This window comes from Pteropus medius, unplaced genomic scaffold (assembly GCF_902729225.1).
Source record: "Pteropus medius unplaced genomic scaffold, Ma_sr-lr_union100, whole genome shotgun sequence".
Lineage (NCBI taxonomy): Eukaryota > Metazoa > Chordata > Mammalia > Chiroptera > Pteropodidae > Pteropus > Pteropus medius.
Genome location: NW_024342471.1, coordinates 17,500,049 through 17,788,406, shown reverse-complemented (window position 1 = coordinate 17,788,406; position 288,358 = coordinate 17,500,049). Strand labels below are relative to the sequence as shown.

At 44.6% G+C, this 288,358-nt stretch overlaps 2 protein-coding genes, 1 long non-coding RNA gene and 1 other non-coding gene across 10 annotated transcripts; 1 reads left to right on the top strand and 3 right to left on the bottom strand.

Annotated features, from left to right (window-relative positions):
* Nucleotides 1-74,005: 74,005 nt before the first annotated feature.
* On the bottom strand, nt 74,006-77,115 carry LOC120603766 (uncharacterized). Its single transcript, XR_005653113.1, has 2 exons — nt 76,963-77,115; nt 74,006-76,709 (listed from the first exon to the last, which is right to left on the bottom strand). It is a non-coding gene; the product is annotated as an uncharacterized LOC120603766 (long non-coding RNA).
* Nucleotides 76,592-183,009, top strand: SULF2 (sulfatase 2). Of its 5 annotated transcripts, none has more exons than XM_039864536.1 (21): nt 76,592-77,069; nt 100,281-100,556; nt 117,396-117,635; nt 149,049-149,200; nt 156,324-156,493; nt 161,596-161,746; nt 162,560-162,735; nt 165,260-165,388; nt 166,696-166,752; nt 167,228-167,357; nt 169,170-169,362; nt 175,517-175,745; nt 175,849-175,945; nt 176,395-176,489; nt 177,288-177,347; nt 177,808-177,977; nt 178,226-178,368; nt 179,480-179,603; nt 180,328-180,361; nt 180,586-180,639; nt 181,598-183,009. In XM_039864536.1, exons 2-21 carry the CDS (start codon nt 100,382-100,384, stop codon nt 181,626-181,628), a joined length of 2,610 nt encoding a protein of 869 aa, XP_039720470.1. In that variant the 5' UTR covers nt 76,592-77,069; nt 100,281-100,381; the 3' UTR covers nt 181,629-183,009. The 5 variants fall into 5 exon arrangements, with proteins under 5 accessions (XP_039720470.1, XP_039720473.1, XP_039720474.1 ...); XM_039864538.1 differs by lacking the exon at nt 76,592-77,069 and adding an exon at nt 77,130-77,259; XM_039864537.1 differs by lacking the exon at nt 76,592-77,069 and adding an exon at nt 77,570-77,715.
* On the bottom strand, nt 183,010-278,223 carry NCOA3 (nuclear receptor coactivator 3). 3 transcript variants are annotated; one of them, XM_039864532.1, is made up of 23 exons: nt 278,073-278,223; nt 228,512-228,590; nt 211,941-212,045; nt 210,892-211,064; nt 210,313-210,413; nt 208,911-209,085; nt 207,825-208,013; nt 207,555-207,656; nt 204,372-204,512; nt 203,941-204,088; nt 202,841-203,232; nt 201,797-202,665; nt 200,729-200,864; nt 199,543-199,737; nt 198,878-199,147; nt 198,653-198,779; nt 197,186-197,357; nt 190,726-191,019; nt 189,523-189,627; nt 188,071-188,329; nt 187,174-187,348; nt 186,680-186,821; nt 183,010-186,381 (listed from the first exon to the last, which is right to left on the bottom strand). In XM_039864532.1, the coding sequence occupies exons 3-23, from the start codon at nt 212,027-212,029 to the stop codon at nt 186,370-186,372; spliced, it is 4,266 nt and encodes a 1,421-aa protein (XP_039720466.1). In that variant the 5' UTR covers nt 212,030-212,045; nt 228,512-228,590; nt 278,073-278,223; the 3' UTR covers nt 183,010-186,369. The 3 variants fall into 3 exon arrangements, with proteins under 3 accessions (XP_039720466.1, XP_039720468.1, XP_039720467.1); XM_039864534.1 differs by having other exon boundaries at nt 188,071-188,326; XM_039864533.1 differs by lacking the exon at nt 228,512-228,590 and having other exon boundaries at nt 278,073-278,222.
* On the bottom strand, nt 266,918-267,036 carry LOC120604106 (5S ribosomal RNA). Its single transcript, XR_005653257.1, has one exon. It is a non-coding gene; the product is annotated as a 5S ribosomal RNA (ribosomal RNA).
* Nucleotides 278,224-288,358: the final 10,135 nt, after the last annotated feature.

The following is a 288,358-nucleotide window of genomic DNA, read 5'->3' as shown; positions in this document are numbered from 1 at the left end:
GATGGGAAAGAAGGACAGAGAAAAATGCTCTGTCATTGCAAAATTCAGCTCTAACAAACAGCTCAAATCTGTTTTTCTCGACTGTGGGTTCTTCGGGGAAAGAGAAGGCATCGCTGACTCTGTTCACAGTTGTGGTTCTTGACTTTTTCAGAGCCAGTGCCTTGTTTTTAAAACAAATATTTTATAATTTCCACTTTACCCACATGCATAGTTTTTAACCAACATAATATCTCAACTATAATATAAAGAGGAGAGGAAAGGGATTTATAATAAAACACATTTTAACATACAAAATGCTCTGGTACAACTCATCTAGAAGATATAATAAAGTCATCAGATGCTTGAACTTAGACATTGAATCCCAATGAATGAAGCTACAAATGCAGACTGGTGACAGCTGTGCTCTTTGGGGCCACTCAACTGCCACCAGGTTTTAACCCGGTGCACAACCCTTGGTGAAGTCCCAAAAGAAACGACGTACAGCCTTCTCTTAGTTTACGCCGCGCTTTCATTTTAAAACAGTGAAAAAATAATTTTGTGTCTATGTAAAATGGAATTTGGTTCCAGGGTCGTCAGGTCATTTTAAGCAGCGTTTCACCTACACAAACATCCAGCGGAGCATTCACAATTAGTGCATGAAGAACAAGTAGGAGTCGGGGGCTGTGTGGGTCCCCAGAATTAGTCCCTATTGCAGATGTCAGGATCCCATTCTCAGACCCGAAATGAACCTAGAGAGAGGAAAAAACTCACCTGAGATCCCACAGCCAGAAAGGGGCGAGGTTGGTGCTTAGGTGAAACGCTACTGGTTGAAATGGACGTCTAAATTAGTTCCAGTGTGATTTCCCGCCCTTTGTGTTAACACCCTTTGGCAGACGCTGCAGCAGCCCTGCAGACCTTGCAGTCCCTCGCACAGAATGGACCGAGTCTGTCTCTGACGTTTCCCTGAACGGAAGAGGTGGGCACCTTGACCTCCCATCCATTAGTGGACAATCAGGAGGGGTGGCGATGCTGCGGTGCCCTGCCTGGATCCCCTTCCCTGACCTCGGGCACCAGCTGCTTTAAGCAGTGGCTGATCAAGGCTCACAGGTGCCCCCTCCCCAGAGTACTGCCCTAGACCAAGTGGGAGCTTCCTTTCCCAGGAGATTATAACCCCATGCCTGTCCTAGGGCAGCCCATAGCCCACCACAGAGTGACGTGGAGATCCAATGCCAGCCCCCTTGCCTCAAGCTGGGATCCACTCTGGGATACAATTTATGCCCCCGGGTCGAGTCACTTTCCTTCCTTGCTTAGTTTTCTTTCCCTGTCCTGTTCTGTGGCTAGTTGAAATCAACAGAACTCATACCAGTAAATTTAAGCAGAAAAGGAATTTACTAAAACATAGTGGGTAGGTGGAAGATTTCCAAGAAGGGCTAGGTAAATGGACTTAGAAACTACCTAGCTAAGAACTTGGTCCGAAATTCATCCCACATACCTATTTGCATAAAGATACCTCGGGTGCACTTGAGCACAGACACTATAGCTCCCACCACTCAAAGCTCTGATATGCAGCTCCTCCCACTGATGGGCTATCCCCAGGACTGATTTCAAGCTGCTCCTGTTTCTTAAAGTGACAGGAATCCAATTCAAAATTTATGTACGTGGGTGCAGACAATGAATGCAACCGGAGACTTTTGCCCTGAGCCCTATCTGCACAGGAGACTATGTAACTGAGTAAATGGAGTAACTGTAAGAGGCAGCCGTTTATAGGTGTAAAGTTCCCGTGTGGCTCAACGAAGCACAAACGCTCACTAAACGATAGGCAGGTGACCACGGAAGAGCTATTTTCCCCTTTAAGCCACTGGCTCTTACTGGGCCAGAAGGTTATAATAAATCATTCTCTAGTTATCGCTCTCCTCAGCGGTGACAGACTGGCTATAACCACTTCCCGAAGGCCTCTATCTTTTCAGCCTCTTTTCTTTAAAGCAACAAAGAGACGGTTGAATTGTCAACTAGCTGCAATCGTGACTTCTTACTCAGCACACTGTCAATCTCAGGCTCAATGTGGTTGTGCCTGAGAGTTCCGTATGCTCAGCATCAGGCACAGACACAGCCCGGAAGATACAGAACCCCAGATTCACACTAATGAGAGGGGAAGCAGGCAGAGAAAGGGCTGACCTCATGTCTGAACTAAACTTTCTATCCCTTTCTTCCTTCTTTCCTTAGCGAGTATTTATGGATTATTTGCCAGATGCCAAGCAACGTGCTAGAAACTGGACATACACTGCTGAGAAAAAAAAAAGGCATGGTTCCTGCCATCATGGACAGTTCATTTGGGAACTAGGTGAAGGAGGGCAGATATTAGCCATATAATCATTCAGACAAATGCAATCAGTAAGGTAAGAAAAGCAGGCCCTTTTAAAGTCAATAAAATCATGTTACTCTCCTGCTCCAAATCCTCAGACCGCCCCACATCCACCCTGCTGACCTCATGGGATGTGGCCCTGGCCACCTCTCTGACCGGCCTCCTGGAATTCTGCCCAGACTCACTGGGTCCAACCACAGGGGACTTTTCTCTGTTCCTTCTACTTTATTTAGGCCACTGTTATCCCGAGTCTCTGCAACTCATGGTCAAACCCAATTCCACTGACACGGCACATTCAGGAGCTGTCGTCTCTGTTTTTAGGGCGAGGTAAAGCCCTAGGAGCATTTAGCTGGCAGGGTGCCGTGTGAGTTTGGTGCATTGACTCCTCTGGCTGCAATGAGGAGACAGGGCGAGTACTGGGTGGCGGGTATTGGGTGAAGTGGTGGGTGAGCCCTCCTGTCCTCCCACAGAGCAGAGGGCACTGAGCAGCCCATGGAGAGATTATGTCAAGATGACCTGAAACCTGAAGGCCAAATGAGCTTCAGCTGGTGCCCGCATGGATTCCTGGGTGGCTGCGTAGTTTGAGATATGTTTCTGGACCCCAAGTTCCCTGTGCAACACCTCAGGATTGGATTGGATTGGATTAGATTGGGTTGGACTGGACAGGGCTGGACTGGACTGGACTGGACTGGGTTGGGTTGGTTGAGTTGGGTGGTTGGATTGGATTGGACTGGACTGATTACCTGGACTTGGTTGAATTGGATTGGATTGGATTGGATTGGGCTGGACTGAATGGAGAGGGACATGAGAAGGGGAGTCATTATTTAGAAAGTTTGGTCACTTTTAGGGTATACCGAATGTCATAGTCTTTCATCAGTAGCAGCTCTCAGGTCTCTATTCCTTTATAAAGACTGACCCCTTTGCCCAAATGGCTTCCCTCTCAGCCCCATTTCTCCGGGTTAACTCCCGCTCATCCCTCTGTCTGTCACTTCTTCAGTGATGCCTTCTCTCCCTCGTTGTTCAGCTTCCATGCTTGGTGTAAAAGCTGATCCCTTCGTCTTCATTCGAGCACGTATCCCACTCGACTACGCTTTTTATTCTCGTGTCTGTCTCTGCCATTTCACTACTCGGCACACTGTGAGTCCTTTAAAATTAACTCTGATCATCTATTCATTATTTAGATTCCCTGAGTGTCTGACTCAGTCTATGGTAAGCCCCTCTCCCACACACACAAAAAATTGTTTTTGAACAAAAGATCACAGTAACTATAAGCTGAGGTAGAAGGACATTTAAGAACAAGACAGAGATACAAGTAACATGATTAACCTCCATTTTCCTCAAGAATAGCATCTCCATAAGGCAGAGATTCTGTTGTCTTCCTGATCAAGCCCGTTGGCTGAGTGTAAAACCTCACACCCAGAGGCTCAAATACCATGAGTCAGATCAAGAATTCAGTTAGCCATCGAGGAAAGAGGGACTATCTCGGATGGGCCCCCCAAAAGGCTCAGGAAGGAGGTGAGTCCAGACTGGTGCTTTAAAGAATGGTAGACTCGTGTTTATTTAACAACTACTGGCTGAGGACCTACTATGTGCCAAGGTCTGTCCTAGACACTGGAGCTACAACAGTGAACAAGACAAAATTCCTGCTCTCTCAGACACGACCTTTTGATGGGAAGAAATAAAAATAGCAATGCCCTATGATGTTAAGAAGTGAAACATTCTGTGGTTTAAAGTAAGATGGAGACAGAAGGTGGAGAGGGGTGGAGGTTTTGTTCAGATGGGCAGTCAGGGTCAGCCTCACAATGGAGGAAAAGTGAGAGAAGAGACCTGAGTGAATGGGAGGAGGAGGGGAGTCACGTGGTCGAATGGAGTGAAGGAGGCGGGGAGGGGAAGCAGGTGAAGTCTGAGAGGTGTGCGGGGGCCAGAGAGAGGCATCCACACACACGTGTGAGGACTAGCACATGAGTTATATGCTGTTGTGCATTCAAATTACGCTTTGGGGTCTTCTCTAGCAGTTGAGTATTTGACAGCAATCATTACTGTTTTAGTTATCGTAAAACCCTTCAGAAAAGTGCTTTAGGCAGACATTCTTCCCTATATTGGAAATGTGTTCTATATTGAGTACGGTGCAAAGCTTCCTGAGCTAATTTTAAACATCAGAGCACTAACATGTCCAAACCCCTTTCTATGTCTGCTGTATGCTTTTGGTGATGATTTCTGCCCCTTCCTCTTAAAAGGATCAGTGCTATGAAAATGAGTACAAAACACAAAAAGTCAAAGAATGATCCTTTTCTTTTTTAAGAAGAAAAATATATGTATCAAAAGTCTAAATAAAGAATGGCAGTCACTCCATATCTATGAACGAGTACTTCAGATGAAAAAGAATTAAATGCTCCAATCAAAAGATAGGGTGGCTGAATGGATAAGAAAATAAGACCCTTATATACGCTGCCTGCAAAAGACTCGCTGCAGATTAAAAGACACACACAGACTAAAATAAGGGGATGGAAAAAGATATTTCATAATGAACCTAGAGGATATTGTGCTGAGTGGATAGACGTAGACAAATGCCATATGATTGCACGTATATGTGGAACCTAACGAATCTAAAGAACAAAAACAAACCAACCAACAAAAACAAACTCAGATACACAGAGCATTTTGAGGCTTACCAAAAGGAAGGGGGCTTTGGGGGCAGGTAACAAGGGGGAAGGGATTAAGAAGTACAAATTGGTAGTTATAAAATAGTCATGGAGTTAGAAAGTATAGCATAAGGCATATAGCCAGTAATATTATAATAACTATGTGCGGTGTCAGAGGAGCACTAGATTCATTGGGGTGATCACGTTGTGAGTTATATTGATGTCTAATCATTATGTTGTACACCTGAAACGAATAGAGTATTGTATGCCAACTGTAACTGAAAAATAAAAAAATTATTATTAAAAAAAAAAAATGGTCCCTTCCATTCCCAGTAGCCCAACCAGAATACCTGGAAAACACACCCTCCCTGTCGCCTGCTTCCAGATGGAAGGAATCAGGAGTATAAAGGAACCCACAGCATCTCACCGCTAAGACCATGGTCTTTTCCCTTCATGAGCTTATTCCATCAAGTCCTGGGGGTGCGGGGTTGGTTTTGTTTAAGGTTTAACAGGATTTCAGACTTGGGGGTGGTCTCTTTGGATTTTCACCTTCTTTTTCCTTTTGACGCTTAAAAATACCCCCAAAACACCAAAGAAGCCACCGTGGCCGAGAAGATTGGAATTACACAGGATGTGATTCCCTTTCATAGAAACATCGGCGTGGTGGTGGGTCATCCTGGAGATGTGGCTTTCCTCATGCACCACGGACCCAAAAGCTGAGAGTTTTGGTTAAATAAAAATGGCTATGAATAAAGTGTGATCTCAAAGAGCTCACCTTGAGATTTCAACCCCTAAAAGCCCAAAGCAGAACATTTGTAACGCAGAAGTGATAGAGCGTTGGGTCAACTATTGCACCACAGGGCCACGGGGCAGAGATAAGAGAGAGTGAATTAATCTCTTTGGTTGTCAGTGTGTGTGTGTGTGTGTGTGTGTGTGTGTGTGTATGTGACTCACGACACATATAGTGCATATTATGAGAGTTGAAAATTTGAGGATTTAATTTTTGGGTTACACAATAATTGGGATTGTCAAAGATTAATTTTTTTTAAAGCGAAATCATGACTGTCATGCAAACACGAAAAGAACGTGTCAACGGTCTCATTTCACTCGGTAATGAATGAGGAAACCGCAAAGGATTAAAACCAATTCAAAAAGTGTGGACTATTTATGGGCTATTAAGAGTGCTGAATGAATTGGATTAATAAATGCAAAACTGGCTTCTTCCATAATGGGTGAAGGGAGTCGATTAAACCCCCACTGGACATAATGTGCATTTCTAAGGACAGGAATCGTTTGCATTTCTATCAGTTTTGCTATTAGTTAACTTTTATCTGTACGGAATTGTCAAAGAGCCTAGACAAAGACAATGAAAAGCGTAGATCACCTGGACTGATGAGCTGGTTACAACACCCACTAAACCCCCAAATCTTCCCCAATTCTTTCTTATAGGGGCTGCTGACATTCCGTGAACAGAATCGGGGGAGAGGGGGCGGTTACAGCTCTTGCCACATGCAAGAGAGTCCCGTGGTGCCTCTCTCCATGTTCCTGCAAGTTGAAGCTCTGTTTATAATTAACTGGGATGCAAACCTAACTCCATAGAAACACAAAGTGTTTGTTGCATCTGTTAATGTGCATTGAATAGGTTTTACTCTAGTGCGCACCTCACATTGGTTCTTTCATTTCCCATATTTCTTATATAGGGCGGCTTCTGATTGTCTTGCTGTTCAAATCCAGTCTTATTCATCAACAGCAGGAGCAAACATCTCACTGATTCTTTAAGTCTTGTAGTGTAGCTGCTCCCAAGCACATGTTTATTCTACTTTAATTTTGTCTAATTCTATTGTTTTGTTATTTTTTTTTATAAGCGATAGTCTACAAGTTAGTTTTCTTTTACTTTTCCATGATATGGTAGCTAGGACAATATTCTGGTTTTTGTTTTGTTTTGTTTTGTTTTTAATTATGTGTGTAGATAAGTCATATTATTCATGAGTTTCATTTCAGGAGTGTAAGGCAGCATTATACAATATTTGTCATAAAGGTGGATGTTGAGTTAGTTTGTAGGGTTGAGAATCACTGTTTCTGTGGAATAGTGCCATCAGATTTTTCCAATAAGAATGTCCCCATTCTCTTTGAGACAACAAAGCTTTCTCCACTGGATTGAGCTGGTGGACCTGCCAATCAAGGCGCCCCATCCCCCAAAACACTGTCGGCCCCTGGCCAATCTGTGCTCTCTTCTCGGAAGTCTTGTCTTAAGCATGGTGACCAAAACATCAAACATACTTGAAGCTGGTTTCACAGTTGGTTCCTGTTGCTTATAAAAAGTTCTCTCCCCAAAACAAAACAAAGAAAACAAACAACAAACAGAAAACCAACAAAAGATTACCCAGGTCTTACTGGACTGTTTACCTAAAATATTCATAATATAGCACTTTAAAACAAAACAGAGACCTTTAATTCATCCTTTCACACAAGAATCATCTCCTGGGATTCTGATGTGTGGCAGGTCCTGCACTGAGGAGCATGGGATAAAATGGTGACCGGCCAAAGCCCCCGCCCTCTGTGCAGTGGACACAGTGGAGGGGGAGGGGGCAGACAACAGGCAGGTTAACTACCAGGCGTTAGAGCATTTATGGAAGGAGGAGTCTAAATCAAATTTCTGTGAAACGAATCCCATTCCAGGTCATTTGTAAAAAGATAAATACTTATGAAATGTGAGTGGCAAACTCCTACATTTTTTTGCTTCTTATTTTGTAAATTCTGAATTTCACCGCCTGGAGGTTTCCAGAAGCAGAGAGGGCTGGTTCAGCAAAGGTTGTTTTCATTTGCACTTGGAAATCCTCCAAAGAAGGCAGCATCAATCAGCATAAGAAATTATTTTCTGAAAGAATTTTTAATTTATGTAAAAAAGCACCCTGCTCTACTCATTTTTTTGTAGTTCATTTACAGGCTCCTGCCTGGGGCTCTGTCAAGGCTGATGGTGGCATGTGTCAGGGGGCTTTGTTTTCATGTGAGATGCCCCCAACTTGTCCCTCCTTTGGAACCAGCCACCTCTGCTGAGCCACCCCTGGGCCAGAGCCACTAAGTCCTGGTCACCTAGGTAATTCATTCCCTTGGCTTTGGGCTGAGTTGTGCAATTCTACATATTTGATCTTCGCCTCCTCCAAACTGGACTCTAAACGTCCAAGCTGAACTTGAGTGAGTAGGTTTTCTGGTTATTTAACTAAATTTTGACTAAAAGTCAGTGGGCAGAGAAAGGAAATGGACCCTTAAAATTTTATTAAATTAAATAATACGTGATTTTTCAAATAACCAAAAGTACAGAAAGGCTGAATGTATCAAAAATCTGTCCTTGGTCCCTGCCCTCCTGACCTTCAGTCCACATCCAGGTCAACCACTTCTGAACTCGGGTACTTCTGAAAGCAGGACACCTAAGTGACAAAACCCTTATCCATGTTGCGACATGCGTCAATCCCTTTTCATTGCTCAATAGTATTCCATTGTATGAATAACCTACAGTTTGTTGATTTATTTTCCTACTGACGAACACTTGGGTTGTTTCTAGTTTGGGGCTGTTATGAATAAGGCTGCTATGAGCATTTTTGTGTGAATGTGTTTTCATTTCTCTTGTGTACCTACCTAAGGGTGGAATTCTTGGGTCAGAGGACAGAGGTACGTTTTCTTTTTCTTTTTCTTTTTTAGCTGCCAAAGAGTGTTTCAAAGCAGTTGTATTATTTCACACTCCCGCCATCAGTGTATGGGAGTCCCTTGTGCTCCACGTCCCGGTTTTGTCAGCTTTAGACATTGGTGGCTGGCCTGCTGCCTTAACATATGGAGGAGGAGTTAGCATTCAGTAGGAAGAACAGAGTTTTTCTTCAGTAAGAGTAGGAGAGAGGAAACAGTGAGTTTTTCCTAGACAGTGGTGGACATTGTTGACTGCCTACCAGCATCCATAACCCATCCTCAAAAAAAAAAAAAGGTCTTGAATTCTCAGGAGTCCCACATCCCACAGGACTCAGAGAAGCTGGACCCAGCCCACCTATTTCCTTTGACAGTGGTTTCACCAAGAGCACACAGGTGATTCAGTGGAGGCCAAAGAGAGTCAAGACAGGGTTTGCTGGTGCTTTCTAGGAAACTTCCAGCTCGCCCTTCCAAGAAACTTCTAAAGGTTTCTTTGACTTGATTTCATGTTTTGGATACAAGGGACCTCTGACACCATGAGGGTCTCAGCCCAGGGCCTCAGTCCACCCAGAAGAACAGGGCAGAGATGGAAAGGATCAGACCCTTGAAGACACCTTCAGATCACTGATGCACCTTGTGACCGAACGGGACTCGTATATTTCATAACTGTTTAAGTCTGTTTGAGTATGAGTTTCTGCTACTGGTACCAAAAAGCATCCTGATCCATAGTTTATTTACAGTGCGTGTTGAAGAGCTGTGAGCTGATTCTTATTGTATCTCAAATTTTCCCACAAGAGTGTTCGAGATCATTCTATTTGAAAGGGAAATGATTTGTTAATGACTGGTATCGGGTTGTGCTTAGAAATATAATGCTCCTCAACATTAATCAATAAAACAGGCCAACATGCTTCCAAAGATGCTACAGCAGCTAAAGATTTTCTCTTGAGAAGATCATTTCCTCCAGCTATTAGCTGAGTTAACAGGATCCCTTGACCTGGGGCCAAGCTCAATTCTGCCCACATAACTACGACAAGGTCACGGTAGGAAAAGTAAAAATTACACTTTTATTTGGTCGTCAGGTGTAACTACACAAATGAGACCAAGACAGACAGGCAGAGGATGGGGAATATAATCACTTCTCCCAATTCACCGTGGTCCTGAGTGCTCTAAACCACCCCTCCGGAATCAAGGTGTGACAGGGAAGGTGGACATTACCATCAATTGTTTCAGATCTGAAACCCAGATTCGGAGAATTCCTTAGTGCCCTTGAAGATATCTTAAGTTTTAATAGTTTTAACCATATTCCCATTTTCGAAACATTTTTCCAACCTCTCCATTGAATATAATCCTTATAGATGGGTGTTTTTCTTAAAAGAGAAAACAAGGCTTTGGTGAGAATGTCGGTCTGTCCGACCCCTCCCCAAACATTCCACGTGCACTCAGACTGGACTCACTCCGATGGAAGGAGAGAGGCTACGTTCGATATAAGTGCAAACCGCTCCAGACACTCAGGATTATCTGTGCTCTGCATGAATAACGACAGCAGCTTGCAAGTGGGCAGGACTTGGCAGAGAGGCCCCGTCTCAAATCCGCAGCGGCACCAACACGCTCTCCCCGAAGTGCCTGTGAAATCTGCCTTCAGTTGCTAATTTCACACTCCAGGGACAGAGCTGTGAACAGCTCAGAGCACGTAATTCTCATTTTCATAACAGTTTCCTTAACCTTCAGACACCCTTTTGTGACATTTTCTCCACCTTTGAAAAAATTTAGATACTCAATTCCTTTAAGGTTGAATCTCAGGTTTGTTTTTGCTTAATCATCTCTTTACTGCCTTGACTTTGCAAACAGCAGAGATTTTATTTTGTCTTTAGATCTTTGGTGAAGCTTTCTCTGCCTTGGTTGCATTTTTTTTTTTTAAGTAAAACGAATCATTCACGTAGTCTGCATTCATTATTCCTTCTCCTGCAGCTTTCAAATAATGTAGGTACTTTGGATGCTTCTGTGATGAGCAAGAAATGCGCTATTAAAATATGCTTTTCATCTCCCTTATGATCATAAAATGAGTTTTCTTCTCTGGATTCCTTCAGACCTGGGAAATTCTCTTCTCTTCTAGACCGTGTTACCAGACAAAGGAGAGGGTCCTTTGGGACAGAGAAAGTGAGGATCCTGAGTTGATTGCAAGAGTTTTGGTGGTCAGATTTATAAACTCCCCAGAGTATTTGCCTTTGGGATTAGGGATTGATTGTTTTGATTGTTCCTGTTATCAAGTTATTCAATTGGGCATTTCCATCAATGAATGACTCAGGTACGATATCTATTCAGATCATAAAGTATTGTGAAAATTTGACTCAGTTGTTTCAGAAAAATAATCCCAGGCTTGTTTCTGATATAAATTGGCTGTTAGGGTTTTGGGGGTTTCATTTTAATAAGCCGTGGTTCGCATCATGGTCCTTTTAAAAACAGAATTGGTCAAATGATCAGGAAAGTAGACACATACATCTCAAATTTTAATTCCTGGTAAAACAGCAGATCCCGTCTTTATATGAAAATTTGATCTTTTGTTCATTGCAGATTTTTTTGCATTGTTGTAGCCTTTTACAAGATTGCATTAAAATTGTATTTGTCTTGATAACTGAGATTTTGGAGTACTCCAAAATTTTTGTGCCCAAGGCGAGTGTCCACCTGCTTCATCTTAGTCCCAGCCCTGAATGCATTTCAAACCCAAGGAAGCGGTGAGCATGGGGGTCCCAGCTGAGGACAGGATGTTTGGGGTTCTCAATATCTCATCAAAGATGGTGAATTTGGGTCTCAACCAGTGAAAAGGAATATTTAAGAGTCTCAAGCAGGCCCCAGACTCCTGGCTTTCCTGAGCCTTCTGAAATACTGGGAATTAAATCACAAACGAGATGCTGACCCGGTGTTCTTGGCTCCCCACTTCCTGCTTGCCTCGCCCTCTCTTTCCATCTCTCTCTTTAGATTCTCTTGACCTGCGATGGGGCCAGCATCACCCCTCCAACGATATTCCAAGTTAGAACAACTGAGTGCCAGAAAGTTCTCTGGGTGAAACCTGGTCTCTCAGGTTAAACCTGGAAACACTAAGAACCAAGTCTCATCGCTGTGCACATGCTGGGGCTCCCCATGGGGCCTGGGGAGAAAGCGGGGAGATTTCCCAGCAAGAATTTCAGATTCAGCTGTGACCCCAGGCAGCCCTCCCCGGCCCTGCTCTGAGACGGATGGAGAAGTCAACTTTGTAACTCTCGGCATTCTTAAGTGTCTGCTGTATCTACACAAATTAGTAACCAAAAATCTTGGATATTTGGCCTCTAAAGTGCCAACCTTTAGATATTTGAGAATGCCTGAAAATATCTACTTGGATCAGTGAGCCACCTCCGTTTTTTGCAGACGATTGAAGTCTATATGGGTTTAGAACTGGTTCGTATAGCGGCAAAATGTTCTTTTAATTACCCAAAAAACATTACCCTTCATTGCATAATAACCGACACCCTGGGGGTCCTGCATGCTCCGGCACAACCCTCCTACGTAGGCCAGGCTGGAGCCGCAGCTCATCTGAGCCTTGGCAGAACGTCCTATGACCCTCCTAGAACACAAGAGGATGGGAGATTGTGAGGAGCTGCCCCAGGCCATCTCCCACCCACCTCCCTCTCTCCCTGGGAGGCTGCCATTAGACAGTTTCTCATCACCAACCAGGTGAAGTAGAAGGCGCCCTCTCACCCCGTCAGAATACAGCTGCAAACTATAAAACCACTTAGCTCAGTCTAGAATTGGTTTCTTGGCAACAGGGTGTCACATCATTCATGGCAGCCATCCAGCCCCTTTTATTAGGTGTCGCCCTGAATCTTAAAAGTACAGCTCTCCTTGGGGCAGAAAGCCCCAACTCAAACAAGAACAGAAACCCAACTCAAACAAGCAAAAGAGGACATTTATTGGCCCACAAAACTTAAGAGCAGTCTAAGGCAGTGTTTCTTAATGATGGTAATTTTGTCTCACCAAGGACTTTTGGCAAAGTCTGAAGATATTTTGTGCTGTCAAGGGTGGGGTGGAGGAATGAGGGGTGGGGAGCATGCTATTATTGGGTTATTAAACATCCCACATGCACAGTGGACAGCCCCCCTAATGACACAGCCTCCATCTCCACCAACCCACCAGCCAATAATAGTTCCGCATAATTAAAAAAAAAAAAAAAAAAAAACCCCGTCAGAGGGCATCGGTTTCAGGCATGGCTGAATCCAGGAGCTCAAATCACGTCTACAAGGCTCCATCTCTCTCTAATTTCAGGCTGTTTTTCCCCACACTGACTTCATACACAAACAGATGCCTGTGGCCCTGCTCACATCCTCACAAAAACAAGTCCTATGAAGAAAGGTGTTCTCAGTAAATCAAAACAAGTCAGGCATTGAGTTTCACTGGCCATCCAGGAATCCCTTTGACGTAAGGAACTAGGGACAAGGATAGAGAGGGAGAATGTACCGGTTGTCAAGGCCGAATCTACAGCTGGAGACTAACAGTCAGTTCTCCCACCTGGATTGAAGGGGGTGAGATCCTTTGCCAGAAATAAAATTAGGGCAGTGTCATCAGGAGGAGAAACAAATATCGGGTGGACAAAAGCAATGGTCACCCACAGCCACATGTTTACGAATGAAAGGGGTAGAAGAAGAACCGGTTCATAGTGCTAAACACACGCTATTGAGAAAGAAAAGAATGAAATACGAGACAAAGAAAGGATGTGAATGTGAGTCCACTGCACCTAACAGAAAGTATGTACAACTGAAGATTTGCAGGCATTTTTTTTTTTAATTTGATTGGGAAAAGAATGATCAATATGCGTGACATGTAAATACCTTGCACACATTCAATAAACTTGTGCATGAGAAAATATCTTTGCAAAGTATAACGTATTATACAAACAAAAGGAACTGGGGAAATATTGCCCCAGATGCTGGAACTGTAAAACTTGTATTTCCCTCTGGGTTCTGTTTCCATAGAGAGATCAGTCTCATTTACCTGTTGTTAAAGATTAAAGTACTCGATGCTTTAATTGCTTAACAAAGAGAAAGAATGTGTATCTTAGGGCAGTGAGCAGCAGAGTCATTCTATTCAAAGCTCTCTGTGACTCTTCGATCTACTTAGGGGCTTTGGTGGATGTATTTTAATGCGCCTGCGATAACCTCTAATAAACAGAGAATGAGTCATGGCCAGTAGAAGGTTAAGGTTCTACATGAGGTGGAAGAAAGAGAAGGTTCTCCCACTTCTGAAGCAAAGGGCTGGACTCAAAGTGAGCAAGTGACGGGAGGGGGTCGGGGAGGGCATTCCTTGTGGTTGGGCAGTGATTAGAAAGGCATGCTAGGGTGTGACCACAGCAGATTTACCCAAAAGGAGCGTGGCTCCCTCTCCCCATGGTAATTAAAACCCCCAGCACATTCCTTCCTCCAAGTGCCTGGGGAGCTTGGAGCTGTTGGAACAAATCTGTTAAACTCCTGCAGCTTAACCTGGCTGTCCCGGGCCAGGCGGTTCTTTGAAATATGCCCACCAGTTGTCCCAGGGCCTCCCTCCCTGGCTGTAAACAACACTGGTATTTGAAAAAAAAAAAAGAAGCTTACACCGTAAGAAACAGACACTCTTGTCATCCTCTCTATTTCTAATCTCAGATTGGTCTTGGTCAGCGTGTCTCGACAAGGGTCACTGTTGTCATTTTGTACAGGGCATTGTAAAGGACTATACAAATTCATCATAAGGAACTGTCCCAGGCCCTGAAGGACAGTTATGTTTACCCCAATCCTGTGACAATTGAAAACACCAGAGCATTTCCAATCGCTGGGTTTGCATGCAAATCTAACTTGAAATGCCTGGAACCCCAGTGGGGGACCCACCCCAGCCCCTGGCACCATTGCCAGGGTGAGGCTCATGACAGGCGTGCTAAACCGGTTAGTTCTGAGCACTGGTGCTTGCAAATATTCCATCACTGACCAGCCATGTCTCCGAAGAAAGGGGATGCTGCTTACTAGGCATTCAACACTGCAGAAATAGACAGATAGGACAAATGTAAGAAAATAGAAAGGACATGCTCATCAAGCCATCAGGCAAGAGTCACTTCCGGGGCACAGATGGCAGGCACAGCGCCCAGAACGGAGGTCAGAGGAAGAACACAGACACTTTCCTGCAGTGCAGGGAGTTCACAATGAGCCCAGGAGATAAATAAACAGAACAAGCACCCACCGTGGAATAGCGATGGGATAGAACATCCTTGTGCAAAATGAGCTTTTAAACTGCAGGTACTGACCCATTTGTGGGTCATTAAGTTTATCACATCTTGAAGAGTATTTTTATGTTGGGATGGGATGGGATGGGATGGGATGAGATGGGTGGGATGAGAAAGAATATAACAAAAGAGAAACATAAGAGTGTATTCCAGTTGGTAAAAATAAGTATCGTGTTCTTAATATTTTGTTTCAGATTATTTAAACATGTTTATTATCCTGTGATATGAAATATATTTCTATAACTTTGATTCATGTCCAAGAAAGTGAAAAACACAGTGTATCTAATTTGGTATCTTCAATGGAATTGGTGAACAGAAAAAGGCTATTAGAGAAAATCTGCGAAATCTAAATATTGTAAATAGTAATGTTTACAATGTCTACAGTGTCGGCTGTAGAGGAAATTGCATTTGCATCATGGACAAGAAAAAGACGTGAAAATGTTTCATGCACTGGAAACTCAACGTTAGATTTTGGACTGATTTGCAGGCGTGGAGCCGCTCTACGTGCTACATCAGTTCAAGTGCGTCCCCAACAATTCTGGGGGGTGCAGGACAGGGTCATTCTTCTTGCTGCAGAGATGAGGAAATAAAGACCAGCCAGGGCCCCGAGGTCACCCAGCTGAGCAGCCAGAGCACCAGGTCCCGCAGCCCCAGACTCCAGCCCAGAAGGGTCCTGCAGCACCAGCTGCTCCTGGGAATGGAGTTTCACCCACGTCACTGCCTGTCTCCACTGCCCATGACACGACACGCGTTCCTCACCCCACACCATCTCCAGCCGCCTCTGCTATGACAGGTAGGCTGAGAGGCTCGATTAAGTTTTAGGAAAGAAACGACCCCACCAACATTTCATGGGTACAAACCCCACATTCCTCTCCTGGGGGAACAACTTCCTTGCTGACTGTGACACTTTTAACAAAATCGACTGTCAACTCCTAAGGAGGCCGCCTGGTTTGAGCTCAGGATGTGACAAGGGAAGCAAATCTTCCAAGTTTGTATTCCGACACAGCCTGTGCCCATCTCTCTCAGACTGAAAGAGCCAGGAAGATAAGAAAATAAAATGTGTAGAAATGTCAGGATTTCTTCCAGGAGAGAGAAGGCAGAGGAGCTGGGGTGGACTGGAGCACCATCCTGGCTGGGGTGGGTGAGCAGTGTCCCCCGTGTGTGTTCTGTTCCCCGACATGCAGGGGTGTGGAGGGTCCTTCCACACTGCCACCACCCCTCTCTGTCCGTCCCAGGGGTGCGAGGCTGTGGTTTGCTGATTGGGGCGTCCACGTGGACTAGATTCGGAAATCTGAGCTCAGTCTTGGGCACAGACAGCTCGCTCTTGCTGGAAGCTCAACGGGCTCCATGACAGCTCGTGTCATGTGTGTCCATGACGGGTGCCCGTGTGGCACTGCAGCCATGTGGTCGGGGGCACAGCTTCGGGAGCACCCCCTCCACTTCCTGTCAGGTGAGCAGTGGATTGGGCCATCTTGGCGATTCCCTCCAGCGCCCTCCAGCGGCCAGTGCCCAGTGTTCCTCCAACAGGTCTTGTCGCGCACATGCGCCACCGCGCACAGCTCCAGGTCTGGGGATGCAGCCGGGATCCCAGTCCTGCCCCCCAGACCTTGCACTTGTGGCAGGAGACAGACAGGGAGCAGGAAATCAAAGCCGCGCTTGAGACGATGTCGGAGATGAAACGTACAGGGAAGACATTTAACCAGGCTGAAGCTGTGGAGCGATGGACATGGGACTCAGGGAATGAGGAGGGGACATTTGACCTGAGTCCCGAAGAAGGAGAAGGAGCAGATCGTGGGAGGGGTCGTGGAGGGGGCTCTAGGCGGAGACAACAGAGGCGTGGAATCTGAGTCACAGCCCACCCGCCCTTCACAGAGGGCCCTGTAGGACCCATGGAGAAACATCCTCCTACCTGCTCCAGACAAAAGCCCCTGTAATTGCAGCTGGAACTCATTTCAGGGGCTACACAGAAGAGTGGTTAGGACTGCAGACTTTGATGCCAGGCTCCCTGGGTTCAAATCCCAACTCTACCCCTTATTAGCGGGGTAACCTTGGCCTAGTGGGTTAACCTCTCTGTGACTGTTCCCTCATTACAGAATGGAGATAATAATAGCGCCCACCTCACAGGGCTACAGAGACGATCAAAGGAGTTAGTGCCTCAGCACAGCGCCTGGACCTAGCATGTGTTCAGTCCACCATCACTGTTTGGGCGGAAAAGTCCACCGTATTACACAGGATTCGAAAAAGCGATGTCAGTATACCCGGATGTTCAAGAAAAGGGCGATCTTGAAAGATAAGCACAGTCCGCAGGGAAACATCGGTTTTCCTGGAGCCTGTGCCTACATTTTCATATAGACAACGAATTTAACGGCAGCCTGGCAACTCTGCAAGAAACTTTAATTACCCGTGCTGCCTGCCCCTCCCTGTGCTCCCTGTTTAACCTGTCCTCTCCCTTCCCACGCCCACCCCCTAGAGGGGTCCCTGAGGTGCCATTACGCAAGCAGAGCTGCAAGGATCACACAGCCCAGCTGTTCAGGCTCCACAGCACTGCCCGTCCCGGACTCCGTCCCCGACCCCGTCCCTGACCCCAACCCCGACCCCGAGGGAGTTGTTTTCTGGCCCCTTTCACACAGATCAGCACTGTGAAGAGAGGCCAGTATGTCACCCAAAGCGCTGGGCGATGTTTACTGCACAAGGGACAGAAGCCAGAAATAGGCGGGTGGGGTCTTTGCAGAGTTGGAGTGAGGGGTTGGTGCACTGTGTGGTGGCATCTGTGGCTTTCTCAGGGACGAGCCCACATTCTCATAGGACATGGAGAGGGAGAGAGAAGGGCTGGATGTAGGGGCATCAGCAGAGACAGCAGAGCTGAGTGAGGTGCCCTGGCCTTGGCGGCTGGGCTGAAGCAACATGGGTACAGGGGGTGGAATGTCACCGGCAGCTTTCAGAGTCATCAAGATTCGGGCAGAGGGTCCAAGAGCCCAGTGGGTGGGCACACGGGGAAGAAGCAGAGACGAGCGCTCATTGGCCCCTCCCCCACCCTGTCCCCGCTCTGAGAGTTCCTTGGCCCCTCTCCCCTGTCCCTGCTCTGCCCAGGACCCTGGTGGCGCCGGCTGCAGTGAGCTTTCTGCAGGAGGCGGACATCAGCCCTGGGAGGCAGCCTGGGCTGTCGCTGCTGCACAGACACCAAGAACCAGGAACAGAGGGAACAAGCGGGGGGCAAGGAATGGGGAGAGGACAGTGAGCAAGAGACACCAATGGGCCACCAGTAGCGCTGTGAGCACCCATCTTTGTAGTGACCAAAGGGAGACAAAGAGACCAGCAGGTTCCTGGGAGGCAGATCCCCTCCCCAGGGGTCTCCATGGCAGTGGGTCTGGGGGGAAGCCGAATGCAACGGGGCAGGCTCTGTGCGGCCACTCGAGGACTGTCAGGGAGCACAGTCTCAGGCCCTGGCACGAGCGCCCCCTGCCCTCCTTCTCTCCAGCACTGATGTTCCCAGCCCCTGGCCTGTCTCCCACACCTGGCCTAACCTCAAAGCTCCTGCACGGCCTCAGAGGACACACTCTTTGGTATAGGAATGCTCCAGGGACACCACCTGAGGCCCCTCCAGGTGATGCAGAGGAAATGGGGTTTGAATCGTCCCCATCATCCTTGACACGCGGGGCTCCTGGGGATGCACGAGAGGGGACTGGGCGCCACGTCCTCCTGGCCATGACCATTTTTCATAAGGGAGGAGAAGCGGAAGGGAAGACCCGGCTGATCAGGGCGGCCACGTCTTCCAAAGCGTCTCCCACCCACGGGTGAGCAGCCTGCCCCTAGATGCGCCCAGGCGGCTGAAAACCAGCAGATCACAGGCGCCGGGGACGTGCGGAGTCCTGCCTGGATCTCAGTTGTAAGAAGTAATTTGCAAGAAATACTCTGCAGGATCGAGCGGCTGCCAGGAGTCCCGGCTGTTTGGCGTTTTCTCTTGGCGGCTGTTCCCAGACGTGGGCAGCAGATTGGGGCCGGGGGCTCCTCCCTGGCCTCAGGGGACCCTCACAGTCTGCAGGGAGCAACAGAGTGCACGAGCCGATTTAACGGATGTTTATGGGGCCCTGCAGGCCGCCAGGGGTTAGCACGGACCGCCGAATCAGAGGACAGCGGCCACTTGTCCCGCATCGGAGCTCACAAAAGACGATCGCTTTGGTCCCAGGGAGCGTATGGGAGCAGGTCAGATGCCAAAGTCTGGCTCCTGCCACCTGGCGCTCTTCAGAAGTGACCCTCTAAGGAGACTTGGCCATTGTGAGGGAGACACTTATTGTGGGGCTTCTATCCTGGCCTCTTCGAGGGTCAGCTCTGCCCACACGGGGGCAGGAGGACAATGGCCCAAACCTGCCACTGCCCTGGCCTGGTGGGCTGGGAGTTTTGCAAGAGGTGGGGAGACAACAGATGCAAACGCTCCGGGCCTGGGGCTCAGGGGACTCCTGCAGGGGCGAAGGGGGGTCTGGCCCACAGGACGAGCCCCATCACCAGCCAGGGGAGGCCACGTGGAAATACGGGCCCAGCAATGCCAGGCCTTTCAGTAGCCAGGGCAGCTCCGGGAAAACGGGCCTCACTCTCCACTCCAGAAATGAGCCGTGTCACGATGGGCTCATGTCCTGTCACATCCCTGTAGCCCTGAGTCCCACCCCGCTTCGCCCAGAGCACTTTCCTCGGCCACCCTCTGAACTCTGCAGACTACACAGAATTAGCTCAGTGGCAGTCACCCCTGAACATGACTGACCTGCTGGGGGGCGGGGCGTCTAAGGCCCTGCAGGGAAAAGCCCTCGTCTCGCCCGTGTCTGTAACCCCCACACCACCCAGCCCAGCACCAGTCGCACCTTGATGCTCAAGACATTCTAGAATGATCATTTCTCTCTATGGGTCAGCGGTCGCCCTGTGGACGTGTGGCCCGACACCAGCCTCTATGTCTTGTTTGTCCTTCTTGGTGTTTTTTGAAAAATGTGAACCAATATCAACGTGTAGAAACTTGGGATTTCACTGGAGAGTCTGATTCCCTGACTCTCTCGAGGTCTCAGGAGACGGGGCCACCCTGGGCCCATGTCCTCCCACAGTAGCCACTGGTGGCACGACTTCCAGGCTACCCCTTGTCACTGTGCTCTGCAGTTGGCCGCAGTCTCCACCCCTCCACATTGCCCAGGATCTGCCACCCAAGCCCTGTTCTGTGTTGTCCACGTGCCGCTCGCCAGCCGTGTGACCCGGGCAGGCCCCTTTCCCACCCCGGTGTTTCCCCGTCCACAGCAGAAACTGTCATAAACCTCCCCACAGGGCTGGGGGGTTTGGCGGAGTCAACACCCGGAACCCGCTGGGAGCCCGTCTGGCAGGCGGCCGTGCCTCAGGAAGGGCTGGCTGCTGGCTGCTTGGGTCTGGCCCCCTCACTCTTTCTGTTCCTTGCATTGGGGTTTGAGACTCTGCTACAGATGGAGGAACCAAATTCAGCCATGTCTCCTCCGCCTGTCTCCCCCTCTCCTCCCCAGCCCCACCGCCCACCGTGTCCCTCACCCAGAGGGAGAGGACAGCAGAGCCTGGAGTTCTGCCGCACGGAGCCCCAGCTTCTCAGAGGCTTGGTCACTGCCGCTCACCACAGACTGTTTGGTGACACGCTCAGGTTCTCGCACATCCTGTCCCGGGATGCCAACCCCTCCTGCACCAGCCATCTCGGGGCTGCAGGGAGCTTTAATCAAACCTCCAAGAGCGTCTTTCTTCCTCCCCCTTTGTTATCAGTGAGACGCCTTAGAACTCAGCAGATGAATCTGTCTTTGGGGTGAACATACCATGTGAAGTCTTCTGAAAGCAATCAACAACTGTAATCCAATTATCGCTGGCCGTATTTTTCACGGTACTTCACCCACAACCTCATCCTAGCTGTGGCCAAACTCACCACACACACACACACACACACAAACATACACACACCCACACACACACAAACATACACACACCCACACACACAAACATACACACACACAACATACACACACCTCCATTACACAAACATACACACACCCACACACACACACAACATACACACACACACACAGCAGATGCCAACACACACACACACAGCAGATGCCAACTTTGTGCCTCCCCGCCTCACATAACAGTGGGATTGCTGACTAGTGAACAGTCGATCTGCATGAATTAACGTGAGAGATGGTTGAAAAGCCCTGAAGCTTTTCAACTTACAAACAGGTATCAGGCTGGGTTGCCATGGAGAGCAGGTGGACAGATGCCAGGGCTCACCCCCAGGACGTGGGGCCTCTTCTGATCAGCAGGGTCACGTGGGTCTCTGTGAGGAGGCCAAGGCATGGCCTGGCATTCTGATGTCTGACACGCTGTGTCTGAGCGTATGAGTGTGTGCGGGTGTGGGAGAGTATAAGTGTGTGTGTGTGTGAGTGTGTCTGAGTGTAAGTTTGCACGCACATATGTCCAGGCACCACATGTATGGAATGACGATCGAATGGCCCCAAAGATCTGTTGGACACACTTCCTTTTTAACGGAGTGTTTAAACTCTGGGGTCACTGAGTGGACAATCTGAGTTTCTGAGTCAGGGCGGCTACTGACTCAGCACCCAGGGCAGCTGCTCCTCCCAGCTCCACAAACGCCGCGAGCCCCTGCGTCTCTCTGTCCCCTTTACCGTCCCCTACTCTTCTCTCCTTCCTCTCCCCGCTCCATTCGCCTCGTCCCCCGCCCCCCTTCGCTCTCTCATTTTCTCTGGCTTCATCGCTCTTTGTCCCGCAATTCCCCTCCCGTCACTGTGGGTTATCGATGAGAGGACCACATCTTTGCTTCCTTGCCATATAAAACCCTTGACACAGGTGCATACCCATTTTCTGTCTTGCAAATCTGCACCAACTCCGGAAGAATATATACACGTGACACATATACTTCACACGCACAGAATGTAAACACGGACCAGAAGCAAGCCTCTGCTCCATGTCTCAGTTTGGGTTTCCCAGAAGCAGACCCTGAGGCAAAGTTTCAAGTTCAAGTGCTTTATTTCGGAGGGGCGGGTGGTGTGGCAGGGAGACCAGGGCAGGGATGGCTCTGATAAGCATCCCGCCTGCTTCTCTGGGAAACCGCCGAGGGCTCGTCTGCAGCCATGGAGCCGGCCCCGGGTGTGGTCAGGAGATGGGCCTGGGGCTCTGGGAAGGTGGCCGTGCCACCTCCAGCAAGTTACCAGCGTGGGAACCAGAGCCCAGGCCCGCCGGGGAGCCCGAGGAGCAGACAGGCACGGCAGGGGTATCCCATCTGAGCGTCCAGAGAGCAGGGCGTCACCCCACCTCCGCCAGACCTGGCTTGGGGCCCCTGGGGCATTTCTTCCCCAGCACCCCAGTTACGAGGAAGGGAAAGCAGGGACATGGGGTACAGAGTAGTGACAACGAGGGGCCGGAGCGGCTTAACCAGGGAGCAAAATAGAGGTAGGGGCTCAGGGACTCGTCACTGCCCCAGCCATGTGCCACCTCACCATGGCCCCGTCCGACCATCTCTCATTCTCCAGGCCTCCCAGCCTCCTCCCGAACCAACGGGGCCCAGACCCCCGGCGTGACTTCTCGGTCCTGTGACAAGAAGGCTTGAGACAAAGGTTTTCAAACGCTTTTTATGCAGTGAAACGCATTTCACACGGCGGCCCACGCGCGTGCACGTGCACGTGCACGCGCACACACATCCACACACACTCTATTTACACAGAAACGGAAGGAAGACTCCCCGAACCCCACTTCCGCTCCCACACGCCTCGCTCTCCGATGTTTTCTAACGCAGTCGGTTCTGATCTCTTGCAGGTTTTAATGCCAGGCTGACCCCCTGTGTTGATACCGAGGCCACTAACATGTCACACCTGTAATCGGACCCACTCTGCGCTGGGGAACGGCCGATGGGAACGTGTTCAACCAGGCGTCATTCATCCTACAGTGAGGGGGCCGGGCTCATCCGGAGACACACCTCTCACCCTCCAGTGCATGGGGGGAGAACAGGAGGAGGGCTGTGCCAGCGACACCTTACAGGTCACGACCTCCAGTCACAACGGCTGGTGCTGGGGGTGAAGATGTCACTCCCAGAGGCACAGACCAGATGGCAGAACCCTGGCCTGCAGCTAGCTGCTCAGCCCTAAAACCTCCCGGGCTCGCCAGGGAGCGGGGCCTGGGGAAGAGTGTGGGGTCAGGCCCCCGATGGAGCAACAGGCCATGAGCTGGGCCCGGCTGCCCCTTCCCAAGAACCCAGACCCATCCTCTGACCCACACGGGGTCCAGGCTCTCAGGAGCTTGCAGACAGAGAAACGGGCAGAATGGGGCTTAGTACCATCAGCCAGAGCTGTCCTCACCGTCACCATGTGGTTACTCTAGGCTCTCTTTCCCCCAGCCGGTGCCGGGTCCCACGTGCGTCACCTTGCTCCATGCCCACGACAGCCCTCGGAGGCAGACACAGCGGTTTAGGTCGTGGTGCCAGGGGCGGCAGCAGCAGGGCGGAATGGTCATAAATAGCACCTGACATTCCAGGGCTCCCACCATGTGACTGGCACAGTGCCAAGGGCTCCATGTGATCCTCACTGGTTGGAGTTCTAACTCCACAGATTGCATCTGAATGACCCCAGGGAAGTGATGTAATCTCTCTGTGCCTCTATTTTCTCAGTGTAAATGAGGATAATAAAGTCTCTGTCCCTAGAAATTAAAGGCACATCACAAGAGCCTGACACTAGCAGACAGTCAATAGAAGTTGTTGATAGTAGCCCCACTTTATAAACTTGGAACCTGAGGCTCCGAGTCACTGGCCTGGCAGGAAGTGAGACTCATATCCAGATCTACCTGACACCCAGCTCTTTGGCTCCCTGCTGTTATGACGGCCATCAGAACAGACAGGGCAGAAGGCCATCCTCCAGGGAGGAGCTAAGCATCTGAGAACCCTGATCATCTGGCCAAGAGCCCCCGACTGCTCCCAGGGGACCACTGATCACTCCTGTGTGCCTCGCAGTTCGGCCTCACGCTATTCATGTCGAGAAACAGTTCCCTCCTCGTGGGCCACTTCTCTGCACGATGACATTGCGGCTGTTGGGAAGGACCTGTCCTCCTTCCGTCGTGTATGATGTCTTCTCATCTTGCTCACCTCTGAGCAGATGCTATCCTTGTCATTGTCATTCTCATGCCACTGACTGACAGTCCTTCTGGCCGTGCCTGTGACTTTTGGTTTCTGGTAGACTTACTTACAACCGGATTTCACCTGATTCCACCTGCAAGGGCAGGTTCTCTTTCCAGTCTCACTTGTGGGGGAGGCGGGTGTCTCGCGGTGGCCAGGAGGCCCTAATTCCCAGGCAGACCTTCTCATTCCCTTTTCAGGTTTAGGAAGTGGCAGAGCCAATGGGGGAACCACACGAGCTCTGGAGTCACCTCCCTGGTTCAAATCCAGCTCTGCCACTTCCTATTGTGTGACCTTGGACAAGTAGCTTAAAGCTCTCTGTGCCTCAGTTTCCTCATCTGAAGAACATACGGGTGTCAGGGAAGAGAATAGTGGTCTCTACTGCCCCACCAACTGGCGTAAGGCCTTTATACTTCTTTCCCCGTTTAAAAAGTCTTAGAGATTCATCTTTGCATATTTTTCCTATTATTTCCTTGGGGTAAATTCCTATAAATGAAACTTGGGGCCTAAAGTCATGGACTTTTAGTAGCGGCTGCAACATACTGCCAAATTATCCTCCAGAAAGATTATACCCGTGAATTCATCCGAGAGGTGTGGCTTTATCTAATGAAAAGCTTCTCCACCCCATACTTCCCTTTAATTCACCCTTTGCCTTTATTAGGCTTACGCATCTCTTCAAAATCCTCATTTCCTAGATCAAATTCCTGGAATTTAATACATGGTCTTCTTCCAGGTTATTATTAATATCAAAGATGTCAGATACTGGACGAGCCTGGCCAGAGCCTTAGGCAAATGTGCCTTTCAGAGCTGCAGAGAATAAAAATTACTAATCCACAGAGATTTTGAAACTGAAGAGGGCAGGGAGGAGCAGAAAAACTTAATCTCATCTCTGTCGAGAGCATGGTTGGAATTTTCAGTCTGCTCCTGGCATTTAGTGATGAGCATAGCAGATCAGGCGCGACGTGGGCACCCATGTGCATGCAGCCATTAATACTTTCCGGATGGAAAAAGTAGCAGAAAGTATACATTTAGGGGAAAAGAAAAGAGGCCAGTGTGGCTGAAACAGAGTAGACAAACTCATCCCGGTTTGCCCAGAATTTTCCCAGTTTTAGCACTCCAAATCCTGCGTCCCGAGAAACTTCTCCATCCTGAGCAAACCAGTCGGTCGCCCTAGGCTGGAGCAATGTGAGCAAGAGTGGGCAGAGTCGTCTACTATCTCCCGACATCCATTCTCCCATCATAGTAATGAACTTTGATCCTGGCAGAATGAAGACTACATTTCCCAGACCCCTTGTAGTTGGAGGTGGTCATGTGACTGGGCTGTGGCCAATGGGGAAGAGATGTGTGTGCTCAGCTGCTGGGTCCTGCCTTTGAAGAAAAGGCAAGATTTGTACTCTTTCTGTCCCCTTCTCCCCCTCCACGCTGACTGGCCTGGGGACATGATGGACCTTGCGGAAGAAGCTTCGCCCTAAGGATGACAGAGCAGCAAGATGGGAGGAGCCTGAGACCATGAAAACTACACAGAAAAGAATCTCCCTACATGCTTGGACTTCCTGAGGCTATATAACCTACTTGGTGGAAAGGTGGGGTTGGAGAGGCAGGCAGGAGCCACATCGCATCCAGCCAGAAGGCCAAGGTCAGGGAAGAAACAGCCGATGAAGGATTCAAAAGGCCCACCTGTTCCAGGCGAAGAGTCCGAGGTGGGTGTTCCTCCCCACCCCACCCCCACCCCGTGTGAAGTGACAGGATTTTCTCACTTCCCTTTTAGGACTTTGCAGGACATTCAGCATAGTCACAGGTGCTGATCTCCTGAAGAGTCCTTTAAGATTATTTAGACTCATCTCTTCAGTTTATCCACAGGGAAACTGAGGCCCAGAGAGGGAATGACCTGCCCATGTCCTCAGGAAAAGGTCAGTTCCCTTGAATATTCTCCTTGATCAAGTGGCCCTAATTTCCTTCCACATCCACTGAGAATCAGACCAATTATTCCCTCCTTTCTTTCTTCCTTCCTCCCTTCCTTCCTTCCTTACTGCCTGCCTGCCTGCCTGCCTGCCTGCCTTCCTTTGTTACTTTTTGTAAAGCAAGATGTTCACATGAACCTCAGTAAATATATGTTTTGGGGAGTGGAAAATCCTTCATAATCAATGCCTTCTACGCCCAGTGAGATATTTTTAACAAAAGTACACGGCAGAAGGTGGCAAGACCACTTCCTAGCCTGCGCTCCAACTCCCCACCGCAAGCACTGCCTCCACCTCCTGGCTGAGCCCTGATTGTTCGTAACTTCACAGCAGCTGCCTTCTCCAGCCTCCAGCCTCCCCTTTCTCCTCCCAGTGGCCAGAGCAGCTCTTCTCACCCAAGACCCAGTCGTGGTGCTGCCTGCTCCCCATCGTCCCGGACCTTCCCACTGAGCCCAGAACGAACCTAAAACCCTCCGCATGAGGCTGACATTCTCTGCATCACCTGACTTCTCACTGCTCCGACCTCTCTGGCCACGCCCTCCTCCCATGCTTGGCCTCACCAGCTTCCCCATTGTCCTTAGATGGCCCAGCACACACACGCCTTTGTGCCTCGGCATCTCTGTTCCCTCTGCCTGGAAACCTCGTCTCCTTGGTGAGTCCCCTCACTTCCTGTCAGTGCTCGATGTCACCAGGTCAGAGCAGTCACCTTGACCACTTATATAAAATAGCACATTCCATCGCTCTCCAGCCCTTTGTCTTCCTTCCCTGTTCTTACATTTGTCACTAAACACTAAGTGGCATAGTAAATATGTGTTTTGTTTATTAGCTTATCGTCCCTCCCCCGTGAGAATGGAGGTTCCACGAGGCCAGCACCTTGTCTGTCTTGTTCACAGCTGTGTCCCCAGTGCCTGGAAACGAGTCTGCTCAGTAAACACAGTGCACATTGGGCAAATAAACCCCACATGCCGGATGCCTAACATCTACCAATCTCACCAGGCGTGATCAAGACCAGCCACCTGCTCACCAATCCCATTTCCTCTTCTTTGGCATATTGGACAATGCCATTTCCCAGCCTCCTTGCAGAGAATTTGGGAACATGTACCTGAGTTCTGACCAAGAGAACAAAGGTTCAAGGGATGTAAGATGATGCCAGGCAAGCCATAAAAATCTCTTCACGAACTTCTCATCTCCTATCCCCTTGCACAACTGCTTTGAACACACACGTTGAAGATGATGACATCATAAGTTTAAAGGAGCCTAAATGCCTGAGCCACCACTTGGAGGAGATCCTGCTAGGAGAGCTGCCCCTCCCAGTCAGATGGAGAAACCCTCTGAGATTTGGAGGTTGATGTCATAGCAGCTGCTGATTCTCATCCTGACTAATGCACAGTACTGTTTACCACAGTCTGACTTACAAACTCTGAGTTTGGTGAGATGTGACCAGGAGAGCACTCGGGCTGATTTCTCTCCTTGCCCCAAGTCACTGAGCAGGACTCTGAGATCTGAGATCAACCCAACACCTCCCACCTACACACCTGCCATGGCATGAGCAGGTGCCAGGCACCCTGAACAGACTTTATCACTGCCCTCCCGGAGCTCACTGGCCAGAGCATGGAAACTTCCAGAACCACCTCTCCACACACAGAGCTCACTCAGGCCAAGCAGACAGCAGACAAAGCTGAGGACCACCTGACCCACTCCCCCTCCCCTGGGAACAGCTTATGTAACAGCACTTGTAGCTCGCATGGGGCTGACGGTCCCAGCCTCCCTCCAAGACACCCTGAGGCCTCCCTGGCTGCTTGGCAACCAGACCAGGTACCTGTAAGGAGGCGTGACTCTCATTTCACTTAATTGAAAAATCTACATCATCAAAGAGAGCTTCCACGCTCAGTGGCCCTTTCTTCTCTTGCCAGTGACCATTAACCTTTAAAAAGATGCTTTATGAGCCATTCGCTGAGCCTCATTTTTTATGCCAAGGTGTAATGAGGCTCATTTGGCTCGTATAGGGCCAAACTGGGGGAGGCGGGCGGGGGGGCAACATGAGAAAGGCCACAAATGAGAGGCCCGGGCAGAGCAGTCCCCCAGCCACACGGGAGCCAGGAGTGGACGTGTCAGCAGCCACATCGGGAGCCCAGCTCTCAGCCACACTGGTTCGCTGGGACGGTCAAGGCCAACTCCTGTTAAGGAAGTGAGCTCAACTGAGCCAGCAGTGGCAGAAATGAACAAGTGAGGTCCCATCAGCCCTCTGCCTTCTGCCACTCCCGCCTGACAGAGTAAAAGCCAAGCCCCTACAGTGGCCGGGGGCCTGCCTGACCCGGCCCCTCCTCTCCACTCTGATTCCCCTCCCCTCTCCCCCTCTCCCTCTCCCCTCCGGCCACACTGACCCCCTGGCTGTGCCTGGAAACACCAGGTCAACGCACCCCAGGGCCTTTGCACGACCATTCCCTCTGCTGGGAAAGCTCCTCCCCAGAGTCTCAGGCTGGTCTCTCTCTGTTGCTTTCACAGGGAGGCCTCCCTGACCTCACTTTTTAAATAACTCCCCCGACCACATCCTCCACACTCACTGTCCACCTCCTGGCTTTGTTTCTCACCAGCACTGACCAAGACCTGACAGACCACACCTCTGACTGATTTACATCAGTCAGTTTATATCATTGATGCCAGTTTACATCATTGGCATCCTTCAGTTCCATGTGGCTATATGACTAAGGTGCCCATGTTCTTGCTGGTTGCCCTCCAGGGACCATCAACAGCTCCTAGAGGCCTCCCACACTCTTTGCCATGTGAGTCACTTCATCTTCAAGCCACCAACAGTGTTTTGAATCCTCCTCAAGCTTGAAGTTTATAACTTCTTCCATCTCTGACCCTTAGACTCAGATTAAAGGGCTAGTGTGATTAGATCAGGTTCACCTGGATTATCTCCCTTCTGATTAACTCAAAACCAATTAATAACCTTGATTAGATCTGCATAATCCCTTCTTTCATATAACATCACATAATCACAAGAGTAATATTTTATCATATGTATGAGTTCTACCTACACTCGAAGGCAGGACACTCATTATACACGAGTAAAGGTCATTAGGAGACAACTTAGAATTCTGCCCACCACATCCCTGGACTCTTCAGTGACATGAGTCCTTACATTCATTCATTTGTTTGTTTAATTGTTTAAGATCATTTGAATTATTTTACACTTAAAACCAAAAGTGTTATCCATGAAATGGAATACCCTTCAGTTCATAGAAAGGAATGAAGTATCGGTACAGGATACAACATGTATAACTTCGAAAATATTAGGTTAAGAGAAAGAAGCCAGACGCAGAAGGCTACCTAGTGCATAATTCCACTTATATTAAATGTCCAAAACCGGCAAATCCATAGAAACATAAAATAGATTAGTGATTACCTAGGGTGGTTGGAGAAAATGGTTGCTAATGAGTATGGGGTTTCTTTTGGAAGTGATGAAAATGTTCCAGAATTAGTAGTGATGGTCGCACAACTTTGAGAATACTAAAAATCATTGAATTGTACACTCTAAAAAAAAGGGCAAATGTCAATGGACATAAATTATATCTCAATACATTAGAAATGAAACAAACAAAAAAAAGTGTCCTGATTAAAAAGAAGACCAAGAAAATGAAAGATCAGTATGATTCAGAAAAGCCAGGCTTATGAGTGCTATTTCTGTATAAACAGGGAGTCATGAGCTCTGAAGTCATCCTCATCACATTTTCACATGCTTTACAATTCGCTGGAGAGGGCAGACATAGGGAAGGGAATCAAATTATTTTTGGAACTTCTCACATTATTGAGGGTTATCCAGACACACTGCTCATGAAAACTCTTGCTCAAAACCACCTATAATTTGAGAGGCTTGTGAAAGAAATTCCCCTGGAGTTCATCCCACAAAAGTAAAATTAACGGTTAATGATGAGTGTTACAAATCAGTCCTTATCTCAAAGGGAAACAGAATTTTGCTGTAAGAACCAGAGATCATCTTTCTCCCCGGAGCACTTTCCAAAGATGTTATTTATTAAAAAGTAATTTCTAGATTCCTCTGATAAGGGGGCAGGTTAATTCATTCAGCTGTTCGGGTGAGGAGGTTTGTATGTCAATGACCCACACATCATCCCCAAGACTGGCACAATTCCTATGGCTCTAAGGTGGACAGCCTTGAGGCACATGGCTCCACACATTCACAAGAGTGGCCTCCAGCAGCCACGTTTAACCCAAACTCCTGCCCAGAGCTGATTTTGAATGAGCACAGAGCACCTCATCAAATCAGGACCAATAAGAATCTCTTTAAGGCCAATAAACTAAGAAGATATGCAATGCGGCCACCATTTCTACCCATGTCCTTAGAGAGGCCAAAAGAAGAGAAGAAAAAAATAAATGGCCAGAGAGGTGTGCCACACCTCCCACTTCCTGCAGATGTCCTATGTCCTGACAAAGCATTCGCTTCCTTTGGTCCAGCTGGACTAGATGAGTGTCTGCCTTGCACAAACACAACTTACCTCACTGAAACCCTGATACAAGATTTCAGAGTTCCAAAGAAGGGGTCCTGCTAAGACCTGGCACCAGAGGGTGAGGTATCAAGGAGTGTCCTCCCCTACATGGCCGGATAGACCACAGTGCAGTCAAGAGTCTTAGCTGTGACCAATAGAGACCCACCTGAGTGACGTGAGCACAGTGGGCTTTCTCTGCCCCACAGAGTGGATGAGACAGGGAGGACCAGGCAGGAATCTTTGGGGCCAAGAGAAAGTATCTCACATCCAAAACTGGCTGATCAGGATGCTGACCTGAGAGAGGTGACCTCCCTCTAGTCTCCCTTCCTTTACTTGCTCAGAACAAAGGACCAGGAAAGAGTGTGTGAGGAGCCAGGCCTAGACCGGTGCCCACCACTCAAGAAAGCCAGGTAAGAGAGGGAGGTGTCACCCAAAATGACTTCCAAAACACTTGCGCATGGGGGAGGGACAATGCCCAAAAGGAAGTCTGGGAGCTTCAGGGAGGGGATGTGGATTGTGGGCAGCCCAAAATGAACCCTGATGCCCCTGTGTCACTAGAGATGGGACCACAGTGAGCCTTGAATGCTGGGCTAATGATTCTCAGCTCCGCTTTAGAGGCAACTGGGGGCAGGGGACACGGGAGGAGGATGGACATTTGTGTGGAAAAACAGAGACTCTCAGGACTAGATTCCAAATGAAACGTTGCAAGGCTATACTTGCAGGACTATTTATTTTTACAATGACTATTTATCACTTTTATAATAAAAATGATTTTTCATTTAAAAAAGAAAAAAACTACAGGAGCTGAGAATAACAAACCAGAAGTGGAGTCTAATGGGATAGAAATGTCTTCAGTCAAGTCATCTTCACACTTTGGTCCCCACTGTGGCTCTGGCACTGTGGCCGGTACCTGCGAGATGTCAGAACAGTGGGTCTCATGGAAACGCCCACCTCCAGTGCCCAGCTGGACTTTCCACTCCACTGCAGACTGTCCTTAAATTGCCCATCATACAGTTAGATCAGGAACTAATTACTTGCTGTATCATCTGCCTTGTGTGGACACAGCCAACACACACGCACACATCTCACTGCCAACTTTTCTTGGGAAACAGTGTCATTTGTCAGATTTCCATTTTCTCTGCAATGGCCTCTTTCCTTCAGGCCCATCATGTTTGGTGCCAAGCAGCACATTTTCAGGGACTTGCACCCCATTCCCTGAAGAGCAGCCCCGAGGCCGGCAGATGAGGTCATGTGGATTGTTCACCGCGTACCCTCAGGGGGCCCGGTCCCCCCAGGGTTGTAGTGAATGGTGCCCTGGAGGTGTGCAGTGTCACCTTCCTCAAGCCCTCAGAGAAACCCCTACCTCACCCCAGAAAGTCAGATCTGGAAGGCGCCTCAGAGACGTCTCATGTAGAGGTTTCACCTCCTTTCCATCTGGGAGGACTTTGCTCAAAGTGGCCCAGAGGTGCTCCCTGGCCTTGGCTTTCTTGACAGGTCCAGTCCACCTTCCTTGGTCAAAGGATGAGGAACTTGAGGCCTGAAGAGGAGGCACAGCCTCCAGGGACGCCCACCAGACAGAGCTGGGATGAACAACCACGTGGCATTTTACGATTTGCAAAGGCCTTTCAACACCATGTGGTCACATTTGACCTTCATAATAGCTGGCCAGTGGCAGATAATACTGCGTTTCATACGTCTAACACAAAATTGATTAGAGGATGGATCATCATTTTATGTGCCACTGAGAAAGAAAACATTGACAATTAAATTAGGACAAAATGATAAGACTCTATAGATTACATGACACAACCAGATTAGAGAGAAAGGTGCGTTAGAGAATCAGTGTGGTTCAGCGCTCTTTCCACCTTATAGGTTCAGAAACTGACTCCAGGAGACGCCCTGAGAGGGAAGACAGTCTGCCCAGCTCACAGGTGCTGCCAAGACTGGAACTCGACTCTGCCTTTGGCTCAGGGGATTTCGATGATGCTTCGACATTTCCACTAAACGTTGGCATGAACCTTGAGCTTCCTTCATTCACGAGAAGAAAGGATGGATAAACTATGGCAGACTCCACCAGCTGTGCCTAAATGACTATGGTGCTTCTAATAAAAGTCTTTTTAACCCAAATTACTGGGATATCGACCCAGCTTTCCTTTCTCAGTCTATGCTGGTTCTCACAAATACTTGGGAATTAATTCACATTCGCATCTAAGGTTCTGTTTGTTTTCTCTGCCTGTTGGAAGGAGGGTGAACAAGGGGACATTTAATAACCTGTTTCCACTCTCTGGTTCAATGATATTAATTTGACTACACAGGATCTTTAATACTTCACCATCACGAAGACTTAATTTCATACATGAATGAGTCAATGTCAAATGGTGGGAGGAGGAGGAGAGGGCCCTGCCATGTTTTCCTGACACCTCTTAAATGGTTTCTTGTTTCATACCAATACAGATCAGGGGCCGTGGATTATGCTGACAAGCTTGTAAATTACCTGCTACTCACCAATAGTACCAAGGTCTTGTGTTCCTGTTGGGACAGTTGAAGTTGATTGCAGAGGATGTCCATGAACTTGAAATTGTGTTGTTTACCCACTAGGGACCTTGAACTTGAGAACTCCCTACTCTACACAGAAGTACGGATGACATGCCTGGTGGGAGCATTGTCGAGGGACATCAATTAGAGCAATTAGAGTGTGTTGGGAGAAAAGGAAGACTACATTACTAATTGGGCATCATTACAGGGCTTCCAAGAGGCTAAGAGACCTGGTGTCAGCATCGAAACCCCAGAAGTGACAGGAAGCGACCGCATTTGGAGCCAGAGGTCATTAACATGAGCAATTGACAGGCTTTATGACTCTGAAGAGGAGGGAAACTGACATGTGACAATCAATATGCTAAAGTGGGTATTTTAGTATTTTTAAGAGGCTATAATTTTCAGATGATGACTTCAGGGATCCTTTAAGGGGGATAATTGATTACCTGACAAAGAACTTGTAGCATTTCCTCTCCACAGTGGAAGAGGGAAAAGCCATAATCCAGCTCTGTTGAGCAGAAAAGGAGCATTTCTCAGAGAGAACATTGCAAAGTTTTTAACAATGGGAGCCTGAGGAAACACAAATGCATCTCGCCTGCTTGACAAATAAAATTTAATTAAGAGACTCTTCATGCTGGAAGACAAAGTCTTGCCTATGCCGTGTAGGGAAAAGTGACAGGTGCAGACGAGGGTCTCCTTGAAATACAGCCACACGCCAATCCCTTAGTTATTCATATCCTTGTGGCTGAATTTCACTGCTTCGCCTATTTTTAGTTAATTCTCTAATTTTATTATTCCAAATACTACTTGTGTTACTTCATGAAATAGTTAATTCGTCCCACAGTAAGCACAGGTGAAGCAGAGAGCCTTGGGTTTCCTCCCTTAAGAAATTTTAATAATTTTAACGCTTTACGGGGATGTAAACCATGGGCACTGAGGTTATTTGTCACCTGGTTCCCCACGTAAACCTGTAGCCCTGACTTTCCTGGCCCAACCAACTCTCCCAAAGCAGGTACTTCCATTCTGACCCCTTCACCAGTCCCTTCATGGCCCCTGTGACTCCAGACAAACCCTGAGGCTTCTCCTAAAAGCCCTGCATCAGGCTCAGTCCCCAGAAGGAGACACCACTGCTGAGTGACTCTCAGACGTCTGCTGCCCATGCCAGAGCTCCTAGCTGAATATTTCCTGAGCACCTGCTCTGATTTTCTCCCAAGGCACGACCAAGGCCCTAAACAGAGGTCTGCCATCCCATCCAGGTCCTTATCTCAGCTAACAGGCTGTGGTGAGGAAGGAGATGTTGAGATTCAATCGGTGTTTCCTGTCGTGTGGCGAGATGTATAAACTCACACACAGCCCCATGATGCCCCTACCCCGCCCCTGCTGCGACGCCCGACTAGAGACCCACCTGGTCACTCCCACCCAGTGGTGTGCAGAGGACACACATCTCTGAGAGCCGATTGTGAAAAGTTAGGAATTTGTTCTAACTGGTCACTTGGAATCAGGTAGAATTTACGTCACGGAAGTCAGCAATTGCTATAAATCGGGGTCGTTTTTTCCCCTAAAGCACCAGTTTACTCACATGCCACTGTGATTACATCTCATGTGTGACCCTGACTTTAGGGTGAAAACTCCTATCATCAAATTGTGGGTCCTTCCCAGTGGCTGCCATGTCCAGACCCCTGCTTTCTCCTCTCACCCACTTCACTGAATGGGGATCATGAGCCCCAAAACCACTGTGCTGAGATCACTTCTGCTCCTCAGCGCCGTCCACTCACAGCACCCTGGGTTTGTTCTGAGATGTCTCTTCACTCTGGACACAGATGTGTGTTGAGGGCTCACTATGTGCCAGGAGCTGTCCTGGGTGCTGAAATGACTTGTCTCCAGAGCAATCACACGCTAAGTGGTTCAAAGACCTCAGACATCTGACTCTAGCCGAATGCACCTAGCAGTCAAGGAAGAGGGTGCTGCTGTCTGTAACAAACAGGCCCAGCCTTTGCAGGCCAAGCACACACAAAAAGAAGACAACAGAGTCAGTACTTCACTCCGATTTGAGCAGCACATCTCAGCCGTGTATTTCACATACTTCACGGTGGCTGAGAAACGGGTGGAAGTGAGGTCCTGTGGTCACATGCTCCCCCAAGCTGTCCCTGGCAATGCACCCTCAGTCCTAGGGAGCCACACCTGAGTCAGCAGGGAGGCTGACCACACCCTCTCCCCCATGTCCCCTCACTCCCTCGTCTCCAGCCCCCCACCCCTCAAGGTCCCTTGACCGTTCACTCCAACCCGGAGGCCCCACCTCTCTGGTCCCCACTATGGCCGAGTGGTCAGTCACTCCTGCCCAGTCCAGGACTGCAAAAGGGATGGGGGAGGGGAGGACAGGAACCTCTCAGGACAACGTGACCTCAGAAAAAAGGCTGAAAACAGTCAGACTCACCATCTTGTGAGACTTCAACTGCCAGCAAAGCCACTCAGCCTGTTGCATCTACTTTGCACACACGTGTCCACCAGCTTCCCAGCCTGTTGTTTCCTGGGTCTCCAGTGACGCCAGACCCAGGACATGTAGCAAGGGCTCAGATTCTCTACGCCTGTTTGACTAGTTGATTACCAGCCTCCTTGTTCTATTTTCTCCTGATATTTTCTTGTCATACCTGACACATCATAGGCCCTGGATAAATATTTTCTCAAAGGAATAACGGAATCTTTGGATGGGGCTGTTGACTTTTGACCTTGGAGTGCGAATCATTTCTGATACTTAAATAATCAAGAGATCTTTCCCTTTAATTCATTCATCAACGATATATTTTCTTTCTGAGATGCTGATTTGGTTCCTTTTTTAGTTTCTTTTTAGTAAATAGCGAACTGCCTGAATGTGGAATGTAGTTAGCAAAGCTGCCTTAATCGGTTAATTTGCTTATATCTCTACTGGAGTGCAATCAGAAAGTGTCTTCACAGAATGCCATTTAAGTTATCAAAAGCGTCCTTTCCTTCCACAGCTGCAGGTGGCATGGAGGAGGGGGTGGGCGAAGGTGGAATATGTCCCCACCCATTCACCCTGAATAAAATCCCAATTTTCACATGCCAGCCACTACACTATAATACATGGAAGGCGGACACCTGCATGCATCATACGATTCATAGGAGCTTTTCAAATCGTGGAGGAAGCCCCTTAGTTTCTGTCCTTGGAGCTTTGAATCTTGTGGAGCACTGGCCATGGGTCCAGAGGCTGCACCCAGGCCAGACCCACTGCCTGCTCCCAATTCCCTTCTACAGGCCACAACCCCAGGGACCTCCTTCCCTGCTGTGAAGCAAAGGGCTTGGAGCTACCAATAGAGAAGTTCCTGCCGGGGCAGCAGTCTGTGAGCCGTGTATGGAACAGAGGGAGGCATCACCCGCGGGGCCAAGATGCAGCTTAGGTGAGAAGTCCAGGTGTCTCTGCTGCTGTTTCGGCCCAAAAGACACAACCCTTCCTGCTACAAAGCTCTGAAAAACAGATAAACCATGGTCAGGAGTCTTAAAATATCGATGATTGGTAGCTTTTGGCCCTCTCTCCTTATGACTAATCATATTTCTTCACTGGACACCATTATCTGAGATAACCAGTTTTTATTTTGTGGCCAACAGACAGGTTTTGACTTCTTTAAGCCGCAATTTTCTTGTCTTTTAACGGTTATTGTTAGAAATAGATGAGCGCTGTCCAGGAAAGTACCCAACTCAGTGCCTGGCCCAGACTATTGATCAAGAAATCCCTACCTCCCATTCTCCCTTCCTTCCTTCCTTTTTCTTTTTTTCTCTTCTTTCCCTCCTCGTGAATGACAGAGAGACAATTACTCTTCAAATCCGTCTAGATCGATCTTTTCATTGGTAAAAGCAAATGGGATATGATTTCCTCGTGTCACACAAAGGCAGCGGCGACAGAAGCTATTTTTATAGGGCAAGCAAAGGGCCAGAGGCTTGTCCCTGACCACAAGTCCAATTCTCTGTCTGATATATTTTATTTTTATTTTCCCCAACTTATGATTTTGAAAAATGTCAAATCTACAGAAAAGTTTACAGAGTAGTACAGTAAACACCCACATACCACATTTATCTCAGTCACCAGCAGATGACCCTGTGCCATGCTTGCTTCAGCCTCCCTGTGTACTATTTATAATGTGTGTTGGGTTTTTTTCCTTGTTTTGCCTAAACCGTTTGAGAGTATGGTGCAAGCAACATGATATTTCACGCCTAAACACTTGAGTGTGTCTGTCATTGAAAAAGTAATCTCATACAAAATGCCCAAACAATTTTTAGCGTCATAATATTTAAAGTTGATACAAAATATAATTGAATATACTGTCCAAATTTAGACCTTTTTTTCTTAATTCTGGACTCCTACAAATCGTCATACATGGCCTCTGGTTGTCATAACTCGTCTCCTAGAACAATGCACCCTCCCTTTTTGTCTTTCGTGATTTTGATATTTTTCTTTTTAAGATTTCGTCTTGTACCAGAAAGCTTAGAAGCACTTCAAAGATGATGGGGACAAATCAAGGGAACAGAGGCTGGACTAAAGAGGCTCCCACTGGCCAAATTTAGAAGTATTTGCACATAAAACAGTTGCGGTAGTAGATGTGAATATGTGGAATAAAAAAGCTTCCATGAGTCCATAATGATACCGAAAATAATGACTAAGAGACATTTCTTCATGGGAAAAGGCCAGCTAATAAATATACGAGGTTTGATAGAGGTAGAAAATCAACATGTGCAACCATCAACGTAATAATCTACTCAGATACGAAACACTGGTGAACACCAAAACCATTGGAGAAAAGATTTGGGGGAATCTTTGGTTATTCACACGGCCCCAAGTATCGCCCCACATGTTACTTGGCAATTACAAAGGGAAAGAGGATCTTTAACAACAGAGAAATCTAGCAAACACCGCTTTTACCAAGGGCTCAAACCTGACATCCCGATGACAGGTGAGCAGACATGACAAGTGTCATCCCTGCGATGGGCTGGGCAGAGCCCCCCTCTGCAGCAATCCCGGCAACAATGTTTGGCCTGAAACTACAGGGTAATAGCCGTGCTCATCCAGAGCATAGGATGTCCCATAGGCCAGCTGGCCCAGCTCCTGTCTGACCTCACCTGGGCTGTCCACAGACACTCCTTGCTTTGAGCTCTGCCTCGTGCCAGGCCCTGTGCTGGCACCAGGGATGCAGAGATGGAACCTTGGCCTTCAAGAATAAAGACGAAGCTCAGGAGTCTGTGTCCTTGGAGTCTCGGCATTTGGACAATCTCCACATGATTTCCAGATGATCGCAACTTCTCCACCTAACAGAAAAAAGAAAAATACACTTTTTTATGGTTTTCTTCTCCTGGTCAAACCAAGCGGGCCAGTTTCAAAAAAACTCTGTTGTTAGCCGGGTGCACTCAGAAACTGTCTGTGGGCTCTTGGTCGTCCCATCAAGCGAGATGGCCCGGTAACTGGGACCATTACCGCCACGGCTGCCATCAGGATGCGTGGTGCAGCGACATCAAAGGCATCTCCCCAGAAGTGTCATCCAAGCACCCGCCAGACAAGGAGCTGTTATCAGCATGTCCGAGGCCCTCCGCAGCACCGCTGTCGCTGAGAGAGCCGACCTGGCCACCAAGGGCGGCGGCAGCTTCAGAACCAGCCAAGAGAGCGGCGGGGAGTCAGGTCTGCAGTGGCCGAAGCAGATCATTTGGTCTGGAATTGGGGTTCTTTAGGGTTCTACATACCCAGCTCAGCAGCCTCCGGGGCGGCTCTCTAAGGCTCATTCACTCATTCTGCACGTAGTTCGGGAGGGCCAACTATGTGCCAGCCACAGCCCAGGTCCCTAGGGATGCAGCAAAGAATAGAACCAATAAAGACCCGGCTCCAGGAGCTCATGACCTGGAGGGAGACAACCACCAGATGCAGCACACAGCCAATGCCACTGTCCCTTCACTCCTTGCCATTTTGCCCCATGGTGGCTTCTTACCGCCCCTAGGGCTCTCGCTCTGAGACCTCTAGCTGGGAGTTGACGTCCTGGGAAGCAGCCTCAGCAAAGGCCAGATGGGTGCCCCGCTGCCTCCTCCTAGCAATCCCCTCTGAGTCCATAGGGCCCAGCAGGAACGAGCCCAGTGTCCCATGGTGGTCACCTGCTCGATGCCCACCATAACTACAACTATTCTCCCTGCTACCAGCCCCAGGCCACCATTACTCTCTGTTGCTTTAGCTTTGAATTTTATAGAATTTCATGTAAAAGGAATTATACAGTACTGTTTTTGGCATCTGACTTCTTAGCCCTGGTGAAGGGCATCTGTGTTATCTCAATTTGGGGCTGTCGTGAATAAAGGTGCAATGAACACTGAGTACCAGTCATTCTGCAGACATACGTTTACATTTCTTTTGAATAAATACTGATGAGTGAGATCATTGGGTCAAATAATAAGTGTGTGTTTAGTTTTATAAGAAACCATGGAACTATTTTTACAAAGCGGTAGTACCGTCTGAATTACCGCCAGTAATGTAGGAGTGTTTCACTTGCTCCAAATATTTGCCAACATTTGGACTTGTCCATCTTTCTCATTCTAGCAAGACCATTGGGTGTGGAGTGGTATCACACGGCGGCTTCGCTTTGCATCAACAAAGATGTTAAGCATCTTTTCATGTGTTTCGTTGCCATTCGCGCGTCTTCAGAAACGTTTGTTCAGATCTTTTGCCCTTTTCATCAGGTTGTCTATTATCTCAGTATCGAGTTGGCCTCCATAATCTCCAGCTGGTGTGACTTCCATTATTATGTCACATAGCGTGGCAAAAAGGAATTTACAGATGTAATTAAGATTACCAATCAGCTGATCTCAAAATAGGGAGAGTGTCCTGTTTCATCCAGGTGGGCCCGACATAATCACATGAGCCCTTAAAAGTGGAAGAGAAGGCACAGAGACTTAAAGCATGAGGAGGGCTTGACACCCCACCCCCCGTGGCTGGCCTGAAAGTGGAAAAGACCCTACGGAAATTACGAGAAGGAAATGAGTTCTGCCTACAACCAATGAACTTGAAAGAGCACCCCGAGTTCCAGAGGAGAACCACAGCCCCCATTATACGTAGATTTTAGCAGGCAAGACCTTGCGTGGAAAACCAGGCCACATCATGCTAAACTTCCAATTTACAAGACAGAGAGAGTACACAGGTGTTGTTTTAAGTCATTAAATTAGTGGTAATCTGTTATGCAGCAGTGGAAAAGGAATATACCATCTCTATTAAAAGCAAAAAAAAAAAAAAAAATTAAATTAAGAGACCCATATGCTTCAAGAAAAATGTGAGTACACTTTTTTTTTTATTATGGAATTTATTTACCCATGTATTTACTACGCAAACAAAATACAGTTGTGTTGAAAAGCCACAGCCCACGGGGCGCCCTCACCTGCAGCTCCTGCTGGGCCCCCGTGGGCATGTGAGTTACGGTCCCGTTCACACAGTCTCCGGGCACAAACTCCGTTCCCCTTTTCACAGCTCCCCTGACCGGAGCAGGGCTCCCCGGCCCCTCCATTCAGGAGGATCGTCCTGCTCACATTTCCCAGATGACATCATCCCTGTGGGAGCCAAGTCTCCATTGGGAGGTGTTTTCTTCCACGCTCTGTTGTTGTTTCTCTTCTTGGACCCAGGAACCAATCCAAGCCACGTTTGCTTCCCCAACACGTTAACACAAACAGCCTGCCTCGCAGATTGAACAGCACATGTCCCCTTAATTACGGTGGGGGACGCTCGGCGCTATTGAGACACTCGTGTGGTAGACAAAGCCCCCCATTTGGGGGAAAAATTAGTTGTACACAAACAAGGACGCATTTCATCTTGAATTAAAATCCTCAACGCTCCCTTGGCAGAGAACTGGGCTGTTTCTTTTCTTTTCTTTTGGGAGTTTTGTCCCCTCCCTCCCATGGGAGATTTTCTTGGCAACAGGTCAGGCTTGGAGGCCCTGGGGTTTCTCCCGTAATCTCCCTCCGTGGGTCATTGTCTTGCCTTTGTTGAAGCTTCAGTGGCTCCAGCCCACCCCAGTGGAGACCCTCCCCCCGAGCCCTGTCCCTTCCTGCTCAAGGTGCCCTCCCCACAGGCCCTGCGAGTGAAAATGTCATCTGTAACAAGCCACTCCTCCCCGGCACCAGGCTCAGCCCCAGTGAATGAATGATTAAACGTGATGAATAACAGTGAGCGGAATAGCAACGTGGGCAAAGTGCTCGCTTTAGCTGAGACGCCCAGATTTACTGCCGAGTGCCGCAAATAATGAAATCATCAATCTTCCACGGACTGAGAAAAAGGAATCAGCTGAGGCAAGTTTGAAATGGGCAGTGGGGAAAATTCCTGCCTCCTCACAGCGATTCACACTCTGGGACCTCTCTGCTCCTGCAGCCCAGCTGTCCCCTCCTGGCACCCTGGGGACTGTGCCCATTGAATGCCCTGTCTCTAGGGTGGGGGTGGGGAGGTTCTTCCCTGGGAGGAAGAGGGAGACCCACATTCTGACCTGCCACCTGCAGAAGCCAGATGGTCCCTGACCCCAAAACTAGCTAACTCGCTTACGGGAAGGAAGGAGGGTCTTGGGTCCCTCTGACCCTGGGAAGACGTGTACCTGTGACAACCCCAGCTCCAGAAGGAGCGCTTCCGTTGGCCAGCGCTCTGAGAACTGCATTAGTGACAACCAGGCAGAACAAGATAAAAATCTCAGCCTTCAAAATATGCCCAGACCAACCTGCTCTCTCCATCTCCAAGACCACTACCTGGTCAAGGTCACTGTCGACTTCGCATGACTTCGCCAGCCTCCAAGGTCTCCCTGCCTGTGCCTTTGCCCCCTACGTCTTTTCTCCCACTGTCGTGGGAAGAATCCTGCCAGAACCTCAGTCAGATCAAGTCACCCCCAACCCTTTATCAAAACTCCCCTGGCTCCCCTCTCCCTCAGAGGAAAAGCCCTGGCCGTCTGGCCCCCACACCTCTCCAACCCCAGCCCTGCCACCACCCCCACTCACCTGTTCCAGCTACTCTGGGCTCGGGTTATTTGTTTTTCTTCACACAAAGAACGCTTGTCGTTCAACAGAATATTTGGTCTGCGTCATCCTCCTAAGAGAAAAGCATGCGGGTTGCGGGTTTCTGAAAACACACTACATGTACCTGCAAAGGTTATTTGGATCCTTCTCAGACAAATGTTGCTGATTTTAATAGCATGAGAGTAGGTGAGGTGTATTAGACAAAATAAAACTAGCACTTAGGAATGAAAAGTTTAAGTGAATAGCTTTAAAGAAAAAAATGTAATAATAGAAGAGATAGTATAATGCAAATGATAACCATCACGGAGGTAGCTTGGGGACGCCCGAAGCTTGGGGAACTCTGTGGCAATAGAAAACTCCTGAGTCAGGGCGCCTGCGGGTTTGGATACACAGTGTCCCTCTGCTGGCCACCTGACTTGCTGGCCACGTGACTTTGGCATGGTGAACGGCCTGCTGGACTCCAGCTCCTCGTGTGTAACGTGAAGAGGCTGCCGTGACTCTGTGGTTCCTTTTCCTTCATGTCCGAAGACGGAGGGTGGTTGGGTCATGGATTCCGGAGCCAGCATCTGGACCAGGCTGCCCCACGGTTCCTGCTGCCAGATCTCCTGGCACAGCCCTGGAAGTGTCCTTTCCACGCCTGGTCGCAGCCTCCCCGTGCCTGAGAACGCCCCTCAGAGCTGCGCCCTAAATCTCTATATACTGAGTTAGGCGTCTACCGCTTGCCGCCAAAGGGCCCTGAGGTTGTAAATGGCTCTGGATTCTCCCGTCTTTCTGGGTCGTTGTCTGGGCCACGTTCCTCTGGCCCTGGTGGCTGTACTTTTGCACGATCTCTTTCTCCTCCTGGGATCCGCCCCCTCACCCTCCCACCTTCCCTGCCCAGCCCAGCTCACCCGTTGGCTCCTCTTGAAAGGCCTCCCCACCTCCCTTCCCTGGGCCACATGGCACCTGCTCGCCTGAACAGGCACACCTGAGCAACTCTGCCCAGTATGGCCCTGCTCCCCCACAGAACTGACCGACCACAGTAGTGGTCTGGGTGCCATCACTGTGCCCAGCTGCTGGGTGGTGGGACACAGACTCGTCCCTCTATTGGCAGGAGCTAGACAGCCTGCTGTGGTCCACGCTCCATCTTCCTGTGTTAACATCTCATTTCCCCGCTGACACGGACAGGCTTTGGGTTTGCAGCAGACACTTTGGTCATTTCCCAGCACATGAATAACTGTAGGATGACTTTAATGATTCATATTGGATATTAAAGCATACTCTTTATAGGTTGAAGGGTGAACATCGATGAGTGTGGGTCACACTCTAAGCTTTGTTTTTCACCATTAGAACATCCTAAAGAATGTCTTAGAGCTTCAAGTATCTGCCAGTATACTCTTAATTGCAAATTGATCATAGTCGACACATTCTAATGTTTTGAGCACATCTCCATGGGGACTACATAGAATGACCTTGAATTTGTTCTTGACGCCTGTCTCCCTCTCACATCATTTTCAGTTGATCAGCAAAACTTGCTCATTCTATTTTCAGTATATATCCTAGATACGACCACCGCCCCACCTCCACCCTGGACCAGGCACCATCATCTCTCCCCGGATGATTGTGGCACCTCCTTACTGGTCCCCAGGCTCCATCTCGCCCCCTACAGGCCACTTTGCACATGGCCACCACAAGGATCCTGTTACCTTCCCTGGATCATGTCCCTCCTCTGCTCAAAACCCCCAGTGGCTCCAGCCACACCTGAGACAAACCGAAGTCCTCACTGTTGCCCACAAGCCTCTGTACCTGGTCTAGAATCTTTCTAACTTTCTGACTGTATCTCGGCCTCGCTTCTCACAGCTCACTCAGCCCAGGTGCACCAGCTCCTTTGTGACCCTCCCCCTGTCCCCTACTCAGGTCCTGCCTTCACCAGGATACTCTCGCCACGACCCGCTCTGACTGTGAAGAGTGGCCTTTCCGAACCACCTTTTCGGGATATCCTCCTGTTGGTTACTTGGCACTTGAGTCTCCATACCTGTTCTGTGCCCTTCCCCACCTGCTCTGTGTCCCAGGAAGGCCAACCTCTGGAAACTCCCTTCCCCAGGTCCCCCTGCCCTCAGCTCCCAAGGGAACAGACGAGCGAGGGCAGAATGAGAGAGAGTTGGGAGATGCATTTCTCCCGCCGTCCCCATGCTGGAAGCAGCTGCAGTTTTCAAAGCCCACAGCTCCTGTCGGCCCCTCTCCCCCGGTTAAAATTCAACCAGGTTGCGATATGCTGCCCTGTCAGGCTTGGGAACAGCTGAAGCTAGTCCTTGTCAATGACACCACCCTCCCTTGGCTCCCATAACCCAGCCACACTGTTAATGGCCATTGAATGGTCTCTTTATTAAACTTTCTTCCATTCATCTTTTTAACGAGGCCTTTGTGTTCTTTCCTGAAGAGAAGAAAATAAAAACGTTGTCAAGCATACCATGATGTAGCACCAACTTATAAGGTACATGCCAATTTTAGAGACATTAAAGACGTGAAAAAAAAACGTGCATCTTAGAATCAATTAATATATGACATATTTATTTGTATCTTGTCTGTCTCTTCTCTAAAATGCAAACTCCCTGAGGCAGGGGCCTTGTCTGTTTTATTTCCTGTTGAATTCCCAGAGACCACAGCAAGGCTTGCTTCCTGACCAGGGCTTTTTAATACTTTCTGGATAAAAAAAAGGCACCCAGCCTGTGGAAGGCGGCCTCCAGTGATCCCGCTCCGAGCTCTTCGCTGTCCCTTCCCACGCGATACCACATTTGGTGTGTGTGACCAACAGCACATGGCAGAAGTGAGCCATGTACCTTCCAATATTAGATTATAAAAGGTTGGAGCTTATCTATCTATCTCTCTCCGTCTCTGTCTCTTGGAAGCCATAGAATGGACTTGAAGGCTCCCTCGACAGCCCTGTAAGTGAGCTTGGAAAGCAGCTCTTACAAGATTTCAAAGACCACAGCCCCAGCAGACAGCTTCACTGCAAACTCATGATAGATCCTGAGCCAGAAACATGAGCTAAGCTTCTCCCAGAATTCTGATCCTCCCCCAAAATTGTAAGATAATAAATGTGTGTTGTTTTAACAACTAAGTTGGAAGGGAGGATATTTGTTACACAGCAACAGGTAACTGATACATGGCCCTAACTTAGTGAACACTCCTATGTCTCAGAATCTAGCCCTTGCTAAACACCCTGAGCTTGTAGCCACACATTTATCACCTTCCTGCCATGATCTAGAAAGGCCCAGCCTTCCTCCCTGTCCAGCCTTTCAAGACAGATGCCGTCTTCTCCCACAGCCTTTGACCCAGGCCTGACCGATGTGGGGGTTATTTGGAGCTTGATCCCAAGGTCACCTTCCCCAGTCCCAATGCTGTTGCCGCTTAAGTTTCCCACTGATTTGGACACATGGGGGCCAAAGACTCAGGGAAACAAAACAGACATTTATCTGACAGTCCGTAGAGGTTTGATATGCAATATGATCCATCATGTGGGTTTTTGTATGTAGAATTTTTTTTTTTCAGTTTGATGTGAACAGACCTAAACTCTTTTCTTCATCTGAATTTTCCAGACTGCTAAGGGGATATGTGTAATTCTAACCTGCATCACACATAATCAGGGGCCCATATTTAGGAAGGTCCCTTTCTTACACGTTTGTTTTAGTGAATGAAGTTGCTTTGGATCTATTATTCAGCTGGCACAGGCCATTCCTTGCGGCCTGCTTGCTCCATCCCCCAAAATGTAAACCACTGGGCGATGGCTTTTGTTAAGGGCATGAGGGTCATATTTCAATTCAATTTAATTTCAATTTCAATTTTAAAAAGGACCGTGGATGAGCACAGTTGGGCTTTACTAGAAAAAGAAAAATTGGGCGATGTCCACGAGCAAAGAAGTCCAGACAGAAGGGGGAAGTAAACCAGGGGGTGCAGGAAGAAGGGAAGCCTCCAGCGGAGCTGAGGATGCCGACGGCGTGGGGACGAGGTCTTGGCGTGTGGTCCAATGACACGAACACCTAAAACTCCCAGCGGATTTAAGATCGTCCGTGATAGAAGACACATGAAGCATTTTTCAAGGATGTAAGAAACAAGAGGTCATTGAATTAAGTTCCCAGGGCTTCCGAGAGATCGTGGGAGTAATTTCATGAGAGGTCCCAACATCGCAAAGATCTAAATTAATTCTTTGCTCAGCTATTCACAGGGGAGGACAAGAAAGTGGTTACCTTCAGAAACAGCGATGCAGTTTCTTACCGAGGAAAATATACAGAGACAGCAAGGGGAAGGCAGGGAAGAAGATGCCGGGGACATGGGGCATGGAGCTCACTTGTTCTGATGGGAATTGTCATAGGGGGAGTTTCTCTGACACAGATAAACTTGAAAACCAGCTCGGACCTGACCCTTGAGCCCTTGCCAGCCCCCTCCCCAGGTCCCAGCCTGCTCAGGGTATCCTGGAAGAGGCTCTCAGACCACAGTTGCCATCCTGGGACCTATGAGTTCTTCACCCTCTCTGTTGTCCAATCGTCCAGCTCATGAAGGCTGAGCTCCCACCTCAGCTGGCCAACTCTCTGGGTGGCTTTTCTTCTGGCAGTTAAAAGAATATGTCCATCTTCGCCAGATTTCAGCATCACTGCCTATGATTTGAAGTATCCGTTTCCCCGCGGGGTGGAATCGAGTTAAAATTAAAACCCAAAAAGCACAGGTACATCCCATTTCCAGAAGTTCGGTACATAAAAATCTGCACGTAGAATACTCAAGCGAAATAGCCGAGAGAGACCGAAGGCTCTTTGGGGTCCAATCTCCTGACATTGGAGGTGACCACGTGCCCCTCCAGAGTGTGTCCGGCTAGCTTCTGTTTGGTGATGCTGTTTCCTGTTCTGCAGGCTGGGTACAGACATGGTGATGACGCATCAACATTGGATTTGTGATCTGGGCACTTTTCTTATGTAGGTTATACGCCCACATATTTTACCCGCAGTGAGATTTTGATTGGAGAAAACAAAAACATTTTTTTAAAGGTTGAGCCACCAGCCCCCAAGGGTGCTTGAGTCAATCTCTCGAGAGCCACCCTTGGCCCTTTCCCAAGGGGATTTGCTCTGCCCCGGCTGCTCTAAGCGCCTGCTCTTGGCTCATCTCCTGTCTTCCTGCTGTGTCATGTCACATCGAGGGCGGTCCCCGAATCCCCTATACCCCTCCCTGTCTTCACTCAGGGAAACCCCTTCTCCATCACGGAGAATCCAGACAAGCCCATCCTGACCACCCTGCCTTTCCCAGACAGTATCCAAGTTCATCGCAGACCCTGCCAGATCTCAGATGCCTTTGGTTATGATGAAACTTTGGGCAGAGGAATCCACTCTCTCAAAATTTCATTTCTGGCCTGTGTAACCCAGAAGCAGGGCAGAGCTAGCATCCAGACCTCCTGTAATAATTTAGAAAAAGAAAATAAATGCTTAGAGCCCAGGAGAAGGATGAGGAAGGGGCCGTGCAGACACTGATGACCAGTCCAGCTGCTAGCTCGCCCTGCCTCAGGCTGCCTTCCATCCTGCAGTCAGAGCCATCCTTCTCAACCCAGCCCCCTGCCCCCCATCACTCTGCATAAAAACCTTGCAGCCCCTGAAATGAAAAAGTACACGTGCATTCCTACATCACCAGCTCCTTTAGAAACTCATCTTCTGGACACCGACCATGTGCGTATTTGATTTTAGCTCTTATCTTCGTTCGTTCTCTCTCCCCAGTTTATCTTGGTTCACTTTGTTACTCTTTTTCCCCTTTATTTTTTAAAGAATTAAGTGCCTTTACCATGGTTCTTTCCTCCGGAATAATGCAGGCAGTTCAGACAGTAAATTTTCTTCTGAGTCCAGCTTAGCCGTGTCCACAGGTTTGGGTATGAATTGTCCTTTTTCATTGTTTTTTAGAAATGTTATTTTTGTTTCGATTTCTGCTTTGATCTGCAAGCTATCTGGGAGAGAGTTCTTTCCAATAAAATACACCCATTTTAAGTGTCCAGTTCAATGAGTTTTGACAAATGTGTCACCTGGATAGACAGAGACAAGATCAAGACACAGACCATTTCTAGCATGAATATCTTTGTATTATTTGCTTTGATGACATTTTATTATAATCAGAGAACCGCCTATAGAAGCCTTCATTTTTTTAACCCAAAGAAACAATAACGAACAAAGTCATGATTTGTAAAAAAATATTTAAACATCAAATATTCTCTCCCGGCGTCCATTCCCCAGCTCACTTTCGCTCTCTCTGCTCCTAACACCTTCTCGTCATCCATGAATTAAACTGTGGCCAGGCTGCAGCTAGGTCTGTCTGAGCACAGCCCAACCCCCTCACTAGACTTGGAGCCCCTCAAAAGTCAGAACCGCCTCCGTTTTCCTGGCTGCCATGTCACTGGGGCTACAACTGGATTCATTGGGATAAAGGTGATCTGTCAGCATGCAGCACCTGGAGTTATTAAGTACACCCTGCCTGTGCCCTGAAGAGCTCGTGTGCGTGGGCAGGTGGCTTAGAGACCTCAGTCCTGTACCTCAGGCCTCAGCTCTATAGTGGCTCGATTCATGTTAAGATATTTCCATTATTCTTTAGAGAGCCTGAACAATTAAGGGAAATCATTCTAACATGGAGCCTATTGACTTCTCTGCCAGGACCTGGTGGCTCGAAATAAGTAAATCATTGAAATCATCACAGCTTTTCTGTTTCAGGGAAGGTGTTGATCGGTGGGGAGTCGATGGGTTCAGTCCAGCAGGCAAGCAGAGACAGATCCTTGGCCCAGGCATCAGAGGGATCCTCAGGGCTGGTGACACCTTGGCAACCCAATCCAGGCAATTTCACAAGGGACAGAAGGGGCTGCCACTGCCTGTCATTGCACCATCTTCCCTGACCTGGCCAAGGGGTTCCTGCTGAGGCTGGACGATGGACTCAACAGATAGAGAGTCAAAGTCTCCGCTCACCTACCCCTCAAGCTCAGCCTCTGAGAAATGCTGGGGAGGGGTGTTTGAGACCTGGGAGGGAGAAGCAGGTGACGACCTGGGTGGTACATGGATCCGATGCCGTCCCATCTGGCAGGATGTCTTTTGTCCCTTTTCCTCTCCCAGGGCCTCCTGGACTTCACGAGCACTCGTCTGACTTCCTTATGCCCTGGCTTTGCAGCCCTCACACGGCCTCCCATTACCACCAGAAGAACTCTTGACCTTGGCCTCCAGGCCCCTCCTCGCCTACCTCTCTAGCCTCCTCTGCCTTCCCCTGTACCACCTTCTCTCGGCTCCTTATCTGAGCCAGGGGCTCCCTCTCCTCTCTTCTCAGGCCCATGTGACGCTGTTCACCCTTCCAGCCCCCTCCTCCCAGCTCAGGGCCTCCCAAATGGCAAAAGTGAGATGATCTCACAGAGCAAAAGGACGGGGCACTCCATAACTCTGCATCCTACAGTGATTCTTCTTGCGTCTTCCAATTACTTCAAAGGCAACATCTTGATTCGGGGCTAAGACGCCTTTAGCTCCTCTCAAAGCCTTGCTAACCATCCTTTGGAACAAAGAAAGAACAAGCCCCGGTTTAGTGCAGAACACAGGACCTCTGTGCAGGTTTGTGGTTTCTATTTCTATGGTGACCATCCTTTTGCAGCAAAACATGCTGGTTTTCCACTTACTCTGCTGATACATTTTCCCTTTCAAAGGTTTCTTAATGAAAACAGAAATAGGCTTATTTGAAGAAAAAATAATAAATAAAACATTGTCCTGGCGATGTATGACCGTGTGGACAATTGAGACAGTGGCCCGCAAATGAATAAAATTGGGTAAACAGTTTGGGTGGTGGGAAAAATGGGTGTAAGTGGTCAAAAGATACAAGCTGATAGCAGGTAAGTCCGAGGGATGTGATGTACAGCACAGTAACAATAGTTAATAATATTGTATCGCATATTTGAAAGGTGTTAAGAGAGTAGATCTTAAAAGTTCTCATTACAAGAAAAAAACATTTTGTAACAAATGTTAAAACTTATTGTGGCGATCATTTCACAATCTATGCAAATATCGAGTCATTGTTCCACACACATAAAATGAATACAAGATTCTATGTCAAGTATATCTCAATAAAAATAAAATAGAGAAAACAGTGAGCAGTGGTGAGGAGCTCGGACCCCAGGGGGAGACAGCACCAGGCGAAACCCAACTCCTTCACTTACCATCGGTTCCCTTCTCCTGAAACCTCCTTGGCTTCCTTGTCTGTAAAATGGGAAAACAGGTCCCACTGCCTGGGGCCCTTGTGCAGAGTAATGAGATAAACTGCACAAGGGGTGTGAGCTGTGTGTAAGGACGGGGAGCAGGGTCTAGGGGAAGCCTTAGAAGGGACTGCAGGGTTGCTAAGCAACACATCCTGATGCTGGTGTTGGCAGAAAAGCAAAGGGAACAGCACATGGGTAAAATTACCTCCCCTTCTCTACTCCAGAGTCACCAGTAAAATGTGCCCATCACGGCTGGCACCAGGACGTGGAATTTAGGGGACTGAGGGCCAAGGAGAAGCCACCCATGCCGGGTGGGATGACGGGCTCCTGCAGAAGTGAGAGGAGCATCGACCAGACGCAGAGTGGAGAATAGAGCTCAGCAGAGGCCGGAGACGAGAGCAGGAGAACCCCGAGAAGCTCGTGAGTCGCAGGAATCGTGGGGACGGCTCTGGACTCCCCACAGATGCGGGATTCCAGCACGTCCACCAGCCAGCGCCCGGGTTCCAGCGAGAGTCTGTGGCCCTCGCGAGCCAGAATTGTTTGTGATCTTAACAAATTTACTGTGAAAACAACAGGCTCAAGTTTGACACTCTGGTCCCTGGCCCAAGATAAACAGTCCTGTCTGAGTCGGCCTCTTTCTTAAACATTTTTTCTCCAGTTACCCGAACCAATTAATAGCCCTTTGCCTTGGGCAGCTGGGGTTGAATTCTCTGTCAGTCAGCAGATGAAAGAATCCTAATTTACAAAACCCAGAGAACATAGGTATAATTACTCTCCCCTTTAACAGATGAGGAAACTGAGGCTCCACCTCCTACTTGTTACTCTGATTTTTGAGGCTGTTGCCTTCATCTTTATCCCAAACATTCCTCCCCTACTTCTTTGAGCCAGTAGAAAAAGAAAGAGAGATGGTGCTCACACCCCATTAGCCACATTGTAGTCACAAGGAAGCCTTAAAAATACAGTCTTTATTCCAGGCAGCCAGGCTCCCTGCTTCTACGAGGGGCATGAAATTGGGGAACACCCTACAGTCTCTGCTGCAGCTCATAAACCCCTGCCCTGTCCCCCTACAAGTCAGTTGTGAGTGGGGGACAGATAACCTGCAAGGCCAACACCAACGTGACAGGGCATTTTTATCACACTAGCCAGGTCATCCCCATAGGATGACATCGAGGCAGGATGAAGCCTTCTGCAAATGGACAGGCCAGGAGGGGACAGGCAGTGAGCGATGCTGGGGAACAACACCCACAAAGGCCTCCACCCCCTCCTGGGACTCCCCGGAAACCCCGGGGTCTTCCCTCGGGTGGCTGGCTCCTTCCCACACCAGACACCAGACAGATGCGGAGGTGAGGGGACCCCCAGGACAGTCACTCTCAGAACTGGGTTGGAAACTCCACCCTTTGAATGAGATGCTAATTATAACAGCCCTGCGTGGAGTCTGCCACCCACTAAAAATAGGTCGTGCTGTGCTCTCAACTCCACAGGTGCGGCTGAGTTTGGGGAAACAATGCCGTTTTTAGCACTGGTGCGAGTTGGAAGTGGCTGACTCCTAGACGCTGGGGAATGAGGTCTGTCTGCACAGGAACTTGCAAGAACAGGAGGGGGCCCCACAGTTAGAAATTCCTTGGACACTCAAGACTCAGCTCTGCCATAAGCTCAATCCTGGGAGCCGCCGCTGGGCTCCGTGTGGTCCTCAGGGTTTGCCATGCTGTGTAGACATGCGTGTGGGCACCACACCCACAGCCTGCAACATCCAAAGGGCAGGATTCTGCTCAGCAAAGATCTAATCACCTGCTCCCTGGAAATTACGTTTCCACCTTTATTATCTGCGGGTCGAATCACTGCCAGGCTCCTCAGGTCACGGCACACATTTCTGGTGAGGGGTCGGGAACAAGCCTCGGAAGGCTGTTCCAGCCCAGCTGGAGGCAGATCCATCTCCACAGCACAGAATTTCCAGCTCGTGGTCAGCTACTTACTATCTGGCCCCCTGGAAGGGTCATCTTTGCTGTCATCTCTGGTTTAATGAGAGAGGAGAAACCTCTCCATCTGGGAACTATGGTTCAAAGCCCCTCATTCTCCCACTACAGGTGGATCCCAGCGTGTAATATGAACTTGAGCACAGCCCATCTCAGGTCTTAGAGACAGAGATCTTGCTCATTCTCACCTGGACCTGGAGGCTCGGATGCCCACCTGCCGGTTCTCCAGCCCTCCCCCACAGGTTCTTGGGAAATCAGATGCGGCTGTTCTTAGCATGGGCGGTGGCTCAGAGTCTGGAGCAGAGAGTCCAAGGTCACGGAGTAAAGGATGGAGTCCAGAAAAGAGGACACCGCCTGGATAAAGTGCTTCCATCTTTCCCTCTGGAGGACGGATTTTAGAATGCCAGGTAACGTCACCTACGAAAAGCACAGTTTGAAGAGCACGTGCCTTCTCATCTCACCTTCTCAGCATCGGCTGATCCTGAACGCTGCCCCAGCCTCACCCTGGCCTTCCTGCCTCCCCGTCTGCTCCTGGGTAACCCCTCCCCCACCGGGGCACAGTGAGAGGGACCCTTTCAACCCCTGAATCAGATCGCAAACCCTCTGCGTCAAACCCTCCAGTGCCCCTCTCGTGGGGACTGAGGGATCAGGCCCTGCCTCCCCCACCGCTCCTCTAGCCTCACTAGTGTCCTACCTCCCCCAAGCTCATCCCGCCTTACGCACCCCTCTTGGCTGCCTCCTTTTCATCAGACAAGCAGATCAAGTGGCACCTCCTCCAAAAGCCTCCTCACTCCCCAGGCCAAAGTCAGCCACCCGCCTCCCCCACTCCCCGCAGGTGTCATTTTACCATCACGGGTCCAAGATGATCGCTCAAACTCCAACCATCACAACATTTCAGACAGCAGGAGGGCAGAAAGGACAAAGAAGGGAGTGCCCCCTCCCTTTACAGACACATCCCTAAAATTGTCCATGTTGCTTCCCCTGACCTCCCACTGTTTCGGACTAAGTCACGTGGCTATGCCTAGTTGCAAGAGAAGCTGAGAAGTATAGTCATCATTCTGGGTGTCTATAGGCACAGCTGATAATCACTGGTTCTATGACTAAGGAAGAGGAGGGAACAGCTAAGCTGTTAGAGGCCCACTAGGACCGCCTGCAACAGCCACTACTATTTCACTTTGGGGAAGTTATTGGGACTCTCATTTCTGAACTTGAGATTTCACATCTGTAAAATAAAATCCAGACTTAAAAGGGCTGGCCTGCTCTGGCCTGTCTGTCTTTCAAGTCGCATCTCTTTCTACTCCCCCGACTGACTCACTCTGCTCCTGAAGCACTGGACCCGTTCCTAGTTCTCAAATGCACCAGCTCATCTCTACCACAGGGCCTTTACACTTGCTGTTCCCTAAGCCCAGAATCCTCTTCCAATAATTTTTTTTTTAATTGCAGTAAAATAAACATAACTTTAATTGACCATCTTAACCATTTCCGTGTGTACAATTCAGTGGCATCCATCACCGGAATTCCTTTCATCTTACAAAACCCAAACCCTATATCCATTAAATAACAACTCCCCATCCTCCTTCTCCCCAGCCCTGGCAACCACCATTCTACTTTCTGTCTCTATGAGTTTGACTACTCTGGCTACCTCACATAAGTGGAATCATATAGCGTGTGTTCTTTGGTGACTGGCTTATTTCACTGAGCATAACGTCCTCGAGGTTCGTATGCTGTAGCATGTGTCAGAACTTTCTTCCTTTTTAAGGCTGAATAATATTCCATCGTATGGCTAGACCACATTTTGCTTCTCCATTCATTCATCTTCTACCAGTCTTCGCTTGGTACGTTCCCTTCTCTTCATTCGGGTCTCAACTCAAATATCTAGTTTCAGAGAGCCATCCATCATTAGAGTCCTCAGTCCCTCAACATGTTATGTTATACCACTTAATATGATCTGAAATTGCATCACTTATTGGTTTAATTGTCCATTTCCTGTCTCTGCCTTGTGGTCGTGAGCTCCATGTGTAGAGGAGCCTTGCCTTTCCTGCACACCCAGGGCCTCAGAGGAGTCTGGTGCCCAGAAATTCTTGATAAATGTTTATCGAATGAACTGGAAAATGAGACTGAGGCACCAGCATATATAGGCTCCCAGGCCCTTGGTAATACTTCTTTCTCTCTAGAGTTTTCTTCTGTGCTCACCCACAAAAGATCCTCATCTACCCAGGTTGATCCTGTGCTGTCTCCTGTAATTGTTCAGTGGAATTGGTCATCTCGGAGGAGATGCACCACGGTGGCCCAGGACTGAGGTTGGAAGGCGCATGCCTTTATCATGATGAACGTTCATAATGATAACAACATCATATTTACAATCTGCTTTTCAGCCTCTGGGGCATTAAGCATCCATCGCCCCTGAAAAAGAAAGACCTAAACACTTAGCCAGAAGGAGAGGGAGGAAGGAGAGCATTAAGAATGAGCAAGGGATGCATTTACTGGCATCGAGCAAGAGCACAGGTTTCTTCCTGGTCTCAAGATGAAAGAGGAAACCCAGAGGCGAAAAACACTCACAAAAGGCTATGTATTATCCTAAAGATTAGCTCGCAGCAGAGCGTCAGGGAATCTGTAGTACCGGAGGCTTAGGGATTTATTTTTTCTGTTTTTTTTTTTTTATTAAAAAATAGAAGGAGAAAAAGCAGCAGGCCCTGAGCCCAGAGCCTTGGAAGGTCCCTCTGCGTCTGGCCACCTGACGGCAGCTGGCAGACCGGGTGCATCTCGGGGACTGAGGCCACCGTTCCTCCCCACGGCCCTCTCTGCTCACGGTTTAAGGATAATGGACCTTTTCTGGTCGTCTCTCAAGAGCTGCTGGAAGCAAAGCTGCCAATTACAGGCTACATCTCAAAGCTACTGAAATCTCGCTTCCTAAATCCAAAGCCCTGATCCCAGGGCGGCCTCTTGGCCTGATTCATCCGCGACCCTGATAAGTGACTCGCAGACAGCTCACTGACTCTGGGCTGAGACTCGCGTGGGGCTTACCGTGTGCTGGGCTGGGGTTCTGCAGGGTCTGGTGCATTGCCTCACTTAATCCTCACCTGGATGCTGTCACATGGCCTCATCGAGGTCACACATCGTGGCCCTATCACAAGCCACGCGTCACAGAAGAGCAGAGTCAGGCTGGTCAGGGTCGACACTCCTTGGGGACCACGACGGCAGGGCCACAGAGCCAGAGTCCAGACCCACACCTCTGACCTCTGACCAGTGACCGTGCCCTCACCGGTGGAAGAGGGGCCTCGGCGACAGCCCCAGACCCCAATATTGTTTCAGACGCCTCTTTCCGGGAAAAAGTCCTATTTTTCTGAGATAATGAATCCAATGCAACAGGACATTGAACAAAACTTTTCTGGGGGACTCGGAATTTTGGCCGAAGTTCCAAAGCTAGAGGTGTTGGAACTCACTCATTCTAAAGAGAGTGCTGGAAACATCCACGTGAGCCGGCGACCTCTGCCCTTGCCTGCGAGATGAGGGACATTTGGAAGAAGATTCCTGGGAGGGAATAGGAGACCTGCAGGTTGGTTGTGAGATTGAATGTCGACGTCCTGGGCTAGACTCTTTAGGTCCTGCGAGATGCACCTGTTTGCAGAGCTGAGCGCGTCTGAGAGGTTTTGAAATCTGCTCAAGGTGTCAGGCAGGGGAAGAGGGAGGAATCGTTGCATTTGGTCAGCTCGGGCTGCCGTACCTCATTACCGTAGACGGGGTAGATGGGACGACACACATTTATCTCACAGTTCCGCAGGCTGAGAAGTCCAAGATCGAGGTGCCGGCCACTTTGGTTGCTGGTGAGAACTGCTTCCTGGCTTGCAGACAGCCACCTTCTCGCTGTGTCCTCACGTGGCAGAGACTGAGAGGAGAAGCAACGTCTCTACTTACAGGGACAAAAGCACAAGTCCCATCATGAGGGCTCCACCCTCATGACCTAATCACCTCCCAAAGGCCCTCCCCCTTACATACCATCACGTTGGGATTAGGGCTTCAACACGTGGATTTGGGGAGATGCAAACATGCAGCCCCTTAACATGGCACGGAGTTCAGGCCGTCGAGGGAAACGCGCACTCAGTTCGCTGATTATTTCTGCTTCAAGACAACGACTCGAGAGTCCCAGAAAATCAGTCTTCGCCTTCTAAAAGCCTTCAGATTAGAGAGACTGGTGAAATCAAGGGAAAGTGGGGATCCTCTCGTGCACTGAGCTATGACAGGCGTATCCATTATACCCACTTGTACCTAGTGCACTGTGTCCAGGACCCGGTCAGTGTGGGGATCATAAAGAGCACAAGACTGGGATGATGTCAGGTAGACAGGGACCCCAGCCTCCTCGTTCCTCTGCTCCCCACCTGTGGGACTCTCAGCATACTATTCTCCCTCCCTAAGGCTCAGTTTTCTCCGTCTTAAAAGTGGGAATCATCAAACCTGCCCTGACGACATCCAAGGGCTGCTATAAAACCCAGGAGGAGCCCTCTTATCCAGAACAACTGATACCAGCAGTGGGTCCATTAATAAAACTAAACTGGCTAAATTGAAGAATTAAAAAATGTATAGTCTTATCCTTACACCAGTTAACAGAAAACCCATAAGTGTCCATTAGAGTTTTCCAGACAGAGCCAATAACTTTTTTTTAATGTGAGTCTGCTATTGGATTCTCCCACTGTCTCCTTTCCTTCATATAATCATATAATGTTCAGTTTTAGATTTTTTTGACATGGAATGAAAAACTTAAAGACACTTGCAAGGCAATCTGAATGCAGAATGCTCCTAGACCAGTGCTGTCCAGCAGAAAAATAATGCGAACCACATATGTAATTTAAAAGTTTTTAGTAGCCACATTAGAAAAAAAAAACTAAAAAGAAACAGATGACATCAACTTAAATGATACATTTTATTTAACTAAACGTTTCCGAAATATTATCATTTCGACATATGTAAATATAAAAATTAGGGTATTTCATTTTTTTCATCTAAATATTCAAAATCTGGTGCGCATTTTACACTCACAATACATCTCTGTGCTCATCAGAAATGCTTGGTCTGCATTTAGACTTCAGGACATTTACAGCTGAAAAAGTAGATTTCTATAAACCACAGGCCCCAGATATATTTAAGGCTTTCGATCAGCGAATCACATATCCTTCTTTAACAACTTAATACATTAAAATTGGACACAATCGAAAGTGCGATTTCTCGGTCACACCAGCCACACTTCTCATGTTCAGTGGCCTCATGTGGCAAATGACAATTCTCTTGGGCGGTGTACTTCTAGATCCTTTTACGATCTCTTTTTAAGCTTTTTGCCCTTGTCAAATCTTTCTAAACGATTCCTCTTTATTTTCATAAAAGCAGCAACTCTCTCTCTTTACAATCCCAGTTACCTACTTACTACACTTTTTTAAGCGATGTGATTTCAATATCAAATACGTGTGTAGTCAACAGGTTTGGGACTCAGTAAACGGGCTTTTCACTATGCTTTCCAGGGGAGCTGATGGCTCCAAGCTGTAAACTTACTTACATGTAAGTGAATAGGTGAAGGCAATTTGGAGAGGAGGGAATCCATTCTGCATTTAGAGCCCTAACTGCAACAAATGGATTGTAAAAAGTGCTCAAAACTACTGCCCACTGTCATTATTATTAATATTAGTCATATTAATAAATTGCGGTGGTTGTTACCTCTGCTAGTCTAAAAGACCACCAATACACCAACGTCGCCTCAGATGGCTGTCTGACCAATATCTTTTCCCATATTCATCTTTCCAAACAGGAGCCCAACTTTGCTTTGGTTCCAACCATGCCCCGGGTAGCAGCCCCCTGGCTCGGAGGATATCCAGGGGCATGCCGACTGGTGGGCAGTTATTAGCGTACAGCAATCCCCAGGAGACCGTGAGTGGTCCAGGGTGGGCGCACAGCCTCAGATGGCCAACCGTACTGGAGAGAAGAATGGATATCCCGCACGTGAAGGAGAGGTTTCTCTCTCAATGTCAGCAAACTTGGACCAGGAGACATACGGTCCCAGCTGCCGATGGCAGCTAAATTGTCACCGAGAGGGGAACCGACTTGAGAATGAAACCACAACAGCGAATGGCAAAGCAGAGAGGCTGGTGATGACGTAGAGCCACCGAATCAACCCACCCTGAAGCCCAGCTGACTGGCGGACTCTGTCATGGGTGACACCAAATTCCCCTGGGTGTAAGCCAGGTTCGTTAGGGGTTTTGGTCACATGCCAGCAAAAGCAGCATCTCTTCCAAGAAAAAAACCTCCCCTGACCTTCCAGCCCCCAGCGATTCCACCCTCCTCTGAACCTGAGGACCTTTCTCACGCATCAAGCCCCTGCAGCCTGTTCATGTCCCCACCAGCCGTGGGCCCGCCGAGAACAATATCTGATTCATCTCTCTCCTCCTTAGCCCAGGGCCTTGCACTGAGTAGGTGCTTTGTAAGTTTCATTGCACCGATAGATGTATTTTTTTATTGCAGTGGCTTTCTTGTTTTTAAGAAACTCGTTACGGCGATGTTAAGTGCTGTTACCCGGCACTGCAATACTTCCATGCCAATATAGGCAGGTTTTAAGATGTTTTATTTTAGTGGGACAAACGATGCAACCATAAAAGCCCCATCCGTCTTTTTCCCAGTTGATGGTATTTGAAGCCTCAGTAGTAATTTCTTTCTCGCAATTGATATCCCTCTTTAGCATTCAAACTCCCTTTAGCAGATGTAGCGCTTTCTGACAAACCGGTGTGGACAGGTGGCAGCCACACTAAATCTCCTCTGTGGGCCTGGGGCGCTCTGGGTGCTGATGGATTGTCAACCATTTATTCTTTAACTGCCGGGCTGCCCATCCTTAGGGGGATGAACCGCAGCCCTTAGAATAAAATGCAAGCTGGGTCTTTGAAAGGGAAAGTCAAAACTGCCCTGGAAACTTTAGAAATGGGATTTCAAGAAGGAAGTGACAGCTCTTGGTTGAATCAGAGGTTCGTGGTCCAGGGTGCACCTGCTGATGGGCAGAGGCCCCAGGGACCAAGGATGAGGACACCCCACATCAGGGTCGCATGGTGCGCCCCTGCGGGCTTCCGATGCTCCCGTCTTCCACCCAGGCTGGCCATTCCCGTAGTAAATGTCCAGTCCAACCTTCCAGGTGATTAGGCCAAATCTTGGAATCAGCCTTGATGCTTCTCTCACTCTTATTCCTCCACATTCAATCCAGCAACCCATCCTCCTGGCTTTACCTTTAAACTATGGCCAAAATTCGATCCCCTCTCCACCTCCACCATGAATGGTCCAAGCATCATCCATCACCCCTCACTGGACTACAGCAGTGGCCTCCGCTCTGGGCTCCCTGCATCAGCTCTCCCTGTGTTGACCATGCACACAGTTCATCCTCCACAGGCAGCCACAGGAACCCTTTCCAATATCAAGTCAAAATCCATAAAGTCTTCTATGCAAAACTCATGAATCACATTCCATCTGTCTAAGAATGTGACCCGACTTTCCCTGTCATAGCCCAGAAGGCCCTGCATAATCTCAACTCTGGCTACTCTCTCCCTGGCTCACCCCCGTGGTAGTCACGATGGTTCTTGTTCTTCCTAGAACGCTCCGGGCACACTCCCATCCACAAGGCCTTGCACGTGCTGTTCCCTCTGTCTGAAACATCTTTCCCCCAGATATACACATGGACGATTCCTTTGATTCATTTAGGCCTCTGCTCAAAAGGCCCACCTCAGGGACTTCCATGCCCCCCAATCTAAAGTAGCCCTCCCAGAACTCTCTATTCTAATATCCTGTTTGATTGCTTTATCTTTATAGCATCTATTACTATCAAGAACAACGCATATATGTATGCATATGTGTGTACATACACACATTTACATGTATGTGTGCACACATGTGTATGTATGTCTATGTGATTGTACTGGGGCTACGATCATGTTTACTGGGGGTATAATCATGTTTAATGTTTACTGCTTCTTTCCCCCACTCCACTGGAATGTCAGCTCCATAATAACTGGGCCTCGGTCTGTTTCATTCACAGCTGTATCCTTGGTGCCTAGAACAGGGCTTGATAATAGCTGCTTTGTAGAGAGTCATCGAATGAGTGAATTGAACAAGTGAATGACACGCTCTTCTGTGATGCTTCAGAGAAGCCGGGGGAGACTGACAGAAGCTGGTTTGAATCCAGGGGCTGGAGTCCTTGTCTGGCTTCCTCGCAGAAGGAGTCTCGAGAGCCCGCGTTCCACTGGTGTTTGTGTCTTCTTGGCAGAAGATCCCTCTGCAATTATGTGGCCACGGAGATCATTACAGGGGCCAGAGCCAAGCTCAGCCGCCTGAATGCACTTTCCTAGAACGAGTCTGGGATTGGCCGGTCTGTGTCTCCAGCGGTCCAATTCCTGGACAGTCACACGGGCAGCTCAGCTGTCCATCAGGACAGAGCGGGACAATCAGGGACACACGGAGAGACGGATGAATCTGATCTCAGGCCACCCACATAACAGGCGAGGAAATCACAGTCAGATAAGGGGACATGACTGGCTGGTCACAGGTGTTCAGATGCTGGGGGTGGAGCCAGCCCAGACCAGCTTCCTCCTAGGCCAAGGCGTCTTCTTACTGGGATTTTCTGGGAGCCTTGGCCCTGGTGCTTTCTCTCACTATTCCTTGTGAGTCAGTGGGGCAGGATTAGTAGAGCCCAACTTGACAGATAAGGAAACTGAAGCACAGCCTAAGTAAGTGGCTCGCCTTTCTTCGAAGGGCTCATTGCAGTGAGGCCTGTAGCCAGGTGGTTACAGTGTGGACCTGGGCCAGTGGCCTGGGCTGGGTCGTGGCTCGGCGACTTTGGAGCTCAGAAATTACGAACCCCTGGGTACCTCAGTTTTTCCCCCTGTAAAATGGGTAATGAGCATAATCGATCCATGGCTTTTTATAAGCATGACGAAATCCAGGCATCACCGCGGGGAGGAGCCCAACGATGGAGCCAGAGGTAGTCAATCCTCCAGCCTCTCTCCCCGCTCCCTCTGAGACCCTACGCGAGTCACCAGTCACCCCTGCAAGCGAAGACAACCACACCAACTGCAAAGCTCTAGAGAGGACTAAACAATTTAATGACTAAATGGCTTAAAATGTTGTTTAGTTGTTTTTATTTTGCAAAACAACTAGAGCAGTGCCTCCGCAGATCAAGCACGAGGCGTCCGTTAAATAAAAATTTATAAACTGCATGAAAAGTGCTCAGACAGGTGTCTGCTGCCTGTGTGAACTTGGGGAATTTGGGCTGCTCCAATGACCCCAGAACCCGGGAGTCATTCTAAGTGCACACCACACCCTTCAGGCCCAGGTCTCCGGGCCCTTTTGTCCACCTGACACCGTCTCTCCTCTGAGGTCACCTCTTCACTCTGTGCTCCTGTCTCCCCATCACCAATCTCCTCCAGACTCTCATTCACACACCCACAGGCACGCGCACACACGCTCACATGTTACACACTCACTCTCACTCGCGTTCATTCACATGCACGGCCCTCGTGAGAGTCTGAATCTCAGCCAACTCTGCAAACTCTGCCCCTGGCCCGCCTCCTGGTTCCCCACCTGCCCACACACTCAGCTCTGGAGCAGCCCATGCCCACCAGGCCTTGACTGGGCTCCTCTGAGAGCAACCTGCTGGACTCACTCCCCTGCTCACAGGACGAAAGCAGCTGGATGAGGCCGGCCTCCTGCGCAGGCCTCAGCCTCTGGTGGTTCCCCAAACCCAACCCGGAGACCCCAGGCAGTGCTGTGAAACCCACGACAGGCGCTCAGCGCCCACGGCCACCAGGGCAAGCTGGTCTCTGGTCTCTGACCTCACTCAGAATGGAGGACACGAACGCCACAGGCTCCACCTGGCCGTGGACAGGACAGGACCAGGTAAGAGGGGATGAGCCCCGATTCAGTGTGGCCTGAGAAGGGGAGGTCAGTGCTGAGCTGGCAGGGGTGGGATATTGAGAGAAGGAAGGAGGAAGGTGTTGCAGGTGGCGGAAGCAGCCGAGACAACAGAGACAAGAAAGCACTTGATGAGAGCGAGAAGGAGGTTCTTGTGGGCAGAGGGGTTGGTGAGAAATGAGAATCAGACCCGAAGAGGTGGCTGGAAACCAGAAAGTAGGAGCCTCACATGCCCACTGCAAAGTGGAGACTTCATCCCTCGGGCCAGTGTCCCCATGCTCCGGCCACCACCCGTCACCTGTCTGAGGCAGCACAACCTGTGATGTATTTAACATTCTTTCAAACCAGATGCCTTAATTATGTAAATTTATTTTAACAGCAAACTTTATATACTTGTCTTAATCAGAAAAATCAGTTAGAAACCAAAGCAATGTTGTAGACTGCAGCTAGGTACGATAGCCCGGGAAGCCTCGAAACCCAAGGCTGGTTCTCTCTTGGCTCTAAGGAGAGATGATCCAGTGTTGGAAAGCAGTTGAGACTTATTAGCACAAACTGAGCCTTTTCTCCTTGAGGAAAAGGAGAAATCGAAAGTACCAACTCTCTAACCATGCGTCTTCATGTTGCGTCATGAGGGTCTGAGTCACTTAGTGATCATCACTTATCATCTCCATGCCCTGCTCATAGCCCTGGAACCCAATGGGCTGACTTCCAACTGCCGATATCTGCTTTTCTTTGCCTGAAGGCTTCTGTCCACAATCTCAGCAGACCACTTTGCCCACACGTGCAGGCAGAAAGTGCCAGAGAACTTACACTCCCCTCAATAACCCCCAAAGAATGACTCGTCGGGGTTGGTGCCCCCTCACTCCTGGGATAACTCATCCATATGTGATTAACTCCATCTCTCAGATCTTCAAACGCCAGTTCTCTTCTGTGCCAACAGGCTTGATAATTGTTATCTCTCTTCTCTTTATCACCTCCTGCTACCAGTTAGTTCTTTCTGGAACCACCTCCCAAGTAAACTACTTGCTCTCAAATTCTTGTCTCAGAGTCTATACCTGGCACAACCCAAACTAAAGCACTGATCATCAGTGACGTTTGTCCTACCCCTAACCCTTCCTCCCACCCCTGATGTCAGACTCCAAATCTGAGAAATTCAGTCCAAAGAGAACCAGAAGACAGCTTGGCTCTTGTAACTAGATGTGAAATCAACTCAGGAGAAGCCTGCATGGCAATTTACTTTGGAAGGAGCTGGATTTTTCCGTGAAATATTTTCATATGGCATTGATCACCGAGAGTGAAACTAGATTGGAGTTAATCAGATGTGCAGTTGGAAAAATTCATTCTGGCTCAGCCCTGAAGATGGATTTGGGTGGTGCCAGGGCACGCACGGGGAGCCTGGTTGGGCCCCACTGCCGTCACTGGAGGTGACATTGGAGGAGACCGGATGGGCTAGCTGTGTTGGCAGCTATTTAAGAAGGGTGATCACCAGGAATTTGCAATGGATTCAGCTTCTGAAAGAGGCTGAGGGAGAAGATGATTCGTGACTTATAACGGATGGAAGTGTCAGTCACTCCAAAGACAAATATGGCAGGAAGATCAAGTTTGGGGAGGGAGGTCATAAGTTCAATGTCACTGACCTGCTGAAGCTGGCAGAGCAGAAAAGAGTCAATGACATTGAATCCAGGCACAACGAATTTGAGCTGCCTTCGAAACACCCAGGTAAAAACATCAAGAAGCCTGTTGGATACCTGGGACCAGAACTCAGGAAAGGCAAGAGCGAGAGAAATAAAGCATAAGTGAAATCAGTGAGAGAAGGGGCGTGGAATTTTAGAGGTTGTGTGTGTGTGTGTGTTTCTTATTGCTGTTGTTTTTGGAGTGTGATAAAATTCACCATCTTTACCATCCTTCAGTAGACACTTGGATTGTGAATAGTGCTGTTATGAATATCAGGGTACAAATATCTCTCTGAGACCTTGTTTTCAATTCTTTTGGCCATATACCCGGAAGTAGAGTTTCTAGATCATACGATATTTCGATCTTTAATTTTTTGAGGAACTGCCATGTGGTTTTCCATGACGGCTGCATCATCTTTCATTCCTACCCATGGGGCACAAGGGTTCCAATTTCTCCACATCCTCCTCAGCACTTGTAAATTTCTGGGGTTTTTGATAGTAGCCATCCTGATGGGTGTGAGGTGGTTAAGAGGTTTTAAATTACAGATGTGGAAATGTGCAGAGGAAGCAAAGGACCTGTACATCATAATAAGGCAGGAATATTTTAGAGTCAGTTATTAGATCACCATCGACCTTGTGAACCCGGATCTGTTGGGGGTGCCTTGGCTACAAGCAACAATTCCGTGAGGGCATTTACTGTTTTCTTAGTACAAGGTCCCCCAGTGCTTGGGCAGTTCAGACTCTTTTCTGCTCTGCCAGCCTCAGCAGGTCAGTGACATCGCCCCCTCCTGGCCACACAATGCCTCTCTGCCACACCAGGCGTCCGTGCATACATGGTTACTTCTGGAGCAGCAGGAAGGGGGCCTGAGGCAGGACCTCCACCTTCTAAGGCTCCTATCTTTTTAACAAGAAGAAAACTATTTCCTCAAAGGCCCCAGCTAATACCTCCTTACATCTCATGGGCAAGAACTGGCCCTGTGCCCACGTGTATGATCAGTAACAGGGAAAAGTGGGGAGGAGCTTGTTAAGACAGAGATTGCTGGCCCCACCGCCAAAACTTCTGATTCGGCATGTCTGGAGTGGGCCCAAGAATTTGCATTTCTAACAAGTTCCCAGGTGATGTCAATGCTGCTGGTCCAGGGACCAAACTTTCAGAACCCCTGGCTTAAAACAACCCTGAGCCACCCCTTGAGTGGGGTCCATTCCACCCAAACAAAACCAAGTTTCTGTTGGCAAGGGGTAAAAAATAAGAAGTTATTAAGAACCACAATGTTCTGCCACAAACTCTCTGGCGAGCTCTGTCGGTATCTTTTTCACCTACTAGATGCTGAGGCCCTAGGAGCAGGGCTCATAAAAGTCACTGGGGGGCCCTGGCATCTAAAATTTAGTAGCAACTTTAAACAGATTTGTCCAATGAATAAGTAAATGAGCATCTCACCAAAGGTGTGCAAGGCTGCCACATGCTCTGATAACCCTGATCAAAGCACGGCCTCAGCAGCTCCAAGGCCCAGGGCCAGCCCCTCCCAACGAGGCTCAGCTCCCCCCCAGGGCGGCTCACATGACTTCCCCTTCAGAGTCCCCCACCCCCGCCCAGGGGAAGCCCAGATTCCTGCTCTGAAGTGCACTGCAGGATCAGAACTCCTCTATGGATAACCCAAGAATATTCGTTTGAGAGTTTTTGCTGCTGCCTACATCCAGGCTGAGGCAGAGAGCCTTTGGCCACTGGTACCAGTGTCTGTTAATAGCCCACAGTGATGTGGTCCCTGTTCAAGGCAAAGAAACAAGCCCTCTGTCCATTTATTGTCTAAACTTTAAACAGACAATATCAAGAGCTCCTATAGCCCGGCTTATAATTCCTCATGAACTAAGTGAATAGAGCTGCAAACAGGCCCCCAGATTCCTTTATGCTCAGGTGGCTGGTGGAGAATGACATAGAGACTGCCCTGCATGGAGTTCATCCTTTTATTCTGTACTCACACTCACATTTGATCTGATTGACAGCCCTGGAGGGAGCAAAGTGGGAGGAGACTTTGCTGCCCACTTTACAGATGAGAAAACAGAGGCTCAGAGAATGAACAAGACCCAAGGTCATACAACGGGAATCTGGACCCAGAGCCCAAGTCCTCTGGCTGTAGACACACCGATGAATTTTACATGATCTGGCTGTTTATGAATAGACAAAATGCATGTGGTTTCCTGCTTCCATCAGAGGATTAAATGGGCAGGGGCACAGAGCCCATCCTGTGGCTTCATTTGCCACAATGAATGGGTTAATTTGTGGTTGGGGCCCCAGGCCAGACTTAGGACATCCAGATGGTTGGGGTCTGGGGAGATCTACGCCATCTTCTATCCAGTCCTGCCTTGGGAAGATTGGTGAAGGTTCTGGAGTCTGAGCTCCATGCAGCCTTGGACAAATTGCTTACTCTCTCTGATCCTTGGTTCTCTAACTATAAGGATGGGATTAAATGAGAAGCATCGAGTGTCCAGCCTGCCCCCCCAGCACGCTACAGGTGGGGCAGGTGTTCGTTTTTCACGGCCACCCAGCCCAATTCCAGAAATTCAACTCGGGTGCTTCTTTGCAACAAGGGTGCAGTCATGTGGCCCAGGTTCCACCAATCAGAAACGCCCATGTGAAAAAGAGATTCGCAGTGGAACTTTTGCAGTGGCGGATGCACGTGAGCTATGTGAGCTTCTAAAAAACACTGTGATGAGGCTTTTAGTCCTTCCAGAAGCTCAGCAGTTATTGAGCCTTAAGTGTCCGGACCCAGCTTTATCAGGACAGACAGCGTGGCTGTGGTGTGTTGCCAAAGCAGCTACCATCGTGTGGTTGCCGTCTGTTCCTGTCGCGTAGCTTCAGAGCCTGCGTCCTGACCCTCCCACGGATATGGGAACGCTTGATGTGGCTTAACAAATCCCTTTCTTGCTTAAACTAGACAAGGTGGGTCTACTTTTGCAACCAAGTTCCCAGACACAATATCACTAAATCACTCTCTCCAAGGTGAAGAGGACAGACCAGGATAAACTTGACACATCACTGAAGACTTAGCTACAGTCTTGGTAGGCAGCCCAGCCCTTGTGGACACCAGAGCCTGCCAGAGTCACGGGACGACTGGATATAAGCACAAACCGATGAGTCACCAGGAACAATCATAGGATGAGGGTAAGCTTGGGTGCCAAATGGTAGAGATTGCCAAGCCATGCAGAGGACAGAGCTGTGACTGACTAGAGGCCGAGTCACGGGGTGAGGCCAAGTTCTGCTGGAAGGTAGGCAAGGGGATGCTTCAGGAGTCCCAGCAGGGGTGGGCCCTGGACACTGATCAGGATAGAACTGCCCCAGCTTTTCCGTAGTCCTCCAGAGGCAGAGGGCCGCATCAAGGGACAGAGAGCAGAACCCCTGGATCCTTCGCTGTCCTCTGTTTCTGTTGGGCTGTGTGTCCTCAGGGTGATGTTTCACCCCTCTGGCTCTGGGCCGTGGGGGAGATCTTGCAGACTCCTCATACCCATCCCGGTTCCCAGCCTCCCCACAACTTCCAGGGGAGGTAGGATGTGTGGACTGGAGAAGGGGCATCACTTTTCAGATGGAATGTGGAGTGTGCCTCTTTCCTCCTCCCTGCCCCTCCCCAGCACTATTCACAGCCCAGATGGACCTTTCTAGACCCGGCCCTGGGCTTTCACCAACCCATCTCAGCAGCCCGGCATCTGTTCCTTCCCCTACCCCCTTCATCCTCCCTCCCTCCCTCTCCACAACCAAAACCGCTTCTGTGGATGCTTATTTACAGTCTTTAAAACTCCATACACATCTATTTCAGTGTCAGCTAGGTGCCTCAGCACCCTGGGCCACCTGTTTCCCAAGGCCCCGCCCCTAAGCAGGCTCTCAGCTCAGCCACAGGTTAGAATCACCTGGAGAGCTTTAAAATGATCCATAGCCATGAGGGATCTTAGGGGTGATGAGAAAGTTCTAGAATCGGATGATGGTGATGGTTGCACAGCTCAAGAAATTTAAAAATCATTCAATGGTACACTTAAAATGGGTGAATTTTATAGTATACAAATCATTCCTGAAAAAAGGTTGTTTTTTTTTTATATTTTTTTAATACCTACTAATCATCTAATGGTTAACTTTAAATTGAATTCTATCGCCTAGGCTGAGACTTCACACTTAAAGTCACCAGAGAACTTTCACCACCATCGTTCACACACCCCAAGGGAGAAGGAATGATCCCTAATTAGTGTCCGGGGACTACTGTAACAAAACCACAGTTGGGTGGCTTTAAATAACAAATTTATTCTCTCAGTTCTAGAGGCCAGAATTCTGAAATCAAAGTGTCTGCAGGGCACACCCACCCCAGAGGTTCCGGGGAGGACCCTTCCTCGCCTCTTCCAGCTGCTGCTGGCTACCTGCAACTCTTGGTGTACCTCGGCTATTAGCTGCATCAGTCTAATCTCTGCCTTCATCTTCACATGACCCTCTTCCTTGTGTGTCTTTATCCCATTTTCTTATAAGGACACCAGTCCCTGGATTAGGCCTGCTGTAATCTAGTATGACCTCATCTTAATTATTTACTTCTGCAAAGGCCCTTTTTCCAAATAAGGTCACATTCCAAGGCTCTGGGTGGACAGGAATTTTAGGGGGATGTTATTCAACCTAGTACAGTGGAAATGGGAGCTCAGTCAACCTGATGACTACAGGACGACCAAGTGACAGGTTGGCCCCCATTCCTCCCCTTCCTGCATTAACTGCACCTCAATCAGGGTCCCAGGAGCAATTCTGAGGCTCATCAGCCTCCAGGTACCACCGTGGGGACTCTGCAGGTGTGACACAGTAAGTGTTAGCTCTGGAGATTCTGGGAGGGGGTTGGGGGAAGGTGGATCGGGGAAACCCAAGGGTTAAGTCATGCATTATAATCCAGCCTTACCAGAAAAAATACTGCCAAGTTGGTCTTCACCTGCTGGATCCTCAAGTCTTTTTCTCAATTGGTTTCAAATTGCAGGGTGTGGGGAAAGAATGATGATCAATGATCACTCGTACAAATAATAACACATATCCCAGACCCTGGACCAAACACTATTTAACGGCGTCACACAGTACTTCACTGAATTCCCCAACCACCTCATGGGGTAAGTACACTTATTATCCCCATTTTCCAGGTAAGAAAACTGGAATTCAGAGAAGTAAATTACCTGGCCCAGGGTCTCAATGCTTGTAAGAGGTGGGGGACTGGATTTGAGCCCAACAATCAGGCTCCAGTGTCTGTGCCCTAAACCATGGCCCTGGACATTGCAGCCTGCGGGCCAAATCTGAGCGGCCTGGTTTGTTTTTGTACGACTCATGATCTGAAAATGCTTTTTCCAGTTTTAAAGTGTTGTTTAAAAAAAAAATGTGACAAAGACCTATATGACCTGCAAAGCCTAAACTCTTTACTCTCCGTCCCTTTAGATAAAAAGTCTGCCAACTCCTGCCCTAAACCATGATGCTGTGCAGCCTCCCACACCCACCACAGCTGCTAAGACAGGACCGGGAAAGATGCAGAGGGTATAGACAGAAGTCTGTATCCTCAGGGTCAGGGTGTAAGACACGTGAAATAATAGCAAACCACACAAGCACACAGCTCCCAGCCTTTGACCCAGACGGGGCCAGTCACAGCACTATGTTTCATGTCCCCAGGCTTAGTGACTGGTTCAGGGAGGGGTGTGTGAAATAAGCCAGGCTGGTGAGATGCAATCCTGGAACTTCTAAAAAACAGGCTTAAGAGTGAAAAAGAGGGACGGAGAGCGTTTATTGGCTCATGTAATTGAAAATGCCAGTGGTATCTATCTGGCTTCAGGTACAACTTGACCTAGCTGTTCACACATGTATTTTTTTATTGCTATATAACAAAGTACTACAAACGTGGCAGCTTAAGCCAATACGAACTTATTATCTAACAGCTTCTGTGGGTCAGAAATCTGGATATGGGTTAGCTGGCTTCTTTCTGTTCAGGGTCAAAGCAGACTGAAATCAAGGCCTGATTTCAGTGCCTTTAGCTGAGGGTGGCTGAGGCTGTGACCTTGTCCCAGGGTCCTCTTCCAAGCTTCCTGAATGTGGAAGAATTCAGTTCCTTGTGGTTGTAGGAGAATGACCCCACTTTTTTGCTGTCAGGCAGAGGCCACTTCTTGCCAAGTGGCGTTCTCCACAAGACGGCAGTTTGCCCTTTCAAGGACACCTGTAGCGTCTGATTCCTGGCCCACAATGGGCTAGTCACCTTTCGGGACTTTCACCTGATTGGGTCAGGCCACTCCAGGATATTCTCCCTTTTGATTCAACTAATTTGGGGTCTTAATTACATCTTCAAAATCCTTTCCTTTGAACCTAATCATGGGAGTAAAATCCTCCCTGAAGGGGAGGAAATTCTCCAGGGCCTATAGAGAACCACAGGACCATCTTAGAATCGCCATACAATTTACCTACTTCATGGCTCTGCTTCATTTCCTTGGCCACATGTGGCCTCCAATAGCTTCTCTATTATCACCCAGTTCAAATACAGAAGGGAAAAAGCTATCATTCAATAGAGCAAATGAAAATCCTAGGCCTGATTCCCATTGGCTCAAAATGGATCATGTGCCCATATTTGAACCAATCACTGGTCAGAGCATGGAATGCACAGATTGGCCAGGTTTGAGTCACGCGCCCCAAATTTGGTGCAAGAGGTCAAAGCCATTCCACCAGAGGCTCAAGCATTAAAAATAGGGTCAGGACCATTTCCCCAAGAAGAGTTGCTATTATAAAAACTGTACAAACAAATGTTGGAAACACCCTTCTCTCCTCCCCAAAAAAAGCAAGTATCTATTTTTCATGTACACTCTCCTGGACAGACTACCTGTTTTATCCCCAGTTAGATGCAATTTTTGTTATCCAAATTCCCAACACTTTCTTTGATTTCCTAACTCATTTTTTATTACCGCTTTAGCTGAAAAATATGTACTTCTCTACGTGCCCCCACGGGCCAGTAATGTAAAATTCATAACGGTCGACCTACCAGACGGCATGTGGGAGGGGACCTGCTGAGTCAGAGCCCAGGCTGCTGGGTTCACCCTCCAGCAGGGAGAGGGGTCCCCTCCTCTCCAGCTTCCCCAGCTCAGCTCCTGTGTGAACCTCTAAGGGCTGGTCTCAGGGGTGAGCGTCAAAATATTTAACCTTGGGCCCTGATGCATCAGCCCAGATGCCCGCTGTAAACAACCAGAGCCTTTTCCAGGCCAAATGTTGACCTGTCTGGCCTTTCACAGGGCAGCATGTGGCCAACAGCGCGGTCGCATCAGCCCTTCCAAGAAGTTTTCTGCGGGGCGTTGTACTTGGAGACCGTTTCTGTGTGAGCCTGTGAGTGGCCAATGGTGCTTAAAATCATGGGCCTCTAGCCAACTGACTTAACAGTAATTGTAAATGCACAAGGAAAACTGCTGGTTATGTGCCAGGCACTGTCCTAAGCACTTTGTATATAAACTCATTAATAACTCACGACAACTCTAGGAAGTAGAGGTGATTGTCATTGTCCCTATTTGGCAGAGGAGTTTAAGAGACATAGGCCATGGTGACACACAGCTGGTGAGTAGTAGTACTGGGGTTGAATGTTGCAGATTTGTCTCTAAATACTGGGGTCCCAGTCACTCCATTTTGCCACCCCTTCTGTTCGAAAACGTCACACTCAGGGACATTGATTTGTTTAAGAAGTACATGCTGAATACCAACTGTACTAGACACTGTTCTGGGCACTGGGCTAAAACAGTGAACAAACCAGACACAGCCCCTGCTCTCCTGTTGCTAGTGTGGGGTGGAGATGGGGAGGGGGAAAGAGACCTTGGTCACAGACACAGAATAAAAATAATGTCATAGAGGGGCATGTTATTGGAAGACAATAAAATGGGAGGGACAGTAGAAGGTAAGGGAGCTCAGGGAACATCTGTAGGTGAAACAGACAGTGGAGAACTCTCAGGAGGTGACATTTGAGCTGAAATTTGAATGATGACGAGCAAAATCTAGAGAAAGAGTATTGCAGGGTATAGCAAGTGCAAAGGCCCTGAGGCAGAAAAGGGCTTAAGGAACAAAGAGAAAGACACCCTTGGCTTCGTTAACGTGAGTGAGCTGGGGAGGGATTATGGAATTAGTGTTCATTAGGTATGATAATGATGCAGAGGTCATCGGGGAGAACGGGCTCTTCTTAGGAGATGCCCGCTCAAGTCCTGAGGGGTGGTGTACCGTGATGTCTGCGACTTCTTTCCAAATGATTTGACAACGTATAAAGCACACATGGAAAAATAGTAACAACTGTTGACTCTAAGTGGGAGGTATAACATATCCACTGTACTATTTTTTTAAATTTTTCTTTTGAAATTTTCATAATATAGAAGCAGAGAAAAATGTTAGAGAGATGGGCAGAGTCGGGACCATGTAGATCTCATGGTCCTGCTCAGGAGTGTGGATTTTCCTCTTAAGAGAAGGGGGTTTTAAGCTCGGGAGTCGCATGATCTGGTTTGCTTTGGCCTCATCACAGCTACTGCTGTGGGTTTTCACAGTCAGGTTTTGCGGATGGAGGAGTCTCTCTAGAGGCCTGTGCTATCACATGTTCATTTCTGATTCAGTGAACACTCATCGTGCACCTTCCAGCCAGGCACCATGCATGCGTTTTACCTTCATTAATCTCACTTAATCCACATGACAGTCTGCAGTGTCCTAATTATTATCCCCATTTGTAAGACGAGGAAACCGAGACCAAGGGAGATCAGCTAAGGAGACACTAGCAGAGTCCAGGTTGGTTAGAACTTCCACCCAGCGGAAGCACTAAGTCATCATTGCGATTTACTAAATCCCCACCAACATTAACCATCACCGATTAATTATAATCAAAGCTCAAAAGTGATTTTCTGGAAGGCAATTGTGAAACAGGTGTGTGTCACAGGCTGTATCGATCTGCACGTGTGGTCAGATGGACCCTGCTCTTCCCTTCGAGAAAACCATCATCCACCAAAGATGCAGGAGCTCCCTTTCTCCACAGAGATCTGCAGCCATGCTGCCAGGGGCCCCTTGCTCACTGGAATATTCAGTCACACGTGCGCCCAAGCTGCTTGTGTCTGTTCCACCACACGGCAAAATCCATGAGTTGAATCTCTCTTGTCCGCTGATCCGAAAGATCACTATCGATGAATGGTTAAGCAACTAGACAAATTGTCACTGTTATTTGTGCTCCTAACTGGAGGCAGCCCGACTGTCTTTTATTTGTGAGAATTCAGAATAAACATCCTGGATGTTCGAGATCGCTCATAAGCAGCCCCTGGGAGACTGCAATTATACGCATTCATAATTCTCCTACCTCACAATCTAACCCTTGATTCATGAATGCGCACTTTTAGGCGTTGGGCGTTAAAATAAATTAGACTCTACAATTACGTGTAATTAAGGGGGGAGCCGGGGACTGTGCAGCAAAGACAGGCCCTGTTTTGCTGAAGGAAAACGTGTCTGTGTCAGCGTGCCGGCCCGGGGAGGCAGCGTGAAACACAATTAATGTTCTTTTGACTTAATAGGGGTTTATGGTGCTGTTTTTCATTATCACAATATCTCAAGAAGTATAAACAGTTTTTCCCTAATGCACTTGCATTTCTACCGACAAGACAGCTGGGTCTAAGTGAAAACTCAGCAAAATTAACCACAGATGTATAATGTTATGGATGATTCTGGGATTTGTATTTTAAAACCCATGCAAAACTGTCCCCATTCAAGAACTGAGAAGTTTGATCCCAGCCCCCTGGGGGTGACTGCAGCCTCTTCTGCGTTTGTACAAAGAAGCAAGTTACAGCCAAATTCGTGTGAGTTATTAAAGCCACCTGTGCCCCAGTTCTGTGGCTCACGTTTCCAAGCCTGTGTGCAGCCATGTTTCTACTTTACATTTCTCCTTCACGTGTCAATTTGTTCGAGACCTGTTAAAAAGTTTGACTCTTACAACCCTCATAAAATCCCATCTACTCCAACCCAAATGCAGCCAGACACGCTCGGACAATCAGGTTGAGTTTCGGCCTCCCGATGGAGATAAAGAAACACACAGCAGGAATGGTTTGTTTGTTTGTTTAATTGTCGCACAGGAATCAAGGAAATAGAACAGCAGTCTGGCTTTGCAAGGTAGACAGACCAGACAGGCACTCTGCACAGAGGCCCGCCAATGGACTTGAAGGAAGAAAAAATGAAGTGCGTAGGTGTGAAGAGAAAGGTCCTCTCCAGGTTAAACCAACAAAAAGAGGTGATGAGTCGGGAGTGGCAGGAGGAGCCTAAAAGACCCAGTATCCAGGCAGGACAATCCTGGTGAGAGATGCATTAGGGTGACAAGGGACACGAGAAGAGAAAGGCTGTCCCAGATGGGGTGGTTGGAGATAGACGGGGGCTGTAGAATCAGGAGGGCGGGAGGATCCTGAGAATTCTGCTGAGTGCCCACCTAGGCCCAACCTAGTCATGGCTGAGTGACTTCATAGGCTGGGGACATCTGAGCCCCTGAGGTCTCCCAGGCAGACGCTGTGCTCTGCAATGGGGCCAGGAGTCCCCACCCGCCTGGAAGGAACCTGGAAAACTTAGGCCAAGGCCTCGACCCAGAGGATCATGGAGTTTGCTATGAATTATGGGAAAGAAACGTGGTCAGAGGGCCCTTTGCAGCCCCTCCCACCTAGTGAGTGACTGAGCTAGTAAGGTGTGACCTGAAACGCCATCCACAGTGAACACACCCACGTGTTTGCATGCTCATACACAGGTGTGTGTGCACACGCGGGTATACACAAAGAGGCACAAGATCTGTCACCAACTCCCTATCAAAGGACAAGAGGCAAAACACAGACATCACGATGTTTGGTCTCTATACAGCAACAGTGGAAAGAACACCCAAAAAGATAATGGCACCTTCTTAGCCCCCAGCGCAGCCCCTCCATTACTGCGGTTCCCTGATGAGCAGAGAAGGATGGAGGAAGAAATTGTAGGCAGACCATCTAGGGAGGAGAGAGTCATGTTCATGAACTTGAGGCCTGAAGGAAGGCAGTGTTTTTGAGCTTTTTTATGGTGGAAATCCCCCCACCTCTGAAATATTCTCCAGAACCCAACATAAAAAGCAAACAAAAAGCAGATCTCACCTCCCTCCTCTACCCCAGGCCCCTAAGGCACCCCCATGGGGCTCTGAGGACCCAACTGGAAAACTGTTGGTGCAGGGTATACGTGTCCCAAAGGCAGGCACAGCTGCATGTGGGTTAAATTCCCACTTGCTGACTTTGTGCCCGTGATCAATCCCTTTACCTTTCTCAGTTTTCTTGAAACACTGTTAAGAGGCTTGATTACATGCAGTAACCGATGGAAACACTCAGCAGTGGACCATGCAATCTGCCAGAGCTGCGTTATCCAGAATGGGAACCCACAGCCCCGTGTGGTTGGTCGGAATTTGGAAATGTTGTAAGTATAAAATACACACCAGCTTCCAAAGAATTAGAAAAAAAGAATACAATATTTCAGTAATAATTTTTTTCTTGGTTACATGTTGATGCAATATTTGGATACACAAGTTTAAATAAACCATATTATTAAAATTAATTTCACCTGTTTCTTTTTACTGTTGACTGCAACTACTAGAAAATTTTAAATTACATACATGGCCCATCTTACACGTCTACCAGGCAGCACCACACTAGAGGCCGTGCAGCAACATGCCTTTCCTTCCACAGAGATGCAGCAGAAGGGGAGGGGTCCCCATTATTTTTTGGTCTGTGATGGCGAAGTAAGCCTGACGTTTTGTTCCAAGGCTAATGGAAGGCAGGTGGTCAGCAAGCCCAGTGGTGCCAAAGGTGAGCACCAAAATCTTAACTTGGAAAAGTGCCAGATTCTTCTGATTTGTTTAGACTAAATTAATTGAGGGGGGGTGGGGCGAGTAAGGGAAATTATGGTGGGGAGAGTCTAGACCCAAACTCACCACCCCACCCTGCCCTCCACTGAGTCAGGACACCCAATTCGCATTCCACATAAACAACAAAGAATTTTTTAGTGTAAGAATATCCTCATGGGCCACTGTCCATTTTTATTTACTAAACATGACAACCCTAACTAGCATGAAAAAGGACACCACCAGGGAACAGAGATCTTGGTCTGAAAAAGTAACAGTGGCTTGGGATGAAGAACATAACTCTGGACCCAAATTTCTTGGGTTCGAGTCCTAGGTCCACCACTTACAATTTTGTGACCTTGAGTCACTTACATAACCTCTCAGTGACTTTGTCTCCATATCTATAATCCTACTCCTTACCTTGTAAGATTATTAGATTTAAATAAGTAACTACCGCCTGCCAGTAAATTTACTACCGCAAAGTCACTTGCTCCTTAACGACACAGCTGTTTTCTGCAGCTACTAGTTGGTTCTCTGCTGGTTCTTTGTCCACCCCTGTCTGCAGCCCCGTCCCCCTCCGGCCTCTTCTGTGGCTCAGGGGACAGTGGAAACGGCGGTAGACAGCACCACCTTGAGTCGAATTTCTCTTCTTTCAGAAGCAGCCCGTTTCTCCTTTCTTTCCCGTTCCCGGACCATTTCTGGGCAAACGCAGCTATTTTCACTTAAGCTCAAGTTAATGTCTCGGGGAGCTTCCTGGGCGCGTGTGCAGGTCGTGGCGCGTGGGCGGTTCACCGTGCGATCTAGCTGCGGGCCCGGCTCCAGCCCGCGTGTGCAAAGGCAAGTGTGTCTAGAGGCAAGCGCGGGGCTTTCGGCAGAGGTGGTCGGTGTTTGCAGACCCAGGCGAGCCCTTGTGAAAGCAGATAAAAGAAAACATTTATTAACGTGTCATTACGAGGGGAGCGCCCGGCCCGGGCTCTCGCAAGCTCCGCGGAACACTTGGCTCCTTCCACTCAGAGAGAGAAGAAAAGGAAAAGTGGAAAAGAGGCAAAGATTCTCTTCGTTTGCAGCCAAGTGGACCTGATCGATGATCCTCCTGACTTTATTGCGATCATTGATTTATTAGAGATGCCCCCCTTCGTTTGTGTGTTGCGCACACATACTCGCACGCACGGTTCTGGCTCGCGTCCCTCCCTCATTTCCAGCGCCTGGGCGAATCCCACAGCTGTTTCAACTCTCCGCCGACGGCAAGCAGGAGCGAGTGTGTCGGGTGAGTGTGCGTCTGTGTCCCGGCGAGGGTGCGCGCTCGGCGCCGGGAGCGCGGCCAGCCGGGTCCCGCGGCTTCGGGAGGCCGAGAGCTGCCCCGACCCCAGCTCCCCGCCGCTGCCCCATCCGGACTTCGGGGCGCGGGCCGTGCGCAGAGAGCGGCCGGGCCAGGCCGCGCGTCCCTCCAGCCAGAGGTAAAGGGCTCGCGCGCAGGGGGCGCGGGGTTCCCCGCCCGTGCCGCCCGCGGCTCCCAGCTTGGCGCTCCCCGCCCCGGCGCGCGCTCGCCTCCCCCGCGCGGAGGCCGGCAGACAGGCGGGCGGGGGGCCGGGCCGCGCCGTGCCAAGGGGCTGGCTCCAGCAGCGCGGCTGGCCGGCTGGGGCGATGTAAGACTGGCCCAGGAGGGGCGCGGACCCGGACTTTGGCGAGGGCGGCGCGCCGGGGCGGGGGCTGGGGGCGGCGGCGGCGGAGGGGCGGGAGGAAGCGGAGGGAGGGGAGGAGGAGCAGCAGCCGCCTCACTCGCCGGGGATGCAGCAGCCGCGGCGGCGGCAGCAGCGGCGGCGCGGAGTCCCCTGTACCCCGCGGCCCGGCAGGGCTGCGGCAGTGGCGGCAACACCCGGCGCCGGGTGAGGCAGCCAGGGCCGTGCGCGCTGGTGAGTACGGTCCCGGGGCCAGGTGGGTGGGGCGGGGGCTCCTTGCGGTAGGAGCCTGTCCCGGGGTGAGCGCGGCCGCGAGCACCGCCCAGGTGAACCCGGGCCGGTCCCGACCGCCCGGCTCCGGCCCCGGCCCCAGCCCAGCGCGCGGAGGTTGGACACAGCGGGCGGGAGGGAGGCTTCAGCGCCAGCCTGCCGCAGGGGAATGACCCGTTTGACCCCGCTGGCGGACTGGGTACTCCCCACCGCGCCCCTGACTTGCGGACGCGCCACGCGGAGCCCTGGAGGACCCGGGGAAAGCGCGTCTGGACCCGCCGGCCGCAGGGGGATGGCCTCCTTGACCCCTTTGAGTTTAGACCCAACAGACCGTCTAGAAGCCAGACCACGTGGGGCTTGTCCGGGCAGGACACAGGAAAGCGGTGGACGAGAGCTTCGGAGTGACTGGGAACTCGCAGATACCGAAAGGGCAAAATAGGATTAAAAAGGCAAACTTTATCCCAGGCTGGGTCAGAACCAGTTCGCAAAACCTCGCAGAGGGATGCTCCCCTCCTGGGTCTCCTGAGGATTTCAGAAGTTTGGCGGCGATTTCTAAGAGTGCACTTGGAAAAGAAAATGTTCTTTGTAGTAGTTCATTCATTCATTCATTCTACTAGCATTAATGGAGCACCGCGCTTCTGTTCCAGGAAAATGTGGTGAACAGAGCCTGGTTCCACAGCACCAGAAGCTCCCAGTTCCCCTTGAGGGCAGCCTGGGAAAGAGATGGCGTCTTAGGGAGGAAAAAACTAGGAGACACCCACAAATCCTAGTTTGGCACAGTGATCTCTGTCTGAAATTCCCTATCTGCCCAGAGACTGGAGGCCACTCAGCCCTGCACACAGTAGGTGCCTGCACACAGTAGGACAGCACAGACATTTCTGTTAACAGTTCCCTTCCTCCTCTTCCCCTTCCTGAAAGTTCAGATTCATTCTCTGCCCCCCTCCTCTCTGGACAGTCTTTCCTGCAGCTTGTTTTAATCACTTTTTGAGTTTAAAGTCAATATTTAATTAACCAAGTAATTACATTCAGCTTACGTTCGAATCTGGGTATTTGCACATCTGTGCATGTCGGGACACCCACCCCCTCGCCTCTCCATCTGTCCCCTGCCTCTCCCACAGTGCGGTCCCCCTCCCTGGGGCAGAGAAGGGAGGCTGCTCCTGAGCAGGCAGGTTCTCTGGGGGGACGTGGAAGCAGGTAAGATGGACTTCCCCTGGAGGACTTCCCCTGGAGGACTCCCGGGGTCTCCCTGGAGCAGGAAGTTACTCCCATCTCGCCTTGTAGTTCACAGCGAAGGGGATTTCTCACTGCGTCTCTGCTACCCATTACAGAACCCCTGGAGGGTTGTAATTAAATTGAAGCCATTTGTTAGGTATAGAAAGGGGTTGGGGAGGACGGGCTGAAGACCACTCACCTTGTAAGAGAGGTTCTCCCAGCTTTGCTTGTCCACGTCATGGAGAAAAAGCTCATCAAAACAGCCTGTCCCGGTGTGTAATTTAGTGTTGTAATAAGCAGCTGAAAGGGCCATGGTAGCGATCTTGGCTGATGGCACGTTGACATTTGCACATAAAGGATCTCCCTTCCTTGGGCCAAGTTTATGTACATAAATACATGATGTTGGTTGGTCTCACGGCTCAGCTGAGGGTCAGTGTGGGTTTGGGCTTTGGGCTTGGTGTATGTTGATTGGGGTTTTTTGTTTGAATTTATGGCTTTTTCTAAAACCCTAATAACATGTTAGGTTTTCAAACTTAAGAGTTGAATGATGAGTTGATTATAAAAAAGCTAGGCTTGGAGGAAGACAGCGTGGCTGTGTGTGAGACCGTGTGTGTGTGTGCGCGTGCACACATACATGGCCGTGTGTGTCCCCCACCCAACAGCTCTGTTCAGCTGCCATCCTGAGGACCTGGCTGATGTGCGATTGCACACCGTGGCACTTGAAGGGCGCCTTGTGATTTGGAGGATAACATTTCCCTCTTCCTTTTCCTGGATATGTTCACTTTATCTGTTTGGACTTGCCTCAGGCAGCAGCTTCCGGTCTCCTGAGTTAGGCAAACAGGTAATATGCCCCACTCTGTCAAGTCAGTTCTTAGACTTAGTCCCCTTAGAGAGAGACCAAGAGTCTGTCCCGCCGAAGAATACCAGCTTTTCTGAGCAGCTTGTGGTTGAAGGGCTTAGTCTATCTAGACTTAAGGTGATAGATCACACTGATGTAGTGTATTTGGCACCAAGCATTCTTCTAAGCCTTTCCACACGACTCATGTAGTCCATACAAAAGCCTGTGAGGTGGCTCCTTTGTTGTCAGAGATGAAGAAGCCCAGAGAGGATCGTGGCTGGTCCACAGTTGATCAGTGTTAGAGCGGGAATTCGCGAGGCCCCAGGGCTCCAGAGTTCACTCTGACCCGGTGCCCTCTCCTCCCTCTGCGACCTTGGCCTTTTTTCCAAGTGTAGAAGAAACACATGTACAGCAGAAGAAAATGCATTCAGGCGAAACTCTGAAAGGCGGAGGCTCTTCAGTAACCCCACTTCTCTCCAGAAACCTCCACCATGTGGGGATGGGGGGGCCGTGCCCTGAAGCAGATGTGCACTTGCCTCTCCCCGCGAGTACGTACACACAGCCCCCCCAGTCAAGATGCAAAGGGAAATGTCACATGTGGCTGCCAGAAAAAAAAGCCGTGAGGCCTGAGATGAAGGTTTGCTCCCTCTGAAAGCACAAGGCGAGAGGGTTAACATTCTCCCAGACGTGCAGCCCTCTTGTGGTTGATGATGGAGTCGCAGTGGCCTGTCCCTGAAGAGGTGAGGTGACCCTGGAGACCAGGGCACTCTATTTCAGGCTTGGGCCCTGTGCACCCAGTATAGACATGGAAGGTGGAGCCTCTCCATGCTGACCTGCGGGTGAGGGAGGCCTCACCCGGGCCTGCCTTCCATGAGCCTCCTGGTGTTGGGCCCTGGTGGGAAATCTGCAAAGCCCCTGATCCAGATTCAAGGCACTATGTAATTGGAAGATCATTATAATTAATTGGCATCCTGATAAATGGCATGATTGCCTAATTGGGGTGGTTGCTAGGGAACTAGGCCTCACTTGGAAGCGAAAGGGGAAGAGGCGTTGGGCTGGCCTCAGTTGGGCAGTAGGGTTACAGACCCAGCCGTTCATGGGAAGGGAGAGCAGGCTTCACCCACACCTGCTGCTGTTTACTGAGCAGCTGCTGTATGCAAGTCGCAAATGGAATATCGGGGGTATTTTCTTAGAAGTAGGCTGTAGAGTAATCAGAATTCTCGTAAGCAACAGAAAGAAAAATATCTAAACTAGCATAAGGAGAGAAGAAGGGGACTTCTTAGCTTACACAACTAAAAAATGCTAAAGGTAACTCTAGCTTCAGGCACAGCTCGAGTCGGGGCTCAGAATTTTTTAATGAAAGTCTGTTGTTCTCCACATCTGCTTTTCCTTCCATGGGGCTGGTTTCTCTCTCCAGCTCCAAGAGGTGGGCAGGCTCGGGCACCGCAGTTAGGAGAACCAGACTGCCTGGCTGCCTGCCCGGCAGTGTGATCTGGGGAGCGTGACTTAACCTTTCTGTGTCCCAGTGTTCTCCTCTGGCAAATGATGATCGTGGCACCTATCTCCTGGTTCGTGGTAAAAAATGAAATGAGCTTATCAATGTCAAGTGCTTAGCATCGCATCTGACACAGGCAAACCCTCAGTAAACATTGGTTGTTATCGTGGTTGAGGTGTCAAGCTGGCTGTTGCAGAGCTGTCCTCTCTGGTTTAAGGCCAGCAGGAAAGAGCAAGCTTCTTGTACTGCCCGCCCAAGCCTCCAGCGTCCATCTCATTGGGCTGTTTTATTTCATATGCTCCAAACCAATCACCGGCCAAGAGAATGAGCCCCCAACAGTGGGCTTGGGCCAGGCTTCCAGACCCATCCTGGGGCAGACCAACTGGACCCCACAGCCCTGGAGAACTCAGAAGGGATCCCAGTGAAAGGCAGCTTAGTTGCTAGGGAGGCTAACATCCAATGCCTATGACGCAGGGGACAGGGCACCCGTGTGAGAGATGGTGCTCAGCTGGAACTGACACCATTTTGGTCAAGGTGAGGACCATGGAAACAGCTGCTGGATGGGCAGCTTCTCCTTTCTCTTCATTGGGGTCAACGGGCATTGGATGCCTGACTTTTCTGCCTTAGTGTCAGGAATATGCAGCCTGGCCTTGATTCTGTGCTTCCTGGTAGCCGGGGGCAGTATTTGCCCAACCTTCCACCATGAGAACCATCTGAAAGTATTTGTTTAAAAAAATGCAAAGTCCAGACCCTATTGAATCGAGCTCCCAGGGAGGGCCCTGGATGCTGGCACGTGAACTGCAATACCCCCGAACGTTCTACATCAGCGGGGAGGTCTGGGAAGGAGGGCCCTGGGGTGTGCGCGTCTTCCTGCCTGATGCGCTGGCCGCCGGGAGGCACAGGAACGGCTCTAAATGAGATCAAGGATGTAAAGGTGTTGGAGAAACTGCTGTACAGAATAAGACGGCATTCCTTTTCTTTGTCAGCGTGCACATGTTTATTGAGCAGCTACTGTGTGCCCGGCGCCATGTTAGGCATCAGGGTGAACAAGAGAGAACCCTGCTTTCACGGAACTTAAATTCCACAGCGGGGAGGCAGATAATACACAAGCGAACAAGGCCACAAAGGAGGCTCTTTGGGAGAGTGACAAGTTCTCTGGTGGAAACAAAATATTGCTATGTTGGGAAATGACTGCGTGATGGGGTAGGTGTGGAAGTCCAGTGGGTGAAGGGTAGCAAATTGGCAGGGAGGACAGTAAATGAGATCTGCGGTGAGAAATGCCAGCCGTGAGAAACTGAGATTTTATTTCAAATAAAACGGAAAATCATTGGAGAGTTTTAAGTCAGGGATGACATGATTTGTGCTTTAAAAAGGTCTCAGTGGCTACACTGAGTGGGTGCTTTGCAAGTGGAACCTGGAACATGAGGATGGGGAGCTGATATTGACCCAGATGCTGGGGGTACTGATGGAGATGGAGTGACATGGGTGGACCGGACGCAGAGCCAGTGGAACTTCCTGGTGGGTTGAATATTCAGAATGAGGGAAAGAGCGCGGTTCTCCACCACAGTGACTTTGCCTCCCAGGGGACATTTAGCAATGTCTGGAGGCATTTTTGGTTGTCGCAACCGAGGAAGGAAGTGCTACTGACATCTAGTAGGTAGAGGCTAGGGACGCTGTTAAATGCCCTAACAGTGCGGGACAGGCACCCCCAGCAAATGTCCTTAGTGCCAGGGAGTCAGAGATGACTCCCTGGTGTATGGTGAGTCCTAAATAGGGAAGACTGGGAGAGAAGTTTGGGGGCGTAGGGGGAGGGTCCAGAATTTAGTTGTGGAAAGGTTGGATTTGTGATGACACTCAGCCTGGGTGTCTGATAGTCCAGTGGGTGCCAGATACACAAGTCTGGAGCTGGATGGGCCTGGCAACCTAAATTTGGGAGTCATCGGCTCATCCATGTTATTTTGGGACTGGATACGATCCTCTGGGGAGAATGTATTTTATCCTCTGGTGTGGTTTCCTCCTTCCTCCCTCCCCAACCCCAACCTGTCATACGTCTATTTGATGAATATTTTTAGCACATCCCACATGTGCACCTCTTTATGACGCTTCTGAGAAATTCCTGAAGGCTCAGGCTGAGCCTCCCCTAGTCCATCTCTTCATTGCTCAGTGATTAGCAGACTAAATTAAATATGCATCACTCTGCAACAGATGCCTCTGGGAAATTGCTTAAGGTCATGCAGGATCTTGGGCCTTGCGGGCAGCACAATGCCTCCTTGGTAGAACAGCTGTTGGCGCATAGTCTTCAGACCTTCTCCTCTAGCCCAGACTTTGTGGAATTCCTTCTAACCAGAGACTACCACTGTTTTGAGTTCTCCACAGTCTCTTAATATGATTCCAAAACACACGTCGCCAGGTGGCCCTGGCCTCTGACATCAAACTCCATCTTATAAAAGGCCTGGCCCACTGCTTTGCACACCTGGGCCCTGCTTGAAACTTAGATCAGTTCCATCCCAAACTTAAGAGTCGGCACAAGCAAGTCTTGCATGTGTGAGTCGATGGGCAGGGCCATCCCTGGGGACCAGGAGCCTGTACTCAAGATGTGTTTGACCAGGTGGAAGCCAGATGTGTTAAGAATATTGCCAGCAGTCTTTCTTATTGGCGTCCAGTCAGGGCCCCAGTGGGTGACTTGACCCACCTCAGTGGCCAGGAAAGGAGAGCTTTTGGAAAAAAATTTTTTTAAAGTTTAGGAGATGTTCACGCTCTGATGAAAATCAGATCATCCAAAAGCTGTGTTTCTGGCCTGCTCTGGAGACACTGTCCACAGACTTCTGAATGCAGGCCACTCGTCTGGACATTTCAGAGAACAGGAAAGCCTACTAGGATTCTTAGTGACTTGGGGTACTCATCGTTTGAGTGAATCAAGATGTAGTCACTGTAAGTAATAGAATTTTTGGCTGAGAGCAGCTTACGCAGTAGAAACGTTTAGTTCTCACACAGCAAGAGTCCAAAACAGGAGAGTCCGGGGGCCAGTTTGTCAGTACAGTAATGTCCCTGAGGACCCAGGATCTTCCTGTTTTCAGTTTTGTCCTTAGCATGTCTTTGACCTTGTTACTTTGGTCATGGTCTAGAATGGCTGCCACAGCTCCAGACATCACATCCCAATGCAAAGTGGGCATAATGAGCAGGATTCTTTGCTCTTTCTCTTTTAATCAGAGAGCAAAATCCTTCCAGGAACACTCCCACCCCAGCAGACTTTCTTTATGTCTGGTTGGCTCAGGACTGGATTTTGTACTCAACTCTAAACCAAACACTGGCAAAGGGAAATGGGCTTTTCCTGTTTGAATTAGCTCAGCAGTTCCCAAACTTAGCAGTTTAGACACTCTTCTTATAGCACATACCTTCGTCAGGTTTACCTGAAATCAATTCATAGATGACATAACCTATCTACGCATATTTTTTTGACTGGTAAAACACCCTGACTGTCATTTAAAGGAAAATGGTTTATAATTAAACATATGTACTGCAGCATATAAATGCTTAGGCACAGCTACACCAGAAGACACAGTGGAGCAGTCACATGCTCCAACTAGGGTAGCATCGCATAAATCTGACCGCTCCACATGCAGTGGGATGTGGATGTGTGGTTTTGGCAGCTCCAGTACAAGCAGTGTTGGCATCAGTGATGGGGTTTTCCAAAATAGTGAACAATTTACCAAAGTCCCCAAATGAAACGAACTGCAGTCTCCCCTCAGTTTACACAGTGGTCGCATTCCCGGAAAATTCGGGGTAGAGCAGAAGCATGCAGATCATCCTTAGTGTCCATAAGTGACATGGAGTTGATTTCTAAGGTCAGGCAGCTGTACGAGCTTTTTCACCTACATTAGAAGGCCGTGCTGGAAATGGGGCGATTCTTCACTGTGTGGAGAGTTGCAAGTTATCCAGCACCCCCCATAAGATGCAGGGACCCCCCCACCCCCCACAGACACCAAACAAAGACTCCTCCAAATTCCTGAGGGGAACACCCCTTTGGGAATTGGAGATAATTCACTCTCGGAACCATGGGCTTAGACAATTGCTGGTTTGTTCCAGAGCTGGGAAGGTCCACCTTTTCAACAAAGTTGGAGTCCTGTCAACCAAGGAATACTCATCTAAACATTGGGGAGCTGTGAACCACAGCCAGACACACTAGACTCCTATCCCCACTGATCACAGGCTCTCCACTCTGCTCGTCCCTCCCATTCCCAGGGTCTGAGGCTGTAGCCAAGTTCATTTGCCATTTATCATCGCACTTGCCCCGCCGTTCTTCTCATTGTGGAACGATATTTCTCTGTTCTCAGCCTCTATCAAAAGCAGTGAGCTAGAGCTGGCGAGAAAGGGACGTGTGGGTTTTTCTCACACTGGGCCCACTTCACTCACGCGTGTCACCGGCCTGGCGCACATGGGCAGTGGGGTCTGTCCCCAGCTAAATACTTCGTTCACACCAAATGGCCACACTTCTACGGACAATTTATTGCGACTCTGTTTATGACAATAATAAAGTCTTATATCGACTTTATTTGTCATCAAACATTTAATCATCACAACAGCCCTTTAAAGCGGGGCTTATTATTTTGTAATTGAAGAAACTGAGGCACTGCGTGTAATGACCCTGCTGGAACAAGAGGTCCTTAAGCTTGTTCGTCATCGTGCCATCAATGCTTGGCTTGATGGGTATTTGAATCACTGATTGAATGAATGTTCCCTTCTCAGTGTTCATCTGATTAAAGCCAATCGGCCCTAGGAGACCAAAAATCTTGTCTTATCACGGGTGATTTGTGACATTCCAGTTGGGGAAATGGACTCTAATCAGTGTCATTCGGGGTTCTTTGGCTGTGTTTCTGGCATGCATGGCCTAAAGCAGCAACAATCTATTTCTAATGATTCTGTGATTGCCAGGGGGTTCTGCTTCATGTGACATCAGCCAGAAGGTCCAAAATGGCTCCACTCAAATGGCTGGCCAACAGTGCTAGTCACAAGATGGGAGCTCATTTGGGGCCGTCAGCTAAATGGCTCTGTTCTCCTCCACGTGACCTCTCCCCACGGCTGCTTGGGCTTCCTCACAGTGTGCGGGTCTCAGGGTAGCCTGACTTCTAATACTGCAGAAATGAAAGCTGCCAGGCCTTCTTAAGGCTTCAGCTTAGGAAGTTCTGGGGACCTCAGAGCAGGAGTTGCTGGCAGCCTCCTCCTGGAGGAGAGGTTTCAGTGGGACAAATGCATCCCTGATTTTTCCTTCTGTCCTTAACATTCTATTTGAAAGTTAAGGATCCAGTGAGAGAGTTTGGAAACTTTGGTCACATGATCACCCCTTGGTCACATGGCAGGAGCTGGTAGGGCATCTTGTCAGGGAAGAGAGAATCCTCGAAAGTACGGTACTATTGTCAAAAGAAGGGGACCAGATGCTAGAAGGACAATGACTTAGAAATCTCTGAATAAGTGACTGTGCCCAAGGACGAATATTTTAGTGAATATTATTTTAAAAATAGTGAATATTTTTAAATGAATGGAGAATGGATGCATAAATAAATGAATGAATGAATTTTTTAATGTCCAGTATAAATAGAATGGCCAAATCTGTGGAGCGCTCTTCCAGGACAGGGGCTCCATAGCTCAGGCACTGCTAGAGGTCTGGGAGCCCTCTTCACTTGATAGGGCAAAGCCAGCTCCTAGAATCCCTGCCATGCCTCAGCATGCTCACCCCAAAAAATGGAGGTGATTTGAGCTGACACGTGCAAGGGAGAACATGCATGGTAATGAGGAAACTGCCAGCAATGTAAGTGTGCTCCCACCTCCCCAGACCCCGCCCCACCGTGGACACGGGCAGCCCCTCTCACTCCTCCTCCTCCAGCCGCTGTACACCTGTACACAGTACGCCTGGCGACACCCAGTGAGTCCTCCCTCGGCGAGGAGACCGCCCAGTGGAGACACTGATCTGAGCTCAAAGAGCGCCTCTGACCCACGGCTTCCCTCCCACTTGATGGTCTATTTCCAGCTGCTAATTAGATTGCACAGCATGCCAAGGTTGGAAATCGACCTGTCATTCCAAATTCTCTCGACTCGCATCTCTAAATTTAGCGGGTTATTTGGTAAAAGTAGCTTCAGACTCCCTCCCCCGCCTATGAGTACAAGCTTCTCAAATAATTTTAAGCGTCAGACCATTTCCAAGGTGAGCTAATGAGAAGCTATCTGCTAATAGCAGGGGCATGATGGGCAAGGATGGTGCACACGGCGGTGGATTGGGTGGAAAGCAAGAAATAATTGGATTATTCATACCGGCTACTCAAAATCGCCTTTTATGTTCTTCTCAAAGGAAACTACAATCTCTGGAAACATAAATACTTGTTCTGTGGGGGGATACAGTATTGAGAAAGTGTGGGGTTTAAAATGGGGTGGTGAGGTGTGACTGGAATTATCAGTCCTGGCGGATGCAGTCTACACTGAGAACCAGCCCACAGTTAGGCGTGAATAATGACTCTGCAGGTCCAGCTTTATTGCTTTTGGCCAAAGGCCTTTTGCAGAAATAACTTTGTAACTTGCTGCCAGGGAAGCTTTTGTTCTCAGCTAAGACAAAAGAACAAAGAACAGACGTGGGAATTTCTGTATCTGATTCCCATTTCCCTTAAACACCCAGAAAGGGCAGTAGGTGTGCCCTACTTGGCAGGCATGGGCTGGGAAAGGTGATGTCCAGCCTCACCTGTGCCAGGCTGCTGCTCCTGATTCCTGCTTTTGCCATACTGGTCTTCTGTTCTTCAGATGGACCAAGCTCATTCTCGACCACAGGGCCTTTGCACTTGCTACTTCCTTTGCTTAGAAAGCATTTCACCCATGACTGACTTCTCATCCACCTCTGGTCTTGGCTCAAACATCTCCTCCTCCTAGATGCCTCCCCTGATTTACTGTCTATCCTGTCACCTGATAATTTCTTTCAAAGCTCTTAAGAAAATCTGAAATTCGTCTTAATTCATTAATTACCTGTCTCCCCCACCAGACTGACAGCCCCTCAAGGGCAGAGACCTGGCCTGCCTCATGTCCACTGCTATTAACCAGCGTCCCACGCAGCACCTGGCACAGAAGATGCTCAGAAAAGATCAGATAGCTTTGAGGAGTTGCACATGGGCCCCCAGCCATTCTCCAGAGGGGCTTCATTTGGCCTGTTCAGTGTTTAAAATGTGTCAAATGTTTTTACTTTGGAAGCAGCATCTCCAGCATGGTCCGGCCCCCGCCCCTCCCTGTTCCCCTAAATCCAGGCCACATCACCCACTTAATTCTCCCGCCTGGGCCTATCGGCATTTGAGTTTCCACTGTAGAGAAAAGCCAGTGCAGACAGGTGATCAAGCAACGTCCACATGACTTGTGAACCCAGGCCTTGGGCCAACCCGCCACATGCCAGCAACCCCGTCCATTGTGTAGATCAGAGGATAGTTCTCGGTGGGAACCAGTGGTCCTCGTTCTGGGGGCGGGGATGGGGGTCCATGTACAGGCTATAAAGGACGTCGGATCTCATCGAGCAGGTCATCTCCTTTTCTGTTCTCTTTAGAGCCCTCTGACATCAAGGGGGCCTGCTCCCCTGTGAGAAAAAGCTCAGTGCCCTCGGCAACCAAGAAAGAACCACAAAGTCACTGTGCGTTTGTTTCTTAGTGTTGCTATCCATGTGTGGCAGTGGTTCTCACGTGGGGACTGTTTTGCCCACCGGGGGACATTTGGCAATGTCTGGAGACATTTTTGATTGCCGCAGTTGATGTGGGTGCTTCTTGCTTCTAATGGGTAGAGGCCAAGGATGCTGCTAAATGTCCTACAGTGCACAGGGTGACCCGCACAGCAAAGAATGACCTGGCCCCAAATGTCAGTGGTGCCCAAGATGAGAGACCCTGGTTTAAGGGAAGTGGTACGCATTCCCCGTGGAGGGAGAGACCTTCCTCTGTAAATAAGTTTACTGCAGTAAGAAAGGAAGTGAACTGAAAGATAAATCTGCCACAAACGAGAGTACAGGGGACAAGCAGAACTCCTGAGACCCTGACATACAGATGGGGTACCTGGGGCAAGGGTCAGTGATGTCACACCTTCCAGAGCAGACCATTTGTTTCACACCAGCTATGGGGAACTTCCTGGGAGCTGCCTATAAAGGTCCAGCTGTTGATTCTGCACCAGGCGGAGAAGCTGCATTGTCTCCGGCCGAGCTTGGCACGTTGGGAGCTGTTTGCACCTCTCCCACCCAGCTAGCTATGCCTGGTTACTGTCCCAAACCTGGCCCTGGAGCCCCAGCCTGGCACCCTCTAGGTTAAGTCTCCTACCACAGACAAGACAGAGATCATCTGATGAGACTGGGGACAGCAGCCTCGCCTCTTGGACAGCTTCCATGCCCACAGTGTCCCTGAGCTTGCAGAGCTGAAGGGTGGAGCCCAGGGAGTCATTTCTTGCACCAGCAGGGAAGGGCTGGGGAAAGTTAATGCTGGTTCCCCCAAATCAGATATTCACTTCTGTTTGGTTTTACTAGGTGGCTTCCTTTCTACTTAAAAACAAGAAAGGGGAAGTCATGTTTTGTTTGAGTATGAACGAATGTTTTCAGTGCAAATATAATGGGGAAACTCATTCTCAGAAGTGAAGGGTAGCAGTTGCCGTCACTGTCACGTCCAGGGCCCTTCCCTTTGCCTCTTCTTCTCCCTTCAGAATCCTGGGTACCAGCCCCATTGATCTAACCCTGTGGGATCAGATGAGAAGGAGTGGGGTTGGGGCTGCCTTCAGGCCACCCTAGGCTTCCTGAGGCTCAGGGATCTTTGAAATGGACATGGGCACAAACTCCGAAGCTTGGCAGACGGAGACAGACTGAAAGTGATGCCGATGGAGTTTCACTTCCTAGAAGGGGTGACGCGTGCAGAGGAGAGGCCCTCAGCCTCTCACTCCTGCCGTGCCAGGCTCCCGTGACTTGGCAAGGCCCACCGTATTTTCCAGGACGGCCACAGATACCCCACATCCTCACCTCCAGTGTGACCTGGACAATTCCCCATTGAGAGGTGGGGTCCCTGTCCCATCCTTGAGTCTAGCCAGGTTTGTGAATTGCTAGAAACCAATAGAACGTGTCGGAAGTGATGGTGAGGGACCTCTGAGGCTCAATGGGAACGGAGAGGCAGCACTGCCTCGACCTCTGGGACACTTGCTTTTGGAGCTCTAAGCTGCTGTGTAAGAAATCGGACACCACCCTGAGGCCACCATCAATGTGAGGAAGCCCAGTCGACTGCCAGCAGCAGCCACCAGAGGATTTAAGTCCCCAGTTCTAGAGTCTTTTCAGCTGTGGCCTCAGACATTATAGAGACCAGTTCATTCCCACCATGTCCTGTTTGGATTCCTTATCATGAGTCCCTCAGCATAAAAAAAAAAGAGGTCAATGCTGTACAGAAATAGTAACTGGAGCTCTGAGCATGCGTCATCTTCCTTCCATTCACTCATTCATTCATTCAACAATATCCAGAATCTCTCCTCATCTCACTGCATCCACCCTCACAGCCTACGCTACAGTCTGTTCTCCACACAGAGGCAGAAGGATCCCGTTAAAACATACATCCAATCTCAGCACCGCTGGGCTGGAACCCCGGTTCCCCTCCAACTAAATATTAGCCAGTTCCACATCAGCCGCACTTGCCCACTTTATGTTCCTCAAACACTCAGGCACATTTCTACCTCAGGACATTTGCATTTGCTTTTCCCTGTGCCTGGAACACTGTTCTTTTCAATATCCACAAGGCACATCATCCCTTTACCTCCTTCAGGACTCTGCCCCAGTATCCTCTCCCAGAGAGGCCTTTACCGACCCCTCCCCCCACCGCCCCCTTTTAAAATTGCAGCTTTCCCGTAACTAGCACTTCCAACCTCCCTCTTCTGTGTCATCTCCTCAGGACTCACCACCTCATGCGCCTGTGATTTATCTGGCTGTCTGACCCGTGAAAGATTGTCATTTCTGGATCCCCAATACATAGAACAAGGCCTGTGCATTGCAGACGCTCAGTAAATATTTATTGACTAACCGGAAGAAGTAGGACCCAGGCTGTGCCAGGGGCTGGGGCTCTGGGGTTAGAAACAGTCTCTACCCATGTGGAGCTTCCAGTGGGAGAGATGACCCCCCCCTCCCCCCACACACACCACGAGTGCATAAAGGAATTGCGAGCCATGAAGAGTGCTCTGAGGAGAACAAAGCTGGGATCAAGGCCGTGGGTAACAGGAGCCCTGCTGCAGGCAGGGGGGCTCCCTGTCCACCTGTCAGACTCCCTCCACCCCAGACTCCAAGGCCATGTCCAGGGAATAGTCTGTCTTTCTTGGCAGGTGAGGAAACTGAGGCCAAAGTCATGACTCCCACGCTCACGGTCCTTCCACTTTTCCTCACCACTTCTCTTTAATCAGTTGACAAATAAGGATGAGGGAATTTTGCTTTCAGTAAGGCCGAGAGCTGGGCATAGGCCCAGGCTGAGGACTGGCAGGCTGCACTGTCGTGTCTCTCTATGCAGAGAGACAGCTGGTGGCTGGGGTCCCACCTGAGGCAACACTGCCTCCTGCTTGTTCTGCTATTGGAGCTCATTTGGTTGTAAGTGACAGGGAAAGCAACTCGGGGTGACCTAAAGGAAAAAGAGAATATGATTCATATCCCTAAAGAGTCAAAGTTTGGAGAAAGTTGACCTAAAAAGAAACAGCTCAAAGTAGTTGAAGGTCGTAGAAGAACCAATTGATGCAAAGAAATGAATAAAGGACCCAGAGATAAATCTTCCTCCTTCAGGCTTAGCTGGATCCAGGTCTCAAATGTTGTCCAGACCCAGTACGTTCCATTCTGCAGCTGTTCCTTCCTATGTGTTGGCTTCATTCCAAGTCCACATGAAGCAAGATGGCCTCAGAGTCTTCCCTTGTCCTCAAGCTGGAAAGACATGGAACGGGTTAGCCATTTAGAGTTAGCCTCTTCCTAATGAGTCCGGCCAACATGCCTGGATTACTCTGTTTGGCCAGTCCCTGAGGCAGGGAGATTGGAAGGCCTTGATTGGCTCAGGTATGGGTCGCATGGTCTAGACTTCGGGCCCTGGAGCTGGGGCCTAATTTAAACCTTAGTGGCCATGGATCAGGGAGAAGAAGATCCCCAGATGAAAACTGGGCACCGTTATAGAAAGTAGAGTGAGAGAATGCTGGGCGGCTCAAACCCAGAGAATAACACTAGCCAACATTTATTGGGTGATTACTATATACAGCTCTGTTGTAAAGTTTTAACAGGTATTAAGCTGTTTCATCCTCACCATTCTTATCAGTGCTATTGTGCCACTTTACAGATTAAAACACCGAGGCCACAAGAGTTTAAGTTACTTGCCCAACAGCTAGTAAGTGGTGGAGCCAGGATTGGAACTCAAGCAGTCTGGCTCCAGTTGCCATCTAGGCCCCTTCTCCAGCCTGGTCCCTACTGCATTTTCTCCCTGGCATTTACCTGTCCATGTGCTTGCCTTTCTCCACTCTCTTTGTCAGCTTCATGATGACAGAAATTTGTGTCTGGTTTTCTGCACTGGTCATGAACGGCACCTGGCACATAGCAGATGCTCAGATATTTGAGCATGTGAATTATATGGCCTCTCAAACACCCACTCACTTGACACGCAAAACCTTGTGATGCTCAGCTTCTCAAGACATTGAGTATATTGTTTCTAAACTTTCTTCGAGCTCTAGCTATAATCCATGGACCCGGTCTAACAGTTTACCTGTGGTTCACCAATACTTCCAATCCTGTATTCGGTCCCTTCTTACCTTTAGCTGGAGTCTTTCGACTCCCAGCTTCGGACATGTGGACTCCTTAGAATCTCAGCTCCACGAGGGCAAGGACTTTTTTTTTTCCACTGCTTGATCTACAGTGCCAGGGACTGTGCCCGGCACATAGTGGGCCTTCGAGAATTTCTCATTGCATGAATAGTAATGCGGGCTACAGGGTTCTTAAGCCTTTCTCTTTATGCCTTAATTTCCTTTCCAGATCCTGAGCTTTTGTCTTGAAACCTGATCTTTCCCTCCTACCTCTGAAGGATGCTTTTCTAGTCTCCTGACCTGCTCTTGAGAGCTGTCTTGGTTCTCTGTCTCCAACTGGAATTCCAAGAACAGGCGCAGAGAGCCACCAGATGCCCTGGACCTGGGTAGGGGAGACAGGGAGAGTCTGTGGCTTATAGGTGACAGGAGCTCCTGTCCTTTCTTTGACAGCCCTGGAGAGGAAGAGACATGGCTAGAAAAATCCTATGGCCAAAAAGAAGGGAGACGCCAGGGAAGCGTAAGGTTTAACAGATGTGTGCGTGTCATTCCCTGTCTAGACAACTTCTGGATTCGTGAAGTTCGAGACCACACATTTCTACCCCTCCTGCTTTGCCTGCTGTTCTCTCAGGCTGTTTCCCCTGCCTAAAACACCCTGTCCTACACCCCCTTCTTCAGAGTCTACCCAAATCCTGTGGGCTCTTCAGAACTTTGTTCCAGTTAGGCTTATCAAACTTTACTCTGTAATGACTCCTCCAGGCAGCCCTCCCTGAATGCCTCCAGGCCAGCAGCTTCTCCCTTCTTTTTCCTGTTTGCAACACACTTAACCTCAGCCTCTTATATCATTCATCATTTTTCTAGTGACCTTAGGTGTCAAAAGAGGACTCTGGCGTCAGAACGTCTGGGTGCAAATCTCAGCTGTGTTGTCTGCTTGCTGTGTCAGCCCTGTAGGAAATAGATGGTGCCCTCCAACAAAGGCATGAGTAGAGCGTAAGAAAATGAGCAACACAGATCTCTGGGGCTGGGGAAGGCGGGGAGTGCGTGCTGAGACCTGGAGAGGGCCGCCCACAGGAGCTGTGGCCCTCAGTGAAGCAATAGAGGCACGTGGTCACTTCTCAGTAACAGGGCAGGAAGGGGACCTGGGAAGTACCTGGGCCCCTATCTCCTCCCACCCTTTCTTCCCCTGCTGATGTTCCTGAGCCAAACCCTACCAGGAGCCAGAGAGCATAGAACTCATTGATGTGGGTCAAAGGAACAATATTTAGCATGTGCTGTGACCTCGGGCAAGTTCTTGAACCTCTCTTTGCCTCAGCTTCCTCATCTGCAGATGGGACATCCTAACTCATGATGATGTTATAAGGGTGACCTGAGTTAACACAGAGAAAGTGTTTAGAACTGGGAGGCCCAAGATAAGCAAGCCCAAGATAAGTTATTCTTTATCACTATTTTTGGGTGTTCATTATGTTGAACACCCTGTTGCAAGTGACAGCCCCAAGCCAGCTTAAGTGACAAGGGACACTCGTTTGAGTTTTTGACTACAGAGTGCAAGTTGGTGCAGCCCAGTGTCACCAGCATCCTCTTTCAGGCTCCAATTGGTGGCCTTGTCAGCACGCAGCAACCCACCCTACAACTTCTCCCTTCCCTCTCATTGGCCAGGCCTGGGTCACATGTCTATCTCTGGGCCAATCACTGGAGCTACAGAGATGGAATGTGCCTATTGGCTCCACCTGAGTCACATGTTTCACTCTACATTCAAACGCACATAATCAGAATAAGGGAGCAGCAGTGCTCCCTCCACAATTGGAGTTCTGTTATCAGGAGGGAAAACATGATTTGCTAAGTCAGTAAATATGTTGAGTGTTTGCTATGTCTCAAGCACTGTTTTAGGTGTTGGGAATACAGATGTGAACAAAGCTGATAAAAATCCATGCCTGCAGGGAGCTGACGGTCCAGTTTGAGAAACCCACAAAGAAAGAAAATATCTAGTCAGAAGTGGTAAGTGCTACTGGGGAGGTAAGAGATTTCAATTTTAACCTCAAGGAGATGAGAAAGGGGTCAGGAAGATATCTGGATGAAGGCTTCAGGCAGCAGGATCAGCAAGTGCAAAGGCCATGGGGCGGCATGATCGAGAAACAGTGTGGAGACTATGTGGCTAGTGCCAAGTGGACAAGGGGGAAAAGTGTAAGGTAATGAGGTTAGAGAGGGATTAGAGCCACATGTGTAGAGTCTTGTAGGCCCTTTGGAGGCTTTTGGAATTTATTTGCATTAGATGGGAGCCCTTGAAGGCTTCTCAGGGCAAGAAGGCAGCCTCTCTTAACAGGATCCTTCTGGCTGCTTGATAGAAGGCGAGGGTGGAAGCAGGGAAACCAGTTAGAAGGCTGTTATAATCCAGGCAGGATTATCCTACCACCTAACAGTGTGCCTCGCACAGAGTAGGTCCTAACTAAACATTGGTAAAGGAAGACATAAGTGGCCAGCTTCTCTGGACCACCTAGGAGGGTCCCCCAGTCTGTTGCAGAGGCTCTGGCCCCAGCACACAAGGCATCTCTGCACACCTCACAATTTCCTTTCTCCCCACCTTCCGTGAAAGTTCTCCCATCTGGTCAGTGCCTCGTTCTGCTTCTGGCTGCTTCTACTTCTGCCACCTCCTCAGCTACTTGATCATTCCCAAAACCCTCTCAGCTGTTCACGTTGGATTTGGGAATCCTCAGAGGAAAACAGCCATCTGGGTCTTTCTGGACAGGCCTGGGCAAGGCCCCAGGAGTTTTTCCGAAGTCACGGTGTGTAGGGCCGGGAGTCATGGGTCACCCTGAGACCTGCTCCGCTCTGCAGATCTGTGATGTTTCTGACCACTTAGGACATTAGACATTTCCAGAGTTGTCGTCCTGGGCTGGGAAGAAGGTCTGTGAGAAGACGCAGGACAAAGAGAAGGAGCAGGATGGCTCCTTGCAATGCACTGGTGGGACGAGACGTGTGACCATGGGACGGACAGAACATAGGTCACCTACTGCCACACGGATCCACCAGATCCTCTCTCGCTTCGGCCACTTTGAATCTTTTACCAAGAAGGAAAAAAAATGGCACAGTCCCTTGTGTCATTTTTAATTGATTTCTTCGGCATCCGGAGAGAGGCTGGCCCAAGGCCAGGGGAAGTCGGAGCCGGGGGAATTCATCAAAAATCGACCTACTGATGACTTGATCTGATGAAATAATTAGCTCCTGTTATTCTCCAGTGTCTGGTTACAGAGCTTTGACTTCCACCCGGAGGAGCAGCACCCTGGCTGGCGGGTATAGCCGCGCAGGGTGGGGTGGGGAGTGCTTAGAAGACCAGTGTGGGTGCCAGGAACAGAATCCGGCTGACCATGCGCCCCAGCTCCACCCACCATCTGGCCCAGGGCTCCAGATCCAGGCCGCAACTCTCAGCTCCCCTGGCCCGCCACGTCACAGGCCAGGACCAGAAAGGCACTCGAAGGGCACCTGGCTGCCTGCTGCATCATTTGGCAAACAAGGAAACCGAGGCTGGGAGGCTCTTAGGAGCTTGCCCGGAAATCTGCTTCTAGGAGGTCCTGGTTGAGCAGGCTGACTGGGGCCAGACTCGGTTTGAACCCCGACTCTGCCAGTTATTGAGCCATATGATCATGAGAAAGTGTTTTTAACTCTCTGGGCCTCAGCTACCTCATCCATAAAGTGGGTATAATATTCATGGGTGGATATGTGGATTAAACGACTTGTGTGTGAAATGCTTAGAGCAGGGGCTGGAGCATGGCAAGCTCGATAAGCATTTGCTGTTGTTATTTCTAGTGTAAGAGAGTTGCTGGTTGTAGGGTGTTCCTTGGAAATGCTCTCATTATTTTATCAACATCTATCGAAGGAACAGGAACGTGCATTTTAGTGGGCTGGTTGGCGTGTCAGTTCGAGTGCAAAGCGCAGAGCATCCTGGTATGTTTCTCAAGGGGGTACATGGACCAATAATCTGGAGTAATTCAGGGACCCATTAGATGGCCAGAGCACATTGTCTTTTCACCCCTCTGAAGCCTCCCATTACCTCCAGCAGAGATAGTGCTAAAATGCTTTGACTCCTTTAACACCTGCTAATCTCCCTTCAAAAGAGAGTGCAAGTTCAAGAACAGGCCAGTACAGCGGGCTGAGTTTAGAGCCTTCAGCGTGCACTAGACGCTGTTAGACTAAGTAACACTGTGCCTGTTTTCTTTGACTTTATCTGTGGGTCTACAGGGAAGGTTTGCTGATTTTCCATTTACCCTTGGATATAAAGTTTTCTTTTTCACACTCCATATTAACTCGTTAATCCCTTACACTCATCTGATAGATGAGGAACCTGAGGCACAGAGCTGTTAAGTTACTTGCTCAGGGTCACCCAGCAAGTACTTCCAGAGTACTTCCTGTGTCTTAACCATCACATGATGGGGGCACAAAGCAGGTGCCCAACACACAGCAGGTGAGGGACTCTGGCTGCCGAGAGATGTGTGTTTGAGCGGATGAGGGGATGGAGATGAAGTCGGTGCTTGCTCCCCAGTGAAACTCAGGGTTCCCAGTCAGCTCCCCTGATAACGTGACTCTCTCTGCACAGATGGCCTGTCTGAATCCCTGCATGGAGCCTGCTCCTGCTCCCAGCCTCCCTGAGGGAGAGGCCACTGAAGATACTGTTTTCAGAGGCGGGGCAGGGGAGAGGGAGCAGACTGGGAACAATGCAGCCACCAGGAACTAGCAAGGGAGAGGAGCCATGGCTACCCCAAGCTTGAAGGAGACGGGGAGAGGTACCCCAGAACTGAAGAGCTAGGAGGGGCTCCAGCTGGTGCCGTGGCCAGAAAAGGAAGACAAAGGCCTGGGAGCCACTGCATGCCAGAGAGGGAGCGGAGGAGGAGAGGGATTGTGTCGATCGCCGGCCGCTCCCTGCCCTGCAACCTCGCGGCAGGGCGTCTGCTCATGAGAACAGCTCGAAGCGGAAACCAGTCTGCAGAGTGCTGCTTCCTGGAGCAACAGCAGGGTGGAGAGTGGATGGTGGGGAGACACAGAGCCATTCACCCCTGGATCTTGCCTGGCGTCTTTTCAATCACAGTATGCCCCGAAAACTCAGAGTGGCCAACTCCTCCTTGGTGACCCAGGCAGAGTGATGAGGAGGGCGTCGCTGACAGGTCTCTGGGCCTCCAGATCCAGGTTATGGGGTGGCCCCGCCAAGCCTAGCATCCCTCGCTCTGCAGAGCTCAGAAACTTTAACAAAACTTCCACTCCTTTATTTATCTGAATATGCATTTGGCACCTACTATGTGCCAGGCATGGTCCTAGGTGCTGAGGGCGGAGCTGTGAGTAACACAAACCCAGCCTCTGCCCTGATGGAGCCGAACCTCCAGTGAGGAGAACCAGGCCACAAATAAGATGATTGCAGATTGTAGTCGGGATTATGAGGGAAGTAAAACAGGTTATTAAATACAGAGAGTGCCTCGGATAGGGGTACCACCTGAGACAGGCAGGCAGTGCAGCCTCTCCGAGGAAGTGACATTTGTGCCAAGACTTGACAGAGGAGAATAAGCCCATCATAAAAAAAAAATCTAGGGAAAGAGTCTTCCGGGTGTAAGGAAGAGCAAGTGCAAAGGCCCTGGGGCAGGAACAAGCTGGACTTGTCCAAGCAGCAGACAGAGGCCGCTGGGGCTGGAGAGCAATTGAGAGGAATTAGGCGAAGCGGGCAGAGGCTGGATCACATGGGCCTGGTGGCACTTGTAGTGAGTTTACATTTTATTCCCTGAGCCACGAGAAACTAGAGGAGGGTCTGAGCAGGTGAGTGACGGAACTGGGACTAAGGTGAGATGAGTGCCTTGCACTCGACAACCTGGAGTGATCACCCTTCGATCTTGTACCCTTAGCACCTCATCGAGTGATATGATCTGATTTGAATTTTAGGAAATTCCCTGGGGAGAACAGTGGGGACAGGGGTGGGAGAAGCAGGGGGACCCCGTAGGTGGCTGTTGCAGTCACCAGGAAACACGAAGCAGGCAGCACATCCCCCTCTGCGGAAGCTGGGGCCTTTGATGAGCTCCCTGAGCCCTCGCTTTGGGGTTGGGCTTCCCCATCTTCCTTCAAGGTCACAGGGAAGGTGACTCAGCCAAACTCTAACGAGTATGGTTTCCTCTCCACACATCTATTCGCTCGCACTCTCTTCCTTTCTCTCCTCTTAAATAAATGAGACCAAAAGTCTACGTCTGGACAGGACTCGAAGGCTCATTTCCTCAGGAAGTAGAAAAATGACCGCAGAAAGCAAAGAGCAGAGCAAGAGCCGAGACCTGCCCGAGCCCAGATTCGCCCTCCCCACTCCCCTCCCCCACCAATTGTGACCTGACCTGATCCGGGATTGCGGTGGGACTGAGGGATGACTGAGGTCACAGCGGAATGTGACGGTTCTTCTACCTCAGCTTTTTAGCCCTCAAGTGTCTCTAATGTCATTTTGTTTACTCTGCAACTTAAAACTTGCGTGAATAACTTGCCCAGCTCTGGGATCCGTTGTCGGCGAGGCTGCACACACATCCCCAGTGGTCTGAGTCCTTGTATTAGCCATCTCTCCCATTTTATTCATAGGAAAACTGAGGTTCCCCACTGGCTTATTGATGGGGAAGGAAGCAAAGCCGGTGAGTGAGGGAGCCGGGCCTGAAATCTATGAAGAGTCACCCAGCCCAAAAGCAGATGCCATCCTGGCCTGTCGTCCAGACCTCTCTCTGGGTCACATGCTGTCTGGGAGCCGCACTACATCTGCCTCACCTCTGCACCCCCCTAAGGTGCCAGCAGAGAAGAGAGAATCAGAAACATCCCTCAGAGCGGGCTTCTTCCCTTTCTCTGGGGGCGATTTGTCTATTGGAGTGGTTGGATGATTCAGTGACGGGCTGATTCTCTGACTTGGGACTTGATCTGCCACCAACACATCCACAGGCTCGCTGGTCCAGGGGAGAATTCTCTCTGCAGAAGCGGTCACAGAAGGCTTTCCTACCAGCTTATTATCTGAATGAACTGCAAATACTTTTCTTTGGCCGAGTTAGATATTTGCTCTGCTATAAGTGTCCCTGATGAGGGCAACTTTCAGTGTTCGTGCCAGAGGCCATCATAGTAAACGTCGTGCAAGTCCAAACAGACAGGCAGCAGACAGGCAGCCTGTGCAAAGAAACTGACCTGATTCTTTTCCTCCTCCTCTAGATCTGTGAACAGAGAGAGAAGAGGGCAAAGAAGCAGATCCACGAGACACAACCTCAGACTCCTGCCTCCAGCAAGAAGCAACAGATCAGCAAAAACATAAAATGGCACGCCCTGGCCTCCTGCTTTGCCTGCTCTCCGCAACTGTTCTCTCTCTGCTGGGTGGCAGTTCCGCGTTCCTGTCACACCACCGCCTAAAAGGCAGGTTTCAGAGGGACCGCAAAAACATCCGCCCCAACATCATCCTGGTGCTGACGGACGACCAAGACGTCGAGCTCGGTAAGCACTCCAGTGAGCGGGTGGCATCTACCCAGGGTCACCGGGCCCATCTACTGGGGCTAAAGCTCCTGATGTAAAATGCTTGCATCAACCTGTAGAATTTACCTCCAGTGGATTTAACCAAGTCTCAGGGGTTGCCCCACACCTGTGGATTTGCAGGCGGGTCAAGGTTAAGGGTCTCCAGCCTTTTCCTAGTGCAGAAAACCCTTTGAAGATTTCTCCAAAGTCTTAAGGAGAAGACACGATAAGACCAATTCATATTTTATCCAACTTCTGTTGAATACTTGCTATGTGCCAGGCAATAGTCTAGGGCCCGGAACTTCCGTAATGAGTAAGAAAGGCACAGTGCCTAGTTTCATAGAGTGAGGGAGACGGATAATCAGCAGGATTGTAAATTCACATGTAACATAATTTCAGGAAGGGAGAAACGCTCCAATGAAACTGAGGAGGGTGCTGTGCCTGATGGGGTGGTGGTCAGAGCTCCTCTGGACTGGAAATCAGGGAGAGGCTGCCAGAGGGAGGTGATGTTTGAGCTGACACTGTGCATGCATGTGAGCTTGTACACACATGCATGGACCCCTGCTCCACCAATCTCAAAAGCTGTGGGTGGACTCAGCGTTCCTTGGTGACATCGGGAGCAGGAAGCCATCCCTATGGGCAGTGTCCTGACCCAGTTCACAAAGACGGTGCCTCAGGAGGATAAGCTCGGTGCCTGTGGTCCTGAGCTTCCTCCCCTCACATCACTATGTGCCCCAGGTAGAGCAGGCGAGATAGGCTCTTGCCAAGGTTTGGTTCCTTTACGCCGATGGCAGGCATGACAAGGGCTCCCGAATGCTACGTCCAAGGGATTGTGGCCTCCTTGCCTTCCTTTTATTACTCACACAAGCCACCCCTGGGCCACATCCGTGATTCACTGTGTATAAAGCATCCTGACTCCTCGTGCTCTCTAAGCAAGACCATGGGCCCCGCCCCCCAAGCTGTGAGTGTCTTCATTTGCATGAGACAAGACCCCATAGATGTGGCCACCAAGAGCGAGGCCTCCAGAGTCAGTCTCGCTTGAACCTTCTGCTCTCCTGGCTCAGACTCCACTTATATTTCCAGCTCACCCTTGGGGCTCTCTCTCAGTATAAACCTTTTTTCTCCTTATCTTGTGTCTTCCTCCCCTTGAATTTACTGATTTTAAGGGTTCCATTTCTCCACATTAAACCCAACACCAGCTCTACCCTATAATTCTGCCCTATAGAATTATACTGCCAGCCACAAATGCAAATGATACATGTAATTTAAAATTTTGTATTTGCTACATTTTTTAAAAAAGTAAAAAGAAACTGGTGAAATTAATTTTAATAACATACTTTATTTAACCCAGTGTATCCAAATTATTATCTCAAAATGTAATCTATATGAAAATGATTAATTAGATGTTTACATGTTTAATATTGTTTTCAAAGTCTGTCAAGTTTACACCTAGAGCACTTATCAATTAGGACTAGCCACCTTTCAGATGCCCGGTAGCCATTTGCGGCTTATGGCCACCGTTCTGGATGGCACACGGGCCTTGTGCATTTTCTTTCTCCTGTGACTTAGATTTCTCTTCTCATCATCAATACCACCATGTATTGTGAAGATGTGGGGAAAAGCCTTCCTTCCAAGCAGGGAGAGTACTATGTGCAAAGGCCCTGAGGCAGGACCAAAGAGATGGATGTGGCTGGAGCCTAGAAAGGCGTATAGGAAATGAGACTGGGGAGAGGGGGTGGAGCCAGATTTTGGAGGCTCTCCTGGGTTGTGGTAAGGAATGCCAGTAGTTGACCAGGGGAGGAGTCGGCCTTTAGCCTCTGCCCACTGTCAAAGGACAATGGAATATCACCGGTAGCAATAAATTTAAAGGCTCACTGGGTAAGCCTTCGCAACCCAATGTAAATTGTGATAAACTGCAAATCTATACACCCCTTTTGGATCCATTATTAAAAAACATGAATCAGTCTTTTAACTGCCAAGAAAAGGTGATTGATATAAATCTAAGTCATTCCTTATAATGATTTGTATTAATGATCACAAGTATAGATTTTCTCAGGGACCTTTTCAGTGCAAAAAGAATTTGCAGCCAAAGCAATCAGAGCCCAGAGCTTTTGTACACATGATACCTATCTCCCTGGCACCGTTTAGCACAAGCCGTGTTTGATAACCATGGGGAGTCTACAGACCTCGGTCATAGGTGCATGAGTTTCATTTCTGGCAGAATTTTGCAAAGAGCACTTGCAGGTAGCACCTGGACCTGAGGGCACTTTGGTCTTGCCTTGTGGGGCCCCTTGAGCTATTTTGGTCATAGTCATGCCTGGGAATTCAAGACACCCCGGGCTTCCATTCATGCATTCAATTGAGATTTATTCAGCATCCACTCTCTGCAGTGTACTGTGCTGGGAACTGGAGGACTGAGGGAGGACCATTCTAAGTAGAACAGAAAAGGCAAAGATACCGAGTTAGAAATGAGCTTAGTGGGTTGGGACCGAAAGAATGCCTGCGAGGGGGAGTGGACAGAGCTGGGGTGTAAATAGAGACAGGACCAGGAGTTGACTGAGGTCAGGTCGTGTGGGGCCTTGTGGCCATGGTGCGGGTTCTGAGTTGTATTCTTAGTGAGGCGGACATGGATAGGAGGCCTTGAGCAGGCAGGGCCGTGACCTGCCTTAGGCTCCCACAGCATCCTTCTGACTGTTATGTTGAAATTAGATTTCAGAGAGCAGGAGCAGGCACAGGGACACCCATTAAGAGGCCAGCGCAGCAACTAGGCAGGTGACGATGGAAGCTGGGACCAAGGGAAAAACGGAAGGGCCGAGACAATGAGCAGTGGGTTGGAGGGCGCAGTTAAGGAAAAGGGGAACATCCGGGGTGACTCGCAGATTTGGAGCCCGAACCAAGGCGAGTGAGTGAACTCCCATTCTTAGGAACGGCACATTTTTGCTGCAGTAACGTGATCTAACGAAGCCTCGTGTCAGAATCTGGTTGTAAGTTTGCATCTGTGACTCTCAAACCGACAGGATATGCAAATATAGGGAAAGGAGCTGCGGGTGTGATGAAGACAGAAGGGAAGAGCCAAGAAAATCATGGCTTACTCAGAGGACACAGATTCGTTCTCTTCATTGTATAGCTGGAGAGACTAAGGCACAGAGAAGTGAAGTGACTTGTCCAGAGTCACACAGCCGTAACGTGGCTAAACGAGATTTGAACCCAGCACCCAAGGTCTTAACCACTGCTCTGCTCTACTCAGCCAGTCTCCTGGGATAGCTATTGAGTCGTTTCTAGACCGTTAGTGTGTGTGTTCGTTTTCACTGGTACAAATACCGTTGCCGGAAATGTCTTTGTACGTGCCTATTTGGACATCCAAGCAAGTGTTTCTGAAAGATAAATTCCAGGAAGTAGATATGGTAGGTGGTGGGTTTAGAGCCCTCATGCTCGCTTCTGCCACCCCCCACCCCACCCACAGCACTGACTCGCATAGCTCACCAGCCTTCCGCTCACCAGCCAGCCCATCCGACGGCAGAACAGGCTTTTGAAGGAGGCTGCCCTCTTTTCAGGAGGTGAAGGATGGGAATGTGGCAGTGGGTGGGGCGGGGCGGGGGGTGGGGGTGTGAGCTTTTTATAAACCACTAGACAGACCCAGATCAATAATGCATATTCCCAAAAAGGCCAGCACATTATCTCACAGTCTGCGACAACTGGCACACAGAGGGTGGTCCTAAAAAATTTATCATCTGCTATTTTCTGCTCATCCGTGCGGCAGTTCCGACAGTTCTTGGGGCTGGAGACTTCTCAACTAAGATAATTCCAGGCTTTCTTCCAGTCCCGGGGTGGAGAACAGCCGTCCATCCTAATTAGGGCCTGGTTGAGAGAATTGGTGTGGGACACAGCACAGAGGGGAGTCCCGTGGTCCTGTTTCCTAATTGCAAGGGCAGGGGGACTGTGTATCCATTTTCCCTTTCCATACACGCATTTGACACAGCTCCCTGATTTGTCACTCAGAAATGTCAAGCGCCCAAGGGAACTGGTCCCAGTGCATATCGGTCATTAAGTGGCCTCGATTATCGATATGTTTTCAAGGCCGTTGGGCAGGTCCTTGGGTTTGGATGACCCTTGGAGACCAGCAGGGTCTTGGCTGGCCGTCTTTATCAAGCAGATGAGGGAGAAGCACACGGAAGCCCCAGTCTCGTTTGCATGTGTCCTTCAGTCAGTAGGCTCTGCCAGGGTTTACTGGCTTAATTCAATCTAGACAAACCCTTGCTGAGCCTCGGACGCTCGGACAGGCTCCGAGACACCAAAACGAGTTAGACACAGTCCTCACCTGGAGCAAGAGAATATTTGCAGCATCCCAGTGCTGTCTGTTGCATTATTTGAAATTTTCTTTAACTGGACTTATTTTTTGAAGCTTAAGGAAGCTCTAAATTATGACTGTAAAGGAAAAACTAGTATCCATTGCCTTTGCTAAAGGTCACTGCCAAACCAAGTATGATGAGAACAGCGGTGTTTTTACATTTCAGCGAGATGCTGCCTCCCGTGAGGCTGGCATGTCTTTGTTACAAAGGGCGATGGGCAGTTTTGAGAGAGGTGTTAAAGGTCAGGTAGCACCTCCCTGAGACTTTCTTCTTGACCTTGCCAGCAGGATGCAGAATGGAAAAGGGAAGAGCTTTCCCAAGTGTGAGTCATGGGCATATAATGCGGGGGCCACAGTAGTATGGGAGCTACATGATGGTAACTCTTGTGTCTGAGGGTTAAGGAGACGTTCGAGCCCAGACCCCAGACTATCAGGCATTGATTCTCCACTGCTCATCTCTGAGGGTGCATGCCAGCTAGAAACAACGTGCCTTTAGAGGCCCCCCGAGATTGCTGGATTTCAAATGTGCCCCTCAAGACCACATGACCTGTGAAAGATCCACGTTTTAAAAGAATGATTAGCCTTTCAGTACATCTTTAAATGAAAGTGCTCTCACTACAGAGGTAAGGATGAGAACGCTCTGACAAGACAGCTGAGTTCAGATCCTCCCTCTGCCACTGACCACCTTGGGAAAGTTCCTTGACCTCTCTGAGCAAACTGAAAGGAGGAGTTTATTTGACTCGTGTAAATGAAAAGTGCAAGTAAATTTCAAGCTTCAGTCGTGGTTGGACCCAGGGTCTCTCTGGATGTCATCTGTCGCTCCATCTCCGTGGCCTGAGCTTTCCTCCACATTGGTTTCACTCAGCCCAGCTTTCCAAACACATCCCTGGTGTCTCTTGACCTACAGGAATGCTCCACCCTTACAGAAGGAGTTTCTCTCTCCTGTGAGTGCCGATAAAAGCCCCCAGACTAACCTGCACTCTCTGTGGCATCGGGTCAACCATGAACCATTCGAGGGGATGGAGCACAGTGATTGGCTGGCCTGGGTCACATGCACATTCCTAGAGCCAGGGATGAGGCCAACCACCCATGAACCATGAAGACTAAGAGAGGAGGGTAGGGGCGATTCCCTAAAAGAAAAGGCAAGAGCTAAGGTCGATGCAGTCAAGTCCAGGAGGCGCCATGGCACCATCACAGGCTCTCTCCAAAGCAGGGTGCCCAGAGGGTAGACCAGATTCATTCATTCACCAGGTGTTTATTGAGCACCTGCAATGTGCCAAAGGGGATCCAACAGCAAACAAAATAGGCAAAATCTCTACTCTTATGGAGCTTACTTTCTACTCTGAGTTAATTAAAAAAAAAAAACTATGTGAGATACGTAGTGCATAAGACAGTGGACAGTGGTGAGGGGAACAAAGCAAGGAGAGGGGTGGGGAAAGGCAGAGCTGTGATTGTACGTAGGGCACAGCCTCACCGAGAAGGCACAGAAGGTAAGGGAGCCGGTCAAGGGGATTCCCCTGCGAAGAGTATTCCAGGCAGAGGGAACAGTGAGTGCAAAGTCCCCGGGGCAGACGCAGTCCTGGCGGGCTCACCGAGCAGTCCAGAGGCCAGAGTGGCAGAGCAGGGTGAACAAAGGGACAGAAGGAGGTGAGGTCTGAGAGCTAATGGGGTGGGTCACGCAGGACCTTCGAACCAGGAAGAGGACTTTGGCTTTCTGAGTGACATGGACATTGCGCAGAGGAAGATCTTCATCTGCCTCACATGTGAATGTGATGCCTCTGGCTGTTCCATGGAGACTGGGGGATGCCATGCGAGCAGGGACCCCGGAGAGGAGTCTGCCGCAGAGGTCCAGGCAGGAGATAATGGAGTCTTGGACCAAAGTGGGTAAAAGAGTCCGATGCCACACATTCATGGCGGACAGAGCTGATAAGATGTGCCGATGGGTCTGATGTGGAGCGGGAGAGGGAAATCAAGAATAACTCCAAGATTTTGACCTAACCAGCTACAAGGAGGGATTTTCTGTTTACGGAGGTGGGGAATGCTAGGGTGAGGGGCTCAGTTCTGGATTCCTACGTGGCAGATGCCTGCGAACCGCCAAGAGGAGCTTGTCCAGGGCAGCCAGCCTTCAGAGTCAGAAGTTCAGGGGCGAGGCCCAGGCCTGGGTGGGCCTCGAGCAGGGGAGGGTAGGAATCGCATGCAGATTGTTTGCCTGTTTTTGCTTTCCTGGGTCCAAGACCCTCACCAGATTCCCAGAGAGGCCTGGGATCCTCGGCCTGGAGGGCTGCTTGTGCGGGGAGTCGGGCTTTTGAGGAAAGGCCTTGGGAGGGTTTCTGGCCAGGCGCTTGTTTTTCACTTTCCATCTGTGAACACAAGGAAACCACACCCTGAGCTGCAGACTGATATCCAGAAATCAATTCTAAATTGCAGGCTTAGGTCTCCGCAGGGGCCAAATGGCTGGAAGCCCAGGACAGTGTGCCCAGGTCCTGGATACCAAATCAGTGGTAACTTCCACCTCAGCCTCTCTGAGATAGCAACTGCTGACGTTCCTGCCGCTGCTCACTGGAGTTAGAAAAACATGTCGGCACAGGTTGTGTCAGGAAGAAGAGGCTCATTCGGACCCACCCTGGTGTTCGACTTGCCAAGCACATTCCTGCAAGTTTTGTTTTTTGGTTTTTTTTTTTCAATTTAGCAACACTTGGGAGATTACTTAAATTCTGGAAGCTAAGTGTATTGGGATTCAGTTTGGCTGCATGTAAAAGAAAATGTAAAGTAGCAGTGGCTTAAACTAGATAGAATTTTGCTTGCCCCTCACATAAAATTGTCTGGAAGTCGCATGGCAGTCCGGGGCTGCCATGGTGGCTTCAGGGTTATCAGAGGAGCTCTCTCTTCTCCCATGCTTATTGCATGGCTTCCATTTCAAGGTCTCCTCATGGATGTCTGGGATGAGGTCCTTCAAAGGAACTGACATCACATACAATTTTTATTTCACAGACAAAATTTACTTACGTAGCCACACCATCTTGGCAAGAAACGGGGGGCACACTCAGATTTGGGTTATTCACGGAGGCTTTAACTACTTTGGCTATAAGGTGTGAGCAAATGTGGGGAAACCGCTAACTAACCCAATGTTGGTTAGTAGCAGTGGGGTTATCCCCACCCCAAGACCAAGGGGATGAAGATAAGGAAGGGTTACTGGAAGCTAGAGACACAAAGGGCCACCCATCAGAAGTGTCACTCTGTTGACCCCACCAGGAAGGAGATGGAGGGATCCATACCCCAACCTCAGTCTCTTCTTTTGGTGATGTCCCCTCAGGGCCCCCCACTGACCAAACCTGGCCTAAAGCCAGAGGGTAGACACTTGTGGATGCAGCTCATCTAGGTCAGCTCCCTGGGCTACAGAGCTGGGCAGAGGTATCTGGAAGGCCAGGAAGGACCACTCCCACGTGTGGCTACAAGAGAGTCTGGGAAACGTAGTTCCCTAGCTAAGCGCATTGAAGATTAAAATCAGAAATTCTTAAGAAGGGGAAACAGATATTGGTGAGTAACCCAGGGTCTCGGCCACACCAGAGAAGAAGAGCAAGGGACTCAGTGAGGGGCATCACCTCTAGCAGGGGCAATGTGGTTGGGTGACAAGCCCTGCACCATGAGAAGGAGACATCACATGGAAACTAGGGAAGGAGCATCACAGACAGAAGGACAAGTGCAAGAGCCATGTGGCAGGAAGGACAGCCAGCAGGACTTGGGGAGTGAGCGGGAGAACGCTGGGGGTGAGGGCAGAGAGGAGATGGGGAAGGCCACTGGAGAGTCACTGAAATGTTCTGAGCGGGTCAGATGCTCATGATTCATGTTTCAGTGGCTCACTCCGGCTGCAGGTCGAGAGGGGGTGGCCCAGGGACTAAAGCGGAATCAGCACGCCCAGGTGGGAGATGATGGGAGCACTGCAGAGGGAGAGGGGTAGATGGAGCAGGTTCCGTTTTGAAGGTCGGGCAGGCAGGGCTTGGTGATGGATTGCAAGTAAGAGGGGAGGGGAGGAGAATCAAGGATGACTCCTAGGTTTTTGGCTGAGCTGCTGGGCAGATGGTGGTGCCGTTTACAGAGATGAAGAGACTGGGGGAGGAGGAATGAGTTTTCGGGCTTAGCACAGACATCAAGCTGCTTTGCAAACAGCACCCACCGGGCCAGGAGCTAGGTGACTGGAAAATGGGCAGAACACCCTGGAGATCCCTCATGGTTGAATAAAGAGCTTCTGCCAAGGGCAGTGCGTTGGAGAATTACAAGTGAAAGGAACATTTCTGGGTGGAGCTTCTCAGAGAGGAAATGACCAATGATCGCTGGGTGCCATTGATTATACAAGCGACCAGCCCTTTCCCAGAGTCCCTCTGCCAACTCCCCTATGGAGCATGACCCTATCAGAATTTTCTCCCAGAAGCTTCTGCAACCAGAGCCAGCAGAAGGCAGAGAAGGAAAAATGAACTTCATGATCTCTCTGACAATCCAATGTTCATTAATGAAATTCTAATACTGCCTCGTCGACATCTGCTTAATTGATTTCGGGTTTGGGAACCAATTTCGAGCCTTGGCTTTTTATAGCTAAAAACAGGAATTACATTTGACTTTGTTTTGTGACATCCAAGAATCAGCGTGGCTTCCCCTGTGCCACCATCGTGAGGAAACCTGCTCTGAGAAACAGGTCCTGGGGATCTAGTGTCATTCCGAATTGAGTTTTGTTTTTGCCAAGAGATAACAATGAGCACTTTCCAGCCCAAGCTTGGAAAACAACAGAGTCCCTTTGCCCAGATGTGGCCTCTGGTTTGTCCCCCAGGCCTTTGTCTCACCCCGTGATAGAGACAGAGCTACTCTGGGGCACTTGGGGTCTGATGGTGATTAAGTAGGTGTCGCCATGGACGGGCAGCTCACAATATGATCCAGTGACATATCGGGCATTCCAGGGACACTCAGGGACCAGATCAGGGCTGCCAATGTGAATTCCAGCCTGGTGGATGGACACCATTCGCTGGAAGACAGGGCAGGACATAGGTGCTTTCCCAGCTGTGGCTCAAGCTCAGGGCCCTCCAGGTCAAGGCTCCATTCCAGCCTTTACCCAGCAGACTCACAGCCTCTCTTCCTCCACTTAAAGCCTGCTCTCTGTGGGTTTCTGGGCCACAGGAAGTACTACTTTGCAGGTTTACTTAGCTGGTCCCTTCAGCCGGAATAGCATCAGCTAAGGGTTGCAAACTCAGTTCCGACAGGGCCTGGCAGGTGCTGCAAAAGACAGACGTGGGCATGGTAGGGACCAAGAAAACCAGCCAGATGGAGGCCTTCTACAACCTCCTCTGAAATTAGTAGGATGGAGAAGCCTTGGCTTCTCTACCTTTGGGTCATCAAAGCCAGGTCTTTATATTTTTCAAACAAAGCCTGAAAGCTGGATTGATGTGTAATCTCCCAATTAAAAATACAAAGTTAGCAATTAATTCAAATTCTTACACGCTTTTGAGCAGACCTAAATCAAACACACGTGCAGGCAAGATTCTTCCAGAGGCACGTGGTTTGTGACTTCTGTGCTACAGTATAATTGGGAGCTACAATAATTAAAATGTTTAAAAGCTAGCATGAATTAAATGATTCCTGTATGCCAAGCATTGGGCTTTACATTTATTTTTCTCAATTATAATTCTGCAGTAGTCCAGGTGAGAGATGATACTGGTTAGACACAGATATAAGTCGAGACTCTGGGTTTTATTTTTAACTTTGTGTCCCGCCTCCCAGGACTTTCCCAAGGAGAGCCCAACATCACAGAATCTACCTATTTACCTACAAACATTGGAAGGCATCATCTCATCGGTTACCTATCAAAACCAGTGCTTCCTGTGCCACCCAGGTTGGGGCCATAGGAGTTTGTCTGGGACGGATACATGGTGCATCTGCTCTCAGCTGTCACAGGCCTCGAGGGCAGGAAGTGGATATGAGCCACCTAAGCCCCAGGAATGGCAAAATTTGGGTCATGTTTTGAATCTTAAAAGCCCCCAGCACCTGCTAAGTCCCCATAGATAGCAGTTGCTCTGACCTAGACTTTTAGAAGAGCAAATTATCGCAGCATCTCCCAAAATGCCTCACTTAATGATACAGGTGATACATGAGGTCAACTCATGCATCACCTGTATCAATCAACAGATGCTGATTTTACTCCTTACGAACTTATTTCGATATCCATTAAAAAAAAAAAATACATCGTTAGCACATCAAATCCAGAATTTCACATAATTACTTGGATTGAAATTCAAGTTTATTTTTTTAAAGTCACTTTAAAGCAGAATATCAAATCAAGTAAATAATAGCACAGGTGGTACATTAAGAGGCCCCCGAAAAAGCAGTCACATCGTGGGTGGGCAGATGTGTGTCAGGGGATAAAAGCCAGGTTCCTGGCGAGTGGTTCGGGCACCAAAATTTAAGTACCATCATCAGAGTGGTGGGGCCTCCCTGGCCCGTGAGAGTCACCGAGAGGTGTCAGGGTGACCTCACCCCTGGCCCAGCAAGGTAGGAAGGTTTGATCACGGAAAAAAACCGAGTCTGTTTTTGTTTCTGTGTCCCCAGGTTTATGTTGGACGAAATAAGTTTCGGTTGGCTGGCCTGGCTTCGTTTAAAATATTGAAAACGGGCCTGTTTATTTCTGTGTGGCCGCGTCTTCCAGGTTCTTCCCCTCCCTTCAGAGCCGTCCATCTGCATTAGGGCTGTGCTGGGCGAGGAGATTAGATCATATGTTTTTGCGTTCCAGATGCGACTTTACAGTGCCTCGTCGCTATGGCAGTTTTAATAAAGCAGGTTCCTGTCCCCAAGGGGAGGCTTAACATGTCATGCTGCTTACGCACAGATGCCACTGTCATTTCAAGGCATCGTTAAATTGCACTTTAATAGCAGAGTGACACGGCTGTCCTTCAGCTGGCTTGTTTAGGCAGGGGTGAGTGTACCGAGCAGGCACGCGCAGGGAACTACTGGTCAAGAGCAGCCAATCGCTCAGCTCCTCTGAAATTAGTAGGATGGAGATATAAGCACTTGGAGACCCTGGTTTTGAGCCCATTAACTATAAGAAATGGTTCTACAGGCCGCTTGATTTTTGCCAACACAGCATTTGGGGCCGCTGACTGCAGGTGAATTATTCACCAGGTGGCAGTCTCCCTGCTTTCCAGAAAGGCCTGACAGGCTAGGTGGTCTGCCAGCTTTGTCCTTTCTGCAGTCCCTAGAGACCAGGTTGCTGACATCTCATCACCAGAGGCTTCCTCCTTTCTCTTCGTTGTTTGTGAAGAGCAGGCTAAGGGTCGATTCTGCGCGGACTGCCCTAGGTTCAGTTCTTCCAGAAATATTTATTGAGCACCTACTATGTGCCAGGCACTATTTCAGGTCTTGAGGCTGTAAGGCACAGTCGGTAATCACAGCCCTCGTGGTGCTGACATCTGGGACCGCAGGGGGATGGCAAGCAAGATAACTAGGTAAAGGCACATAGTACGTTAGATACGAAGAGTGGAAACGTAAAACAGGGAATCGGATATGAACTATCTGGGCGGAGGAGTTAAATTGTGGACGTGATGGGCAGGGAAGACCTCACTGAGAACTTCTGAGAGGAAACAGGACGGGGGTGAGGGCGCAGGCCATGGGGTACTGGGGCAAAGGCGTCCCCGCGAGGAGGGGCAGCCGGGGCAAAGACTCGGATGTGGGAAGTGAGCCGGGCAAGTCTGAGGGACGAGGGACAGGGACGAGGCCTGTGGCTGCAGAGTGGGTGGGGAATGGGGACCGGATGCTGCAGGGCCTGCGGATGACCACAGGGACTTCGTCCTCGAGCGAGTGGGAGCCGTGGACGGTGCGGGAGGCACTCTGGGTAAACGGTCAGAGTCCAGTCAGGAAGCAGTTGACCTAATTCAGGGGAGAGAGGATGGCTGCCAGCCCAGGGAGGAGGCGACAAGGCTCTGATTGCGGCTGTACTTTGAAGAAGGAGCAGCAGGCCTTGCTGGTGCATTGCAGTGGGAACGGAACGATGGGGCCAGGAAGCAGCTGAGACTATTGCCTGAGTAACTGGAGGAAGGCGACGCAGGAGCCATGAGTGCACAGGTGACATCCGGAGCTTAGTTTTGGGTCCGTGGTACCCAAAGTGTCTTTAGACAACGGAAGAACATCACTGGGTAGACAGTCCTGGGTGCGCCAAGCCATTCTGTGCCAGACGCCAGCCAACCCCTCACCTTTCCACAGTCTTCACCGTATCTCTCTGCTACCTGTGCTACTATTTTACTTTTTTCCAAAACAGCTGTTACCGTTTTTCAAAAAGAACAAGATTCCACTACCCTAAATAAGAGAAGGTAGCATCGCTTGCCCTAAATGGCAGGAAAATAACCCATGCGATCAGGTGTAAGCTAATCCTGCCGCCCGCCTAGAGCTTCAAATTGGTGACCAGTCCTCTCCCTATTGAAGTAAGAGATGTCTAGGTGTTAAGGATGCGACAGCACCAACCCAAGACTTTCTCCTGGAATTTATCAGGAGTGAACAGAAATCACTTTCCCACCACTGGTGTCCCTGGTCATGTGATCCTGTGCTGCTGTCATTGCTGGTGTGCCAGCTAAAGTCATCTCTGAGATGACTGGGGGAGCAGATATACATACAGTCCAGCCTCGTCAAAGCCAAGAGTTGATCACGTGCATGGGGACCTCTCTGCACTTCCTTGGTACAGCGTCACCCACTCCCACGTGGCGTAAACTGAATGTTTTCTGAACGTGATGCCCAGCGCCCAGCTCTACCGTTGGACAAGCCTGGGTTCAAGGCCTCGTGTCCCACTTACTCTGTGGCCTTGATCTGTCATTTAAGTCTCAGCACTCGATTCCCTTCTGCTAAATGCCCTGGTGGGACGATTAAAATGATGTGTGTCATGTGCCTAGCGCAGTGCACACGACCAACATGCAGTCGACGACAATCGATGATGATGATGATGCTTATGCTTGATGTATGACACTGCCCTCTCCCCCAGGGACAAGTTAGAGCTGTCTCGACAATTAAGTTATATTAGGAATTGCAAAACCAAGGCCTTCAGGTTCCAGGCAGGGGAGGTGGGTGCTCGGAGTTGGTGTAAGGCCAGCGCGTGCTGGGGAGTGCAGCCGACAAGAGAGCACGTGGTCTTTTCAGTGCTTTTTAAAGTCACATTTTAAAAATCCACTGCACAAAACACACACATCTATAGAACAAACCAACTTGGGGCTCCTGAGTTATATGGAAACCCAAAGAGTAAGATCATTTTTTGGTTATCCTAGCAGATGTTTGTTGAGTACCCACTATGTGCCAGGAACTGTTCTAGACTTGGGAATACGACAGTGAACAAAGCAGGCCTAAATCCCTGCTCCCGTGGAGCTGTTCCAATGGGAGCCACAGGCAGCGTGTAGACAAGTGAACTAGAAGTGACTTTGGTGTCCGAGGGCAGTAACTGCCTTGTGGGGAAGCGAAGCAGGGAAGGGAGTGGGGAGGGCTGAGAGGAGGGATAGAGGTTTCATATGGGGCCAAGGAGGCCTCTCTGAGGCGTCCGACATTTGGTCAGTAACCTGAGAGAGACCGAGAGGGAGCATCTCAGGCAGAGGGCATCGCTAAGGCAAAGGCCACGAGATAGGAATGTGGCCAGTGTTCAAGCCTGGGGCCTCAAGGACATGACCTTAAGGTCTCAATTTAAAAAAAAATTCAAGGTGGAAGGAACTGGTTGGCCAGCAGAAGGCTGCCTGGGATCCCAAGGGGCCAGGTCCCCAGGTCCCCAGGAGCGGCCACAGGTTGGCGAGGCCCCAGGGCTCTACCAGACATGGACCCCAAGACGGTGCCACACTCCATCAGGTCCTGGCAAGTGAGCACCGGCTGAAGGAGGCCTCGAAAAGCCAACCTCCTCCATCCCCTCCAGAGAGAGCCTTTGCTCACCTAGTGGAGAGCCTGTAATTGCCCACCAGTTACAGCTGGGACCCTTGAGGACTTCTCGGGAGGGCGCGTGATTTTGACACAGATGTATACACAGCTCCAGGGCCTGATGAGTCCTGTTCAGACACAAAGCCAGTTCCCTCCTCCACCCAGCGGGGGCCACCTTGGCCGAGAAGCTCAGGAAACGCACCTGGTTCCAGGAGCATCCCTTGTAAAACCACGTCAGTGCTGGGCTTGAAAGGGCAGGCTCTGCTCTGTTGTTTTTTTCAGTCACTCAGTAAGTTTTTACGGAGCACCGATTGTATATTCCTGGGAGTGGAGGAGTAGCCAGCACCCTGAACTCTCAGTCCAGAAGGAGAGGCAGACCATAAACAAGCAAACCAGTAAAAATAGACCATTTCAGAAGGAGATGAATGCTAAGAAACACACACTGGTATGGTGGGAAGGTAGCAGGGTGGGGGCTTCTTCAGACGGGAGAACGGCCAGGCCTTGCTGAGGAGGTGACCTCTAAGTTGAGATCTGAAGAATGGGACAAGCTGGCCAAAGCGAAGTCTCAGAGAGTCTCAGGTGGCGGCAAAAGCAAGTACAAAAGTCCTGGGGCAGGAATGTGCTTGGAACATTGGACAAACGATGTGGAGGCCAGTGCAGCCAGCCAAGCAAGGGGGAGAAAGGAGAAGAGGTCAGAGAAACGTGGGAGGTGGGTTACCGGGGAGAGAAGATCTGGAAGAGTCTTTCAGGCCACAGGAAGGAATTCAGGTTTTCTTCTAAGCGCGATGGGAAGCAATTTCGATGGTTTTGAGCAGTGAAGAGATGTGATCTGTGTTCGCCTCAGGGAGGCTATAGTTCTGTTTCCATCCGCCTTTGGCAAAAAGATGGGCTAAAGAGCTATATAAAGCTCCTTTTCGTTCTTAGCCTTTCAGGGCAGCGTGCTGCGGGGGGTCTGATTAGCTGTTTTAAGGTTTCTAGGGGGTTCCCGGTGATTGGGGTCAGCAGCTCCCCAGCAAGAACCTCACGTGCCTGGTAGACACTATATCGGTTTCCTATCTGTCCTAACAAATCGCCACAAACTGGAGGGCTTAAAACAATAGAAATTTACTCTCTCACTGTTCTAGAGACAGAAGTTTGAAGTCAAGGTGTCAGCAGGGCTGTGGTCCCTCCGAAGGCTGTCGGAGAGAATCGTTCCCTGCTCTTCCAGCTCCCTGGGGCTCCAGTGGCCTGCAGGTGCATCCCTCCAGTCTCTGCCTTCGTCTCTACCTGGCCTGTGTCTGTGTGCTTCTTCCTTGTCGCTTATAAGAACACTTGTCATTGGTTTCAGGGCCCACTCACGTAATCCAGCATCATCTCCCCTCAAGATCCTTAAGTCCATCTTCAAAGACACTTTCTCCAAATTAGGTCCCATTTACAGATCCTGAGGCTTAGGACATGGACATACCTGAGGGGTGGCCAATCCATTACAGACCCTAAGAGTTGCAAGGAACATGCAAAGAACTGAGGATGGCCATAAAGGAAGAGAAAAAGAATTTTCACTGACTATTTCCATTGAAGCTACTTAAGTATTTGGGTACCAGCCACAGTGTACAGAGACGTACCTACTCTTCACACATTTATTGAGCACCTGCTGTGTGTCACGGGGGTGTTGAGGATTCAGCACTGAGGAGGGTGCTGTCTTTGCCCTCGTGGGGCCCTCGGCACAGTGTGAGTGTGAACACCTGCCCACAGTAGGGTTTCCACACACGTTAGTTTTCTTTCCTTCCCACACCCCTTACTCTGCTGACCGCTCCATTGAGAAACAAGAGTAGGCATGAATGAAACCGCCCTTCCTGATGGTGTAGAATTAAGCCCGAATAACACAGGCTGCACGTGTAATAAGAGCTCAAGGGAACCAGAAGCCAGAGGGACCCGAGGGCAACTGGGGGAGGCGCGGCTCAACCGACGGGTTAGATTTGGGGGGAGGTGGGAAGTGGATCCCGAGCTAGAAGGACCGTGGAGACAGAGGCAGGGAGTGTGGTTAGTGGTTGATGTAGAGCATTTCGGCTGAGAGGTGGTCAGGGAGAAGGTGGGCCAGGGGGCTGGCGTGACCGGGTTTCAGTCAGAGCAAACAATTCTTGGGAAAGGTCCAAACAAAACAGTGTAATCTTCCCTCAATTTACACAGTGGTTGCTTTTAAATATATATATTAGTGTATATTAATACACTGCAAAAAAAAAAAAGTGTTCTGTTTATATGTAAAACAGAGTTCCATTCTAGGCACAGATGATTTATAAACAGTTTTTTACCCAGGCCCTCACGTACGCCCAGTGGGAATGGGGACCCAGCAAGCTTCCTGATGGTGTAGGTCCATCTCACAGTGCCTTGATGGCCGCTGCCCACAAATGCGAGCAGCCTAGTCCGTCCCCGGAGATTTCCAGATGCACCCCTCCCCAGGAATGGGGCCGCCGCCCTCTTGAGAGCCACTCAGCGCCCGTCCCTAACTGTTTCGCGCCATAGCTGCCTGCACGACTTAGAATGTGCTGGCCAGCGTCTCACCTCCGCTCCCGTTGCAGGTTCCATGCAGGTGATGAACAAGACGCGGCGCATCATGGAGCAGGGCGGGGCGCACTTCATCAACGCCTTCGTGACCACGCCCATGTGCTGCCCCTCGCGCTCCTCCATCCTCACCGGGAAGTACGTCCACAACCACAACACCTACACCAACAACGAGAACTGCTCCTCGCCCTCCTGGCAGGCGCAGCACGAGGGGCGCACCTTTGCCGTGTACCTCAACAGCACAGGCTACCGGACAGGTGAGGGGAGCAGGCGGCTGCGGTCAAGTGGGTGGGCGGGCAGCCTCCGGAGTGGCCCAAGTGTCCTGACCTCAGACCACTATCCCTCTTGTGGCCTCTGCCCTTCAGGGCCACCCTAGATGACTTCAGGTAGTGCGCGGACAACTTCATCTTAATTTAAAAGTTGTGTGTTTATTTCTGTATGCATTAGAAAAACACAGGTTGATTTGCCTAAAGTAGGGATAGAAAATGACCTTTTCAAAGGAATTTGAGTTTTAAATAAAAGTGAGTCCGTTTAAAATATGAATCATACTACAGAGAGAAGCCAGTACCCATGCATGAGTTTGCCTTCTCTGTGATTTATGTTAAAGCCATCAGGGACTGATGTATTGGAAGAAGTTTCCAGAAGAATATTGGGCTGGGAGGTGGGGATAAAACTGGTGTGGAGAATGGACAGGAGCATGTGCGGGGATTGTGTGGCCACTCTAGAGAATGGCCCAGAAGCTGACATGGCAGTGGACTGTTCGTCTCCCACATCTGATGGTCTGCATTACGCAGTACGCTCCTCCCTCCATCAGTGCCAGGCAGCACTGCATGCTGGGGGAGGGTGAGCAAGGCTTCCTGTCTCTTGCAAGAAGTACTTTGGTGGGTTCTGAAGACTCACTTCCCAGGCTCATTGCCTGAGGCAAAGGCACAATTACAATCACTTACCTTTGACACCATTGCAAAATCCTCCAAACTCAATTTAATTTGGTGTGCTTTAATTAAAAATAAATAAATACTCTTCACCTTGGCTAAGTTGCTGAGGCAGTTGTAAAATCAGATATTATACCTTGGATGTTGCAACTCCAGGAAGTTGTGTCCCAATGGTCAGGGGCTTGTTTGGGTGGGAGTGACATGAGGGAAAGACAGATGCCTCCCTCAGCTTGGTCCCCTTAGATACATGGTGTGGCTACGAGGACACGTCAGGATGGAGAGCAAGCTGGTGAGGTGTGTCTTCTTGTAGAATCGCCTAGAAAGTGGGTTGTGCTGAAGGAAGGCCTCGGTCCTATACACATAACCCTGTTGGTCTTGGGTCTTTGCAGAAAGCTGAGTGTGTCAGAGTTTACTAGGAACCACCACCCCACTGGTTGCAGGGTCCCGGATGTAGGCGGAGGAAGCATTCACTCAGCGACATTCCATTATAAGGTTGATGAGTTGCCATAGGAACTTCACTCGTGTTTCGATCAATTAGCCTATAGTAACACCGGTGTCCTTATACGTGATTTCCCTTAAAGTTGCAGAACCTATTGTCGATATTAGTGAGGATGTATTGTAATTATAGATGTTTGTTCCCAGGGTCACCAACGTTCAGCTATTTCTAATCTGAATGTTTTGCTGAAGTCTGCAGGCTTAAAAAATGTTGGCAAAACTCAGTGTAAACTGTGGGTCAAACAAAACGTGTCTGAGGGATGAGTGTGGCTCAGAAACACTTCTTATGACTTCTGGCTAAAAGATCTGTGCAGAAACCTTTAACTTTGGGTACCAGAGGGAGAGTAAGGACCCCAAGAGTGTTCTCATGAACCCCGCTCATTTGACAGCCACCATAATGGCAACCCAGAAAAGAGATTTGCCCAGAGTCATAGAATGAGGTGCTTGTGGCAGAATCAAAATGGAGAAGAGACTGTGGGCGTTCAAAGGGAATCTGGAAATTGCATCCATCAAATTGAAAGGAAACACAGATCCTACGATAACTTGGGGACGTGTGGTGGGAGCCAAAACCTAGTGTTTCAGAATCACACAGCTGCTGCAAGGAAAGGAACCGTCTCTTAGGAATAAGCATTCTTCAAGGTGAATTTCCCAAACTTTATCCTTGAATTTACACAAATCACCAAAAAGCTGTTTTTCCAAGGAATTGCTTTCATCCTAATATGCTTAATTATACCCTCAATGAAGACTGGGATCATAGCGTCAAATGTAAACTGCCACACACAGAACACTTACGTTTTTTGTAAAACTGTCACTGGGAATTTTATTTGTTATATTCAGATTGTCCCTCTATGCAAGAAGCCCCATTCCAACCTGACTTTCAGAACTCATGACCTTGAAAATGTCTGTTTACTCCGATGGACTGATGTGTTCCTAACCATTAAATAACAAGAGCTGTGTACCCTATATACTTTCCCTCTTTGCCCTGGCAGCTAGGATGCTCAGATTTGAATTTTATATTAAGTTGGTGCTTAAAGGGAAAACATAAAGATACCACTATGTAATATTAATTATGCTGGTCATTGTCAATTGATTGAGAAAAGTGACACACACAAAAAAACTATAATGAATTTAAAATCCCTCTTAGATTAATTTTATTTGTATTACTCACATTACAATATATAATAACTTTGAGTCCCCCAAACATCATTTGGTTAGCTGTTCTTGCTGATTTTAGATTCATTAAACCCTGCATTTTTGTGGATGTCTAGGCCAGGTGATTGAGTTGGATTTAAGTTTGGCTGTGTGAGAGACCCAAGGTAGCAGTCATTTATCACTCTCTCAGTTAAAAGTCCATGCCACTCCGGTGGACTTGCCCCACTCAAAGTCACAAATTGATCAGAAACTCAACTTTCTTTTTCTTTTTTAATGAGGTATAATTGACATATTACCCCATTTTAGTTTCAGGTGTACAACATAACGATTTGATATTTGTATAAACTGCAAAATGATACCTATAATAAGTCTAGTTGCATTCATCGCCATACATAGTTACAGAATTTTTTATGTGCCATTATGAGAAATTTTAAGATCTGCTCTCTCAGCAACTTTCAAATGTGTAATGCAGTATTATCTGTAGTCACCTTGCTATACATTACATCTCCAGGATTTATTTCTTTCATAAGTGGAAATTTGTACCTCTTGACCCTCTTTACCTGTTTTGCACCCCCCAACCCTACCTCTAGCAAACACCAATCTGTTCTCTATATCTCTGCGTTCAATTTTTTTAGATTCCACATATAAGTGAAATCACATGGTAATTGTCTTTTTCTGTCTGACTTATTTCACTTAGCATTATGCCCTCAAGTCCCATCCATGTTATCACAAATGGCAAGATTTCCTCTTTTACGGCTAAATAATATTCTTGTGCGTGTGTCACATTTTCTTTATCCAGTCATCCATTGATGGACACGTGTTGCTTGCGAATCTTGGCTATTATAAAAATTGTTGCAGTGAACCTGGGGGTGTATATATCTTTTCAAGTTAGTGTTTTTGTTTTCTTCAGATAAATACCCAGAAGTGAGATTGCTGGGTCATATGGTAGTTCTATTTTTAATTTTTGAGGAATCTCCATACAATTTTTCATAGTGGATGAACCAGTTCACATTTCCGCCAACAGTGAACAAGGGTTCTCTTTTCTCTACATCCTCAGCAACACTTATTTCCTGTCTTTTTGATAATAGCCATTCTAACAGGTGTGAAGTGATACCTCATGGTTGTTTTGATTTGCATTTCCCTGATGATCAGTGATATTGAGCACCTTTCCATGTACCCGTTGGCCATCTGTATATCTTCGGAAAAATGACTATTCAGATCCTCTGCTCACTTTTTAATCTAATTGGATTTTGTTGGCTGGTTGGTTGGTTTTGTTTGTTTTGCTGTTGAGTTGTATGTGTTCTTTATATGTTTTGGCTATTAACCCTCTCTCAGATACATGATTTGCAAAAACTTTCTCTCATTTGGTAGGTTGCCTTTTCATTCTTTGTTGATGGTTTCTGTTGCTATACAGAAGCTTTTTAGTTTAAGTCCTACTTATTTATTTTTCTTTTTATTGCCTTTGCTTTGGTGTGAAATCCAAAAAATCATCACCAAGACCAATGTCGTTATGGTTTCAAGACTTATGTTTAAGTCTTTAACACATTTTGAGTTAATTTTTTGTGTGTAATGTAAAATAATGGTCCAGTTTCATTCTTTTGCGTTTGGCTATCCAGTTTCTCTAACACTAAAGAGACTGTCCTTTCCCTATTGTATATTCTTGGCTCCTTTGTCATAAGTTAATTGAACATACATGTATGGGTTTGTTTCCAGGTTCTCTATTCTGTTCCATTGATATATGTGTCTGTTTTTATGCTAACACTGTACTGTTTTGATTACTATAACTTTGTATTATAGTTTGAAATCAGAGAACATGATACCTCTAGCTTTGTTCTTCTTTCTCAAGATTGCTTTGGCTATTCAAGGTCTTTTGTGGTTCCACACGAATTTTAGGATTGTTCAATTTCCGTAAAAAATGTTATTGGAATTTTGATAGAGATTGCACTGAATCTGTAGACTGTAGATTGCTTTGGGTAGTATAGACATTTTAACAATATTCTTCCAATCCATGAGCAAAGAATACCTTTATATTTATTTGTTTTTAGTTTCTTTCATCAGTGTCATAATTTTCAGTAAATAGGTCTTTCACCTCCTTGGTTAAAATTATTCTTAGGTATTTTCTTTATGCGATTGTAAATGGGATTCTTTTCTTAATTTCTCCTCCTGATAGTTCATTATTAGTATATGCAAATGCAGTGGATTTTTGCACATTGAGTTGTATCCTACAACTTTATTGAATTTGTTTATTGGTTCTAACAGGTTTTTGGAAGCGTCTTTAGGATTTTCTATATATGATATCATATCTGCAAATAGTGACAGTTTGACTTATTACTTTTTGATATCGATACTTTTTCTTTCTTTTTCTTACCTAATTGCTCTAGCTAGGACTTTCATTACTCCATTGAATAAAAATGATGAGAGTGAGCATCCTTGTCTTGTTCCTAACCTTAAAGGAAAGGCTTTTAGCTTATACTATTGAATATTATGTTAGCTATGGGCTTATAGATGGCCTTTATTATGTCGACATGCATTCCCTCTATACCCACTTTCTTGTGAGTTTTTATTATAAATAGATGTTAAATTTTGTCAAATGATTTTTCTGCTTCTACAGAGATGATCGTGTGATTTTTATCCTTCATTTTGTTACTGTGGTATATCATACTGATTGATTTGTGGATAATGAACCATCTTTGCATCTCTAGAATAAATTCCACTTGATCATGGTCTATGATCCTTTTAATGTATTGTTGAATTTGGTTTGCTAATATTTTGTTGAGCATTTTTGTATTATATGTTCATCAAAGATATTGACCTATGATTTTATTGTGGCTTCTTCATCTGATTTTAGTATCAGGATAATGCTAGTCTCATAAAATGAGTTTGGAAGTGTTCCCTCTTATTTTTTGGAAAGGTTTTAGAAGGATTGGTATTAATTTTTTATTGAATGTTTGGTAGAATTCACCAGCGAAGCCATCTGGTCCTGGATTTTTGTTTTTTGAAAGGTTTTTGATTACCAATTCAATCTCCTTGCTAGTAATTGGTCTGTTCTGATTTCCTATTTTTTCATGATTCTGTCCTGGTAGGTTGTATTTTTCTAGGAACTTATACATTTCTTCTAGATTGTCAAACTTATTGGCATATAATTATTTATAGTAGTCTCGTATGTTCCTTTGTATTCCTGTGGTATCAGTTGCAACATCTCTTTCATTTTGAGTCCTCTTTTTCCTGATGATTCTAGCTAAAAGTTTGTCTATATTGTTTATCTTTTCCAAGAACCAGCCCTTAGTTTCATTGATCTTTTGTTTTGTTTTTTAGTCTCTATTTCATTTATTTTTGGTCTGGTCTTTGTTATTTCCTTCTTTCTACTAACTTTGCACTTCATTTGTTCTTTTTCTAGTTCTTTGAGATGTAAGGTTTGGTTGTTTGAAACTTTTCTTGTTTCTTGATATAGGTATTGATTGCTATGAATTTCCCTCTTAGAACTGCTTTTACTGCATCCCATAAGTTTTGATATGTTGTATTTCCATTTATGTTTGTCTCGGAGTATTTTTTTTAATTTATCTTTTAATTTCTTTGACTGACCGGTTGTTCAGTAGCATATTGTTTAGTTTCCACATATTTGTGAATTTTCCAGATTTCTTCTTGTAATTGATTTCATTTCCTACCATCATGGTCAGAAAAGAAGCTTGATATGATTTCAGTTTTCTTAAATTTGTTAAGATGTTTTGTGGCCTAACATATCCTGGAGAATGCTACACATGCACTTGAGAAGAAAGTATATTCTGTTGCTTTTGGGTGGAATGTTCTGTATGTATTTGTTAAGTCCATTAGTCTTACATGTTTAAGGCTGATGTTTCCTTTTCGATTTTCTGTGATGATCTGTTGATGAAAGAAAAGTGTTAAAGTCCTTTAATATTGTTGTATTGCTGTTATTTCTCCCTTTAGGTCTTTTAATATTTGCTGTATATATTTAGGTGCTCCTAAATTGATCAGAGACTTAGCTACTTTCTATGTCTCCTTATTTCCCATCGTTGAGAAATAAGTCACATGAGTACATGTGACTGCAAAGGATCATGGGGAATGTAGTCTTTATTTTGGGTGGCAGTTTGCCCAACTAAAAATTCTTTTACTATGGGAGAAGAAAAAAATAGATACTGATGGAAGTTTAAAGTCACAACCACAGTAACAGTTCTCAACTGTTTGTGTATGTGATACCCTTTTTAGTACAGGAAGTCAACCTAAACTGTGGAAGAGCAGAACCAGGAAACTGTTCCTTAAGTAGTAGACCAATTGTGGACCAACATTTCACATAAATCGTGCTTTTAATATATTAAGTTAGATATTTTTAAAAGTAAACTTATTTTATGTTTTATCTAACAGTATTTAACAAAGGTTAGGTTATAATTGTAACTAATAGGTTGATTATTTAAGCAAATCAATTGATGAAGTGTCAATTGGGGCAGGGTGTAATTTGCCCAACAAATTTAAATGATAGCACAATGTGGTACCCTTTACTTCACCTTCAGTTTTCACAGCAAAATCATAAGGGTTGTTTTTGCAAAAGCATTTAAGGATTTGATCAGTTTTCCCAAGGGCCTCTGTTAATCCTTTGACGTCAGAATCCTCCCCTGTGAAGTGCTTATTACCTCATCATTGTTTTCAGTGGCCTCTTCTTCAATTATCTCATAGACCAGATTATTTTTTTTTTTTGTCAGTGGCTTCGCATGTACTTCAAGCTGTCTTCCAGCATTACTTTAATTAATTTCACAAAACCTTGCATCTTTTACAAGATTTGCGATTTCATCTTGCAGTCATCTTGCTTTATGCTTCCCCGTGTTTGCAACAGAGATTGACAAAGGATGAAACGAGAGATGTTAAGTTTAAGCAGGATAAATATCAATTTGTTCATGGATATTTCTATGTGTTGGCTTCCTCTAATCTCTGGGATTTAGATCTCAAATATAAATACCCTTAAAAGGATAAATTGCATACTCAGTTTTTACAAAACATACATAGTCATCTTTTAGCACACTTCAGCTACCCTGGCTTTACTCACTTATATACCAACAAGTCAGTTATATAATGTTCTTGGAATTAGATGCCTCTCAGCTCTTTGCAAAGTAATTAAGAGCAAGGGCTCTGCTTGGTTTTTAGTAAGGGCTCGACCACTTATTAGTTGAGTGAATTTGGGCAAGTTATTTAACTTCTATGTCTTGGTTACCTCAGCTAAGGATGATAATGTTACTTAGCTCACAGGGTTTTGTGAGGGTTAAATATATCAGAATAGGGAAACACAGTAAACACTTAAGAAATGTCAGTGATGAGGATGATGATTTACACAAGTAACACATCATCACACAACTCATCCCAGACCAGTATTCCAATGAATGTCACAATATGTTACCTCGGATGGTGGAAATAAGTTGTACGCATGAATCAAAATGTGGCAGCATGTGTTCAACCTCTCTGGTAATCAGCGAAGTGCGAATTAAGCCAACAATGCACTATCACATCTCACCCATTACCACAGCAAATAGTAGAGGTTCTGTCACACCAGATGTTGGTAAGGATGTGGGAAAACAGGAAGTCGTGTACAGTAGAGGTGAGGATGCACACTGGCACTTCCACTTTGAAAAGCAATCTGGCGACTTCTGGCCAAGCCGAAAATGTGCATGTCCTTCCATTCGGCAGCTCTTCTCTGGCTCACATTCCTCAGTTCTGAGATGACATGTGAGTTCTGTTTGAGCAAGGAGGGGATGCTTCCTGGTGATACCCATGGCCAGTAGATGGTCTTCAGATCCAAATGACAGAAACCCCAACTCCAAGCGGTTTCAACAAGATATGGAATGTTTCGTTCCCTAAACTGAAAAGATGCGGGTGAGCTTTAAGCAGAAGCAGCTCCTATGGCTTAACAGTGTCACGATTTTAACGTAAGGCCTGAGGTCTCGAGATGATAGCTGACACTTGCAGATGCTCCACGGCTCTTCCTTCATAGCCACACCAGTATCTTTCCCCAGAATGCCCAAGTGGTGAGATTCTTTACGACTGGATGAGCTTGAGTCACATGCCAAATCCCTGAACCAATCACCGTGGAGAGAAGATGGAACGAGCCAGTTAGCTTAGCCTACATCACCTGTTCCTGGAACAGCAGGTGGAGTCACTGTCCCGCCAACACCTGGATCCCCAAATAGAAATGGAGGGCTGTTGGGAAGGATAAGGAGGAAAAACATACTGAGGTGGCAGTCACTAACTTCCACTACACTGCTGTTGGGGAGAGGGAGTAGGGAGACCATCTATTCTGGCCCTTTCTGGCGAGTTAAACAGACGGGCCCATTTTCTTCTCATTAGGGTAATGCCTTCTCGTTCCACATTGCCATCTGAGTCTGGCAGTACGGAGACTATTTCCCGCCCAGCCTCTGCCATCTGGTGCAGACTTTTGTAGAGATGTGAACATTGGGGGTGAGCCCTGCCCCCCTCCCTCATTGTGTTCTAGATGCACTGGGCACAGGGGGCACACCCCTCGTTACAATCCCGGACGGTGCCGGGGCTTCCGGACGGTGCCGGGGCTTCCGGTTGGAGTTGTTTTCAGGTTTGGCCCCAAGCACCCGTCATTTTCCCTCTTCTCCTCACGTGAAGCTGGGGAGGGCGGTCATCTGACGGCCTGCACGGCTTGGCTGCCAACCTGGGGCGGCCACCCTCACTTTGGGGACGGGGAGGGGGGCTCTGCACCATGGCACCTGCTGTAGCAGGACACGCGGGCATTGGCGGAGGCCGGGGGATCCTGCCACCCCTCACACAGGAGGGCAGAAAGGCATCTGCTGGGCATCTGGGCATCCCAGACAAAAGATGTCGGCTGGCGCGTAAAGGCAGGTGCATGTGTGTGTCTGTCTGTGTGAGCGTGTGACTTGTTTTCTCCCTAAAGTGGTTTTAGGACTGCAAAGACAGGAAGGTGCTCAGGTCGCCTTCCTCTGCTGTCCTATGAAGTGGTCCTCACACCCCCTCTTTCCACCGCCGTTTTGATCTGCCGTTAGCCTCGTTCCCTGAACCCCTGAACGCCGCCCCCCGCACACCGGCATCCAGCTGCCTCTTTAACCCCTCCCCTGGGGTGTCTCCCCAGCATTTCAAACCTGGGAGCCTGTCGTCCAAAATGACTTCCTGATCTTGTCCCTCCCTCCCCAGGTGCCTCTCACAATCTTCCCCTTGGTGGCTCCAATGTTCCAGTCATCAGAACAAAACTTTAGTGTCATCTTGATTTTTTTTCTTCCTCTCTCGCCTGGACCGCTCCAGCTTTCTCCTCCCTGGCCGCCCCGCTTCTGCCTACAGCCCTTCCCTGGCCCCCAAAGTCAGGGTCCTCTGTCCCTCACCTCTTGACCGCCTCAGTCACTCCACTCCTTCCTGTTTTTCAAGCGCACCGATAGCACCTGGCACATTCCCACCGAGGGCACTTTGCACTTATTCTTTCCTTTTCTGGAAACATCTTCCCCTTAACATGTGCATGGCTTGCTCACTCACTTCCCTCAGATCTTTGTTCAAATATCACCTCCTCAGAGAAGCCCTCCTTGACTATCCCACCCAAAAGAGGGTTCCCTTCCTCTCTTTATCTCCTCATCCTGCTTTATTTTCCTTCAGAGCCTTTGTCACCGTTTAACATATATATATGTGTATTGGTTGTGCAACCTCCCAAATTAAATTACGTCCCCAGCCCCCTTCTGATGCTCCCCGCCCTTGGTCCTGCTTTGTCCGTCTCCCTGGCACTTTCCACCGCTGACCAGATATTCCGCCATTGATCTTGTTAGCTGTCGCGCTTCTAAAATCTCAGCTCCATGGAGACGGGGACTCTGGTCTATCCTCTCCAGCATCTCCGTACCCGGAGAAGGGTCCGCCTGTAGTAGGTGCTCAGTGAATCTTTGCAGCCTGAGCGAATGAATCTTTTGTTCTGCCCAGAGCTGGCAGTTCCCCCGTCCTCCCCCATCTTGTCTATACGCCCTTCTCTTCTTCCGTTTCTCTTCTCCCCGCCCCCACTCCCGGCAGCTCGGCTTCCCTGCTTTCTTCTCGGCCCTTCTGCCCACAGAGAAGACAGGACTTAGATTCTTCCCGGGCCGCCTCCTCGGGGCGCCTGGTGCAGCTGTCCTGCCTTCACAATGGCAGCCTTCTCTGTGCTTGGCCTTTCTCCTGTTTTTGCTCCCTACTCTCTTCCTCTCCCCTCAAGTGCACACACGCGCGTGCACACACACACACACACACACACACAGCTGCTTTCTTCCATCCGTCCAGCTGCCCCTCTCCATCTCTCTGCCTCCTCTCCTGCCTGTGGGTATGACAGAGCACCCCCATTCACCCCATGAAGGGGACCCACCTCAAGCAGCAAGGGACCTTCCCTGTCCCTCCCCCAGCACCCAGGAACCCACCTTCCGCACCATGAAAGTCGGCATCAGTGGGCATTGAGCAGCCCCTCCCAGGGCCCAGGCTGGCCCAGGGTATCCATAAGAGGCACGTATTTGTCACTTCCATGTACATCTTCAAGCCGAATGTCTTTAAACTCTAATTTAATAGTCTCTCCCTTTCTACAGGACCTTCAAATTCCAAAACAAGGAAAACTGGTCCAGGAGTCCAGAGAATGAGGCTCTGCTTCTGACTCCTTTGTGACCTTAGCTGAGATCTGGCCCCCTCTGGGCCTCAGTTTCCCAATCCATACAGCAGAGTTGCAGTGTGTATGTGTAAGTTACCCAGTGCCCTGAGGCTCACGAGACCAGTGCCCACCGACTTGGGAGGAGAGGTTCCCTGCAGCTGTAAGTGGAAGGGCCGCTTGGGAAGAGGAAGAAGGTGGTCACATTTCTCAGCTTTTCAAAAACGTGTGAGGCCGATGGGGCAAGATTATTTGTGTCCGGCCAGCGCTCTGTGTGTCCCGGCCCGTTAGCTGGTGTGCTCATTTCCTGTGGCTGCTCTGACAGTACCACAAACTGGGTGGCTTAAAACAACGGGAATGTGATCTCTCACAGTACTGGGGGCCCGAAGCCCGGAATCAAGTGACATCAGGGCCGTGTTCCGTCCGACGGCTCTTGGAGAGAAGGCCGTCCTTGCCTCTTGTAGCTTCTGGTGGTTACCAGCAATCCGTGGTGTTCTCTGACTGACAGCTACATCACTGCCATCTCTGCCTCCATCTTCGCGTGACCTTCTCCTCTCTATACATCTGTGTCCAAATTTCGCTCTTCTTATAAAGACACCAGTCAACTGGATGAGGGCCCACCCTAACCCAGTAGGACCTCATCTTAACTTGATTGCAACAACTACAAAGACTCTATTTCCAAATAAAATCGCATTCACAAGTAGCCAGGGTTAGAACTTGAACGTACCTCTTTGGGGACCTAATTCAGCCCACACCAGCTGGGATTTTACACACCACCTTATTTAATCCTCACGAGGAAGGTCCATAACCTCCATCAAAGCTGCAGAGTCTTGGGAGCAAACCCTGCAGGCGAGCAGGAACTCTTAGAAAACCAGCCCCCCACCCTTCCCCACCAGCTGTGGTCCTGAGCGCAAAGCTGTGGCTGCCCGGCCCATCAGCTCCATGCTCTGGTTTTGCTCAGTGTCTAACTTTGGTCGGCCTTCACATGACCTTGGAAGTCGAAAATGAGAGGCAGGACATCTGTGTTGGGCGGACATATCAACCCTATCTGTGGAGCCAGAAAAGGTGCCGAGGGAGTCCTCCGGCTGTGACCTTTAGCAGTCCTCTCCCTGGCACTAGCTGCGACGCTCCTGAACCTTCTGGAAGGGCTTCGACTAGAGCTCTTTGGCCCCATATGGTAGCCACCAGGAGCTATTTAACTTTAATCAGAAGGAAATCAGACGTGAAATTCCATTCCTCTGTCGCACTAGCCACAGTACAGGTGCCCATAGGCACACGCCGGGGCCAGACCGGATGGTACAGACAGAGAACATTCCCATCATTGCAGAAAGTTCTGTTGGGCAGCCTCGGAATAGAGTGTAATTCAAGCAAACTCTTTTTGAAGGGTGGCACACGAACCTTTGAGAATATAATAATATAATCATAATAAAAAGGCACGAGTTGTTATTAGCGAGCATTTGCCATGCCAAGACCTCGTGCCAGTTGTTCACACAAGCCTAGGACGTGGGTACACCGTCCCCCCACCCCCCTTATTCCTGGGGACTTAGTTTTTCAACCCCGCCCCTCCAAACCTTCCCAGTCCACCCTGGGGCTGGGTCAGCAGGGCAATCCCAGCACACACTGCGAAACCTTGCAAATGCCATCCGTGCTGTCCTGGGGGAGATCAGAGTCAAGGTGAGAGGGCTTTCAGCAAAGGAGGGGAAACTGGGCACCCTTATGTGTGCCCAGGAGGCAGAGGAGGAATCCGCTCTCTGCCATGCCTGTAGGAACCCTCTCTCTCTGGGAATCCAATGCATAAGGTGCCAGACAGGGCAGGGGGTGGTTCCACCCAGCCCAGCCAGATGTGCCCATTGGATAATGAACGGGCCGAGTTGCCAGATCTTCTGATTTGTCAAAAGTACAATAATATACAGATTTTTATGTGAAATTACCCAGTTTTCAAATGTGAGCTATTCGTTCTACTTTTTAAAAAATAAATAAAAACATCAGGCAGGCCCCAAGCAAACACACCTACAGGATAGACTCAGCCCAAAGGCCACGGGTTTGCAAAATTTTTTCTAACCTGTGGTTCTCAAGGGAGCACACTGCCCCCTAGGGGTTAAAAACTATGAAGGCATTTTTGGTGGCTCTAAAGGTTAAGGGATGCTGCTGACTTCCTGGGGGCAAGGACCAGGGACCTTTGATACCCTGCTCTGCACTGGGAACCCCTCATGACCCCCAAACAGCCTTGCATTCCACACAGTTTCCCAAGTTTTCTATCAGATCATTATATGAACAGATTATTTTGTGTGTGGTGGTGTCTGAGCCTGGACCCTAAATCCATTTTTTGCAGTTTTAATAAACCCTTAATTTCCAGGAATTTAAGTGATAAGCAAATGGAAGGAATATTATACCTGAGTGCAAAACTTTTCCAAGAGTTACTCCTAATTGCCAAAAATCCCGTTACTAATGGCAGTGCCACTTGAAACATTTGAATTGCAAATGCCACAGGCTCACTCAGTCTGCATTTGTAGCTGTCATACTTCCCAGTGAATCTGTGTCTAGGTGCAGGCATCTGACTACTCCATTGTGTCTCTTTGATGGATATGCTTGAGAGTTCACATTGAAATTTTTCTTTATTATAAATTGCCTGCCTTTTATTTCTCTTACAGATTACAGTTAGAGCACTGTATTGATTTTTTTGGAAATGACGTGCATAGGTAGCATTTGTCACCTATAAATTTTCTTTCAGGAAAATAAGGGAGCACTACAAAATATTTGTCATAGAAATGGGACATCAGTCTAATGGTGTTGAGAACAGCTCTTTGAAGGATCAGCTTAGTGTCAGATTCCTCCGAGGCGATAATTAAATATCCATTGATTGACAGTCTCCCAAGGCCTTGTTCTAAGGGTCCGTTGCAGGTTGTCTCCCCCTCCTCTGTCCCATCCTTCTGGACAAAACCACATTCTAAGTGGGCAAAAAGATTTGCAGATACAGCTTGTCCTGATGTTGACTCAGCAGGTGATAAAACCTGACAGTATTGCTGGGGGAGCCCTCCACGTCCCCTGCCACCACTAATAGAGTTCCCAGGAAAGAGATGGGCCGGGGTCTTCATTTGCTAGAGCTGCGTGACCCTCCCAGGGTGTGGCGGCTAAGGCCAACATTTAATCAGAGGCCCGGGCAGCCCATCCTCCATGCCTTCAACACCAACAGATAGCTCAGCGGGGGCCTCGGGATTATCTGCAGCCCAGTCTTCCTAGATAGCAATGACCTTGTCGAAAACAAGCAGGCAGAACACAGGAGCTTGTGAAGGACATGTCAAGCAGCAGCCCTCAGCGTCCCCTCTAGTTATTTGCTTGTCCCTGCTTGTCCCTCAGACAATTAGCCGTTCCTCCTCTCCACCCAACAGCAGCCAGAAGAAGCTTTGAAAAATGGAAATCTAATTATGCCACTCCCTGCTCGCAACCCTGGCTGCCTATTGCTCTTAAAATGAACCCATAGCTCCCTGCCAGGGCTGCCAAAGCCTTGCATGGCCTTGCCTGACACCTCTCTGTCCACATCAACCTACCTCTCCATTCCTTTCTATAGACACTCAGACCACCTGGCCTCTTTGCTGTTCCTCAAACATTCCAAGGTCATACCTGCCCTGGGGCCTTTGCACTTGGAGTTGCCTCTACCTAGAGCACTTGTTCCTTGTCACCACTCACCTTCCATCTCTCACATCCCTTCTGACCTCCCTGTGTCACTCTGCCATGATAATTCTGCTTTGTGTTCTTCGTAGGACTTATCACCCCCTCGAAATATCTCAGGTGTTTTGATCTTAGTTCTTGCCTGTTTTGTTCACTGCTGTATCCCCAGATCCCAAAAACAGTGCCTGGTAGATATTGGGTACCCAATAAAGATTTGAATGAAGGGATGACTCTTAGGCCTTAGTCTTGAAGTAAGCAAAGATGAGAACAAAATGGAGTTTGAATTACCATCACTTTTCCAACATTAGAAAATATAATTGAAATTAGTTCAGGCAAATTTAGCTGAGGCCCAGTGCTCAAACTTTGTCATCGGAACCCTGTCTTTCTGCTTCTTAGATTTTCTCTCATTTGGGTTGGCTTTATTCTTAGAAAGGTTCTCTTTTGTGATGTTAAGATGGCCCCCACAGGTCCCATCTTACCAACGTGATCCTGACTGAAAGAGACAGCCTTTTTCCAGTGTCCCAGCAAAAGTCTCAGGGGAGGCTTTCATTGGCTCAACTAGGGTTATGTGTTCCTCCATTACCCAATCACACAAGCCAGGGGAGATGGGCCACCCTATGGGTCGGGCCCAGATCATGTGCCTAGCCTAGGAGCTGGAAGATAGAAACAGCCTCACATGAACAAGTAAGGCTGAGGAAAAGGGAGAGTTGGTTCTCTGAGAAAGCACAGTTGCCAAAAGACAGGAGAATGGTTGCTGGGCAGAAAAATAAAACAGATGTCTACTACAGAAAACGAAATCCAGCTTCCCCCCTGCCCAGCCAAGGGGCAAGTGTGAGGAGGCATTTCTCCCAGCCCCCACCTCTCTGCTTCCAGCACAACATGCCTTCTGCATAATCGTGTCCCCACCTTCCTCACTTGCTTTCCCACAGGTCTCAGTTCAGCAAGATCCCGTCTGGCATCCAGAACTTTTACAGCATTGATTTATCACTTTGTGCAGCAATTTGCATTTGCTGTCTTTTCAGAAGAACGAGATTCATGTTGTAACCTTGCAAGCAGCCCGAAGTTAAAAGGATCTAGTTACAGAATATCAGAAATGCCCCAGCCCTAAGAGCTTTGGGGCTCTGGGTTTATTTAATGCATTTCTTCCTGGCCTTGCTTCCTCAGCCAATTTGTCTGCCAAAAAAACAGACTTCAATCCTGTGGCATTTTGCATCTAATATTTATAGTGTTCTAGAGTTTGCAAAAGCACTTCCTTCTCATTTATCACTGTTCCTAAGGAGACCCCAGCTCCACCCCCAGAGAGTTAGTGGATTGTTCTCTTCTGCCCAGACCAGAGGTCCCAAAAGCCAAATGACAGATAGCGAAGGTCTCATAACTCAGGGCCCTTCTGCTGGCAGCAGGGATGGGATGGGAAACTTGGCCTAAGCCCGCTCAGCTTCTATTCTGTGCCCCTTGGGAACAGATGTGGTTTTTGCAGAATGGTAGCCAACAGCCCGAGTCCGCACCTCAACCCCAAATATGTTCTGTTTGGGTTACAAGGTGTTTTCTAAAATCCAGAAATTTCACCAAAAAAATCCAGTTTCCAACCTTTTCTTTCAAAAAAAAAAAAATCATGATGATGATCTTGCTGATATTGGCTACATTCCCGAATGGTAGGGGTCAGCAGACTATACCCCGCAGCGATCTATCTTCTGTTTTCATAAATAAAGTTTTATTTGAACACAGCTTCGCCCATTCCCTTATGTATAGTCTGTGGCTGCTTTTGCTCTACTGTGGCAGAGCTGAAAAATTGCAACAGAGACTATATGGTTGCAAAGCCGAGAATATTTACAGTCTGACCCTTTGTAGAAAAGGTTTGCTGACACCTGCTAGATGGCAGTAGCCAGCTGGATCTGTGTCACAGCTACCCCCAGTATTTGGTAGAATACAGGTACAGACGAGGGCCCTTCGGCCCCCAAATAACAGTGGTTTAGAGATGATAGACACTTATTTATCTCTCATTTGACAGTTTGAGCATTAACGGCCGCAGGGATGATATGGCGCACACTGTGTTGGCACCCAGGCTCCTTCTGTGAGGCTGTTCCACCAGCCTGGGGGTCTGTTCTCGTCCAAAATGGCTGACCACATCCACATCCAGCCAGCAGGAAGCAGAAAATAGGGGAGGCACATCCACTTCCTGCACATCCACCCATGGCTCCACCAAAAGCTGATCATGGCCACATCCAGCTGTCAGGGAGGTTGAGAATGTAACCTGCATCTGGCAGCCTTGTGCCCAGCTGGAAATTCTATTTCCAGAGAGAAGGAGCAAATGGGCACTAGGGTGACATAATGGATTTTGTGGCATTTCATAGACAGGTCCAGAATCCCCAGTCACCACACACTTCCCCTTCTCTTATTCTTGGTACATTTCATTCATTTACAAGATCACCTGAATCTTCTTTGAGTTTATATGCCCTGTTGTAAATTCTGTATATTCTCTCCAGGGGAGAGGAAGAAAGGGAACTAATGAACTCCAAGGGCAGAAGAAAGGTCACAGGCATGGAACCACACAACAAGTGTGTCCCCTTGTTCCATAAACTAGTGATTGGGAAATGATTGGGCTGAATAGATTCCCAGATCTAGTGCGCAAAGCGCTGGGGCTGGAGGACGAGACTCACTTTGGAAGCTGTAATGTCCCTAGGGGATTGTGACCAGGAGTCTTGCTCATGCTGGGGGAGCAAACACCCTTGTCCTGAGCAGCATTAAGCTGAGATGACCCTGCCATGCTCCTGGGAGCATTTCCTACATCTGGCTTCTCACTTGGTTCTCCTCCTGCCAAACTTCTACCTCCTTTCCAGTGTCCTGGGCTGGTGACCCATCTCCTGATCCCTTCCTCTGGAGCCCAGGGCCTGGACCCTCTTCTCCAACGATGCTCATTCTCTAACCAGAGATTTCATCCCTGTTGGTGCCATGGGACCCCATTGGCATCTGGTGAAGGCTATGGACCCGCTTCAGAATATTTTCAAATTAAACACATAGAAGAAAATGCAAAGAATTACAAAGGAAACCAATTATATCGAAATATGTTCATCAAAATACTTTATAAACTCTGACGTGTATGCTTCTTTACACATTAAATAACATGATGTATATGGGTTATTTAGCTGATAACTGATAGGTCTGACTTCCACGATTTCAAAGTAGCGCTGGTTTAAGTGATATTTTGAGATGTCTGTATTAACTGTAATGCAACATGAAAACATCCATGACTTTCGTCCGTAACAAAGGCACAGGTACTACTGTCACTGTGATTTGTTGCCTTTATTCATTATTGAAGGAGATGCTCGTTAGAGGATGATGAAAATAACGATGTAGTTTTTCCATCCAAGTTCATGGACTGCGGGTTAAGAACCCCTTTCTTGGGTGATCTCATTCACTGCCATGGCATTAAATGCCAGCTAGGTGCTGACAACTCCCAGGTTTCTACCCTCAGCCCAGACCTTTTCCCTGAACCTTATCACCAGCTGCTACCCTGTCTTCACCTTGACATCTAACTGGCACTTCAGTGTTAACTGTCTGACCTTGAGCTCTTTGTCATCCCCAAAACCTGCCCTTCCCATGGTGCCCCTTTCCTAGATGATGGCGGGTCTATCCTTGTCACTTAGGCCAAAAACCTTGAAATTACCCTTGGCTCACTTCTTTCCAAAACCACATCTAATCCCTTAGCAAATCCTGTTGGTTCCACTTTCAAAAATAGCCCAAAACCAGCCAAGCCCTCCTCCCCCACTTGGTTCGAACCATTCCAGTCTCTCACCGGCATTACTGTGAGACTGCATTACTCCTCCAAGAGTCCACTTGCCCATTTTGGGCTGTCCTCACCGCTAGAATGTAAGCTCCGGGGGGGTGCGGTCCTTGCTTGCTAATTTATTCTGTTTTGTGTAGTGGTATCCTCAGTACCTAGAACTACACCTCATAAATTACCAGTGTCCTTCTAATGTTTAGAGAATGAATGAATTAGTGAATGAATGAATGAATGAATGAATATATAACATCACGATAAATAATATTATAATAAAAACAGTAATCAACATTTTAGAGGCAATTCCTCTATGTTTTCTCATTGAATCCTTCCCAACAATTTTGTCAGGTATGGATATTATTATCCCCATTTTACAGCTGGGACAACTGAGCTGGTGGGTAGAAATTGCTGGATTTAAATCCAGGCTGTAGGCTGCAGAGCCTACACTCAACCTTCATGCCCAGCTGCCTCCCAGGGTAAAAATCATCTCTCAAACTCTGCACTTCTGGCTAGACTAGGCTGGATAGTGTCTGTGGTTCCATCCTGTGTTCCCATAGCGACGCTTCTGCAAAGGCAGAGGGCTCAGGCTCTGAGGATGGCCTTCCCTCCACAGCCCATGCCAGGTGAATCCTGGGAGGCGGGAAGATGGGGAAGTGACCTCGAGGTGGACCCTAGATGGACCACCTAGGTGTGAGTCTGAGCTCTGCCACTCGCCAGCTATAGAACACTGGGCAAAAAGGGACTTTCATCTCCCTGTGCCTCAGTTTTACCAACTATAAAATGGAGACAAAAATAACATTTACCTCACTGGGTTGTTGGGGATGATCATCATCTAACCCAGGGATTCTCAAAACGGGCCCCAGAACGCCCGGACCCCACACCACTTTCATGTCACATCAAGACATTATTTGCCTTTTCACCCTCATTTTCTTACAGATGTGCAGTGTTTTCTGGGGGTACGTAACATGGCCAGGGCTATCTAAAAAGGGTTTATAGTACTCCTCCCCTTTCCATGGGCATATCTATGTGAGGCTGGATTTTTCATGAAACGTGATTAAAACAATGCATTGCAGCAGATTGAATGCAGAAGCACCTATAAGAATCCAGCTGTCTTCTGTCAAACCAGACATTAAAGGGATTAGCAAAAAGAAATGTAAAACTCGGGAGTATCGCTCAGTGGTAGAGCATTTGACTGCAAAAATGTAAAGTAGTACAGCTCTTCTCACTAATTTCGTTTTGGGAAAATATATTGATTCATTATTTTTAAAACATACAAGTAGGTTTATTATTACTATGTTTAAATGAATTAACATGGTTTAAATTTCTCAGTTTTCATCTCTAATATGATAACTATCACTAGGTATAACCAACGTACACGAAACTCTTCGAGGTCCTAAATAATCGTTAAGAGTCTAAAGGGACTTTGATAACAAATGCTGGAGAACCATTGCAATTGACTGATGTTGGCCTTGGGCCCTTCTTTGGTTTTTGCAAAGCGTCCCACAGAGAAGTCATGTCCCACATGGATTAAATAGATCCAGACTCAACTCACCAGATGCCACAGCATCAAGTAGAAAGACAACAGTTTGACAATTCTACCTGCTGTTCTACTCAAAGACAGCGTGCCCTGGGTGATGGGCAATTCGAATCTGCTATCCCCTCAGCCAGACGTGACTGCCCCAGGCCTCCCATAACCGGGCGTTCGTTGGTTCAGTCAGCTATTCATTTATCCTACAAACGTCTGTCTTACTGCTTGCCGAGCTCTGTTCTTGATATAGGGACATAGGTCTCCAAGGAGCTGGCGTTCTAGTTGGACAGACAGGTGATAAAAACCAGAAGACGAGTCATTTTGTCAGGCGGCACTAAATACTGTAGAGAAACAGAGTCAGGAGGAAAGGGAGAGCCTGGAGAGGGGTGGGGAGAGGGCATTTTAATTAGATGGGTGGGCATATAACCCCAGAAGCTAACATTTGAGCAAATACCTGGGAGAGGTGAGGAAGCAAAGGGTCCGTGCAGGTGTCTGAGGACAGTGGTTCCTTCAGCGGGAATAGCGAGGGCAAAGGCCTTGGGGCAGAAATGAGCTTCAGGGGTCAGGACAGCAGGAGGCCGCTGCATTTGGAGCAGAATGGGTCAGGGCAAAGCAGGGGAGCCGAGGACAGGGAAGCGGCAGAAAACGGGTCACATGAGACCTTGCAGGCCACCACACGAACTCCGGATTTTAGCGCAGGTGTCATGTGGAGCCATTGACAGGTTTTGAGTAGAATGGTGGCTTGATCAGGCTTGTGATTTAATTCTGGCTACTGTGGAGGTTGGACTGGAGGTTGGAAGTCTAAGGCAGGAGGGCGAGGGAGGAGGCTCCCACGAGGTCCAAGCAAGAAAAGGGGTGGCTTGGACGGAGCTGGTCACGTGAGACGTGAGAGGTACTCAGTCCTGAGTCTGCTCTGAAGGTAGAGCTACTCTGATATGTCCTCAGTGGACGTGAGATGAGAGGGGGTGGACTAAAGACCCCTCAAGGGGATGTGGCCTGAACAACTGGTGTTGACTGGAAGGCTGGGAGAGAAGCAGGTTTAGGGGGACCGATCAAAAGTCCCATTGGAGATGCTTATTTGGCACCAAACGAATTGATCTGAAGGAAAGCATTAAGCGCGTCGCTGTCTGAACAACACATAAACATGGCAAAACGCGTGAGAGGCACGCAGACAACTGGGATTTAGAAGATATCTGGATGGGCAAAGATCTCTTTTTGTTTCCCAGAGTCCTTGCGTGTGAAATGGGGCCATCTATTCAGGAGAGGCGGACTTTGCGAAGTGCCCTGCTTCGTTTTTCACTGACCTTTCCGAATGGCTTAGGCAAATGTTTGCTGTAATTAGCTTGGCTCTGCGCTCCGGCCCATCTTTGCTAATAGACGTATGTCATGCTCAGCTGATTCCTTTGTGCAGCATAAACATCCTTCCCGAGCTCATTACTGGAGTCTCGGAGGGGCCTTGTCATTCTCCAAGTCGGCATCACATCTGGTTTCTAGCAACCATGTTCATTTCTCCAGAGACCCATGTTTTCGTCCCCACCCCCCGCAAAGAAGCAGGCTCTATTTGGGAAAATCGCAGTTCCTTTTTCAGGCGTTCTTACTCTGTGCCAGACGTGCTCTCATCTGTCGCTGCTCCCATTTCACAGATGAAGTCGCTGAGGCTTAGCAGGGAGCACTCGCTCACCCAAGGAGGTGGGGCTCGAACCCTGGCTCTCTGGGTCTGGAAACCCAGTTCATCAAAGCCACACTGCACGCCCTCACCATCCCTGAGGACCCACACAACTTTTAAGGCTGTGTACCGGGCACGGAGTTTCTGACACTTTGGAGCCAGATCAGTCTGTGCTGTCGGGGCTGTGTTCCGTAGGACGTTTAGCAGCATCTCTGGTCCCCACCCACTAGATGCTGGTGGTAGTAGCACCGTCCTCCCCCAGTCATGAAGATCAGAAAGGTCTCTAGACCTTGCCCAGTGTCCCCTGTGGGGCGAATCAGTCCTGACTGGCCTGAGACACGTTCAGTGTACTCTGCACGCAGACAGGCTTTGCACTGACATCTTCGCTGCCTGCCATTTACCCCTTTCCCAGCTTGCAACATTGTCTCCTGCAGCTACCGTACTAGAACTCCCTTTCAATAAAATATTCTCCAGCCCTCCTACCCTCCAGGGGAAGTAGTGAGGCTTCAGACACTGGAGAGGGGCAGCTTTGCACTGCCCGGCCTGGGTGTCTCACCCGCGTCCGTGGACCCAGCAGTCATCCTGTCAGCAGCTGTCACCTGAGTGAGTGCCCACTCTGGGTTACAGCACCCAGAAAATGCCCCACCCACCTCCTGGACCAAACATCCTGGGTGGGGAGATGACGGAAGGCAAGAAAACAAACAACCTACAGGGTAATTTCAGGGAGTACTGAGTGCTATGGAGGAGATAAACAGCCTGGTGAGTATTGAGGGGTGGGTGACTTCAGACAGGGGGATCAGAGACAGGTTCTCAGAGGAGGGGACATCTGATCTGAGATGTCACAGTGAGAAGGAGCCAGTCCATATGAGAAGGGAAGAGGCACGTGTCCCGGGCAGAGAGAAGACAAGGTGCACATGCCCTAAGGTGGCAGTGAGCTCAGCACGTTTAAGGGACAGGAGACCTGCAGTGGCTGAAACAGAATGAGCAGAGGGCCGGGGCGTGGGAGACGTGGGCAGAGGTAGCAGGATGGGCAGATGAGTCACCGAAGGGGGATGGCAAGAGGGCTTTGGGTTCAGAAGGGTCCTTCTGGCCATTTGGGGGTGACTGGGTTATGGGAAGGCTAAGAGGAGGCAGGAAATCTAGGTGGAAGCTGTTTCTATTAAGGAAGGACATGAGAATGGTCAAGATCCATTTCTCTTTTTATAATTCTTGCCTCCCTGATGGCCTTGCCTCTTTCATTTGGGTTTTCAAACACTGGGTCTGTGCCTTTTGAACAACCGACATCAGGAGGTCTTACAGGACTCTAACCCTTTTTTCCGCCTTTGAGTCTCCTAGCTCAGTAGTCCAAGTCCCAGGGTAGAATCTGATTGGCTGAGCTCAGCCACATACCTGCGCTGTGGCTGGGAGAAGGCACCTTGACCGACAGTCAGGACTTTTCTATTTGGGAGGAACCAGGGGTGCAGTGGCTGTGGCTTTTCAGGGCTTACCTTAAAGAAAAGGTGTGTGTGTGTGTGTGTGTGTGTGTGTGTGTGTGTGTGTTCATGCGTGTGTGAATAACTTGGTATATTGCCTCCAAAATATGAAGGAAACTGCCAAATCAAAATGAATAAGTATTTAGTGAAATATTTATATCTGAATAGAAATAATGAAATGTAGCATGATTCAACCAGTCAGCTCTGGAATATTTCGACTCTTAGTTATTTATCAATTCTCTTTAATGCAGGATGTGGGTGGAGATGGTGTGGGATGAGTGTGTGCTAAGAGATGCCAGTGTCCTTAAAACAGCCTTGTTGACAGTTCCACCCAGATGGCCCATGGGGGAGAGAGTTCCTTTATGGCAGTGGGTGCTGTCAGTCCCATTAGCTGCCACTCGCTAGGCACCTAGGGTGTGCCAGGTACCGTTTCACATCCCTTGCACGTGTCCGTTCCTCCACTCAGCATGACAGTAGACAGTGACTTACTGTCATTGTTGCCCATGGAGGCACAGAGGGGTGAAGTCACTTGCCTGGGGCCCCGCAGTTAGGAGGTGGCAGACCAGGTTCAAAACCAGACCGTCTGGCTGCAGACGCACTCTTGGCTGCTCTCCTTTGTCCCCTCCTGTGTTATCCAGAGAAAGGGGAATGGCTGCCAGGAGGTGCCGACAACACTGTCCCCCGCGCCGACCCAGCCCTCTCCATCCAGCACGTGAGGCAGCACTAGGATTCCTGTTAATTTCCAGTTGCCAAATCCGTCCGTCTCCCCCGAATCCACAGTGATGCCTCTGCCTGCCCTTCTGTGCCAGGTTTACTGCCAGCTAATCCCAGTCCCGGTCACAGCAAGACACAGCTTTTACAGACCACAAATGCGATTATTACGAGGCAATTTCAGTTAGATTCAGGGCTGGGAGAGATAACAGAAGGGCCTGGCTCTCCCATCAGACTCTGAATGGTTCCCCAGCAGCACTTAACTCAGACAAATGGAGAGAGCAGCAGCCAGGAAGGGAAGCGGGCTCGGAGCTTTCCAGCAAAGAGTCGCCTGCATGGGCCTGCAGGGCCAGGAGAGAGCGTTAGGAAAGGGTTTAGGGGTTTAGAATCCCCTCAAAGGTGGGGGAATGGGGGCTTCTGACATCTGTCTCTGCAGTAACTCCGTGAAACAAGATATAAGAGAGCAAGAGGGTAGCTAGGAAGAGGACCCATCGGTGACAATGAGGCTGTAACACTTAGCGGACACTTGTTATGGGCTAGTGTTATAATATTAGTTTTTATAACAACCCCGTGAGATAAATACTGTTGTTATCCCCCATTTTATAAATGGAGAAACTGAGGTGTCGAGAGAGATGAAACGACTTGCCCAGGGACACACGACTTACAACGTGGCGAATACCTCCAGGTGTCCATTTAATGCGAAGCGGTTTTGCCAGCTGTCACTTCCTGTGAGACAGGCATGGTCCTTTTCATCACAACCGCTTTTCCTCATCTATGTCGACGATTAAGTTTGCCTTCAACTCGGCTCTTCTGGCTGCTTATGTAGAGTTTCCCACGGAGTGTCAACACCCCCACGGTCAGCGCCATTTCTAGAACTGTATTACCTTCGACTCGGGCTTCAGTTTCGGCCTCCTGACTTTTCGTTTCTTTTCTGCACTTTGATCCCTGTCGGCCAGTTCTCTCCTTTGATCGTCCACTTTTGTAACATGCCGTGTAGATGTATCACTGGGAGAAGAGGAGGCAGCAGCGCTACAGGCATTGCTGTCTGTGGGAATTGAATGACAGATGCGTGCTTCCTACCAGTTCCTCATCATTCTGGGTAATTTCACGTGAATATGTGCACATCCGGCCAAAATAAAATCAGGGTCTCAATGGATAGTTCACTCCGTTTCTGGGCAGATAGTCCAAAAAAGATGTTTACCTCTACAAGCAGCATGGCTGGTCAAGTAAAATGAACATCCTTCCAACCGTAAAGGGTTAGGAAGCGTCACGGAGCATTTGCCAGGCTACAGTAATGAAGCTCAGGGACTTTGCAGGGGCTCTGTTTGACAGAGTTGTGCTAGAAATGGCAGTTTACTTTAGAAACCAAAATGCAGATATAAAGATTTCAGAAAAAAAAAATTTGTCATCAAGTAAATGTGAGTAGCATCCTTTGGCCTATCCAACAGAGTCAGGATCTGAAGCCAGCTCTTTCAGAAATGAATGACAAAGACACTGCGATGCCTGACCCCCTCGTTCATATGTGTGTGTCCCTGAGCATTCCTGGCCATGTCTAGCTAGGTGCTCAGCATGTGGCAGGTGTATTAGCCTGGGGTCGTGCCCTGGCCTTGGAAATGGACTCTGTGGGCCTTTGGTTCCATGGGGCTTCCTTTTGTCTATACCCTCCATGCAGGTAATAGAAATCTAAGTTTTAAAACACTTTTGTGAAATACAAGTGAAATGAGAATTCGAAGGAGGATGCTTTGTTTTCTGTTGTCTCAAATATATGACATTTAAAAACAGTAAATATTCGTAATGGTTTTATCTCAAAAAAATAATAACAGATACACAGTGACCAGTCACCAACTGACTTTGCAAGAAGTGACCACTTCTTGGCCACTGATCTGTTATTTACAAAGCAATTTGTGGACTGAAGAGCTAGTAGCGAAGTCTTTACTTTATGTAATTCCAGCGAATATACTGTGGTGGCTAAATTTGAACTGTGCTGTGAGAGACTGGCATTATTTAACTAAACTGTGAAATCGACATTCGTGCATGTCAAGACCATGCAAAGCGAGGACTGCCTAGATTGGCTGCCGCTCTTGTCACCGTCCTCTTCGTTGTGTCATTCCTTAGCACTGTGGAGCTCTTCACTGCCCTGGCCCAATTCACAGTTTACTTCCTCTCTTTTTCCTCTCTCTCTCTTGTTCACTCGCATGCTCTGTCTTTTTCTGTCTCTCTCCACCTCTCACCTCTGCTGTTTTTTTTCCACGTTGCTTCATGCTCAGATAAACATTCCCCTGTTGGTGGCAAGATGACTGCCAGCAGCTTCAAGCGCTATGGAAGAAGAACTTCTCTTTGCCAGTCTCTCTTTAAAAGATCCCAGGGCTCACTATCATTGGCTCATCTTGGGTCACATGCCTATCCCTGAACCAATGGCAGTAGCCAGGAGAATGCGGTGCGCTGATTGGTCAGGCTGAGATGATGCGTGCAGTCCTGGAGTCAGGAATTAATACCAGCCCATGCGTACTTAAGGAAGTGGTGGTACCCAGAGGAACACGGTCAGGATCAGGTGGGCAAAACAAAAGTACCCAGTGCCAGGTGTAAATTTCCACCTGCCACACAGGAAGCTGTAAGTGCTTTGTCCCTTCAGTTGATGCCAACCCTGCTTCCCAGAGGCATCTATCAGCCAACACATTGTCAATGGCCTTTCCTAGCCTGGCATTTAATGTCTCTTAATCTGCCTGCCAACTTGTCCCACCCCCACACCAGCCTCCAGTTTGTTCTTCCTTTTGTACTGTCCTAGCTGGGAAAGCTCAGTGACTTCAGCCATGACGTGGGCTCCATCTCCCAGCCGGGAGCCCCAGGGCCCATGCTAATTTACTTGTCCCACCTCAACTGGGGCCTGACTGACCATTTTAAAAACTGCCTTGGGGGAAATCTAATCAAGTGAGAGCGAAATCTAATTTGGCACTAAAAGCCTTTGACTAAAGCCCTGTTTTCTAGGGCCTTGTGGAGCCTGAATAATAAACTCTTTCTGGAGTTGTAAAGGATTGGGGGTTGGAGAGAGGAGAGAGATGTGGAAGAGCAGATTCTAGCAGAGGAAACGGCTCCGGACACTTTGACACCCTTGGCGCTGGACAATAATGGGCAGGGGTGGGCTTCCAAAGGCACCCCACTTCCCACCCCCAAGAAGTAGTCGTCTCACCAACTAGACCAAAAATTAAAGCTTATTAGCATTCCATGCTGCGTATCTATCAGAAAGACCGTGGCCCAAATCTTCAGGAACAAACCAGTAGGATCACAAGCCTGGGACGTGGGAGAGCTAAGGAAGAACTCAGTTCCCCCTGTGGGGAAGTCAGTGAGTCTTTTTCCTCAGGCTTTTGTTACTTGTGGTCCTGGGTTCCTTAAACATGTGTCAAAAGCTGTGGACTTGCTTCTAGAAAAATGCGTGCAAAATGCAAAGTCAGGTGTGTAATATTTCAGGAGACATGCAGAACCTCCTTAAGTGTCCCCGTGATGCTTCTTGTCACTTCCTCATTGAAGCCTCCAAGACCCTGCATGATCTGATCCCTCTACCCTATAATGTCATCTCCTCCCTTCCTCACTGGCCTCCTCGGGTTCCCACAATGTCCTCAAACTTGTTCCTGCCTCAGGACCTTTGCACTTGCTAGTCCCTTTGCCTGGAGTAGTCTTCTTTATAAATATATATTCCCTCTGACTCACCCTCGTCATTCCTCAGAGAGGCCTCCCTTGACCACTCAGCCCAATTGTGCCTTCAGTCCATCTCTGGCCACTTCGTCACATCATCATCCTTTATTTTCTTCATCACCGTTTTCGACAACAACACCATCTTAACTTGTCACAGTGTCCTGCTAGAAAACCAGTCGCATGAAGGCAGAGATCCTGTTGGTCTCATTCACTGCTGTGGTTCCAGTGCTTAAGGCAGCTCCTGGCATACCACAGGTGCTTAATAAGTAGTTGTTGAGTGGATATATGAATCTGTACCTGCCCAAGGCAGCGTTGTCCCGACTTCGGCAATTTCATACGCCACCATCATGATTTTTACTGTGCCCGGCACACTGATTCTATTATTCATTTAGTATTGTTCTCTCAATTGTTTTACTCTTTTTACTTCATTTGTTTCAAAAGGAAACTTTTACATCACCACCGGTATTATTTGCCATGAATGGAAAGTTTCGGGGCTCTGTGAGGGGGCTTATTAAATTTCACCTTCTGCCTTGTTGAAGTTCTGAACCAACCGAGAAATGAAACTAAGCCTTCAGGAGACAGAAGCCAAAATAGCACTTTGATAAATCTGATAAAGGCTAGGCTCGAGGGCATGGCTTCCTCCTGAAGGCATTTGGGCTTGAACTCCAGAGTTAAACAGATTTCCCGCTGAGCCAGGCTCACACCTCTCTCCTCTGCGCCCCACAGGAGCAAACCCCCTTAAATCTAGCATTTCCTCGGAGCAGCTCATTCCCCAAAGGAAAGGCAAAGGAACGATTGGGTTAGGCATGCCCAGTTTGTCCCTCCAAATCCACCAGTCGTATATGCTAGGGTTCAGCAAACTGGAGCCCACAGGCCAAATCCGGCCCCCCATCTCTTTTTATAAATAAAGTTTTATTGGCACGGAGCCACGCCCATTTGTTTATTGTCTGTGATTGTTTTCTCCAACAGCAGGATTGAATAGTTGCAACAGATTATCTGGCCCATGAAGCCTAAAATATTTACTCTCTGGGCCTTTAAGGAAAGGTTTGCTGACCCCCCTGCTGTATGTCATTCTTCCCCCAAGGAGGAGGAACAGGAGAGATGAGAGAGGCCCAGAGCAGAGCAGAGCTCCCTGCCTACGCCTACGTTCGAAAGGAGCTTCAGAAGTGAGGTCTAGTAGGTCTTGGTTCTGGACGGTACTGACCTCTAGGGACCTTTTCAGCCCTCACAATGCAGTTGTTTTACTGAGGAAGGGGCGGTGCGGGGGCCAAGTGGAGTTATTTAGGTTTCTCAACTCCAGACCATTGACGTTTTGTGCTGGGAAATTCTCTGCTGTGGGAGCCAAGCTGGGCACTGTCAATATTTAGCAGCATCCCCAGCCTCTACCCACCAGATGCCAGTAGCATGCCAGGTTGTGACAAACTAGAAATGTCTGCAGACATTGCCAAGTGTTTCCTGTGGGACAGCATCACCCTGGCTGAGAACCTGTGTGTTAAGGGAATGGACACAGCAGAATGGCTGGAACATGCCGTGTTCTAGAGAAAGAAACCCAAGCCTTCAGCTCATCTCGTACTTCCATGCTGCCTCTTACCCCAGCTGGCATCTCAATCCTTTGGGCCCTGACACCCAGCCGGGGACATGCAGTCACTGCTTCATTGGGCATCCACCACCTAAATGCATTTTAGTCTCTAAATATTGGGTGGGACTCAGAGCCAGGGCAGCCAGTTTCTCTCCCCCTCCTCCCCAGAATGCCAGGGTTCTTTCTGTTTATTTTTTGGCTCTGCCCTCCCACATTAGGGGAGACTCCACCCCGGGCCTTTTCCTGAGGCTGCCGGGGTCAGTTTCCTTCCTGTTTTCACCTCCTCATGGAGATCAAATCCTTCCTGGGCGTTTCATCAGCTCCTTCCTTAGGAGCACTCACTGCAGGGCAGAGTTTAATGAGAGCGCTTCCCTTTGCAAACACCGTGGGGATTCAGGATCTGGCTGCTTGAGTTCTCAGGGAGCGGGTCTTCCCACTCCTGGGCAGTACCAGCCACCTGCCAGGTCTCCAGGAAAACTCTGTGAAGGGCTCCAGCTCCATCACAGCCTCTTCTGCTCCAGGCCTCAACTCTCTGTGCTTTCCTGAAGGTTCCAGGTCGGAGGGCCATCTTACTTCTGCTGCCCCTAGCCCCCTCCTCCTTCCTCTGTGGACATTCACCTCCCCATCTGTCTCTTCTCCAACCAGGCTCTGAACTGACACCTGTCAAACACTCACTATTTGTCAGGCATGGTGCTAAGCACTCTGCTTACAAGATCGCGATAGATCGATCCCTTCAACAACTTCAAACTCTTAAATTCTCACACTCTCAGCAATGGAGTGTCTCAGAGCCTCAGTGTCTTCATCTGAAAGAGAAGGCTGCCAGAGAGCCTCCGTCTCTGGAAAACTCTCATAGACTTTTTCATTTATTAAAAATGGCTTTATAGGTTACAGTTACTAAAAATCGTAGTCACTCATCGGGAAGGAAGAAGAACAAAAAAGTATCACAAAGATCTTGTCTGTTGCCTCACGACCTACAGAAACTTTTTTGGTATATTTCTGTCCAGATAAAGTAGGACGATTTTTCTGAGTAAGTTTCAATGGTGGTGCATGCACACATGCAGAGAAGTATGCTACATGGCCAGCTCAGCGGAGTTTCAGCAACTGAACCACCTGTGTTCCAGCTAGAAATAGGACAATGCCATCACCCAAGAAGCTCCCCCACCCCAGGAACCCTTCCACCCACTCTCCTCCCTGTGTCAGAGGAGGACCACTGCTTGCTTTTCCAAGATAGATTAGTTTTGCCTATTTTTGAACCTCATATAAATGGGATTATACAGTGTGCTTTCTTCCATATGTGGTTTATTTCTCTTAACATTAGACTGTAGCGATGCGGCTGTTTTATTGAATGTGACGCCAGTACTTTCATCCTCATTTCTCTGTCATATTCCATCCTATAAACATGCAGCAGTGGGTTTATCCTTCCTGTTGTTGATGGACATCTGATTTGTTTCTAGTTATTTGCTATCATGATTACTGTTGTTGTGAGCATGTCCTGCACATGACTTTTGGTGAACATATAAATGCAGTTCTGTCGAGTAAATACCCAGGATTCGAGTCACCGAGTCAAAAGATATGAATATGTTCAAGCTAAGCTGACAGTGCCAAACAGTCCTCCACAGTGATCAGACCAGTTTGCAAGCCCACCTGGCAGTATATACAAGTTCCAGTTGCTACACACACACACACACACACACACACACACACACACACACACACACACACCACCACCCCACTTGCTATTATCTATTTTCTTAACATTAGCCATTCTGGTCGCTGTGTCGTCGATAGAATTCAAAGCGTCCATAAATTTAAATGCCAAAATTTACACTCTTACTTTCAATAACCTACAACTGAAACTTAGCATTTGCTTCAGTTATGAACAGAGGCTGCAGACCACAGCAGGGCGCAGGGTCTGTAATTTTGTCATCCATAGAAATCATCGACATTTTAATACGCCATTGTAGTTTCTGCAGATATTGCAAAATAAAATATTTCCATTCATCACTACTCTGAAATTATCACTCTTTACAAGGTCTTGATTTTAAGAGTCTCATGCTCTACTGACTGAGCTAGCCAGGCACCAAAGACATGCTTTTAATGTCTTAAAAAAATTTTTTTAAGACACCAATCACTATATGGCACAGTCTTTTAATGTGTTGATAACTACATTTCAAAATAACTGATTTTCTCTGTGATCCTATGTATTTGATGGTACGCATGTAGAAACATCTAGTAGGGGGTCACGGCTCCATGGGCTCCATGGCTGAGGGCGGGGCCGTTCCCGGCCTGGGGCACAGGACGGCTGGGTGATGACTAGGAAAAGATTTTGCTCTCTGCTTTCTCACGTGATCCTGATCCCTCTCCTCCTCCAGCTTTCTTTGGGAAGTACCTGAATGAATATAATGGCTCCTACGTGCCACCAGGCTGGAAGGAGTGGGTCGGCCTCCTTAAAAACTCCCGCTTTTATAACTACACACTCTGCCGGAATGGGGTGAAGGAGAAGCACGGCTTTGACTACTCCAAGGTAAGTGCTGCAGCCTGTGCGGCCCGTCGCAGTGTCCCTCTGCCCCCACCCCACCAGGGACTGTGCAGCGCGTTTCACACTTGGAATCAGTGGACTTGGGTTTGGAGCCCAGCCTTGACACACATTGCGTGCCCTTGGTTATGCTACCTACTCCTAAGAGCCTCAATTCCCAAATCTGGGGAATGCATCCTCAAAAATGTGTACCTACTATGGCTCAAGCACTGTGCTGAGTGATTTATGTTATTTCTGATCTTCACGACAGTCATCTAAGGTGTGTGGACTAGTTGAATTTGATTGCATTATTCATTCATTCCCTTGACAAGTATTTATTGAGAGCCTGCTCTGTGCCAGGTGGTGGGTGTCCAAGGGGGAACAAAAACAGAGCCAGGTACGGGTCTCATGAGCTCACAGTCTGGCACGCGGAGGTGTGTTATAAACTTTGAAGGGATGGCACATATATTCAAGTCAGCATGCCACTCCACAGTATAGAAATACGTATATGTGCATACCAGCCCTGTCTCCTATTTTGTCATCCCCAGTATGAGCCATTTAAACCAGATCAGCTTCATTGGTTATTTCAACCATCTCAAAATCTTTGCTAATGCTCTCCTTCCCTGAATTTATCTAAACCTTATCCACCTTCTCTTCCATGAAGCCATCCTGGATTGCCCTAAACTACAGGATTTATCCTTTCTTGAATGAGACTGGCCTCTTTCAGTTGTTCGTGAACAGAAACTTAATTCAAAATGGCTCCATTGAAGAAGCAGCATATTCACCTATTTAACTGATCCAGCAGTAATGGCATCAGACATAGCAGGATCCAGGGGCTCAAACGAGATTTTCAGGCACTGGTTTCTCTCTCCTCTAAGCTCTGTTTTCATCTCTTCGACCCCATTCACGAACTGTCTCTCTCCCCTTCTAGTAGCAATATGGCCCTCCTTCCATCCTCGCAGCTTCCTGCCCAGCAGCAAGTGTGGGAGTCTCCTTCCCAGGATTCCTAGCAAGTCTCATCGCATCTCATTGGCTCTGGCTCCGTCACATGTCTGTCTCTGAACCAATCACTGTGGCCCTGGGATGTGGTGTTTTGATGGCTTGGAAATCACATGCCCACATACTCCTGAGCAGGGGGAGGGAGTGGGGCGTGGCAGTAGGAGCCCTGTCCTGGAGCCAGACTCCGGAACATGGGCTGGGAAGTAGAGCACCAGATAGAAGTGAAGAGTGTCCGCTGGCAGAGAGCTGACCAGCAACACCATATTCCATCCCCTTTTGGAAACACCAGTGCATTTGGGATCCATCCTACCCATGAGAGAGAATCACGACTGATGTGTCCACTTACGGAGTCTCGTCAGTCTAGGCCCTGGTTGGCAGAAATCACCTGGGCACTGCCTTCCTCATCTCCTCCCCGACTCCGCACCTCATCCTGCACGTAGGAGGCCTCCATCACCTCCCAAGTGAATTAATTAATGGGAGGATTTAGCAACCCTGCTGGACTCCCCGGAAATATAAATTATACTTTCCTGGAGCTGAACACACCATTTTTTCTCTTGCCAGCCTCAGCGCGCACAGATTCTCCAAAACCTAGAAAATCCGCTCCCTCGTTAAAATTCCTCACCGTGTCCATACCAGATCTCAGAGCAGCCCGATAATCAAGTTACCCAGGGGTACGCAGAGTCCCTGTGGAGCTGAGGATGCACATGCACCGGCTGCTATTTTGCCCCATTTCCTGCCGCACACACACATACACATACCTCCCCCTGTGACTGAAGTGGGAGGATTCCTGGGCCCCCCATTACCAGAGGCCCGGGAACAGAGGGTGCCCTTTGGAGTCAGTGCTGGCTCAGGTCCAGGGTTCAAATCCCAAAGTAGCAATGGGGCCTGGAGCACCAAAGAGAGCAGGTATGAGCTCCAAGTGGCCAGCCAGGACAAAGCCAGGAGTCCACCCCCCAACCCCTGTGCTCCACGCCCCACTCTCTGGGAGGGAAGCTCTTCCCAAGCTCCCCTCAAAAGGCCCTCTGAGGACGCTGTCCAGAGACACTAATCGTAAAGGCGGGCCAGCACCACAAAAGGAAATCCTGATGGCCTTCCAACTATCATTGTACAACCCTGAAGCTGAGAGTGGGTTTTAGTTGGAAAAAAAAATCAAAAGAAAAGCAATTGTCATGACACGTGGAAATGGTATGAAATTCAGATTTTCGCATGCATAGATAAAAGTTCACTGGAGCACAAACATGCCGTTCCTTTTCACTGTGGCAGCTGTGGCTTGACAATGCCAGTGATGAGACATCTGGCCCGTGAAGCCTCAGGTACCACCTTGCCCTTTACAGAAAGGCTTTGTTGACACTTAGTAGAAACCACTACATATTCCTCTCATTCATAATTTTGTTGGTGGAGAAAAATGGACCAGACAAAAAAAAAAAAAGCCTGAGCTCTAGCTCTAAACTCTTTGCTTATGAGTTTTGTGACCTCAGTTTTCCCATCCATAAAATGGGCCTAATATCTAGTTCTCCAAGTCACTGTGAAAGTCAGTTGGGCAAATGTCTGACAACAGTAAGAGCCAGTGTTCATTGTGAGTGGTCTCGGTGCCAGACCCCTTGCTAACTCCAGGTGACCCTTGAACAATGTGGGGGTTGGACTGCTGACCGCCCACACACACACAGTCAAAAATCCACATAGGACTTTTGACTCCCCCAAAACTTCTAATAGCCTACTCTTGACTGGAAGCCTTACTGATAAACAATTAACATGTATTTTGCATATTATATGTATTATATATATCGTGTTCTTACAATAAAAACTAGAGAAAAGAAAATGTTATTAAGAAAACCATAGGGAAGAGAAAATACATTTATAGTATTAATTGAAAAAAATCCACATGTAAGTGGACCCTCAGAGTTCAAACCCATGCTGTTCAGGGGTCACCTGTAGGTGCTTTATTCACTCGGCAAGCCTTTGCCACGTGCCCACATCCATCCCCGTCTGAAGGAGGGACTGTTATTGGGCCCATTTTTTAGATGCAGAAATTAAGATGCAGAAAGGCAAATGGTTCGCCTACGACTAGCAGGTAACGAGGCTGGGACTGGAGCCTGGCGTTGTCTGACATCCTTCGCCAGTTCCCTTGCCGCCTCCTCACCTCTCTAATGATGATGCTTTTCCGCCATGGGGACAGGGACCCATGGCCACATCCCCAGCCCTTCACAGAGAGCCCAGCACCCTGGGAACAGGCACCCACCAGGCATTGGTTAAGTGAGTGCATAAATAATCACTTCAGCAACTCAGAAACAGTGGCAGAGGCCAGCCTGAAAAATAAGGCTGGGAGGCCCATGTGCCAGCCTGTCGCCGAGCTCCCCTGTCCCCAGAAGCATGCCCTGCACCCCACCCACACTTCCTTTTCTCCCCAAGACGTCCTATTGCTAAATGACTACTTGAGGAAAAGGGACACTTTGGCCCAGAGCCACACACTAGCTACCTCCTCACACACACTGCGGTTCCTCTCAGCTGACTGACCAAAGTCGGTAGAGATCAAAATGGAGCAGGGAGGCAGGGATGCGCCCACCCCTGGCTCTTGCCCAGATGTGGCTGCTAAGCTCTGGGTGGAAGCAAAGTCCCCAGAACCCCAGCGTCACGGCCCGCCTGCAGGTGTCGCAGGCGTGGGCCCGGGGGAGGCTAGCTCCTGAGCGCCTCATCTGGGAGCAGGCGGGCCTGGCCCAGGACCGAAGGAAGGTGAAGGGTGACTTCCTAATGGTCGATCAGCCAGTCTGCATGTTCTAGAACATTCACCTTTTGGCCTGCGTGGTCCTCCCACCTGCTGCACCCTTTTTGTTAATAGTTCTGAATCTAACTCCTTCCTTGGGGCTGGCCCCAGGCACCCGAACTCAACTTATCCAGAACTGGATTCAGCACCTCCACTTCCCCCAACAGTCTCTTTCTCCTGGATCCCGACCTCTGTTCCCTTCACCCAAGCCAGAAACAAGCGATTGGGTGGCCTGACTGCCCCCCTCTCATGCACCGCCGCATCTAGTCAATGCACACATCCTAAGCACTGAGTCTCCTTGCAGCCGTCACTAGACCATGCTACTGCCACCCTGGCCCAGGGACCCCTCATCCCTCACTCAGACACTTGGAGTTGGCTCAGGTACTGTGTCCACAGGGATGCCATGTTCTCATTGGCCAGCAACTCACTGCCCACCCCTGGAGTTGGTAGTGTCACCTCCTCCAATCCACATGGATGAACAGGGGATGGGGATGCAGGTATGAGTGTCAAATGTCATTGCAGACACCACCACCCCACCACCACCTCACACCACCATCACCACCACTCACCACTATCCCCACGGTGCCAATCATGACTTGTTTGTAGGAGTGGCTTTGAGGAGGACCAAGGAGGGCGAGTAGGTGGCTTTTAGATGTGCAGAAAATCTTTCAGGCCACCAAGACAGCCACAATATTAGCTGACTCTTATCAAGAGCTGGTTTCAGGCAGGGCACTGTGTCAAGAGCTTTACGTCTCTTAGCGCTTGAAACCCTCACACCGGCCTTGAGAGGCCAGCTGGGTATCACCCTCATGCACTTCTGGACAGGCAACATCATGGAGACTTAGGAACACCCCGTCACCCTCCCGCTCACTCCTGTCCCAGTCTGTGCCCGCCCAGGAGGGAATGGTATCCTGAGTCTGGTGCTCATCACTCCCACACACGCGTCCATTCTTCCACCCCATACGCAGGTATCGCAAACAGTACACAGTACCATTCTGTGTGTTCTTAGACTTTCTATAAATGGCATCGTATCATGTACATCCTTCTACAACTTGCTTTTCTCACCTACTATCAGGTCTGTTAGATTAATTCGTGTTGATCCGTTAGATCTAGTTTATTCTTTCTCACTGCTCTGCGTCCTCTCCTGGGAACGGATGTTAATGGTGGCTTTGAAAAAAAAAATCTTTTACTCACAGCCAGACAGGCACGTATATAGTTCTGAAATCGAATAGATGAGTTTATCATAAAGAGCAGCAGCCCGGTTCCCACCCCACCCGCCACCAGAGGCAGCGAGTTTCACCTGGTGGACCGGTTCCGATTCGCCCCCTGGAGGCACTGAGCGTGGTTTCCTGTTGGCGTCTGGACCCCTTCCTTTTTAGATCCACAGTTAGTTACCTTTGTCATCTTAAGAGCTTTGCTAACGCCTTTGGGTCATGTTCCACGACTGTCCTTGCAGCTCTTCGATTGACATATTATTATTATGTAGTAGGTTCTATAAGCCTCCTTATAAAACCTCTTTTTACTCCTAAAGATTCATCATAGACAGTACTCCAGGACGAGCACATAGAGTAGCAAAGTGACTTTCTCCTGGTCGTGCCCTCCGTCACAGCTCCCAGCAAGCACTTTGAGATCCGTTCCCCTAGATTCTTCCGTGGTCCTTAAAAACACATGAAAGTAGGGGTTAGGCTTCTCTCCACTCTGCCTCCCTCCCTTCCCCACAAAAAAAGATAGGGTCTCCCCGGGTCTGACTCTGTAGCATGTTCTTTTTCTCAGCAGCGCCTCCTGGAGACTTCCCACCTCAGTAACTAGATTCGCTGCCCTGTTCATGTCTACACAGCCTATAATGTCTACACAGCCCGCGTGGCGTGCATCATTCATCTGCCTGCTGCTGCTCACCGCCTTACCAGCACCACTGCAGTGACCGTCCTCATGTGTATAGGTGTAGGGTATGAGTGTGCCTTAAGACGTGTGTCCGTAGATGCACACGTACACCAGTGGGGTGTGTGTGTCTGTGTGTGTGTCTTAACAGTTTCGTTCAAGGTAGAAGCTGTAGCTACATCTTTACTTTTTCTTCTCTAAAATAATGCCTCTTTTTTTGAAAGTGATCATTTTGGATAGAGCTGCTTCCTAGGAAGCAGTGGGTAAATTTCAAGACTCATTACCTGCGAGAGAGACCAGCAGCTGAAGATCTGCCAAGTTCAGGAAGAGTTCAGGCACATCTCACGTCGTCGTTGAGCTTGGAAAGCCCTCAGTCTCTGCCATTACCTTTCCATCAGCTCTTCTCTCTTCCGCCCAGTATCTCAGTGGGTCTCGTGACACCTACCTTGATGCTGCTCCCTGGGTGGTCCCTGCATTGTACCTGCTGCCAGTTCACCCTCTTTCTGTTTCTCAAACACACGGCAGGCTCCTCCCTGCTCAGAGTTCTTGCATTTGCTATTCCCTCTGCCTAGAACTCTTCCCTGGATTCGTGGTTCTCAGTCCTGGCTGCACATTTAAATCCCCTGGGGAACTTTGAAATAATAGTCCGAGGTCCGGGCCGAATCAGAGGAATTAAACTAGAAACTCTGGGAGTGGGCCCAAGCATCAGTAAAGCTCCCCTGAGGATTCCAGCAGCTGAGATGAACCCCAGTGATATGTATCCTCCCATGCCCATCTCCCTGTCATCAGTAGGTCTCAACTTAGATGTCACCTCCTCAGAGTGGCCTCCCTGATTGCATCGGCTAAAGTCCACCCCCCACCCCAACTCCCCCTTACTCTTGGTCGCATCTTGTCTTATTTCTTTCATCCATCACACCTTGTCACTGCCTTGGGTCTTTGTTTACACGTTTCTCTGCTCCTGCCCCCAGCACAGGCTCTCCAGCCGTGCAGGTCTTGGAGGCCTGGCTGCAGCATGTACCAGCTGTGTGACATTAGGCAAGTGAGTCACCTACTCTCGTGTTTTAATTTCCTCTTCCAAAAAAACAGGGTTTATTACCATCACACACACTTTCTAAGGTTATGTAAGAATTAAACAAGCTAATACAAAGAAACACGGAACAGTTCTCGGCACACCATAAGCACTCAGTCGCGTAAGCTGTTGTTATTTTAATATCTATCGCGAATGAATGACCGATGGCAGGTTCTCGCCCGTCCTCTCTAACCCCTTCTCTGCTTGCTTTTCTCTGCTGTGCATAGCATCAGTCGACATTCATGTGTTTTGCTTGCTGACTTATGACCTATCTGCCCCCCAGACCGTCATCTCTGTGAGGGCAGGAATTGCCTGTTTTGCTTGCTGCTGTGTCCCCGATGCCCGGCACGGTGGCTGGCACACGGCGGGCGCTTGGTACAAGTGGTCAGCTCCTCACGTGTTCTCCTGTCCCTCCCCACCCTCAGGATTACCTGACAGACCTCGTCACCAACGACAGCGTGAACTTCTTCCGCACGTCCAAGAAGATGTACCCACACAGGCCCGTCCTAATGGTCATCAGCCACGCAGCCCCCCACGGCCCCGAGGACTCAGCCCCCCAGTACTCACACCTCTTCCCCAACGCATCGCAGCACATGTAAGTTTCGGCACCTTCCTGCAGGGGTGACAGTTGACAGGAATGCTTTGGTCACATTCATAGAGCAACGATGACAGAGCTGGGTTGAAGAACCCAGGAACACACAGCTCATCTGTAGGGAAACCAGGGTACAAATGCAGCCAGGCTGGCCAACAGGCCAAAGCAGGGGACGAGCATCTTTAACTTGGGACTCCATCCTCCCACCAAGAGGTCTGTGGATTGGACTGTATTTTAGTATAATAGGTTTCCTCTGTAATCCTGTGTATCTTGTTTTATACATTTTGAAGCATTCTTTTGAGGAGGGGTCCGTAGCATCATCAGACCACTAACCTATTCTCCCACCTTTGCTAAGCGTTGACTGTGAGGCAGGCTCTCTGCCGAGCCCTTCACACGGCCCCGGGCCCCTGAATGTGCACAGTGACCCTGGACGTGTTAGCTAATGAATCAGCCTGCTAATGAATCTAGCAGCTGCAAACGACAGTGTGTACTCTCTCGCAGTGTCCATGGTTCAGCTGTCTGGGAGTGGCTTTTTTGGGAGGTTCTGGCTCAGGGTCTCCTAACGTTATAGTCAAGGTGTCAGCTGGGGCTGCAGCAACCTGAGGTTTGTCTGGGGCTCACCCACGTGGCTCTTCCTCTCCGTAGGGCTGCTTGGGTGTCCTCACAGCATAGTGTCTGGCTTCCTACAAATGGTGGGGGAGGAAGAGAGGAAGGGAGGGAGGGAGAGAGAGACAGGCGGGAGAGGCAGGAGAGGTGGCAGGGAGGCCGACGTGGAAGCTCTAGTCTTTTCTAACGTAATCTGGAGGTGACACCATCACTCTGCCGTATGCTCCTGGCCACACAGGCAGTACTCCTACAGTGGGAGAGGGGCTGCACAAGGATGTGACTGCCAGGGGGCTGGGGGCCACGGAGGGCTGTCTCGGAGGCTGCCTGTCACACTGGGTAGTAAAGACGAGGAAACAGGCACAGAGAAGTGAAGTAACTTTCCCTGAGTCCACGCAGCTGCTAATGGCAGAGCCCGGGCTCACGTCCGGCTCCCGCTGCTGCCTCCCATCTCCCTGCCCGCCCCTCCCGTCCTCTTCCCTCCAGCTGGCTAGTAAATCTTTCTGGAAAGTTCTGCTTTTCTCTGCCTCAGACCATTTCCTGCTAAGCAGTGACACTCAGCAGCCTCTGCTGTGACATTGGGGCCACAAGGACAGGGCAGTTTGGACTCTGACCGAATATTCCAGGTGTTTGCTTTTCGTTCCATTCAGAATGCTTTGACCCCCTCAGGCCTCTCGCTGTTCTTACTTTCTGACAGTGCCTCAAAGTGGCTCAGGGGACAAGGGGTGTGTTAACCTTCTGGCCCCCTAGTCTTTGGGGAGGAGGATTTGACGGAAGGTGATGGACTACATTCCAGGGGCCGCCTCTGCACATCTGACTTGCCTGCCACCCGCCCCCATTCCCCCCGCCCGGATGCCAGCCTCCCCCAGCCCACCTTTCCCACCTCCATGGAAGGCTGGCCTTCGCAGGAGGGGCTCGTGGCCAGTTCAGTCCCACCTCAGGGAGAAGCTGTGGGGTGGGGGCAAGAGACACTTTGCTTCTGTGGCTTCTCCTTTAAAAGAGATGCTGGAGCCCCCTGCCCCCCACCCCCAGCATCCCTGGAGTTTCATGATGAGATTTTATGACATTACCTGCTCATTTATTTTCCCTTTGAAATGAAAATTACAGAAATTGAACATGAGCAGCGGCTGCCTGACTCAACCAGAGAACCCCTCGCCTTATTAGGGATGTGTTTGGAAGGTCTCTTATCTCTGGGGTATAATCATTTCCAAAACAAAACCAAAAAACAGACAGTTCTGCAGCTGGGATGTTTAGTTATGACAGTCAAGGGGGACTGAGGAGGGGACAGAGCCCTACATGTTGGGTTGGAATTCCAGATCTTTCTATCAGGAGGCTGCTATGAGAGACTCTCACCCATCAAGCCTGTGCCCTGTTCCTGGGCTGGGCCTTGCGGGTTTTCAGAAAGGCTCCTTGATGCCTTGTTATTTCCTTTTTCCTCGCTCCACACACACATGTGCGCACACAAAGATACAAACAGATACACACAAACACACAGATACAGACACAAATACATCAAGATACAAATAGATACAGACACACAGATACAGACACACATAAAGATACATATACACATTCACAAATGCACCCACAAACATGTACACACAAACATATACACAGATACACAGGCACACACAGATCAGACACACAATTACACAAGTGCACACACAAACCTGTACACACAAAAAACACACATGCAGATACAAAGATAAACATATACACAGATAAGCAGAGACACACATAGAAAGATAAACACAAGTACACACAAATACACATAGATACACACAAAGACACAGATGCCACAGACACACAGGCACATATACACAAACCACAGATATGCATACACACAGAAACATGCAAACATGCACAGAGAACCACGTCCACAGACACCAGCCCCCACAGCTGTGTTTGAAGTGTGGCATCTGATTGTGGGTTCACGAGCCTCTCCTTTTATAATCTGTGGGAGCCAGGCCAGTGTCAACAGCCTGGGGGCGAGGGGGCTGTGAGGACCGAGTCACCCTCCCACCACCCCCCAGCGGAGAGGCGGGGAGATTCCCCGTCAGGCCCCACTGTGAACACACCAGACATTCCTTGGATTCCTGAGGAGCTGAGGGTTGCAGCTCTGTTCAGCAGGCGGCTGGGTTCCTGTGAAAACGCCACACCCTCTCTGAGGGAGCCTGGCCTCCTGCAGGTGACCAGTAAGCTGGCACTGGCCCGAGGCGGGACCTGGGCTCTGCAGCCTCCTGCCTGTCAGAGGAGGGGCCGCTGACCCCTGACAGACACCCCAGCTCCCAGCTGCTCTCAGGGCAGACACCAGCCTCGTAGACTCTTAATAGACTCAGAGGCGATGGCTCAAAATTGCCTTCTGGAATGCGGCCCCTTGGGCTGCCGGAACCATTTTCCCACACGTCCAGCAGCCCTTGGTGCAGCCCAGCCCCCAGCAACCCCCTGCCGGCTCCTCGGTGGGGGCGTGGCGGGGGCTCGTTCCCAGGAGGCTCCCCACGAGGGTCAGGCCCCAAGCTGCCCCACAGGAACACACCACAGTTCTCATGAGCAGAGGAGGCCGGGGGCCGGGTTGGGTTTAGTGACAGGAGACCCACGGGGACCGATAGTGAAGTCCAGAAGGAACCTGGAGGCTGTGACGCACCTGCTCTGCATAGCAACCGTCTCCATAACTGTCAGGCTGCCTAGGCCTACAGCATCATCGCTTCTACCCTGAGAACTTTCCAATATTTGGGAGGCTGTAAAGGTTCTGATGTGGCCTGCGAGAGGGAGGGGAGTTCAGCCACTGACACAATGTGTTTTGGCCTCCCCCACACCCTGCAGCCCCTTGCTCCCTTAATGTCCATTTTGAAAAGCCTTTTATCTTCAAGCAATGAAAACAACTTTTATTTGTAGCTTTGCCTGGGGCTCGGGTAAGATCTGGGAGTACCTGGCCCTCAAATATCAGACCTAGTGGGAGGGGCGCCCACTATTTGTGGGTTTTAAATAGAGCTTCCTGTCCATGGTGTCCCCCATCCAGAATCCCCCTGTTCAACAGCTCAGATCTGCTCTCGGTTTGGGACAGAGTAATATGTTACTGGAATCATCTGAAAACTTCCGAGGCCATGGACTGAATTAACCCAGGTGTTTTTGCTGCTTTGTCCTCTAGCAAGAACGTTTTGGCCAAAGTTTTGCTCAAACACTTGTGGACATGAGGGTCTCTGGTCAGGGAAGTGTTTATGTGGCCAACCATACCCACTTCTGGAGTTCACACCCCCAGTTCTGCTTTTAGCAAGTTAGTTCCCTTACTGGGCCTCAGTTTCCTCATTTCTCACATAAGAATAAAATTAGCAGCAGCTCCTAAGATGGTTACGAATATTAAATGAGATGGGATAAGGCAAAGCTGTGCCCAGCACACAGTAAGAGCTCAGCGGAGGTCAAGGTTATCAGATTTGTCTGTCATCACAGCAGAAATCTCGGAGTCCAAGGGCTCTAGCACTGTGGGCAGAATCCCAAACTTCTCAGATGCTCCATTTTCTTTCTTAAATGGGAGGGTAAACCAAACAGAATGAATAACTGTGACAACTTAAGTCACAGAATATGGCGTGTCCCCAATGTACACAGTCACAGGCCAACCTCACGACGTTGGCCATGCATGCATGACTCATTTATTTACTTTTTGAATCAATTTCCTTTTTTTTTAAACAAAATCTATTGCAAAAGGAAATTCTGAGTCGTGCCATACCGTGATATTTGTCACTTGCTGTCTGCCCAAGGTCACTGAAAACTAAACCCAGCACTGCGAAGGCAGAATCGGGCGCTGTGCCCGCGGAAGGCCTCGAACATGAGCCTCTCTAACCCTCTTCCCACTTAAGAAAAAAAAAAATGTGCAGCTCGCCGCCCGCGTTCATTTTCCATCAGGCGTAGGAATGGCGCCTTTTCTAGGATTTGACACGTTCCGCGATCCAGCGACTAAAAACAAAGCTATAAAGTAGAATGATGTCATTTGTTCCTAAAGACTACGGATATACTAGAGCGATGCGAAAATAATCGCAAAAGCGAGATATTTCATGGCAGACTTTGGGGGTGAGGTAAGGACAGAAATCCGCGCGTTATCTCGGGGTAAAACGCTGCATCCCCAAGTGCCACCAGCGAGGATCCCCAAAGCAAACGGGGAAAGGATTAAACAGAAAGAAGGGCAATCCCAGACGGGCCTTCAGGACAGACGGGCACCAGGCTGAGGCTTTGGCCTTGTGCCGGACGTGCTGGCAGCTGGAGTGGGCGGGGCTCGCTCCCTCTGCGCCTCTTACGGCCGTCCGGCGCGTGCACCCCACAGACAGACGGACGCTGACCGCACGCTGAGCAGAGGCCCTGACATTCCAGTGTCCGGTTCGCCCCAGACGGGGGCGTTTCCCACCGGGCTGCAGACACGGCTCAGGGCGGGTGCGCAACGGCAGTGTGGGCGGGCTGGGGGCCGGCCCCGCACCCTCTGGCCTGACTGTGTGTGTGTTTGCACCCACCAGCACGCCCAGCTACAACTACGCGCCCAACCCCGACAAGCACTGGATCATGCGCTACACGGGCCCCATGAAGCCCATTCACATGGAATTCACCAACATGCTCCAGCGGAAGCGCCTGCAGACGCTCATGTCCGTGGACGACTCCATGGAGACGGTAGGCCGCCCTCCTCCTGCCGCACACCTCTCTGCCCTCTGCCCCGCCCCCAGTGTCCTTAGCGGGGAGGCCGGGAGACAGAATGGAAGGCGCTGTTCCAGGCCTGGGGAGAACGGTCCCAGCAGTCCCGACAGGACCCCGCCTTCCCGAGACGCACCTTCTGACTCCGCTCCCTTCGATACAGTAGCCACGCGTGGTTATTTCCACTTTTTAACAGCTTTATTGAGATATAATTCACATACCATATAATTCACCCAATTAAGGTGTACAATTCAGTGGTTTTGATATATGTGCAGAGTTGTGCGGTCATGGCCACAATCGATTTTAGGACATTTTTTAGTACCCCCAAAATAGACCTCGCAGCCCTTAGTCATCACCCTTCAAAGCCCCCTTACCCTTCATCCTTAGGCACCCACTAATCTGCTTTGTGTCTCCTGCCAAGACCCACTTCATTCATTCGTTCATTCCATTTGTTAAGTGCCCGTGCACATGGAGTAGACAGCAGGGAACTAAGTGACAAAAGTCCCTCCTGGGATGGCGTTTTCATTCTCATGCAGGGAGACAGACAATCCACAAATAAGTAGAAGAGATAGAAGATGAGAAGAACAGGGACAGGAAGTGACAGGAGGTGGGAAGGCTGCATGGGACAGCCCAGGGGCCCCGCCGAGAGGTGACGGTTGAACCACCGAGGACGCCCTGGAGCAGGAGAGGGTCGGGGCCTGAGACCTAAGCACCTGTCAGGCTAGGGGCGAGAGGGGACGGGCGCTGGGAGCCCTGGCCTTCCCGCGCACTCACCTGCCACCCGGGTCCCAGCTCTACAACATGCTGGTGGAGACGGGCGAGCTGGACAACACCTACCTCGTGTACACCGCCGACCACGGCTACCACATCGGCCAGTTCGGCCTGGTGAAGGGGAAGTCCATGCCATACGAGTTCGACATCAGGGTCCCGTTCTACGTGAGGGGCCCCAACGTGGAGGCTGGCTCGCTGTAAGTGTGTCACCCCCCCACCCCCACCCCAGGGCCCCAGAGTCCCAGTGAGGCCTCCGCGCTCCACTGGCGTCTGGGCAAGGAGCAGGCAGTTCAGCAGTGAGCCAGTGCCCTGAGCAGTACACGGTCTGGGCAGAACCTCGGTGCCAAGTAAAACAGTGATCCTGTCACCCGGAGTGGATTCTTACGCATTTTATACCCTCTGTCGGGGAAGGAGAGGCCAGGAGCCCTTAGCACCTGTGAAAACAGATTGCGGTGGGCTGTGTGCCAGGGAATCAGGGAGTGGGCTGCGTGTGTGTCCCTGCCAGCAGGTGGGAATGCCACCTTGATTTCTTCTCTGGCCCAGGCACGCCTGGAGTCTGCTGGTTGTCAGGGAGGAACCCCACTGCCTCGGCGAGGAGTGATGGGTGGAAGTGATTGCAAGATCCGCTGACCCAGCTCAGGCTGCAGCACAAAGGGGACCTGGGTCCCCTCCCGTCCCTCCTTGAGGATCACATGGGCCCTCCGCCAGCCTTCCCCGTGGGTTAACCTTTGGGATGACACGTTCTGGCGGCAAAAATGCCATGTCTGGCTTGGGGAGTGGTAGAAAGGCCAGTAATGATAGGAGCAGCTTCCTCGGATCAGCAGGGGCATTATGGAGACCAAGTCAAATGGGTTTTCGAAATGCAGGTAAATCGCCGTTAAGGCGATTATTTGGTCTGACTTCCGAATGAGCCCAGAGCTTGAACAAGACACACACAGGCTCTGACGTGGCTTGCTGCACAGTGCCCCCTACATGGGACTGGCGCTGCTGTGTGGGAACAGAGACGTTCCCGCTGCCTCAGACCCTTGGTGACAGTTCCAGGAGGCAGGCTGTGTGAGTTCAAGCCCAGCCTCGTCCCTCTGTCTCTGCCAGCCTCCGTCAGATCACTCCCGGTCTTTGGCTCGCTGAGGCCCCACCTGTAATCACAGCTGTAATAATAATAGCTGTGTTTACATAGCGTTTGTTCTTCAGGCCCCCGCCTGAGCACTTTGCATCCACCTGATTCATTTAAGCATCACAACAGCCCTGAGAGGTAGATGCTGTTATTATCCGCATTTGATACCTAAGGAAACTGAGGCCCAGAGGGGTTTAGCTGCCTGAGGTCACATGGCACATAAGGGAAGGAGCTGAAATTTGAAGCCAGGAGTCTCTGCTCCTGTCTGCCACTCTGTACTACCGCTCCAAAACCTTGAGCCACCACTGTGAACAGAATTTGACCCACTAAGGGCTGTATAAGCACTGACATCGTGGGTTTGGTCAGCCTTGGAGTCTGCGATCTGGGTCCTGGAACCAAAAACCACACCCCAAGTAGAGAAGAGAGAGTGCTAATGTTCACTTTGGAGCTGAAGACACAGAATATCAATGCAAGCAGAAATGGCCCTCAAACTGGATAAGACGCATAAGATAAAAGGGAATGCAGTAAGTAAAGTAACTGGAAAGTCCAAGGCTAGCCTGGCTTCAGGCATGGCTGGATCCAGCAGTCACACGACGACATCAGGACCCTCTCATTTTTTTTATCTCAGCCCTGCTTCTTTGGAACCAGCTTCATGCTCAGGCAGGCTTCTCTGTCTCTCCCGGTGGCAGAGTCACCATGACGTTCAGCCATCCAGCTTAGGAAACCAAACTGGTTCGAACAGGAGTCTGGGGGTGACTCTCACTGGACTGTCTTGGCTCACGTACCCCACTTCCCTGCCCACGGGGTAAATGCAGAGGACCTGCACTCGCACAGCCTGCCTCCCGGACTGTCCAGCAAGTGTCCTTGCGGGGGACATTTATGGCAGCTTGCCTCTTCAAAGCCAGCCGGGGGAGCGTAACAGATGAGGGAGACACAGCTAGCAAGACAGAGTTGTACGTCATGTACTGTAACCACAGAGTGACGTCCTGCCACCTTTGCCAGTTCTGTTAGTTTGTCCCCACCTCGAGGGGACGGATCGCAGGAAGGTGTGAACACCAGAGGGTGAGGATCAGAGGACCCCGCAGAGTCTGTCACAGGCTCCTTGAGCAAAGAGCTACGGCGGGGAGGGAGAAGGCTGTGCCGGGGATCGGAGGAAGAACTTTCCGGCAGAGGGGACAGCAAGAGTAAAGGCCCTGAAGCCAGACTGTGCCTGGCCTGCCAGGGACAGCAAGGGGGCCAGCGTTTGCCTCAGAGGGTCAGAGATGGGTCCAGGGGAAGGTTCGGGGTCTGGGGTGGCTCTTAAAGGTGGGTGCCCTTTGTTCAGATAGTGGGGAGCCGGGAGGGCATTCCTGGCAGAAGAAACAACCACACAGAGGCTGGTGGGGTGTGTCCAGGGCACAGAGGTAAGGGATGGGGGAGGGGTGGGTCCAGCTGAACTGGGCCACAGAGGGGAGCGTTGAGGGCTGAGGTGGCGACATGGTCTCGGCTCCCGCACCTTCGGGGCCTCAGTCCCTGCTGGCCTCCATTCCCCCAGCCTCCCCTCTCCCGAGTGAAGGAGGCTGGGCACCACCGCTCAGAGCCAAGTCCACTCTCCCTGCCGCCCCCAGGAACCCCCACATCGTCCTCAACATTGACCTGGCCCCCACCATCCTGGACATCGCAGGTCTGGACATCCCCTCGGATATGGATGGGAAGTCCATCCTCAAGTTGCTGGACACGGAGCGGCCGGTGAATCGGTGAGGAGGGCAGCCAAGCAGGCAGTGGGGGGAAGGAGCGCCGGGCCCCCCACCTGCGTGAACACTCGGCCAAACCGTGTGGGTCTGGGGTCCCCCATCCCCAACCACTTCCCCATCCCACCACTTCTATCCCGACCACTTCCCCATCCCACCACTTCCTGCCCCTGGGAGAGAGAATTTGTGTAAAACTCAAAATAGCAAGAACAGGAGGTAACACGGTTGAAGCGCTTCCTGTGTGCTAGGCCTTGTTCTGAGCACTCTGCAGGGGGTTTTTATCATGTTCATCTTCACGATACCCCAGTGAGGTAGGCATTGCTTGTTATGGTCCCCTTTTACCAATTTGGAACTCAAACCCCAGAGAGGTAAGGTGATTTGTCGGAGGTCCCTCGGCACGTCGGGCCCCAACTCCGGCGTCCAGACCCGAGACTAGAGGCTGCTGTCCTGATCACCATGCTCTGTGCCTTTAACGCCCGATAGTGTGATGGGAACACATTCCCAGGTGTCCTGGAGGCAGAGAAGGGAACCGAGATGGTGAGCAAAACACAGGCAAAATGGGAAGGTGAGCTGAGCCTGCTGGGGACAGAAAAGCAAGGAAACATAGCCACTGATGTGGCAAGAGCGACATCTGGTGGTCATCATTGTAACTGCCCACTAGGTCCACGGCCCCAGGACCCTGAGTGCTGCAACCTCTTGCTTGCACGTCCTGCAGCTCAGCAGGTCCAGCCCTGGTGGGCGCTCTCCGTTCACCTCTGGCTGCCCAGGAGGGGGACAGCTTCTGTTGACCCTCCCCCACCCCCGACTGAGATTTTATAAGCTATCAGGGTATAAAATGGCAGGTTTAGGGGGCGGGGGCTGGGTTGGGAGCCACAGTACCTGGGAGTGAGGGGCAGGATGGAAGCTTCCTCTCCCAGCCTGAGTCCCTATCTGGGAAATGGAAATGACAGCGTGACATTGCATGAAATGCATAAATTACACAAATCCAACTATAAAGGGTCAAAGAAGAAAAATCTTCTCCAAAACACAATGTAATTCACCCAAAGTCGGGACAGCCACTCCGTCCAGGGCTGGCCGAAGAGGAAGCGGTCTCCTTCAACACTGGCGGGCATTGTTGGACTTCCACGCATGGCCACGTGCGACTTTGACCTAGGTCATCTCTGCCTCATGTGCCTCCAGACCCGAGTAGGCATCAAAGCCTTTCCCATGCTCAGCTCAGCCCCTCACCCCGTCTCCTCCTGGGTCCCCGGGGTCTGTGCTGGCTCTGGGCACTATCCCTTGATGAGAAGACGAAGGTGTGCTTTTTTTTCTAGGTTTCACTTGAAAAAGAAGATGAGAGTCTGGCGGGACTCCTTCCTGGTGGAGAGAGGGTGAGTGCCAGATCGCGAGGAGCCACCCAGGCACCAGCCCCGCCACCCTACCCCAGAAAGCTCCTGGCAGACGCACCTGCACACGTGCTATTAGAGACCTCACTGTCGGGCCGCAGGGAGAATGCTGTCATTGTCAGACCTTCCGACAGTGGCTGGGAACTTGGGTCCACCACTTCCTGACACATGGTGCTACAGAATTTGTACCTATGGTTGATGCAGAATTTGCCTCTGGGGGCCACGTGTTTTCTGCTGCCTGTACAACATCTTAAATGTTTTTAAATTTATTATCGACTCATGCAGCTTTTTTAAATTCCCATTTCTTGAGTTTCCGAACAGTCAGAAGACGTGGCCAGGCTGGACCTGCATCCTCCACGGAGGTGCCACACCAGGCTAGAGTGGGGTCTGCCTCACAGGCGGGCCACCCGCTCCTGCCGAGCTGAGAGGCCAGCCCCGTGTCCCACTGTCTGCCCCACAGCAAACTGCTCCACAAGAGGGACAGTGACAAGGTGGATGCCCAGGAGGAGAATTTCCTGCCCAAGTACCAGCGCGTGAAAGACCTGTGCCAGCGTGCCGAGTACCGGACCGCGTGTGAGCAGCTGGGCCAGGTGAGGAGGCGCGGCTGGGCCCCTGGGCCAGGGACAGGTGCCCCTCTGCCCTTCCTCCTCTCCCAGCGGCTGCCCCTCCCAACTGCAGCCCAGCAAGTCCAGCAGAGCGAGCGAGGCCAGTGCCCCCAAAATGTGACATTTTGCTCCCATGTGACACCCAGGATGATGCCGGTGACACTCAGAAAGCAGTTCCTTTCTGAGCGGCCTTTGATCCTAGTGACGTCAGAGGAAAAGTCTTTGGGTATACAAGGGTCGTCAGCTCCTGATCCCGCTTTAACAAAGACACAGCACAACTCTGCACAGCGTTTATACTAACTTTATTTTTATTGTGTTCACTTCTATAGGTTCCTCCTCGTGGCTGACGTTACATTTATAGGAGGAATAGGAAATTGCCTTTTAAAATAAATTTAGGTTTAAAAAAGTGAACTGATCTCAAGAGAAATAGTAAAGAAATTATAATCCAAATAGCATTTACAGATAGCAGAAACGGGCTGATGTTCAGGGGAGTCTGAACTCGGCTTTTCTGAAGCCTGGAAGGCCTGGCGAGAAGGGAGGGGGCAGGGCCTTGGAAAGGGCCACAAGCAGGAGGCAGGGGGAACAGGGGAGGGGACGGGGGAAGGCTGACGAGCAGGAGGGGCAGGCGGGGGTGGCCTAGCCTGGTTCAAGGGGCACAGCAGGTGCACCCCAGCCTGTGGGACGCAACTTTGAGCTCATCCACGGCGGTTCAGGCCTGGAGGTGCATGCTTGTTTCTCAGATGAGAAGCAGCAACACCAGGGCCTTCGGATTCCATTTCTCATTAATAAACCTTGCCAAGGCCAAGGCACGAGTTGGGTGGGTTTCTTACTGGCTGCATCTGGGCAGCTCCATCCCATCACTAGACAAGGAATGGGGACCAGCCAGCCTCCAGGCCCCTCCCCGTGGAGGCCATCCTGCCAGCGAAGCAGCCAGTCTGTGCCACTGGGCGGAGCTTTGGGTCTTGCTGCTCCATTGCAGCTGCATTCACTGCGTGCCTCTGTTGCCTGGCACTGTTCCAGACACTGTCCCAGACACTGTTCCAGGCACTAGGGTGACAGCCTTGATGCCCTCAGCAGGAAGCGCTGGCCCCCCTATAGCTGACATTCTGGAGAGAGCTCGGCCGTGGGTTTGTACAGAGAGCCCAGAAGTGGTTTCAATTTCAGTTCTGAACTATAAGGAATAGCCAGTGAGGCCAGGGGGCCTTTACCCCCTGAAATTGTTGTCAAATCCCCCGCACCCCAGAGGGTAGGGGAGGGGTGAGGGGAGGTATCTGTACGTCCAGACAGATTATCAGGGCATACTACATGGCCCAACAGAGTGCTGGAGGTGGGGTTTGGGGCCTAGACCAGCAGGGCAGACATCAGTCCCTGGCCCCTGGACTTACAGCTGTAGGACCTGCAGGATCCCTGTCCTGGATGCCCACCCACTGTGGGATGCAGTTATGGCCCCGCTGGCTGGGCCGGCCTCTGAGTGCTGTTTGCATGTCATAGCTCTTGCTGTGGCTTCTAGGAGTGCCGTGTCCCACGTGGGAGCCACGCTCTCCAGCCTCAGTGACCAGGACTCACGCTCAGCCATAAAGTCGTACGCTGTTCCCCTCACTCCCTTTTCTGTGCTTCTCCCACAGTGGACGGGTGTCTGTCTGTCACTGAGTGAATAGTTCCGGGAATGGAGCTCCTTGAGCCCGTGTCCCCACCAGGGCAGGGAGGGGAAGTCTCAGGGTGGACAGAAGCCGTGGGGGAAGTGGACGGGCCAGCCAACCAAGCCTCGGTGCCTGAGGCCCTCGCCGTGTCTTGCAGAAGTGGCAGTGTGTGGAGGACGCCACGGGGACATTGAAGCTGCACAAGTGCAAGGGCCCAGCGCGGCCTGGGGACAGAGCCCTGTCCAACCTGGTACCCAAGTACTACGGGCCGGGCAGCGAGGCCTGCACCTGTGACGGCAGCGACCACCAGCTCAGCCTGCCTGGACGCCGGAAAAAGTTCTTCAAGAAGAGTGAGTGTGGCAGCCTGGGAGGGGAGGGCTCACGCCTGTGGAGCCCCATTCGTTCAAATAGTCAGCCAGGGAGCTGGCGCCACAGTGAAACCCCTGACGATCCACCCATTGCACTGGCTACAAGGGACGGGAGCGAAGAGGGAAGACGATCAGGGGGTCTGAGTGTGCCAAGCGCTGCGAAGGGCAGTAAGGTAGCGGGCGGAGACCAGCCAGGGGCCCATCACGCTGCACTGCGGGCTCCGCACTCTGAGACAGGGAGCCCCCAGAGGGTTTGAGTCGAGCCAGGGTCAGATTTGTGTTTCCAAAGGTCCCACCCCTCCCCACCGGCAGCTGCCATGTCAGCGGGCTGGCACGGGGCAGGAGCAGAAGCAGGAAAACCAGTAGGAGCCTGGCCCTGAGCCCTTGCGAGGAGCCGCGGGGACTTGCGCGAGGCTGGCCGGGCTCCGGCAGTGGGGAGCAGGGAGGGGGCCACCAGGACAGGCTGCGACCGCTGGTCCTCGGTATTCGCAGAGTCCATATCTGCAAGTTCACTGTCTCCCTGCAATTTATTTGTAGCCTTCCCACCCCACCTCCCCTCCCCCACCCAACCACTGCTCGAGGTGCCCTCACGGTCGTTTGTGGGCACGTGCAGAGCGGCAAAAATATTTGAGTCGCCCAACATGCACGGCCCCAGCCGAGGCTGAACGAGGAGACGCTCTGCCTTCTTGGCTCAGCTTCATCCTCTACGCAGGTGTCCTCGTCACGTCTCTTTAGTGTCACGCTTCTCACGTTTGTCCTTTTTCCAGTGACTTCCTGTTTCAGACAGCCCCCGCGCTCAGGGCCGAGGTGCTGAGCGGTGTTCCTGCAGCGGGAAGGCCGTAGCTGCTGGAGATACGCGGGTTAGATAAGCTCGTGTGAGTGATGGAGCTGTTGGCCATGACTTCGGTGTTAATGGACCAACAGCATGTAGTCAAGGAGGCGTCTTTCCACAGAAACACACACAAAACAGGGTTATGGGACCGGAGGCTCACAAGAACCTCACCCTGTATTTCCCCGAGAAGCAATGGTTCACAAATTCATGTTTACGGTGATTTTATAGAACAGAATTACTGCAAATCACGAGAACAGACTAGGGAGTGGGAAAAAGCCCCCCACCCCAAGTGCAGAAGCTGTCTGAGCCTTCACATGTCTCCCCCAGCAGGGGCTGAAAGAGGACAGGCAGTTAGCCAGCAAGCAGAGAGTAGAGAGCCCAAGTCCTCTAGATATGGCTGGGAGACTCAGCTGTCACCCTGAGCTAGTCACGGCCCCCTTCCAAGCTCAGCTTCCCAGGGGAAGGATGACCCCTGCCTGACGTTCAGGTGAGAATGCTCCCGAGCTTTGACAATGCCCAGCAGGCTGCTGGGTGCTAGGACTTGGTCTCTGTGAGACCTGGTCAGCTGGCCATAAGTGTCCCCTCTGGAGCTGGGCAATTTCCCCTGCTGCCCATTGTTCCGCGCCTCTAACTCAAGGACAGCCAAAGCCCAGTGAGACATTTTAGTTCTGTTTTTTACCTGTCACAAAATATACGTACTACTATTCACCATCTTAACCGTTTTTAAGTGTAGAGTTCAGTGACATTAAGTACATTCACGCTGTCATGCAGCCATCATCACCTTCCGTCTCCAGAACTTTTTATCTTGCAAAACTGAAACTCTACAGCCATTAAACAGTGACACCCCGTCATCCTCCCCCAGCCCCTGCAACCACCGTTCAGCTGAATGAATTTGACTACTCAAGTACCTCACGTTAAGTGGAATCATAGTATTTAGTCTTCTGTGCCTGGCTTGATTCACTTAGCACAGTGTCCTCAGGGTTCATCCATGTTGTAGCATGACAGAACCCCTTTCCTTTTTAAGGCTGAACGATCGTCCCTTGCAGCCTGATGAGGGCCTGGGGGTCCACTGGCCGGCTCTGAGGTCTCCCCGTGGTCCCTCAGCAGAGAACAAACACCTTCCTTATGGAGCGGATGGGTCTGTCCTGCTGCAAACAGCACTTCCCAGCTGACGCCCCCATTTCATTCCCTCACAAGCTGAGCTGTAACTACCAAGCTAATCTTTTTTAGCAAATAAAATGATTGGTTTCTAGATTGGATTACACAGCTAACATCTCCTCACTTCAACACATGGCACAGAGGATAAGCTTTAAATAATACTAGAACTTGAGCCTCAATGAAGTTTTTTTTTCCTTTTCCTATTAATGCTCAGAGGAAGGAAAAAGGCACCTAAATAGCCGAGACTCAGCTCAACCCCTGGCTTCGTTGGAGGACGGAGTAGCATCAAAGCCCCGTTTTGTGTTCACTGTACAAGCACCTGGGAGCACAGTTGGTTACTCCTCATGACACAGGAAAGACGGGGTCACACAGCCCATGTGGGGATGGAGCCCCGTCTCCTGGCCCAACATGCTTACCCCTGCAAGTGGCTGCCAGCGAGATGCTTTCTGTCCCTCCTTTCCAGCAGCTAGCCTAGAGCACGGGGGTTCCCCGGAGGATGCTTGGCAATGAGGAGACATTTCCGGCTGTCGTAATTGTGTGGGGTTAGGGATGCTAGTGGCACCTAGTGAGGAGACACTGTGGATGCTGCTGAACATCCTATGATGCACAGGTCCGTCTCCCACCTCAAAGGCCTATCCGGCCCCGTAATGTCACTGGTTTTGAGGTTGAAAGGCCCAGGCCTGGGGTAGCCCGGACCTTGGCATGCTGCACTCCACTGAGTTGCTGGCTGTGGCCCAGGAGAGCCGGGCAGAGCCAGCCCACCCGGAACAGAGGAGAGCCCCAGGACCAGGAGGAGGAGATGGGGACACTGGGCGTAGGCGCAGCGCCCGGTGTTTATTCTTTTAATCTTCGAGTCCTCCCAGGTGCCAGAAGCTAAGGCTGCAGAGTCAAATGAGAGAGATGCTGATCCGACCTCGTGGGTGAGACAAGGTGTAAGCTAGTTAACAAAATGGGAAGGTCACGTCCCTCGGTGAAAAATGGATGGAGGAAATGAACAGGGATGTAACCAAGTAGAAAGAGTGGCAGCTCTAGAATGGGTGGTTGGTTGACATTTAAGAGATAGCCAGGTGACAGCTGCGGAGTCCCTAACCACAGAGCAGCTGCTCAGTGCCCACACCGGGTGCTGAAAACTTTACCAGTTCTGTTTCATGGCACCCTCTCAAGAGCCTTGTAAAGCAGGTACCGTCTTGAGAACACAGCTCCCCGGCCTGTGGTGGCTGTGCCTTTGCTCAGAATTTGCACCCGTGTAATCAGATCCTAGAGCCTGACGTCTCAGCCGATGGGTTATGAAGCACCCTTCCCACTACGTGTGGAAGGGAGGGCACCTCTGGGACCCTGGAAACAAAGACAACTAGGCTGACAAGGAGAGTGAGTGGTGTGGCTTCGGTCCAGGGAAGGGTTTACACTGGCTGGCTGACCTCTTCTCCGAAGGGCCAGAGAGTAAATATTTGAGGCTCTGCGGGCTAAACTGTCTCAGTCTCAATTACTCAGCCCCGTCACTGCAGCGAGAAAGCAGGCATGGGCTCAGTGAAGGGATGAGAGTAGCTTATTTACAGAATCACGCAGAAAACCGAAGAGCTGGGGACCCCTGGGTTTGTGGCTGGGGGTGGAAAGTGGCAGCTGGCTCCCGAACAAGCAAGACAAAGCAGCAGAAAGAACCCAGTGGGTCTGTCACATGGCCTCTTGGGCGGGTGTGACTTGTTCCCACAGGGGGATCAGCTCGGTAGTGTTTCAGGGGCCCAGTCCTGTGGCTTCAGGGACACTGGACTCAGGAGAAAAGCCAAGGAGAAAGCTGCCTGAGGCCAGAAAAGGCCTGAGGCTTTGCCAAGGAAGCGATGCCTCTCCTGGACCTGGGCCCTGGGTCCTTCAGCCCATCAACTCTGATACAGGGAGTCTGAGAATTGAAAGATGCCAGTATCTGCCCCCAATAGGTGGAGCAGCAAGACTGGACCCTGCAGCCCTAGGCCTGGTCCATTCAAGAGCAGGAGTCCCTTCCTGGGGGGCTCCCGCACCGCCGGCTTCCAGCCAGTCCTCAAGCCTTGGGCGCCACCTGGTGGTCACATTGAGCCCAACAGAAACCTGGGCCATGACTGCCTCCAAGCCCCCTCTAAAAGGCTGAGGGCTCCATGCATGCTGGGGCCAGACCTGAGTGAAATGCAGGTTTAAAACAGGGGTGGTGGGGACTGTGGCAGACTGGAGAACACACTGCCAAGTCTAACAGCGCCGCGCATCAGCTCCTACCGCCGTGCAGGTCTGTAGACCCAGTCAGGCACATTTTGTATTTTCTGAAGCCGGAAATCTACACTCCCATGTGACTACCCACTCCCATTTTTCTTAATGTTAGCAATTTGATCAAATTTGTCTTTTGATATACTATAGAAGATACGAGCAATCTGGGCTCTGATTTCTGCTTGCATACCCTCAGTTTACAATAGATGACTTGAGCTTAGAAAAAGCGTTTCTCGGCCCCGTCTCGCTGCCCACCTGGTGGAGAGCATCCGGCTCACCGCTGGGGAAGCTGAGACTCGGAGAAGCTAAGCAACCGCCCTAAGCCTCTCTCTTTTTATCCAGAAGAATGTGCTTCCTGGCACTTTTTTCTCCAATTAACGAGCTCAGGGTGGTTTTTTATTGCAGTATAATTGATATATAACATTAGTTTTCAGTTGTACAACACAGTGATTCAATACATGTACATACTGTGAAATGATGACCAAAGTCCAGTTTGACATCTGTCACCGTAGTTACACATTTTTTTGTGATGAGATGGACTCTCAGCAACTTTCAAATATGCAATGCAGTGTTATTAAGTATAGTTACCATGCGTTACATCACCAGGACTTTTACAGTTGGAAGTTTGTACCTTTGACCCACTTTCCCCATTCCTCCCCGCCCCCCGCCGCCAACCTCTGGCAACCACCAACCTGTTCTCTATATGAATGAGCTCAGGGGTTTTTTGTTTGTTTTTCTGGGTTTTTGTTTTTAAGATTCCACATATAAGTGAGATCACATGGTAATTGTCTTCCTCTGATTTATTTCACTTAGCATCATGCCCTCGAGGTCCATTATGTTGTCCACATTGCCTGCTTTTTATGGCTGAATCATAATTCACGTATTATCTATACCACATCTTTATCCATTCACCCGCCGATGGACACAGGTTGTTTCCCTGTTTTTGCTATTCTAAACAATACTGCAGTGAACATAGGGGTGCATGTATCTCTTCAAATTTGTATTTTCATTTTCTTTGGATAAACACCCAGGAGTAGAATAGCTGGGTCATAAGGTGGCTCTATTTTTAATTTATTTAGAAACCTCGATCCTGCTTTCCATAGTAGCTGCACCAATTTGCTTTCCCATCAGCAGTGCACAGGGGGGTTCCCTTTTCTCCACATCTTCACCAGCACTTATTTCTTGTCTTTTTAATAATAGCGGCCATTCTGATAAGCGGGAGGTGCTATCATTGTGGTTTTGATTTGCATTTCCCTGATGATCAGTGATGTTGAGGACATTTTCATTTATCTGTTGGGCATCTATATGTCTTTGGAAAAATGTCAGTTCAGATCCTCTGCCCATTTTTTAATCAGATTGTTTGTTGCTATTGAGTTGTATGAGTCTTTATACATTTTAGATATTAACCCCTTATCAGTCATAAATGGATATTGGATTTCGTCAGATGCTTTTTCTGCATCTATTGAGATCATGTGATTTTTATCCTTCATTTTGTTAATGGGGTGTATCCCACTGATTTGAAAATATTAAACCATCTTTGCATCTCTGGAATAAATTCCACTTGATCACGATGTATGATCCTTTTACTGTATTGTTGAATTTGGTTTGCTCATATTTTGCTGAGGATTTTTACACTCTTCATCAGGGATATTGGCCTGTAATTTTTTTTTTTTTTGTGGTGTTCTTGTCTGATTTTGGTATCAGAGTAATTAATGCTGGCCTCGTAAAATGAATTTGGAAGCGTTCCCTCCTGTTTTTTGGACACGTTTGAGCGTTGTTAATCCTTCTTTGAATGTTTGGTAGAATTCGCTAGTGAAGCCATCTGGTCCTGGACGTTTGTTTGTTGGGAGATTTCTGACCACTGATTCACTCAGGCTTCCAGGCCCTGCTCACCAGCCACCCCTCTGACGCCCACAGAGTACAAAGCCAACTACGCCCGTAACCGCTCCATCCGCTCCGTGGCCATCGAGATGAATGGTGAGACACACCACGTAGGTCTGGATGACGCACCCCAGCTGCGCAACCTTACCAAGCGGCGCTGGCCAGGAGCCCCCGAGGACCAAGATGACAAGGACGGCGGGGACTTCAGTGGCACTGGAGGCCTTCCGGACTACTCAGCCCCCAACCCCATTAAAGTCACCCATCGGTGAGAGTCCAGACAGAGGTCGGAGTAAAGGGAGCGGGCTTGGCCCTTGGCCAGGGTTCCCCTCACGCCTTCACAGCCACACATGATCCCTTCTCCCGAGCAGGTGCTACATCTTAGAGAACGACACGGTCCAGTGTGACCTGGACCTGTACAAGTCCCTGCAGGCCTGGAAAGACCACAAGCTGCACATTGACCATGAGGTGACGGGAATCTGGGCAGGGAGCGGTTTCTCGCCACCACAAGCTTGGCGGGGCCACCAGCCACACGGGGAGGGAAGCGAGGCCCCTCCAGAGCCCCAGAACCCCAGCCCAGGGGCAGGAGCGTCAGTCCCAGCATCAGGCAGCTGTCCGCAGCCGGCCAGCGTGTCATATCGCACCTCTTTCTGATTTACAAGATGTTCACAGCACAGTCTTTTCAGCAAGCCCAGGGGAGATGGGGACATTTAAGTCCTCAGTGGACACAGCGGGTCCTCAGGCAGGACAGGAGGAGACTGGCTTGCAGTTCCTTTGCTAGAGCCTGGTTACTTCAGGTGAAACCAAAGAACCCCATCTGCACTCCCAAATGTGGGCACTGGCTGGGGGCACCACTAAGCCCCCCCTTCTCACCCGACCCCCCAGAGTTCCATGGCCTCCTCTCTTCTCTCCCTCAGATCGAAACCCTGCAGAACAAAATTAAGAACCTGAGGGAGGTCCGAGGTCACCTGAAGAAAAAACGGCCAGAAGAATGCGACTGTCACAAAATCAGGTGAGGAGTTAGCAAAGGGACCCCAGGAAGGCCCCTGGAGGTGGGCAGAACGCGTCCCGGGGATACAGCAACCCCTCTGTGACTCCCTTCATTGTTTTCATTGTTTGTATGCCCCTGACTGCTCCCCCAAGGTAAAAAAAAAAAAAATCAGTAACAAGTCACGTCCTGTTGTCAGCCACAGGGCTACCAGCGCTCGGGTGGCCGGCCAGACGGCCAGACGCCCAGAGTTTATGTGCTGCCGACAGGGCCAGGCTCTTGATCCGTGGAGCTGATTCCCAGGCGGGAAAAGGGTCTCTGCTGATGGCCCTTTCGGGACTAGCCTATGTGGCCCAAAGTCCGTGTCACCAGCTCAGGGAACCCCTGTCCAGAAGAACTTCTGTGACAGTGGAAATGGGCTATATCTGTGCTGTCCAGTATGGTAGCCATCAACCCTGTGTGGCTATTGGGTACTTGAAATGTGGCAGTATAACTGGGAACTGCATTTGGAGTTTGAATTGCTATAGTGACATATGGCTACTGTACCAGACAGCCTAACTGTAGACTCTTTGCTGCCTTCCCAGAAAGGGATTGAAAAACCTGGGTTCCACCAGGGCTGCCCCTGACCGAGCACGAGGCGGGCGGAGGCTGGGGACAACCAGCTTCCAGTTTTGGCCAATATCTGCACTGACCTTCTGAATCTGGCCCAAGGCCTTCAGGCACCTTGGGAATAGTACCCTCCGTGGCACTGCCTCAGAGGGGTCCCAGGGAGATGCATGAGAGTTGCGGTTTCTAAAACCTGGGGTTGGGGGTCTGTTGCAGTTACCACGCCCAGCACAAAGGCCGCCTCAAGCACAAAGGCTCTAGTCTGCATCCTTTCAGGTAAGGGCAGCTTCTGGCCCAGGGGACAGATGCAGAGACCCATGTCAGAAGGCTGTCCTCCCTTCAGCTAAAACCAACCAGAAAAAGAAGTCCCAGCCTTTGCCTGGAGAAGTCCAAGGCAGTCCTTGCAGAGAGGTCTGACTCCCAGATCATCACTGAGGGCTCCCGGCGCCCCGCTGTGGCTGGAGGGGATCAGTGCAACCCGGCAGGCAGGCGGGACACAGGCCAGAGGGAATGGGTGTGAGCAGGAGTCCCGGCAGCCCCCTAGCTCTCTCCACCGCTGTGCTGCCCCGACCTGCAGTGGGGTTTGGGCAGAGGTCCTTCCCTTTGGGGACCCCCTGATGCTGTGCCCACAGCTCTCTGGGCAGAAGGGGCAGAGGTGCAGGGTCAGTGACCCCTAGGAGGCTCCAAGGTGGGGGCCTGAGGGAGGTGTGAGGGGTGTGGCCCCGTGTGCCCGCAGGAAGGGGCTGCAGGAGAAGGACAGGGTGTGGCTGTTGCGGGAGCAGAAGCGCAAGAAGAAACTCCGGAAGCTGCTGAAGCGGCTGCAGAACAACGACACGTGCAGCATGCCGGGCCTCACGTGCTTCACCCACGACAACCAGCACTGGCAGACGGCCCCGCTCTGGACACGTGAGCCCACCCACGGGGCAGGAGGGGCTTCTCCAGGACCTCCCAGGGGCCCACCCCCACCCCCAGCCTGAGCGGTTCCCTCCCAGACCCTGCAGGGCTGAGAACAGGTTTCCCAATGTCAGAGGTCAACCAGTGCTCCCACCAGGGACAGGGTGGGGGTGGGGACATTGGGACAGGAACTCCTGTCTGTCTGCAGACCGGGTTTCTTCCTGGGGGCACTCAGGGCGTGTCCTCTCTTCCCTGGGCAGTGGGGCCCTTCTGTGCCTGCACCAGCGCCAACAACAACACGTACTGGTGCATGAGGACAATCAACGAGACGCACAATTTCCTCTTCTGCGAATTTGCAACTGGCTTCCTCGAGTACTTTGATCTCAACACGGACCCCTACCAGGTACAAACAACCCTAGCTGGGGAAAGCGGGGCGTGGGGCACACCGGGGCTGCCAGTTAGGCCCCCCCGTGAGGAAGCAATAAATTTTCCAAGTTCCACTGAGTCCCTAAGACAGCAGAAGTGACTTGTGAAGCCTCCGGGAACACTAGGACTCCAGGTGCAGTCAGCCCTTCTCTGCCTCCATTTTCTGTGTGTGCAGTGCAGATCCTGCAGCCTCTTCCCTCCACGTTAGGCGCCTGGCAGCGTCTGAGCAGGCTGGGTGGGAACTCGGGGAGACCAGAGCTTCAGGGGTCAGGCCAAACCCTGCGCACTCAGGTGCCTGCAGGGACAACGGCTAACAGGCTGCAGCACTTCCTGCCTGCTTCCCTGTGCTCAGTCATCGGAACACACGTGACCGAACTGGCCCAGAACACGTAAGACAAAAAGGAGCCAGTCTCTGGTCGAGTGGCACACACGTCGCATCTAAAACAGATGGTCACTGAGCACCACAGCTGCGCGTAGGGCGGGCCTGGCACTGACCAGTCTCCAGTGTTTCAAGAAAAGGCAGAAATCAGATTTTTGAACTCTGATTTTCAAATGCCAGCAACTCTATGGTCTTTTGTTTTTGTTTTGCTTTAATTATCCTAAAGGCTGCCTGCCAGTCTTTCTCCTTAGGTAGATCATCCCCATGTTCTACAAAAGGGGGTGGCAGAGCACATAGAGCTCACTCACCAGCAGCTCCCAGACTAGGCACGGCCCTGGGCCCCTCCCCATCCCTTCACCAAATGGCTGCTTTCCAATCAAGAGGAACTGCGGGACTGTGCATGACAACTGGGGCTTGGAAGGGCTTCTTCCCAGGCTTGGTCAATTTCCTGACCAGTGACTCCAGGATTTCAATGTTAAGTACTCAGAGATGGTTTTTCTCATGGCTCTTCACTCAAGAAGAGTGTGTGTGGTGAGGTTAGAGACAAAGGTCTTCCTAACTGTTCCAAACTCTAGATTTTGCAGAAGTAGAGCTGACCATCCCACAGCGCCTTCCACTCCCAGCCTGCCCGAAGTCCGCCCCTTGTTGGCAGCAGAGGGTGGGGTTCCCTGCACTCACCTTGATGATAACCTACCTTTCTTCCAACCAGCTGATGAATGCAGTGAATACACTGGACAGGGATGTCCTCAATCAGCTACACGTGCAGCTCATGGAGCTGAGGAGTTGCAAGGGTTACAAGCAGTGTAACCCCCGGACCCGAAACATGGACCTGGGTGAGTAGGCGCCCTCATGTGGGGCCTATAGAGACCAAGGTACCATGGGAAGGCGTTTAGGTCACATCTAGTCCGAAGAGTGAAGCCTGAGTCACCAGGAGTTGGTGAATTCTCTCCAGTGGCTGAATTATCGCCTTCCTCACATCCACCAAGTGCTGCTTTTATGATAAGCGATGGCACCTAAACTATGTGCCAGCCACTGTGCTAAGTGTTTATATGCATTAACTGATAATCCTTGTGACAACCCTCTGAGGTACATCTGTTTATCCTCATTTTATGGATGAGTAAAGTGACCAGGTCAGCTGACTCTAAAGCCCATGCACTTGGTCATACTGCCCTATCCTCTAAGAAACTTGCCAAGAGTGAGAGACGGTGTGTCCCGCCTCCCCCCACCCCACCCCCCACCTTATGCTTTCTCAGGGCCCTTGGCTTTCTGTCCTCTGTAGCACAGGTGTTTATGCCCATATCTTCCTCCCCAACCATGACCAAGGTCAGTGTTGAATGAATGCATCAGAGGCCTAAAATCAGTAACATGACACTACAATCCATAAGGTTACCTTAGGGCAAGGCTCACCTCTTAATTCAGTCCACTCTACCCGCGTAGGGAACACTATCAACGCCATGGGTTTGTGACAAAATGCCAAAGGCACTTAAAAAAGAAAAAGTTATAAAGTCCGTCATTATTTATGCTAAATTACGTTTATTTTGTTCATTTCTCATTTAGGACTTAAAGATGGAGGAAGCTATGAGCAATACAGGTATTTGGTTTTGTTTTTAAAGCCTGAGAGCAGTCCCGTATCTATGCCATCCCTTACTGCAACCTCACAGAGGCTGCACCTGTCATGTTGAGACACTCTCCATTCTCCGGCCTGCCCACCAGTGATAGGTGTCACCTAAGAGACCTTTGTATTATTCTTTGGGGGTAACTTTTTCTTTTTTGGTGATGGTTAACGCTCATTCTCCTTTTGACACTTGAAAACAGGCAGTTTCAGCGTCGAAAGTGGCCAGAAATGAAAAGACCTTCTTCCAAATCACTGTGAGTTAAGGAACCAGTTTACATATAGGGAGCTGGTTCTGGCTTGCTTCACCTTGCCAAGGCTATTCTACATGCATGCCAATTCTTGTTTATTACCCTCATCTGTTCTCGTGATGACAAGGGAAGCAGTAGTCTTTCCTGTGAAGTAACATACTTGAACACATTTCATGTTTTAGATTAATACTTTGTCTAATACATACTGTTATCTACACAATAACCTTTGCCTGGTAAACACAACGTATTACTTTACTCAGGGTTTGAGAAGCATTCAGATGTTATAATTGCTGAACATCTTGAAGGCTGTGGCTGCATAAGTACTACCTGGGCCAAAACAGCAGCAGCAGGTTGGCCTCATTAAACGGTCTGCACACTCTGTCCATGCTGCAAATTCTGTCCAGTGTCACTGGAGGCTGGCAGGGAGCCGCAGCAACCTAAAAAGGTCACCTCTAGTCTAAAGGAAACGGCAAGAATGCAATACAATTTGAATCCTCTAATTCATCAGGTGTATCTGAAAATTCAAAATGTGTTTGAAAGTGGTGACATTAAGTTACCACACAGAAAAACAAAAACTCTTAGCAAGCCGCCATGTGCAACCTCTGGCCTACTCATTTCTTTATGTGCATCTGAACCTCTGCAGCTCTAACAGGACCATTTAATAAAGGGCCAGCTAAGCATTTCTTTGGTGCAACCAGAATTAAGGCACACAATCTTTACATCTCACATTCTCTTTGGCCACTGTTCTACCCCACTCTTTGAATGCCATCTTTGCCAGCCACTGAGTGTATACGCCAACAACTGAAAATCTAACGATTAGGTGGTGGCAAGCCCTTTCTCCGGGACCTAGAAAGATTCCTTCTCAGCAGCCACATCCTTGAAGCAAAGCTTACTCAGCTGTAGGGCTGAATGCAATCCATAAGCGGCATGGTAAACACTAAGACGAGTTTGCTTTGTCCTGCAGGGGACAACTGTGGGAAGGATGGGAAGGTTAAGCGGCCCGAGGAGGACTGCCAAAACAAAGGCGTCACGTGACTGTACAGACAACGAAACCCATGTATGATTTCAAGCGGACCTATGCTGTTAGCCAGGAGACACACAGAACTTGCGTTCGGCCGACACGGCAGATCTTGGAAGAGAACCGCCAGGAGCAGTGACACTTCAGGACGTCCATTTTTTGCCCCTGCTTTCGCTTTGGATTATACCGCACCAGCTGCACAAAATGCATTTTCATATCAAGAAGTCACCACTAACCCTCGCTGAGAGGCTCACAGGGAGAAAAGAACTCAGAGATTTTTCTCAGAAATTTCACCCAATAGTGCAGAGTCACTGGAATCCTTTTGTCCGTCAAGGAGGAACCTAGAAGCACGACAGAAGCGACGTGCTGGTGCTGGGAACGGTGCCGTTGACAGTGAGCCAGCAGCACGAAGCGGGTGCTGCTCATCTAGTACGCTAACCCTGGTCGCCTCGGAGGAAACCGACTTCCCTGTACATACGCGACACGTGTGGCCAGCGTGGGCGTTTTCAAGGGCGGTGGTGTCAGTAAACGCTTGCAGCTGTGGGCATTTCCATTCCTGACCAGAGACCATGTCCCCCACCATTCCTTTGTTATCTGTCCCAGAACTAATGTTTTTTAAAGTACTGAAGTTGGTGTATGTCCCAAGTTTTAATGAAATTGTATTTGTAAAGAAATTTTGTAGTCTATTGTCATACGATGTTCAAAACCCCAGCCAATGACCAACAGTTGGCTTGAGCTAACCTTTGACATTTTGTAAAAGGCCATTCTTGGGCATTTTTTGGTGTATTTGGTTTTTTAAAAAAAATCATAAGACACTACCAGTCAGTATCTTTCTGGAAGGAAATACCTGGGACTTAGGGTTTTTTTTTAAAAAGGGAACAGATGGTTGTAAATGACTAAAATTTACCATATTTCAGAGACCTCACAGGCAAGTCTCACATTACACCAGCTTTAGGACCTCACTTTAAAAAGTATTAATCAACTGCAACACAATTCACTTTAACGAACCCTGTGCGCCCCAGGTAGTCTGACCGAGTCAAGGCAGCTGCTAGAATGGGAGAAGGAGGAAGAACTTCAGCTATCAGTGGTCAACTCATTTCTCGTCAGCTGGTGGAGATGATCCCTAAGCACTCACCTTTTTTAAGAACAGTTCCACACCTTTCAAACTTCTTTTTGGAACCTGTTTGCACAGTATAATCTCCAGTTTTGCTGTTTCTATTGCTGCAGACAATAAAAGGCATTTAGGAAGAAAAAGATTTTTAACCTCACAAAAATTGTTACCATTATTTGAAATAGGATTCCTTAACCTTTTTGCCCTTAATAGGTTTTTCTTAATAAAGCAAGCTCTTAGACTTCAATTTTAAATAGAAACCTTTATTTACAACGACACCCAAAACAATCAGCAAAACAGTCATAGCTTATCACACAACAATCTCATAAGTTATCCCATGTGGTTTGGATTCTTTGCAGTGTAAAGAATGATTTAGATTTTTGAAAAGCAACATTTAATGTAAACTTGATTGAAATTAAATTCATTCCCAATACTGTAAGTCAGTTCCTGAGAATTTAAATATTGCTCTCAGAATGACATTTCCATCTTCGAAATTCCATCTGGCGGAAAAAGAAAGAACGCCCTGCTCCTTATTAAACAGTCTGCCCTGGAGCCACACAGCAGCTCTCGCTCCTCTACAGCAGGAGGAAAACACACCTATCCTAGAGGTTTTGCTCCTACAAACTTCCCACTTGTGAATAAAACTCATGGCTTCTGCAAATAAAAAGGGTAACTGGACAGGCATATGAATAACTGGCACTCCATTCTGTTACTTTCCAGCTGCATCTATCTCTGAATCAAAGAACTTCTAGGACAGCGAGCCAATCATGTTCTATAGCACCCCGCCCCTATATACCCCAACACCTTAGGTTTTAAATACTGATTACTAAGCAGTCCTGTTGATTGATATTTACACCTTTCCATCAAGATGCACAGTTTAGAAAAGTGGCATCATTAATATGAACATTAACAATGAACTTTTTTTAAAGGAAGAAACATGTATCTCCTTTATATCACTTTGATCTTTAAAAATATATATATTTATATATCTTTGGATTCAGCAAAAAAGTAGGTGTACTGGAAATACCTCACATTCTAAAAGCAGATGAAAAGATTACTTATAATGTTCACCTAACAGAGACCAAGGTTTAAAAAAGGGCAGGGGGAGGGACTGAGGAGAGGTAGGCAGCAGAAGTACAAAGAGAATTATCCAAAAAAGGGCAATAAAGGTTAAAAACAACAAATTATTTCAAAGACTGCATCTATTAAAAGAAAATCAAAACCTTAAGTTGGCACCAAGAAAATGAACAAGTAAAAAATATAAAAACTTATAATAAACTTCATTTTTTTCATATAAAAAGGGGGTGCTGCCTTCCAGTTAGCCTGGAGTCAAGACTAAGGAAAAGAATCAACTTTTTTTTTAAAGAAAGGTAAGAGCACCATTCTGTTTCTCCCCACGCACGCATGACTTAAAACAAGAAAGGTTCAGATACACCTAAAACAACTGTGTCTAAAAAGACGGAGACTCTTACTCAGCTACGCCTGCCTCCAGAGAGGAGGATGTGTTATCGGAAACGTACAGGCCACCATGATGGAAGTTAATGGATTTACAATCATTTCTTTTTAACTGGGCAGGGGGCTGGAGGGGAGTGTCAGACTCAAATTCACTCTAGTGGCAGTTCCAGAAATATAGGTTTCACTTATTCATAAGCAAGTCAAAGAAATTAAGTGATCTTACCTTCAGAGACACCTAGAAAGATTAAATATATGTTAAAAAGATTAACTGGCTCTCAGTTATTGCTAGGAAATGACACCAAGGCTAGCAGAGACATTTGAAAGATATGCCAAAAAACCAATTTCATTCAATTGTTTGAACCTAATAAACCAGATACAGGGATTAACCTTGATTTTTTCCCCCTATTCCCAACTGATCATAACAAGTGTCGGGGAATAGCAACGGCAGAACAGGGCAGGGGGTGGCGGAGGGAGGGAGTGAAAAGTGCTCAGGCTGCAACTCTGAATCACGCACAGCTGACTTTTCTGGAGACTGAGTCCTTAAGAAATAATCGTAACATCATCCCTAATCTCAGGAAAACATCCCATTAATGGAATGACGAGACAGCTGAGCAGACACCAGAACCACACATCAAAGACTCTACTCCTGAGAGCTCCATGTGGGATTCAGATCCCAGCAACCCAAACCTTAGCTCAATCCTCAAATGGAATAAAAGATGGCATATTCAATTTAAAAAAAAAAAAATGAAATTGCTATTAATTTATGGACTGCTTAAAATCCAAGATTTTTTTAAATCAAATTGCTTGATCTTTTTAAATTCTTGATACCTTTTTGTAAAAGTTTATTCCCCCGTGTCTATTCTTTCCCCCAAAATTAACAAAGTGCTTAGTTCCGTTAGAAGAATTTTAAAAAAATTAAATGCTTACATCTAAACAAATGATCTCTTTAAAAAGCTTTTAGACTGAGAGACTGAAAAGAGCGAGGCATCTAAGGCTGGAGGGAAGGAAAAGCTTTGTCCCCTCCGCCAGGCCACAAAATTCAGGGGCTGTCTCTTCTGTTTGTAACCTCACCACTCTGAGCTTACTGAAATCAACAATGTTAAATATTTAGCTTCACAAACTCTGTAAAAATGAGTTGTTGTGACCTACAAAAAAAGGTATATACATATTTTACATAATATAATATCTTAAAGGTTATATTTACAAAAGAAAATCTATTCACAGAAACACTGCGAAATTCTGATTCAGAATGCAGTACCAGGCCTTGGGTTTTCTGCAATTTATTCTCAAAAAGCATTATTGCTCTACCATATAGGCAAAGGGTGACACCAGTACTTTCAACAACAACAAAAAAATCAGTTCTTGTCCAACAGATTAGACAAAAACCAGGAATGTGGTTCACCATTCCTCAAGACCTCTAGAATATTGCATTTCTCCATTACTTTTTAAATAAAGTGCACTCGGCTGCACATTAGCATATGAAAAATTGCTACTGCTGCGATTAAATACTGTCAACTCACATTCCCTTCTGCAAGGCCATCTGACATCAAGGATAATTCCTGGAGGTGAAGTATGACAAAGTCAGGGGCAAATGAAAACCCTAGCTAAAGCCTAGGACAATCAAGAACAGGGTTGGAGCAACTTCACACTGTCATTAAAGGATGAGAACTAGAAACGCCAAGCCCATGGCACAGAACCACCTGGTAGTAAAAGACGGATGAAGGCTGGGGCTGTGCTCTTCCTCCAATACTGCAACTAGAGAAACCAGACACTCTAATCCCACGTTTTCTCCAATGCTCTCTGGCCCACCTACATTTATTTGAAAGATAGAATAGCCAGGCAGAAAGACAGGACACAGGAGAGTTTTGAGATCAGTAACACTCCATTAACTCCAGAATCACATCCCTAAGAGGCAGAATGCCAAAAATATTTGTTTTGAACACCGTGATAGACAGGAGGAGGGGAAAAAAGGTAGATATCCGCTTAAAATCCAGTCCTACTCAAATGACATCAGTCGGAATACCCTTGATGGAGATCAGAGCTGGTCCTTTCTTCAAAGCTGGGTGCCTACGACCATGATCCTGTACTCCCGATAACCCTAGTGCAGTGTCATTTGAACAGTGATTTCCTTGGAGGTCCTGGTATAGAGATGTCAGCAGTATTTCTGTTAGCAACCAGAAGAAACATGAGTTAAACATGCTTTGTACAAGCGAAAAGAATCCACAAGTCTATATTGATGTCTTGCAACATGGCTCTGGCTGACTGATTCAGATTCCTTAAATCTCAAATTACCAAAAGTACCTAATGGCCCAATGCCTTCAAACCAAGAGTTTTTCAATGACTATTTTTAAATTTTACATCCAAGTTAAAAATCTACTTAGGACCTTTAGATTACAGTTGAGGCTTTGGTTCTCTCCATAGAACAAGAAAAACATTTTTGAAAAAGGAATAGACCCCCGTACCTGATCGGGGCCCATGGGCATGCCAGACATGGGCATGGAGTTCATGTTCATCTGTCCCATGGGACCACTGCTGCCATTCATGTGCACCATACTGTAGGCTGCAGGATTCCCCTGGTGGGCAAACTGCTGCTGGGAAAAGGAGCTGTAAAGGAAATGTGAAATCACCTGGGTCACTACGGGAACAAAGGACATACACACAGAGACTACCACGATTTTGCCAAAAGTCATTTTACTTAAGCAGAGAACCTGAGAGGGCAAACTCCCTGATGGCCTGCCTTCCATTGTTCACTGCCGTCCATACTCAATACCCCCACGGAAACATGCACTGTAGGGAGGGTTCTCAAAACGGATGAGCCGAGTACCACTTTTTCAAATATGAACCCAGGCCTTTTCATCTCTCCATCCAAACAGGCTTGAGTGAAAAATGCAGAGATTAATTTCTTAAAACTTTTGGCACTAGAACGTGAATGACTTTTAAAGTCCCTGTTCTTCACCTGTTCCTGGCCAGGTTCCCTGAGGGCCAGCCCTTCATTTCCGAGGACTGATACATAGGTGCAGGCTGCGGGTGCTGCATCATGGGATTCTGGGAGGGCCCCATTCTTGATGCCATCATGGCATTAGAAGGACTAGACACTCGAACAAAGGCTGGATCTGGTTGTTGTCCCATCCCTTTAAAAAGAAAGGAAAAGGAGAAATTGTAATGCCCAAACACTACATCCTTTGAATATCAGCTTTCTGTAGTAATTTTACCTTCTTTTTTAAAAGCAGGGGAAGATGAGAAGTCTAAGATACAGAGTGCTCCAGGATGCTGCCTGCCGGTTATTCTTGCTTCTCACCAAGATGCCAACTAGAGTAACACGCTTATTACAGAAAAGTACTGTCTAGATCACTTGAACAGTAACTACTTCAATGAGCTTTCTGTATAAAAGGGACTCCATATCCCGCTACTCACATCTCTCCAACCCTCTTTAAAGGACAGAATTATCGTCCCCCGCTGGCAGAGATGCATCCTATAATGTAATCCTCCCAATAGGTACCTGTACCCCCAAGAGGCATATGCGTTATTTTAATAAATGTCTCAGTCACCAAGAAAAGGAACTCAAAAGCCCACAAAATACATTCCTCTAACTTGGGGGATGGGGAGCCCCACTGGTAGTCTTTTGTCCAAATTAAGATGTGGGGAGCTGAAAAAACAAGACCTAAAAAAACCATGATAAACCATCTACCTCAATCTCAATTACCTGTGCACTGAAGTTGACATTTTTGTTAATTTCATTTTTCTTGTGACATAAGAGTGAACAGTATTTGTTTTTTAATATGCAGCAGATCTAGTAAATCTTGGGTCCTTAGTAATATTACTTTGAGGCAGACATTTGCACTGTTAAATTTACCATAATTTGGTGGATATGGAAACTGCTGGGGTGGACCTTGTGGCATCGCAGGCCCTGCCAAAACCCCATCCATGCTGGGGGAAGCGGTCACGTTAGGGGGTGGGCTGAAGGCCTGAGTTTGTTGTTGCTGCTGCTGCTGCTGTTGCTGCTGCTGCTGCTGCTGCTGCTGCATCATCATCGCCATCCTCTGCTGTCGGAAGTGATGACTTAGCAGCTCTCGGCTGCGCTGGGCGACCATCTGGGCATTAAGAAAACCCTGCTAATGCCCAAAAAGGAATGCAATTACACACATATAGCAAGAACCAGCCAATGTCATGCATGCAGGACTCATAATACATTAGGTATCAGAAAGAAAAAACACGCAATGCTCTTCTTTGTAATTACAAAAAAAGAAAAAAATGTACAATTGTCATTATGGTAAAGGCTTTCGGGCTATTGGCGGGGAGTAGAGGGGTAGAGATTTCAGAATAGGGACCTAGAAATTATTTGGGAGATGAAAGCAGACAGCTGTCAAGCTTTAAATAGTGACAGAACATTTAGGGGTAGAATTTTAGGACAAACTTTTCAGAAACTATGAAATCAAACTACAAGATGAAGGCGGGGATAGTGAAACAAGAAGAGAAGCAAAAAAAAAAAGAACGGAGTTATACTCAGAAAAAATCCACCCCAGAAGGTCTGGAGGTTAAGGAGGGGACATGATCAAAGTACTGAACAAGGAAGCTGACCCATGCTCTACCAGCTGGGAGAGCATCTCCAAAAAGCAAACTTTTATCTTTTCGGAAGGCATCCTAGCTTAGCTTATACAGAATGTCTGATTATCAAGAAAATATAGCTATTAGTACTTCCAAGTGGGCCTAAGACCATGAAAATTGGACATCTCTGTTTTTAGTAACTATGAACAATATTTTAGACTACAGTAAAGGACTTTCCACATTATCATCTGTCTCATGCACGTTAACAAAATATCTTAATACAGTCTCCACCTCGGACTGAAGGCAGAGAAAACTTTAATCTCTCCCACTAAGGGAACCGGGTCATCCGAGAGGTTATTATTGAGAATAGGATGATGTTTTATTTTCTTCATTATAATAGTAATAATTTCAAATTTTACCCAATGAACATATGGTTTCATAATCCAGAAAGAGAGCAAAGTTTACGGATTTATTATCTTAAAGAGTAAGTGATAGCTATTGTCACAGTACAGCAATTGACTGCAAAGGGACTTAATTTTGAAAACATGAATTAGTGGCATTTATAAAAGATCCTCTCCTCTGATTCTTTCTAGTCACCAGTAAGAGAGAAGAATGAAAGAGAAAAAGTGTGATGGGACCGCGGGATGGTTTCTTACACAAGGAACTTGGTTATTACTTTATTTGTTTAACAAACATTGACTGAGAGCCAACCACGGGCCAGGACAGTAAACATGAACATGCAGAAACTTGTCATCCTCACCTGGGAGTTCACCTGGGGCTGCATGATGGGCCTCATCACTGCAGCTCCACCAGCAGTGGGGTTTTCCATTTTCATTTCAAGTGCCTGCCGGCTCTGATTCAAAAACTGAGGAGAGACAGGTTGGTCAGAATGCAAACAAAACATGTTAATGAGCCCAAAACAGCCTTCCAACCCTCAGCACCACCAGTGAGGTCATGCACGTATCTCCAAACCCATGAATCTGGTTAAGTCAAATCTAAGCTGAACTGGTACTCTTTCACACTTCGAAAAGGTGCATGCTGAAAAGTTCTTGACTAGCAAGCTTTACATATGAAGCTTTACTGTTTGGCATCAAGAGTAAAAGTGCAATTCTGCAGCCTAAAGAATATCTCCAAAGGGAATTCAAAGGATATGTAAAATCAGATTTTCTCTGGGATTAGGCCATTGGGGAAATAGCTTTAACCTGATCAGAATAACACTGAATAAACTAACTCTTCTTCTGTTACCTTTTCCTAGGTAAATTTTATTGGGAGGAAATGGCAAAAAGTAAAATGATACCATGAACACATTAACACTGCTTTCTTGCGAACCTGAACTGATTTTTAGGAATATTCATACACTAGAAGCATCTCTGGCTCACTGGATTCTAAACTCACTCACTCATCTGCTTATATGGTTCAGTTATGCCACGTTTAATAAAAGCACACCCAAGATGCAAACAATTAGGTTTTAAAAGATGTTGGGGGGATTAAGGAAACAATGAAAAAAATGTTTTATCTTGGCATATTAGAAGAGCTCAAGTTTTCTAAAACATCTAGAAAGGAGAGGTTCCATAAAAAGAATGCTGCAATCAATAAGGTTTAAATATTTGGTTATTACTATTAAGGACTTTTTTTAAAATAGAAATTCTCTGCCTCTAGTACTATGAAGGCATCGAGAAACACTTTTCTCCCCCAAGAGCAAGCCTCTTGGACATTTTTTACTTTTTAACCTGTACAACGCGATATTCTTATAGAAAGGTATTCAATTCAAGCACACCACCCCCTAACAGGAAACTATCCATACAAATGAAATGTTACACAGAAGTGAAAACAAGACAGATTTCTTTAGTTGTCAAGGGATGGAGAGCTGTGGCAAGAGCTTTGAAGAAGATAGTCTGAAAACGAAGAGGAGGAGGCCCAAGATAAAGTGCTTCTGGCCAAGGCAGAGCACATGACTGGGTACCTGCTGGCCCTGCAGCCTCTGCTGAAGCTGCATTCTAAGTTGCTTGGGGGTGTTTGTACGCGGTCTCATGATGTTGGCCCGAGGATGCATTCCCTGGAGAGGAAAACTGCCTTGCTGGTTCATCTGGTTCATCATAGAGTTAAAAGATGGTGATTGTCCCTGAAGATTAAAGCCTCCTTGCATAGGAGGCCCTTGTGTGGGGTATGTCTGCCCATATAATGCTGTCTTCTGATCCAGCATTACTGCTGCTTCTTGTCCTTGGAAAACATCCTGTTTGGGCTCCAAAGCTTGTCCCTTAAACATCAAACACATAAATGAACAGTTGGGCACATCTGGGAAAGCAACTGAAATCATCAAATGCTCTAAAGAAGATGAAAAATAAAGTTAATATATGTGAACGATGATGTTGCAGAATTCCAAAACATCAAGTTTACTGTCCAAAATCCCATGAGAACACAGACCATGCTCCATCTTTTCACGACTGTGTCCTAGTGCCTACAGCACAAGGTCTCACACAGAAAGACATTCAAATGTTTTTCTGAGCCAAATATCTACAATGTATTAAGTACCTGGAGAAATATTATTTGTTCCAGACCAGATTTCTGTAGCGACAGGAACCTCACATGCCAAGTATAAAATAAATCATAAAATCGCTATGCTCAATGAGTTCTCATGTAATTTGTACAAGAAAATTATTATTATTTTTTTTGGGGAGAATTTACAAGAAATGATTTTGGTAGAGAGAGGTAAATCAACAAAAGCTCATATCCCCTGAAGTGTATTCACCTAAAGGTGATCATGCACTACTACTTGTATGGGGGGTAGGGACAGAGGGGTGGACACTCATTCAACAAGTATTTATTAAATGCCTGTTATATGCTGGGCATCACTTCTGTACATGCTTAGGATGTATACAAAATGATGTCCAGCAAGTGACAGAAAAATAAAAATAAAAATAAATATTCCGAAGGAGGAAACAGCCTGCCATACTAGGACAAGAAGAACCTATCAGGTACTACGTTCACCTTTACCTTCCCATCCACTGGCACAGAATGCCGAGTGTGCAGTCAACAGCCTCGGCAAGTGGGCCACGGAGCACACTTCACCCCGTTGCACTGGGACACGTCTCTGGCCTCTCCTTGGAGGAATGTTGAGAATTCGTCAGGGTCTCCTAGGCCCTCTTCTTTTCTCTCACCACATTTTCTACTTTGATGTTCTCAACCATTAGTGACAACTGCCAAATTTTTCGTCTCCATCTTAAACGTCTCTGAACTCCAATTTTGCTTATGCAAATGCCCACTTAACTTCTCTACCTAGATGTCTCAGGAATCTCGAGCTAAATGTGTAGAAAACAGAACTTGTGATCCCCAAAAGCCCGACTCTCCTCCAATCTTTCCTATATCACAATATAAGGCAACAGCATTCACCCAGAACTAAAAGCCAGCCATCTTGATTCCTCACATTCTCCCTGTCCAAGCACGTGTACGCGCATGCGCACACATGGTACACCAAGTCCTGTCAGTTTTGCCTCCATGGCATATAGTGTATCCTTCCCTTCTTTCCATTCCATTGCCATGACCCTTTCTAAGACACCGCCTGGACCCTCGTAGTAACTGGCATCTGTGCTCCTACTTTGCCCCACTGTACCAATTCCATTCTCCAACAGCAATCTGAGGTATCTTTTTATAATGAAAATTTATAAAGTAAAAAAATACTATACATTAAACATGGCAGATTTACGTGCATGTTTACCTCCTTTCTCTTGCTAACTCTACTAAAATGACAGCAAATAATGAAAAAGGTCATATTGATCCATAAAACAATGAGACTAAGAAAGGCAACATGATCAAATATTTCAAGAGGTATCTGGAAGACAGAAAGTAAAGGAAAGATTAACTCGCCAGAGCAGAGAAACTGAGACCCAAGTGAAAAGGAAAACACACATGAGAACTGAGCAAACGTCCCCCAGGGAGCCAATGAGGGACTCACTCCACTGTGACATTGGACTCCACTGTGACATTGGACTCCACTGTGACAGCTGGTGGTCGGGCAGAGTGCTCACTGCGGGGAAGGTAGTCAGGTGTCTCAATATAGAGCAGGGGGCAACTACCTCCCTGCCCTCAAACTCTGCCCGGTCCCCAACTCCACACAGCCAAGTGGTTGTGCATTCTACCTACTCTCTCAAGTGCGTGAGCTCAGGGACATCAAGCAGAGGGCAGGAACAGGGCAGAAGCTGAAAACAAAAATTCTTATATAATTTCTAGTAATAGTTTATATTTCATAATATTATATCTTAACACTATAGGATTCATCCACTCACTTATCCAGCCCAGCTTCCAAGATGCAAGGGGGTAATAAAAAAATTTCTAAAAAAGAAATGGAGGACCTCTTCTAGAAAAAATATGGTGGGAGTGGAGGACAGGGGCCCAGCAACTAACTCTACATGTTGCAATTGTAGGAGTCCTGAAATAAAAAGGCCAGTACCTGCCCCCTTACATTTTCAGTGAAGAAGGCTAATCCTGCTTTTTAATATGTCATTCTTAAAAATGAAAAGATAGTCCAGGATCACTGGATATTTGATGCTGAAAGCTTCCAACATTGAAGTGACTCAAACGAATAAAAAGTAAGTTAAAAAAAAAGATAAAAAACAGAATCAATGTAACACCCAACATGTCAATAGATACCCCAGAAAAATCAGAAAAAAACAGAAGAGATAAACTATAGAAATGTACAAGAAAATGCCCCCAAGCCAAAGAGGATATCTGTGCATCTAATACACAGCAGAATGAATAAAATAAGATCCATCGGAGGGAAATGGTTTCTGAATAATTCCAAAGAGAATAAATGAGACAGGCACATGCGCACGCGCTCGCACACACGCACACACACACACACACAGAATCAGACTAGAATATGACTCAATGGCAACAATGGGTGCCAGAAAACGATGGAATAATTCTTTAAATATTCTAAGAGAAAATTATTTTCAATCTAGAATTTAATACACAACCAGACATGCAGGGGGGTAGAATAAAGATATTTTCAGACACACAAGGACCCAAAGCATTGTATCTCATGCAGCAGGAATGGAGAAGTTAATAAAAAGTGTGTTTCGGAAAAACAAAGTAGTAAATCAAGAAAGAAAATGACCTGAGAGTCAGAAAACTAGAAATCCAACATAACAGTGACAATTATATCTAGACCTGCCTCTCAGGGTCAGTAAAACTGAGTGACAGAGGACTACAGGAGAGAGAAAAGGAATGAGGTATCTGAAAATGTGAAGAAAAAAATAAGAGAAATTTTATACTTCTGTTGGACTCTCCAGGGAGCATCAGCAGTGTGTAGAAAACAAAGCAAATAGAAAGAAGGTGATTACTTCAAAACAAACCAACCAAAAACAAAACCCTATACAAATTATACCTCATTCAGTTATGAGCCAAAATAATGTAAATATTGACTACCTACTTAACAATGAAAGACATAATCATATTGGGGGTACCAAGGGAGCACGTGTCCATGTGTGTGTAGTGGCTAAGGGTGTGAGTGTATGTACACTGGAGGACGGGAGAATAATAAACACTAATCTACAACTTTTTATCTGAAATTCCAAAACTCAAAAAAAAAGCTCTTTAAAAAAATTAACAATTTATCATTAACACCAAATGCATTTTAACAACAAAGCCTGACCTGAATTTATATGAAACAATACATAATCTCTATATATCCCACTTGGTGTGACTATTTATATATTCTGCTGTAACAGTAACGTGTTTGATCGCAAGCTACTGCCCAAAACTAAGTTTTGCTCAAGACTCTACCAGGGATCACCGTGTAATGTGTGGTAAACATGCACCATTTCATCTTTCTAAAACCCGAAAATTCCTGAATTCCAAAGTCCATCTGACCCCAAGGTGCTCAGGTAAGGGATTATGAATGCACGGTCAACAATCACATCAGGAAATCAACAGATACAGACTAAAGTTGATAAAGAAACAGCTGCATAAGCATATTACTTAGAAACAGTACTAAAATAAACAGTTGGGTTTCACTGCTTCTGAGTGGGGCAAAGACTTTGGTTCTTCAATAAGTATATTTTGTATCATTTTATTTTTGTTACAAAGATAATTTTGCTAAAAATAATTATAACAAAAAAGAAAAGGAGGACTCTTGGCCACCTTGCTTAAAGTCTTCCATGGCTTCCTAATACAGCAGGAAAATTCCAGACTCCTAAAGTCGGCTTTGTGGAACCCAGCTTCCATTTATCTCTCTAATCTTACACCAATCTCTCTGCTCTGCTCTAGCTTTTAGTAACTTTCTAGAACACCCAAGCTCTTTCCTGCCTAAGGACCTTTGAGTTAGCTGTACTTCTTCTGGAATGTTCTTTCCCTAAACTGTTGATATAGCTGGCTCCTTCTCATCCTTCAGATGTCAGCCTGTATGTCATTGCCCCAAAAAGTTTTCCTGACCATTCAAGTAAGTCCCCAGTTATTCTTTATCTCATCATCCTGGGTTTGAAAACACAAACGTTTTTAAACTAAAGAAAAAAAAAATTTCTTTTTAAAACACTTAAACTGGGAAAACTTTATATTAGACAAGTTAACAGTCATCCTTCAAATTGCATCTCAAATATGACTTTTTACAGAAAAGTTTTGACATCCCACACCCCATCTTAAGAAAACGTCCCTTCATGATACACCCTCGTAGGATCATATGCCTCTTCGCCTACCCTCTGTCTCCTTCTGACTGCGTGACTGCCTGCCTGATGCCTGCCTTGCCCGGGGCATGTGAGCTTTGGGAACAGGAACCAATTTGTTCACTATTTCTCCCCGACCTCGAATAATAAAAACTGGCACAGAGAAGACAAATATTTGTTAAATGAAGAAATCACCAAATAAATCAGTAACTACACATAAAGTACTATTGCAGATCAACAAAATAAAAACCCCATCAGAAAACTATTAAAAACACATCTAAATGGCCAAAAAACATAAAATACGTTCACTCTTGCAAATCAAAGAAATATACTTTAAAACAAGAATCTTTGCTGCCCATCAGATTGGCAAAGATTTTTAAAAATAATCGTGCTTGGTATTTGTTTTGTGACTTGAGCACGCACCCTGCGTGTGCTCACTCATCTCCATGGGCTGTATACAGTGGCCAAGTGCTGCTGAGGCTGAGGACCTCAAATCAGCACCGCTGTGGAAAACCACGTGGATGCACGCAGAAAAACCTCTGAAATGTGCACTCTAATCCAATCAACCTTTCTCTTGGATTGTATCTAAGGAAACAGACTAAGTAAACAAGATGTAATTCACAGAATTGTTTATAATGGAGAATATCATAAATTTTAACTGGTTCAACAGAGAACTGGTTAAACAGTGCTCAGTAATAGATTCTATTTGGCCATTAAAATTAAAGATGTATATATTAAACAGAAAAAGATGACTGACAATGATTTCCAAAAGGAAAATAGGTTACAAAACTGGTTTAAAAGTCTGCTCCCACTTCTTTACAACATATACGGAAAAGTTACTGATGATTCTTTGTGCCCGGATTACAGATTTTTAACTTTTTCTTAATATGAAATTTTTGTGATTGTCAGATATTTATATAATTAACTATTTTATCATCAGAACGAAGAAAGCTGTTTCCAGCTTAAATAAAAATTTACAGGGCTATTCAAGCTCTGTAAATCTCTGTGTAACCCACACATCCACCCTCAGCCAGGTTGGACTCTGCTCCTCAGTGCCAGGGTCATTCGTGACTGGTACCCCTGGAAATGGACACCACCACTGTCTGTATTTCCCACCCACCCTTTAAGAAGTTCTGTGACAGTGTTCGCCACACTGAAGTATAATTCTTTCTGTACACGTCTCCTTAACGAAGACTGGGAACTCCTTGACGGTCTCCCCTGATTACTGAATGCACAGACCTAACCAGAAGCCCCACACCCCATATCTTTTAAATGAAAATAGCTACTAGAAAATGTATGTTTCCAAAACTACAGATTTGGGAATGGAACACCTCCATAAGGCTGCCCAGGTAATTGGGAATAGGGGATGATGTCGGGATGTTCACAGATTTACCATTATAAATGGGTTTAGTTGAACATTTTTTAAAAAGCTTGCCTCCTCAGAGTATACACTAGTTGGCTAGGTAGAAGAGAGAAGTAGTTATAAAAATGAAGGCTCTTAGCTAACATAAGCAAAAGCAGCATTTTTAAAGAGTACACAGTAGTTTGACTGGATTTCTGTGGTTACTTAAAATTTTAACATCTTTATAAAATAATAGGTTTCTGAAAGTATTATCACAATTATAAAGTATATTTTCTCAATTTAATGCTGGTATCCATGAATGTAGTAACGTAACACAAGTAACAGGAAAGATATACAGGCATTCTTGTACGTAGCTTCAGGTATGTGCACGCACACACTTCTGTGTCCATGTTAATGCTACCTACTTGATTTACAAGTTCAGGGATACCCAGAGCTCTGTCAATTTCTTCCAAGCCTGTGGCATCTGTGTTGCTCAAGAGTGTGTGCAGCTGGTCCAACAATGCTCTTTCATCGTTCTGTCCTTCTAGGTTAGAAGGAGGCCCAAGGAGGTCATCCAGGGAATTCCTAAGAAGTGGCCTAAAAAGAAACTTGCAATCAATTTCAACTTTCCTCTCCAAAATAAAAAAAAATCACAGTAACTGTGCACAATATTTTTAATATACAATAATAACTCAAATACAAGTATAAATAATAAACGAACTGAGCAGTACAGATGAGTAAATGGCATCAATTTAAATTTAAGGCCCACAATTTTAAACTCACCGGACCATCTTCAACTAGCATATCTAGCTTACACCTCCCCATCCCACCACCAAAATGTAACTGCTTAGACCCCTAGGCATTTGGAAGATAGCAGAGATTAGGGATGGGGGGTGGAGGGTGCAGTTTTCAAGACCGTTCAAGAATAGAAGTGGTAGTAGTCATGATACCTGTAAGCTGGGAAATGAATAAAAGAACAGGAAAAAGGATAGAAATGTTGAACTATCAATGAAATGAGCCTAGGAACATGCAAAATAACTTTTTGTTATATCTGACTCACAATGTATTGATGAGCTCTAATATAAGTATATATTACAATACAAAACAAGTATAATACAAACTCCATACACCCACAGCAAGGTGCCAAAGTTCTCCAACATATTAAAGGTACATGGAGCCAGAAATTTCTCCTCACTCAGAAAAATCCTGTGACAAAACTATTTGCTCTGTATGGGGTAGAGAAGCACTCAAGTTAATACTCATATTTACATCATTGTCTACTCAATAGATCGATTCATTTTTTCTTTAATTTATTGTAGAATTCGAGTAAGAATTGACACTGACATGTGGCCACTTTCATGCAAAAGAGTTACTGACAAAGCTAAATAAAAATTAAATACAAACATAATCCACAATCTTTCTTTTACAAAAGTAAGAGTGCTATAGTTCGCTGTCATTATTATCTCTGAAATGTTTCAAATAATTTTAGAGAAAAATTATCCAATCCTTAAAAATTAACTTTCCATAAAAGTGGGCTTACCAACTCTGACTACCATACACCTTGTCAAACTGGTGCTGAATGACCCCCTCCTGGAGGAGGGTTATGGCATTATGAGAGACCACTACCCCACGGAGGCTCTCAAGTTTGATACAGCTCAACAGTCCTGAGAGCTGAACAACATGGCTCCGTCTGCTTCCTCTTCCACAAATGCCACTGCTTGCGGCCTCAGCCTCATTCTTACACACAATTATTCAAGAAACACCCAGATGGCAACCAAGTAGCTAATTAAACAGAGTTTTCCTCATTCTCTTTCAGGTTTGTTCCTGTGCTGATTCTTTTAGAGATAATCAGATGCTAATGTTTTCTACAGAGTCACAAAATAAAGCCCCACCTATTCTGAGTCCCATGAGGGCCTTGTTCCATGGACAACATGCCATCTGGCCAGGAACCTGGTTGGTTAGATGGTGCTGCTTGGCCATAAGGACTGACCCCCATTCCCATGGGCATTTCACCAGGCCCTGGGGGTACAAAAAGAAAAGATAAATGTTCAAATAAGCCAATAGCAAAAATTACCCTAAAACATCTATATATTTTTTTTTATAAAGGGGATGCTTACGCATTTGAAGCATCTGCTGTTGCTGCTGTTGCTGCTGCTGCTGCTGCTGCTGTAAAATTGGTCTCGCACCTGGGATGCTACTGGACCGAAGAGGCAAGGTGGGCATCGAGCCACCCACCGTAGGTCTGGGTAAAGAAGCACTATAATCCACTCCTGGTCTCCCCAAGGAGTTTGAACTCATAGGTTCCATTCTGCTGGCCTTTGCGTTTGGTAAACCCCAGTCTCCTGAGGACGGAGTCTGATTCACAGTCACGTTTCTGTTTGGTCCACCTACAAGAAGTAGAAATGATTAGGTCTTTTCCATATTATAATGAAATTCTTCTTATCTCACATAGGTACAGTCATCATACACAACATCGGCTGTGACAAAAAAGTGCTTTGCCATCCTATGAATGAGGCTAGCCAACTATTACGACATTTCTGATGGGCCACTATTGCTATATATTCATTACAGGTTAGAAAATGTCTTACATCAAAAGTCTCCTTAAGAGTTTAAACAGCCAAGACAGAATAAATGAAGGAAATACTCATGAAAGAAACACTGTGCTACTTACATTCAAAAGCCTATTACTTAATCCCAGTTATTTAAATGACTTTAAGTGTGTTAAATTTGCTTTTCCCAAAAGAAAAATTTTGATCATGAATACTAATTAGAAATAACATACCCATATTTGAACCATAATTTTCCTGACTATCCACCATTCTTGGATTCCCACCCAACATGGGTTGCTTTGGTAACATGGGGAAAGCACTGATGTTCTTCACTGGGGGACTCGAGCCAACAGAAACGGGGCTATCTAGAGACACTGCTCGGTTATATGGGGGACGGATAGACTGCACAGACTGTGGACTCCTCAAACCTGTTGAAAACATAGAAGCACAATACATATAAATATTCTGATGATTCAATACATAAATAATCAAGTATAAGACATAAATACCAATGCCCACCCAAGAATGTCTTTCTTACTAAAACAAACACTGTCTTCCTTTACAACATAAACACTAAGCACACACACACACACACACAGTCTCGCATTCCAAACAAAGTAGAAACAAGAGTCTTGTTTGGATGAAGTACTAGGTGCTGATCTGCAGCGTGATACAGTCATTCCTATTATGCTTCACTTAATACTGAAAACATTACCAATGTTTCAAACTCCATAGGTTCTTCCATATGTACTTATTAAGTGGCTTCTCTGCTTAAAATTTTACAATTAAATGTAACAAGATAAGCTGCCTTCTAATCAAACAAGAAATGAAACTTAAATTTCCTTCTAACTTTTTTTTTTGCTTTTTCCAAACTAATTCATTGATCTGACTATCCTTTTCAGTTTAGGAAATAGTGCCACTGAAAATGAATAATGAATAACTATTCAGATAATTATGAATTATTCCTTTTCAATTTATACATATAATATATCCTTATTTAACTGATGAACGAGGAAACATGGCTATACGAGAGAGGCTGGGTAAGAACTGACAAACATCAAAGAAGTCTCATAACTAGATGACAAAATTACGTAAATGCCAAAAGACAGGTTTTGAGCAGTTCTGGTTGCTTTTTAATCCAATCCACTGTGCCTAAGAAAAATATATGCCCTAGTACTTACCACTCATCCGCAGCAACCAGAGATGAACATTTTCCTATAAGTGCCATGATTACTGGCATATCAGTGAGCAGTGGGAAATTTAAAAATAGGAAAATGTCCAAAACACATACATTATAAATTAGTATAAGAAACTGAAAAGCAGAGTATGCTAGTTGGATCCTTGACTTAGCATAAGAGTACATACAAGTGTTCAGAAAAGTTTAAAAGGTGGCAAGAATAAAACCTAGTTCTTTCTTACCCAGAGAATTTGTGCCTTGAAACATCTGTTGCTTGGTTCCCAGACTACTACTATTTGTGGATATGGAATTATTATAAAAGTCAGAACTGGTCAGATCACCAAGGATAGCATCTAGATTATCCAGATCACCAGATCCCTAAAAATAAATTTTTAAAAATTAATCTGTGTATACTACCAGTCGCATAGGTATAAACATATTCATTGGAAGAAAACATGAAATGGAAACAAGTACAATACGATAGTTAACTGAAATAATGCCCAACTTAAAGGCAGGCTTATTATGAGCCCCCTCCCCTAAACTTCTTCCTTGAAAGAACAGTTTAAACTAAGATAAATACCTGGGTTTGGAAGTGCTTTCAAAGGGACTTTTTTTTTTTTAATTTATACTAGATGTTTATTTCTCAAACTGTAGGATATTTTCCAGCTGACATTAGCGAGGATCATTCGCTGACAGAGATGTCTGCATCTACACATACCTTCTGAAAACAGGTATGACTAATAATAAAAGCAACGAGCTGATATTCAACATGATATTCATGGGCATGCTTTAAAAGGGGCTTTGGGTCAATAAATTTAGAGAACACTAGCTTAAACAAAGTTAAACAGACATCCTAATAATAGGATTTCTCCAAGACTTTAATTTTCTCAGGCACAAACTGACATCTCCCAAGACAGTGTTCCTCAGAGTTTAGGAAATGCTTACATAGAATGCGATTGTGTACATGAAACATAGTTTTAGATATAAATCAAAATTCTGTTGTTTAATACAAAAATTTTTTTCCTGTTTCTACCAATCTACCCATTCCAACAATAAACACCTCCATGAAAAATTTCAAACTGGCTAACAAGTTATCATCACAGTTTAAAATATATACATCTGATATTTCTAAATTACATCATAATATATTTTACTGATATCCAAAAGAATTAGAGAAATGACAGCTCAATGTTAACTTCCATTAAATAAATCTAAAATAGAAGATATGAATTTGCATAACACATTGTCTAACTCAGAAATGCACTGACGAGACACAATGACTAAGCTGAAATATACAGAAAACAAATTACCTCTTCATTTGCTTCCGTCTTAATTTTAGCGTCTTTCTCCTGACTCGAGCTAGGAACAGAGGAGCTGCTGCACTGACTCATTTTAGCGTCCACTCCCTCCACTTTGGGCTGTAGTTCTTTAGAGAGTGTGTCACTAGGATCATCCCTGTCCAGCAGGTATCTAAGCAGTGCATTATTTTCCTTCTTCTTAGGACTTAGTTGCTCCTGCTTGACACTTCCTTCTACACAAGAGGTCGTACTACTGGTGTCCTTCCCGGTTGCTTCTGCGGTAATCTTGGCCACTTCGGCTGGTGAATTCCCATTCTGCAGCAACTTATGCAAAATCCGGTGCTTCTCTTGCAGCAGGGACCCATGCATGTTGGATGTGGAGGACACTCCTCCGGACGTTGAAGACGAGACCCCAGAGGGACTGGTGACGCTATTGGAAGAATCTTTACAAGTTGAATCCAGTGGGGAGTTGGTCAAAGAGGAATGACCCCGGTCATCAGAAGAGCAGGTAAGTAACTGCAGCAATTTTTTGTGGCCTTTGTTTTCCAGGGGACCCCTTTGGTTCTCCGAACCTTCGGCACTGCTCTCCTTACTTTCTTTCTCATTGAGGTGATCCCGGCTACTTGACTGACACATTGAACTCTCCACTGGATTCTGGTCACAATACAAGCCTAAGGGACTCTTGGAATCCTGACTGTTCACTTTACTTGGTTGGGTTATATTCATATTGGGAGAATTATCCAATTTGGGGCCTGGTGAAGACAGAGTAGATAAAAGAGACGTCCCCACGCCCTCACTGATAGCTTGAAGGGCACTGAGAGAGCTGCTAGAAAAGCTGTGGCTCCCAGTATTGCCAGAAGACCCCATGGGAGAGTGCACGCCTGGATTTGGAGAAAAATGAGGAAAAGAATTAGACGAGCAGATGGTATGCTAAAACACCACTTAACTCTTCAGAGTTTCTATTACAAAATGAATTAACTTCACAAGAATTACGGTGGTATGGAAAGAAAAGAATTACCAAAGAAAAGGAAGAAAAGGAAACACCAACATGAATACCTGCAACAGGAGAAAACTGATGTGAGGCCATCTTGGGACTCCCGCGATTTCGGGGCGAGATCATGATATTCTGCTGGCTGGAGCCCAGCCCAGGGCTCCCATGGGGCGGGCTACTCATGCTGAGGCCATAGTTGTTGTTCTGGTAGGAAGACGGCGACTGCACGGCTGGCCCGGAGTTCACCGAAGCTATGCTACTGGAAGCCGCATACCTAGCTCCACTCATCTGCCCTGCGGTGCTGGGGTCGGCCAAGCTGTAGGTCCTGCTGCCCAGCATCTGTAAGCCTTGGTTTGGCGACATACTCATGCCGCCTACCGAACTGTTGCATCCGGCCACTGGAGGTCTAATGCCCTGTCCAACAGGATTTGGGTTTGGTCTATACCCATTCTGTTCCCTGCAAAGAAAGAAACATCAAACTTTTACTAAAAATTTACAGTCATACACAAAAGCCCTGAATCTGATTTTTTTTTTTAAAGGATGAAGTTAAGTGCCCAGGAACGTAACTTCTTAGGCATCATTCCAATATCTGGCGACAATTCCAATGTAGATATTATCAATTATTAACCTAATAACATACTTTTTAATAAGCTATGAAAGCTAAATAAGTGACACCACCACAGCACTGTGAAGGGCCAATAGCTATGTTAAGTGGAATCTCAGCAGGGCTTTGCTAGAGTGGCCATCTAAGGGTTAACGTGGAGGTGCTTGCAAACTACCCAAAATAATTAATGGATGAATATTCACGTGTTGTTCTTTTACCGTCAGCAACAGCAACAACCCTTTATTCTTAAAGTCTACTTTCAAATTTTAAATTCAATCCCTAAAAGCAATGTAGTTTATCATTAGAAATGAAAGGTAACAGAGGGAGTCAAGACTTTATATGCTCTTTCAGCCTTCCCATCTCCCAGCAAGTAATTATTTAATGAATACACATTTTCACATAAAAATATAACCTTAAAGAAACATATCCAGGAATCTAAACACACTTCAGCAAATCTAACATCCTTGCTTTTTCTCATTACATTTCCTCTCTTTTACATTAATAAGAACACATCTTGAGAATGCTGCATTTGTATGAGAATACATAGTAATCTATCATTACCTCTGAAGAAAGTGGGTTGAGACAAAGCCATGACGATCATTTGTTACAGGATTTCGGAAGAGTTTGCTTTTGGTTTGTGCAGTCACTATAGTTCCATCAGCCAAAGAGAATCGATACACTGGAGTTTCTGCATGGCCATGGATATAAGCTGTGGGAGAAAAGATCTCATTACTATTAACTACAACTGGCAAACAGACACATAGAGGAGAGGAAAGAAAAATGTACTTCAAACGCAACATTTTCAAAATCCAGTGAAAGACTGGACCTGCACCAAAATTATGAACAATCTAATCTAAGAATGCTCAAAAGAATCATTTTCCTACCCACACAAACAAAACAACAATTACGGTTCTTATACATACTTTGACATGCTTTACAGCATGTCAAAAACAATGACAAACGATATCAAGATTAACTTCAAAATTCTTTACCTTCTTGATAGTGACGTTTCTGGGACCATGACTGTCCATCATTAAGACTAAAAAATCTCTGGATACACCTTCGGATTATATCTTCAAAACCAGGTCTCATAGAAGATCTCAGTGAATTTGTATCTATATTGACAAGTTTTCCTATTAAACAGAAAATAAGGATTTAAATCCAACCTACTAGTATTTACTGTTGCACATGGTATGGCTTAGCACTAAAAAATAAAATAAAGACACGAAATCTTTGCTCCACCTTCTCTGATGCAAATTTCTGCTATATCCAGAGCTTTTCATCAACAGCATAGTCCCACTGCAAACTCTTACATTAAGTGTTTTGCTCTACAGACAATAAGAGTGTATCACACAACTCCTTTGATTTTGTGAACATACAGAAAAAGTAACACGTCCAGATAAACGCAGGTTCATTTGCATTTAAGGAAAAATTCCACCTACCAATAAACTTGTTCATATCTGAAGATATTCTATCCCTGCAACTCTGAAGCAAGAGAAAATACCTGCCTTAACAGCTGGCAGCTACAATTCTTCCATCTGAGAGGTGACTGCATTTTTGGACACTTAAAATCTAAACTAGGAGGGTTAACCCAATACTCATGTCTTATGGAATTTTCTAACAACTTTTGCTTAATATCAAATACACTAAAGAGACAAAATATATACAATTCAAAAGTGCTATGAAGTTAAAGAAAGTTTTGTGAAGATGGTCCTTAAAAATTGGCTGGCCTCTTCCTTTCTGAGCAGCACCAGGGAAGGCAGGTGCAAAAACACATCTTACAAAAAGTGGCGAAAAGGGAGTCAAGACCAAAGTGGTCGACCCATTTTCAGAGACTGGTATGACATGAAAGCACCAGCTATGTTCAGCATGAGAAATATCGGGACAACACTAACCACAAGGACTCAAGGAACCAAGACCGCCTCTGATGGCCTCCAGAGTTGTGCTACTGAACTGAGCCTTGCTGATCTGCAGAATGCTGAAGCTGCACTTAAAAAAATTCAAAATAATTACTGACAATGTCCAAAGGCAAACACTGTGTGATCAACCACCATGACATGGATCTCTGTGACAAAAATATACCCCATGGTCAAAAAATGTTAAACTACGATTGAAGCTCATGTTGATGTAAGACTACCAATGGTTGTTTTTGTTTGTTCTGCAGAGTTTAATAAAAAAAAATGCAATACTCAGATCCTAATGACCTATGCTCAGCAAATCCAGATGGGATGTAAATCATGACAAGAGGTACAGTGATTTTTTAAAAAGTGATCGATAATTTGATTCCAGACAGACTGAGAAAGATATAGAAAAGATTTGCTAATATGTTTATTCTTTCCATGACATGGCTGTGAGGAAAGTAAAAAACGAAGAAAATCAAGTTTGTATTGGGAAAACTCATAGAGCTTCATGGTGAAAGCCAGTTCTGGAAATGCTAAAAAGGCACTAGTATAGAATAAGCTCTTAGATACTAGCCATTAGTCTAAGAATCTGTTTAAAATTCAGGCCTTTAATAGTAAAAAATAAAAGTCTCATTAATGAGGTAAAAATGATTAAGGAGAAGAGACATATGCATTCCAGAGAGAGTAAACATTTGTGTGCTATGCCAAGAATAACACAGATTTGTCCTCAACCACCTCCCCTGGACCTAGCTCTGAAAGCCACATGACAAACACAAAATAGATACTCAAAAGAAAATGTGTTAAATAAAACACATCAGGGACAGAGGATAAAAAATCTCCCCAAAGGCCAAAAAAAGTATTGTGTGGAGTGCAACAAACCTCCTATGAGGAACGGACAGCAATTGGAATGTACCAACTCTATAGTTCGATGGCTCTCAGATGTTACACAACGTGATTTTTTTGGGGGGCCTGGTAATTTCTAACTTTATAATAAATATGTATTGCTTTTATACTAAGGAAAAAATATTTATAACTTTTAAAGGTTCTACTCGCTGAACTGCTTGGGTAAAGATGTTCTATTTAGTATTTTTAGTAACAAAATATGAAGTATTGTTATTTAAGGAAAAATGTAGACTGCCAAATCCTAACAGATCCAGCAAAAAAACCACACTAAAAGGATAATATAACACATAAAAATTCTTCTCACAAAGTTTGATGATCTCAAGGTAAGTTAACAGAAAATTTTCCAATATAAAGTAATATTCATCAGTGTAAATAGATTGACGATTTAAAATACAAATAAATAACTTTGTTTTTTTTCATCTGTGAAAATTAATCTCAAGCGACCTCTAGAAAAGTAGCCTGGCATAAAATGATTGATGACTGCAAAAACAGCTATTTTTACAGTAAAATATTATTATGTATGTATGTAATATATATACATGTGCATATATGTATAAATATACACATGCACATATATATATAGTAGCTACAAGTTAAGTGTTTATTTAAACATACTCCAGTTTACCAAATTAGTTACTGAAGGTCCACATGATGGGCATAAAGCCAACAGTACATGCTCTGACGTCGAGCAGACCTAGCTGCAAATTCTCTTCTTATTAGCCATGATCTTGGACAAGTAACACAAACTCTCTGTCACCAGGCCTGTTTCCTCAATCTCTGAGATGTAGTATACGTGACAAACCCTTGGCCATCACCATTTAGGGTCAGATGATCACAAGAGTGACTCTGAATGATCACATGGTGAATACAGATAACATTCCCTCTGTGTTTAATTTCATCATTGTGCCTTAGCTTTATCAACCACACTGGCTTTAATTCTTTACTCCGGTGGTCAAAAAAGGGCGTCCAAGATTAAAATAAAGCTCATGTCAAGATTACGCCCAATAATTCTCATTCAAATCACCGATACCTTTGAAATTTTATTCCTTTATGAAAAGTGGGTTTGAAGTTAGAGAAAAGAAATAATAACCTCTGACTTAAAGTAATATTTAGATAGAAGGCCAGGTACCTCTACATTTATTTTTAATTTATTGAGGAGATTTTAAGTGTCAAATATACCCAACTCAAACGCTAAGGGTTTTAGTGACTCTCTCTCAGGGTTGTATAAGAAAAATAGGAAATAATCTACACAAAGCATTCATTACAGTGGTTGCTGGCACTTAAATGATAATGCAGGCTGTAGAACAGTTAACTTTTCTAAAAGTTTCCAAAATGAACAAAATGTATATACACAATACACAAAGTTTTTACCTGAAAGATCATGTCTAGTAATAAAGCTCTCAGGGTTTGCTGGAAATGCTCTTTCTCCTGTAGTAATGCGGCGTGCGACACAGATCATACAGGACTGCAGATCTACGATAAAAATTTACCCAGGTAAGGAACATACATAACTTTTAAATATGTCTGTACAATCGCAAGTAAAGACATGAAATGCAGTAAAAACTGTAATGATAGGAGTTATAAAACTATAAGTTTAACTGCCATCTGCTTGATAAACGTCACGCACGTGACCTCTCTTACCTTCCCCTTCCTCCATCATCGCACGTGGCTGAGACAGGGCAAAGCACTGCATGGTCTCATATCTCTGGCGTGTTTCAGGACTAGTGTTTACGTCTTCCAGAATATCATGTGGCATTTTCATCAACATACGGCAATTAAATGTATGGCTTTTTTGTCTCTGGGTTTCGTTTGTCCACGCAACTCCATTAACTTTGGAAAACAAATTGAAAGGAGTTTTGAAAGCTGGTGATTCAGGCGATGACCATCATCAAGAATTAAGGCTGTATTTTTTCATTACACACGTTTTCCATAGTAACGTCTGTGCTAACATTTCAAGGTGGCAATACAGCAGAGTTCCCCCTTTTCCACAGTTTTAGTTACCCATGGCCAACCATGGTCCAAAGCTATAAACTGGAAAATTCCAGAAATAAACAATTTATAAGTTTTAAATTGCATGCCATCTCACTCCACCTGCCCAGGACATGAATCATTCCTTTGTCCAGCATATCCATGTGGATACACCACCTGCCTGCTAGTCAGTTCATACCCATCTTGGTATCAGATCGAGCATCTCTGTACTGTAGTGCTTGTGTTCAAACAACCCTTATTTTACTTAATATTGGCCCCAAAGAGCAAGAGTAGTGATGTTGGCAATTCAGATACTCCAAAGAGAAGCCATAAAGTGCTTTCTTTCAGTTAGAAAGGTATGCATATATGTATGTATATATGTATGTATGCATGTGTGTGTATGTATGTGTGTGTATAGGAAAAAAGAGTATATTTAGTGTCTGGTGTGATCCACGGTTTCAAGCATCTACACTGGGGGTCTTGGAATATATTCTCTCTGGATAAGGGGAGACTGCTATATATAGAACTTTGGAATAATTTCAATTAAAGTAGAAATCTCACTGTATATTTTGGCCACTTTAAATGTTTACCATAATCTAAATTCACTGAGGTCATATTTGAAAATTTTGCTATTAACCACTTACCTTTCTACACAAATTTAATCACTTGGTTCCTAAAAAGGTATGCTCAATTTTCTAAGAAATGGTCAAGAAAAAAATTTTTTTCAACTTATTTAGAAAATACACATTAAAAGCCTACCTGTAGATTTCGGTAAGTTTTTAAGAAAATCCTTTCTGTCTTCTTCATGCAAAATATTGTAGACACTTGTGTTAACCAGGTCCTCTTGCTTATATTGCAGGTATTGTGTGACATTTTCTGACACAAATACAATGTTTCCATCACGATTCACCACAAACAGGAAACCATCCAATGCCTAAAGTGGAATATGTTGATATGGGATATTATGGACTGAACTATATTATATCATTTGAAGCCTAAACCCTCAATGTGATTGGAGATAGGGCTTCCAGGAGGTAATTAATGAAGTCATAAGGGCAGGCCTCTAATTCAATATGACTGGTGTCCTTATAAAAAGAGAGAGATGCCGGGGATGCACAGAGAAAGGACATGTGAGGACACAGTGAGAAGGCAGCCATCTACAAGCCAAGGAGAGAGGTCTCAGAACAAAATCAAGCCTGCCAACAACTTGATCTTGGACTTGCAGAACTCCAGAATTTTAAAAAATGATTTTCTGCTGTTTAAGCAGTTTGTGGTATTTTTTTATGGCAGCCTTAGCTGACTAAGACACTGACCTTAGTACTAAGAATTTGAAAAAACTACTGCTGATTTAACAATAACTGCAAACAACTATCAGCCACCATTTCTTTTAACATTAGCGCCATTACCACAAGATTTTATAAAAAATAATTTGAAAAAAAAGACAAATAGTCAACATAAAATCTGAATTAATGTCTAATCTAATTTTTGAAGATTTACCTCTTCAAAACTTTAAAAATAAGAAAATCACCCTCCGCACTTCCTATTTTTCCATTTGATACCAAATCAAGCTACAGGAATTACACTACTCCGTAATGAGAATTTACAGAGGAACTGAACTGATCAGCTACAAAGCAGATGGAGCAAATTACTTCAAACAAAAATAGTTGACAAGTGAACTTTACGAAAGGTTTCAGACCCAGACTTCAAGTAAGAGAAACATTCTCTAAGTGCTATAGATTAATTATGTCTATTTAAGACAGCTACTTAGAAAACAATGCAATTTTTAAGCCTTAAAAATTCCTCGAGAATGTAAAATTATATGATCGTGCAAAAATGCACCAAAAAGTCTGAGCTAAGATATGCCCAAATATAACCTTTGTGAAAGTGTGCATTACCTTTCCTCTCTGGCTTCTTTTTATGTTTTGTTTGCTTTCTCAGTTTGCAACTAAGTTTTTATGAGGGTCCCCCTCCCCCATGGGACCTCTTGAATTTTATATACATGGTAAATCTGAGAGCACTTTACTATCATCATACTCAGGATATTGAGTTCTGTCTCACAAAAAGAAAGATGTGTTTTTGTTCTTATTACCTAACCAAAGTTTCAACAATTTTTTTTAAAGAAATCAACAGAGCTTACTGGTAGCTGAAACCATATACTTGCCTGAAGTAAAAGTGGTCCTAAGGAGTCTTTGTCAATAACTCCCTGTCCTGTAGAAGATACATCAGCTTTCTGAACATCATCATCATTGGAAATAGCTTTTCCTAAAAAGACAGAAAGCAGTACTACAAATAGCACACATATCAGTGACAGATTATATCCACCTTCAAAGAGTCCCCAGAACAGACACAAAGAGGCACGCACACACATGCATATGTACACACACAACATTTCCTAATAAGAAAATTATGCCACAATATTCAAATGTTAAAATTAAATTTTAGAGTTACCCAGGAGGGCGGAAGATACCCTAAATTTTCTTTCACTACTAAACATACTACTATCCCATGGCTTCCTGAAAGGGAACTAACATGTGACGGGGTGAGCAACACTGGCCTTTTTCCAGTTCTGTTAACGGTTTCCTAAAGAGCAAAGCTGGTCAACTCATTTGTCCACTCCCACAGAGGCTAGCCTGATTAGCAGCAGTCCCTACCTGATCAACAAGGTAAGAAAAAGGCAATTGTAAACACAGTTAACGAGCTCCTTCTAAAAGACTTGAGTGTTGTTCTTACTTTGTATTACCTTGCTCTTTTATTTGACGTATCTGTCTTACTGTTTCCTTTAAAATTGCACATTTATCTGGTTTGACATTGAAATTGTCAATATCACTAAGATTAGCAGATATCAGTTCAGCCAATTCTTCAATATATTTACTCTCCTGCTCCCGTCTCCACTTTTCACCACTGCAGGTAAGACTAAGAAGAGGAAGGGGGAAAAAAAGCCATGAATACACCTATCATAAAAGAGCCATAAGCAGAATCAGTCCCTATACCACACCATTACCTTTCTACATAAATAAACTAAATTTAGCCCATAGAAACTATCAAAACATTGCCTTGGAGAAGTAGTAGAATATAGCAGAAATTCACACGAACAAATTCAAGTCCATCTTTTTGTTAGCCCAGTGGGCATGAGCAGAGTTAGTCTCAGTTTTATTATCTGAAAATTGGGGTTAAAGTCTTTACCTCATAGAAACAATAAAACTAACAAATAATAATAAAAACAGTCGTAGCTAGGTATTAATGATGAAGTTTTATGAATTGTAGATTATTTTTATTTTTCACCTATCACATTAAAATTCAAATGATACTGACCTTGGCAAATACTAAAAAGGCTACAGGATATCACTGCAAAAAATGCAATATTTTATTTCTATTTTTTAAATGTCTAAATTCAGAAAAATAATGAAACCTCACATATGCAAAAATATCAACTTATAACGTGTTCTTAAAAGATATTAAAGATTCTTATTTATAACAATCTTGGTTATCTATTCCCAACTCCTACCTCTTCCGCTGAGAAATGCTTCCTAAAGTATCACAGACTGTTAGTATAATATTCTCACTCCTATCTGAATCAGTGAAGAAGCTTCTATTACATCATAAGGATGTCCATCTCATTACTGTATCACTACTTACTATAAAGCAAAATAATAGTACTTAAGCGAAGACAAAAACCAAAAAAAATCAAACCAGAGAATATAAATAACAGAACGTCGAAATGTTATCTTTAAACCAAAAAATAAAGGCAGGGGGATGGAGACCTTGATGAAGCATCATGAAATTGCCTACCCTTGTCCTGGGGTATCACATGGCAATTTGCGTTTTCGTGAATCAGGGAGCAGTGGATCCAAGGAGTTTTCTCCTAATCCGCTCATCATGAATATACATCAGCAACTAAGAAAGAATAGTAAGATAAAAACATTATAAAATATCCATGACTCTGAAGGTGTTATATGCTTGAATGACTGAATCTTGTAATTCAGAATTAATTTCCCTAAATGGTTAGATAATTCTCAATATTCTTTATCATAAATGAATATTCTGAAGACAACCTCGGAGTTCACATTCCAGTTTAGTTATACAGAATAGCCAACTCGTAGACAGAAATGTTTCTCAAGTCCTACAAAAAATGTGAACATGAATACCTCAAAAAGAATTGGACACCTTCTTCACATTTAATAACAAGAAACAGGGACCACAAACTCTTCCACTGATAAAATCTTACATTTTATTTATATCTGAGTTAAGCACAAATAAGAGTTTACCTTGTCATTTGGTAAGAAGTATTCAAATGATAAAAGTCTAAATTACTTCAGGCTCAAGGTAGTATATTTTTTCCTTTAGATCATTTCATTAATATTTATCATCCAATGTATTTTTTTCTGTTACTTCAAAATAAACCTAGATTGTGTATATAACATGTAAACTCCATTACAGTCTGCTTAGAAAAGCACAACATTAAAACCTAAGGTGGGGCGGGGGGATAGATTTTGACAAGATCCATAAAGCAACAATTACTTTAATATTAACTGACAGAAACATAATATGCTTTGGTTAAAGTTTCATTAAGAAAATAAATGTAGGGTGTTTCTTGGAAAAAAGAGCAGATTTTAACACTTAATAGCTCATAATCTTAAGGCATTTACTAAGCCTTCACTAAGAATTTTATCCTGAACTCTTATTTAGGAAAGCAATCATTGTTCTAAAGAATTCCAAGTCAACCAAGAAGTTCGAACATTCCAAACGATTTTTTTTTAACATGCTAAAAAATGCATCTTGCATTCCATCTAGATTCTCTGAGACATGTTAAAGAACATAAATTTCCACTAGGTGGCACAATACTACCGGGAAGGGAGATTAAATAAAAAAGCAAAATTTCACACAAGATACTCATCGAACTTAAAATATGTAGCTTAAAGAAAAGCAAAATCACAAGATCATTAACCAGGAGTTCTAGATTACAACATTGCCTTTACAGATGCTCTAGGTATGAAATGAATACCAATAAAATTCATTCTACCTACAATTTTGGTAGCAAAATATAAGGCTGAAAAGCTGAGATGTTTCAAAGTTTGGAGAGTTGGGTTTTTTTCCCTCAACATAAAATAAAGGAGAGGAAAAAAACTTAAAATAACTGATTACTAGTGGCTTAATGTTATGATTTTAAATCATACTCAGAATACAATCAAATCACAGAATCCTTTCAAGCCCCTGAAACCATAGTACAGAAAGGCCTAGAGTTGACTTTTCATGGAATCTGAATCCGAAGTCCCCAGATGTACTCAGTATTTCAATATAAACTCAACCATACAGATCCTTGAGCCATTTTTACAATTATTTTCCTTATCTGAAATGTTTCTACTGGAGTTCTACGCTATACTACTTATATATATTAATATGACAAATGCACACTTTAAGCTTACAGCTGTCTCTCGGTATGTATGGGGAATTGGTTCCAGGACCCCTGTCGGACACCAAAATCTATGGATGTTCAAGTCTCTATAAAATGGCACAGAACAATGCATACTGCCAGTGTGCATCCACAGATTCCCAACCACAAATCGAAAATACTGTTGGATGCAAACGAATACTGCTAGTGTGCATCCACAAATTCCCAACCACAAATCGAAAATACTGTTGGATGCAAAACCCATGAATGTGGAGGGCCAACTATATAGTTAGTAAGATAGTCTATGTAATTACTTCAAATATAGAATAGTAGCAATTTAGAATAACTTCCAATGCTATCAAAATCTAATGTTGCCTATTTCTATATTATAGAAGAGTAAGAAGTAGAACCATGATAAACCAGATTTAAAATGAGCAAGAATTTTAGAGCAATTGAATAAAATTTATCATATAAATATTATAGGTCTTTCTACACATAACAATTAAGCTATGGTACACGTTTCAGCTTAGACATGAACAGAATACAACAAACTTCTAGAAAAGGAATATTCCTAAACTTTAATTCAGGCTAAAAGGCAGCAAAGAATTACATTTGCCAGCTCAAAAGCCATGAGAATGTTGTATATCGCTTAGCAGCATTAACTAGCTTTCCTTTTGGTCATTTGCAATTAAGATGGGGGAAATCTTGATTGTATACAACGAACTAGCCAGATGGACAAGGATACAGGAAGTACTCACTCCCTGTCCAAAAGGAAAAGATATCAATCAACAATGCTAGTGTCACTAAGCAAGCAAGAAGTTATTTGGCAGGGACCTAAGAAAAGCCATGCCATGAAAAATGGGGAGGAGATAGGTTACCTAGTAAAACTCAACTGGTATAGAGACCAACGAAAATATTATACTTTTCCTAAATTAATAAGGGAGAGAGAAGAGGATAACATCTGTTGCAGTACAGTGCTGGGCATATCACATATTCTGTGTAATTTCTCACAGTGACTCTCCAAGGCATGTATTATTATTCCCATTATATGAATAGGGAAACACCTACATAACTTTCCATTAGATCACACACAGATACTGGATGGCAGAGCTAGGATTACAATATTTTCAAACTTTATAACCAAGAAAATAATGTATCATGTTCCTTGGGCATTTTACCTCCCCAAACCATTTATACTAATGAATCACGCCATCCCCAATCAGTTAACCAGAAAATTTCTCAACTCATCAAAGAATACAGAAGTTGTTATTCCAGGCTTAGGGGCATGCAGTATTAGGGAGAGGCAAAGAGTTGTTCAAGATGACAGGTACTAAATGCTACTAATTGCCCTCAAGCCCCTAAAACTAATCATTATTCTACAAGTCACCGGATAAATTGCCCTCTGAAGTGGTCTAGTATTAACCATGACCTTATTTCTACTTGAGATGAACTCAGTGGCTCATACAGTAAGAAAAAAACTTGAGATCAGAAAAGCACGAACTATACCCTAAAATTGTCTGTTGAGTATTTTTATTCTTGTGTTTTATAAGATTAAATGCTCTTTGACTAGCCCACCAGTAATTTAGTTTATTCGTTAGGCTTGTTTGCCCAACTCAAACAAGGTATGATTAATATGCTAATTAGGGAGTGTTTCTGGGTGTCTCCTGAGAATCACAGTAACTCAAGGAAAGTTTTCAAACAACTGTGGATTTGAATTGATTTACTGAAAACTGTTTGAAGCACTTTGTAAAAGCAAAGACTGTTCAAGCCAATTAGAAAAAAAAATTTGCTCTTGGAAAAAATTTATGAGACATTCATACATAAAGCCATCACTCAAAGCTCAAATTCCAAATTGACACTCTTAAGACATTTTGGTACACAGTCATCAGTAGTTAGTCTAAAGGCTTAATCCTACGAGATTATATTTTCTAAAATATCAAAGGTTTTATTTCAATTTACGGTGCAGCTCCAAGAGAACCAGCACCATGGAGGAAAGAACTAAAAGAAATATAACTTGTGTATTTTTAGGGGTCAGGCAGAGGCCAGGGAAGAGACAAGTCCATAAACATGGAACCACTATAAAAGCTTCCTCATCAATAGAATGACTCTTCCAGTGAATATCTCCTATCTATATGTTGTAATTTAACCCTGGTAAACAGGATAAGAGCTGAAAAAAGACAGGAGGAAGGAAAAGAGGGGAAAAGTTTCAAATAAAAACTAACTGGCAATACCCTTTTCTTTTTGTTGCTGATGACCTGTTATGTTTAGTAGGATAAAGTATAAACCACCTGATGCAATCCATATGTCAATTTAATTCCATCTCAGTTCAAACATTTGCATGCCCAGAACCATTTTAGATCTAGCAGTAGAAATGACTGACACCACACACCGCTAGAACGCCCAGCCTAGCAAAAGAAAATAAACAATTATAACAGCATAATTTCATAAGTGTTAAAAATGAATGCACCGTAGTAAAGTGCCACGGGAACACAGATGATAGGAAACCTATCAGTCTACAGTTTTTTCAAAAAAGAGAAAAAGCATATATAGTGTCTAAAATAAACTATCTTGTTACAGACATATACTAGAAAACGGTATCATCTCAGGTACTGGTCATTCTTTTCCTCTATCTATCGTTTATAATGCCAGCAAAATTTAGAAAGGGGCTACCAGAGAGCAAGTAAAACATTTTAATATATAAGTTGAGATGAAAAGCATCCTAATGTAAATTAACTGTCATTTTTATCCACAGGTTTCATTCTCTCTTCTCCCTTCCTATGTTTGCCTTTTCATTCTCAATCAACAAGCTGACCACAAAGGGCCTTCATGTTAATGCTCCAGTTTAAACCTGAAGAAGTTGAACTCAAACACAAACTCTCCAGAGGCTCTCGTACCACAACTGGGCATACCAATTAGTCAACAGGTGCTAGTTGGAACTGGTAGCTTGTTGTCAAGAGAATACTCAACCTCTACATGAGCAACAGAGTTGAAGTTCACAAACATACACGATGCAGAGGGAGTTAAGCGAGCCAATTCCATTTAAATCATATTACCCTCTCCTGACAGCATACTAACTAGCTGGGTAATTCTTTAGTTTTAAAGGTTATACTGACTCCTACAATTTAAAGCACTGAATTTATCTCATAGGTAGAAACAGACCTAAACTTGAGCTTCATAAACCTGATTTCAGCTTCATTTTGAACATACTATCAGTTATATTTCTTCCTCATCCCCACCACCACTATCAGCAGCCACCCAAATGACTTACACTGAAAGAGATTTTGACAAAGGATGATGACTGAAATAATTCTTTTTTTGTTTTTAACATTAAGTAATTAATTTTAAACCTCCCCTTCACCTTTCTTCTATCTAGAATACTCCTAACATCTTTCAAGATCAAGTTCAACTGCCACCTCTGGTGAAACAATTCTCAAATCTCCTGTTTAGACAGTTTTCCCTTCTTTAGCCTAATCACTTTTCATATTTTATTACATTTTCTAACACTGTACTTGAGTCTGTTCACTTTTGTTTCCACTTTCTACACCGCAAGCTCTAAACCATTATAAAAACTTGTATGAGACTATTTCATTGCAAACTCCTTTGTTCGTGTTTTTACTACCACCGCCACCTCCCCCTTGTTCCTTTTTCCAACTTCCATTCTCTCTCCTTCCCGGCTGTATTTCTGACCAACTCCACAATCTTCCTAAATTACAGAAAAGATTCACGTTGGGGTGGGGTAAACACTTTGTAGAACATTTTTGCTTCTTTCTGACATGTCATTTTCACTTGAGTATTACCCGTTCCAAAAAACAGAAGCCTATCAAAATGAAACTCAAGGGTTTGAATTCTTCAGCTGATTTACTACGATACAATAAAAAGACAACAGGGATTTGTTGAAATCAAACTTGAGAGCTGAATCTCAATTTTACTAAAAGGTAAAACTGTCACATGTTAAAAAGCTTATCACCTCTGAAAACTAGGAATAATTACACCTCACATATTCATATGTTTATTGTGAGGATGAAAAGCAATACAAAGCAAGCACAGGGAATATGCTTGGCAGAGGGAATAATGGTGAGCCCTCTGAGGTACACAATACTAAGAACAAAGATGTGTGCTCAGCAACACTAATTCTGCTCTCATTTGGAAAACAAATAGCTACAAATATCCCATATGGCAACAAATTAAAAAGATTCAGACAAATAAATAAGCCAGAACAACTCAGTATGACCTCAACTTATAGATAGCTGACTGGAATTCAAAACAATTTCCCACTGAAATCGTGTAATGAGTTGTAGCTAGTAGCTAAAAAATGCTATAAAAACAGCATTTCACAGATATCTGTGTTCTTAAGGTAAACAGGTATAACTGAAAATTAAGTAGACACCTTTTAGAAGATTCTGAAGAGGACTTCCAAACACCTTCAAAGGAACTACTTAAAGCACACAATGCTGGTTCTTTATGATCTCTTTTTACTTCTAGATTTGCGGTTTTTCTTTGATAAACACATCAAAAGTTCTGTTTACACCTAAGGTTGTCCCTTGGCACAAAGTGAAAATATAATCAGCCAAGAAGGAGAGAAAGAAGAGAAAAACAAAGTTTTTAGCCCCCCTGGGATAAGTGGTAAAGCATTGGATTATGAAAAGCGGTGGGGAGTTAAGGGGGTATTTGCAGAGCATAAATAAAAATCTGATATAAACGTAATTAATAAGCAATACAGATGTAAAGGAGAGATGGGCACAACATGTGCCACATTTGCATATGTTGCAACCATTCTCCTAATCCAGTCTTTCTAGCTACCTCAAAGAAGAAAAGTATCAGAAGAAATGTTAAAATTTAAGAACTGAGGACATTAGCCACCTGGTAACCAAATGGCAGAGAGAACAGGAAAGCTGCTATAGGAGTGGTACTAAGCAAGCAATGAACAATACAAGGAATGGTAACTGTGGGTCAACTGCAAGTCAGATATTCTTAAACTGGAGTGCTTGCAGAGTAAATGACAAAGTAACCAGACACTTCCCCCTACAGGACTGAAATTAGCTCGTCTACCAATGTCAAAAACTGAAAGATACTGCAGTGGGTTTACTTGTGACACTAACATTTCAGAAATTAACAATGTGGAAATGAAAGGTGATAAAGCGATTTGAATTAATTTTTTAAAAATTAAAAAAGATGGAAGAGAAAGAGTAAGATGTATCAAAGGAAAAACACATTTTAGCTAGATTTCTTTCTCTAAAAGCAGAGGTTAGAGCAGATGGTCTCTAACTCCAGCAAGTGGACATGGCAAGTCTGACTCAGAAGACTTCCTGAATGGGTCGTCTTCGCTGCAGGTTAGTCTGTGGCTCGGTCCTTGCTGTTTCCACTGTTTTTTTTTTTTCCTTTTTCTTACTTCACAGTTTGTTACTCTTCATAGACTGTAATTCCACTCCTAGCCTAAATAATTTTAAATTCAAAAGAATCCTTTTTAAAAAAAAATGTTTCCGTATCTCTGGAAGTTACATATCTGGCAAGAGAATTTCTGTCTTCAAATCAATCTCCAAAAGTCATTACTGATTTCAGGATGACAATAATACAAAAAATGAATGAAAACATATATATCAAAGTCCAAAAAGAAAATAAGAAAGCACTCTTAACATCATTTACCTGTTGCAAGGTGGGTAACACTGGTAACGATGTTAAAAAGTATCATTCCAAATTGAAGAATTACTTCAACTGCCTCCCTATTCCCTTCAAAATATAGCTACAATTCCATGTGGAGTTAAAAATCTGTGCCTCTAGGTCATGACTGCTCCAAGGGAAGAAATTTTCAACAAGCAAGAATATAAAATACTGAGGAACTAGACTAAAAGAGCATCTCTCAAATAATTTAAAATAAATCATAGCTTGGTTTTTTGTGGCTGTTCAAAGGTCAGTTTCATCATTCATGACTTTAAAGAGCTTCTTTCTATACTTCATAAAACCTGCCTATGCATGTCTAGTAAATGAAGCTGGGGGTAACTCATTATTACTAGAGAATATCTGAGGCAAAAATTTAATTATAAACTCCTGTAAAATCATTCATACAGCTAACCTGGCTAAAACCAAAAGCAACTTCGGCAAGTGTCCTAAGAGTGGTCGCTAATTACGAGGAATGTAACATACAACATGGTAACTATAGTTAACAGTGCTACATAATATATAGGAAAGTTAAGAGAGTAAATCCTAAGAGTTCTCATCACAAGGAGAATTTTCTTTTCTTTTTATTATATTTATATGTGATGATAGTTGTTAACTAAACCTATGGTGGTAATCATTTCACAATATATGTAAACCAAATCATGACACTGTATGCCTTAAATTTATACAGTAATGTATGCCAATTTTTCTCAACAAAATTAGAAAAAAAAAAAAGGTTTTAATAAAAGAGTAATCGCTCTTCAACATACTGAGTGCTGTCCACATAGACAAAGGAGATCAAATCTCCTATGCCATGTGCTTGGGATGAACTGTTGATCAAAACAGTTTTCTGCCTTCAGTGAGCTGTTGACCAGTATCAGAATCAATAAACTAGTAACTATAAAATCACAAAATGAATTTTGTGCTATAAAAGGTCTCCAATGAAAATTACTGCCTGATCTATAATTCAAAAGCAGAAACAACTGAGTATTAGAGTATACAATGTTATACCATTGTTCAAAATCCTAAACTTCTGCGGTCAATTTGGTTCTTATTACTGAGAGAGACAGATTTAGGTTAAAGACAACTGCATGTCCTTGAAATTGGCCAAACTTTCTGGTTAGCTCAGCCTCTTCCTGTTTAAGCAAGACAGAAGAGAGACAGCTGTAACAGGAACTGGCTGTGCCTACAAGGCAACAAATACATACAGCAAGGTGAAAGGTTTAAGTCAAATGGTTCTAGAGTTCCAATCAAATTCACCGGTTCACTGCTTCTCAAACTTTTTGATGTCAGGATTCCTTTATCTCTTAAAACTAGGAACCCCGAAAGTTTCTGTTATTTGGGTTACAGCTATCAATATTTACCATATTATAAATTAAAATTCAGAAACACTTGAAATAGCAATTCATTTTATAATAAGCCCATTATGTTAACAAAAACAATTTATGAAAAATACCTTTCCTAACACAAAACAATTAGGTGAGAAAGGTGGCATTGTTTTACACTTGTACAAATCTTATGTCTGACTTAATAGACAGCAGGATTCTCTTGTCTACTCCATTCCATCTATTGCAATATGTTATTTGGGTTAAAACATATGAAGAAAATCCAGCCTCAAAAAGATATGTACTCATAAAAGGAAGGGCTATTTCAATAGTTTTTATAAGTAATTATAATTTTCCTTGATAGTATGCTAAAACTTGACAAGTGGTACTTTCGTTAAGGTAAGTTGCAAAGTGAAATCTGAAATCATACTAATGAACATTCACACTGCTACATTAAAATATACTGACCTACCTTGCACGCTGAACAAATCGTCTACCCATGCATGATTTTATAACATCAAACATTGTCATCTGGATAATACTGATTAAGCAGATGATCAAATACTGATATATTTCATTATACAATATCAAAAACACATTAATATCACCACCCATCTCACCCTAACAGTCTTTTGAGTACTGAGAAGCTGTCACACTCATGATGGCAGATTCAAATTTACCAGGGTTATAATTTTCACTTGAAAACTCAAATTTTATCACTGTCAACAAATACCGTCAGATGTTTCCCTTGAAGTGATAGGTTTGCCTTGCTCAATTTTAAGAACTTGTCAGCCAAAATCCACAGTTTTTCAGTCATTCTTTCAAGTAAAAATGGTATTCCACTAGAAAAGTGGCCAGTTCGGTACACAAGCCAATCACACAAGTGCTTTTCCCCAAAACAATCATCATACTTTGGTAGGCAGAAGTGCTTTATGCATGTTTTCCATTCTCACTAGACAGAATATTAAAAATACAGTACTCAAAAGGCAAGATTAGTGAAATGAGCAAATTTTGCTGCTTTATCAAGGACAATCCTAAGTGGGAAATGGGTGGGTTTTTAACTATGAGTGTGTGGTAGTGAAGAACGGAATGACTACTAGTACAGTCTGGTGGTGCCACTGCCTCGATTTATGCTAAGATGCCAGCAGTTTTATGCATCACTGCTTTTACACCATCAGTACAAACATCAACAGGATGAAACTGCCAAATAACATAATAAAAAAACAGGTTAACTGTGTGGACCCCATAAGGGGTTATCAGGGACTCCCGAGGGTCCACAAATCATACTTTGAGAACCACTGCATTAGATTAAGGTTGAGATTGAGGGTTTGAAACTGGTATGGCTTCTCCAAGATCCTCTATATTCATTTAATAAATATTTCAGTGTCTACGTCCCAATAACTCCATCAAAAGTTGAAAATATCTTAAGTTGAAAATGCATTTAATACACCTCACGAACCAAATATCACAGCTAGCCTGCCTCAGACATGCTCAGAACACTTACACTAGCCTACAGTTGGGCACAATCATCTAATAAAATGAATACACTGTACAGTATTGGCTGTTTCCCCTCGTGATAGAACAGCAGGCTGGGAGATGTGGCTCACTGCTGCTGCCCAGTATCATGAGATTGTTGTACCACGTATCACTAGCACAGGAAAAGATCAAAATTCAAAATAGATTTCTACCAAACGCATATCGCTTTTGACCCATTGTAAAGTCAAACAATCTTAAGATGAACCATTGTAAGTTGGGGACTAGCTGTATAAATAAGCCATGTTATGAGATCAAAACAACAAAGGACTTTCTGATAAAATGACATCGTGGATTATTGCTTTCAACCAAATATACTCTCCCCCTTTACTCCGAATGCAATAATGACAAATAAAATTTATTTTTTATCAATTTAGAAAGGCATAGTCATGCTTAAACATAACAAATATGTCTTTGGACCAAAACACAGAGTAAACATACAGCAATGAACTGATGACTCCATGAACCCAGGAAGCTCCAGGACCAGAAACTGGCAAAGGCAGTCAGGAAGTCAAATCATGTACAAGGTAACAAGAGCAAAAGCAAGGCCCACAGGTAAAAACCAAACAAAAATGCCTGAAAGGAAGGTGAAAAAAAGCTATTATTAATAGTTACTGATTATCTCAAACTGTCACCTGCAGCTGTAGAAGAAAGAGTAATACATGCAAAACCTGGGTCATGCTTATCTCTGATATTGCAATTAATACTTCTTCGGAATAGAATCCTGAAGCTAAACCGAAGGTATGGATGATAGAAATGGGTGAAGTCAACAAAAATAGAGCTAGGGTTGCCAGGAGCAAGGAAAAGAGGATACGTGAGGGCATCAAAAGAATGAAATGAAAAATTTCTCACTCAGGATGCAAATCATAAACTAAAATTCACAAATGTATTTGAAAACTGAAATAAAAAAGATGGCTAAAAAAATTCATCAATATTGGCAGATAAATTCACTGCCCAATAAAATAAAATCTTGAAATAAGTTTAAAATAAATGTTTATAATTTTTAATAAGAATTGACAACCATGGAAAAACTAAATGAAAAGAAGCAGAATAAATGGTTGTGAAAAGAATTAATTTCAAACCTTTGGATATATATAAAGTATAAAAAAAGATAGTACAGCTCATTATCTGAGTACCAAATATCCCAGCTCTGGATAAATTTGGTTAGCAAGGGATATTTAAACTCATCTCTAAAATCAAACTCAATAGACAAGATTAATGCCTAGGACACACACATACACACATACACAACTGGATAAAACTGATGAATCCAACCAGAATGAAGCACAGTGAAGTAAAAAAGAGGAAAGAACACAGACTTCAGAGTTGATCTAAGCCCCGGTATAATATTAACAAATTTAAATCTCTGCACTTCAATTTCCTATTCTCTAAAAGGGATACACCATCACCTTACAAAGTTGCTTAAAGAATTAAAAACCATGTGCCTCCTCCCCCCAAAAAAAACAGCTAAGTGTCTGGACAGATGGTAGGCTTGAAAAATGGCTATGATTTACCAGAAAGGTTATTAAAAAAATAGAATTTTTTTCTGTAATTATAAAGTGACTACGTCTACCATCCATATAAATTCAGGAAACGATGTACTATTTGTGTTTTCTAACTCCTGTATCAGCGGAATAACTTACATGAATTGTCTGAACCTAAGAGGGAACTAAAGAGATGTCTTTTGGGAAGTACTAAATTCTCAAATACTAAGATATACAAATAAAGTTCTGGTAGTGGTCTTAAAGTATTCTTATGTAAACACTTCAAATATTTTCTTTAAACCTCTCTGATGCTGCACACTTCTCTTGTCAAAAGAATTTACAGAAACAGTACCTATTGTTAGAAAGGGCACTTGAGTCACAAGTGATTAAGGATGATTTCCTCTTTGAAAATTCATGTTAAAATTCATAATTGATCTGCAATTTTTTTTTAAATATAAAGACTGGCAATTTAACTAGCTTAAATTTTAAATTGCTTTCACTATTCATCATTCTTAATAAAATGACTTCCCTTTCAACTGCCAAAAGAAAATGGAAAGGAATGGAACGCAGGCTTCTTATATTTCAAATGGAATTGAGAGAGAAGTAATTAATGAAACAGCCACAATTTACATGGTATCCTCACACCACAAAACAGGCTTACCAAAAGCCGAATTAAACTCTCATACACACAAAAAATTAACTAACTCCCCATTCCCAGGGCCTTACACTACTGCATCATATCTAAAAATGAAAAGATAGTAGGATTACAGCTGTGCATGGCCAATATATCTTCAGAAGTCAAAGCACATCTACTGTTTTCTTGATCTGCACATCAATATATCTGAGGGTTGCAGTATCTGAAACCCATACCAACGATAAAAAGATGTTATTTTAATTAACAAGTTTGCCAACACACTATGAACTTTACAGTTTTATTCTAGAATTCTTTTTAAATTACTGCAATCTTATTTTAAAGAAAATTTCAAAAGGCTAAGAACCAACACTAAAAATCATGCAATTCCAATTCTTTATGTCACCCTCCAGTAAAATAACTAGCTCTATAAAAATCTTTTCAAATAGAAAAGCAATACACTAGTAGTTGATGTAGAAAAAAATGTCTGTAACTAAGTTTTCTATATTATGGACAAATTTTAAGTAGGGGAATGAAAGAAATGCCAAATCACACATTGTGTAATAAGATTAGGTGTATTTTTACTTGTAATAATTTAAAAACCATGGAATACATTAGGTGTATTTTTACTTGTAATAATTTAAAAACCATGAAAGATAAAATTCTACAGAATGAATTAAAGATCCTAAACTGTAGCTCTTCAGGTACTCACAAAATATATTCACATAGTGTGGTTGTACACTCGCATGGTACGAGTGTAATAAATGAAGCTCATTAAAGAGTAATACTTAGTTTCATTGATACGTGATGGAAAATATATTTACATTTTGGGAACATATGCTGACCACGTGTGCACATGCAAAGCTTTCAAAGTTACTTTAAAATGTGAAAATGAGTAAGACTCCTGTTATCCTTGATAAATGTCAGCTGCCATGCACTCAGGCCCAATTCATACTATTTTTCACAAAGCAGAGTCCTAGCAAAGGCAATTTTGAATCCACCAGCTGCACGTAATGGTTATACATAGCAAATTCTATTCAAGGTCAGAAGTTTAGAGGTTTTCAATATCAACTTCAAAATAATGCAGGCTTTATATGTTAAATATTACACAGATTCAAAAACATATTCTTACTAAACAGTTGTTGGAAACGAAGACTGAATCATAAGAAAGTAATTACTCTAAGAGTTTGGCACATGACAGAGCCATTTATAACAGTGATATAAACTGGACTATTTGTACAACAGTTCACTTTTTACATCATTGAGCTGATATTTAGGCCAATTATATTTCTTAATTAAGTTATAAAATTAAGTACTACAAGAGCTATATTATTACCAATCTGACCATTTTTATATCTGTGTTTCCAAGTCCAATAAAACTGTCCTTTTAATGAACCCTGGCTATGAACAATTACTAAAACCTTATCTCCTCCCTTTTCACCAAGAGCAGAAAAAGAGTGACTGGATTAGTATAGCAATTCAGATAGTTTGTTGTTCATGTCAAAGATGGCATCTTAAAATTTTAACGGTTTTCTCTACATATTTTGAAAGCTCCATCATTAAAGCAAAGTAACTTAACCTTCAGTCTTTGACTTTAATAATAAAAACAACTATCAATAGGCATTTTCTGTTAAAAGCATCTCTGTATAATATTCGTGACCTCTGCTCAAAAACATTTATCTTTTAAACTAAATTGCTGTTTAGTCAACATTAAAGTCAAAATATTTAAACTTTTAAAATTACAAATGCTTAATATTCTCCTACATATCATCACAGAACCAGTTACTTCCAATTTTAAATATAATATCATTAGTCATCATCAGTCCTCTTTCCATAGAAAGACACCCTTAAAAGTTTAAAACCAAAAAGAAAATTAAAATGGGGTGAGGAAGTAAATGTGGTCTGATTACCTCAAGTAAAATAACTCTGGCTTTTCCACTTGTAACCACAGCACTTCATTAGCTCTAAATAGCAGATATACCAAAATTATGGCTTTCTTGGTAATTTTTTAAAAATTACTATTATAAGCTTGAGAGCAAAAACTGATTTCTGAACATTCTGCTGCAAGATATCCATAAGTATCTCCCAAACGTTTAATGGACAACAGAAAAGTGCAGATAGGTCTGGGTATGACTTTAATTTTTTTTTAAGAATTCTTTTTGATATAAACGTTCTTGACACATGAAAAAGATACAGTGCTGGAATTAGCATTAACCCTATAATTACTATAAGGCTGCAAGAAGCTTTAGAAAAACTGAAGTAAGTTCAACTAACATGTTACTTTTGAAACCCAGCAATGCCATGAGAAAAGTAACTATTTTTCCATCCTTTATGGCATCATAGAACTCTTACTATTCCTCAATAAATCAGCTATATTCTTTAACACCTTTATGGGAATACAATTCACTTACCATACATTTAAAATATGCAATTCATTAGCTTTTAATATATTCAAAATTGTATAACTGTTATCACAATCAATTTTAGAACATTTTCATTACCCCAAAAAGAAACCCAGTATCCCTTAGTTGTCTCTCCCCTAATCCTCCCAATGCCCCTCCCCCACCTCACAAACTCCCTCTCCATGCCCCCGCCTTAGGCAACCACTATCGACTTTCTGTCTCTATGGATTTATCTATTCTGGACAGTTCATACAAATGGAATCATACAATATCTAGTACTTTATGACTGGCTTTCATTTAGCACAATCTTTTCTAGTTCATCCATGTTGTAGCATATATCAGTACTTCATTTCTTTTTATTTCTGAATAATACTTCATTGTACGGATATACCGTATTTTATTTATCCACTCATTAGTTGATAGACATTTAAGCTGTCTCCATTTTTTGGCATAATGAATAATGTTACTATGAACATTTATGAAGTTTTTATGTGACCTACATTCTTAAATGAGAAGTTACAAGCACTAAGAAATCAAAACAGATTTTGATGATATATGCAAAGAAGCCTCAAAAGTTTGCTAGTAAACAGGAAAGAAACCAAATGTGCAATTTTAGCTATGATTAATATGCTAAGGGCTCTAATGGAAAAAGTGGACAATATGCATGAACAGGTGGGTAATGTACACAGAGAGATGGAAGCTCTAAGGAAGAAGCAAATGGGAATATCAGAAACCAAAAAACACTAACAGAAATGAATAATGCCTTTCATGGGTTTATTAGCTGACTGGACACAGCTGGGGGTGAGGGGAGAGTGAGCTTGAAGATATAGCAATACAAACTTCCAAAACTGAAATGCAAAGAGAAGAAAAAGAAAAATATATTCGAGAATCATGGAACAATTACAAAAGTTACATGCACAAGGGGAATACCGTTTACATGAAATCTAAGAAAAGGCAAAACTGTAGTGACTTAAGAGCAGATCAGTGGCTGCCTGATATTTTCCTATGTTTAGAAAAGTTTATAGTTTTAGCATTATTTAGGTCTATGATCCATTTTAATTTTGTGTATGGTGTGAAGAAGGGATTGAGGACCAATTTTTAAAATATGGTTATTTCATTCCAGGGCTAATTATTGAAATGGTTCTCCTTTTTCCATTGCATTGCTTTGGCAATCAACATCAAGATCTTTTTCTAGTGTCTATTCTGTTCTATTGATTATATATCAATCCTTATGCCCACATATATTTCAAGTAGGTAGAAATAGTAGATAAGCAGCAGTAAAGGGACATGTGAACAAATACAAGCAAGAAATTATTAATTCTGGATCAAGGATGCTAAAATTAATAAAAGAACGTGTTATAAATGTAGGAGACATGAAAACTGAAAACCAGATAAGGCCTGTTTACTAAAATGTATCAAAGGGGGCGGGATTCGAAGACTCAGATTTCAAGTCTAGCTAATGAAGAGAATGGTGGTATTGCTAAAAGAAATTTAACTAGCTAATAAGCAAAGCGCTGCTTTCTCAACTATCATTTCTCCTATTCCAATGCAATCATGAAAGTTAGGAGAGGAGTTAGATGAAACGCTATTTGCTAACACAAGTAATCTGGGGAAACCAGTCTTCACAAGGTGAAATGATAACAGGTGGGAATGATTCAGATTTTGACTAAATGCCATTAAAAGAGTCACACACAAGGAAAAAGTGGGCGGGGGGGGTTGTGTCTCATAGTAAACTGTAGCATACAGTTCCCTTCCTCCTCAAAAGTTACACACACACACACACACACATACATATTCACTCGTTCAACTATTATTATCATTAAAGAGAAGAACATGAAGTATTAAACAAGTTTAAATTATAAATTAAAGAAAAGGGCAGATCTCTTCAGAGGGTGAAGTAAGAAAATTACAAAGGATTGAGTCAAAGTGAAACTGAATTACCTGGCTAACCAGTCAAATGATGTTCAAGTAGTTTATTTTTATTGGTCTCTGACTCCACTGTTCAGCAAGTATTTTGATCCTGAAGACAAAAAAAAGGAGGGGGGGGTTGAATTTATTGCCCTTTCTTAATAATAGTACTATTATTAATCACACACAAATTAACTTTTCCCACTTTTCCCTTCCCTGGACATATGAAACACACCAAAGAAAGGCTATCAAGTAAGAGGCCTCTTCCTGGGAATTTGAGCTGATGCCTTATTTTGCTATATATTACTACTTCTGCTTAAAAAGTGAGGCATGGAATACACAATATGTTCTGTCAGTTTGTAAAAATGAGGAATACCAAGAGGGGTAGAGGAAACTAGCTCCAAGTCCTGAAAAGTGATCAAATGAGTAAGCTGAACTTGGGGTGTCCCCACCTGTCCAAAAGGAGTGTTCAACAAATAACAATTAAAAACAATATTAATATTGTGGCAGAAGCTAATGCTTAAATACCCACCAGATGGATGGATGGACAAGGTAAGCAAGCAAGAAAAAGAACCTGGACGTTTTCTCCTTCTCTACGAAAGGCTACACTTGAGTCACCAACAAGAAATATTTTTAAATGGGAGATAGAGAAATGAGGGGCAGTTCTTCAAGTTCTTCAAAATAATCTTCAATAAAATACACGACATATAAAGAACAGACTTCTTCTGCACTTGAGAAAATGTGAAGGTGGCTCCGGTGTAATAAAAAAGTGAGCCAGTAAAAACATTCACCCTCACCTTATGAATTTCCAAATGTAACAATAAAGCAACAATCTGACTACCACTAATTCTAGTGTTACCTATATCAAGACAACAACCATAACTATGTCTTAAAGTTAACAGCAATCATGCTGAAATTGGCAGGTCTGTTGGGAAGTGGTGTAAGAAAAAAATGATATATTTACAAGTTCCAAGTAACAAACATATCACAGTCATGACAAATTAGTATGCAGATAGGGGACAACCAATCACAATCTAGTTGCATGATATGAAGCGTCTGCTTAACTTCTGAAACCCAAATTAAAGGTGAAAAAATTGGGAGGGAGGGGAGCACATCATATGTGGTACACAAAGGGAAAAGAGGAAAATCCAGGTAGTATTATCAGTGCTATGCAATTAGTTATAAAAAGACCTGATATATCTACTAACATGTCTATCTGTAATCACAGTATAGTCTCCAGCTTATAACTGAGATATATGCTAAAAGTAAACGGGTTCACGGAATACATCTTCTAATGCACAACAGTGTAACTAGTTGTTAGCATAATGGTTAAAGAGCGAAAGCTTTGGAGTCCACCAGATCTAGATCTCCCAACTCTTTCACTTACCAGCTAGGTATCCCTGGGTCAACTTAAGACTTCTTCAAGCCATATATTCTCATCTTGAAATGGGAATAACACCTCATGAGAAGGCTATTGTAACGATTAAATGAAAATGCTTAAATTCCTTATTAGTATCACTATATAAATGCTCAAAAAATAAAAACTATTAGCCAAAAGATTATTGGACACATAATATAACTTAAGGATTTCCAAGCACATTGAAATGAAAAAATTGGAGAAAATACAATCATTAGTTTTAGTTTTTAAATGAATTCAGTGTTTTATGACTTGAATTTTTATGACACCCAATTTAATTAAAGGAAATGGAGGAAAAGGTAGGCCAAACTTCTGCAAAGAAAATCCAAAATTTTCTGGCCTTGGTTTTAAATCAAGTTTCACTTCAGAAATGGTTCTTTTGTTGTTATATGGGGGAAGGGACAAGGTAGTAAGGCAGACTTAGTACCTACAGAACAAGAGGGGTGGGTAGGAAAAGGGATTTGAGTCAGAATGTACCCAGTACCGTAACAACTAACCCAGGAAACAAGTACTGCTGCCTGGTGTGGAATGTTGACAAGCAGATCTTACGTTAATACTCAACTATTATTGTACCACTGCTGAGAACTATTTAAAAGAGTGCTGATCCACTCATTTTGCACCCCATAACTCCAGGCATCCAAAGAAACACCACCTCACCTCCAAAGTGCACAGCTGTACTAGAAAGGTCCCCAAGTAGTCACAGCTCAATGACTGGCTTGCCTCCCAGGAACGTGAAAGGGTTCTAAACAGTACTATATACCAGGATCCTATAAAGTATGGAACTGTTAGGAAAACTGCAGTTAACTTGTCTAGAACCAAGATTCTGCAAAAGCAATAATAGTCCTAGAACATTTCTTGGAACGGTATTTCTTACCTTTATCAAAAATAAGCTTACTCTTATCCCTTTTCATAGTTTGGACATTAGCCAATCATACATATAAAAATAAAATCACAGACATAAAAAATGAATGACACATTCCCAAAATACTATATAACTGAAAAGGAGGGGACATTAATTTTTCTACTAGAATTAACAAAAAGGTGACTGATAAGATCCACAGTATCAAAACCTGCATCACTAGGAAACTAATGGGAGGGAGGGTCAAACTGAGCTTTGTTAAAGGCTAGTCTGAAAAGATGTGCCTCGAGGCCAAAACAAAGACTCAAACTGGGGGAAGGGAGTTGACAGAGGAAAATCCAAACTAATGCTGATGCTTGGAAACACAAATGAACAAAAAGAGGACACTGAATGTTATGAACATGTCTTTCTTTTTGCTGTTGAACATGGAAGATGTCAAGGACTCTACTACTAATCATATTAAACTCATTGTTCTTTCCATGCTGCTGCAGGCAATGCTCCCAGGGACCTCCCTCCTCTGTTCCCTAAAATCCCAGAGATGGAGATTCAGTCTTTGGGAAAAGCTAGCTGTTGCCCACTCATCTTAAAAGCACTACAGAATAAGTCTGTTCACCAATTAAATTTCAGGGTACTTAATGGTTACCCAATATTGGTGTAAATTTAACATTCTTTTGCAGTTCAGATTATTTATCAAGTGATAAATATATCATACTTTGTCAAAACTGTAACAATGGATTTTATTTGCATCAGTCAACTGAAACCAATCTGTAGCTATACTGAAAGGGAAAAAAGAGATGTAAGTTAAAAATCAACTGAAAATTTTAAATTGTATAGAAAAGTTACTGCTTTCTTTAAAGCTGTATAAACAACTCAGTGAATTTTTTTTTTTTTTTTACTATTTATTACTTAATCCACTATTATGTGTTCAAGTAAAAATGTATTTGGTACCCCAGAGGACACTGGTAATACACTAAAGACAAACTTTTTAAAATACCATCATCTTTTTGACAAGGGGGCAGGAATTATTTCAAATTACAGCATATGCATGTCTAGTAAAGTAAGGACAGGGTTAAAAAGACTGACATGTATTACCACTTCTCCTATGATAAACAAGGCCTAGCTGATTTATAATAATTTGTTCTACATCATCATTTAATAAAATATAATAAATGCTTAGTCCTGTATGGAGACAACCTGAAAATTTAAATGATGCAGTAAAATCCTAGGTTTTGGAAGTCCAGCTTCTTGAAGTGACCTTGTGTAAGACATTTAATTCAATTAAATGTTTGCTGTGTACCTATTAGATGCCAGGCACTGCACTGGCAGTCAGAAGTATAAGAAAATATGGTTCCTGCCGTTAATTAGGAAAGAAGCAAGTATAAATAACCACTATAGTTCTCAAAATGAAAACTATGTCCGTTTAGTAAGGATTTGCTGAGCATCCATGTGCTACACTGTGCCAGACACCAGGGATACAAGGAAGTACCAGAAGTTGAAGATATAGAGTCCAACAATAATATTAAAGAAAAGAGCTGCCCTTGCCTTTTTCATAACTGTAAAGCACTATTTAAATGTGAATGCAAGACAAATCCAAAACCATTTACCTCAGCAAAGAGATTAATGAAATTTAAATGTACAGATAATTTCTACAATTATTTTCCATAGTTATCACAACTAAAATGCCATTTGAGTTTATAATAAGACAAAGGCATTTTTGTAAAATGTTAGCCAATTGTATAAAAATTCCATGAGACAGAGAAAACATTAATGGGGTGTATATAAAGGCTGCTGAAAATGAAAGCTATTTTTAACTCAACATACCCAGGAAATTACACCATACATTTTGCTTACACAACGATACTAACCACTGATGAACAATGGCAGTAAATATAACCATTCTGCATTTTTGAAATTACCTTGAGATTAAGGAGAAAACTAAAAAATCCGGTTGGCAGACCAGTTTATTAACAGGCCCCACATCTTTGGCTGAGTTGTAGTTAGTAATGACACGGTTACTAAAACAGGCATGCAAGCAAGGCACTTGCCGGTGCTTGTTCAGTTTCCCTCTCCCCCCTCTCTTGGAAAAACTGCATGCAGTGCTGCACGATCACACAAAATAAATACAGGAAAGGGGGTGGGAGAGCTGGGTGGGGAGGTGAGCCGAAGCTCTGGGCTCCACCAGTGGACAGCGTTCCACAAGAATTGCTACAGGGTCAAAAGTTTACAGTGGTTTCAATTTCACCTTTTAGCAGCCAATCAGGAAACAGAGACTGCAAACTGACCCCTCAGGCTGCAAATGAACATTAACTCATTGGCTACCAGGATTGCATATATTCCTTTTCTTGGAAGGCTTTCCTTTTCCTTTTTTTTTTTTGGGGGGGGGGGGACAGGGGTGGGCATAAGGCAAGAACATTTTAAGTGCAAAGTGACAATCTTATTTAAGACCATGTATTTTAAACATGTATTTGAGGGAAGAAATAATGAAGTATTTATCATCTTCCTCCTTGAAATCGGTTTCTTTATCCTGTAGTATCTAACAAACAAATCATTAATGCTAGTATCAAGACAAAGAGTGAACTTAGGCAGGTTAAAGAGACAGATTTATCTCCACAGGTTGCAATTCTAAGAACAATTTATAATATGATAAAAGATAATGGATGGTTGTGTATCCATCCAGTAAATGCTCTAAAAACACCACAAAAAATTTAAAGTTTTTACCTATACCCCAATTTTTTATTTGCATAGATTCCCCCACCTCCTCTCCAAATCATTATTATAAACATGTAACATGCCTGTCTCCTTTTCATACTGTACATCTACCGAAACGCAGGTACAGATCCTAAGGTTTAAGCTTTCTTTTCCTCTATTTCTTCTCTCTAAACACCAGTACCCAGGAGTGATCCCTTATATAATAAACTTAAGAGTCGACCCTTTGGTAATAGATCCAACTGCTGTCTAATTCATTTTTATGTAAATTTCTTCCAAATGCATAAAACATCAGTAAACTAATCCATTAAATACTCTTTTCAACATTCTTTATTTAACATTGAACAAGGTTAAAATGAAGATCTGTGCTATACACCTTAACTATCCTACATTTAAAAACTAGATTTCTTTGAAGCATTACATGATAAAAGTAAAATATTTATATTAACTGCTCTATCAAAATGATCTGTTAAATCCTAAATAAGCATATCTGTGAACTTGTTGTTAGCAATATTTCTCATTAATACAATAGGTAGTCGAATTTCAGCAGGCTTATTGACTTAAATGTAAGGTTATATTTAGAAGCCGCTGTAGGCACTACTACTGCCCAAGAAAATTATTTCACGTAGGATATTCATTTTCTTACCCAAATCAGCAAAGTAAGACACCACAGGTATTTCTGGATACCCAAAGGTTACCAATATACAAAATTGCCTTATTTAATATATAAATGCTAAAGGGTTCCAAAATAAATTCACAGTGCATAAAGTTACCATAGCAATTTATTGTCAGTTGTTAATATAGTAAATACAGAAACTTGATGCTGATATAGGTCTCTTTTAATTTAGCATTTAAAAAAAAAGTAATTTTCTGGTAAAAACTCCCAAACCTTCATGATTTAAGTTTATGTATATTTGTCATAAAAAGTCTATACTCTAAAATCTAGGGTTTTTTTAAACATGACTTACAGAAGCCTTTTTTTTTGTATATAATACGTTATATTGAGTCTTCTGTGTATCTTCTTTTTACAAGATGGCCTCATTTTGAAAGAAAATGGATGCGATAAAATTTTACATCAAGTCAGCATGTTAGCAAGAAGCTTTTTTGTGTGTTCTGAATTTGATTAATACAAGCCAAGGTCACTTCCTGAAAGATGCCTACCACTGCAGCTGCAGGCAAACTAGACTCTAGCGTTAGGCTGGGGGAAGGGAACGGGTGATGGCGTTTATTAACACTGAGACAGGCTTCCATCTCCACCAGCAGCTGTATAAAGAGGGGCGAACAGGAAGATCCCAGAATTCCTGGCATATAAAGATTAAAATATTTCTACTTAATATTTAAAAACAAAGTTAACTCAGTATAATACTCGTGTCAAAATTATAACAAAGATATCTTCGCTGCTACAATACATTAAAACATTTCACTTAATACTATACAAATCATCTAATACCAGATATTGAAGTAAACTTAGCATTCAACACAATACCACCTGTACTTGCTATGCAAAATGCTTACAAAGGAAGATACAGGCCCTTGAAGAAAACAGAATAAGATTCGAATTTCTCTTACCTAAAATCAATGGTGGCCTAAAAGTTACAAAAGTAGAAATCCAAAACATAAAAGCCTATATGGCAAAATATGTGCAAATTCTGTACTGAAATTCAATTTTCTTCTCACCAATATTAATATGTCGTCTCTGTGCTCAACAAACATCATCAAAATATACATTATCAGTAACTAGAACAAACTCTCTCTCCTTGAATAATTAATAATAGCAAGACTTAATTGAGCAGTTACTATGTACAGACAGGAAACCATACTAATTTGCTTAGCCTATCAGCTTTGAGGCTCTATATACATTTCGACTAACTGGATAAAATATTAGGCAGAATCAGAAAATCTATATGCTCCTTGTAATTTTCTATTTATAACCTTGGATAAATTCGATTAATTTTGTGTACCTAATTTTCCTACCTACCAAAAGGGAGTTATGCTTAAACCATGATATTCCACAAATACATATAATAAGGAAGGCATCTCTGTACTGTTAATGGTTGTATAATAAATGCAAAACCTGGCCTTTTTTAATTGTCAGCATGTTCAAAGCCATTATATTTCTATTTTCTGCATAAATTGAGAATATAATTTTGTTCCTCCCTTATGCTCCTCATCCTTTTATTGTGATTGAAGTTTGAAGGTTCAACAACAACAAAAAACATGAAGATATTAGATGCTCAAGTTCAAACAAACTGATATTGCTTGACTTTTTTTAAGCCTTTTACCTTTCAATGATTGGCAGGAAAGGGCTATAATGTAATGGGCATAGAGCTTTCAGCATACATAAAAGGCTTTCTAAAATCATTTTAGGAAAAGGAAGGCAACCAAGTACAAAATACTTAAGTCCCTAAATTCAAAGAATCTAGTGGCTGGCATGGCAAAGGAAGGCATTCAGAAGAATGCAACAAGACCTTATCACACACCTTTGAGACAGGACAAACTACAAAAATGGAGAAAGGGTAAAATTAAATTAGTTATTCATATCCCCTGCCCCCCCACCCTGCCACGGACACCTTGTGAGGCACTGAGAAGGGATAAATTTTTCCTCAATTTCTCCAAGCCTCTATATTCTTTTTTTCCAATCACATGAATTATCCCAAAAATAACTCAGAACAAAGCATAGAGGTAAGCAGTGGCTAGCTAGCTTCTTGCCATAGACCAGGGCATGAGAGGTGCAACCATCCCTCTCATCTCCAATGAAATCATTCTTCTCCCCTGGTTTTAGCCAAGTACCCAACTCGTTCCTCTTGACAAACAAGACAAAACAAACTCAGGGCCACAGCAGCTAGTTGCCTCGTCTTCTACTTGCACCAATGCAGCTTCTGTGCCATACACAGAACCTGAAAGGAAATACTGACTCTAAAATAAAAGCAAACAAAAAATTGGCCATCCTGTCTTCTTGCTCTGTCAGAGTGGTTCACAGACAAGTTTGAGAATCACTCTTTAAGATTCAATGTTTTTTAAAAAAAATGACTGAAATATTTTCTACGGCATCAAACTGAACACAGTTATTTTTTAAACAGAATTTCTCACTTATTGGATAGCCAGAGTACTATGCCATATAAAACGGTACTATTAATCAGTAATAATGTAACTATACCACATACTTACTCTTTTAAAAGATATTAGACTGTAAGCCTCAACCATATCTCTCAAGTGAAAAAGCTAATAGGCTGTCATTACAAATGCCTAGCACAAAGTTAACAGTATGTATAAATCATCCATTCTTTTCACAAATATTTGCTGATATTATACCATATTCTACAGTACTGCTATTCCAGGTTCTGTGGATATAAAGGTAAACAAGACACGAGGCCCTCACAGAAGTCCTTGAATTCACAGAGCCTAGACCCTGGGTGTAGCAAAGGGAAATGCTCAGAGAAGTTCAAAAAATCCTAAGCATATGTCTTTGAGATGGAGTAAATCTTAAAGATGGACAATGGATAAAATCACAGAGCTTACATTTTATTCGATATTAACAAACAACAAATAAACAAGGTATTTTCAGAAAGTGATAAGTGCCGTAAAGGAAATAAATAGGGCGATGTGATATAGAAAGGGGGGAAAAGTAGGAAAAGTGAAGTAGTTTCAGGTCAGAAAAGGGCTCTCTGAGGATGAAACAGTTAATCTGAGGGCTGAAAGGAACCAATCATGCAAAGAGACTTCTAGACAGACAGTACTATATATGATAGCACTAATAGAGAATTGACTAATAATAGTTAATTTCGTTATCTATTTTATTATCATTAAGTCCAATAGTCTCAACCTTCTTCCCATTTCTACTCTGGGACCCACACTGTAGACCCATGGGAACTTGAAAATTATGTTTCAAAATATGCTTCATTTTAAAAGTTAAGTTTAATAAAGTCAATGAAAAGAACCATATTTAAAGCCAGTACACAACATAGCTGTCACCAACACTGTCAGGAAAAGCCAGACAATGGGTGCAAAAAACATACAGCACATCCACTCATTAAAAGAGACTCTCAGGACCTCACGCTTGAGTTTATTTGTTCTTATTTCTTTCTAGCTTATTATAATTGTGTGTACTTGGCTTCCCAACCTCATGGCGAATCAGAAGGGAGAGAAGATGAGAAGCAATGAGTACTGACAACAGGAGGAAAGTACGGCCAAGTGGCTGGCAAACGATAGCGAAGGAAAATAGAATTAAGAAAAAAAGAAAACAGGAAAAAAATCTTAAAATTAAAGTGGTGTAGACTCTAGTGTCTTTCAGTCTAAAGAGAAATAATCCTGTTTAATTCAGGAGGTATGAGAGGTGTCACCCAAAGCCTCTCCCCCTCCCGCAAAAAAAGGTAATAGTAATGTTCCCAATGTTCTGACTCATTAAGAAAAGATTAAATACACTTAGCATACTGCTTGAAAATGAGAAGTTTGAATACACTTACAGGGTTTTCATTTCCTAGGGTTAAAATTTTTTTATAAGTGTTATGCCTTAATGGTTGTTTTGGCTGTGGGCATTCACTAAGGGCTTCTCTATTCCCAGCCGCTCCCCAGTGTGTGGAGTAAGAAGGCGAGCAGCAAAGGTTAGGAAACCACGGAGTTAGATGATCGACAACAGGGAGTCGCAGTTAAAGTAAGAGAGGACTTCCGCTAAATACAGCACAAAATCTAGAAGCCTACAAAGGGCAATACATTTGAAAATACCGTATTTTTATACATTCCAAATACAAAAAAACAAAACAAAACAAAACAAAAACAAAAATAAAACCCACCATGATCAAAGTTAAACATCAACTAGACAAATCTGGTACAATTTGAGCACCATAATAATGGTAAAGGATTATATCTACTGAATAAACTAAAAATTCATGAATCTACAATAAAAATATATACACAAAGAGAAAGCTCTTCCAATAAAAAGCAAACTCACAAATGAAAAAGAATTGATGGAACTAGAAAATCACCATTTGGCAAAATCATAATAATTCATTCAGGAGGCAAGAATCATCAATAGAAGCTAAAACTAGTGGGTATAAATTTAAGGAGTAATAGGATATTTCCATAATTACAGACTCAAAACCTCTAAACCTCACAGGAAACTTTACAGTATCTTCCTACAAACCTTACAATGGAGAAAGTAGCAGACACCACCTCAACCAAATGGTCAAAGTTAACATTATCAATAATAGAACTAATCAATGACATGTGCCTCTTGGTTGGACAGACTGAGACAACATGTCACTTCTAGAATACTCCTCCCCCAAAAGAGCAGAACCTGAACCTAAACATGAGAAAACACAACACTAGCACAAATTGAGGGACTTCCACAAAATAACTGATCTGCAGTCTTCAAAAGTATCAATGTCATGAAACACAAAGACCAGAAACCATCCCAAACTAAAGACAACAAAAGAGACAGAGCTGAATGCAATGCGTGCGATCTTGGATTTTCCTTCTCTCTCAGGGACATTATTCAAATAACTGGTAAGATCTGAATAAGATCTACAGAATAGATTATTGTATCAATAATAATTACATGATTTTTATAATTGTAGTGTGATAATGTAAAAGAATCCCTTGTTTTGAAGAAATATATACTAAAGTATTTAGGAGTTAAGGGGCATCATGTCTGTAAACTTTTAAACGGATCAGAAAAAAAAATTTTAATGATAAGAGAAAGCAAATATGGTAAAATGCTAACATTTAAAGATGAGTGAAAGGTACCTAGGAATTCTTCATATTAGTCTTACAACTTTTCTGTAAGTCCCAAATTAAGGAGAAATAAAAAATAACTTAAAAGGTAAATAAAGGACTGGGAGAAAACATCTGCAGTGTATATAAACAGACCAGGAATCAAAATTCATGAATTTTTATTATTCTTTTTAACAAACGGCCCCAGGGATAGGGGACCACGGGACAGGGGAGAGAGGGAAGTGAGGCCCCCGCCCCACAATCTCTCCCCAGCCACCCCTTTCCCCTTTATATATTTATAATCTATATACAAGCCCCGGGGTGGGTGGGGGGACAGGGGGCAAGGAGAATGCCCTCAGCGGGGTGGGGGCAACCCAGGCTCCTTATCCCCTCAGGACCTTCAGACAGGAATTGAAGCCAGAGAAAGACCTTCCAGCTGGGAGAGTACTTGATGACCCAGGTCCCCCAAGGCTGAACGGCTTTATTTCTACTGAGTGTGGCTCTGCTCACCCCAAACTAAGGGGGAAGAAGCCCTTTCTTACAGATTAGTAAGAAAAGACAACAAAAGGAAAAATGGGCAAAGAATCAGAATAGGCAGGTTGCAGTACAAATGTCCAAATAAACACACACAAACATGCGCAACCCCTCCAAGGGCTAGGGACATGTAAAATAAAAAACAATGAAAGGAAATGGCATCAGTTGGCAAAATTAACAATTTTAAGCATGTATCCTTTAGGCTCAACAAGCCCATGGCTAGGGATATAGCACAAGTACATTAAGATATAAAAGATATGCATAAGGATATTCAATATAACATCCTATAAAAAAGTAAATAAGGGAGGAAGGAACAATTAATGAACATCAGTCAATAGGGCAATATACAACTTCATGCAAGTTCTTTGAGGTGAGAGATTTCAGTATATTCTATTCATTGATATTTCTCCTTAGTAACTGGTATATGGCAAGTGTTCAACATATATTCACTGAATTAATGAATAAATGGTTAAATAAAGGATATCTAAAAATGGTATATTATATAACCATTGAAAAAATGCAGATCTACATATATAATTACCTAAAAAGATGTTCATGAAGCTGAAAAAAAAATTTTTTTCAGGCAACATATAACATGTTTTAAAGTGAGAACATGTCTACACAGATATATCGGCCTACACGAGGAAAAGCAGGGAAAGGTAGATACAATTCTGATAAGTAATTAAATTGAAGGAATGCTTGTTAATTGTACTTTTTCAAGAAATGGTGTAACAGAAAACTTCATGTTATCAGTATTTTTAAATAAAAATTAAAGAAGATGCCACAAAAAGAAATCTTAAGCTCCACAAAACGTTAAACGTCTTAATATAATATAAAAAAAATAATTATGAAAAATAATTAAGTAAGAGTTAAAAATCTTTGATCCTGATTCTATTTCCAGGAGTCTATCCAAAGGAAGTATGAGAACTGCAGACAAAGCCTGTGGTAACAAATGCTGACATCAGCATTACTTTTATCATAAAAGAGGAGCCTTTAAAATATTTAAAACTCTGAAACAATTCCACGTAAAAACAAGATGCAGAAATATATAGGAAATAAACACATAGAAAAGAAAGAAAATTTAGGAAATGCACCAAAATGTTAATCCACAAGATCCCAAGGTTACCAGTACCTTTTCCCACTTTAAAACTGCACCAAATTTTCCAAAATTGGTTTGTGTTGCTTATAATCACAAAATAAAAGGGACCTGAGAAGGTTGTGATTCATTTATAAACATTGCTAAACCTTATTTTACATTTGAAATACAAAATCCTAACTCTTTTCCAAAGCTAGATCACAAGTCCAATTCCTGGCCTTCATTTGCCAGTAAAGACAAAAAAAAAAAAAAAAAAAATCAAGACCAGTCACAGACTAAAAGGAAAGATTTGTAAAACACATCTGATAAAGGACTTGTATCCAAAATATACATAGAACTCTTAAATAATAACAATAACAATGAGAAACAAATAATCAGCATGAGAAACAAATAATCAGCATAAGAAAACAAATCACCCAATTAAACAATGGCAAAAGATCTAGACACCCCACGAAAGAAGATATACAGATGGCAAATGAACATATGAAAAGATACTCAGTATTATATGATTTTAATAAATTACAAATTAAAAGAAAAATGAGATGCCACCACACATCTATTAGAATGGCTAAAATCTAAAAAACTGACAATAACAAATGGAGATGAGAATAAGAAGCAATAGGAACTCTCATTCATTGCTAGGGAAATGCACTCTGATGCAGCCACTTTAGAAGACAGTTTGGCAGTTTCTTACAAAGCTAAACATACTCTTACCATATGATCGGATAAATGCACTCCTAGGTGTTTACCCAATTGAGTTGAAAACATATCCACACAAAAACCTACGCACAATTGCTTACAACAGCAGCTTTACTTATAATTGTCCTTCGATAGGTGAATGGATAAACTGTGGTATATCCATTCAATGGATTATTATTCAGCAATAAAAATGAGTGGCCAAGCCAAGAAATGAATGAAGAAATCTTAAATTCATATTGCTAAGTTAAAGAAGCCAATCCAAAAAGGCTACATACTATATGATCTCAACTACACGACATTCTGCAAAAGCCAAAACTACAGAAACAGTAAAAAGGCCAGTGGTTACCAGGTTTCAGGAGAAAAGGATGAAAAGGTGAAGCACAGGTAACATTTAGAGAGGTGAAACTATTCTATGTAATACTACAATGCATTTATCAAAACCTATAGAACTAAAAAGAATGAATTTTAATGCAAAATACAGACTTCAGTTAATAATACTATAGTAATAATGGTTAATTATAACAAATGTACCACTTGTTAACAGGGGAAATTGGGGATAGAGAGGGTATACATGGGAATTCTCCACTATATGCTCAATTTTTCTATAAATCTAAAACTATTCTAAAAAACAGTCTATTAATTTCTTTAAATCATGGGAAATGCAAAGAAATATGCCACATTATCATATCAATATCTAACACTAAGTAATAACATTTTATACTATTTTTTATAACTAAGTTGCATAAAACTTTTAAAAAATAAGATGCAGAATTTCTATACCATATGCTCACTTCTATAACACCACCGATGCTCTCAAAATAATAAAAAAGGAACATGAAAATTCTTTATCACATACTGATGCAGTCTCTGGGTCATTAATCCGAACAGGTTGGTTCTCAATAAATTTAAACTTAATTCGATATGGAAGACTTTCATTTAAAATCTCACACAACCATTGTAAGGCTTCGAATATCACCTGCATAAGAAAAAATTTTAGATTTTTTTCCACCAATTCAAAAACTTCAAATGCCTACTATGTACCAAGATTTATAGATTATGACAGCATTTGCCTTGTCAAGGAAATTAATCTTATTTTCCAATGAAAATCTCTTACAATAAACTTGTTTTGACGACTGTTAAGTAGTGGAAAATACAAACTTCAGATGTTTCCAAAATAGAATTACAGACTGTCAGTGATTCACACAAAAAACTCAGAGCTATCTTACCAAGAAGAAATTTAACTTGTAAAATTACTAAGTATTTTTATATTTTTGGATTAAATACAAAAAGCACGAACATGTAACCAAAATGAATCAGGAAAGAAAATATTTTAATCCAGTTCCACAGGCAGCTCCTCACTCCCATTGACAACCTGACAGTAGCTGAGTAGATTCTCACAGAAGGAAAGCAACACTGACCTTGAAAATTCCTAATAATGACAAAACATATAAGTACCAAGTGAGAACTTAAGGTACTGCTGTTCATTACACGGATATCTTTTCAGGCACATGCATAAACAGGAAACACCACTTTTAGCACAAGTCTTGGGGAATATAAAAGTTTGCACATAGACAATTCTTTCAAGTACTAGAGTGGGAAAGTATGTTCAGGCTTTCAAAAGCAAGACACTAATAAATCTCATATCAGAACTTAAAATTTCCATCACCAAGAGACTTGTAGAGTAGAAGGAGAAAACAGAGCAATAACACTTATTGTTACAGTTATAGTATTGTTAGAGTACTATAAAATTGTTAATTACAGTAATAATATGCATTAACTTATCAGGAAAAGTATCTCATTGCACAGATAAGGAAGGACTCCAAAAGCTGTGACCCGACCAGTCCGAAGCACACTCTGGAGAATGCTAAGATTCCATCTGTGATAAGTGGGAATGCCCATGAAAAAATATCCTAGCAAGATTTAAACCAATCTGCTGATATTTAGCTACATTACAACCATTAATTAGATTCATTCAGGCAAAACCCCAGCAAAAACCTTATTCCATAAGTCCTATATTAACATTTTAAATAGAAAAAAAATGGTCATTAAAAAACCACTTGTATACAACTTTCTAATCACAATTATCTTTATTATCGAATATAAGCAACAAAAAGCAGCCCCAAAATAATATTCAAAAATAAGATCTCGAATTCAATAATACTGAATAGGTGCAATTACTTAGCATCTAACATATTCCCTAACCAAGAAGAGCCCAAACTAAATTTGCATCCTTTCAAATCACCTAGTCTTTGTTTATCCTTACATTAAAAAGGTTTTGTGATACCTAATGTAATCTGCCTGAAATCTTTCAGCAACCACATTATTTACCAAAAAGTTTAAACCATTTTTTAAACTAGAACTATTCTGTTAGATATCATTTTACTGTTTATAGTCATTAAAAAATACTTGCTCAAAAAGGATTTATTCAGTGTTTCCCTAAACATGAGACTGGAATCTAGATCAAGAAAATCTGGGTAGCTTCAGACTCTAACTGACCTTTATTAGATGAAAGATTGTGTTCTGTATACAATCTAATCCCACACAACTTTTTTGTCACTCCAATTATTTTTTCATTCACCATTTTGAACCTAGGGAAACTAATGGTTTGACTCATTTTAAACTAGATTCTACCATAAAGAGAAGAAATGAAAATTTACTAGAATCCTAGGGTACACAGCATTTCACTGTCCATGGATAAGTAAACTAACGCTCAAGGTCTCACAAGTGATCGAACAGGGATTAATTACAACTCAGAAGAGCCTGAATTCAAAGTTCATGGTTTTTGTACTACTCTTTCCCCAAATTTTAATTGTACTAATCACTGTGGTTGCATAAATTTCTATTCTAAAATTACCCAATAGCAACTATTTTGCAATTTTGGAGAGAAGAAGCAACACAGGTAGAAAATAGGTATCCAATAACTACCTAAAACTCAGCTTCCATTACGTAACCAGGGCATTTTAGAAGTATAGTCTCATCTCCTATTTTTTCATAATAAGGAATCTTGGGCCTAGAAAATCATTAGAAGGTCAGATCTTGTCAGAATCAGAGCCCTCACCTCCCTGCTCCATGTTCGCTGTACTTCCATTATTACTCCATTTACCGTAGAGCAGTGGCTATCCAAATGTGGTCCCCAGACCAGCAGCACCAGCATCACCAACACCAAGGAACTGAGAAATGCAAATTCTTGAACCCTGTACTGGAATCGTAAATTCTGAAGGTAGGGCCAGCAATCTGTGATTTAAGCATCCAAGTGATTCTGGTGTGCTCTAAAGTTTAATAACCACTGCTTATAGAGGAAGACTTTTTAAGACTGCTCTAGGACATGTTCCTCAACATAAGAATTAATCATATTTCAAAAAAGAGGAAATGAATTGAGTTAATCCTCCTTTCCTACTGTCTAGAACAGTGCTTCTCAAACTTCAGACAGTAGAATCACCTGGGGGACAGGGGATGTTAAATTCCTGAACCCCACCTCCAGAGATTACAACTCAGTAGGTCTAGGGTACAGCCCATGAATCTGCACTTCTAATGCTGTCCAGATGATACAAATACTGCAGGAACAGCAGACTATAGTTATGAGTAGAAGTGGACTACAGCAAATCCTCTTAAAAATCTCACATATGCCAACTTGAAAAATACTTCCATTCTTCCTTTCTCATCTTTCCTACTTTCCCATTGAGATTCTCAATCTGATCCATGATTACTTCTGTAATTCATGACCAATTTTGTCAATTCAATCCCACTTCTAAAAATATACCAATGAGGCTAAGTTAAAGATTTATTATCTTTAGAACAAAATACCAATAAAGCCTTCAAAGGGGCTTGCATGAAATTTTATTATGGTTCAATTAAGTGTTACGTAGCCACAAGAAAAAGTATCCTACTAAACATCTGAACTGAGAAGACAATTCTATCAGAAAGTCTGCCATTTAAGTGACCTTAGGGGGAAATAATGTGACAATTTGTCTTTCAACAGCTTCTTATATAGGCTTATGTGGAAATTCCACCACTCCATTCCCTTAACAGCAATAACTGGATGTTTAAAAACATGCAGAACTCAGAAAAGGAGTTTAGACTTATAAACTCTGGTCATCAGCAAAATTACCTATTCTGTCTGTTTACTCATACAACAAATAAGTTACTACTATAGGCAAACTTGGAGACCACCAGATGCTCTTAAGAGTTCATGTCCTGCACCTCTGTCATCCTGTGGTATCATCAGTTTTTAATACCTCTCAAGTCTATCCAGTTTGTTCTAACTCCATTACTACCACCCTTTAGTAGTTCAGGTAGCAAATTTTCCCTGGATTACTCCAAAAGTCTAACTTTATTCTCTACTTAATCCTCAGCTGAATCAGCACAATCTTTCCATCTATAAAGTTCAGATTCCTTTCTGCACTCATTTCTAAAGACCCTTCTTTGTGTCTATGTCCAAACTAAATAACTTACCATTTCCCAGAGAACTAGTCTGGAACTAAACCTGTAATATGTGAGGTATGCCTGTATATAGGGTTTGACTTAAAATCCCGTAACATTTGAGAAATTCCCTGAAGAATCTATAAAAGATGTAAGACTATCTTTTTGGTTACAAGCACAAACAAAAATAAAGTGAAACACTACTGAAAAACAAGAATAAATCTGCCATCAAATAATCTGTGGTACTGCTATAAATCTCTTGGACTCCAGAAGTTAAAATATAATTAAAAGATGACAATACAGCTACCACCGTTTTCTGGAATTTAAAACATACACACACATACTTACAACTGAGTATCATTCTATAAAACACAAAATGCCTTCAGCTTTCTGTTCCAGGAATGATTTCTGGAATTTTGCCAAATGCAGAGGAGAAAACCTCTGGCTCCTCCATGCTTTGCAGTATGTGGGGAAACTAGCCTTCCCAGAAAAGATGAAATCATGTATAATATGGTAGAAAAATCTGTCATAAAATGACAAATTTCAAGTAAGCAGAAAATGAGAAGGCAATATAGCAAAGATTACAAACTTTGGATACAGACTAGTCCATCCAACTGACGGCCTCATCTTAAAATGAACATTAAAAAATACCTTATGGGGTTGTTGTGAGAATTGAATGAGAGAATTACATAAAGCATTCAAAATACTCAGATTTTGATACATGTATCAAGTGATCAATAAATGATAACTATGGATATTATTATTGCTTTATAATAGAAGAATCTTAGAAAGCAAAGATCCAGGTAGCAAAAGTTACATTCTGAGACTTAAGGCTTTTCCTGTCACTTACTATTTATTCCTTACCCCCTTACTAATAGTGATTATACTTTTTCTAAACTGCATCCCCCCAAAACAACACTTTTCTTATTATAAAAATTAATTTTAATTACTAGGTAAATAATTACTAGGTAAAAAATTAATTATAATTACTAGGTAAACATAATACTATGTTTACATTTAGTAGAGCAGAAAATTTGTTAAAGTATTTAGCATTTTCATAATTCTCGGTCATTTCAAATGTATAAAGAGCACTTAAAAATCACATTTAGACATTTACAAATTCCCAAATCCTTAAAATATAGAAAACAAAAATACTGTCTATTTTATGAACTCAATGCATCCCCCCTAATAAATTCAATTGTTGAAGTCCTAACCCCCAGTACCCCAGGTGTGACTGTATTTGAAGATATGGTCTTTGAAGAGGGTAATTAAGTTAGAATGAGGTCATTAGGATGAGCCCTAATCCAATATGACCAGAGTCTTTAAAAGAAAAGATTAGGACGCAGACACACACACAGAGAAGACCATGCAGACACAGAGAAACGACAGTCAGTCATCAACAAATCAAGGAGAGAGGCCTTAGAAGAAATAAACCCTGTGAATACCTTTGATCTTGAACATCTACCCTTCAGAAACATGAGAAAATAAATTTTCGTTGTTAAGCACCTGGTCCGTGGTACTTGTTATGGTAGCCCTAGCAAACTAATACAGCCTACTCTTCCTCAAACCAGACTGGGTTTAGAGGCTGGCAGTATATTTCTAGTTGCAGTCATTGGTTCCTCAAGCTAATCGCAACACCATTTAGGATTAGGCACATTACCAAAACCAAAAAACTAAACATCTAAAGCCAGGATCAAGAATTATGTCATATATACTGTTTTAATAAAGTGCATTATCTATACTATTTGGGCTATAGCTGATTTAAAAGCACAATTAACATGTATGTATTATGTGACCAAATCACTGGTTTTGAAGAAAGATATGCATATTCTAAATTTTTATGTGCACCTATTAAAGGCAGTCCTCTCACTCTGAGCAATATTAGAGACACTCTTTTTGGATAAAAGAAACACAGACTTTGAATTCAGAGAAATAGGGATTTAAACCCTAGTGTTGCCATTTAATAGGTAGGTGGCCTTAACGAAGTTATTTCACCACTCTGACCCTCAAATTCCTCAACTGTAAATGCAGATGAAAATAATATCTCACCAAACTATCAGTTACGCACCTGGCACAATTCCTAACACAAGGTGGGTAATTCAATAAATGGTAGCTATAAGATCACCATCCAAAGAAAATGTACATGAAAAGTAGGTGTCACTGTTAACAGGACTGTAAACTTTCAAACCTTTTTGGAAGGCAATTTTGAAATACCCGTGTGAACATTAAAGATATCCTTCTGACCTAGAAATCCAACTTAGAAGAATCTGTTCTATGGAAATCTTTGCACACATGGGTAAAAATGGGGAAAAAAAGGGTGTTCTCTGTGGTACTATTTTACCTGCCACTCAATACACCAACCAATATAAACCAGCTCTGGTTTAATATTAAGCTGGACTATATCTATATTTGTCACTTTTTAAATGAAATAGATCTCTATGTACTGGCAAAAAAGGTGGCAATGGCAGAGTAAGCACTATGTGATTCAACAAAGTAAAAACTATGTGTGTTCATACATGCATGGAAGTGGGTATGAAAAGAGACAATACCAAACCATAAACAGCTTTCACTTTTTGCTCATATACTCTATACACTGTAAACTATTTTAAAACTTTTTTTCTAGTAAAAAAAAGAAACATGGATGTGCACCATCTTTTGAGACTACTGCTCTCCTGGGCTATGGAATGAGATATGTTAAGGAAAACTTCAAAGAAAAATGTAGTACACACTAACCCACGCCCCTCATTGAAAACATCTAGAATCTACAGCAAGCCCATGTCCAAGATGTTCAAAATCAACTTCTACTTGGTATTTTTCAGTTTCTATTTCTACGGTTAATTCTAACTTTTAGTCACAAAGCATTCTAAAAACTGCTAATTATGTGTCACATAACTAGTACCACTCTCAAACTCTTCTTCCCCTTTCAAAATAATCTATTAAATATGCAACTAGAACACAAAATCATTTTAATGCTACCTGAGTGAACATAAAGAAAATCTCCACCCAAAATCCAACAAATAGGTTGGAAAGATTTTAGATTAGTATGAACTGCAATTCTCTTCCATTTCAGAAGATGATCCAAATTTAATACACAAAACAATACTGAGACTAGAATCATGGAAGGTCACAATGGAAATAGAGCCACTCTGTTTTACTGACGAGGAAAGTGAAGGACAAAGGTGACTTGACCAAGTTCACACAGACATATGGATCAGGGCAGGGCCCTGACCACCCAGTCTAATACTCTTTTTTCTAGATCATGCTGTCTTAATGATAACTTACAGTTTTAAATCAATTCCTTATTTTAAATAAATTAGAAAAAAAAAAGCATCAGATAACATACTTTGTTTCGTAACTATGCATAAACGAAACAAGCGTTAGATGGCATATACTACCTGGCAGATTTGCAATACTATCTATACAGCTCTGCATTCATTGAAATTTCAAGCATGTAAAATAATATCTTGATCAGACACTGCAAAGGTACCCGCTCTGCAGAAGCAGAAATGAAAATGCTTTATGAGAACCAATTCATCCAATTCCCCTGGAGGTTGAACAACTAGTTAGCTTCTAATTAGCTGAAAGACCAAATTTTCTAGCTATACATGGTGGAATAGCAATTTTTTTGTTTGTTTCAGTGGCACTTTCCTTTTTACAATAATGTTTCTCATCTCAGATTTCAAAGTCACCTTCCAGCCTAATAAAAGCGCACAGCTGATTCTTCTCTCCTTAGAACAAGATTCACAAGAAAATAAAGAATAATGCAAGGAGGCAGTTCTTTTCATATTTTCCTTCAATGAAAACCAGTTTGATAACATACGAAAATCTCCGGCAATATCACATTTACATTTAACTAAAAGTAAGGATAAGGAAAAGTAACAGCAGTATGAGACAAAGAGGAAATGAAACAGAAGCCAGGTAGACAATAGATCTCTGACATCTAGTTTGGGGAAAATAAAATGAGAGTCCTAAGATGAACAAAGGCTAATACGACTGTCAACTTCAAGCTAAGTTTACCAGAATGAAAAGGAATGTTAAGGAATCTTTGGCCCCGTCTCATATCAGAAAAACAAAGACTGAGGCAGGTATGTTTAGACATACTCAAACATAAACGCAATAAAGTTACTACATTAATAAAAAAGTGTTACAAATAAAATAAAAGTATTACAATATATGGCTGTGGATAATTTATAGATATACCATTAGCCTTCTAATCTGGCAGATTAAAATTCAATATTCAAAGAAAATACAATTTATCAATACTGTCAACACAAAATACTGTTTATAACTTTGCTAGATTTGACTGAGTAATGCAAAGTGATAATTAATTTCATTTTATCCACTGAGTGTTGATATTTTTCTTTAACAAAATCCAAGTATTCAGGGCTATGAGTGATGAGTGACCTTGAAGCAGCACTTGGAAGGCAGTCACCATGGCAACACTACCACAAAAGTGCCTCATCCTCAGCAAAAGGACCAACCTGGTGCATGAGGATTTAAAAACAAGGAAATAGCACTTCTTTCAAGCCAAAAAATAAAAATTAGTTTTAAAAAATGTCTACATTAACCTTTCTATTTTAGCGGTCCTATTTACTCTTCACAGAAGAGACACACACATTTTTTAATTTTTATCTTGATGAAATATTAAGCAAAATTCTTCTTTTCCTTTTTTCTTTTGTTTCCTATGTGGACAAATTAAAATATGAACAAATAATTTTTAAGGCATGTTTAAAATTTTAAATTTTTCAACAAAATCGCCACTACTCTAATCTTTAATGACTGTCAAAATTTTTCCATTTTAATAAGTACATTTATTTTCCAGCCACATTTTGATAAAGAAAACACAAGGGAAGGAGGGTTGACTTAAAATTCCAAATGCAAAATATGGATTTGTTATTCTGCTTATACACACTAAGGAACCAGCTGCTGTTTGCCAAGAATGGGGAAGAGAAGTACACAAGCTTCTTTATATTTTGTGTTTTCATAAATTACGTGTCTCTGCTTCAGACATAGATGTATTTTTTTTTCTAGAAAATCTCCTTGAAAGCCAGGAATGTAACACTTTAGCCATTTTATCAACAACACAGTCAGCACAGAGCCCAACATTAAGTGGGTATCAAAAGACTTCAAACTTTTGGCTAACATATGTACCAAAAAAATCTTAAATACTGTGTACCCCAGAATACCTGTAAATTAACATTTAAATTTTTCATCCATTTAACTAGTTACGAAGCAGTAATTTCCAAGATATTCTAAGTATCATCAATGTTAATAAACTGTTACATCACTCTGAAGTATTCAAAGGAACCTGGATTATCATCACCCTCACTAACAGCCACAAATTTTATTACGCTTCCTTTCTCCTGGAAGACAAATATCCATTCCTCTTCTCCCACAGTATTTGATCATAATGGAATATCATTTTATGCTTGAAAGTATTTTATTGATCATCCTATCTCTGCAACAAAAGGGCATATAAATTGAAATAATTAAGTTCCATCTGATCATAGGCTCTTAAGTGTTGAAAATACATTTTATTCTGAATTATTAGTGCAATCATCATTAGGATGTGATTTTTCAAATATAAGTATATTACAAATTTTGATGAAACACATGTAAAAAGTACATTTTCATTGTTAAATGAATCTATTAAGAGGCACAGGCAAGGGGTTCCTCTCCCTCCCACCAACCCCATGCATTCAGGTATCCACAATAAATATTGCTAAAATGCAACAATGTTCATCAATTTATACTTTGTTTGTAAAATTATACATAAAACTTGCTGATATAAGTAAATAATTAAATAGAAGGAATTATGTGAAAGCAATGTCACTCAATTCTTTCAATGCAATCTCAGTTACATGACAAAAATCTTAGTGAACTATTATCAAAAATTATTTTTTCACTCCTTCTGAGAGAGCAATTTGATTGACAATCCCTTCAAAATTTTAATTTTGGTAAAAACAGACTCAGAAGCACCTGACAGACCAGTTGTTACCCAGCCATTAGAGTCATTCACTTTGTAAACCCTGACACCAATATTGGTAAATTATCCATGTGTTTCAAACCCCAGATTTTTTTTAACCCCTAGTGCCAGTGCAACACAGTAAAAAGAGAGTTATTCCTTTCTGTTGGCAGTTAGAAGAACAATTCTGAAAGGAGACATCTGGAGAATAAGACTCTGCAAAGCTTTCTCAGGCAGACCAACTTAAAGGTTTAAGAGAACAAAAGTTTACAAATCTGGAAATTGATTCTCTTTAAATGATCTGTGTTAAAGGCTCTAGATCCAACCACCAATTTATAGAAAATACAGAAGACAGAAGAATGTGCTAAATGACACTGCTCAGATGCAAAATCCAGACTACGGAAAACTTTGTAGGACATAACCCCATTTTTCCCAATAAATAAATTGCAAAGGGAAAAAAAAGCAGTAGGAACCTAGGAATCTAAATAACAGAGACATAAAAGATATGACAAACTGCAATATGTGCATCTGATTCAAACAAACTATAAAACGTTTCAAGCACTTGAAAAATCTGAAAGTGCTTGGATATTTTAAAGAATTTAAGGTGAAATGATATAGGTTTTTTTTAAGTCATTATTTAAAGATACAGTATTTTCCCCTTATCTGAGGAAGATAAGTTCCAAGACACCCAACCCCCGACAGATGCCTGAAACCATGGATAGTACCAAACCTTACGATTTTTCCTATACATACATACCTATGACAAAGTTTAATTTATAGATTAGGCATAGTAAGAGATTAGCAACAATAACTAATAATAAAATAGAACAACTGTGACGATATGTTGTAATAAAAACCATATGAATGGAGTATCTCTCTCTCTCTCTCTCTGTGATAACCAGCAGGGGTACAATGTGACTAACAGGCACACAGGATACACAGAGTAGATATGCTGGACAAAGGATGATTCATGTCCCAGACAGGACAGAGCAAGACAGATCAAAATTTCATCACACTATCCAGAATAGCAGGAAATTTGAAACTTATGAATTATTTAATGTACTACGTTTCATAAAATCAGAAAAGAACAAATCACTTTTTCTTAACTGTGCTTAATAAACAGCATATATAAAATAAACATGTAAATAAAACTGCATGGAAGCTTTTGAACCTCTTTCAAAAACTTAACTTCTATAATATTATTAAAATTATTTTTAAAACAAAAATAAATAATCCTCTCTTTATGTTATCAAACAAGAATTTTAAATAGGAGGTAGAGACACACAGTACTAATTCTTGGCTAAATTTAACAATGCGGGAATATAGTCAATAATATTGTAACAACTATATATGGTGCCAAGTGGGTACTGGACAATCACTTCATACATCATGTGAATGTCTGACCACTATGCTGTACCCCTGAAAGTGATAAAATACTGAACGTCAACTCTATTCGAAAAATAAAATTTTCTTTTAAAAATGCATTAGGGAGAAGTTATGGTAGGCTTCTATGACACTTCTTAATATCAATAGCTATTCAAGCACTGTCTCAAGTACTTTAAAAAAAAGAAAACCTGTAGTTGGTTGAAGATATATTGGTTATTTACCCACAGCAACCTTCATTCCAACGTTTTACTTACCAAAGAGGAAATCATAGTTAAGAACTCATAACTGCAAATGGTTAAGTAAGTTAAACTCCTGAAGAATTTTATCTTAACTAGTGTCAACAATTTAAATGACCCCCAGAACTATATCATCTTTTCACTAAGACAAAAAATTTTTATGTACAACTTTAAAATAATTTGAAAAAGAAATAAAAATTTCTTAAACGTAATTACTTAAATGTCCATAAAAAAGGTTTCACTTCGACTGAATGAGACATCAAGTAATGAGACACTTTCACTGCAATGTTATTTTAAACTAGCAAAAAAAAAATAAAAGTGCAACAGAAAATTAAATAAATTATGATATATCTATATAATGAATACTATTCAGCCTCTAAAAATGTTCAGGAAACAATATAAACACAATAAGTAAGTAAATTATATGGTATACTAGAGCAGCGCTCCCCAACCGTTTTGGCACCAGGGACCTGTGCTCCTCTGAGAATCTAGTGCCTGATGATTTGAGGTGGAGCTGAGGCAGTGATGCTGGGGAGCAGCTGCCAATACAGATGAAGCTTCACTCGCTCGCCCACTGCTCACCTCCTGCCGTGCGGCCCAGTTCACAGACTGGTACCAGTCGATGGCCCAGGGTTTGGGGATCCCTATACTAGAGGATTAGTGCTAGAAGGGAGAGGTTTCAGTATTAAATAGGTTGGTGAGAATGGGCCTCACTAAGAGGGTGAGATTTGAGGCATTAAGAGAGATGAGGAAGTCAGTCATACAGGTAAGTAATGAAACGTTCCACACACAAGGCACACCTAAAGGCAGGAGTGTGCCCATATTAGATGAAAACAGCACTGGATCAAGAGTGAGAAGAGAGGAAGAAAAATGAAAGGTACCAACAAATGAGACAGGGAAGGCTTCCTGAAGAAGATTTAGCAGGGAAGATCAGTTCAGTTTTACAGATGCTGACTGAGATGTCTATTAGAAATCCGAACAAATAGGCTGAGAAGACAGGTGGATATACAAGTTTGGAAACAGTACACAGGCTTCTCTCCCTACTGTAAACATGAACAATATACAAAGATCTAACATATATATAGACCATGTCCCAAAGAAGAAAATGTACAGTCCTATTTATAGTCCCAAAGAAGAAAACCAAGGCAATGGAATAACAAAAACAAAAAAGCAAGCAAACAAGCAAACAAAAAACCACTACGAGTCAAGAAAACATTTCTGATGTTGAGAGAGAGAAGGAGGAGGGGATGGAAACTACATACTGAAAGGACCTACTATACTACATGCCTGAGGAAAAATGACTCAGAATCACCAACATAAAACTATCGTGAAAAAAAAGCCTTTGGACATTCAGGCAAAGACAAAAAGCTAAGTCACTTATAAAGAAAATCAGATTGACATCAGACTGTAACGGCAATGTTCTATGACAGAAGACAACAGAATGATACTCTAAAAAACAAAATTTAGAATCAGCCAAAGCAGCTTTCCAATGTTAAAGCTGCAGACAAACATTTAAACACAGTGGAACTCAAAGAATATTGTTCCTATAAGCTCTTCCTGAGGAATGAATGTATTAAAGAATGAATTTCGGACAACCCGAATAACTGGAAAGTCCACATCAACATAAAAATAGTGATGAGAATTAAATGTATATCTATAAAAAAACTGAATAATTGTTATAAGGGAAACGTTATAATATATAATGGCTATATGCTTTGATAATGTAGATATAACATAACTATCAAAAATGAGGGGAATAAGGAGATAAATATTAGAATAAACGTGCTGATTGCCTTATTGATATTACTTGAAAATAAAAAAGTATTAGTTTAAATCAAATGCTGGGGAAGAAAAAGAAGTGGTTACTAGGTCAAAATAAGAAACCAACAATAACTAAAAAAGTGAGGGGTGGGAGGGACTAAGCGTATGACACAAAAGTTTTAATATAAAGGCAAAAGCTAGAACAAAAGCAAAAACCTCATATTTTTTAAAGCCTAAATCAGACAAGACAGAATATTATATAAAAGGCAAATAGATATATTCTCACACACATATACCTAACTCAAAAAACTAGAAGAACAAATTAAAACAAAACAAAACAAAAAAAGCAAAAGGAAGGAATTTTAATAAAGAGAGTAGATCCTGGAACAGAAAAAAAAATAGTGGAAAAATATCTGCTACCTATCTAGTTAGCAGTACTGTACCAATGTTAACTTCTTAGTTTTGATCACCGTACCATGGTTATGTAGTTAACATTAAGGAAACCTGCATGAGCTTTCCTATGTGAAGTATACCCACACTAGGTGACCAAATAGTTGATCAGAAATTTCTCTTTATAGAAATGTTACAGCTATCAAATGAAAAGGGTATGACAATCAGAATATCAGCTTGCTACACCTAATAAATTAACAGATGAAAAGTACAGATCATCAGTAGCTGCTAGTACCACAAAGAGAAAGAGAAGCAAATATCACATGTCTCCTGATAAACCATACCACATAGGAAGTAGTCTCACTGTCGTAGTCAGCCTCCAAGATGGCCCCTAGTAATCAGCATCTCCTAGAATTCATACTCTTAAGTAGCCCCCTCCCACACAGTACCAGGATTGGTCTGTATGACCAAAATAGAGCAGAAATGATAGTATATCACTTCTGGGATCATAAAAGGCACTGCAATTTGCCTGCTTCCTATCTCCCTCTCTCTGAGGATACTCAAGCATGAAGCTGAGACCTTCTGTAACAGCCATGTCAGTGGGCCACCTTGAAAGCAGATGTTCCAGCCCCTGTCAAACTTTCAGATGGCTGCAGCCCTGGGTAAAAGCTTCACTGCAACCAATGAGAGAGAGACCTTGAGCCAGAATCATCCAGCTAGGCCACTGGCAGGTTCCGAACCTTCAGAAACTGCAGAAGATAATAAACACTGTTTTAAGATGCTAAGGTTTGGGACAATTTGTTACACAACAATAGATAACTAATGCATTTGCCAAAAATAACTGAAACTGAATCTGATCAAGCCTTGAGAGCCAACTACCAATTTATAAAAAAAAAAATTTAAACAACATAAGGATATATCAGCAAAATCTAGACAAAAGAAACTCTACAGGAAAAAAACAAATTCAAAGGAAAAAAGAGAGATGGAAAAGTAACCTCTATATTTAAAATGACTTAAAATAACCAATTACAAAGTGTGAATTTTATTTAAATCCGATTCGAATAAAACTTAAAAAAAAAAAAAGAAGCAAGAAGAACTGGAAAACTGAATAGTGACTATGTATTTGGTGCAACAGAATTATTGCAATTTTTTTAGATGTAATAATGACATTGTGGTTATGTTTTTCTTAAAAGACAGTCCTCATCTTTTAGAGAAACCGTAAGGAAATCATATAGTATCTGGTATTTGCTTAAAAATAATATGGAAGAGGGAGTAAATGGAGATATAGATGAAACAAAATTAGCCATAAATTGATAATCGGTGAACTTGAGTGATGAGTACATGGGGATCAATGTCATTCTACTTTTCTATGTGTGAAATTTTCCAAAATATAAAGCAAGGGGAAAAAGTAATATTGCTGGAAGAAGATCAAGAAAATGATAACCTACACTGGAGAAAAATATCAGAAGAGAATTCTCAGAATACAAGAGACTTTTACCCAATTATAGCTATATCTCTTTCTTAAAACCTCTCCTTTGAGCAAGGATATAGAGTTCTGTGTCTCTGGGTTAAAAAGAGCTTTTAAGTATGAGAGGAAGTTATTATGTCATAAACTGAAATTGCTACCTAAAAACATATTAGGTCTGTCAGGAATGATGAAAAGTTCTGGAAATGCAATGATGATGGTTATACAACATTATGAATATACTTAATGACATTGACTTGAACAATTAAACATGGTAAAAATAGCAATGTTATATATATTTTACCACAACAAAAAATTTTTAACCATATTAGGTATATTACATACAAAATGAATATTTAAAAAATGTAACTCCATCTTGTACAAAAATGTACAAGATGAGCTACAAAAAACTTAAGGATACTGGAAAAGTGGACATTTTAATGTAAAATTAAGCGATATTTACCTGCCAAAAAAGTACAATTCCATTACTATTTTTAAAAAAGGCATGAAAATATTTGTAACATTTTTCAAAAGCAAATATCTTTTTTAAATATGAGATTTAACTTATCATATGAAAATACTAAGAAAAAGACCAATAACCCAAAAGAAAAGGGAACAAGAAATATAAAATTTACTGAATAAGGAAATACAAATACCCTTTAAACATTTGGGAGGAAGAATGTTCAATTTCATTCCTAATATTAGAGATGCAAATTAAAACTACAATAAAAACACATACAAGAAAATGCACTACAGCATTCTGCTGTTACATGGCAACATACTGGAAACAAACCATGTCCATCAATAATAAACTGGTTAAATTATGGCATATTAATAAACTGACAATCTGCTAAAAAAAAAAAAATTAGATCTGTATGTACCCATACAGAACAATTTTCAAAATATACTGTTAAATGTAACCAGGTGCAAAACAATGTTTATGATATGCTACATTTGTACTTATAAAAAAGGGAGTAGATATACAGAATATAAAGATTATAGACATATACAGATATATTTGTAAATATACACAAAAGAAAATGGTAACAGTGATTGCCTCTAAGGAAGGAACTAGGAAACAAAAGAAAGTGGGAGGGAAACCTCACTTCCAAGTTTTTTGTAGAGTTTGAATTTTTGTTAGCCATGTACATGTATTGCCAAGTTATTTTTAAATAAGAAAGACAAATTATTTATTTAAAAAATAGGGGGGAAAAAATCTTTGGTGTGATTCAACTCAGAAGGTTAAATAAAATGCTCAAGATTCTCCAACAAGTTCCAAAATGCAGTTCTGCTTTCCAAGCCTTTACTATTTTGCTTTTGACTGGCCTATAAAACAACTCATCTTATAACCCAACATTAAGTTCCAAGGGTCTGATTCAGGAATACAGTCTGAAACACTGTCAATCATATTCTCCTGAAACATGGTGGACCACTCTGTGTGCATCTTTAACTAAGAGGCCCTATTTCAAAATACAGAAAACATTAGTAATGTAAAAGGAGTTAATGCTTGTTCCAACCTTTCAAAGTTCGTCATGAACTTTAAGAGCCACAGAAATTAACCTTGGCACTGGTTCAGAAAGTGCAACTGATTGTAGGTGTGGCAAGAGTGGCACTCAAGGCATTTAGGGAGGCGGGAGTGCCACCTTCTTTTTCACCCAAAGGTCTTTGTTCTGAAAATGAGTACTTTCCCCATCTACTTGACACCACATGATTTCTTCTACTTTTCTATGGCAGGTAGTTCCTCTGCTCTGAGAGAGAAAAAAACAATGTACTAAAGTTCTGCATGTTCAACAGTTTGCAGCTCCATTTGTAACAAACACTAATACAATTTTAAAGTAAGTAAATAATCTCACTAACTGAAACTATCTCCCAGGAATTCATTTAAATCCTTCCCTGGATTACTCTAGCCTCAAGCAATCTCTTCTTCTGAACTCCAAAAGCAATTATTTGTATAATTTATTTTGCAATTAATCCTGCAATGCCTTGTTAAACCTCTTTCATTATTCTCTGAAATGTTATTTAAATCTTCTCTAGTTATCTAGTTTCATGTTTATTTCTCATCTCCTTGAATAGACTGTAAATTCTTTGAGAGGAAGAAATAAGGCCTTATATTGTTTTGTATACACATAAAAATAGAGTAGCTGGCACACAGTAAATACAAAGATTTTGTTGATTTAAAAAAAAAAGAAAAACTCAGCTACATTAAGAAAATGTTTAAAGCCATGCCAACTAAAAATCGTCAAGCCAGAGCTGATAGGCCAATGTACTGTTACTCATGAAGCAGTATGAGGTAGTAAAAAGGGCATGGCCTCTGAAATCCGAAAAACCTCAGTTTGGATGTCTACCGTGAGAATTTGTGAACTTAACCAAAAATCCTAATTTTCTTCATCTCTAAAATGAAGATAATAATATCTATAGATGGCTTTATGATCATTAGAGACTATGTAAAACTACTGGTATTCCTTGTTTTAGAGATTCTTACATTTTTTCATATTTTTATACCTTTGAAATCAGAATGTGTCATGTTATTGACAATATCTGATAGTGTAATTGGCAGTTTTACATTTTCTTTCCTAGTGGTAAAATAATGCATTGCATAACTGACGGCATCTTAAGCTTGATTAAATTTGGTAACAATCCTCAACAAATGCTAGCTTCATAACTTCCTTCCTCCCTCACATCCATTCATACACATATGGATAGGAAACAACTCACTCAGCAATAAAATGGAAATACCACTAAATCCATTCAAAGTGCTTAGCACTTTGGCACATAGTATATGCTCAATAAATGGGAACTGTTGCTAATGCTACTCTGAATGCATTCAGTAAATACTTGAATACCTACTGTGTGCCTGCCACCATTCTGGGCACTAAGCATATAGCAGTAAACAAAATAAGTAACTCCCAGCGCTCACAGAGTTTAAGTTTTACTAGCACATACACTTTCCATGGGACAAGAAAGGAAAAGTCAAAAACCAAAGTTGAGTAAACAGACTGTCCCAAAGGTTGAAAGAGCTAAGCAACCCAATAAAGATACTAAAACACAACACTACCTAGGCAATAGTACCTAGATTTTTTTTACAGAAAACCTTAGCAAATGCAAAGTGAAGTCCTGGAACCAAAGCCGGGCATCCAGGCTTTTTTTGCTCTTAGTTAAGGTCTGAGGAAAAGAAGAGCCAGAACAGATGCTGAAAGTTTTTTTAAAAAGTAGGCAGGAGGGCAGGGATATAACTTCATCTCTAGTTTCTCAAAATAAAACAGATTCATTTGAAAGACAGGAATAACAACTTTGGTTTATGAAACAACTCAGGAGAAAGAGCAAATTATATTTTTTAAAATCATGATATGTGTCAGCATGTCATTTTTCCAAGAGAATTGTTTTTAAAAACCATCTAATACTGTGTCAACAAATCATTTTTCCAAAGCTTGTAGTTAAAGCCTTGTGGTTAATTGCAGTTGAAGATTTGAACGTCAGACTCTCTTGGATAAAATGTCAAAGCTTAAGTTCACCACTACTCTTCCAACCCAAATAAATTATTACATATTTTGTTTTTAATGACATGCCTAAAAATCACATCATGCATTCCCAGACCCAAAGACTTATATCAAATCAACTAAAGGTCATCTAAATAGGACATTTTAATCCCCTTGGTTTTTCTGTGTAATCATTTGTTGAACTAACTCGATTATCATTAAAATATTCATGAGTTACATTCCATAATCTTTCTAAAGAAAAATATTCTATCACAAAGTAGAAATGATTATCACAGAAAAAACTAAGTTGATGGCCACAACTCACATAAAAGTGAAAATATTGCTTTGCTTTCATCAACTTTCCTATCCTTTTCCCTGTCTAGAAGATTTAATCCCTTACAAACGAGGGAAACTTAAGACAACTCAGTTGTAGACAGATAGCACATCCCCCAATCCAGACAGCTTCTAATAAGTGAGGACCATTTGAAGAATTTATTCCTTGCCTTAACTAGTAGAATAATGTTTCCACACGAAAATTCCCTGAAGATCTTGTATGTGTTCTGGAATCCTGAATGTGTTACAGAAATTATTTTTAAAGTAGAAAGGTTAAGAAATGAAGAGGTAAAGCAAAGGTAAAAGATGAGGAAAGCAAGTGCTCCTATGTAAGATAACATATAAGTAGCATATGAGAAAGAAAAGGAGATTTTATAAAAGAATAAAAACTATATACTGATGTAAAATAAGGATCCAAGGAAATAAAATGCAAATAAAAGCAAAGGGGAGGAGGGAGATAAGTACACCACATCGGCAAGTAGCAACAGCTTGGAGTAAGACTGAAAAACTATTTTAAAAAATAAGAAGAACCCAAAGCACAAGTCTAACACCACTGAATAAAGAAGCAAGAACCCCTACAACCTTTAGAATGTCAGAGGCATTATAGTAATTTTTTTGCACTCAGTCATAATACAATGTAATGTTCATAAAAGACATATTTGTATATATGCTGTATTGCCTGCACCAAAGAACGAGCTCCTTTCTGGGCAGGGACCTTTTCTCACTCATCTTTGTTCTTTTTATCATCTAGGATGCTTTACACATATCAGGTAAGCAATAAATATTCATTATTTAAAAAGTCTTCGTACTGCAAAATTAAAGATAATACATAATATTTTACGGAAATAAAGTATTTAATGGTTTTTTAGACTCAAAATAACTGAGGAAAATAACTATCTGAAACAAGTAATCCTCAAAAGATGTCAGTAAGCCACGGTAAAGCTAGAGTGGGTATTTAAGGTATTCTCATACCTTGCTCTCAAGCCTGATGACTGTACAATTAACCAACATTTACTGAATGCCCACAATGTACTCAGAAAGTTATTAGTCCTTGAGCAGATTCATAAATCCAGCATGATCCAGTAAAAGGATGCCCACTATCTAGTTAGGAGACTAATACTAGTGAAACAATTTGTTATATATAGCGCCTTATGGTGGGTACCAAGTGCCAAGCTGGGCAGAACAGACTAGAAGTTTGATAAAAGAAATAATCATGAGTTCAAATGAACAGGAAAAACACATAATAAAAGATAGATCCAGAATTCAATCTTGGATGGATAGTTTGACAAGAAAGAAAAATGAAACCAAAGGTTTCTAGTTGCTCAAGCCAAAAATTGAGTCACCCTTGATTCTTCCCTCCTTCTCCTGTTCCACCCCACCCCACTCAGCCATCCTCCTCACCCCCATTGAAACCAGAAAAAAATTTCTGTTAGCTATACCTTCAAAATATATACAAAATCTGATTTCTTATCACCTCTGCTGCCACCACTATGATCTAAGCTGATATTATCTCATTCCTGGATTTCTCTAATAGTCTTCTAATAGGTTTCCTCCCTGCTTCTTGCCCTTTCATAGGCTACTTTTCACAAGCAGCTGGAGGGATCTCTTTAAAGCCTAAATCAGTGTATTGGCTCTGTGCCAAAACCCCACAGTGCAGAAGGAATGTGCTCACACATGCGTATGTGTGCATATACAAGCAAAAAGGAAAACAAGTGGGAAGATAAACACACAAAATCTTCAATAATGGATGTTGAGGTTACTGGTAACCTTTATTTGTTCTTTGATCTTTGTATTTCTCTGTATTTGCCAAATGAACATGAACTATTTATATAATTAAATGCTTTTAATTGAAGGGAGGAGAAAAAAATCAATGATCATAAGATCCTTTTGGAATAATCAAAAATTTAAAACCTATAGGAGTCCCCCACTTTGCTCAAAGTGAAAGCTGAAGACATACAACTGTCTCAAGGCTCCACTGTTACCTCTCAGATTCCTTCTCTCAAAAAATCATTTGTTCCCTGTGCTCTAGCACACTGGCCACCTTGCTATTCTTCAAACACACTAAGAATGCTCCTGCCAAAGGGCCTTTGCACTGGCTGTTCCCTCCGCACAGAAGCCTCCCACGTTCTCAAGGCTTACTTCTGGGACTCTCTGACCCAATGGTATTTTCTCAGAGGCCACCATGACTACTTATCTAAAATGTAAACTCCACAACACGCAAACACACACCAGTTTCCAACCCACTTATGTGGTTTTATTTTGTTGTTCACAGGTATTCTGGTCACTGGTATATCCCTAACATCTTGAGAACAGCCTGCCACATGGCTAGCACTCAATAAATCTGTGTGGAATAAATTGAAACATGAAGGCAAAAATGAGAGTTGGAAGATTTGAAAGAGTGTGAGGATCTGTATGTCTGAGGGGTCAAAGACTAAAAGAAAATCAATCTGTCAGGAGCAGAGAACACTAGAAGCAAAGAAGCCTTCCAAAGATAGAGACTTGGTTAATAGTGAGCAACTAGAAAAAGTGAGAGACTTGAAGGATGGAAAGTTGACAGGGGCAAAAAAAAAAAAGGCTATGCGCCAGAAGAAAATTTAAGCTTAGAGGAAAGGGATAAATTAGCTGGAGATAGAATGAAGGCGTAGAAGAGGAAATGCATGAAGACAGAAGAAGAGTTATAGATACAGAAGAGGTCAAGAGGAAGGATGGGGCTGTACAAGGGAAGAGCGGATCACAGGGAAGGGGTGGAGTCCCCTGTTACACCACAATGCTGTTCTTATTCAAATCTAAAACCTAACAGTCCAGGAAAAGATATATATTAATATGATTTTATTTCCAAAACATGACTTATAAGCTTTAAAATATACAAAGATATGTATATCTGTTGTATCACTATGAACATTCAAATTCTTCACTGTAGAAATGCATAAGAGTTTAAAAGGTTAATTCATAAAATCTGAATTTCTCAATATCTTTCTTAATACCATTGTTAGGTATTTGCCATGAAAGAGATGAAACAAGGTAGCAGTGGGTGGTGACAGTATATTTATAATCTACTCTTGAATATAAAGTCTACTGATTCTTTGAAAGATTAACACGAACCTGAAATAGAGGTTACAATGTTTCTTGAATCGTATCAAACGAATACTGAGCTTATGCAAATCTTTTAAAAACTTAGTTGTAATTTTCTGAGCATTCTTCAAGATAATATAAAATCCTGTAAAATAAAAACGTCACTAGCATTGTCACTAAAAAGAAAGATTTTACATGTCTATATTCTCAGATGCATAATAAATCTACTGAAATTTTAAAAATCAAAATTCATTTAAAACAAGAGTTTTGAAATTGGAAGACTTTTAAATAACTTGGAAGTTCAGTGTTATGGCCACACTTCAGGCGGTGATGAAACATACAGTACCTTAGATGTGCGAATTTACGCCCTGCTCACTAAAAGCTAGCCAGATGCCATTTTATCATTGACAGAGTAGCTTCAAATTCCACTCAGAGTGCAACTGCAGTTGCACTGAATCCCACAGTATAAGCATGCCTGCATGTTATTATGGGAAATAGTGGAAAATTTCACAGGCTGACATCCAGAACGTCTGCGGTTCATTTTCATATTTCTTTCTTCCTGCAAAGCAGTTATTAGACCAGTAGTTGGATTTTTTTAAGCTGGAAATTTCCACTGTTTTTTTTTAAACTATCCTTCTTAAATGTAAATTGCAAAATGTTCCAAAACTCCAGCATAAAAGAAATAAATCAGACATAACAGAATTAAAATATATATCTTCAAATTACAGTAAGGAGATTGGTAAGTAAACTGAGGGGTTTTGAGCAAGAAAAAGTGTCCAGAGAGATACTTAGGCGACTTAAGGTTACAATAATTTAATACAAATACTAAATGTGACAAATAGCACATTGTGAAGCTGTTATTTTCTCATTACAGTGGAGGCATTCAAAAGCTAATACAACTCAGTAGAACAGTTAAGCACAGAAACCATAAAAAGAGAAGACAGTAAAATATAGCTTGGTGAGAAAGAAATATATTCTACAGTAATAGAAGTAAACCATAAAGATTGGGTTTTCTAGTGAGGGTGAAAGACAGAACAGTGACAAAACCTCACAGGTAAGATTCAGAGGTTTTAGACAGGTCTTCGGCATCTTTTTATTAGGATTATACCAGACCAATATAACTGATGTTTTCCATCTTAATTTGTAATATTAAATGTGGAAATAGAAAAAGACGTACTGATTCTTATTAAAGAGAAAAATAAAAATAAGTTCCTGACTATTTCAAATGAAAAATGACTTTCAACAGTTAAATACAGTAGAAAATAATTAACTGTGTTTAAGAACTGGTATGTTCCAGATTAACAATTTTAGTTTTTCTTTCCATTTATACAAATTAAGGAATAGGGTCTATAAGACATGTTTGCATTACTATTATTCAAGTTTTAAAACACTGATTATTCCCCAAAATATACACATGACCGAGAACTTGAGCGTTAGTATAGAGACAACTCTGACTACCAATAAAGATTTGTACCACCAAAGACTGGGAGAAAGTATTTGCAAAACATTTGATAAAAATATGTATATCCAGAATATACATTTAAAAATAAAAATATATAAAACTTTTTACAACTCAATAACAAATGGAAGGGGGACGGGAAGGAGAAAGTTATAGATACAAAGCGGACCTATAACTAACATCTTAATGATGAAAGACTGAATACTTACTCCCTAAGATTGAGAACAGGACAAAGACATCTGTCTCTCCCAGAGGACCCGATAATCCCACTTCTGGGTATTTATCTGAAGAAACCTAAAACACTATTTCAAAGGGACATGTGCGTCCTTATGTTCACTGCAGCATTATTTAGAATAGCCAAGATATAGAGGCAACCTGGGTGTCCATATCTTGGTGGTATGTACATACAATAGAATATTACTCAGCCATAAAAAAAAAAATGAAATATTGCAATCTGCAACAACAATGGACGGACCTAGAGGGTACTGTGCTGAGCGAAGTAAGTCAGACAGAAAAAGACAAATGCCATATGATTTCACTTACATATGGAATCTAAAGATCAAAATAAACAAGCGAAACAGAAACAAACTCATAGACACAGAGAATATTTTAATAGCTGCACATATGGGAGGGAGCGGGTAAAAAAAGGGAAAGGGATTAAAACTATAAATTAGTAGTTACAAAACAGTCATGGGGATGTAAAACACAGCATAGGCTATACAATCAATAATATTGTAATAACTATGCATGGTGTCAGATAGGTACTAGATTTATTGGGGTAATTACTTCATAAATTATATAAATGCCTAATCGCTATGCAGTACACCTGAAATATAATACTGTATGCAAACTGTAATTGAAAATTTAATTTTTTTATTTTAGAAATTAAAAAATAAAAGATATCTCTCCAAATTAATTCTCCAATTGATTCGATGCAATTACAATCAAAAAAATCCCAGCACTGTACTGCAAGCACTAGCTACTACAATTAAAAAAAAAAAAAAAAAAAGAGAGCGAGAGAAAGGAATACCAATTGGAAAGGAAGAAATAAAATTGTCTTTATTCACAAACAATATGGTCATTTATGTATGAAATCCTATGCAAACTACATAAAAACTACTAAAATAAATGAGTTTAGGAAGGTTACACGATACTAGGTGAATATACAAAACCCAACTGTATTTCTGCATACTAACAAATTACTGGAAACTGAAATTTACAATCATTTTAAAAAATAGAGAACTTAGTGATAAATTAGACAAAAGTTTTTTTTAAGAGCTACAGTGATAACTACAAAACATTGCTAAGAGAAATTAAAGAAGATATAAATAAATGAAGAGATATATAATGTGTTCATGGAACAAAAGACACAATATTTTTACAGCTTTATTAAAATATAATAGACAATTAGTTGCTCATATTTACATTGTACAATTCAATGAGTGGTTTTTTTTTAACGCCTACAGCACCTGGTCTTCCTAGGTGGTCTCCCATCCAAATACTAACCAGGCCCGACCCTGCTTCACTTCTGAGATCAGACGAGATCAAGAGTGTTCAGGATGGCATGGCCGTAGACGCAATGTTTTTTTTTAAATTGCATTTGGCATACAATAATATATTAGTTTCAATTATACAGCATAGGATTAGAGATCTATATAACTCACAAGTGATCACCCCACTAAATCTTTCCCCTTACATATTACAACTTTATTAGACACAATATTTTTAAGAAATGAGTTCTCCCCAAATTCATCAACTGACTCAGTATAATCACAATCAAATTGCTACAAGAGATTCTGCTGAAATCAACAAGATTAATTATGTGGAAATGCAAACGATCTAGAATAGCCAAAACAATTTGAAAAAGAACGAAATTGGAAGACTTACCCTACCTGATTTCACGAGTAGGGTAAATGTTAGATGAGATGATAGACAGGGAGATAGATAGGAGATAGACAGGGAGATAAACTGGGAGACAGACAGACAGACAGATATATCAATGAAAAAGAAGAGACTCCAAAAGTAAACCTACACACATTTGGCTATCTGATTTTCAACAAAGGTGCCAAGTCAATCCAATGGAGAACAGATAATCTTTCAACAAATGATGGTGGAAAAACAGCCATATGCCAAAATATAAACCTCAACCTATCTCACACTCTAGACAAAATTAACTCAAATGGGTCACAGACCTAAATTTAAGACCTAAAACTACAAAACTTCTTAGAGAAAACATAAGAGAAAATCTTAATGATTTTCTTAAATGCAACACAAAAAGCATAAACTATTAAAATACAAAAATCAATAAACTGAACTCCATTAACATTAAAAACTTTTGCTCCAAAACACTATTATGAAAAATGAAAAGGCAGGCCATAGATTCAATAAACACTTCTAAAACATGTATCCAAAAAGGTTTAGCATCTAAAATAAAGAATGCTTATATCTTAATAAAATAAACAAGCCAACTCAAAAATAAGCTAAAGATATGAACAGATACCTCACTAAAAAAATAAAAAAATATACCAATAGCAAATAAGCGCATGAAATTATGTTCAACATTATTAGTGATTAGGGAAACTAGGGAAACTCAAATTGAAGTCACAATGAGAGACTACCATACAACCACTGGAATGGTTAACATTAAAAAGCCTAACCATACCAAGTGTTGGTGAACAACTGGAACTATCATACATTGCTCAGAGAAACATAAAATGGTACAACCACTTTGAGAAACAGGTGGCAGTTTCTTAAAATTTTTACATGTTGAACATACATTTAGCATATAACACATCCATTCTATTCCTAGGCATTTACTCAAGAGAAATAAAGTATATGACCACACATATAACTATACACACAGGCTTATACACAAATATCACAGCTCTATTTCTGATGACTAAAAACAGGACACAACGCAAATGTTCATCAACAGATGAATGGATAAACTGTGATATATCCAGACACGCAATATATCTTAAGCAATAAAAAGAAACTATTGATATATGCAATGAAATGGACAGATCTCAGTACAACTATACTAAATGAGGAGGAACCCAGCCCCCCTCAAAAAAGTATATATTGTTAATTCCATTTATATATAATTCTCAAAAATACAAACTAACCTTTAGCGACACAAGGCAGGTCGGTAATTACCTGAAGATGAGGGAGGGATGGACTATAAAGGGATACAAGGGAACTTTTGGAGGTAGTATATATTCCCATTATTTTAACTATGGTGATGGATTCACAAGTAGACAAATATGTCAAAACTGAAATTGTACAATTTAAATATATACCATTAACTGAATGTCAATTAATGCCTCTAAAAACTTGGGGAGAGGGGGAGAGTAAAGAAGAAAGCAAACTATGGTGATAGAAAAGTAGATCAGTGGTTGACTGACTGAATACAAAACCCAGAAGGGGACTGAATGCAAATGGACAAGCAAGAACTTCCCAGAGTGACAGGAAGGGTCTGCACCTTGACTGTGGCAGTTAACACAACTGCTTTATATTTGTCAAAACTCAAACTGCACTTAAAACGGGTGGCTGGGAGAAAACTGAGAAAGGGTGCCTACTTTGCTTTGTACCTTTTGAATTTGCCCCATGTGTACCTGTTATATATTTCAAAAACTATTTTTGAACTGAGACCATTTGCAACTAAATCTCTGTATGAGCTGAGATTGTCTTAATACTATAGAAATAAACAAGAGGCAGAGATGGATTAGGTTCATAATAGTTCTTGGAAACCCAATTTCAAATTTTATATTCATAACAGTCTCATTTTTGCTGCCTTTATAACCAGTGACCAGTTTAAATTTCAACTTAGAAAATAAATTTTAATAGAATCACCTTTTGTATTTGAATAGGGTTTTGAATAAGACTTCATTTAAAAAAAGCGAGAGTTCTACAACAAAAAACTCAGACTATTAAATGAGATACTGTACAGTAAGCACATAACAGTTTCCAGGCACATAGGAACTTGAGAAATGATAGCTTTTTTCTTTTACCTCAAGAATTTTACCAGGGTAAGAGGGTAAAGGGAAAAGCAAGGGAGACTTAAGAACTAAAGTGTAGATATACAGATAAAATAAAGGAGATAATACTGGAAATATAGATTATGGTCATATTATAAAAGGCTTTGGGACCTCCATGGAAAGTTTAGTTTCAAACTCTTAGACAATGAATGGCAGAAGATCTCATGCCTTTAAGCAGTCGAGCAATGTGAAGGGATAAGTTTTTAAAAGATAAAAAAGAAAAGAGAAACAAATAGGCACTCATGAATAAGTGAGAGCATAAATTTGGTATAAACTATTTGCAGGCAACTGGGAAAAAAACCATTAAAGTTTTAAATGTACATTTTCTCTGATTCAGAAATTTCACTTCCAAAATTTTTGTACTGAAATATATTCATCCCAGCACACAGATCTATATACAGTTTACTGCAGCATCATTCAAAACAGTAAAAGATTGAAAATAGCAAGGTGGAACCAGTTAAATAAATTTTATAAATCCATTCGGACAATGGAATATTATACAGCCTTTTAAAAATATGAAGTATAGAAGACTCTCCAAGTTCTTTTTTTAAGTGAAAACAGTGAGAGCCCACTGTGCTATTTGTTAATTAGAAATAAAGGAGGGGGACAGAATAGGAAAAAGAAACTGAAGAGACATCCATAATTATAGCAGAGAATATCCTCTAATAGTAGCAGCCTTAACCTTGATTTATAATATTTTCTACTATAACTAAGTACTACAGAATAAAAGATATGGGAAAGAGAGATTAGAAACAGCAATTTCCTTTAGATCTATACCATCTACTCTATTAAGTTTTCCCTAACAATCTCAGTTAAAAATAACCTTTTCTTCCTCTGAACTTCCAAACCACTTATTTATGTTGCTAGATCTATGTTTTTTCAATTACACTTATCTCTCAACTAGATTACAAGCTCCTAGATCGCAAAGGGATTTTAAAGCCCACAATGCTTAGCACAATTCCTTGAAAAACAGCGGTAATTAATAAAAAATTTGCACAACTTACAGGACTGTCTAGTGCTAGGGCAACTGGGAAATATGAATGTATTCTAAGGCCCAGACATGATTTATCTAGGACGGCTCTATGAGGAAGATGTAAGTCCCAAGCAAATCCTTAGGACTCTAATTTTATCTTAACTTCCAAATAGAAAAATTAACTGGAGATTTAAACTGCAGAAACATTCACATCCAAACACCAAGCATTTTGGGGTACCTAAAATGAATATAATTGAAAAAATAATAGAGGATTTTAAAAGTTTAAAAAAGAAATGGTCCCAACTCCAAAGAATAGACAATTTGAATCTGCCCTACCAATCAATAAATACTGACTCCTATGCATTTACAATTCGTATCAGGCAATAAGAATTATATTTTCATCTATGGTGGTCTGGGAAATTTACTTAAAGGAGACAGAATCTGAGCTGGACCTTAATGACTAGACAAGACAGCAAGAGAGAAGAGGCAGAAAAAAATTAGCATGACTGAAACATGGAGCAACAAAAAGAGGAAAGATCAATTTTTAAAATAACCTGCGATAAGAACTGAATATTAGGTTAAGGAATTTGGGTTGTATTCTGCAGATTTTTAAGCAAAAAAAAAAAAATGTGATCAAAATGATGTTTAATAAGAATAAATTAGCAGAAGTGTAGAGACGACTAGGGAGAAAAATGTATGAACAGGATTCTACAAAAACAAAACCAGTTTATTCGATCGTATCTCTCACAACATTCAATGGATATTTAAATGATCAAGTCTTGAAATGTCTTACCTCTGTGCTGTTGTTAATGATTTCCCACCAATAGGAACCATGCTCTCTCCACATTAAAATCTTGCTCATTCTTCAAAGTCCTGCATCCCGATAACCTGGTCAGAGGTTGTCCCTTTTCCCCTCTGAACTTCCCCACCATCTTTATAGGCAAAAGAAACTGCCTAGTACTGAAGTGATGTGAGTATTGTGTACACTTGGAGGTCAAAACCTTTTTAACTTTCACGGTGCCTTAAATAGTGAAAGCTTAAAAACTCTTAAGCATTTATGTGTATGGGGAAGTGGGCAACAGCCAAGCAGAAGCAAATTAAAGAAGAACTGAAGCTTAAGGCCTCAGGATTAAGAGAATAGTGGCATAAAAAGACAGTTTAAAAAGTCATATGTGAGAGCTATTTTGTACTCTGGGGAAAGAAAAGGGACAATGAAGGTTATTGATGAAAGTTCACAACTTCAGGTTTGCCTAATGTGGGATCCATACACCTAAGGCTTCCATCATTCTAGATATGGTTGGGCACTGTGAAAGTCGCTTCCTGAATTTATTTTATTGATTCTTGAAATTATTTTTAAAACTTAATATAGTAATAGACTTGTTTTATTATATGAAGAAGATACAAGTGACCCTCCAATAGATGCAACATGCGTGTGGAGTTATTTTTCTCACTGGTGAAGTTAGATTGTCCTAGATACAAGCAAATACTTGCTCTGACAGCAATGAAGCCAACTACCTTGGCTGGAAAGAATTATCGTCACAAGACACAGCTACAATCAGGCAGGTGAAAAAGGAAAGAGATGAGCTTGGATAGAGCAGAGAGTGTGTAGACTAAAGACACGATTTGGTGAAGAGACTACTGGGTAATCCTTAAAACATTTTCAAATAAAGTTGCCAGATTTCAACCTGAAAACAAAAATCAAGCTGATATAGCTACTCTCCAGAGTAACTTAAATTCAGTAATTATTTCACTGATGACAGCTTTAGAAAGTAAAGAAAATATGACTTTTCTTAAACCACACACACACACACACACACACTTTTGCAGCTTGTAGCATATACTATGAAGTCAGGAGCTCAAAGTCATTCTGTCCCCAAACTCAAGAGTCAGCACAAAAACCTGTATCTTCACACCATTATATGGTATAAAGAGCTTAATTCACTCAGAGTTTGACCAATAAAATGCAAGTAAAAGGCCATTCTACAATCTACACGATGCTTTGCATTTACAGAATTTTCTAATATAGAGAACCTTGGAAGAGCACATACTCCACCCCTTTGTTTTATAAATTTAAAAACAGACCTAGAGAGATTGATTTGTACAAAACTTTACATATATACATATATAAACTCACAAATGATTCTCAACTCCTCACTGGTAACTATTCTTTTCAAAGAAACAAGTTAACAAATATCGATCAGGCAAAAAAGGAGGAAAATATTTAAAGGTTTTCACATGTAGATTTTTTTTTAATTAAAGTTCTGTTTTAAAACTGAGTATGAGATCACATGCTCTTTCCTCCAAAAATAATTAACTCGCATTTATAAAAATGTTAGTTTAAGACATTCAGATTATGATAAACATTTCCTCTTAAAATAATTTGGTTTTACATTTCACTTAAACAGAAGAGCAAAGAATATTTACCCTAAAAGCCTCTCCCCACCACCCTTTTTTTGTTAAAACCCTTTCTTCTCCCTCCCCATGCTTTCTTCTCTTTTGTACTCAAGTTCTCAAATGCATAAGATGGAGGAACAATACCACAATACAACTGCAGGCTTCCTGCCTACTAGTCAGTCATTATTCTTAAGACTTGAGAACTTTCAAAACGCTGCTTGGGTTGTTTGAAATTCCCTCTTTCAGATTTTCCCTCTTTCATGGAACTTCTATTTAAAAGAATGACTTCAAAAATGCCTTGCTGCACCCAATCAAAACTCTCTACAACTAAAAATGCTATAGCCTTAGATATGAAGGTAGGATGTAAACGCCTGAAGTTTGGCAAACACCAGTCTAAAACAGAACAGAACAGAAAGAATATATTTCTGACCAAGCATAAAAATTGTATTTTTCTCCTATGTATATTAATCCTGTTTCTGAAAAATTTCATATTTATGTGGAAGTAACTTAAAGACTAAATAGTACCATCTTTTTTTTTTTTACCAATACCATATAGAGATCTAAGAGTCTCTACATTAGGATGAATAGAAAGGTCTACATTAATTATTACTGATAAAGCAAAGATAAAATGAAGTATATTGGTTTATTTTAAAAAAACTGTCAGGGGCAGAAAAAATTACCAGCAGAAGTAAACTGGAAACCTGGGGAAATTCCCTTTTTCTCTGACCACACTTTGATCACGGCAGTAGTACTTACTAATAAACTTATATGCTTAAGATAAGCCATTGGGGCTATTCAACTGGGGAGGTGATATATGAATTATCTGCCCAGCTCAACATGGGTTCTCTCCTTTTTAAAGGCAAAAGCATTAAAAATGAAGGTAAAACGCATTGGTTCATGAGTAACGATTTGTCAAATTGTTACGATAAATATTTTTCCAACATCTCTAACAAAAACAAAACTAATTTATATTAAATAATATTCAGTAAAGCTTAATTCCAGTACAACAAAATAATTTAGCTAGTCCCCTGGAGTTTGTTATAATGGGATTTAACCTGTACACTCAACATTCAATTAACCATGAGGCTTATCCTAATTGAGGATTATGCTGACTTCTGCAGTCCTTTCTCATCTATCCATCTACCACTCCAACTCAGCTTCCATAGCTACCAAAAGCAAAGCCCGAGGGAGCAGTAGATAATCCATTACTATGTGATACCCAGGCCAATATTCCCTTTGCATCGTGATGTGGATGATGAGTTAAATTCAGAATCTAGTCAGCCTATTTTCCAAAAAGTAAAGAACCCTCACCCACAGCCTCTAAGGAAATTAAACGATTTAGAAGAATACCTTCATAGGTGAACAACAGACAAGAAAAAGTCTTTCCTAGAACCTAGCAATAAAAAATATTAACAGAAAATAAAAGTAGGATAGAGATGCTCCTATTGAAAAATAGGAAAAAGGACAAACAGAAAAGACTAGTCCATTTGCTCTTAGAATATTCTTTGAAATAGGTAAAGCCCATGTGTGCCTGTTAGGTCAGACTTCTTTCCTCTTCCTTTAGGCCACAAAGTTTACTACAGAGTTAGTCAAAATAAACCTTTATTACTGCCTCCCTGTAAATTGACCTAGGTCAGCAGAACCTACCAAACGGAGTTAATGCCGACAAAGTTGGGAACTGGCAGTATGCAGTCTAAGATTATCCAGTTTGTGGATAAATCAGCCTTCTAGACACTGCACGTCTTCATTTCTACTCCTGCTGTGTATCTTCTGGCCATTTTCCTGTTCAGTTAACAACTCTCCACCAGAAGGTAGGAAAAGGAAAAGCTATTAAATTTAAGTCAATCCTATCATTTGTTAGGGAGCTGAAAATAAGGTTAGGCTCCAGATAAACTGCATCCTTAACCCAAAATAACCTTCTCCCAGAAACTCTGCCAGGAAACCAGTGGCCCAAACGAATTCACCTAGTAAACATTAACAAAGTGAAGAAGTAAGCCTCATTACAATAGAGCCCCTCCTCTACTTTAACTGTGAAATGTTCATTTTGTAATCCCCTCCCCCACTCCCAAAAAGCACTCATAAAATGGAAGAAAATGCCTACATTTTACTGCACCACTCAATCTTAGATCTTCCGTGAGGATCTAAGCTAACATACAGTCACCTATTTCTTTAATTTGTTGAACTATGAGGAAAAAGAAAACATACATTTCCAACACTAACTTTCTGCTCCCAGAGCTTTAACCACTCAATAATGCAAACAGGGAATATTCTACACTACAGAGTATAATAAATTCAAACCAAACTGGGACAGGTACTCTGCTTTAACCTATGAGAAACTGCAGTACCTCTTCAATCATGATTAAAGGAGTAACACTGTGTTAAATCGTGGTCACTTGGCTGTGCAGACTAACAATGGAGGCTATATTCATTCTAAATTTGAGACAAAATAAAAGTTTTCAAAAGTAGTCTACATCCTCTGGCCAGGGCTTAAAATTATATAGCCTAAAAAAAATGCAAAAGAAAAAGAAACCCTAAAGCTATTTATTTTAACACCAATTAGGGATAGGACAATAGTAGTTTGTTTTTTTATCTTACCCTATTGTCCAAACTAAAATAAGAAATTTTTAAGTTATTATTTTAAAAGACTTCTCAAAAACAAAAGTCTTCAAGTTAAAAAGAACTATTCTAGAATCATACTGCTAATGCGCAAGATTGAATTTTTTTTAATTATCTTTAATGTGTCCCTGACATAGTAAGGCATTAGTAAGTAACCATTTCGAGAACTATATTTTATTCACATGTCTCTTAGGAAAAGGGTCCAGGGTCCAACAGTACACTCACTCTTTACTGAATGAATTCTAACTTATTTGCTTAGAGGGTGGAGGGCGATTTATAGAAATAATTCTTATACGGGGGGAGAGGAATGCACAGTATACTCACTTTCAAAATATAGTGAAATTATTTAATATTATCCCTAACACCCTAAACTCTAATATCACAGAATTTTTGAATGAATTGTTAGTGTTGGTAAATTTAAAATACATTCTAAAACTTATAAAAATAGAAATCTTGTTAATTATGCTGAGTTGTTAGGCATTTTCAAAGCCTCTGTAGTTAAGAATTATTTTATGGTAGGTACGTTTTCTGTAACTGCTCTAGAAACACTACAGCTTCCCACTTAGTCCACAATCCTCGCATCCAAAATGTACTTCTGTATGCCAGAAGCTGGCATATGCCTTCTTTTAATGCTGATTGGACAATTAAATCATTTCTATCAATACGTAACATATCCCTATAATTTAAGATCACAGGCAATCTAGATTGCGGCTCATTTAAATGCAGAACCTGAAGCAACCTCCAGTGACAGCAGCTATAGTGTTCAATATCATTTTACATGTTAGATAGAGAGGCTTCCTCTTACATACAAACAATGAACCCAGCAGGGTTCTTCATCATAAAGCCCCACAGATTATTTAAGGGTTTCAGTAAATAAAGCAACATACGCAATAAGTTCAGAAGAGGTCTAATAGCTATCAACATTTTTTAAGACAATAAAAAGAAAACAGTATTCTCACCCCATTTTCCTTTTCTTCTGTTCATTTTTTATTTCCTTGCTTCTAGAATTTAATAGGGGTGTGTTTCAAGTGAAAATCTTAAAATAATTATTCCAAAGACTAAGGATACCCTAGAAACCAGTTACAGTGCCTCCTAGGAGGAGGAATTGGAGGGGTTAGAGTAGAAGAGAGACTCAATTTTCAATGTTTTTGTACCTTTCCAGGTGGTATCATATCTGGTATAACCTATTCTAAATAAACAAGCAACAATTAGAACAAGCAGTTCAGAAACTTACAGATTTCCATTTAACATCTGAGTTTATGCGCATTCACTGAAGACCTATGATATTTTTGTTTCCATTATCCTCTAAACAACCTGCTGCAACAAATACTGGAGCTTTCTTGCAGCCACGGACCAGTTAGGTGGATCCGAGGCCAGGCATTTAAATCAAGGAGATGCAGCAATCTCACTCAACATACCACTCTCACTCATCTCATTCAACTCCATTTAAAACCACTGCAGCAAGCCAGCTGGTGCTCGCCTTCCTGTTTCTTTACGGCACAGGCTTAATAACAAAAACAGGTTGGCTTTGAAGCGCTGCTCGAAAACTGCAAAAAGGAAGTCTTTACATTCGGTAAGGGGAAAAAAGTTTCGACTTCGAGAGAATCGCATACCTTTCGTGTCATTCCATTTGAGAAACCCAAACTCCTCCGGCTAGTGAGGTTTCGAGACGATGCTCTCTCCCTTTGACAACTGCTCTTTTGGTTAACTTTTTTCACCCTTGGTGCCCTCAAACTGCCTGGGAAGCAACTAAGCCTCCCAACGACTCATGGATTGTTTTTTATAGACATGTGCAAGACAGACAGTTTATTTAAATCGTTACAGATTGAACCAATGTACGTAAGAAGATTAGAGATGGGGAAGGAAGAAAATAGTAATAATAAAGACAGCCGAGCCCGAAATGTATCCACCAACTTCCCACTTGCCATTTCCCAGCTTTCACACAAGAGGTAGCAAAATGCCTTTTTACTGAGAAAACTGCTGAGAACCTACCCATGCCCAAAATGGAAATCACGAAGGCAATTGGTGTTAAAATAATAAAAATGCTCAAGTGCAGGAGATAACACAGCAACAAAATCCGACCCCATCCCGAGGACGACTCGGAGGCTGGGTGGGGGCCGCTGCGGGTCTGAGTGGCTTCCCCCGCCCCCTAATTCTTCGGAATAACTGCGAAGGAGCCACGGCAGCGGGAACAGGGGGACGCGGGCAGCTTCCAACAGCCGCCCTCAAGGACTGGAGAGGCATGAGGAAGATAAAACTTTAAGGACAGGAGGAGAAAGTGGGCCCCCGCGGGTCCCCCCAAACTCCTCGGGGTGACCTTTCCGCGTGGGGGACCCTCTTGGACCTCCCCAAGACGGCTGCCGCCCTGCTCCGACTCCCCTCCTCTGGCCGCGGGCCGTCCCCCGGCTGCGGGGAAGCGGCGCGGCTGCGACACCCCGAAACTCTCTGAGCGCGCCCCCAGCTCGGCGCGCCCCTCAGCGCCTCCGCGGAGCCCAAGCCGCCAGCTCGCGGCAGCCCCGGGGACTCGCCCTCTTCCCCCGCCTCGCACTCCACCCCCTCGCCCGCAGCCGCTCCTCCTTTATCTCCACTCACCGCCCGCCGCCATTTTCCTCGCAGATGTGCTTTAAATCGGAAACTCGCTGCTCAGCCAGCAGCCGCCACAGCCGCCACTGCCACCGACTCAGCCGCCGCGGCCGCCGCCGTCGCTGTGGACCGGCTGAGGAGGCAGCGGCAGGAGCCTCGGCGCGGGGATCGCCGGGATATGTAGTCCGGCGGCCCCGCCCAGCACTACCGGTCCCAGGGGGCCTTGCGCGGGCTGGGCCGCGGGCGCCCCTGCCCCGTCGGGCTTCCGCGGCGCGAGGGCGTGGCGGCGTGGAGCTTGGGCCCGCTTTCCCTCACTGACCACCTGGGAGCTGCCGCGGGGTTGGGAGGACCAGAATGCAACCCTAGCCCTGCCCTAAATTTTTTCATATTTGCCTTCGTCCAGTAATATCTAACACTTATGGAGCGTTTATTGTGTGCAAGCACTCGTCCTCAAAACGAGCATCCTTTAGGGAGCACTATTCTCATTGTTCAGAGGAGCAAACTGAGGCACAAGGTCAGAAGCCGCGCTGTTCGTTAGACGCTAAAGTAACTGGGTGAAAGGTTGTTGGGCTATAGGCTATTCACTGTATACTCAGTCCCGAAGTATTATGACACAGAGTCCAGGGAACACCTTGCTTTACTGTGGCGAGATCTGCAGACACCGCCTTAACCAAACGATCAGTCACCAATCACCATCACTTAGCATCACCAATAACAGATCAAACTGACATTATGTGTCTCCTCATATGATGCAATGGGGAAGGCATAACGCCACCCCTGTAGTCTTGCCAAAAAAAAAAAAAAGCGAAATTGAACCTATGAAAAAACAATCAGACATAAAGAATGTGAGACATGCTACAAAACACCGAGCTTGGACTCTAAAAAATACCAAATCATGAAAGAGGTGAAAACCAAATGCAATATGCGAGCCTTGATTGGATCCAAGTTTTGTTTTCTTTATGTAAAAGACTTGGGGGTAAATTTTAATATGGGCCATTTATTAGATAATAATATTGAATCGGTCTTGTCTCGAGTGTGAATAGAATGATATAAATAAACACTTACTAGCTCCACCACCATCATTTTCCACCTGAACTTTTGCAGTAGCTTCACCACTGCCCCCTGCTTCCATTCCACCCTTTTCCTCCTGGAGTCTGTTCTCAGTAGAGCAGCCGGAAGGATCCTGGTAAAAACCAAGTCGCATAATGTCTGTCCTCCAAAATCTTTGCAGTTACCTGCAAAGCCCCATACAACCTGTCTCTCCCCTCCCTTTCCTTTCCAAGCTCATCACCTACTTCTCAGCCACTCGCTACTGTATTCCAGGTACACTGGACTCCTTGGGGTCCCTCCAACATGCCTAGCACACTTTGTTTGGCCTCAGAGACCTTGTACTTGCTATATCTCTTCTTGCCTGGTTCTTTTTTTTTTTTTTTTTCCGAGAAAATCCAAATCTCTAACTTCCTCATCTCCCCCATGGTCATTGTCAAAATGTAACGTCTTCAGTGAGACCTTCCCTAATTTCTCTATTTTAAGTTCCCACCCACTCCAATTCCAGCATTCCTTACCCCCTTTTCTGTCTCATTTTTCCTCATAGCACTTTTTATCATTGGAAACATTTCATATTTTTGTTTACTTATGGTATTTATTATCTCCTTTTCTCACAAGAATTACAGCTCCGTGAAAGTGGGCTTTTGTCTCTTTTGTTCTCTGATGTAGGCTCAGCACCCACTACAGAGCTTAGCAATAGTATTCACTCACTCGATATTTGCTCATGGATAAATTCACCCCCTCATCAAACAACAGATAATAAATATTATATTAGATGCTGAGAATCCAGACATAAAATACTAAGACCCTGCATGACCTTTCACCTAAACACCTACAGGTGTTCCTCAGCTGCTCTCCCTGCTTCTCCCATTAGTCTTCCTGTAAGCCCCTCCCCACACAGTAGCCAGAAGGATTGTTGAAAAATCATATATTAAATTATGTCACTTCTAACCTGAACATGTTCCAATGGCATCCCATTGCATTTGAGATAAAATCCAGACTCTTAACTGATCTGGTCTCTGCTTCCTTGTCTGATCTCAAGTAATAGATTGCTTCTCATATCTTAGCCCATGCCAGACACGAACATTCCCGATGTTTCCTGAACATACCAAGCATGTTCCTGCCTCAAGGCCTTTCACTTGTTCCCTTTGCTGTTGGAAATTTTCTTTCTTCCTGCCTTTCTCTCTATTGTCATTCAGATCTCTGCTGAAATATCTCCACTTCAGGCAGATCTTCTAAACACTACACACACTACACACACACACACACACACACACACACACAGTCACATCACCTGATTTATTTTGTTCAGAATGATGACAATATCTGATTTTTTTTTAATTGTCCATCTCTCTCTCTAGACTATAAGCTCCAAGAAGGCAGGGAATTTGTCTGTTTAGTTCACTGCAATGTGTCTAGCACCTGTTTTGTGTCTGGTCTATAGTAGGCACTTAATAAATATTTGTAGAAGAAAAGAAGGAAGGAAAGAAAAAAAGAGGGGGGAAAAAAGAAGGAATGCAATATATTAATTATATTAATATTAATTTATACATATGTTCACAGAAAGTATAACTGATATTAACAATAAAAATATATATATATGTACATGTTGTTTGAGACTCAAGGACAGATCTTTAACCCAAGGGGTGCCAGAGAAGGCTTCCAGGAAGAAGCAACTTCTGTGCCAACTTTGGCAGTATTTTGATGGACATGATCCCAGACTGAGTGACATCTGGGAAACACTAGTCTAGGCTTACCATCTAAGCCAAATAAGTGACACGCCCTAGTAGATAGTCTGTGAAGATGTCTGCCATCATACTTCTCTGTTTGCATGAACCACTCCTCCATCAAGAGGTAAACTTTATTTCTTCTTCCTTGAATTGGGGTTGCTCTGTGACCATTTGACCAATGGAAGTGGTAGAAGTTATATGGTGGGACTTTCAAGCCTTGCCTTAAGATGATTGGCAGCTTCCACTTCCTTCCTGTTGGAACCCAGCTACCATGCTATGAGAAGCCCAAGCCCAATGGAGAGGCCACATGGGATGGGAAATTTGAGGCAGTCTAGTCGACAGCCCTATAAGCTAAGACACCAGGCAAGAACCAGTAGTAACTGCCAGCCACATGAATCAACCTTTTTTTTTTTTTTTTTTTTTTTTACGAATCAACCTTCTTGCACATTCCAGCCCTTATCAATAAGGTCTGAAACAAAAGAACCACCCACTGGGCCCAATCAACCTATAATATCATGAGAGATAATAAAATGGTTATTCTTGAAGCCACTAAATTTTTCACTGGTTTGCTATACAGCAATTGAAACGCTCTACAAAAGTGTGGACTTTTGTTACACTGTGGTTGAGAACTTTCAATAGATAGGAAGAGCAGTCTCAACTTTTGAAATGAGCCCAATAAAATTGGCTTGACCTAGGAGACACAGAAGCAGAAACTCTGTGAAGATGGGATTAGAAGGTCATCTAGCTAAAGCCCTCCAAAGATGAACAGATTCTGCCTACATTTCTGATTGCATGAAGTCTCTGCTTCCATGTTCCCAGATGGGTGCTCGCTTTCCCAAGGGCAGCTGTGCCAGTCGGGGTTCTTGGGTTGTAAGCAAGAGACTCTGTAAAGTAATAGAATGATATGTAGCCACTCACAGAATCTTGGCCTGGAGGACCAGGCCAAGAAATGTCAGAAACCAGGGATAAAGAAGATCCTGAATCTCTTATTGTCTTATCTGTGGCCAGCAGTAAATCTAGAGATCAATCATTGTATCCTATCTTCTCATCACCTTATCCAACATTCAAATTCAAAAGAGGAATTTGTCCAATTGGTCTAGTTTGGGTCACATGTTATATATGCAAGTAACAGGCTACCAGACCTGTAATAATGCTAACCAGCCTGCCTGCAATTTACCCTCAAATATTCCAGGTGGGAAAAAAAATACACACAGGTAGATGTGAGCAAATGTGGCAAAATTTAAGCACTTAGTACATCTAGGTTCAGGGTACATAGGTATTTGTTGTGTTATTATTGCAAGTTTTCTGCAGACTTGAACATTTCCAAAATAAAAACTTCGGGGAAAAAAATTATGGCAGAAAAAAGATAGTACTCAACAGCATTTATAGAATCTTTATACTTACAGGGCACTATTCAAAGTCCTTTACATATATTAGTTCATTTAACCCTCACAATAACCCTGAGCACTGGGTCTTTTATTATCTCCCTTCGACAGATGAGTAAATAGAGGTAATGAACACATAACTTGCCCAAGGGTATAAGTTACTAAGTGCTGGAGTCAGGATATAAACCAGGCTCACAAGCTCATGTTTTTAACTAAGATGCTCTACTGCCTCTCCACAGACACTTAAACAAGACATTTAGCTATTGCACATAACAGGTCTAAAGGGAGACAGCGTGTTCATCAAGGACCAGATTGTTACAATCCTTCTGCTCCACCATCTTCAGCATATTGCTTTCTGTCCTCAGTTTATAGCCTCATGGACACAAGATGGCTGCCACAGCTGAAGCATCACATCGACTCACAAACAAATCTAAGTACAGGAAGCAAAAGAGTGAAGGAGGTGTCAAGAGAGATATTGTATCTCTCCTCTTTTTTTTTCAGATATAAAACTCCTTCTCCAAATTTCCCCTTTCCCCTTTCTGTCTCCAACCCACAAAGCAAATGTTCCCTTACTTTTCATTACAGTGAAGATATGGGTTACATGGTCGCCCTAGCTGCAAGGGAATCTGGGAACGCAAGCATTTGCTAGTTCAGCCGTGGGCTTTAAGTGAGTGGGCGAGTGAATGCTTCTCAGTTGTCCGGTCCAGTCCAGAGGCTCTGCTTCTGCCCCTGCCCTTCCACAGTCTCCTGCATTCTCCCGTCTTTTATTGTGTATATGAGCTTGGCACTCACCACCTGCCTTGCTGGGCTGGTTTTACTACTTATAAATTTGTGTGGTAATGGCTGGTTACTTGAACTTTCTGTGCCTCCATTTCCTAAAATGGGAACCACAATAATATGTATTTCATAGGGCTATTATGAGGATTAAATAAAACAATACAGTGAAAGCCCTAAGAACAGTGTCAAGCACAAAGTACACCTTCAATAAACATCAATAATGATTATGAATGGCAGTTCCAAATTTTGAATTTGAAGGGATTAATATCCAAAGGTTAGTAACAATTTTCTTCTTTCCCCTCCATTTTGTCTCATTATAGTTATTACGGTCTGAAATTTCCTTGCAAGTGAAAATAGATTGCTGGGGTGGATACCTAAGCCTTGCACATGGCTAAAACTCTGTTTTGAAATATCTCCTCTGAAAATGAGCTGGCGCTCTTCCAGGCTCCACCCCGGGCTATGCTCTGAACCATTCCACTTCCTGAGTAAGACACACAGCTGAGGGGGTGTCAGACACATAGACAGACAGACAGAAGAGATTTAGGGCCAATGAATGCTTTATTTGCTGTTTTGCCTAAAAGGGGGGAAACATCTCTGCAAAGAAGCACATTAAATGCAAATTTTTGGTAGTAAAAAGCAGCCTGAGCCTTTCAACCCAGAGCAATCTTGTTCGTGCCTCTTACTTTAAACCTAGATCAGGGATTGGAGACCTGGGATATTTGTGCCAGAGGTGGCACATGAGCCAGCTGAAAATGGAACCTAGGCTGGCTTCAACAGACTTGTCCATCCCCATAACCTGCAAATGACTCTCCACGACTGGAAGAATTTTAAGCCTAGTTCACGTTTTGTTTTGTTTTCTTTCTTTCTGAGACTTACTTATTAAATGCATTTGCTTTGGGAAAATAATTTCCTACCAAAAGCTTAAAAGGTACCCATTGTAGGAGCGCAAAAAAAAATTTTTTAAAGGTGTTGGCAAAAATGACAAGAAAGTAGAACTTTCATACATTGCTAGTAAGACTATAAAACAGTGCAGCCATTTTAGAAAAGGTTTGGCAGTTCCTCAAAATGTTAAATGTAGAGTCGCCATATGACCCAGCAATTTCATTCCTTGTTATATACCTAAGAGAATTTAAAATGTATGTCCACATCAAAACCTGCACAGAAATGCTCATAGCAACATTATTGATAATAGACAAAAAGTGAAAGCGACCCAATGACCATCAACTGATAAACGGTTAAATAGAAGTGGTATATCCATACGATGAAATATTATTAGACAATAAAAAGGAGTGAAGTACTGATAGAAGCTATGACATGAGTGAATGTTGAAAACGTCGTGCTAAGTGAAAGAAGTCAGTCATAAACTATATGATTCCATTTTTATGAAGTGTCCATTATAGGCAAATCTATACAAACAGAAAGTAGATTAGTGGTTGCTAGGGTATTAAATCTTGCACATGGCTAAAACTCTGTTTTGAAACACCTAATCTGAAAATGAGCTGGCGCTCATCCAGGCTCCACCCCAGGCTGTGCTCTGGACCACTTCCTGTGTAGGACACACAGCTGAGGGGGTGTCAGACACAAAGATAGAAGAGATTTAGAGCCAGTGAATTGACTATGGACGTGTACCGGGGGTTTGGGGGGAAGTGACGAAAATATTCTTAAATTAGATAGTGGTGATGGTTGTGTAACTGTGGATGTGCTAAAAAACACTGCAGTGTACACTTTAAAAGGGTGAATTTTATGATATATGAATCATATCTCAATTAAGCTGTTAGTTTGTTTTAAAGTACTCACTATGGCTAATGCAATTGTGAAATTATAATTTTCATATCTTGTCCAGAGATATGAGTAGAAAAAAATTTAAATAATGGTAGAAATTCAAAGAGTATAAAAAGGTAAACAGTGAAAAGTAAGTCTCTCCCCATCCCTGTTCTCCAATCTGCCTATTTCCGGAGACACCATTGTCATTTTCTTACTTGTCCTCCCAGGGATATTCTATGCCTATACAACCCTATATGAGTGTTGCTTCTTATACAAACACAAGTATACTGTCCACAATATTGTGCCCCTTGTTTTATCATTTATGTATCATGGAAATTGTTCCACAGGACCTTATGATAAGGGACATAGAAAGCTGTCCTGCTTTCTTAAACAACTGTTATAAGTCTGTGGATGTGATTAGTAGACATTCAGGTTGTTTCTCTTCTTCAATGTTACAATGAATTTCCTTGTATCTCTCTATTAACAGCAACGTGCTCACAGGTACTAGTAAACACCAAGTATAAAGAAGGAATTAGAGATCACATTAATGAATTCTTTCTAAAGGAGTTCAATGATGACAAGCTCAGACCTTTCCTAGCAGTAGCAGAGGAGTGGGACCAGAGGGGGCCAGAGAAGAGACAAAGTTCTCTAGCAATGGAAATGTTTGAGATCCAGGCAGCTCAGGGTCTCAAAATGGAAGAATCAGCAAGGCTGGAGATTTGGGTTCAGATATGAAAGGACATCTTCGAAGATGGTCAACTTGGTGTCTCCAAAAGGCAATACTAGAGTTGGCTTCTACGAGACAATGCCAAGTTTTCCAGATGGTGGGGTCAATACCCAATCATGAGTTTAGAAATCAACATCATGGGACTTGCCCACTATTTTTAAAAACTGTAATGGAATTTTACCGAATATCCAAGTGGATCTCATATAGTATGTATTGTTACTTAAAATGTGTTTTTCAAGTACATATAAAAATGTGAATACTGAATCACCATGTGAAGTATATTTGTCACTATGAGTCATAGTCAAATGCTTAAAGAGATGGAGCAAGAAAGGTGACTTTTTGACCTCCACATTCTTTTTCTTAACCTCAAACCTTTTTTCCAGGCTCAGTATATAGATCTGAGAACCAAATACCCCCTCGCCCTCAAGTATAAATTCAAGTGAGAAGCGGGGCGTGCTGCCAGTGGGGAGGCATTGATTTATTAGACGGCAGCTTCAAGGAACCAGTTTAATCCTCCACCCCTTCTCCTCTAGCGGGGACAAATCTGAGGGCCAGCCACTCTTCAGCAAAATCTTCCCAGCTCGGTTTGGAGGCTTTTATCACATTTTCCTTCCCTTCCTTTTTTCTTTCTTTTGAAATTCTACCAAGGCAATGCAAGGTAAAGTCCCTTAGCCACCTGAGTCCTCTCCCAGAGGCAACCACTATTACCATTTCTTAGGTGTCGTTTAAGAGATGTAGTTACAAGTAAACACACATATATACATATATAAATTTTCGTAATACATATAATGCCATATTATACAAGGCTTTGCCCCTGACTTATATTACTTATGGTATCTGTTTCTTGGGAGATCTTTTTTTTTCTTTTTTTTTTTACCTTGTAAACAAACTTAATCTGTTCTTCAGAGAGGACATCGCCAGCAGTCATGAATTTGAATACAATAATTACTTATCAGCTATTTACAATTTACAGTAATATGTTAAACAATGAGGTACTACCCTTTGGATTTATTGTATGCCATACTTAAAGAATTAGCCTTTAGTAAATATTCACCAGATCAATCTGGATAAAGTAGTCAATTAAATGCTCTAGTTTATCAGAAAAAAATCTTTTCATACTGGTACATGTGCAGTAGTTTTACTGTGTCTTTCTGGCTATATGTCATCCCATCATGGGGTCTTGGGGCTTTTAAAGGTTGGCTGACCCCAGCCCTGGAATTACAGGCTTTTTTTTTTTTTTAAATGAAGTTAGGTTTTAACATGATGACAGTGAGCTTATTTAAAAGGATAAACCCTCTTCTAGTTATTTAGTAATTATAGAGTAGGAATATCGGAGGAATAGATGTGTTGAGGCATGAAAACAGTATCTATGCCAGGGGTGACTATATCAAAACCAAGTTAAGATTTTAGCTAATAAAAACCCAAAGCAAAACAAAACAAAAACAAAAAAGCAAACAAACACCCTCTGACTATTATCAATCAACTGGATTGTAGAGTCTCTTAAGAATAAGTCACGGCACGCATCAATTATAATGTCTGCCCCTCCCACAGGCCCTTCTAAAAGAAGGACAGAAGTCACTGTCTTTGGTACCTTGTGATTGGCCACTTCTGCCTACACCACAGCCAACTGGATCAGACATGAGCATCAGCTCCAAGGACATCCAATGCATGGGCTGGAGAGTGATTTCTGAGGTGGCTGGGCATAAACATATTTGGCCAGACAGGAAGCAGGCTGACTTGTCAGATTTCCATGTGGAGTGAATTTAAATGAAAAACAATAGAATGAACCAGCTGGTTAATAAAAGGATTTGAAGCTGCGGTGATAAAGGACACACGAGATAGGAAGGACTAGAATGGGACGTGAAGAACAAAAACTGAATATTACCAGCTAGTAGGTAGAGGAAAGATACTGAAAAAGAAAAGAAAGGTAGTTCATCCCCAGCAATAGCTGAAACACCCTACCTTTCACTACAAAAACACCTGAAAATTCTGGGTAAAAGATAAATATTCTTTCCAATGAATAACTGAGTTCACAAGAAAGTAAGGGAAATCCCCAGCTGCCCAAAAACCAAAAATGGAACTGAAAACCAAACCAGCGAGCATGAACTGATACTGTGAGTGCCAGAGGAGGGCCGTGTCGTAGTCACGGAAAGCAAGGGTCTTGAGCTAAAATGCAAATGCAAAGACAGGAAATGGGGCCTTGTGCTCGTATCATCTGAAATTATAACACACAGAAACAATCCGCCTTGAGCTAGGAATCAGTGGACCAAGTAATGGTGGGATTAGACCCCTGGGACTTCAGAAGATAGTGTATTAGGATAAAAACCATGGAAGAGATGGGATACAGTGTAATGGGATATACAGACCCTAGTTTTTATATCTGAGGGCATGAAAGGAGGGAATGAAATCTGAGAAAAGAGCACAACGTGAGAGAAGCTGGTAGGTGGCAAGAAGAGAAACAAGACAACCCAGAGAGGCCCCCCAAAATAGAGAAAGTAACTAAGCTTTCGCTTTGCTAGTGGTAGAGTTGTGGGCTGCGACCCTGTCGACAAGGCCAGCAAAGCTCTCTGTATGACTTTCGAGTGCCTTCCTCATTCACTCGTTTTTTTGCCAAGTACCTACTGAGGGCTGCATTTATTTCCTATCGTTGCTATAGCAAATTGCCACAAATGCAGTGACTTAAAAAGCACAAATTGTTACAGCTTTGGGTGTCAAAAGTTTGGAATGAATCTTTTGGGGCTAAAATCGAAGACTGTGTCCCTTCTGGAGGCTCTAGGGTAAATCCATTTTCTTGCTTTCACAGGCTGCCCACATTCCTTGGCTCATAGTCCTTCAAGGCCAGAACCCACATCACTCCCGCTCTGC

Excerpts from the sequence above, each read along its gene's own strand:
- SULF2 (XM_039864536.1), top strand. The coding sequence starts at position 100,382 with ATGGCACGCCCTGGCCTCCTGCTTTGCCTGCTCTCCGCAACTGTTCTC. Across the intron at positions 166,753-167,227 it reads TCCTTCCTGGTGGAGAGAGG|CAAACTGCTCCACAAGAGGG; the intron begins GTGAGTGCCAGA and ends TCTGCCCCACAG. Across the intron at positions 177,978-178,225 it reads GACGGCCCCGCTCTGGACAC|TGGGGCCCTTCTGTGCCTGC; the intron begins GTGAGCCCACCC and ends TTCCCTGGGCAG.
- NCOA3 (XM_039864532.1), bottom strand. The coding sequence starts at position 212,029 with ATGATGAGCGGATTAGGAGAAAACTCCTTGGATCCACTGCTCCCTGAT. Across the intron at positions 204,513-207,554 it reads TACTAGACATGATCTTTCAG|GAAAACTTGTCAATATAGAT; the intron begins GTAAAAACTTTG and ends TCTGTTTAATAG. Across the intron at positions 204,089-204,371 it reads GAAACGTCACTATCAAGAAG|CTTATATCCATGGCCATGCA; the intron begins GTAAAGAATTTT and ends TTTCTCCCACAG.